Raw genomic sequence first — 243,793 nt, forward strand, 5'->3', positions numbered from 1 at the left:
GTGGCCAAGATGCTCTGCTTTTCATGGAGAGGTTCTCTGTGCAAAAGAAAACACAGAGCATGGGTTTTCCAGTCACTGGGGAGCACTGTCAATCTCCCTGTGCCTCAGTTTCCTTCCCTGTGAAGTGGGACAGTACTGGTAGCAAGCACACACCTGACAGTCAATACCTGTTACAATTGACAACAACCATGTACAAAAATCCCCACAAAATGAAACTTTTCCATTTTTCATTTATATTTCATTATTCATTCTTCTGAAAACTGAATGAAACATGCTGCGTGTAGACCTGACTGCCCAATGTACAGTCAGTTAAGAAAATAATTCAAGTCTCGTTTAAAAGTTTTCTAGCCACTCAGGAGGCTGAGGCACAAGAATCGCGGGAACCCAGGAGGCAGAGGTTGCAGTGAGCCGAGATCGTGCCACTGCACTCCAGCCTGGGTGACAGAGTGAGACTCCGTCTCAAAAAATAAAAACAAAAAAAGCTTTCTCCATCTTACCTTACCTCATTCGTTGCTCAGGTTTTACCTTTGCAGCCTCACACTTTGGCTGAATCAGCATACTGTTTGCTAAAGAGAGGGTGGCTTCTATGGACATTTTATTTTATCTTTAATTTGCCATATTTACCGGCTTCTTGACCAAATTGATCTATTTGCCTTAAGCCATTTAAAAGGCCGTTTTCAAGGATGGTGGCTTGGTTGAACTCAGAGATAGGGAGCTCGAGTCTCTCAGGGAATTAAGGTAAATTTCTAACTGCTCACCAAAGCTGGCTTTGTGAGGTTTTTGTTTTTTAATTGTGACAAATTTTGGAACATTTTAAATTCAGAAGAAAATCATGAGGAAGATTTTTAATGAAATATTTCTTAGCATTCCATTCTTTCATTTCAAAAATATGAAACATTTAATACAAACATCAGAAACTATTGAATTTTATTGCATACTTTCAAACAAAAATCATTTGTCATCAAATCAAATGTAAAATAATGCATCTTATACAATCTATTTCAAAACTTTTTAAATACATTGATTTTTTAACTTCTGGATGACTTTTTAATATGTACAGTATTTCTGTCACACATGAACAGAAGGAAGAATTTATTGTCCTTATAATTTTAAGTACTGAAGTTTTAAAGTAATTTAAAATATATATACACCTATATTACTAAACTATAAACATATATTATTATTTCACACACACAGTTTTTGTTATTTTTTGGTCTAGGTTTCAAAGATGGACACATTTCCTTTCATGAGACGTGTTACGTTGTCTGAGGTCTCTTCATATTTCACATCTGATTAAATTTGGCCTCTTCTAATTTGAGGGAATTCTGGGCTCCTCTGGAGTGGCTCTGAGAAGTGAGCTTTCTTAGACTTCATGGGCCCCCACATCTGACTTCGGGCAGCCAGCAGGATGGGAAGCCAGCACTCTGTGATGGGAGAGTCTAGTCAGAATGAGGAGGTTGTGTTGTCCTTTAATTGTGCCTCTGAGGTTTTAGTGTAGTAAACACTTCGCTAATTTGTAATTCCCTGGAGCAAAATGAATGAAATTGGAAATAAAGTCGATGCTCCCTTTGGGAAATGACTGACAAGGATTTGGGATTTCCTGGCCATTTCAGGCGAGAGACTCATTCTCTCCCAGGCCCTTTCTTGCGTGAAAGGCTTTGAAGGAACTCAAGGGCCATTGAGTGCACAGGGGCCTGGGAAGCAGGAAAGTTCACAGTCACGTCTGCAATTTCAACCTGTCACTGTGCTCTCTCTTACATGTGATCTGTGGCCTTCCAGGGGTGATGACTCAGGGAAATTACTTCTATTATATTCTATTGTTGCATTTTTACAGAAAGAGGTTTCTGGCACTAGGGAATTCCATTTAATGACATTTTTAAAGTCGCTAGGTTCTACAGGTGATTACATGTTTCTATTCATGAATGAGAGATGGAGACATCTCATCTGCCTCCAAAGAGAAATTGAGAATAGTATAAGAGTGTAAAGAGGTTGGACATCCCACACTTACCTGATGTTTTTAAGAAAAAGCTTTCTAATAATCAAATTAAAATGTGACTTGGTTATGGAAATGAGAGCCTGAAATGCCTGATGGAGCCTTCTGGGATGAAGTTGCCTGTTCTGTGCTGTCCCATACGAAAGTCACAAGCTGCTTGAATGAAGCTGCTGTGGCTGAGGAAGTGCATTCTTGATGGTATTTCATCTTCATTAATTCAAACCTAAATGTCCACATACACCAAGCAGGTATACACACTGGGCAGTGCCCAAGAGAACCTTACACTTATTTTATATTGTTCTTTGTGTGGTTTTTACTACACAAAGAACAATAGAAATTGTCCTAATTCTAATTAGAATTACATTCTAACAAACCTGTGGGAATATTTCATTTCTGAAACTGAACAGTTCATATTTTTTAAGCATCTGGCTTATACTATTAAGCCATTGACAAATAGGTTAATAATTTTTTATTAATATACTGGTATCTTTTTTTGTTTAATGCAGTTTGTAGACAGATTAAAACTAAATGTGACGTAAATGTCAGTGTTGCCATTTTCAGAATGGAATACCTGCACGTTGCACAGTGAAATGAGTGCAAACCTCACTCTTTGGGACGAGCGTTGGGGCAGCACTCAATAGAAGTTAGTGGAAAGACTCAGTTATGCTGTTGTGAAAAACCATGCAACTGGATTACTTTCAAGCATGGGCAGAAATTCAAATTTAGTTAATCAGGTGTTATCAAAGAGAGGTCCGTAGGCCACCTCCTTCAGTGACTAAATAAACCCAATATAATTAACACATAAATCTCTAATAATTGGGGCCTTCAAGTTGTCAGAAGCCTGTTTCCACCTGTATCTTCGATATTTATCTCCCAAGCTTGCTGATGCATTAATTAGCACTACCTGCAGAGAAAAGCTTACTCCACGGAGGGGGACCCCAGCACTTCCCTGGTCCCAATTAGTTTTCGTGTCGAATTAGGAAGGTGTCATTATCATGCATTATTTTTTTACAATTTAGGATACAAACAGGTGACCTATTTTAGGCAATTTTTGGTCTCAGAGCCAACTGAGAGCAAGCAGAGTTCAGCAGAACTGCCCACAGCCATGGCCGTGCCTGGAGCCCCTGCCTGTCCCAGCACAGGCGTGCGAGCAGCCAGGTCCCGTTCCTCAGCTCTCACCGTTCATGTCCCTCTCCTTTGGCCAAGTGCTGATGGCGCTCATCAGGCAAGCTCACTGAACAAGGATACAAAATCCACCTGATAGATAAAAGCGCCTGCTTCTGGCACAAATGCGTCCTCTTAGCGAAGGGGAGAAATCATTCAGTGGAGCAAGGAAGCTTTTAAATGATTTGTTGGATGTAAACCTAATACAAGCTCAAAAAACTGAGAAAGGAAGGAATTGGAAAAAAGAAAAAATATATATAGTCTCACCACTCTCACAGATAGGTTTGCATTTTTGTGCAATCACCGTGTGATTGAAACCTGCTTTTCTGCTTAGCATGTAAGTCATAGAATCTTATTTTTAATCACTGCATCATATTTCAGGGAAAATGTGTTTCTGCAGCTTCCATCATAGTCAAGTGATAAAAGTCTCCAGCACCAGGAATCTGGGCATTCTGAAGCCTGTGTTGTCCATGAGGGCTCCTTCCTCACCTGTGCAGCTGGAACCACGGGGGTCTCCCCAGAGCTACAATGACGATAGGCAGAGCTTAGATGCTGAAGGGCTTTGCGGAGGGTGTTTCTCTGCTGCAGGGGTATAATTTGTCCTATAGAACCAGGGACCGACTGGTGCTCTCTGAGCTGTGATCCTCCCACGGGACCCTGGTCATAAGGAGACTCAGCTTGAGTCTCCGGCTGGGAGAACAAGCCGGGTCTCTGTCCTCCCTTGGTCTGATATTTGGGGAGATGGCGGACACACAGTCCCAGCATGCTTAGAAGACACCAGGATGCCAGCAGAGGAGGGGCAGGGAGAAAGTTCTAGAACAGCAGAGCAGCACAGGAGTCAGATCACCTGAGGCCACTGGTCTTGGCAGGACTTTAGTTCTGTCCTGAGTGAGACGTTACTTCTCAAATCTCCCCGGACGCCTTGCAGTTAGAGGCCAGTCCGGAGCTCTGGCAGTGGGATGCAGGGCTAGGATGGGAGGCAGCAGGTGCTGAGGTTTCAATGGCAGCACATGTAGAGTCAGCTGGGGGAACTCGGTGTGGGGCAGAGAGCATCCAGGAGAGTCACCCAGAGGCCCGCTCTGGCAACAGACCATGGGGAAAGGTTGCTGGGGTTAGCAGTGGGTGTGGGCTCAGGAGCCCCAGATGGACAGGTGGGTCAGGGTCAGCAGGAGCTGTGTGGAGATGTGGAAGAGAGGAATGTCACGTGTGTGTGGGGGTGCTCTGGGGGCCTGTCCCAGGCTGGACGCGGAGTACTGGGCACGGATGGCACAAAGGCCACACATGGATGCATCACCAGGCAGCGGGTGTTGACAGACGAGGATGCCAAGACCCACCTCTTCTCATTCTCCCGGACTCTGGGGCTCGGGCCCAAACCCTGAGTCTGTTTCCACACCCAGTGAGAGGGGCCCACAGAATCTGATAATTTTCTGGGAATTAAAATAACTACAAAATTTGGAAATTCCATCACAAAGATTTCTTCTCCAAACGTCCTGCTGACCTGAGAGTGCAGCATTCCCCCGCACATCACTGAAAATACCCCGGGAATCAGGTGGCCGAAGAGACTTTCAGTATCACTCCAGCCCTCAAACCTCACCGCAGATGCGCACGTGGACAGAACTGTACTTCAGAAATCCAAAGTGTACATCTTTGTTAAGATATAACTATTGGGATTATTTAAATAAGATTAAATAATGTGTTTTTCCTGTAACACATGAACAGAGAGATAGGGCCCCACTTTGAAGGGTAGAGAAGTTCACCTGCACGGCTGCCCTAAGACTGCAGAGCCCTGAGGTGGGGGAGGGAGCAGCGAGTTCATTCTTCCTCGCTGGACCCTTGAACAAAGAAGGTGGAGGCTTAGGCATGGCCCCACTAGGTCAAGAAGGAACCAGAATGAAGGTCTTATAGAGGAGATTTCTTTCCTGGCAATAATCTGATTATCAAACGGATCTGCTTCCGCTCACCACTCCCCAGACATCCATCCTGAGTAAAATCTGATTGCCACCTGGCCTGGTGCTTGGGGACAGAGACAGAACGGTAGTGAGGCCGGGAGGGAAACTGAGGCACTCGCCTTCTCCTGAGAGAACTGCTTTGATTCTACCTTGAACAGGAAGGATGGGACACATTCAGAGATGTGCAGAGTATTTCACCGCAAGGCTTGAAGACAGCGTAAGAAATCTGAAAATGTGTAGTTCTGTTTTCTTAAAACAACCATTTAAAATGTATGCATATTTCTTGGTGCAAGGACCGCATCACGCCCTTCCCTCTTGGCCCTTGGCAAGGCAGGTACACTCCCTTGAAATGGCCTTCCTTGGCCTCCCTGTTTTCTGAAGTCCAGCCTGTTCACCCAGGCCCAACACCAGCACAACGTGCGACTCACGGAGGGTCCAGTTTCCCACCTCGGGGTGTGACCTTGAACGTGTCAGCCCAGCCACTGCGACCTCTCCCTGCAGCGATCGCACTGACGCGGGTGGCTCTGTGCTCAGTCAGTATCTTCCGCCTGCGCCGGAACATAGAAGCCTTGGGGTAGGAGGCCAGGCTTCCAGATTTGAGCCTCTCCTTGATGGCGCCCCTCAGCATGTGCTGCCCATTGTTTAAAATCCAGGCCTTTAAGTAAAAGAGCTAATGAATAAATGAGAATATACTTATCTGCACCAAACAGCCCTGTGAGGAATACAAGGATTGTGGAGGGAGGACCACAGATGGGCCAGCAGACGGGCCGCCAGGTGACCTGGAAAGGAGGCTGCCTGTCCGAGCTCTGGCCTCTTCCCTAGTGAGGAGAGGAGCTAACAAGATTGTCAGAAGTTCACGTGAGCCTGAAAATCCCGTTGCCCTCGGTGGAAATGGGGCAGGAGTATGGCTGAGGCCAACATGTCACCTTTCCATGAGGACAGCCGTGGGACTGGCTGCTGAAATTGCCTGCAAGTGGGATCAGGTTGCAGCGTCACATGGAGGTGACAAATGGCACGGCATGGGGCAGAGGGACGTGGCTCCACCTTGCCTCTGCCACCCAGCACACCACATCATCACCTGCAGCAGGGCCTTGGATGGGGGAGCAGGTGATGGAGGAAGGACATCTGGACCAGCCACTGGACCAGAGGTCGGTGGAAGCCACGTCGTTGCCCATCAGGTACGCCTGGCTGCCCCCCCCCCCCCCCCCGCCCATTCCCTGAGCCCACATGGCCCATCCGCAGCCCTCCCCACGGCAGAGGAGAGGAGCCCAGGGTGCAGCGAAGAGATAAGTCTGGCCAGGGCTAAAGGAAATCAGCAGAATTTGACAATCTTAACGAATGTGAAAACACTTAATAAAAAAAGGAAAACACAGCACTTTTCCCCGTTACGTTAGCTTCTCTTCACAAAGCAGGTGACCTTCTGCGCCCACTTCACAGACAGGGAGCCTGAGGCTTCTTGTGGAGAAATGACTTGGATCTTTCCTTTTAAACTCATACTCACCTCCCACATTTAAAACTCATCTTGGGAAAAAAAAAGAGGATTTCCTGTTTTCCACACCTGGGTGGTTTGTGGAGGGAAAGGAGAAGAACATGGGGTGGCTGAAAAACATGGGCATTCACCTCAGGCCAGCGCGCACCCCTGGGTCTGTGTTCCGGCCGCCCTCTCCTCGCCCTCTCGCCGTCCTTCCCCTGACTGTAGATTTCCTGTCACTTCCTTTGTGCCCTGTCCTGTAGAGTCCCGTATCTTTGACCATCCCTCATAGAGTCCGGTCTCTTTGACCATCCCTCATAGAGTCTGGTATCTTTGACCATCCCTCTCCACCCCTCTCCATCTGGGTGGTGTTTCTTAGATGGAAGACACTGAGCCTCAGAACTCATCAGGTGCCGAATTTTCAGGCCAAATAGCTTTGAGTATATTCTACTCTTTAGAACTTGTCTACTCTCAGGAAGTCAAGATCTATTTGTTGAATTTTCTATTCTTAATCCTTTGTTTGTTTTGCGTTAAATATGTCATGTTTTCAGCAGAATCTCACAGGTGAGGGTCAGAGCTCTCTGAGAGCCAGCACTCTGAGTCTGGGATTGGGGCACCCAGAATGGTGCCTGATACCTGCCAGACACGGAAATAATCATCAGTAAATTTAATTGAAGCAGAAATCTCAGTCCTTCTTATTAATGCTAGCATTTCAGGGGGACAGCTGCACCAATTATGATGCCATGTGCCTGACTGAGTTTGGGTTCAGTCAGCTCTTCCTATCAGATAACATGGTAGTGACTTGTGGCCTCTCCACACACAGCCTCGGAGGCACTGGCATCTCTCTAAGTATTTCACCTGTTTTTTCTCATATCATGACAAGAGATTTTGTCATTGAAACATGTCTGCATTTAGCTTTTAATTCCCAGGGATATCAAATGGAGGAAGTTTTTAGGTAAAATAAAAATAATTTAACATTTGTTTTGAGTTTTATTATATTTGAGATCCACTATCTTCCTGAAAAATGTATATATTTAAAAATATAGTCCAAATATTTAAATTGCATTGATAAAGAGTCCTCAAAGGCCTGGGAACACTTGAAAACCTGGGAGTGTCTCAAAACATGCTGTGAGGCCATGACCCTGGAGAGCAGACCCTCTCTCCACCCGTCAGCAGCGCCTGTGATTTCTGTGACCCCTCTGCAAAGGCCAAGGCAGGAGGCAGGAGCTGGGGCAGTGATTACGAGCACAGCCTTCAAAGCCAGACTGCTGGCTTCACTCCCTGGCTTGGCCACCCACAGGCTGTGTGATCTTCAGCAAGTTGCTTAACCTCTCTGGTTTCCCCTTCTACACAGTGAGGATCATGCTGGCCCCTACCTGAGAGGTCATGATTATAAAATTAAATGGGCTCATGTTTGTGAGGTGTTCAGAATAACACCTGGTGCCCAGAATAAGCTGTATAAGCATTTATTACAGAAAAGAATTAAATCCCAGAAAAGACAGATAAGAACCAGCTCGTGAATGGCCTGGAGTTCTGAGACTCTGTGGAGGAGGGAGGGCATGTCAGAAAAAAAAGGACAAAGATAATTAACGAACTAAAATTTATCCCACTTCCAGCAAGGAATGAAATAAAACTTCTTATACTTGAAATTCCAACAACCAAGATCAAAATATTTCAAAGATAAAAGAATTCCATTTTTCTAATATGTCTTTGCCTTATTCTAATAGGGTACAATTTAAAAATACTCAGACTTATAGATCAGGTTGAAAATCATCAAATAAAAATATCAGTCAGCCCCCAAGCCCGTGGCTGATCTAGTCCACACCGCTGCCTTCTCTCTGTCCTCACCACTTTCCAAATTCTAAACCATTTTCCTAGCAGGCATATTTTGGTTGTCTTATTCTCTGTCATTTCTTTATTTTTCAAACTGCCTTAAATTCTGGGCTTCAGTTCTACCTTTTCTTTGGATGACATGTGTGTGAGGGTGAGAACATGATGGAAACGGAGGCACTTTTCATGCCCTGATGGATGATTGGGGTTCAGAACATAGCTCTCCGAGACAATGATGGAGACATCCGGAAATCTCCTCCCTTCTGTTTCCCGTTCATGTAGATTCCAAGCCAGACCAGTCCCCAGGCTTCTTCGGGCAGCCTCTTTTACAAAAGATTAGACTTCCACTCCCCCAGTTACGCTAGCTCCACCTTCATGCAGCTGCACCAGCATCACCTTGATCAGTTCCCCGTCAAGTACAATGCTTGCTGCTCCATTGTCTCTACAAATAATGCAGTTCATACAATGCGCCTCCTCCAGAATCCGTGTGGTTTTTCCGAATTTCATGTCTCAGCGATGACCTCCGCTGTGGCTTTGGCTTGGATGGTCACCTCTTACTATCAGTGATAACTATTTTGGTTTAAATCCTGAGCTCTCTTGTCCATACTAGTGGCATCTTAATACTTGCAAACTCTTCACTTCTTTCACAAGGATTTTTTCAACACATACTTGTGTAAGCCATCCTCATTGTGCCAGGCCCTGAAGAGGCTGAGGACTGAGGTGGCCTGAGAGCCTGGGGAGTAGCTGGGCCAGGCATCTGCCCTGTGAGATGAGGGGAAGGATACAGACCTTTCACCCTCCAGCCACCTGGGCTTCTGCAAGTCAGTTACACTTTCTGAGCCTCAGTTTTCTTATCCAGAAAAAGCAACAATGCCCTCTGCCCTCCGGCTTCACTGGCCTCACATGGGGTCCCACAGGGGCATGCTTTGTCCAGCTCTCCGCAGAAGCCTGTGGCTGCAGGGCATGGATGGGTATCCCAGTTCTCCAGGCCAGGGAACTGAGGAGCTGAAATAGGAGGGGCCCTCCCTGAATTCTCCAGCTGCAGGGGCTTCCAGCCACGTCTGGAGGCAAATCTTCTCACAGAGTCCCCTCCATCAGTGCACGGAGACACGTGATCTTGGCACACCGAGATTTCCGTAGCACTTTAAGGGTTAAATTAGTTGCGTAAGAGTGGAGATTTTAATTTACACTTTGAAGTCACTTGATTTTCAATCCATCAGAATAATGACTTTTCTGTGTTAGCAGACTCTAGAAACCAGGAAGGGCTATGGATTAGACCACCTCTCAGACCCAGCTGCTCCTCCTCAGCTCCTTCTGTCTCACCTGCCTTTCCTGTCCCTTTCCTCTCCCTCTGCGGGGAATTGTGAGGCATTTAAAATTGTTCATGTATCCCGTGCACCAACACATAGCCCCAGCCCAGGGCAGCGCGAGTAAAGCAGAAGACCGGTGACAAACAGACGGTCCGAATGCCCGGTGGCCAGCTCGCGGAGCTGGGTCTCCACGCACTGCAGCCTGCTTCCACTCATAGGACACTCTTTGGCAGTAACTTTCAGAGATGAATATTGTATTTCCATTAAAATTGCAAAACTGCTCTTCACAGAGACAAGATTTCAACCTAATCTTCCATAACTGGAGTAGCAAACAATGTTGATTAACATTTTCAGTGTGCCGTTGGGCCTGACAAATCACGTAAAGAGAAAACACAGATCACATCAAATGTGCCTTTTGGAGTTCTACCTAGAGCAGCATGATTCAGAGTTCACGATGGACTTGCCTGGCCAGGTCTTGTCTGCAGGAGAAGAGGAAAATTCTTCCAAATGAGATCCCTGGCCCAAAAACACCAACTGAAAAGAGACCCCTGGCCACCGAGGCAAGACTGGGTCATGTCCACAAGCTCCTAGTGCCAGCAGACCGACCCTCTACGGCCACCTCCACCCTGTCCTGTCCTGCTGTGTGTTTGAGAAGTTTCCGGGCTGCTGCTCTCTGGGGCAGAGTCATTCATGACCTTTCCATAGCCACGCAGAACAGGGAGGGAGCTGAGGAAGGAGAACACCAGGGAGAGACCCGTCCCCCAGCACCAAGCAGGCTAGAAGTCCTGGACTGAGTCTTCGTGTCAGCGTAATGGGACAGAGAACCTGATGACTCCCCAAACCCATGCAGCTTGGGTGCACTTTGGATTTCTGACAAAGCAACAAGCTTTCTCTGCACCGTGAAATGATTTCAACGAATAGTTTCAATGAATAAATTCTCACTGCTAGAGTCACCAATTCATGAGTCACCGTCAGAACTGACATGCAACAGGTAGAGAAGAAGAATAATGCCCTCTGAGAATAATGCCGACTTCTCAGCTCTGAAAACCCGTCTGACAACCTTAATAGCTCATCAGCCTTACAAATGGTCAATTTTTCAGTGCAACGGATGAAGGCTGTTTGTTTTTAATGTCGTTTGAATTTAAAGCACTTATTAGGTGACTAGCTTGTTTCCTGGTATGGAAATGGGAGATCTGTGTGGTGCAGTGAGCAGACACCAGCCCCAGATACAAGCAGCCTGGGGAGCTCCTGGCTTGCCACTTGCTGGGAAACCTGAACTCAGGACTTGGTTTTCTTTGAACCTCAGCCTTTTTCTCTCTGAAACTGGCATAACAATAATCATCATCTTCCAAGTCTAAGATGAGTTAGCCTGTGAGTGCCTGATACCATGTCTGGCAAACCGTAGGTAATCACTGTTTACCACAGGCCAGAACAGAGAGAAAAGGCAGCGTGAGGTCCTGCCTGCCTCATCCCCATTCCTTCCACCTTAGAACAAAATGCTGCTCCCTGAAGCCAGGGTGTTCTCCTCGTCTTAGAGCCTGTGAAGTATGTAGGGCATGGAATCCCATCTCTGTTGTACCAGCCACATGCAGGCACACACTTAGGCTCCCACACATGCAAGCCCTGGCACCGTGCACAGGAGAATGAGCCTCCAGGGAGTGCAGCTGGCTCCAGGGGAGGGCTCGGAGTGCCAGGTCTCATGAGATCCCCCAACTCAGTGCCCTTCCCAACCGGCTGCGTCATCGTCCCTGAACCAGTTTCTTAGATGAAATGTCCAGGGCAGTCGGACAACACAACCCAAGTCCAGGACTGTGTGCTTTGTCACTGGTGGAGGTACAACGGCACGTGGAAAAGAGGAGCGCAGCTAACACGTGATTCTGGTTTCTATTTTGACTGTGTGTGGACCAGTGAGGCACAGACCGTGCCCTGGTGGCCATGCCAGGAGGCAGTCCCGGCTGAGGCTCCAGCACCCATGGCCTGCGGAAGCTCAGTGACGGCTGGTGTGTGTTCCAAAGGTTCCTGGGCTGCACATCCTTATCCCAGCTGAGGGCTGGTTAAACTGAACCCGGCGTCACTGGGAGGCCTTCCCCTCTCCCAGGAGCCCACTCCCATGGCCACCACACTTGAGGGCATCTCCCCTGCTCCTTGCTCCTAGGTGCCTGGCAGCGCTGCAGCCAAGGGACTGATCCAGGCTCTCAGGTTTCCTGCACACAGTAGAACCAGCCTGCACCGCAGAGAGGAAGGGGGAGGAGGGAGTCTAGCAACCATATCTCCATAGCAACGCTCGCCGGCATCCCCCCTGCCTCTCAGCCCCAGGGCAGGCCCCCAAGTGCCAGAGAGCGGGGGCACAGAGAAGGCAGCCTGAGGAATGGACCTCCTTCCCTTCCTAAGCCTTCAAAGAGCCTTCCTCCCTGGCTGGTGACGCCTGCCCTGCCTTCTGGCCGGGGGGATGGGGCTCTGGAGACCTGCTCCTTGCCAGTGCTGATAAGACAGGAAGATTAAAAACGACTACAAGCCTCTCATCCTCTAAGATCCTTCCCAGTTATCAAGGATTTCTTCCTTCCTTCCTTCCTCTTCTAGAAAATTATTCCTATTCTTTCTTCATAGCTTACATAACAACAGATCATTTTTAAAAGGAGATTCTTTGCCTAAGAAACACATTTTTGATATTATACAAGTGCAGTTTCTATTAAAATACACTCTGAGACAGATACATTTTTAAATGATTTTCTTAAAAATCAGAACCAAGGCCGGGCGCGGTGGCTCATGCCTGTAATCCTAGCACTTTGGGAGGCCAAGGAGGGTGGATCACCTGAGGTCAGGAATTTGAGACGAGCCTGGCCAACCTGGTGAAACCCTGTCTCTACCAAAAATACAAAACTTAGCTAGGCATGGTGGCGCATGCCTGTAATCCCGGCTACTTGGGAGACTGAGGCAGGGGAATCGCTTGAACCTGGGAGGCGGAGGTTGCAGTGAGCTGAGATCACGCCACTGCACTCCAGCCTGGGCGACAGAGCAAGTCTCCGTCAAAAAAAAAAAAGCACAGAGCCAAAGTTGCTTCCCACTGATTACTAAATAAAGAAGGATATTTCTGATATTAAATTTGCCACAGTCAGCAGCTTCCCCTGCCTTCTGGCCACAATGTGTTCTTTTATTTGGAACAGTTTTGGGGATACAAATTAATGGAGAATAGCTAATATAATGAAGGTAATGTGTGAACAATGGCCTTCATCTACATATTCACATTAACGAGCATATCTACATTTAATCACCAAACTTTCATTACATCCAAACTGCCATGAGGGGGAATTGCAGACGGAGCCATATGCAGCCTATGTCCTGTCTTGGAGCGTCCCAAGGTCCCCTGCCCCACCAAAACTGTGGATGTGGCTGCCAGGGCCACTCTTGGCATCTGCCATTCACTGACTTGACTTCTTGCTAATCCTCCCTCTGACAGACGAGCTTCCTCTCCCCAGCCAGAGGCAAGAAATACCCTTGAGACTGAAGATGAGGACTTTGGACTTCGGTGATTAGTAGTGCAGGAAAACCTGCCAGACGTTTGAACCCAACCTCCAGGGAGGAGAGATGGGATAAGCAGGAGGAAACGGGGCTGTGGGGCCTGGGGGTGAGAGCCAAGATAATGGGGCCTCTGGGAGATGCTCCTAACCTGAGTGCCGTGTGCGACCCTCGGTTCACTTCCCAGCAAGGCCCACCTTCATCCACACCTTCGCCCAAGGTCTCTGTGAGAGGTGCCCTCACCCACACCCTTCTCTCCACTCAGGGACTTCCTGGGGCTGAGGCTGCTTCCCTGGTGTTTCTCCGCTCTGTCCTGTGAACAAGACTCTGTCTCTCTCTCCCTCTCTCTTTCTCTCTCCCTCCCTTCCTCCCTCCCTCGCTCCCCCAACCCTCTCTCTCCCTGGCTGCCCCTCTCCTCTATCGGCCTGCTTTACTCTCTCTCCCTCTCTCTCTCTCTTTCTCTCTCTCTCCCCCTCCCTTTCCCCACCCTCTCACTTTCTGCCTGCCTCTCTCTCTCCCCCCTCCCCCTCTCTCTCCCTCCCTCTTTCTCTGCCCCTCTCTCTCTGCCCTCCCTCTGTCTGCCTCTCTCTCTCCCTCGCGCCTCTCTCTGCCTCTCCTTTTCTCTCTCTGCCTCTCCCTCTCTCTGCCTCTCTCTCCGCCTCCCTCTTTCTCTCCTTCTTCCTCTCTTTCTTTCTCTCTCCCTCTTTCTCTTTCTCTCTCCCTCCGTTTCCCCACCCTCTCACTCTCTGCCTGCCTCTCTCTGTCACCCTCTCCCTCTCTCTCTCTCACCCTCTCCCTCTCTCTCTCCCTCCTTCTGTGCCCCTCTCTCTCTCTGCCGTCCCTCTGTGTCAGCCTCTTTCCCACTTCCCTCTCTGCCTCTCCCTCTCTCTTTGCCTCTCTCTCTCTCCCCCCACTCTCTCTCCCCTAGTCTCTGCCTCTATCTCTCTCTCTGCCTCTCTCCCTCCCTCTGCTTCCCTTTCTCTCCACCTCTCTCCCCCCTCCCTCTCCCTCTCTCCCTGCCTCTCTCTCCCTCTCTCCTTGCCTCTGTCTGTCCTCCCAACTCTCTCTCTCTCCCTCTCTCTCTGCCTGCCTCTCTCCTCCCCGCTCTCCCCTCCTTCTCTCTGTCTCTCTCTGCCTCTCTCTCTCCGCACTCTCTCTCTCTGCCTGCGTCTCTCTCCTCCCCCATCTCTCTCTGACCGCCTCTCTCTGTCCGTCTGCCTCTCTCTCATCTTCATAAGGCCATCATCATCTGCACCTATGGGGGCTGTGGGCAGCAGGTGACGGGGCCAGAGGTGTCTGTGGAGCCTTCATCCTTTTCCACTCAATACCCTGTAGTCACAATACCCCGTGGTCCTGACTCTCCCTAGCTCCCACCTCTGTTGTAAGTGGTCTTCCCTGTTTATAAAAAGATCCCCTTGGCCATGGTCCCCACCTCGGCTTGACCCACCTGCTTCCACCTGGCCCATCCTTCTCCCCACGAGGCACCTCCAGGCCATCTCCTGGATGCACACTCCAAGCTGCTCCATCGCAGGCAACTTCCTTTCGCACCTTTCAGTCCGCACCTGCGGCAGCATTGTCACGGACGGCCCTCAGACACTGTAGCCCAGAGGCTAAACCCAGTGCCTGTGAGGTGGGACAGCTTGGGTTCAAAGCCCACTCCTTGCTGTGGACAAATTCCTGAATGCTCGTGCCTATTTCATCTGAAACAGGGATGGTGGCAGTAGCCTCTTGCTCTGGGGACTGATGGAAGCAGCCAGTGAGCAGGCAGCATGTGGAGGAAGATATAAACACAGTGCTGTTGGCTCTTCTCATGGGGTCGTCTCACCCACCACATGCCTTGTGTACTGAGCATGTACTGAGCGCTGGCTCTTCTCACCCACCCCTGCAGAACTCACAGGCCTTCTTGCTAACTCTGAATGTTCTCTAGTCCTTATGTGATCACCTGCACCACCACAGCAAAAGAAGGCTGCCAGCCTCCAGGAGATCCGAGACCTCTGTAGCCTGGCTTAGCTGCTAAGAGAAAAAAGGACAGGGAGCTAAAATTTTCTGCACTTAATTTAGTTCTTTAGTCCTAACAAGGATCCTAATGATGCAGGCGGGGATTCTTTTTCCTATTTCACAGATGCAGAAACTGAGGCTCAGAAAGGTGCAGGGACTTGTTCGGAATGTGCCACACCAAGGGAATGGCAGAGCCTCGGGCCACACCCTGTCTTGCTCACTGAGCCCTTTGGCCACACCCCTGAGTGCCTCAGCCTCAAAGCCCGCAGGAACCCTGCAGGGCCACAGGAGCAGGGCTGCTGGCCAGGTGTGCAAGCCACTGGGCTGGAAGGGGTGTCCCTCAGCCCCGCCTGCCCCCTCTCACCCCCAGTGCAGGTCCCACCTTTGTCTGCACCTTCCCCAAAGCAGGCGCTGAGTCCTCCAGCCCCCAGCCCAGTTCTCCACACAGATGCCCAGGGAGTCCATAGCCCAGGGCAGATGCAATAGCCTGGCGGGTTAGCACGCTGACACCCGCACAGGTGCCCTTCCCCTCTGCCTCCCTGCAAGAGCACCTGGTGGGGATAGTACCCTGGGGCCCATAGCGCAGCAGCCTCTGGCAGAAGCCTGGTGACAGGAAAAGCCAGAGCCTGAATAGAGTGGAAGCACAGCAGTCGGGCACAGCTAAGCCAGGCTGAGCCCCACCTCCCAGCTGAAAGGCAGGAAAGACAGTCGGAACAGGCCCACACCTCTGGCAGCAGCCACCATTCTTCACCAGCTCTGTGAGCCTGGCATGTGGCTGGCTCCTCAGAAGCTGTTGAGCATGAAGGCTGCCCCGAAGTGGCTGCTGAGGGGGCCACGAACCTCCCATGCCTCCTTTTGTTCCGGGAGACGTTGAGGGCAGAGCTGTTGCGGAGGGGAGTTTCACATGTGGAGGGGCACCAGTGCCGCCCATCAGAGCTCAGCTCTGCCCTCCCAGACCCTGAATAAATGAGATGCCTGAACCCAGAGACAGCTCTGTGCAGGGGGCAAAGCGGAAGTTCAGCCTAGGGACAGCGACTGGAGGACAGGGCCAGCTCTCCCCTGGGGAGCGTCCAGCAAACCTTATGTGGGGCCCCGTGTTGAATGGGAGGCGATAGGACAGACAGGGCCAGGGACACGAGGCCAGCACATGCCCGGCTGAAGCTGGGAAGGCAGGAGCTGGCGGGCAGGGAGCGCAAGACTGTGGAGGGCCTGCTGGAGACTGGACACACCCATGGCAGGGAGGCCTGCGGAGACTCCGTGGAGGGTGCAGCCCCGAGGCAGGGGTTTCCAGAAGGCCCCGGACCTGCCCCGTCTTCTGGGAGCTTTCCTTCTGCATAGTGGGGAGGACCTCGCACCACGTGGTCCTCACACTAGGGCTCCCTCTCCTGAGCATCCTGTCCCCTGAGAGCTGTGGAAGCCTCCTGGATTCCCCTGAAGAGACATCTGTGTTTCCCAGAGGGAAGGCATAGCCCCCACCCCTCACCATCCCCCTGGGCCATGTCAGGCTGTGAGGAAAACTTGCAGCTGCAGTCCTGGGGGCTGTGAAGGCCAGTGGCAGGCGCCCATCCAGCCACCTTGTGACGCTGCCCGCACTTCTCATCGAACCCCAGCTGTCCTTGAGCTCCTCACATGAGGGTTAGCTCCACCGCCCAGGGCAGCTGTTCTTTCCTCTGTCAACCATGGTCAGAGGCTCTTCCCAAGAGGGAGTCCCGAGACGCTTATGAATGTTCAGAACAAGATTTCTTTCTGCCTCATAACATTTACCCTCCATCTATTTTAAAGCAGTCATTTGTTTCCCTCGAGTCTTCTCTGAGCTGACTATCCCCCCAAATGTCCCCCTTTTTTTGTCTCTTAAGTGACATGTTTCAAGTCCTTCCACCGTCACCGCCACTGTCGGAATACAATTGGCACATAACGTTTCTATCCTTCCAGGGGTCGGCCCAGAGCGGGACATACCGTTTCCATCCTCCCGGGGGTCAGCCCGAGGCAGGACATAACTGTTTCTGTCCTTCCAGGAGTTGCCCCAGAGTGGACTATACCGTTTCTGTCCTCCCGGGGGTCAGTCTGGAGGGGAACATACGGTTTCCATCCTCCCGGAGTTGGCCAGAGCGGGACATACCATTTCTGTTCTCCTGGGGGTTGGTCCGGAGCAGGACATACCGTTTCTGTCCTCCCAGGGGTCGGCTTGGAGGGGGACATATGGTTTCTATCCTCCTGGAGTCGGGCCAGAGCGGATCGTACCATTTCTATCTTCCCAGGGGTTAGGCAGGAGCAGGACATACAGTTTCTATCCTCCTGGAGTCGGGCCGGAGCGGGACGTACCCTTTCTCTCTTCCTGGGGTTCGCGCTGGAGCGGGACAGTACTCTGCGAGCGTGGCTCTCATGTTGCTGTGGCATCATGTGAAAGGAAGTCCATGGGGATGAATGTCAGAATCTCAACACACCTGAGCTCAGTCTTCTCACCCCTGGGTGGATCATAGTTTTCTTGTTGTTTTGCTCTTGGAAGCCCATCTTCATTTTTTTCATCCAGCCCATTTTCCCTAACTTGCTCTTGAAACAGATTCCCACAGGCCACAGGATCTGTGAAAACGGCACACTCCACACTCAGTTCTGAGTGAGGGATCTTTGGTTAAGGCACCCAACAGAAAGTCAAGAGCCTCAAGGAAGCAGGCCCTGTTTTTCTCTCCCAGAGGTCAGAGCAGGGACTGAGCCCCAAAGCTAGCACCGTCTCCAGGGGGTGCCCAGCATCTCACATTTGGACACGCTACCATTCCCAGCGTCCATCTGGGCCAGCCCTGCATCCCTGGCCTCCTGGATCACTCCACTGTTGTGAGCCTCCTGTTGGACACTGGAGTCTCCAGGATCTTTGGTGTATTCGTAACACACCTGCAGCAGCTCCTCCTCTCCTTTCCTCCTCCTTTCTCCTTCTCCTCCCATCTTCTCCACTCACCTCTCTCCTTCTTGATTTTCCCTCTCCCCTGTCCACTCGGCCGATTCTCGTCTTTCCCCGGGGATCACACCTCACTGATTCCAGAGCCAGAACATGAGACGGCCACATACCTGCAGCATTTGCAGCAGGTGCTCTGACGTCTCTGCCCTCCTTGGCCCTCTTCGTAACCAGAGGGAAGACATGAAAAGCAGAGGACAGTGTAATTTTTAGCAACTGCTATGGATGGCTACTTCCTGACTCAGAACTCCAGATAAATTTCATTTTCTTTCCTAGAATCTTCTTCAATCTTCTCAATTTTATATGACCTGGAAAGTCCATGTGAACTCATCAATAAAAAGCACAAAGAGAGGAACGAATGAGCCTTTGAGCTTTAAAAACAAATGAGCCCACCCCATAGATCACATGATAGATTCTAGATTTGGGGGGTGGGCATTATTGATAACAAGGGAACATGTAAGAAGAGTTTAGTGCAGTAAAAATGCACCAGAAGTTGAGAGATGGTTCCTGTAATCTCAGCTTTGTTGCTCCTTGTTGATCTTAAAGGTACTTAACTCTTTACATCTGTTTCCTTGCCTGCAAAATAAAGATTTTTGGATTATCTTTCTTTTTAAACCTCTTGAAAAATTAAGTCTGTGAAATAATTTGTAAATTTGACATATAAAACAAGATTTGAAATGAGGGAAAAGACAGATTCCGTGGTAGAAAGGAAGAATATGTTACATTTTTTAAAAAATGAAAGACTGAAAGAGGAGTAAATAAACCCCAAAAAAGTTTTAAAATCATACATGAGGATGGGGCACGAGGCAGAATGTGGGAGGAAGAAATAGAAAACATCAAGTGACCCCCAAGTGTGAAAAACCTCAGCGAATTCCAGGATTACACAGGCTGCAGGCAGAGCAGAATCTTCAACACCCCCCAAAACCCCAATTAGAATACAAAATCTTTTCCCTATGAGACAAGTTAAGGGCTACAAAAATAATAATAATAATAAAAGATCCACAAACCAGGCAAACAAGAAAAAGTAGAAAGCTAAAAATAACACAAATATTAAAGATGAGGATAAACATTTCCGCTAAAGAGGAAAAACATGTACATCCCTCCTGTCTAGGTGGCTCTAGACATCCTTCCTTTCTTCTGTCCTGGAAGACCTGCCTTTCCTAAGGCGAGCTGAAGTCTACCAGCTTTTGGAAACTGACCTGCTTTTAAATTCTCTGAACCTCCCTTATGTAACTGAAAAGGAGTCTAAGCCCTCCCGGAGGGAGATAGGCCGCGGCCGTCCCCATGCCCGGAGGGAGGTAGGAGGTGGCCATCCCCATGCCGGGGCTCAGCCGTGGAGGAAGTCGCTGCCCTCAGGACCCCTCCAGGCCACACCGGAGTCTGTGTCTGACCCCACACAGAATGTGTCTTTCAGTGTCTCAGGGCCTCAGGGTCCTCAGATTTAAAAAAATAATGTCTGAGCCATGTTGGGTTTTTGGCCAATGTTGCTGCTTCCCTGTGTGCCCTCTGGGGCCGGGGAGTGAGTGTGTGTGCGCCAGTGTGTGCATGTGGTGAGCAGTGGTGGTGCTGGCCATGAGCGTGGTCGCCGTGGTGGTGGTGGATCATCCGTCTTGGTCTCACAGGAAATCCAGTGGGTTCTTGGTGTTGGAAAATTGGTGTTGTCAAGGCAGTAGCCCTTGCAGAGAACCCCTCCCAGCCCCCACCATTAACCCTCCAGGATGAGTGACTCATTCCACAGGGGGTTCCTTACCCTAAGGGACAAACAGTCCTTGCCTCTGAGAGTGATAAGGACAAAGGACCGTTTGTGAAAGCATCTCCAGACCATCTAATAATGGCTGTGTTGAGAGTAAGGGAGAGATGCTCAGTCTTACACATCTCATCCCGGATCCCACCGCCAGAAAGGAATTCCCAGCAACAACCCGCATAAAATGTATTTTGAAGTGTGTTTTTACTACATATAAATGGTGTTAGCTGCTTTAGAGCTCAATGTAATCAACTCAAGGTGAGTACCTCTCTTGCGATCCCAGGCCCCAGTGTCCCAACCCTGGGTGAGGTCCGTCCCTTTGCATGTGGAATTGGGGGCCCCCCTGCATCCTGAGCGTGTGGTTGAATGCATCAGGCCCTGGATGAAACTCACTCTTCCACGCGAGGGCGAGAGGCTGGGGTGGTGGTTCTGTTGCCTTGCGTCAGCTGCACCAGTCACCTTTTGTATTTCTTTTTTGCATGGGTCCTCCGAGTCCAACCCCAATACTGGCTCCGGCTGCCCCAGCCTCTTGCTTAGCCGCTCCACTGCTGCTGGACGTGCATGTGCTCTGGCAGCAGTTCCCATGGACACATCCCGTTAAGTGAATGGGACGTCAGGATGTGCTAGGTACGTTCTGCCGCACTGGACAGGAGCCTATTGCTGGATGTACTTGGGGCGCCTTTCGGCCCTGCAGCGGTTCGCAGTGTTGGCAACAAGGGCAGCATGATCAACACAGAGGGATGAGTGAAGATTCCTAGGCTGCATGGTCGGGAAACAGACAGACTGCATGCAGCATGGACAGTGACGCTGCCGCAGCGGCCCCTGGGTGCTCCTCAAACAGCCAAGCCGCAGCGCGAGAGTCCCCAGAAAACAAGCCCGGGAGTGGGACCAGACCCGTCACCAGCACTGCCCAGGTCCACTTTCCCAGAGCCCCTCTCATCCAGCACGCTGTCCCCAAAGCTGGGGCAGCATGGGTGCGTCCTCCAGGGCATCGGCGCACCAGGGCCGGGGGCAGGGCGGCTGGATGGGACATGGTGCAGGTGAGAGGCTGACCTAGTGCTAATGTAGGCACTGGAGCCATACGTCACAGTGTAGATCCCCTGGCCAATATTCCTGCTGATCAACGGGTGATACTACCTGCATGTCATCCAGATGAACCAGGGGTGTGTTCTGGTTACTACAATTATTGGGCATGATAGAACTAATAACGCTTCTTTACACGCCCCATTGCTATTTTGCCTGCCATAACTTCACAGTTCTTGGACCCTCTCAGCCACAAGGCCCTACGACCAGAACGTTGGAGTTTCATTTGCATGATGACCCTTGCACGTTCTCAGCAACTTGGGGCCTAGCCTATTCCAAAATCTTATCTGCATCATGAAAAAGAAATTTAAAAAAAAATTATGATAAGGGTACTTTTAAAATTCTTCCTCATGTATTTGTTGTTGTTATTTTCGAGTGTAATTTAAAAAGAAAAGTACTGGGAACCAAAAGAAAGAAAGGAGTTTTGTGTTTACAGTTTACATACATCAGAAAGCAAACCTTCCACCTAAATGCCCCTAATAGAGCCAAGTCTACTTCACACTTTGAAATGTGTAGGTTTTCCTACTACTGGAATATCCTAGACATCACATTGTGAAAAACCCTCACCTGACTTTCAGGAAACCAAGCAGAATGGGAGACCCTCTAAGAATCTCAGGGACAAAGACTCTGGGGAGACTGAGAGTGACTGAAGCTTAGTGAGAAGAGCACCCTACCCCAGGCTGTCAGGGTGTGTGTGCAGCACTCTTCCGGTATCTGGTACTTCTAAGTAGCAAGCATGCCGCCGCACCCTTTCCTAATGAGAAGCTTTGGGAGAGGGTGAGGGCACAGGGCAGGGAGGCTGAGGTGCCTACGGGGGAGGCAGTGGAGACCCCACCCAGGAGAAGGTAGCAAAAGGTGGCTTGGAAAATATCAAAGCCCTGTGCGGCGGGATCCTGCGCTGCTGTATTAGCATGGGAAGAAGTGCAAAATATGCATACCTCGCATGGAATTCCAAAAGAAAACGAAACCGCTGAGTATCTTACAAATTGAAAAGTGACTTACAGGATTTGCCTTTCCTTGAGTTTCAGGTAATCTCTTTAAGAAACTGACCAGGAGTGATGCAGGGCAGTTGTTTCCCAGTGTCCCCGGGGAATTGGGTCCAGGACGCCTGAGGATACCAAATCCAAGGGGGCTCCAGTCCCTGCTGCGAGCTGCACACATCCTCTCATGCATTTTAACCTTCTCTGGATTACATACAATTCTTAATACAAAGTAAATGCCATTGACAGAGTTGGTATAGTATAGTTTTAAAATTTGTATTATTTTTATTATTGCTTTTTATCATTTTTCTCTGAATAGTTTTGATCTTTTTTTGTTGGTTGAATACAAGGATGTGGAGCTGTCGGACACGGAGGATCAGCTCCGAACTGCTTGCTCCTAACTAGCCTGGTCTCTTTCTGTTTGGAAAGAAAGCTGCAGCAGTACAGACTAAAAATGAGTATCGAGCCTTTTTCTCCCATTTGAAATGTCTTCATTTTGCCTTTCTCTACATTTCTTTATTGTTTCCCATTTATATGACAAGAATCAAAATTAAAATATATATTTAGGCTGAGTGTGGTGGCCCACGCTCATAATCCCAGCACTTTGAGAGGCCAAGGCAGGCAGATTATTTGAGGTCAGAAGTTCAAGACCAGCCTGGCCCACATGGCAAAAACCCTGTCTCTACAAAAATACAAAAGATGAGGTGGGTGTGGTGGCGCATGCCTGTAATCCCAGCTGCTGGGAAGGCTGAGACAGGAGAACCACTTGAACCTGGGAGGAGGAGGTTGCAGTGAGCCGAGATTGCACCACTGTACTCCAGCCTGGGCAACAGAGTGAGACTCTGTCTCAAATTAAAGAAAAAATACATATTTAAAAAAATTGTTTACCATGTCTCCGGTGCTTTAGAGCAATATATATTTTTAGGACCAGATCTATTTGGGCAAAAGATAAGTTTTAAAATTGAAATTTTCATGTAAGCGGGGCAAAGCCTTATTCATGTGGCCAGAATCATTCTGATTTACAAATATGTTTTTCTCCTATAGGTAAGGCCTAATTATTTATTTTTGTTGTTTTCTTTTAATTCGGAGGATAAAGAAAAAAAATCTATTTTTTCATATTTTGTGTTTTACTAATTAAGTCTCCATGATAGAGCTATCATGAAACACAGGAATGAAAAAAGACACATGAGTTGGCTCTCTGAGAAATTCTTAGAAGAACTCAGTCTCTCCATTGGACATTTACATTATTACTCCAAATATTCAATGTTGTTCCGTACATTTTAGCTGCTGAGCTCAAAATCAGGGGAGCCTTTGAGGAATGACTCAGTTAGATGAGGGCAGCCTCCCAAATCATTAATCCGGACAGAGCTGAAACATTCTGGGAATCCTTTTAGCCTTCCTTCAGAAGACTTTAAAAAATAATAATAATAAGTAGTTAACTCTATCATGATGAGAGATGCTGTCTCTTCTAGATACTTCTCCCTTTAGACCGATTTGGAGATAGATAGTGGTGGACCGGCTGGGTCTCGGCCCACGGTCATGCTCCTGTAAGACACTGAGTCACGCTGGGAGGACTCCCAGGCCCTGCTGACTGGCTGGGTCTCGCCCCGCGGTCATGCTCCTGTGAAACGCTGAGTCAGGCTGGGAGGACTCCCAGGCCTGTGGCCTCTGAGCTTCCACGTGCACTTGCTCTGCAGGCGATGGTCGGATGTTGTCCTCACTGACTCTGGGCGTTCAACAAAAGCACGTGGCAGCTTGTCCCGACCCCTGGACGATGAATGTCTGTGCTGTGGGCTCTGTTCTGGCCTCTGTCTCCAGGAGTCTCTGCCTTGTTTTCTAATAGCATTGATGTAAAGTGGGTTTAGGCAGTAGAATGTGCTGTGCTATGAGCATTCATTTAACTAGAGGCAGCCCTATCCTGAAGATCATGTCCTGCTTTCAATGCCTTGCTGAATACAACTGCAAGCATTTATTTAATTTCCATTCTATTTCCTTTTGAAAGAGAGAGGATGGGATGACAGACTCTAGAGGGAGCACTTTCAAGACATTGGTATGAGTAACTGGGCTACAGAACAGCTTCAGTCGGTGGACACAGCTGTTTCGTGTACACCACCCTGCTTCAGGTGGTTTTGTAAATGAGAGGAGATCAGCACAGCAATGGGTTTATGTCCTGAGAGGGACACATCAGAGAGCATCCGAAAAGCCAGTTGGTGGGTGTTCCAGCTGCATGACGTGCACCAATGGAAAACTATATGATTTTTGATGATGATGTATTTTAATGCCTAGATATTGAGTTCTTTTACGTTAGGGGACACATCTTATGACCTCCGTGGACGTGTGGTCAATGCTGCTTCTTACGTAGGTTCATGGAGATTGTCTCTTTGGTGGTGGATAGTAAAGACAAGGCCAGGAGCACAAAGGGGCAAGGGGTCAAGTCCAAGGGTTTCTCTGATGCCTCAGATCTGCAAAAGCAACAGGAGCAGCTGTTTCTATCTGAGAAGGGCTCCTGCCCTAAAGTCAGAGTTCCAAATGCTTATGAGTGTCCCTGTCTTTTACTTTTTGTTTTCTTGTTGTTGCTTGGGTGTTTTTGTTTTGTTTTGTTTTGTTTAGAATTTGCCTGAATTTTGCATATCGGCTCTAATGTAAATACTGCTTAAAATATTTGATTATGATTTTTTCCATCACCGTTCTTAAATGTCTGTACAAGACAAATAATAGTAATATGTACAACTAAAAGTTATTTTCTCTTAATATGTACAACCAAAAGTTATTTTCTCTTAAATTCTTTTTCTTTTTCTTTTTTCTTTTCTCTTAAATTCTTAATCTCAGGCAAACCCATGACCAGAGATGAAGCTAGATCAGGAATATTTTTGTCTTGAAAATATCTGTGGGGCGGCTCGTGTGGATTTCGAGATTATTTGTTCATCATTTTCTTTCTCCAGTTGTTTTTACCAATAGTATCTTTGGAAGAGAAAAGAAAATCTATATATATGTGTATATATAACCAAGCGTTTTATTTAATGCACGTTTACACCTTAACCATCTACAGGAACTTAAAATAGCCTTGCTGCTATTGGTGGTGGTAACTGTCAGGAAAGCAGGCGGGGCGCTAGGTGAGTGGTGCTCTTCCCATCCGCACTCCGCTCCCCAGCAGCCTGAGTGCTGCAGCGCTGAGAGCCGGAGCCTCCCTGCGAGGGAGCTGAGAGGCCGTTTCCATGGAAACCCAGTCAATCTCTTCTGCCATTTCCAAACCCAAGCTGTGCAGCACAGGCTGCCGTCTGATTCTATCCACGGGGGATGCCGATTGTCCCACCTGGGCTTCCTTCGTGGAAAAGGCATGCTCCTAGATGGGCAGATGCAAATCGCATGTTTGTAAATCAATTTCACGCCACGCCCATTGTCGAGGATCCTGGAGCTGACTGGGTTTGAGAGGCGAAGATCCCTTTTGTTAGATGAACAGTCACTTCCTCATCCATCGACTTCAGAACATTGTTTTTTTTTTAACGTTGAGATTTCTTAAAGCTAGGAAATTTGTATGTAAATCTATGAATTTTTAAAGAGCCTTAAATTCTTGCACAATAACATAAAAATGGATACCAAGAGCAGTTAGAAGGAGGAACCATTGAAAAGCCGGTCGGGGCTGCCTTCTGTGGTCTAGAAGCACCACCTAAAGATGGAAAAGCTGAATTACTACCCCCGAAAACCGGGGCTGGTTATCTCAGGGAGACAAAGCCAGTGTTTCCAGCATGTCTCTGCTCTGGGCGCTGGTGATGGGAATTGACGTTGAGGGCAGCCTGAACTGGTGTTCACAGGAGCCTGTGCAGGCGGGCGGAGGCGTCTCAGGAGGAGACCACGTCAGGCCCAGGAGGCCTGTGAGCCTTGTCAGGCCAAAGAGTTTCCCCACATTCATTCAGGCGACTAGCAAGTGGCATGCGTGGGATGCACGCCCCACCCACCCACCTCGAAACCCTGGAAATGAGAACAATCCTTTTAAGAGAGAAAGGCCTCTTTCCAGTGATTTTTTTTTCTTCCTCAACACGGTGAAAGCTCTAAAAATAAGCTAAGTCAATCTAGTTTTGTTTGTTCTCATGATGAAAAAGGACATTTTAAAAACCTTTTTACTGAAACCTAGTTTGATTTTAAAATTAAGGGCGTAACACTCATCTAATCCCACTGGTGTAGACTTCAGCACCACACCTGCTATTTGCAATTAATCTCATAACACAGATACATTTGAGCTTGCAGTCTGCACTTGAGTAATGCTTAGTTAGTGGACTTTGGTGGAGCCTCCATATGTATCATTAATCTCTTTACATAATCACATTTAATGATGGTCCAGTAATCTCAAAAAAAGCCCTAATTTAAAGACTAATTAATAAATTAAATAAAATGAAACCCACACAGTGTCCCCCCACCACCTTCAATGCTAGCAGTTGTGAGTTATATTTATACTGAAATCTAATGTTTTCAAAGTAGTTCAGGTTCTCCCACAACCCCATCCCACCCCAGAAATGCAGCAAGAGCCATCAATTGTTTTATTCTACTCTCCCAAAATTGTATAAATCCAGTGTTCTTTAGCTTTTTAAGATATAAATTGGGAAAGTGTTATTAATAAGCTTTTTAGAGAGACATATTCTCCCATAACAAGAAGGACATATAAACCAAGCAATAAAAATATTGAACAGGACATTAAGTTACCACAGTCACTGGTTAAAACACCTATTTTCTTATCAAACAATGGATTATACATTCATAAATGACATTTAAACACATAAAAACTACCACAAAAACTTTTATAGGTGGTAAAAATACGATTTTCACTGAATTATTTGGCTATAATATCTCACTTTAAATTTGAGAAGAGTCAACTTCCTTCTGCCCCAACAAAAAAGAACATCTCAAAAATGTTTAGCCATGTTAAAATGAATAAATTTTGAATAAACATGCACTATGTACTTGAATTAGAAAGTTTAAGAATCTTTTTCTTTTCTTAAGCAAAAAGTAATGCCAAGTATATATTACTGTTTCTTGATACATTTTTAATACAGATACATGCACCAAGATTAGCTTCTCTTGGATAGAATGATTTTTGTTGCTTTCAAATATGCCTTCCTGTGTAAGCTTATGGGTTTGGAGTTTACCCACATAAGGTGTCATTTGAAAAACTAGCTAGTTAAATTCAGTCATTTAATTTATTTTTTAGGTAATAATTACTTAGCAACTGACTGAATAGTCTTATGATCAAACTTTAAGTATATGTAAACAGCTGTTACTTGAACAAAACTCAGGTCTAACAATTGGATTTGGAGTGTTGTTCATGATATGCAAAGACTGTTTGAAATACCTCATCACTGTTCTGCCTCAAACTCCTCTTTTAAAGACCCCAATTACCCTTAGTCTGAAGGGCGAGTAACAGAAGAACCCTCCACTGCTTCTTCACTCAGTGACCCTCATTCTCCCGGGAGCAGGTCCTAAATTAGACTTTTCCTCTAATATGATATGGAAAACATCCATTTCTATACCCTGAGATCTAGAGTTCTGTTCCCTTTCTTAGGACTAAAGGAGAGTACTGAAAACCATTTACACACCCAAGTGTCAAAATATGACATTCATACACTTAAAATTCTGCCAGTTTCATGTATTTCCACTCTAATCCCTGCCGTTCTCTGATCTTGAGAAAGCCCACCTTAAGGAAGCGCCTTGCTGTCCTGGTCTCAGCCCCAATATCCTATCCACAGTGACTTTCTGAGTGGAAAGCAAATTGAAATCTCTAGGAGCAGCAGACATGTATTAACTGTTTTTAAATTGTGATTCTTGATCTTGACAAGAATTCAGGTGCTCACTGAGGCAGGAAGGGCATGGGGTACGCTTTGATGCTCCCTACGGGGGTAATATTGCTCACTAAGTTGCTTTATCCTTGTCACTTTTGGAGAGTTACCAATGTAATAGAAATAAAGGGGAATTTTTTCTTAATTTTTACATTCATAGTGGGTACAAATGCAACTGAAATAGCTCAAAGAGCAAATGTGTTTGCAGTGCTATCTTATTATTCTTGAGACAGCATAGTTAAGAAGTTATACGGAGGGCAATATAATTATAAAGCTCTTTTAAAAAAAGTCTCTGATTAGAGAAATGGCAAGACCTTAGTTAAGAAACAGGATGGGGTCACCTCGGTAGGCTTCAGTAGATGAACATATGTCCCCATGAACTGTTCAGAGCCTCTCCACTGACTGACCTGGTGGATCTGAACTGATTTATGTTCTACTCATATTGCTCAAGAGTAACAACTATTTTAAGGGCTATCAAACCTGCCTGAGTGCAGTGGTCATCAGAGAGATGGTTGGCCTGCATTCCCATGGTCCAGATACAGGTCGCTACTCTCCCTTCTCCCTGGGGCCACCCAGGCTGGCGGCAGCCCTGGTCAGTCCGTGGAAGGGGTGCCTTTGTAGTGCTGGGGTCTGAGTTCAGACTAAGACCATTCCCTGAGACCTCGGGGCACGTCTGTTCATGTGTGAGCCTTGCTTCACGCGTGGGCTGGTGCAATAACAAGCCCCATGGTTGCTGGCTCTCCTGAGCTTTAAGAATGAGGGGAGGAAAGGTGGGCTGTTAGGAGGGAAGACAGATTCTAGAATGAGCAGCCTGGGGACCAAAAGTGCGGCATCTGCTCCAGAGACTGTGGGGAGCTGAGCGGCCACGAAGCTCCCGGTGCTCTGGAAGGTGTGCGTGTGGCCGCGGTGACTTCCAGCTCCACTCAGCCTCTTTCAAGTAGGAGGTGAAGCAATAGAGTTAGTTTGCTTTTTGGATAAAAAATAGTTAATTTTTCAGGGAATTTTTTTCCTTTCAATTTTAACACAATTTGCGTTTTTGATTGTAGGTGCCCCACACCTGGCTGTGACGGTTCTGGACATATCACTGGCAATTATGCTTCTCATCGGAGGTATGTAGAGATGCTACTCTTCTCTCCAACATGTTCCTTCTCGCTGAAATGGTGGGAATATCACTCACTTCAGGCTCCAAGCCTTGCAAAGTTTGACACCATGGGCAAAATTAGGGATCTAGAGACTCTTAGCACCATAAAGCAGTGACGTCCTCATTGGAGCTTCTCTTAGAAAGCAAACCTTCGTTTTCCAGGGCCACTGTCTCCTCTCAGGGCATCCCACGTGCAGTGCAAGTAGCCCCACTGAGAAACATTCCTAGTCATCCAGCAGCACTTCTTTCTAAATTGGAAGAGTAAAAGAAAAAGAACAGTATCTACTATAAGATCCCCGAGAACAGCCATCAAGAGACACACATTCTAATACCACTGAGAGTTGGTCTCTTTTTTTTTTTTTTTTTTTTTTTTTTTTTTTTGAGGCGGAGTCTCGCTCTGTCGCCCGGACTGGAGTGCAGTGGCCGGATCTCAGCTCACTGCAAGCTCCGCCTCCCGGGTTCACGCCATTCTCCTGCCTCAGCCTCCCGAGTAGCTGGGACTACAGGCGCCCGCCACCTCGCCCGGCTAGTTTTTGTATTTTTAGTAGAGACGGGGTTTCACTGTGTTAGCCAGGATGGTCTCGATCTCCTGACCTCGTGATCCACCCGTCTCGGCCTCCCAAAGTGCTGGGATTACAGGCTTGAGCCACCGCGCCCGGCCGAGAGTTGGTCTCTTAAATATTAGGATTGGACCACAAAGCTGTACCGTTATTCTAAGCAGGCTTCAGTAGAGCTGAGTGCTACAGAAGCACTTAATGTTACAGAGTCTAGGCACTGTCTCTCCCAAAGAGAGGGTGGTGTCCAAAATATAATACAGAGATTTGGTCATGTGAGATAACAAAAATTCTCTGCTACTTGACATTCAGTAACTACTGGATGAACATGGAATTGAGGACAGGCACTATTTAGCCGAGAATGGAAAGAAATTGCGGTACTATTCGAGAAAAAATTTACCACTTGTTAAAGATGGTACATCAGACCATTCCAGGAGGGGTGGGCAGGGCAAGAGGTCCAGGGGCCATGCAATGAGCTCCTGCAGTCAGAGAGACTGGACTCAACTCGAACCCCACTGAGGACAAGTAGGGAGCAGGTTGGGGTCAGTGGATGGAAAATTCCCCACAGGAAGCATCAAGGAGAAGGGATTTCTGGCCAATGGACTTGATGGGATCACTGCTGATAGCTGGCCAGGGTGGTAGGATCTCCAAGTGCTCAGACAGATGGTGGGGAATTGTTCTTAAACTGATTTAGAAGGATTCTTGCTCAAACTGGATCCTACAAGGACAGAGAGGGAAGTCAAGGTCGGGTGCATTCTAGTAAAGGACCCAGAGGAGCTCAACTAAAGTTTTGGTCAAGAAGAAAACCTTTGTGGAAATATTGTCCACACAAAGGCAAATCCACTACATGCCACGAATGTTTAAGTCACATGTAGATGTACCAACAGCCAATGCCAAGGTAAGGACAAGAATGTTTCTGAAATAAGACCGATTTAAAGTGAAGTCTCCCCGTATGGGAAACAATGCTGCATCTATCAAATAAATAAACTAAGTTGTACAATACTGCTCCCCTTCACCTCTCTAAATTTTAGGTTATAAAGTAGGCAGTCCAGAAGCAGGTGAGGCCTCCTGCTTTTAACATACTGCTTGCAAGAAAAAAGAAAGAAAGAGAGAAAAGGCAGGAAAGGCAGGAAGGCAGGGGGAGGGGGAAGGGGAGGGGGAGAGAAGGGAAGGGAAGGGAAGAGAAGGCAGGGAGAGAGGGAGAGAAAGGAAGCTAGGAGAGTTAAAGAGAGTGTCAGCCGTGGATAATGGCCCCACCCCCCGCCCCCCAGGGCAAGGTTGTCTGCACAGAGTCGCTAAGTGAAACCCACTGTCTATCCGTGAGTGACCAGACCCCGGTGGTCAGAGGAAGGGACCCTCACCTGACTTGGCTGGCATTTTGGATTAAACAGAACTCACAGGATGATTGTTTTGTCATTAAAATCTCACTGAAAGTAATTTGTTCCTGTGCTCACATCCCAGTCATTTGAGAGCTATGTTTAAACAGCACGTGTCTACGAAAAGCACAAATTGTGAATGCCACCAAGGAAAAATGAAGTATACAACTTGGGGGAGGATTCTTCAGACTCAGTGCCAATGTCTCACGCTCTTGACCCAGATTCCTCAGCCTCTGCAGTGCTGGCATGTGGGGGCAGATGGCTGTTTGCCATGGGGGCCGTCCTCCACACCACGGGACCTGTGCGGCATCCCTGGGCCTCACCCACCAGATGCCAGGAGCATCCACCCATTCATGACAACCAGAGATGCCTGCAGTCATTGCTGAGTGTCCCCTGAGGGGACCACTGCCACAGACCAGGGACAGCAGAGGCTTATTACATTGATGCGGCTTCACCAGGCAGCACAGAAACAGCCACCACGTTTGGTAGAACAAGAGTGAGTCACGCCATCCAGCAAGACTGCCAGAATTAAATCACTGGTTTAGATTAAATAAAAATTTGTAAAACTCCAATTAAATATACAAAGACAAGAACATTCCATGCAGGTCTTTATTTCATCTTAGAAAAGCGATGTCTCGGTCCTATCACATGGCCAGAGCTTCTGGCATGGCATAATGTCAGCACCCCGTACGGTGAACACTTCCTGGTCACTTCATGTCCAAATGTATGTTTTTCTACTCATTTTTTTTGGTGGGGGTTGTCATGTAAATGTAGTCATCATGTTGTTTAAACATTTTATTCATTTTACATATATCTTAGACTGCTAAGTATTAATATAGCACAAACCCATGATTAAAATCTAATCTAAGCTCAAATTTAAGCTACCATCTATGCCTAGAGTAAATAATCACAGGGTAAGTCAACGGAGTTGGAAAGTAAGTGTGATTTGTGTTGGGCAAATCTGAGACCTAGACAGAACCCTTTCGGGGTTTTAGCGTATTGAAGGTGGAACACCTTGTGACGTTACTTGTTCTAGTAACAGCTTCCCTAGCATAGACGTCTAAACGGGGCTGAGCACGTTGCTCAGAAGAAAAGTCCCCACTAAAGAAAGATGGAGGCCCCAGCGAAGTAAGTGCAGTTCTGTGTATATTGGCTGCTGAAGACAGACAGAAGCCAACAAGGAAACTCTCCCAGGTCTGTTGGCTCTTGGTGGCCAGAAATGCAAGTGGAAAGAACTTCTTTTCATGTTAATCTTCTATTGTCTATTTCCCAGGAACAGAAGATAATGTTACGTATAGGCAAACTTCACTTAGATGATGATTACTGGCCTTCTTTTTCCCTCAATTGTGCCATAATTCAAGGTAGTTGTGTGAGTTCAAGGCATCCTTCTCCCGCACTGCGGGCTGTTGTGAGAGGGAAAGTCACCAAACAATGATCCTGAACGTGTTCAGAGCACAGATCTGCCTCGCGCATCTGTGGTGTCTGGAATTCTCCCTCCTGCTCCCAGGACAAAAGCACACACTCCAATTCTGTCTGCAGTTGCAGAGTATTCCCAGCTCCCTTCTGAGAGAAAAGTGAGGCCGAGCCCTGGCCTTCTCCTGGGCCCGTTCTGGGAACTTAGGCAAGGAGCTGTCCTCCACCATCTCCACGGATGTGCTGAGAATTAGCAATTTCATTAACTTTTGAATTTGAGGAAACTGAGGGGCCAGGAGATACAGTAGCAGAGCTGCACTGGAGCCCAGGTCATCTGACTCCAAGTCCCACCTGGCAGCCCCACGGGCCTAGGATGGCCCTGGAGGAAGTGTGTGTGCCTAAACCACCTGGAGAAGGTGGGGTTGTACCTGCCTCTTAGTGGTGGTGTTTTCTGGCTTCCACATAGCATCCGAAATGTCCCTAAGTCCATTTCAACAAATGTTTATTGACTGTGATGTTCTGTCAAACAATCCTCTCTCCGCTGCTTTGCCGACTCTCCTTCCTCAGTGAACAGAGGCTCTGTTGACCATATGCCTACAAAATCTTCCACGTCATTCATAGTCATCCACAGGGCTCCTCTTCATACTCTTGTTTTCAAACTAACAGACTGTTTCTTAAGTGTATCCTCAAAATCCTGTTTTCCAGACACCTTTGCTCTCTTCTCCGACCACCGCCCACAGGCCCTCTCCTTCACCTGTAGTCTCCGGGTCCCGCCAGACAGGCCTGCCCAGGGGTGCTCCTCATTCTCTCTGTCCAGCCGTCCCACATGCCTTTTTCATAGGATCAGGCAAGCAGCAAGAGCTCCAAAGGCCCTGAGGTTGTTCCAACGCAGAAGTCAAGTCCACATTTTCCACAAATGATGATGCTCCAGGAATCTGACTCCCACTAGAACACCCTGTGGCCTCTACGGTTCCAGAATGGCATCTAATCACAAAAGAACATTTACTAGGCACCTGCTATATACCAGAAATTACAGTGAGCATTTTACATATATCATCTCACCATCCTATGAGATTATTGGTATCCTGACTGCAAATGAAGGTGCGTGGGCACGGAGATGCTCGGCTGCCCGTCTTGTCAGCACCTGCACTCACCTGGAGCATTTCCACTCTGGTCTTTTACAATACGCAAAATTGAAGCCTCCAGCATGGCAGTCAAATGGCCGGACAGTGTCTGCCTATGCCACCCCAGTGTGCTGTGGGGACTTTAAACAGGGACCCCAAAGGCCTTACCTGCTGTGAAATGAAGACATCACCAGGTCCTGAGGAAGACAGTGAAGAAACAGGCTTGATGTCATGCAGAAGAGCCAGGAGCAAGTCTACGTTGGAGGGTCTCACGTCCTGCTGCCAAAATCCAGAGAGGCAGCTCCTCACCAGGGAGCCTCGGGAACCTTGTAAGGTGGTGCTGGTGCAACCCTGTCAGGATCTGCTCTCACACAGGTGCAAAGCTGTTTAGTCGGAGGGTCAGGAGGGTCACAGGATCCACTCTCATGCCGGGCACAGAGCTGTTTCACCAGAGGGTCAGTGAAGTCTGTGCTGTGCCCCCGGGCTCCGGGCTAGATAGCCACTCTAGCATCACTTTGGCCTGGAGGCCACAAGGCACACTGCCCTTGACCACATGTCTCCCGGGATCCCAAATCCTCCAGTTTCTCATAATCCTGCACTCACCTGTTGTTGGCCCTTGCTCGCTGGAGCTGTCCGTGTGCTCTGTCCATGTGCTTACCCCCAGCCTTTCCCTCCCCCAGAGAACACAGGGCTCTGAAGTGTTTATAGCATTTCCAGCATTTATAAAGTTCCAGATAAAGATGTGGACATATCATGAGCCCCTGTGAATTGTGGAAAACAGTTTCTGTCTAGGAAATTGTTAATCGTTTAAACGTAATCCCAAATGTCAGTGTGGAATTCCAGAAACCTAGTAAATTAGTAAATATCTATTTGAGTATGTAATCTGTCCCCGAGGCAAAGGAACAGCAATAACTAAGGCGTTCCTAGCCTCGAGGTACAGGTAATTACGAGGAAAGACATAAAAGCTAACCAGCCTGGTGCACTCCAGCACATTCCTGCACATTTAAGGGAAACCAAGATGGGCTCCAAGAGGATGCACACTCAGGGCAGTGGCCTTGAGGCCTCCAGGCCGGGGTGGCACGAGGGTGGAAATCTGACCTGAAAGATACTTTTCAAACAGGTATGTACTTATCAAAGCCTAAAGATAATGAATAAGTCATGTCTTAATTCTGACGAGGCAGGGTGAGTCGGAGCCCAGGACAGAGGAGGCGATGCTGAGCCACGGCTTGATGGATGGGGAGGGTCTCTAGGAGGTTGAGCAGAAAAGGATATTCCAAGCAAGGGAACAGCATTAGAGAACGTCTTATGACACCAACATTAATGCACATTTGACAGTGAATAAATCAGGTTGGCAACAGTTTCAGGTCTAAGCCTATGGGAGCAGCTACAAATGGAGCTTGCTTTAGGAGTCCAGTTGAATTCAGTATGAGGGGGTTAAACTTTATTTGCTGCAAAATGGATATTCACCCAAGTGCAGGTTTAGCTTTTAGCCTAGAGAGCAGGCTGCTGAGAGACGCGAGGTACCAAGAGCACACTTGGGTGGTGACAGAGAAGAGCTGGTGCAGGTGAGGAGAGCAGCAATGGGGCCGTGACCAGCAGGGTCAGGAGTGGGAGGGGCCCCTGGGGAAGAAGGCAGGCACTAAAGAGGGAGGGCCTGGGATGCAGCAAGCACCCAGGGGACATCATCATCTGACATAAAGAAGTCCACCAGGAGGAGTGGGCCTTAGATTCTGTCTAAACACATTAACTTTGGGATTCTTATGATATGTTCATGTAAGCAAAGGAGGAAGGATGAGAGGAGAGAAACAGCTTTCAGGGTCATCAGCAGGTGAGCTGTTCCAACTCATGCACGAAAAGAAAACGACACTTTCAAAAATGGGAGATGGTGGCTGGGCGCAGTGGTAGCTCACGCCTGTAATCCCAGCACTGTGAAAGTCTGAGACAGGCAGATCACTTGAGGCCAGGAGTTCGAGATCAGCCAACGTGACAAAACCTCATCTCTACTAAAAATACAAAATTTATCCAGGTGTAGTAGTGCAAGTCTGTAATCCCAGCTACTCAGGAGGCTGAGGCAGGAGAATCATTTGAACCTGGGAGGCGGAGGCTTCAGTGAGCTGAGATCATGCCCCTGCACTCCAGCCTGGGCAACAGAGCAAGAGACTCTGTCTCAAAAAAAAAAAGGAAGATGGATCCAAATCCTAAGAAATGAACTGTGGATGTGAGCCCTGAGCAGAACATGGAGCCGCAGCTCTGACGCCCAGGAAAGCAGTGACTGCTCCACTCCCTCCAGGGCTCGGGAAGGGCCCGCAAATGAATCCCTATGTTTCTAAAATTTGGAAGGAGAAGATGAGGGGAGTGACGTTTTGTTAGGTTCAAATCTGGGCCCTAAAGAAGGGATCACAAGTGCAGACAAAGGTGAAAGTCAGGATCTAAAATCACAGAGCTCCTTCTCTGTGCCAAACATTGTATGTATCATGTTACCACCTTCAGTTTTCACAGCCGATGACGCAGGTATTTCTGCCCCAAAATACAGACAAGGAAGCTGAAACACAGACACTCGGGCCACGTTTGCACAGCCCATACATAGCATCGCCTCTTCTCTCCCTCCGCGCAACGCCTGGAAGAAGTGGCCGCTCAGATCCTTCTCACAAATAGTCATTCTGTAGAGAATCTCCACTCTGGGGTCCGTAGCAAGTACTGACTTTCCATCCTATGTTGCAAGCTGATCAGGGGAGTTTTAAATATTGAACAAGTTCTAATTCCATTGCTCCTAGAGTTCTAGTGCTTAGTGGGTGGGTAGGGAAACGTTCCCTTGTTTTCATCATGCATGAAAAGTAGCAAGAAGTAAGCAGTATAAAGGTTCCAGCCATGCATTAAGATGCTATAGTGAGAACAGGGGGCCGCTGGGGGCCCTGGACTCCTGTGGGTGTTCAGTGCTGAAGGGGAAGCTAGGTCCTGCTGTCCTAGGGATGGAACAGAGGCCCTGGGCTATGGTGCATAGAAGAGGACCCTGTGGGGCACAGGCACTGAGCTACCTATCAAGTGAGTGGGGGCAGGTAAAGACCACGCCTCTCCATGCACAGGCTTCTCACAGGTGCCCTCGGCCAGTGCCCCAGAAAGAGACCACAGGGCCTCTTCTCACCAACAGACATGGCTTTCAGATACGGGCTCCTGAGCCCCAGAGCTGGCATTCTAGGAGTCTAGAGCAGCCCGTGTGCCAAGACCAAGGCTTCCTGGAGGCCACCGCATTTTCGGAGCCAAATCTTGTTGTTTTTGAGGATTTGTTCTGTTTGGTTTAGTTTTGCCCCCAGCCCAGGCCTCCCTAGTGGTCAAGAGCTGTCCCTGGCTCTCAAGTCTGCAGGGAGTGGCTCAGGGACAGGGCAGCGGGCAGGGCCTAAGGGAGCCCGGCCTCTGTGGTGGGATCAGGGACTGGGCTTCCCCCACAGGAATCCTGTATCTGGGGAGATGGGATCCTGGGTAGGACTCCATAATTCTCCCTGAGTAAGACACTCTAACTGTCCCTGGGTGGAATACCGTAATTCTCCCCTTCGTTCCTCTTTTCTTCATTCATGCATTGATTCACCCGCTCTGTGCAAGACTTTGGGCTAGGAATCGGGGAACTGCGGATAAACACTTGCATGGCTTATAATCCTAGAAATTGCCTCTCAGAGGAGCCTGTAGAGGGGAGCACGGTGTGAGCCTGCAGCGGCCGCACTGTGAAGACAGCCAGGCCCAGGCCTCTTGTAGGATGCAGAGGCCACACAGCTGGGAACGCGCCACAGATAAGGCAGGGACATCGGTCAGTCCAAAGGATGGAGGCAAGGGTTGCAGGGAGAGCCCAGCGAGGACGGCGGGGCCTGTGGGCAGGAGAGGGGCCTACGTGGCTGCAGGGCCAGGCCTCGAGGAGCCAACGAGCCGTGTGGAGGAACTCGGGTCCCCCTGAGGAAGTGAAAAGCCTCGGATGATGCTAAAGGCTGGCCTGGAGGTGATCCCAGCCAGGGGACCTACGCTAGCATTGCTGGCAGCGGAAGCCCCTGGAAGCAGAAGCCCCTGGAAGCGGAAGCTGGACAGATGAGGAGAGGCCTTGGGTGTGACATCAACGGAAACTGAGGGAAGCAAAACCCAGCAAGGACACGCTCAGTCTGCTGGCCTGGGGCTTTGGGTTGGTGACGTGGACGATGAGTCTAATTTTGGGGCATCCAAGCAGCTGTGCAGCATCAGGGGGGTGCAGGGGTGGACCTGAAGTCAACCCACACTGGCCTCAGAGCCCCAGCGACCTGCAGGCAAGTCAGGAGTCAGAGGCTGGGGCGGGGGCAGAGGAGGCCACCGTAGGAACAGGGAAAGGTTGGGGGAAGCACAGACGGGCCCCTCTTTCCAGATTCTCCCTGTAGGAAAGCAGGGAGAAGAAAGGCCCCAGCAGGCAGCGAGCTCAAGTGCCCTCGCCTCTTCTTTCCTCTTCCTGTGAAGAGCGAGACAGAGGAAGGAGCAGAGGGATTCCCTGCTGGCTCCAGGAGGTGGGGCAGCAGGGGCCTGGAGTGAAGGTGCTGTGGGACCTGACAACCTCTTTCCTGCCCAGACCCAAACCCCGAACCCTCCCCGACCCACCTGTGCTGAGGGGCTGCCCCCACCTAAAGAGGGAGGAGGACGGCCAAGGCCTGGGAGGCAGGATGGAGCCTGTCTTTAGGGGAGTGAGCACTTCCTCCTGGGAATCTGCATGTTTCCAAGAATCAGAACTGACCAGGAAAACTATCCCCGAGCTCAGGAAACAGGGAGAACAGTGGCTCCCACCTGGACCCACCCATACGCCAGCACCAGGGCTGCGATTTCCACAGGACCCAATGGCATGGCAGGAGATTACCCAATTTCTGGTTCTTCAATTCTTTTCCAAAACTCCCACTTACTTTATATATTATTGCATGTGGTGTGTATGTGTGTGTATTTTTCTGTTCCAGCTGAAAAAATTCCCTTTACAAGCATGTCCAAAGCTTCTGTACCCGAGGCTGAAAATTAAATAAAATAAGCATGTCCAGCTCCTCCTCTCCCATCTGCAGGCATAACCCAAAGCCTGGAATAAGTCACTAGCCCATCACCGTCTCCCAAGACATGAACCTGAGATGGAAGTGCTTGGGAAGCTGCTGTGAAAGACAGAGTCCCCAAGAATGAGGCTGGGAGGCGGTTTTCTTTAGTCATGTTCACCCCCGACATGCACACGTCCGTGTGCACTCGCTCGCTCTCTGTCAACAAAACCTCCCCCAGCATCTTTCCTGGTGACTCCCGACTGCTTTTGCCCTCTCCCAGTGAACCAGTTTCCCTCCCGTTCGCAGCATCCTAGCCCACCCCAGTCTCCCAGCTTTCTTGAAAGGGGACTGACGGTGCCTAAAGCCTTGGAGAGGACACAGGGAAAGAACTCTCCTCCTGAATCTTGACTGTGTCCCCAGAAGCACAGGTTTCTGGAGAGAATCGAGTCACAGCCTCATCCATTAAGAAAGCTTGCTGGAATCCATGGTGCAGGGTGGTTTCTGAAACGTGTTTCTTATTTAGCCTTTCAGGTTGCCCGAGAGCAAAGAAAAGCGGTATCAGGATAGCACAGAGCAAAGAAGATAAGGAAGATCAAGAGCCCATCAGGTACGAGCACCAGTGGGGCTGAGAACCGTAGCAGTGCTGCCGTGTGGGGATGAGTCATTCAAGCAAAGCACATCTGCTGATTGGCTGAAAAGTTACAGGGGCTGTCCAGCAGTAAGCTGATATCTATCAATCTGAGGTTCCAGGTAACCCAAATCCCCCTCAAAAAAACCTTCCTTCGGCCAGGCGCGGTGGCTCAAGCCTGTAATCCCAGCACTTTGGGAGGCCGAGACGGGCGGATCACGAGGTCAGAGATCGAGACCATCCTGGCTAACACGGTGAAACCCCGTCTCTACTAAAAAATACAAAAAACTAGCCGGGCGAGGTGGCGGGCGCCTGTAGTCCCAGCTACTCAGGAGGCTGAGGCAGGAGAATGGCGTGAACCCGGAAGGCGGAGCTTACAGTGAGCTGAGATCCAACCACTGCACTCCAGCCTGGGCGACAGAGCGAGACTCTGTCTCAAAAAAAAAAACCTTCCCTCTCCGCTTGGTGGGGAAAGCAGCTGAATTATTGGGAACAGCAGATTGGTGAACGCTCCTGAAAGTACTAAATACACCACAAGCGAATGCTTCACTGGTATTCTGGCTTGTAAAGATAGTTTAGTTATACCTGCCTTGCTCTAAAGCAGGGCTTGGGGCTGCAGCGGACACTGGGCTTGTGGCCTGTGACGACCGACGGACTGCCTAAGGGGGTGTTTGTCCCCATCCCACATCAGCCATGCCTGGGCCGCAGAAACCCACACAGTAAACCTCACTCCACATCTTCAGAAAAAAATGTAAATAAAACAGAATCAAAATAAATTAAAGGGTACATTATTCAAATAAATTAAGATTTGCCAAAATAAATAGGTAATGCAAATTCTGGGGAACGCGAACTTTTCTGTTAATGAAAACAATGCAGGCAAACTCACCACTCAGGACACATGAGGAGCGCTTAGGCCAGGCCCTGCCTCCTTCAGGCACCTCTGCTGCCCTGGTGTGTGTCTTGGTCCTGCCATTCACAAGTTCCCGGGAATACACCTGCCCTGTGTCCATGTGCCAGCCTGACTCCAGGAGACTTCCTGAGACATCTCTACAGCTTAGTATCTTCTCTAGCTGGAAGGGCATTTTAAGGCCTCCAGAAGACACAGCCAGACAAACGTCTTCTAGCCCTTGAGAAAAGCACGAAGCAGCCTCTTTAAAACTAATGCCACGACATCTTATTGACTTTGCATTTTTTCCACCCGAAAAGCCATGGTTCTGTCCCAAAATGGTGTCTTTCAAATACACGCTTGTATAGCTGCAAGCGGCTGTGTGGTCTTTTGTGTGCTGAACCCATCAGTCCCCACCAGGCACATACACTTTGTGCCAGAAACTCCTTCCACCCGCAATGGGCCAGGCCTTCTGCGCAGGTGAAATAGTTCAGTCTTCCACTAGGTGGTGTCTTTTCGTGACTTTTCTTTCTCTTTGTTCTTTTCCTCTTGCCCAGCCAGGAGGGCATGGTTGTTCTTTCCTTCCTCATGCCGGGTTATCCTGACTTTGTTACAGAGACCACCAGCCGATGGTGGCCAGGCAATAAAGCGTGTCCCCTCTGCCTGCCTGCAGGTGTCCGGTCCCCGGGTGCGACGGCCAGGGTCACATCACCGGGAAGTACGCGTCCCACCGCAGCGCCTCCGGGTGCCCCTTGGCGGCCAAGAGGCAGAAAGACGGGTACTTGAATGGCTCCCAGTTCTCCTGGAAGTCGGTCAAGACAGAAGGCATGTCCTGCCCCACGCCAGGCTGCGACGGCTCAGGCCACGTTAGCGGCAGCTTCCTCACACACCGCAGGTGAGTGGCTGCGTCAGCGGGACCCTAGCTGGGATGGTGCCGCCGAGAGCCAACTGGCATGGCTGGTTCCGATGGCAGCAGGTGCCAGCTTCTCCCGTCACCGGTGTTTAGAAAGAAAAGGCTGAAAACTATCGTATCAACCTAACGAAATTCAAAGGTTTGGGGACAGCGTTGAAACACCTTAAACTTACATTAGGGAGCACAGCCTCCTTCAGCCCCATCTATAGATGAGCACAGCAGTTTTCCATTTTTAAAATTAGAATCCACAGTCAGATACAGACTTTCATTTTAGACATGCACATGAATATCTTAAGATTTAGTTACTTATTTCACCTGAAATTCACAGGCAGGCCTCGCTGGGGGAAAGAGGATGGCTTTTGGCACGGTGACTCCTGGTGAATGCCTGCGCCCAAGATGCATGAGAAAATTCCCAAAAGAGCCAATCAACCTCATTCATTTTTATTTGCTTCATTTAGAAAGAAATACATGCAGTTAGATTATCTTAGGAGAGGCCCGTTCTGTGCAGTCAGATGGTGCAGTCGGTCCCTCTGTGGGGAGTGAAGACCTGGGGTGGGACCTGTCTCCATGGCTGACGGCTCCCATTGCGCTCGGCGTCCCTCAGCTTCCTCGAGGAGGCGGAGGGGAAGATACAAACATCACACGAACGACGTGAAGGTCATGCCCTTTGGGGAGAATTGCAGTGGTTTCCCTTCTGCTGCCCTATATGCCACTTTCTACGACAATCACACCTGCGCCTCAAATCCATCTCACACACAGAGTGAACAAAGGTGGGTATGCAGATTACAGGAATAATGGCACGTTCAGTAATAGGTGACTCTGATCCTTAAAGAAATGTTAAGGAAGATTTTTTTTAATTATTAAAGAAATTCCTGCTCAAGTAGAAAATTCAAACAATATAAATTGGTTTAAAGAGAAAACTTGGCCGGGCACAGTGGCTCATGCCTGTAATCCCAGCACTTTGAGAGGCTGAGGCAGGCAGATCACCTGAGGTCAGGAGTTTGAGACAGCCTGGCTGACATAGTGAAACCATGTCTCTACTAAAAATACAAAAATTAACTGGGCATAGTGGCTGGCACCTGTAATCCCAGCTACTCGGGAGACTGAGGCAGGAGAATCACTTGAACCCGGGAGGCGGAGGTTGCAGTGAGGCAAGATTGCACCCCTGCACTCCAGCCTGGGCGACAGAGCAAGACTCTGTCTCATACAAAAAAAAAAAAAAAAAAAAAAACTTGAGAGAGAGAAAGTGAATGACCTTTCCCGGACCTAATCTCTCAACTCCCTTCTCAAAGGCAGGCAGTTCCTGTCTTCTCTGGAACTGAAAAGCACCCCTATTTATACACATGGATCTCAGCGTCTCCCAGAACCCTGCGTGAGGACAGGGGCCTCAGCTGCTCACCAGGACCACCTAGGGCCCAGCAGGCGGGGCGTTCCTCGTTAGGTGCACAGAACCCCAGGGTGTCACAGAGCCACCTCACCCTCCCCGGTGAGCCTGCTGCCATGCGTGCCACCCGGTGTCCTGTCCAGGTTTGATTGTTACAAAGAACTCCACGTGAACGTCCTTCCACACACAACTCCGTGTCCTTGTGCAAGCAGATCTTCAGGATATATTCCTGGAAACAAGAGTGCTAGCTTTAAAATTTTGACATATTGTGCCAAATTGCCCTCCAAAAAACTGTCTACTTTCCCAAACCTTTCACCATTAATAAAATGTTTAAAAATTTTGTAAAAACCCTGCCCATTTGACCTATGAGTAAGGGCTTGTATGTTTTGCTAGCCTGACACAAACGAAAACAGTTCCATCCTCTCACGTGAGCATTTCTGCACTCCAGGGATGGCACAGTTCAGAGCTGCCTCTGTGGAGCCTGGTGCTTTAGCTTTCCTCCCGCTGAGACTTTGCCCATTTGATTTAAGCAGCAAATACCAGGTGCCAGATAAGTGCTGTTCCCTCCCACTCCCCAGCCTCTGGTTGCATTGCATGTTAGGGTCAGAGGATGGCCCTCCACCAAGAACTCTGTCCTGCCCCTTGTTCCATGGGGGAGGGCTTAGAGCTCAGGAGCCACTGAAGTGGGAAGCAGGACCCCGCCCCAGGTCACCCCTTCCCAAATGCCAGGCGTGAATTTCTGCAGCTAGAACCTTACTCTGTCTACTCTGTTGCCAGCCTCACCTCAATTTCCACCCTTCCCTGTTTCTTTTCTCCAAAGGGAGCTTCTTCCCCAGGGTCCCGGGCACAGAGTGGAGAGCATGTTGAGATGCATGCACTGGCCTCGACAAGCTGATGGAATATTGAGTGCAGGCTGATGGAATCTTGGGGAGCAGGCTGATGGAATCTTGGGGTACAAGCTGATGGAATATTGAGTGCAGGCTGATGAAATATTGGGGTGCAGGCTGATGGAATGTTGGGGCACAGGCTGATGGAATGTTGGGATGCAGGCTAGTGGAATTTGGGGGCACAGGCTGATGGAATGTTGGGGTGCAGGCTGATGGAATCTTGGGGGCAGGTTGATGGAATCTTGGGGTTCAGGCTGATGGAATCTTGAGGCACAGGCTGATGGAATCTTGGTGGCAGGTTGATGGAATCTTGGGGTGCAGGCTGGTGGAATTTGGGGGCACAAGCTGGTGGAATCTTGGGGTACAGGCTGATGGAATCTTGGGGCCCAGGCCACATTAGTGAGTAAAATCACAGCTTACAGGCTCATGTTACTCAGAGAATTTGCAGTGCTAGAAGCTCCCATCTCTGGAAAGCTGTATGCCTCTCACTTCACTCCCACCTGGTTGCCACCCACCTTTGCCCAGGGCTCAGCAGCCTCCTCTTTCAGGATCCCAGGTCCCTGGAAGGCCCACAGAAGTCCAAGCATGATAGAAATGACTCCAGCTGCCCATGCCCCACCTGCCCTGCAGGGCCACAGCTTGATGGGAGAGGCCACAGGTTCCAGGCCCAGGTATCAGTATTCACACAGGCTCCAGGCCCGGGTATCAGTATTCACGTGCGGGGTGTGGAGGTGGAAATGTCAGCGTGCTAGGCAGCTCTTGCTGGAGCCCTGCCGTGGGCTGGCTGAGCTACACAGAAATGTTGACACTCCTCCATTTTACTAAAAGGCACCATCAGAACTCTCTGAACTGCTGGTTTCGGCCACCTCCGAGGAGGAAAGGGGACCTCCCTGTGTGTCACAGGGCTCTGGGCGTGTTTGCCCATGGACCAGCACCCCTGTTTGTGCAGCAAAGGAAAACCCGGGGCAGCAGCACAAGGGGAAAAGGGGCAGTCCAGGCCTGAGCACGGCGGACCTGGGTTCTGTTCTGTTCTTATAGTTGTGGTAAAATATTAACACACTCATCTTTAGGTGTATGGTTCAGTAGTGTTAGGTATACAGATGGGCCTCGACTTACAATTTTTCGATCTTACAATGGTGCAAGAGCAATATACACTTGGTACAAATGGCACTTTGAGTATCCACGCAACCATTCTTCTTCACCTGCATACAGTATTCAATACATTACATGAGATATTCAACACTTTTGTATAACTAGGCCTTGGTTAAGTTGACTCTGCCCAGCTGTGGACTGATGTAAGAGTTCTGAGTGCGTTTAAGGTGGGCTAGGCTAAGCTATGATGTTGAGTCAGTACAAGTATTAAATGCATTTTTGACTTAAAATATTTTCAAGATACAGTATTTTCAACTTAAGATGGCTGTATGGGGATGCTGACCCCGTGGTATGTCGAGGAGTACCTGTATCCATCTCCATGGTATGTGGAGGAGTACCTGTATCCATCCCCGTGGTATGTCGAGGAGTACCTGTATCCATCCCCGTGGTATGTCGAGGAGTACCTGTGTCCATCCCCATGGTATGTCGAGGAGTACCTGTGTCCATCCCCATGGTATATGGAGGAGTACCTGTATCCATCCCCGTGGTATGTGCAGGATTACCTGTATCCATCCCCGTGGTGTGTGGAGGATTACCTGTATCCATCCCCGTGGTGTGTGGAGGAGTACCTGTGTCCATCCCCGTGGTGTGTGGAGGAGTACCTGTGTCCATCCCCGTGGTGTGTGGAGGAGTACCTGTGTCCATCCCCGTGGTGTGTGGAGGAGTACCTGTGTCCATCCCCGTGGTGTGTGGAGGAGTACCTGTCTCCATCCCCGTGGTGTGTGGAGGAGTACCTGTGTCCATCCCCGTGGTATGTCGAGGAGTACCTGTATTCACGCTGTTGTGAAGCTGATCTCTCCAGCTCTTCCATCTCCATCGAGACCCTGTCTCCATTCAACACTGACTCCCCCTTCCTCAGCTGCCTAGCCCCTGGCACCCACACTGCGCTTTCTGCCTCTGTGAATCTGACACTTCTGGGGACCTTCTATAAGTAGAATCCCATGGAGTTTGCTTTTTTGTGATCCTCTTATTTCACGGAGTCCATGTCCTCAAGCACATGGGCTTGAGGGCTTGTAGCACGTGTCCGAGCTTCCTTCCCTTTTAAGACTGAGGAATATTCCATCATGTGTTGACCATGGTTTTTCTCTGTTGATCAAATCTTCATCAGTTTTATTAGACAGGCAGAGTATTATTTTCTGAAAGTGTAAAAATATTAATACCCGGCAAGAACACAGCTAAGCCCACAGAACACATGCATTAGAAAGCCTCAGACATTTCTGTTTCCTCGGAAGCCCTGGCCTTGTCCAGACTGCCGGGACTGCCTGGCAGTTTTCCCAAACCTTCCAGGGCTTGGGTTAGCAGAAGCGTCCCACAAAGCCCCCGCAGACACGTCAAGATTGGAGTTTGGAGGGCCCTTGTACATCCCACTCGCTGTGCAAATGAAGCAGCGGTTAGAAGCAGCAGCAAAAAAAGATTGAAACAGAAGCTGCCTGTTTTATGTCTCTTTTCTCCCAAACTGTGACAATCTAGCCAGATGATGAAGAACTGCTTTCAAGCAGGTGCCAAAGTACAAACAGTAGAGGAAGCAGGAACCAATGTCCATGGTTTGGGGCCCTGCTCACACGCCCAGCCCACTCCTGGGTCTCAGACCTGACAGGAGCCCCTGGTCACCCACCCCATTTGCTATGGAATCGTTTCCACTTCACTTCACGGTGAGTCCTGGCACGGCCGCTGTTCTTTCTGTGTTGAGGGTTAGGCAGGAAGGCTCCTTTCCCTGAGCCTGTTCCCTGAGCTGAGTCATGTCTGAGAAAAGCAGAACTGATGTAAGAGAAATAGAAAACGTTTTATCTTTAGGGTTGGCCAGGTCTTTCTAGAAAAGCAATGTCTAAGATTAAAAATCAAGGCCCTATCCTGGCTCCTGGGCGCATGCATATGTGCCCCATGACCTTTGGGGCAGATGTCACATTGTGATTGTAAAAGCAGCTATGACGAGACCCTCAGGTCAGGCGTAAAGGCCAATCCCTCCCGTAAATGAGGGGGAGAACTGGAGGCACATGGAGAAGCCCAGGACGGAGGAGTCAGGGACAATTCTACAATGACAGAAGTCGGGTAGAAAATGCTGATTTTATACATGAGGAAGAGGCAGAGCGGACAGCTCAGGACAGGATGGTGTCCTCAGTCCCGGTGAACACAGACTGAGGACAGTACCAGGCCATGACCAGGGACCGTTCGGCCCGTGCAGACCCCCAGCAGGCGTTCTGGACAGGTGCTAAGGCCGAGCCACACAGCAGAAGCGGCAGAGCCTAGGGTGGTGATGGTGAGTAAGACCTAACACTCACTACCTGAGCCCAGAACCTCACAGTGAGGGAACAGATTCACATAAGAGCCTCGGCCGGGCACGGTGGCTCAAGCCTGTAATCCCAGCACTTTGGGAGGCCGAGATGGGCGGATCACGAGGTCAGGAGATCGAGACCATCCTGGCTAACACGGTGAAAGCCCGTCTCTACTAAAAATACAAAAACTAGCCGGGCGAGGTGGCGGGCGCCTGTAGTCCCAGCTACTCGGGAGGCTGAGGCAGGAGAATGGCGTGAAGCCGGGAGGCGGAGCTTGCAGCGGGCTGAGATGCGGCCACTGCACTCCAGCCTGGGCGACAGAGCGAGACTCCGTCTCAAAAAAAAAAAAAAAAGCCTCGGATGCGGGCACTAGGGCGAGGCCAACCACGGCTGCAGTGCCACCGGCGCACGCTGTGAGGGACACTGGCTTTAGACTCAGAGGAATCTGAGGAGGCTTCCTGGGAACTTGAGACCCTTGGGGTCTGTGCCCGAGGAGAGCTCAACCTGCAGCTCACCCTCCCCTAAGCCCCCAACGGACGTGTCATTCATTCGTCTCATTCCGCCGACACAGACAGACACGCCTCCACCAGCATCGATGATCTCCGGCCAGGTCTGGTTTACAAAGTTGAGTACCACGGCCTGCTCTTTAGAGGAGAGAAGAGACCATCTTTTAGAGAATGCTGTGGACTTGGGTGAAGGAGATTACAGATGCTGCAACATAGCGCCAGGCCAGCGATCAGCATCACAGAAGAGAAATGTCTAGTCCAGATGGGGCGAACAGGCCAGGGCCCTTCAGGAGCCAAGATAGGAGCTGAATTTTGAAGAAAGGCGCAGCTCACCACAGGGAGGAAGGTTACATCAAGGGCTTTAAGTGACTCTTGGATTCTGGGCTTCGAATGTGCCACCTTGGTGGCTGTGGAGGAGACCTGGAGCGGATGGGCAGGCAGACACGTCAAGCCATTCCCGTGGACCCAAGTGAGGCATGATGAGGGCTGGACCTCCGACATGAAAGGAAGGACAGATTACAGGACTGTTGAGGAAGTTGAACCAGCAGGGCCTGGTGGGTGAATCCTGGCAGGAGAGGTGGCCCCAACCTCAGCAGCTGCACGGGTGGCAATGCTGGCAATGCTGGCAGGTGGGAAGATGGAAAGAATGAAGCCTTGACCGCCATGGGGATCTTAGTCTGCTCAGCTCTCACAAAAAAAAATACCCTGGGCCAGGTGGCTTGAACAACTGACCTCTATCCCCTGTCCTGGGCCGGAAGTCGGAGATCAGGCTCCAGCTGATCTGGTTTCTGGGGAAGCCTCCCTTCCCGGTCAGCAGACAGGGGCCTTCTCCCTGCGTCCTCACAAGGCGGGGAGAGAGCAGGCTCGCTGGTGTCTCCTCTCATCAGGACTCTGATCCCATCAGATCAGGACCCCACCCTTACAAGACCATTTACGTGAATTATTCCCTTAGAGGCCCCAGCTCCAAACACACCCAGCAGTTAGGACTTCAATACAGGAACCTCGAGGGACACAAATACACCATGAAAGTGGGGAAGGAAGGTGATTTCATTTTAAATATGTGAGCTTGAGATTCTGAGATTCTGTGGGATTTTGAGGTGGGAATATCCACCCAACAGCTGGGAACGGGCCTCAGGAGGTGTGTGAGGGAGAGCCGTGTAGGAATCGGGAATCGGCAGTACTAGGTGGGAATACCCACCCAGTAGCTGGGAACGGGCCTCGGGAGGTGTCTGAGGGACAGCCGCGTAGGAATTGGGAATCGGCAGCACTCAGGTCACACTTGACCCTGCAGGTTCGCCCTGGGACCAGGGGTCCACGGGGAAGAGCAGCAGCAAAGACAGCCCTGGGAGATGCACAGATTTTGTGATAGGTGGAGGCGGAGAGGCCGTGATGAAGACGGAGCTTCGCGGTGGTGTTGGGGCGCCGTGACGTGCAGAACCTTCCAAAGAAAAGAACATGCACAATACGGGGAAAGTGGCGAGAGGCCGGCATGGTGGAGAGTTCAAATGATGCTGGACTCATTTGGGGCGTTGGTCGTGGGAATGCAACTGAGGCGTTTTGTGGAGAGTTTAGGGAAAAGATCAGACACCAAAACCAGAATGAGATAGGACAAGAGTCGGATGGAAAGTTCAGGGGGTCATAGAGGACACGACTAATGGTTCTAGAAACGCAGACCGGACGAGAGGAGAGGAGCAATGTTGGCAGTAGCTGGAAAGGCGCGGGAGTGGGCAGGACCTCACAGGCACAGAGAAATGTGGGTCTGGCGTTTATCTGAAGAGGAAAAAGCCAGGAGGAAGAAATGGGTTAAAGATACAGAAGGCGGCAGGAGGACCAGATGGAGACAGATCTTGGTGGAGGTCAGGAAGCCACAGACAAGCTGGACAAATGTGGACGTAACTGCACTGGGGAGCCGGGGGTCCTCGGAGCAGAGCTCCAGCTGGTCCGTCTGGACTCATGGGAGTCGTTCACACACGAGTCGGACACCTGAGCGGGGCTGCAGAGCGTGGTGGTGTCTGGGACGCCTTCAGGAGAGGGGATTCCAAGGGAATTACAGCCATGCCAAGGACACACAGGGAATTGAGACCACGTGTCGGCCACTGGAGGGGAAGGCACACTTTTGTCCCCAATGCTCAGCTGTCAGGGTGTGGGGAAGACAGCAGCGTGGGAGCCTTACTCCAGCCCTGGTGACATGCGGGTGCATGTGGGAGATACAGAGGAAGCATCTCCAGGTCACCAGCCGCCAAGGGGCTGTGGAATATGGAGGATCCCGTGAGGGAGACCGCGGCCGGCCGGCAGGGAGGACAGAGCGAGGAGGCATACTCCACAGCTCCCCTAGGCCCAGCGAAGAGGCTTCTGAGGGAGGGGTTCCTGCCATGCTCCGCAGTTCCCGCAGGCCTGGCCCTACTCCTGGCTCTGGGAGCATCTCCTCCTAGCCATCCTGAGCTGCCTCATCCCCATGGTGTTTCACACCTGTGAGCCCTTCAGGGTGCCGAGAACACCCTTTCCCCCATCTCCCAGTGAGCCCTTCAGGCTGCCAAGGGCACCCTTTCCTCTATTTCCCCATCTGTCATGTGATGGCTCCTCATCTTCCAAACAATGTCAGTGGAGGCTGTTCAGGGCTTATGGGCCAGACAGAGCTCTAAGCACCTCCGCATACCAGCCTTCTTAATCCTCACAGCAGCCTGAAGAAATGGGCTCTGTAATTATCCGTGTTTAAAAGATCAGGACATTGAGGCAAAGAGAAGAGAACATCCTGCCTGGGGTCCTGTGAGTGACTGAGCCAGGGCTCCGGTCCAGGCTGCCTGACCCCCCATGAGCGACTGCTTTGTACTATCTCCCTGACTCTGATCCCTGTGATGATCTTGGTGAAACTGCCCCAGCCTCCTCTCTGCAGACACTGTCCCTTCCCTTTCTGCCCAATACTGAGTAGCTGCAACATCCGTCACGCTCCACTGCAATGTCTGTGTGTGGGGACCTTTGGTTTCCTTCCTGCACATCCGTGGCACCTCATTCTGCGCTGCACACAACAGCTCCTAAGAAAAGCTTTCGTGCACCGTTGACTCAATACATTTTATGAGAGGAGATTTAAGTCTGTGTTTAAACAGGAAGCAGCCGTGTGTTCACTGGGTGCAGATGTGAGGAGCCGAGGGCCTGCCAGGAGACAGGTGTAGTTCACAGGAGTATGGGAAGGTGGGAAAGTGAGAGATTCTAGTTGAGCAAAAGGAGTCAGGAGGTAAAGGTCGGGGAGAGGGAGCCAGGGAGTGCTCTGCCCAGGCCTGAGCACCCCCAGAGGTGAGGTGCCCAACGCCATCTTCATGGGAGACCCTCACCAAGCGCCGGGCAGTGCGTAGGTGCCGGGAGGATGGGGTGGAAGAGGGAGGGAAGTGGAGGGGAGACCTCTGCAGCTGGTGAGCCTTCTCTGTCGCGTGCGGTGCCCTGAGCATCCTTCTTTGCCACCACTTCAGTTCTCACTCCAGTTAAATTTAGGAAGATTCTCCAAACTTAAAGTTCTAACTCTGAAAAACAAATATTTTTAGAAGTAGCTCATATCTTAAGAGTCTTGACCAACATACATTTTTTAAACCTCTTCTGTCTGGAATATGTGAAGTGTTCTATTTATTTTTTGGTTCCTCTCTAGTCCATTATAATTGAGAACATAACCTTTTATAGAATGTTTGTCTTGCTTGATATATCTCAAGGGAATTGTTGCAAAAATAAGTCACCATATTGAATACTTAGTCTGTGAGCTGTTTTTTAAATCAATCATCTCATTTAATGGAAGATTGACGAGGATAGGCTGACAGCCATGACAAACACACTTCAAACTACTTGAGCAGAGCTGAGGTCTACACACAAGGCAACAGGGAGAAGGGCTCTGGCACCTTCAACACACTTTCCAAGGGCTGTTTTTATTCCATAACCAGAGAGAGGAAAAGAACATGGAGGACCCTAAGAGGGAGGTGTTTAGGGTCTGGATCTAGAGGAACACACCTTACCTCTTTCTCATTCCATCTGTAAAACCCACCCCACAGTGTCACCTGACACTGTGAAGCTGGGAATTCCATTAAGTCAATCCTGCCCCAAGGTGTCATCTAACATTAGGGAAGCTGGGAATTCCATAAGTAAAACAGGCCCCCCAGTGTCACCTGGTACCGGGAAGCTGGGAATATGGTCTCCCAGGAGCCCAGACAGGGACACCTTCATGCTCTCTTGCCTCTCTGTGGTGCTGAGTAGCCATAGTTTTTATAGAAACACAGGTTGACATTCAACCAGTGTGCCCTGAGATCTGTGTGGTCCTATTTTAGAGATGAGGGAACTGACTGGGAGGGCAAGCCGCGCTCCTGGATGCATTGCCGGTCGGGAGAGATGTGGGGCTCCTCCGGGGCTGCTGGGCCTCGTTTGTGGACACACCCGTGTGATCCAGGCCAAGACTCTCAGGGCGCAGGGCGTCCACAGAGAGCACGCAGCTCGTCTACTAGGATTCTGGTTTTCATGTCAAGACAGATCACTCCCTGGTGTCTGGAGGTGTGGGGGAAGTACAGCGAGGGGACCCTCCCCAGCTGTCCTCTCTAGGTGGGTGCCCTGCCCCTGGATCCCCAGGAGGGCCCAGATCCCCTCGTCTGCCAGTTGTGTGGAGGGGAGGGGTGCTTGCTCTCGCTGTCGTGGACGAGGACCGGCCACCCTGTCCAGAGACCAGATATATGGACAGGGCACACTCAGGAGGTTCTAGTTGCTCTGTGCTCAAGTCCCTGATGATGACTCCAAAGTCCACATCATCAGGGAATAAAGACTTGGTGTGTCAGCGATGCTGATCCCTGCCGTAGACAGAGCCCTGGGACTGTCACCTCGGAATGCTCCTCCAGGACTCTCCTGGCACTCCCTGGATGCTCCCCTTTTCCCAACCAGGGAGGTCCCCTCAACTCTCTGAGACCCCCCTAGGCAGAGGGGTGGGAATGAGGACCACATTGCCAGGGGCTCCTCCAGGCCCGGTGGGAGCTTTCTGTTTGACCACAGATGTTTCAATAATGCACCTTGTTTTGTAACACAGGAGGAAAGTTCTCCCGAGCTCTGGGTCTGTCTGTGATCGGCAGGAGGTGGAGGGGAGGGTGGCCCCAGCCCAGGAGTAAATGCAGCACAAGGGAGGGAAACAGAGAGCATTTCTATCCAGGGCTGAACCCTGCTGTGCCCCAGCTCCTGCGAAGCCCCATGCCCCCATTCCGGGCTGGCGGCCCCTTATTATCAACCCTTCAGTCATCTGGCCAGGTCACCACCTCAGGGAAAAGAGAGGAAATGTCGCTGCGCTGTGTCCAGGCCGTGATCTCTAGTCCTGGAGGCCAGGCAGGTTGACCCATCCAGAGCCCTGCAGGATGGAGAGGGGCCTGGGGCGCCAGCAGGGGTGGGGATTGCTAAAGTGAGATCCTCGCCAGGATGCGCCTCCTCCTGCATCTGCTCTGGGAAGAAAGCAGGACTCAGTGAGCACCACCCCACCCCACCGCCTGCTGTCATGAGGAACCTCGCTTCTGAGAATTATATTCCTGACCCCCACCCCATGCTCCCCCTGCCCCCACACCACTCCTGGGGAAAACTGGCCTTACTGAATCACTTTACAAGGAGGCCTTCAGGGACTTGACCTCTCTGACCTTTGGAGTCAGCTCCCTGCTCTGCCTCAGGCCCTTGCATCAAGGGCCCTCCGCTTTCCCCGACGCCTACCCTGCATTAACCCGGTGCCCAGTGCCCGGTGCTGCCTCCCAAAAGCCCCTCAAACCCTTTGCTTCTTTTACTTTAATCTCCATCTTTTAGTGTGTGACGGCAAACAGTTGGGAGGGAAAGAGTCAGATTCAACATCTGTCTGGAACTGTGAATCGCAGAGAGCCCTGTGAATAGCAGGAGTGAGAGGTGACATCTGGTCCTCCCCTGCCTGAAACAAGCCAGTGTTCTGGCCCAGCGCTGACGGGGTGCAGCATGACCCTGCTTTGTTTTTGCAGGAAGATTTCCTCCTGAGGCACTCCCACATTCGCCCATCCCCCAGCCCTCCCCAGGGCCTGAGAAGCATTCAGCAGATGCTGAATGAAAGCACTGAGCTTCAGCAGGGCCCTCCGCACTAGCCCAGGAAGCCAAACTGTGTTCCATGCCTGAGCACCATGCTGGTCTTCTAATTTCTTCTCCAAAGTGGCACAAACAAAGCAGCTTATACCCAGGCCCCGTCATTAGCTCAGTTTTCCCATGGTGGAAGCCCAGGCTGGCCTAAGGGGGTCCTCTGCAGGTGGCATCCCCCCGGAGCTCACGGTCCAACTCACAGCTCTTTCGGGTTCCTGGCAGAACTCAGCTCCTGAGCTTGCAGCCGTCAGGCCCGCCTGTCCTGCTGGACGTTGGGCAGAGTCATCCTCCGTGGATGAGGTCCCCAGGTCCTGGCCACACAGCTGATGGCCTCACCACGTGGCAGCTGGGCTGGGGTCTCATAGGATGTCCCACCATCATGGGAGCAATGACTATACTGTGTTCACAGGGCCTCCCACACTCAAGGACAGAAGCCCATGCACAGTAGGTGCACACGGGGAGACTTTGGGGTCACCTTAGGATTCTACCCACTGGAAGGAGGCTATCTAGCTACTGTGCTAGGATCTTCAGAGAAATAAAGATTTCAAGACAGTCTCTGTCCCGAGAAACTTAGCCTGTTAAAATTTTATAGGGAAAACCAATATACAAACAAAAAATTGACAAGACAAACTAACAGGATCATTCTTATATCCAATAAAGAGATGGAGAATCCGATGTTTTAAAAGCAAGTTCCGGCCGGGCGCGGTGGCTCAAGCCTGTAATCCCAGCACTTTGGGAGGTCGAGATGGGCGGATCACGAGGTCAGGAGATCGAGACCATCCTGGCTAACACGGTGAAACCCCGTCTCTACTAAAAAATACAAAAAACTAGCCGGGCGAGGTGGCGGGCGCCTGTAGTCCCAGCTACTCAGGAGGCTGAGGCAGGAGAATGGCGTGAACCCGGGAGGTGGAGCTTGCAGTGAGCTGAGATCCAGCCACTGCACTCCAGCCTGGGCGACAGAGCAAGACTCCGTCTCAAAAAAAAATAAAAATAAAAATAAATAAATAAATGCAAGTCCCCGTATGTGAATTAATCTCAATTAAACAAACAAACAAAAAACTTTGACGTCCTCATAATTAGTGTGAAGCTAAGACTGTAATTCCGACCTTTTGATTTCTCCAAATAATTTCTAATAAACATAATATTACTTGATTCTTAAGGGAAGAGTAGGTAGGTTTTCAGGAGTATGCCAACTTTTTAATGGAATTATGTTATAACATGTAAATTTCTACCAATGTATCTGTTTCCTGTAACTTAACTAATTGCTGTCTTCTCCTCCACTGTATGGTGAGAGCTTGCTCTCCATAACCTCGGTGGCTGTGGTGCCTCCCCCCCATCTTCACCCCAGGTGTACCTCTGGGGCAAGTGGCAGCTCCTGGGGGGCCCCTGTCCCTGCCTGAGCACCAGCCTCATGGGCGGCTCCTCCACCTTCCCAGCTTCCAGCCCTGAGGCCTCCTATGTCTGTCGCCATCAGGAAGGCAGGGGAGTGGTGTGTCTGAGGTCTCTTTCCCCAGCTCCATGCTGCTCTCAGGGGAGGGAGAGAAAGTCTGGCTCTCAGGCCACTCTCTGAGAACCCACAGGCATCTAAACCCCTTTGCTCCTCTCCTCTCCCTTGTCCGTCTCCTCCCTGGAGATTCCTTAGCCGCTACCTGATGGGGATGCATCCTTCCAAATCTATGGCTGCTGCAAGGAGTTCCTTCTGTGTCTGGGATTTGGCATCCATAAAGCGAAGCCTTTGAAATGCAAATGCCTTTTCTGTGATTTTTGCCTCTAATAACTATTCCTTGAAGTACCAAATGCTAGCCAAAATGGTGGTAAAATGCATAAGAAGAACAAATTATGCATCGGCCGGGACACTGCAGAGTCCACCCCCTTTCTCCTCTGGACGACTCAATATGCATTGACTAGGATACTGTGGAGTCCTCCCCTACTCTCTCCTCTCGACAGCTCGCTGCATGGATCCATCCCCTGAGTGCTGGTCAGTGCTCCCCAGAGGAACTGCAGAGGGGCTGGGCAGTGCTCCCCAAAGGAGCCATGGAGGGCAGTGTTCCGGCGCCACCCTTGCATGACCTGGCCGGGGTGTCACAGGCTGGCCTCCGAAGGCCTAAGGCGCAAACTTCAGGATGAGAGCAGCTCAAATGCAGAGGCCCACGCCCCTCTCCTCCCTGCGCTCAACCTTCTCTGGGATCCGAGCTCTCCATCCAGGCTGGCGTTGATGTCCGACACATTCTGGCCCCTATCCTGCCAGCCTTCTCAGCAGTCTTGGTTGGAAGGAACATTCCAGGAAGGCAGTATTTCCCAGAGGACGGAGCGCCGCCCTGCTCTGCTGGGCCCAAAATTACCTAACCCTGGAGAGACATGGAGAAAATAACAAACTGAATCTACTTTACAGATTGTTGGAAGAACTCGTTGGGGTCATGTATATAAAATGCTCAATGCAGGGTTCTAAGCATAGGAGTATGTCTAGTAAGTCTAGTCTGCTGTATTAGCTGTTATTTAAATTTGTTCTATAGCAAGAATTGCTCTCTGTTTAGAATCCAAACTGAAAACATTCCCCAACCCCCATGGAGAGGGCGTGGCACTTTCCCTGAAAAGCCACTGAGCATCCCACATCACCTCTGTCCGGTGGTCCCGCTGGGGGGAGGCGTGGCCTCATCCTGTGGGTTGTGCCAGGGACAGCGAGGCCCAGGCCAACACTGTGCTACGTGATGGTCACTGGACACCTGAGGCTACTCAGCTCTTGAAGTTTGGCCCCTGTGACAGAGAACTGACTTTTTTAAATTGTTTGATTTCAGTAAATATAAATGTAAATTTGACCACAGGAGATGAGGGCCACCACCACTGGCAGTGCAGGGCTGAACACGCTGCCAACCACAGGTCTTCCTACAGACACCCAGCCTCATCGCTGCTCCTCCCAGGAGCCTGACCCGAGTCCCACCTGCAGGGCTGAACATGAGGCCAGCCATGGGTCTTCCTACAGGCACCCAGCCTCGTCACTCCTCCTGCCAGGAGCCTGACCCACTTGCAGGGCTGAACGTGCAGCCCGCTGAGGGTCTTCCTACAGGCACCCAGCCTCGTCGCTGCTCCTCCCAGAAGCCTGACCTGAGCACCCCCTGCAGCCTTCGCTTCCCTCCTGGGGTCTGCTCAGAGGCTGCCCTCCAGCGCCAACCACACCCACTCCAGCCGCTGCCTGCTCCTTCCTCCAGGACCCTGGAGCCGAAGCCCTGAGCCAGATAGGATGAACCTGAGTGCCCCGAGTGGAGAAAAGGCTACAATTACAACTGCCACAGCTACAGCTCTGACAATGACTGCTGCAACCACAACCACAGCCACAACAGTTGCACAGCTGCAGCTCTGACAACTACAGCTACAACAGCTACAGCTATGACAACGACGGCTGCAACCACAACCACAGCCACAACAGCTGCACAGCTGCAGCTCTGATAACTACAGCTACAATGGCTACAGCTATGACAACGATGGCTGCAACCACAACCACAGCCACAACAGCTACACAGCTGCAGCTCTGACAACTACAGCTATGACAACAATGGCTGCAACCACAACCATAGCAATAACAGCTGCACAGCTGCAGCTCTGACAACTACAGCTACAACAGCTACAGCTATGACAATGACGGCTGCAACCACAACCACAGCAACAAGCTACACAAACAGCCCTCACCATCACAACCACTATGACTGTAACAGCCAGCACCACCAGCTGGGCACCCCTGCTGGGTCTGCCCGGGGAGGCCACAGGGCTGTGCAGCAGGACAAGTGTCTCCACATTGATGATCTTTTCCTCCCACGTGTCGAGGCCATTTGAAGAGCTTAGGGCAAAAGCTCACATTTGCAGAAGAGTTATGGGTCACATGTTAAAAAGAAAATGAGGTGCAATAAGGTCCCTTTCACAGGTGTGGGGGCCAGGTCATCAACATATCCCTTCGGGAAACACAGCCAAACCACAGCAGTGATAATGTTAACAACGGAGCCTCCTGAGAGGCAAGCAAAAGGAGAAACAAAACCAAACATTTCCCTTCTTCTGCTGGGATTAGACTCAGTCCTCAGCAGCAGGCAGCCCAAAAGGGGTCTTCCCAGCAGAGGAGGGTTTCACCATGGACACAGCAGCCGCAGTGAGGCAGCGGCTCCTGACTGCCAGGGGCCCAGATGCCTGGGTCCTGCACCTCAGCCCCTGACACTTGGAGACCACCTCAGGGTGAGTTTGCTGCCACAACAGCCATCCTGTCCCTGGAGGAAGGAAGGGGCCCCTCTCAAAGGACACTCAGGCTGCAGGCCACACTTCTGCCTCTGTCCTCAGACCCATGTGGTCCCAGGGCCAGCCCTCGCCATCATGTGGCAGCCAGGTGCCTGCTGAGCACACAGGAGCATCCCTAGGGAAGAAGGACTGAGAGTGGACACCCCCTGCGCTCTCGGGGAAACAGACCCAACCCACACAAAGATGGCGGACACTTTGTAGAAAGGTGCATGTGTGTTCCTCAATACTGGGTTTATTAGGCATCTCTGTTGGGACTCCTGGCCAAGCTCTACAGAATGAAATCACAGTTATCTCCACTAAATCTTAAAACACTACTACAATGACCCACTATCCTCTTACAAACCCACAAATATAATGCAACTAAGTAACTAAATAAGGAAGGAAGTGCAGAGCATCCCATCCACAAAGCACTGGGAGCTGTCCAGCCCAAGCACACATGGCTCAGGCCTCAGCTCCCTGCAGAGGAGTTGGTAGGGGAGGGAGGGGGTGGAGAGAAAGAGGGAAGAAAGAACCCAGAAAAAGAGGAGTGAGGAGCATGCAGAACCTCCGTAGAAAAGAGGCTGGGACCTTGAGGGTGAGGATTCAGAGTCGGTCAGAAAACAGAGGACCAGTTGAACTCTCTAAGAGGGATTCGACTCCTGGGTGCCCTGCCACAGGCCTCCTCCTCCCCAGAAGAAGGAGAAGCTAGAACAGAAGCTCTGGAGCTGGTGGTAAGAAGAGCTGGAAACAGGATGAGCCGTTGTACTGAAGATGGGAACATCAGGTGACCCGGAGAGGCCCCAAGGCCTTGGTCCTGTGTGACTCCGGGAATCCAGCGGCTCCTCCTGCTCCTCTGCCTTCTCCACTCCCCACCACTCCAGAGAGAGCAGGGGCCTCTTCTCTAGAACCAACAGATCCAAGATAAAGGGCCTCCAGGCACCAGTGTCTGGGAAGTATGAGTGAACAGCCAAGGACTCTGGCCACTGAAGGCAAGCAGCAAACAACATGCCAGAAACCAGGTAAACAAACCAGCCTTACCAGGGAGCAAAAAAAGCTCAGAAGAAGCAGAAACATCTCTGGAAAGAGAGCAGTCTTCTTAAAAACCTATAATTTGTCATCAGACAGAAAAGAACAGAAAGAACATTAAAATATATTGTATTCATAACCCAAGAAACATTCAGAGAATACGAATATCTTTTTTAAAAAATAAAAAGTTTACTTAGAAAGTTAAAATGCAAAATTGAGGTAATGTCCCATAAATTATAAAGAGATGAGAAAAGAAGATAAAAGATTTTGTTTAAAAAAATAGAGAAAGAATTCAGGACAGTTAATAATCAACTAATAGGAGTTTCTGAAGAAGTAGAGAGAATAGAGAAAATGGAAGAAAGAAAATTCCCAAAGAAGGAAAACAAGGAAAATCCCCATAACAGAGCTCTTGAGTTTTCAGATATAAAGGCCTCGTAGGCCTCTTTGAGTAGCCACGCAATCATGAAATGGTTCTGTGTCATCCAGGGCTCTACCCGAGAAGCAGGACCAATAGGATTTATATACGGATGGGTTCATCACAAGGAACTGTCCGACACCATCTGGGGCTGGCTCAGCAAGTCCAAAATCTGTAGGGCAGACAGGCAGCCTAGAAACTCTTGGTCAGGACAGGTTCCCTTCCACAGGGAGGATTTCTTCTTCCTCAGGGAAACCTTAGTTATGTTCTTAAGTCTTTTTACTGCTTCAGTCAGGCCCACTGAGAGTATTGAGAATAATCTCCTTACTTAAAGTCAACGAGGCCAAGTGTGGTGGCTCACACCTGCAATCCCAGTATTGGGGAGGAGAAGGCAAAAGGATCACTTGAGCCCAAGAGTTTAAGACCAATCTGGGTAACATGGCAAGACACCATCTCCACAAAAAATTTTAAAATTAACCAGGCATGGTGATGCATCCCTGTGGTCATAGCTATTCGGGAGGCTGAGGAGTGAGAATTGCTTGAGCCCAAGAGTTGGAGGCTGCAGTGAGTATGATCATCCCTCTGAACTCCAGCCTAGGTAATAGCAAGACTCTGTCTCAAAAAATAAATAAAAATAAAAATAAGCCAACTGATGGTAGATGTTAGTCACTCTACAAAATACCTTTGCAGCAACACTTAGATAAGTATTTGATTAAACAACCAGGTGCTGTATCCTCTCCAAGTTGACATATAAAACTATCATAGCCAACCACACAGAAGTTCATCATCATGAAATTTTGAGAACCTGGAATGGGGATTCAGAGAGTGAGAGAGACAAACAGAGACAAAGTGAGAGACAAAAGAAAAGGAAGCTAATAAAAGATGTACTGAACAGCAATGTGGGAAACAGTAATCAAATAGAACAATGCCTTCAAAACTCTTAGGAAAATGTTTGCACACTCAGTATTCTATACTCAACCAAACTATCAATTTGGAATGCAAAAGCAGCAAGCCCCATCCAATGGGTGACCAAGCCCCAGCCCTTCTTACTCCTCTTGAGTGGGTGCTCTCTTCTGTACCCTTGCCATTGCTGCTTCAGGCTGTACTCCCTCATTCCTCCCCCAGTTCCCTCTGCCAGCTTCCTCCCTGGCCCCCCACTGCCCTCTGCTCTCTGCAAGCATCCTCCATGCTACTGCCAGTGAGCTCTCCACCAAGCAAACTCTACTGTGTGGTTGCCAGGATTACATGCTTCCAATCCTTTGTCATTGCCTAGAAGATAAATCCATTCTCCTCCGTAAGGCACTTGAGATCTTCCCTAATAAGCTCTTACCCATCCCTCCAGCTCCCTCTGTCTCTCTGCCCCTTGGTTGCACCCAGACCTAAATTCAAAGCTGGAGACATGCTGCTCAGGCTTCTTCAGCCCTTCCACTGTTCCTTGTCCTCTTCAAACAAACGTCTATCTTTAAACACCCATGCAGACTCCACTTCCCTCTGTAATGGTGCAGAGCATCATGTCGTCGGATCGTGCGCCTCCCTCTGTGGCACGTGTATTCACAGTGTCCTCTGCCCATACTGCACTGGCAGGGCCTGGGCGTAGCATCTGTCACTCACGGGTGCATAGAGAGAGGCCGCAGGAGGAGGAGTGGAGAGTGAGGCCGGTGCTGGATGACCTGGGTGTAAACTCAGCCCTGCCTTTTCTGACTGTATGGTCTGGGGCAAGTTAGCTATTCTGCTCGGTTCTCTCCTCTGTAAAATGGGATGGTCGTAGGTTGTTTGAGCGGTGGATCAAGTCTGAAGAGCCTACCAGCACATGATAAGTAAAGCATTCACAGCAGCTCACCACTGCTGTTAGCACTGTCATGACCCTCCTGCTAGGACTGTACGGAAGTGACTCTTCAAAACGTCTCTTTTCAGGCCTCCTTCTCCTAACAGTGTTTTGATTGTCACTGCTAAATAGCAGTGGCTCCAGAGTCCATCCCTTGGCAGGAGGTAGGTGGACTCCCTGGGCTGCAAGAATGAGCTGTGTGGGTAGCTGCCATCCCTCAGGCTTTCAGAGGGACCTTTGTTTCCTGAGGCAGGTGGACATGCACCCCAGTGGGAGGGACCTGGGCTGGGAGCTGGGGGCCCTCTGGGTGGTCACACAGCCACCCAGGGCTGCACTTCCTGTACCACCTGCCTGTGTGGCTGTGGCCGAGTCATCCACCCGGCACAGAGGTCACAGTTCTGGAAACACTCCCCTCGCTCCATGGTTTGAGAGCACCCTGTTTGACACAGAATATTTTTAGGGGAAAAACCTCCAAATTCTGGATCTTGGCTTGAGAAGGGACCATCATGCCATTGCTTCCCACTGAGATGGAAGCAGATCTGATACACAGTCAGAGGCAGAAATGTCACCTGGCTCCAAAAACACCCTCCTGCCCTTCCTCACACATGCTGGGGCCAGAGTCCGGGAAGCAAACCAGAGAAAAGCTGCTTCTGTGGAACTGGGGCAAACGCAGGAGAGGCTGTGGCTGCTGCACCACATCCATGTTTGCTTACTGAGGCGATGCGCTCCGTCATCATGAGTCAATCAATGACAAGAATAGGATTAAAATCTACAGTAATAGTGTATGTATGCACCCGGAGTAGATGGTGTCTCATATAAATTATATACAGTTAGAGTATTATAATAGTAGTGGTGGAATAGTGAATAGTAAAATAAATAAAATGTTGTTAGAGTGAAACTCAATGGGAAGGAAACTGTTTGCCCCTGGCTGGGTGGAGCTGATTTTCAGAGGCTACTGAATCGCAGACAGCACCTGGCTGGGCTCTTTGTCCCGAGTTCTCCTCATCCCAGCACCTTCCAGGGGCAACAAAGCTGCACACACTCCCACCTCCTCTCAAATTACTTAGTTTTCTTCCCAATCTGTGTCTTATTAACCATATCCCCCTTCGAAAGTTTCACTTCTTTAGTTATTTCCAACCGTAATGCTCTCCAGAAAAAGGCCCTTCTAGGCTGATGTCCTGATAAAAATGTCGGGGCCTCCCCTGGAACCTTCATCTGGAATTCCTGGTGCTGACGCCTGGTGCCAGACGTCTGGGGCCTGGGGCAAGCGGGTGGAGCAGCCACTTAACTACTTGCTGCCCAGAACTTCCCGCACTGACACTTGGTGACTTTCAAACCTACCCTCAGCAGCACTTGACTTGAATTGGAGAAGCGTTTCTGTAACAGGCTGCTGGGTCTCACGTTCAGAACCAACGTGTGGATGAAATAGTAATCACCCTCTCGCCACCCGAGACCAGCCGTGGGCTGACCTCCGTGGCTGAACCAGGTGTGTGGACTTTCCCCTAAGAGCCCTGGGCCAGCGCCACCCCCAGGCCCCCAGGCCACCGCTAGATGGCACTGTCCCCACACCGGGGCCACCACCCCCAGGGCTGTGCTGGGCCGGCTCACAGGGTTCGCTTCCAAATTGGACCTGAGCTGGCGGTGCAGTCACTGGATTGGAATTGGCGGCACCGACACAGCCGCGTTTGGACAGAATGCATCATTCTTCAGGCCCGTCTTTGTTTCCTAATTTAGTTTCCCAAACTCTTGCTGAAGGCTCCTGCTCCTTAAATAACACCATTATTTGTCATTCCCAGCAGGCAGTTTTATTAACTGAGAGTGAAGAGAAGCAGCGTGAGACTGTGGGCACAGCCGGTGCTGAACCTCAGTGTGGGTCCAGGAATGTGGACCCTGCAGTTTCCGGCAGTGTGGCGCCCCCATCCCCCCGTCCATGGGGGGCTTGTCTCCCTGCACCGGCGGCCTCTGCTTCCCGGAGCGGTGGGTCCCCTGGGTGGTTCTCGCTCATGCACTTAATTAGCCACACACCACTTAGTTCTGTTCCTTTATTTTCAAGGTAGGAGAAGCCGGGATGGGGAGATCCCTAATAGATATGACTATTTAAATACACTTAATAAGGAAGTTTTTAATCAAGTCATGAGAAAATGGGCCTTTTTGACATGAGAGTAGACAAGTATCCCAGTGCTCACCTCCCAGCAGGAGCCACCTTCTGACCACACAGTGATTTCAGGAGCTGAGGCCCCCATGGGGAGCTGAGGACAAGGTGGCCGTGTGAAGCCCCGCTGGAGCACAGCATCTGCGGGGGCCCCGGTGCTGCAGACAACAGGGGTCCACCCTGGGATGGAACCAGCGGGCCGGACCCCAGCGTCCTCTGGTCTACCTCTCACCCTACAATGCAGGCCCCAGCCCCCAGCCAGAGAGTGAGGCCCCATACGCTGGGGCATGGGAATGGGATAGGTCCACCCCCAGGGTGGCCCATAGCTGTCACCCCTCACTCCGCTCTCACTCAGTGGCCTTGAAGGAAGCGCCTGCAGCGAGAGAATGTGGGTGACGGGGTTTCCCTGAAGTCAAGTCAAAGCAGCCAACCGTGCACCATGTCCATCCTCATTTTATGCGCCTTTGTCTTGGCGTAGTCTCAGCAGCTGCTTTTGGCTGTGGCTTTTAAGCTGTGAAAGTATTTGCTGGGAATGTCCTTGGCTCCTTATGCAGCACCTCCTCCCTGTTAGGCTGGTTTCTCTGCTGAATCTAAAACAGGAGGGAGGGGGCATCATGAGTGGCACTGGGGCTTGAGCGCTCCTTCCTCTCTCCTCTGGGGGTGCGCACCAGGGCCCAGAGCTTCTGGGAACCCGGCAGGGAGCTCTGCTCCTGAGCCAGGAATTGGCAGACACCACAGAACTGCTGTCCGTGGGGCCTGTCCGATTTTCCCAAGTGCTTCTGCTTCATTTGCTAATCCATACAGAGTAGCTCAGAACGATCGCTTGTCTTGGGTCCCCAAACACTGCCTGAGCTGGAGAGTACTTGTGTGATGTCTTAGTAATGGATCATACAAAATTTTTAACATGGGACTTTAAGCCGTGAAAATTTCTGTTTTATTTCTTAACAACAACAACAAAAAGGCTGAATGTGGTGGTTCATACCTGTAATCCTAGCACTTTGGGAGGCTGAGGCAGGAGGGTCGCTTGAGATCAGAAGTTCAAGACCAGCCTGGGCAACATAGTGAGACCTAGTTTCTATTAAAATATTTTTAAAAGAAAAAAAAGAGATAACTGTGCCACGGGGTGTCCGCTGGCGATGAAGCGTTCTGATGCACAGGGAGTCACACACAGTTTCTCGGGTGGTGCTGTGTGCCTGGCACCTGTATGCCTGGAGCCACTCTCCGGTCTAAGGGTTTGAATGCAGGAAAAGCCACCTATGGTTAAGAAGAGACAAAAAAAAAAAAAAATTCTAAACTAGAAAAGATAAAATACAGGACAAAGGAGAGATGGGCCAGGCAGCCCTGGGACACTAGCCTGGCCGACTGTCTGATGCCTGGAGGCCAGGAGTTCCGGGCAGGGCGTGGGGAAGGGGTGGCTGTCAGGGTTCCATGGAGGTGCACCCAGGAGGATGCACCCCCACACTCTCCCTCCTCAGAATCAGAGCCGGAAAGCAGCTCGGCCTCTCGGCCCCTCCTGCTTCCTGACCACTGGGAGGCAGGACACTGTCCTTCCTATTTTATTCACACGACAGACATTCCTCCAGGGCCCATGGTGTCCCTGGCACGAACCGCGATTCTGAGTGGAGGGGATGGAAAGGACACAGGGATGGCCCTGCTGGGGTGGAGCTGACAGTGTCATGAGGCAAGAGCCACTGAAGAAGCAAATGCACCCCCTCTTGACGAGTGGGAGCAGGGAGGGACCCCAGCGACAGAGAGGACGGGGAAGGGGCCTGTTGGTGCCGCTGAGCGAAGGCGGCAGAGACATCCGCACCAACACAGCCAGGCTCTGGGAGCTGGGTCACCAAGCCCAGCCGCAGAGGGGCCTCGCCTCAGGCTGTCAACCGTGTCCCCCAGAGAGCCAGGCCTACAGCGGCCGGAGCCCACTGGGCTGTTTCCACAGGACGGAACCGCACCTGTTCTCCCAGGCCTGGTTATCCTGACGTCTGCCTTTCGTGGTTCTCACTTAATATCCTTCCTCTGTATTCAACCTTCAAAATATCCCTATGAGGTAGGGAATTTTGTTTGCTTTTAAATTCCCATTTTACAAATAAAACACCTGGGCTTAGAGAGGTCGCTAGAATGAGTCAGCAGCGGAAGCAGGACTTAGCAGAGAAAGTCTGACTTCTGAGCCCGTCCTTCGCTTCTCCATGGAACTCCTAGGTTGTGGGTAACAAGAATCCCCCAGAGGCAAGCCTGAAGCAGAGCCAGGGAAACGAGGTTCCACTCTCCGCCCCACCACTACGGAGCTGTTCGTTCATGGGTGAATGCTCTCCGCCAGGCCTGCACCACAATTCTGCAAGCATTTAGTCTACTGTGGGAAAAAGAAAGTGAGATCTGCCCTAAAGGACTTACCTGAGCAGATGTTTAAAAATTCTGCAGCAAGACCCATAAAAGAGAAAGAGGCTGGGGAGCTCCGCACCCCCAGTGAGGTGGAGACTGGGGGCAGTTTCTGCAGAAGCCGAATCCTAAAGGAAAAATCGCTGACATGTCAGTCTGTTTCCATTTTCTATTCTCTGCATTTTTACTAAACACGTCCCATCTGCAAAGGCTCCTGGACACCGGGATACACACAGCAATGTGCTCCGCATTGCGGGGAACCACCCTTAGACCAGCAGAAGAGGAAAGTAACCAAGGATGTGAACCGCCCATGTCTACGCCCCGGGAGGCTGCGCCCCAGGGCACGGGATTCGAGGAAGGCAACGCTGTGGTGGGCCCGAGCCCGGGCCAGGAGGGCCTCCTGGTGCAGGCCGGGCTCTGCTTTGTGGACAAAACAGTAAAGAGTTGGGAGGTCAGTTGGATGGGGACAGGGCGGGACAGCAAACTCAAGTGGGAGCGCCAGGGGCGTTCACCGAGCGGCAGGGGAGATCGCTGGCCTGGGGAATTGGTGAGTGGACAGTGGGAGGCAGCACATGCGAGAAGAGCCCGTCACCAAGGCCCCTCTGGGACAGCGGCCCCCAACCTTTTGGCACAAGGGACCGGTTTCGTGGAAGGTAATTTTTCCACAGAAAAAGGGTGGGATGGTTTCCAGATGAAACTGTTCCACCTGGGATCATCAGGATTCGCGTCTCCTAAGGAGCCCGCAGCCTAGACCCCTCGCAGGCGCAGTTCTCAATAGCGTTTGCGTTCTTCTGAGAATCGAATCCCGCCGCTGACGTGACAGGAGGCAGAGCTCCGGTGAGAATGCTGGTTCCCCACCGCTCACCTCCGGCTGTGCGGCCAGGTTCCTAACAGGCCGCGGCCCAGGGTTCGGGGACCCCTACTCTAGGAAATGTTCCAGCATTGGTGGCTGCTCTCAGAGAAGCTGCTGGAAGCTCTCCTGGGGGCGGGGGGCAATCACAGCTGAGCCCCTGGGGCCGTTTCTCAGCTCTGGAATGGAACTGTTGGGACTTAGGCTGAGGCCCAGGGGCCCTGCAGAGGGAGAAGCACAGACCTGGACTGATGTGATGAAGAGAAGGGAGGGGTTTCAGGGCAAACAGCAGAGGCTGCTCGCTGAGGGGATGGCAAGGGGGAGGACGCAGGCCTTTGTGGCCCTCCCTCCCTCCCGACCTGCAGCTCCTGGCCCCTAAATGCCATTCACAAACACAGGGCAAGTCGAAGGGGCCGGGGAGGTTCAGAGGACGGAAGATGGGAGCTGCTCCCTGCATTTCTGAGGGTCACATTGGGCGGGGCGGGGCCACAGGCACCATGGACCGACTAGGCGTCATCCTGGTCCTATAGTCACAGTCTCAGGACCTCTGCAGGAGGCCCTCACCCCAGCCTTCCTCTCATCTCAGCCCAGGGCGGCAGCCGCACTCAAGAGTTGTCTTTTTTTCTTTTTTCTTTTTTTTCTGAGACAGAGCCTTGCTCTGTTGTCCAGGTTGGAGTGCAGTGGTGCAATCTCGGCTCACTGCAACTGCTCCCTCCCGGGTTCAACAGATTCTCCTGCCTAGACTCCCCAGTAGCTGGGATTACAGGCGCCCGCCACCATGCCCAGCTAATTTTTGTATTTTTAGTAGAGACAGGGTTTCACCCTGTTCGTCAGGCTGGTCTCAAACTCCTGACCTCATGATCCCCCCACCTCAGCCTCCCAAAGTGCTGGGATTACAAGCATGAGCCACTGCGCCCGGCCAAGAGTCTTCTTTCAACTTGGAAGTCCTGCAAAATCCTGCCACAGGCCTCTTCGGGGACTCCGCCTGCAACTTCCAGGGCCTGGGTGCACTCACATTCACCCTGGGCCTCCACTCACTGAGCCATCACAAAATGCATTCAGACATTTTATGCTTTCAGAAATCGTCACTAGGCACCTGCTCTGTCTCCAGCACTCTCCCATCCTGGGGATACAGAGCAGTGAACGAAAATTGCATTTTAATCTTTGCCTTCAGGAATACACATTCTTTTCATTAAACTTCACAAACACAGTCAATTCAATATTTTATTCTCATTTCACAAGTGAGCAAACAGGAATGCATGAGTCTTTCCTAGCCAGCTCCACGTCTTATGTGCATTAGAGCATCAGGGGGTGCGGTGTGAGGTCCGATGGGCCTCCTGGTCTCACGAAGGATTTGCCAGATGTGGTCACCTGACTGCAGAGTCTACCTGGATCGGGGGGGGGGTGCAAAGTGCAGGCACACCTGCAGGAAGATGTGTGCGACAGCCGCAGTGTGTCCAGTGGCGGGAAAGGGAAAAGTGGTGTTAAAATCCAAGCATCCTATTTTAGGAGAGCCTTAACAGATCTTCTGAAAACTTATTTTTACAAATGAAAACATCCAGCTCACCGTCAGAAGCAGATTTACGGATAAACTAGGGAAGCAGAAGTATCAGCCCCGCCCCAGCCGGATTTGCAGGGCGTCCTGCTGGGATCTGATGGGGAGGCAGGGGAAGACCCAGGAGGGTGCCCCGGAGTGGGGGCGACTGCCAGGTTGTTGCCCAGGCCCCATCAGGGAGGCCTGAAGAGGAGCCTTTTCCCTCTGGAACGCGAGGGGTTTGTTCACGCCCCACACTAAAGAGAGCTTGAGGAGCACAGGGACTTCCGGTGTAAACAGCAGCAGGCAGGGTGAGAGGCTCCATCAGAAGCAGCAGTGCCAACGTCTAGTAACAAATAAATGAGCAAAAAAACAGCAAAGGGAACCATGAGCCAGGACCCCCTCAGGGACTATCCAGATTCCTGGGATGCAGTCAGGGCGAGCAGGAGAAGCCAGGGCGCCCACCGTGCCCACCCCGTCACGCCACCCGGCTCCCAGAGGCCTCTCTGCTCCTGGGGCTTCCCGTGGGGCTTGCCCTGGATGGGAGAGGACACGGGAGCTGATGATGCCGGAGCTGATGATGCCAGAGCTGATGACGCTGGGATTAAAGTCCCTGCTGCTCCTTCTCCCACTGAACCTGGGAACATCATCAGCAAACACAGCAGTTCACAACCACAGAGTTCTGGGATGAGCAACAAATACTGGTGATTGTCTTAGACGTTCTAGGGCTGCAAAAACAAATACCATACCTCGGGCAGCGTAGAAACCAGAAATTTATTCCTCCAAGTTCTGGAGACTGGAAGTCCAAGACCAGGGTGCCAGCAGATTCAGCGTCAGGCCAGGGCTGCACTGTGGTTGGTAGACGGCGCCTTCTCACTCTGTCCTCACACGGGAGAAGGGGTGAAGGAGCTCTCTGGGTCCCTGTTATAAGGGCACGGATCCCATCACGAGGCCTCCTCACTTCCCACACACCCCTCCCCCTCACACCATCCCGGTGAGGGTCAGGATTTCAGTGCACGCGTTTTCAGGGGACACAGTCAGGCAACAGCAATGATTATTTAGAATTTTATGAATATTCTGTTATAATTATGACATGCAAACCTCACATCAAAAAAAATAACAACTTAGACCTGTGGTGTTGATGAAGAATTCTGAAAATATTTTTATACTAAGATAGGACTTCCCCAAAACAACCGCTAATATCCCCAGTGGAACATGTATTTATACGATCAAGTTCTGCTATGAATTTTCCCATTTTCTTCAAAAAAAATTTTTTTAAATGTATTACAAAAACAATATCTAGAAAGCTTAATTATATTAGTGCAGCTATTAAAGAGATATTTCTAATAATTATGTAATCTGCCTGCGCTAGTCAAGTGTGTTTCTAGATATATCCCTAACACATATCTGCTCTCAGCAGATGGGGGAGCCAGAAGGAAGATGGTTTTCCCCTGGAGTCGGGCGCGCGCTCCTCTGACTACCCCAGCCAAACTCTACCTTATTTTGCTGGCCATCACACCACTTATGGACAGGGTCCGTCTAACACTTAATATACAGGTGGAATACAATATTATAGAGAGAGAGAATAAACATGTATGTCATATACATATATAAAACATTATAGGCCAGGTGCAGTGGCTCATGCCTGTAATCCTAGCACTTTGGGAGGCCGAGGTGGGTAGATCACCTGAGGTCAGGAGTTGAAGACTAGCCTGGCCAATATGGTGAAACCATGTCTCTACTAAAAGTACAAAAATTAGCCAGACGTGGTGGCACACACCTGTAATCCCAGAGGCCATAATCCTGTAATCAGGAGGGAGAGGCAGGAGAATCACTGGAACCCAGGAGGCGGAGGCTGCAGTGAGCCAACATCGTGCCACTGCACTCCAGCCTGGGTGACAGAGCAAGCCTCTGTCTCAAAAAAAAGAAAAACTACATTATCTACAGAAGTTTTTCACCTCACCCGTAGTTAAGTGCCAGATAGCCCCTGGCCGGTAGCACAGTGAGGACTCCAGTTGACCAGCATGTCCAGGAGCCCCTGGGAGGAAGGGAAGGCCCCTCAGAGGCTGAGGAGTTGTGAGGAAGCTGAGGCACGGGACTGCATGGAAGAGGTGCTCCGCACACAGGACATGCCATCTTCAGCAAACACCCAACAGGATAGAAAAGGAGGCAGAGACGCCTTCCTGCCCCGGAAGCCACCGGCCACGTCTGCCACATGCACTCTGAAGAGCTGAGACACGTCCTGATGTCAACAAACCAGTGGCTGAGAAAAGTGAAGAGGCACCGGGAAGTTTGAAAACAGACTGAATAGCTGGTGATATTAGAAAACGGTCTAAAAATTGTGGGTGAGATAAGGAGATTGCGGTTATGTTTTCACCCCTGAGACTGGGGAAGCAGGAGGGCACAGGTGACCAGCCTTGAGAGACAGCTGAGTTTGGGGCGAGTTAATTATTCTGCTCTCTCTACTTCTGTAGATTTGAAATTAACTTTTAAACCCAACCTTTCTATCAGCTTGATGCTTCCCATAATAAAGAAGATTTTTAAGCAACATTTTCACTCTATAAAAGTTTCAAAAAGCTCTGAAAGTTACACAATGAAGGACAAATTTCCTCCGCTCTCAGAGCCCCAGCTCCCAAGATCCCCCCGAGAGGCAGCTCCAGCCGAGCGCCCATGACCAGCGCTCACCACATGCCTGAGTACACGGACACACACATGATGCACACACACAGGCACCCCGTGTGCATGACGGTCATACTGCACACATTGGTGATTTTGCTTTTTCTCATTGTCAGACAGCCTTTTGCTGGCAACCAACCTAGTAATGTAATGCTAGTCTACACCTTGCTTACCACTGCTTCCCTGCAGGGCTGGGACGCTAGACAGTTGACTAATGGCCGTCCTGTGTTGGCAACCAACCTAGTAAAATAATGCTCTTCTACACCTTGCTTACCACTGCTTCCCTGCGGGGCTGGGACACTGGACAGTTGACTAATGGCCATCCTGTGTCTTGTCCACAGCCTATCAGGATGCCCGAGAGCCACGTCAGCGATGAAGAAGGCAAAGCTTTCTGGAGAGCAGATGCTGACCATCAAACAGCGGGCCAGCAACGGTGAGCACCCCTCCAGCCCTCATGGCACATATGGTCAGGAAGGCCCAGCGGGCACAGCCACGCCAGCTCTGTGTCCTTTAACAGTTACAGCTCACTTTTCTTAGAAAGCAGCGGCAGGGATAATTCTGGCTCTCTCATCTATAAAGCTAAGCAACTTGAGAAAAAAAGCAGTCTTTCTCAAAACCGTCTCCCCGCTTCACCAACTTCACTACTCACCGGAATCACAAGCCCAAGTCCTGAGGGTCTCTCCAGCACTGGTCGATTTGCTCCCTGGAACCCCAGTGTGCCCACATTTCTGCCTCTGTCCCTCAGGCCCTCATCTGCGGTTTCTCTACCCAGGAGCAGCTTTGGGGCCCCCCCAGGCCACAGATAACAAGGATGGCACCCCCTCCCCTGTTGCCCTCACTCTCAGCATGTCTAGTGCCTGATTTTCTTGATTCCACTGCAAATCTGTTTTGTTCTGAGGGTGTCTCTTGTCACCAACTGGCACAGGTGTGGAGAGAGTTCTGCAAAGGAAAATTGGGGGCCTCTGGAGGAGCAGGAGAGAAGAGAGCCACTTAAACCCTTAGAAACATGCACAGTCCACTCTCATGACCTGGGGACTCTATTTGCGAGTTCACCTCCCTGCGGAAATTAATTTGTAGACACAGGCAGTGATCTCAGTGTTTTTGTAGTTACTCCTGTGCATTCACAGAGCAGCTGAAGTGTCTGGTGTTCCTAAGTGCAGGGGGCTGTGATGTGCCTCACAGAGAAAACACACACGTTAGCCAAGCTCCCTTCAGACAGGAGTCATGGTTTTGACTGTTGGCTCTGAGTTCAATGTTAAGGAATCCACAGTATCTATTAAATAAGTTGTCTTTAAATTGGAGCACACATAAAACAGGTGTATGAGTCCATTCTCATACTGCTATGAAGAAGTACCCGAGACTGGGTAATTTATAAAGAAAAGAGGATTCATCGACTCACAGCTCCACATGGCTGGGGAGGTCTCAGGAAACCTACAATCATGGTGCAAAGGGAAGCAAACATGTCCTCCTTCACATGGTGGCAGGAGAAAGAAGTTCAGAGAGAAGTGGGAAAAGCCCCTAATAAAACCTCCAGATCTCGTGAGAACTCAGTATCAGGAACAGCATGGAGGTAACCACCCCCATGATTCAATTACCTCCCACCAGGTCCCTCCCAAGATATGTGGAGGTTATGGGAACTATAATTCAAGATGAGATTTGGGTGGGGACACAGTCAAACAATATTAACAGGGTTTTTTTATTTTTCAACCGACAAAAATGGGACCAGAGGCTGGCAGGAGCTTGGCCCCTTGTTTCCAGAAGCAGTGATTCTGCTCTCAGCCTGTGTGCAGGTAACTTTACAGCGCATGGCCCCTGGGAATAATGAGATCAGCTGTAACCTGCAGCCATTGAGCAGACTGGTCCCCTTCACAGCAGAAGCCCAGCCTCCCCTTCTCAGCTCTCACTTGCAAGATGCACCCCTAATTTTGTATTTCTAAAAGGAGCCGGCAAAGCTCTTCAAGCACCACAAAGCACAGGATGCCCTGGGCTGAGGGCTCCCAGACCTGTGATGCACAGATCCGTCCTGTAAAGCTGACCCTGGGCAGAACCTGGGACCCTCCTGCTGTACGTTTACCAAAGGGCACCTCCTCCCCAAATCCACCGAGTGAGCCACACCTTAGCAGCTCCCAAGCATGCAGGCACGAAGCCCCTGGCCACAGCCATGGGGGTCTCCTCTCATCTGACTGTTATTGGTGGTCCTGAGGACAGCATGAGCGATGCCTGCATGTCCCACGTGTGTGCCTGCAGGATTCCCTGTGCCAGCAGCCGGCACAAACTATTCCTCAACATGTGGCCCATTGTTCACCAGAAAGGTCATCAGCTTCCTGATACTGGTCCTCAGAGTCTGGGGCTCCTGGAGGCATCCTGCCTCCCAGGCTGCTCCTGTCAGTTTCTGCCTTCCAGAATACCCTGACCCACCCTCACAACCTCTCCCTGCGGGTGCAGTCCCAAGCAGCCAGTGTAAGGACCCTGCTTTTGAGATACAGGATAGCCAATGTTTGCTTCCCAGTTAGTACGGAGCAGTGTTCCTTGCCAGAAAGAAAACATTCCCTGAGCTCCATCCACATGCCAGGCGCTTTTCAAACTACTGAGAGGGCATTTCACCCCTGAATAACCCTGGATTAAAGCGGAAATCCTTAGACAATTGATCTGAGTCCGTGTGCCTTTGTTCCCATTAATGAAGGAAGTGGCGGTTAGGTTAGGTAGTCCAGTTCAAAACAGAAAAGGAAAGAAAATGTGGAGAGAACAGACCTGCCGAACCTAGAGGAGGAGCCGTTCACACCTGGGCTGGTCCACCTGGGCAGCGGTGGGCAGATCCCTGAGGTGGCCGTCTCTTCGTTGGCGGGCCTGAGTCGGCATTTAGGGCACTAGACATTCCCATTACTGCCACACACAAGGAGTTAATTCACAAAAACAGGTGCTAACTCGGAGGGATGAAGATAAGCAGTTGGTCTGTGACTCTAAACTAGAGGAACCAACAACTGGTCTTCATCCCCCGGAAAGCAGCCAGGGCACGGGCACTCCAGGGTCACGGCCCACCCGCTGGGCCCAGCTCCTGCTGCCAGGCAGCCTTCAGCCAGGTCGCTGCATTCCACCCGAGTTGCTGGACACAGTTCGTGCAGTGCTAAGTTTCAGGACAGAAAGTTCCCCTTCGGCAGATCCTACTGCACACACGTCCATGGGTGAAAAAGAGGAGCTGCAGGTCACTGGGAGAACAGGTGGTGGAAGTGGGTCCCACCCAGGTCTTCCTGAGTCCAAGTGGATGCTGCTGCCTGGGGCTGTTGATTCCTGACACTGTTGGCACCAAACCGAGAGGGTTCTTACTGACCCCCACAGCACAGTTGTGTGCTGCGCCCAGGCATCATTTCCGTGTCTGTGTAGCTAATCCAGGAAAGGGAATCTTGCCTGCTGCTCTTCAGAGGACAGAGGCACAGCATCCAATTTCTGCTGCCATGGTACCATTCTTCGCATCCAAAGCTCTGTGTTCCTGTTGCCTTTGCCACAGATGTGGAAAAGACAGTCCCTCTCTTTCTTTTTTTGGACTGGATCTCACTCTGTCACCCAGGCTGGAGAGCAGCAGCACGATCTTGGCTTACTGCAGTCTCCGCCTCCCAGGGTCAAGCGATCCTCCCACCTCAGGCTCCTGAGTAGCTGGGACTACAGCTGTGCACCACCACGCCCAGCTAATTTTTGTATTTTTGGTAGAGATGGGGCTTCGCCATGTTGCCCAGGCTGCTCTCAAACTCCTGAGTTCAAGCAATCTACCTGCCTCCGCCCCTCGAAGTGCTAGGATTACAGGCGTGAGCCACCGTGCCTGGCCTTAAATATTTTAATAGAGACGAGATCTCACTATGTTGCCCACTATGTTGCTCCTGACCTCCTGAGCTCAAGCAATCTGCCCACCTCAGCCTCCCAAAGTGCTGGTATTACAGGCGTGAGCCACCACGCCCGGCCTTCTTTTCTTTCATATCCTGAGTGTAAAGCCTTTCCTGGGGTCATTTTCTCACAAGATGCTCAGCAGCTTCCCTCCGTGTGAGGCTCAGATACTGTGCGGGACAGAGAAGCCCCCGGGACCCACCTGAGGCACTGACTTGGCCAAGAAGGACCCTGGCACCGGATTTTAGTTCTTTCTCTTGAGCATTTGTGTGACAGGGAAGCAGCTATGCCACATGTCCTGGAGGTTCCCTTCTGGCTCTAAAGTATTTTTCTTTCTTTCTTTTTTAAGTTTAGGGACGAGCCTACTCTCATGTCTCCCCCTGACAAGGATCCCCTTATTTTCTTTATCTGTGGAGTGATCTCATCACGCATTAGCCCTCAGCTCTGCCTGAGCAGCCGGGGTGACCCTGTTAGTGAGTCTCCCTTCAGAACCCTGTTGCAGTTCGCCGTATGCCTCTTAGCGCCTTGGCACCTTGGCTGAAGTTGTACAATCAGTGGCTTTTTGGGGGGTAGTGGGGACAGGGGCAGTGTTTAGGAGAGAAGGAAATAAGATAATGCTTTTTCTTTCCTTTTACTATCACAGCAGAAAGCAAGCTAGGGAAAGGAACTCTAACCTCCATCGAGCCCCGAAAACATGAAGCACTTTGTCAGGAACTTCATCTACTTATTTCGCTTAATATTCCTGAGAGCTCCAAAGTGTGGGAACTCACATTTCTCTTTCAGCTGTAAGGAGAAGGAAATTCCAAGAGGCTTGGAAATTCCACCAAGCCATTAGTGAGAGTGACCAGTGCTGGCTGGGTTCACCACGGGACGCTGGTCTCTCAAGCGCTACCAGGATCCTGAAATAAATCAAAATCTTCCAGGACCATGCTATGCTAATTTGAGTAGGATTTTTTTGCTTGTTTGGTTTGGTGTCCAATGGGTGGATTTTCTGGCTCTGAGATGCTGCTTTTCAGCTGGGGCCCTCCCTGCTCGGGTCAGTTTTTTTTATAATGGCAGTTTCTTCCTGAGGGCTCACAGGCCAACTGGTGGAATGTATTATAAAACCCTGTTTGTGGCTGGGCACAGTGGCTCACGCCTGTAATCCCAGCACTTTGGGAGGCTGAGGCAGACAGATCACCTGAGGTCAGGAGTTTGAGACCAGCCTGGCCAACATGGTGAAACCCCATCTCTACTAAAAATACCAAAAATTAGCCAGGTGTAGTGGCAGGCGCCTGTAATCCCAGCTACTCAGGAGGCTGAGACAGGAGAATCGCTTGAATCCGAGAGGTGGAGGCCGAGGTCACGCCATTGCACTCCAGCCTGGGTAACAAGAGCAAACTCCATCTCAAAACAAACAAACAACAACAACAACAAAATTCTAGTTTCAGCCTAACCATCCACAAAGTGAGGCTCAGCTCAGGGGCCCCAGCAACCCCAGGGACTGCTTCCTGGGCCAGTCACTGCCCTGCTGCAGGGGGAAGGGGAATTCCCACCCAACCCAGAGCTCTCCTCTCCCTGAGGGGACTTCACACATGCCTGGGGGCTCGTAGGCTGTCCCAGGGATGTGGCTGTGGACAGCTCTGCAGAATTAGTTTGCAGGCCCTCCTCTTCCACATTCCCTCCTCCTCCAGAATCCTATGGGCCGGGAATGTCTCTGTGACCTCCCGGTTCTTCCTGGCACTGTTTCCCCGTCTCCCTCCTCCCCCTTACAAAGGAATGGCATGCTGTATGGAGCCACATGGGCAGCCCCAGGACTGAGACGTTCCCAGGCTCCCACAAAGGGCTGTTGGTGACCACTTGGGCCTGAGGGTGGTCCCCCAGGACAGAGCAGAGCTACGGAAGTAATATCCACCATCCATCACTCCCAGAACAAAATTAGAGATGAAAGGTTGTCATGGGACCTGGGTCAAGACTTTTGTTTGGATTTAAAATGACACTGACTTCTGTCAGAACAGTTGACCTGATCTGGCAGATCAATTAGATAACCAAGCGTGATAGGCCAGTTAGTTTGACATTTCTCATAAATTCTTCAAACTAAACATCCCGGTCCAAGGTTTTTGATAGAAATATATTGAAAGGCCTCTGCAAGATGGGATCCCTAGGAACATGCTTGAGAAATTTGCCCGTGACGGCTGTGGAGGGTGGAAGTGTCACCAGGTCGCGTTCTGAGGCCTCCTTCACACGGAGGTGTTCTAGAGGCATTTGGATGCTTGCAGTTTAACAGAAGCTTGTGGGGAATGCTTCTTAAATGACACATTCATTCCTAATTTAGTTGCTTTATGAATTTGGATTTTTTTGCATTGGGTATTTTTATCCTGGGGGTATAAATTTTTTTTTTTTTTTCATTTCACTAAAAGCAGCATCTAAGGCCCAATCCCACTGATCCGTCACTTTCTCTTACTCTCATCTTTCTGACGTCTTGGTAGAGAGGAGCCTCCACCTCTGTTCTGCTGATGTCAGCAGGGGTTTGGGGTGCTTTCAGGCCTCGGACTCTGGTTGATTGCACCCCTTCTTCCCTTCTGTCTGCAAAGCTTGAAAACAGCATCTACCCACTGGGAGCCTCCTAGGAGGCCTGGATACATTTTCCATTAGTTTTGAGTAAAGATCCATTGTGGTGCTGTATGACCAATGAGAATAGCAATCTCAAATCCTGAATTTTCTAGGTTGATTGCATTTGCCAAACTCCTGCTCTCTCCTTCTGTGTACACCCAATTGTGTGAGGTCAAGTGGTCACAAATAGAGAGGAATCTCCATCTCTTCGGCGTTGGCAGTGTAATGTTGCCAGTAAACCAGACACAGCCAGTCAGGGAAGCAGGTGTCCAGAATGTCCTTTGTAAATACGGGCACCTGGGCCCTGTGCCCAGCTATGCCAGGACTGATCCATGTGCCCTGTGGACCTCGGCAGAGCGGCAGTCACCCACCAGGGACACTCAGATGGTCAGGTACACACCTGGCTGAGGTTGTCATTCTGGCAGAGTTTACAAATTGGGAATTCTGTTAGTTAATACATATTTTTTTAATCATTCAGAATGAGATTTTTTTTATTCGCTAAATGTTGAATATTCAGAGAGCCCTTTTGTGGCTGTCTCCCCCCAGCCAGTCCCCATGTCCCTCTCCCACTTCCCACAGCTTCCTGTTGGTGGATAAGGTGAGGTCATCCTTAGCATTTGCTGGACTTCATTTGTGGTTACATGTCTGTTGCCCATTTTCCGACCCAGAACCTAAGCTGAGTGAAGGCAGGGAGGACCTGGCCTTGTTGGTGAATGTGCCTGCAGAGCCTGGCTCCAAGCCTCGGGTGTTTGCAGAATGTCTGATGCAGAGAGCGAGTTGGGAGAGAGAACAAAAGCAGGAGAAAATAGGCCAGGCTCAGCAAATCAGCACCCAGGACCAGGTGGTTTTTGCCTGGTGTCCCAGGGATATATCTAAGACCCAGGTTAACTGTCCCAGGGAGCTCGACCCTCAAAGTGCCTGGGAATCTTCTGTGTGTCTCGATTGTTTTTGTGGGGGGACTTAGGTGGGGAAGGGGCAGTGGTAGGGAATAGAAAGACTCAAGATTGTGATGACTTTTTCCTTTCTAATTCAAGAGTCTATTTTCCAAGCAAATTCAATTACAAATATAAAAGGAACAAAGAAAACTCCCAACATTTTAACTCTAATATTTTTGTATATAATAGTTTTAACATACTAATATTCATTATTACAGGTATAGAAAATGATGAAGAAATCAAACAGTTAGATGAAGAAATCAAGGAGCTAAATGAATCCAATTCCCAGATGGAAGCCGATATGATTAAACTCAGAACTCAGGTAACAGTTTTTGAAGCCCTCAATTTTAGCTCTAATACATGCTATTATACCAGAGACACATGGCATGAAATCGGCTTTTAGGAGAGCTGTCGTTTCCGCTTTCTTTGCTCTTTTACTTCCTTTATTTTTCCACCTTATGATCTTGATCTTCCACAGATACCATTCCATGGCAGTGTTTGCTGTAGCAGGGGCCATGGTTCTCTCGTTTTCAGTCTGCATGTGTGTTTGTGTTTTTTAATAAAGTGCATTTGTGAATAGGCATTTTCAGAGGATCACCTGTTCCTGCAAACAATGAGGGTTTTCCTTCCAAGATACTTCAGGTCCTTGTGTTATTTAATCACTATATTAAATGGATAGCGACAGCCGAGGTTCCCAGAATTCAAAACAAGGAGTGCCTGCCACATAGGACTCCTGGGTGTCTGGGGTTTGGGGAAGCAGCCCCAGTGACTTGCGGCTGCAGAGCCTGGGGTTGGGAAGAGAGAGCAGTGGCAGCTGGCAGAGCAGCTGTGGTCACTTAACCCCCTCCGTGCCCGCAAGCAGCCCACAGGATAAACATCCTCAGCCTCATCTTAAACATACAGCTTCTAAGACGGAGAGGCAGCTTCCTCAGCCAAGCCGAGGCCACAGAGGCCAGGCTGGACCCTGTCTGACCATGAGCCTTGTGCCTGGCATCCCCCACCTTGCTGCGTTAGGGTCCCAGTCGCCTAAGTACACTCTGGGAGTGGAATTTATTTGCTGACCACCCGACCCTCAGGGTGAGCACCATTGCCCACAGGGTGAGCAGAGGTGTCCTGTCTTCTTAGAAATGAGGTCTCCATTCCGGCCCCTCCCCAGCAGGCCATGGTGTGATGAGGTTCTCAGAGGATGCTGACCAGCCTCCAGGAAGGTTGCTCAGTTTGCTGGGAATGAGCCCGAGGACTGGATGGAAATGAGGATGGTGATGCCACCGGCCACCTACGTGATGATGCTGTCCTCCTAACAAACTCTGAGGGGCTCCCTTATTATCCGCCCTCTGTAAATGAAGAGGCTGAGGCTGGGGAGGCTGAGGGCCTTTCCCGTGGTCAGCGAGGTGTGGTCAGTGGCTCAGCTCTGCTCAACAGGTGGTTTTCAGCCACTGGACACAGCTTTCCCAAGGATGGAGACATCCTCTGGGACTGGGGCCCCACCAAGCAACCGAAAGGGATTTCCAGGTCCCCCTGTGGGTACCAAGGATGAGGCCAAGGGCGGGAACTCCCCACAAGGCCGTGTGGCTGCTGCCTGGGCGCTTTGATGCCAACCTACTTCCCCAGAGGGCATCACTGCCTTGATCTCACCAACCTGGTAGCCCCAGGGGCTGTGTTCAGGCCTTCCTAGAATCTCACATTGGCCTGGCTGGGGCTCACCCAACACAGGTTGGAATTTCCCTTAAGACTTACCTGAATGTTGGGCTTGGGGAATAGAGTAACAGCCTGTGGCATTTCTCAGCCCTGGGACCAGCCGAGGCCATGGAGGCGGCATCTTAGAATGTATAGGAGACTCCATGGCTACCGGAGCACCCACGAGCTGCTGGTTCTGGGAGAGATTAGGAGGTGACCTAGTCAGCAAAGATTGTTTAATTGGGACAGATCAATTCACCCTTGAGTATTACTCCGTTCTCACACTGCTAATAAATACTTGAGACTGGGTAGTTTACAAAGGAAATGGGTTCAATGGACTCACAGTTGTATTCTGTTTGTGAGGGCGACAAGCCGAAAATCTTAATTTATTTCCTCCTTTGAATGGCACCTTTTGGGGCACTCTCTGATGAGGCAGAATGTCCTTGTCTGTCCAGGGTGTTGAGTAGGTGGTCTACTGGGGCTACCCAATTCCAACAGGATGCCGTTCAGGAAGGGGGTTCTTCCCACTTTCCAAAACCCCTCCCTCTGCAGTGAAGGCCTGCTGCTCCGTGGCCGTCCATGAGGGACGGACGGCAGCTCTGACGCCAGCTGTGGATGAAGCACTGGGGCTGGGGCTCAGTCTGGGGCTGAGTAAGCTTAGAGGTCTTGCCGCCTGGGTCTGTGCCCTAGGAAACAACACATGTGCCTGCGAAGGCTGCTTAGAGTAGGAATCTCAGGTACTCTCTGCACCTGCACGGGCGTGGCCTCCCCCTCAGGAAGCACTCAGGTTTGTGTCCGTTCTCACTGGTTCCTTTGTGCCTTTCTTTATCTCTGAGATGAGTAGTTGCTCCTAACAGCATGTATTTGGAGCTGATGTCAAAAATGAATGTGAAGAGTTCACATGTATTCTCACTGACTCGGCTGATGAGAGAGGTGACTTCCCAGATGTGCCCAGGGATGGACCTTCCTCTATTTTAGAAGAGACGGGAATGTGCTGAGCCAGAGTCCCCCAGCTCTGCAGCTCTCAGGGTCGGATGATGAGCTCCAGTCCAGAAGTTGTTTTGTGAGCACCAGGCCTGAGCTCAGAGACAGGCAGCTGCTGACGCAGGCAGCTTAGAGCCTGATACTCCTTAAACGGGTTACACCTGGGGCAAAACTTAACCAGAAAACAACGTGCGCCCACAGCCAGGAGCCCTCCTTGCTGTCTGTGCCTCGGCCACTGCCCGGGAAGTATGGAGGAGGAACATGGGGCAGGCCAGCTCTCCAGGGCATAAAGCGGCCCTGCCTGACAGCCTTGGCCTCCCTGCAGCAGCCTTCACGCCCCTTGCATTTTCCTTTAGAAGGTCCTGACTTTCCCATGCCTCTCAGGCCCTCACACCCTCAGGGAGCATGGCCAGGAAGGGGAACAGGCCCAAATCCCGTGTTTTCTTGTCCACTCTGACCCAAGAGAAAGGCAGGTTTCTCCCAGTGCCCCATGACACGTTCAAGACACACTAACACGGGGATGCAGGCCTGTGCGCAGAGCCCATGCCAGAGACGACACAGGGCTGCAGGCTTGTCCCAAGCCCAAGCCATGAGATAGATGAGAAGTGGACGCCCATGGCCCGATGTTCTCTCTGGAGCGGGAACAGAGGGAGGAACGGTAGAGTCAGTGCTCAGGCCTGCAGCCCGGTGATGAGGGTCCTGCACAGGGAGGGGTCTAGACTTTAATCTGGTAAAGAACAAATCCAAGAGAAGTAAAAAGGAAACTCCATCCAAACCTTTAAATTTCAAACCTGTCCCGGACGGGGAAGACCTCCACGCCTGTGCTGAATGGGGGAGACCCTAGCGACTGGGCTGGATGCTGTGGAAACCGCCACACCTGTCCTGTGCCGGATGGTGGGGAGACTGCAGCGCCTCTGCCGGATAAGGGGGAGACCGCCGTGCCTGTGCCCCACGCAGGGAGACCCCCGCACCTGTGCCAGATGGAAGTAGACCGCAGCGCCTGTGACGGATGGGGGAGACCCTCGCGACTAGGCCGGATAAGGGAGAGACCGCCACGCCTGTGCCAGATGCAGGAAAGGCCGCCCCTGCCACTCTCTGCGGAAGGGGTTTTGTGTTACATCTCAAGCCCAGGAGTGTTCTTACTAAAACTTGGAAAGGTTTTTTTCACTGTTCAGTTGTAAGAATTCAAATTAGGACAAACCCAATTTTATTTCATTGAGAAGATGAGTTTTCCAATTTGGAATGTGTTTAAACACTATTTGGGGTCCAATTAGTGCGACCAAATACAATTCGTATGTGGCTGAAAACTCCATTCTTATGCTTGGCAGCTTGAAGAGTGGGTCTCAGGGACTTCGCCTCACACAGACGCAATCAGAAGTCCCGACACCGGCCAGGCGCGGTGGCTCTCGCCTGTAATGCCAGCACTTTGGGAGGCTGAGGTGGGCAGATCACGAGGTCAGGAGACCAAGACCATCCTGGCTAACATGGTGAAACCCAGTCTCTACTAAAAATACAAAAAAAAAAAAAAAAAAATTAGTTGGGCGTGGTGGCGGGCACCTGTAGTCCCAGCTACTCAGGAGGCTGAGGCAGGAGAATGGCGTGAACCCGATCAGGCTTCCTCCCGGGGTGGCCCAGCACCAGCAGAACAGCAGAGGTGCCTGTGGGATCTGCTGTTTCCCCAACTCCATTCAACTGGATTCAGTGTGGCCTCAGCTTCAGGGTCTGGGGCACCCACGCTGGGCACACCCAAGCCTTGGTTCTGGATTCCAAGATTCCCCAGACACATCTCATCCGATTCAACTCAGTTCACATCAGACCCCAGAGCAGAGACAAGAAAAGCTTGCCCTCGGCCCCAGGGGATACCCAGAAGTTGCTTGTTATCAGAATCCGGATAAAAAGAGGACCGCTACGGAGGAAGACAGAGCAGGGGACTCAAGTGCTGGGCGTGGCCTGGGCAAGCGGCGTTTGTGTGAACTACATGAGTGCTGAGGGCCTGAGTTGGAGACCCCACCGTGGGGGCCTGGAGCAAGGAGACCGAGGAGAGATGGTGGGAGTCCTGCAGACACGGGAGGTGGAGAAGGGAAAGGAGCACTCCCGGCACAGGAAACAGCAGGAGCAGAAGGAGGATGGCTCTGAGCTGGCTGGGAGGTTGGGATGCTGTCCCCATGGCCCAAACAGTGCAGGCATTTGTCAGGGAGGTGGGGGTGGGGGTATTTGAGTATAAAAGGGAGCTGGTGTTTTCAGGCCAGGCTATTCACAAGAAACCCCCCAGCTCCTGGTGTGAGGGCCCAGATGGACCAGTGTGAACAGCCCTGTGAAACTTGACTTCTTAAGATTGGCAGGTCAGTTAATCCCACAGCCTGCACCACTTTCAGATAGTGGCTGTTCTCCCTGGGGCTAAGCCTCTCTATGGTCCAGCCTCCCTGGTCAGCACCGGCATGGGCAGGAGCCCGTCCTCCCTGCACGAGGACACTCTTGGGGTTACGCCCTTCCACCGCCCCACTGCCAACGCCTTGCGATTCCCACCCATTTTACACTTCTTCCGGAAATGTTTTCTAAACACATCATGCCATCCAGGTACTTAGTCTAGACCAGGTATTGGCAAACATTTTCTACATAGGACCAGATGGCAAATATTTTAGGCTTCTGGGCCATGCAGCTGTGTTGCAGTGTGACAGCCTCACAACACGTGTGAGTGTGACCCTGTTTCAACACACCGTCACGTGGTTCTACAGTTGGAACTTAATAGCTCTTCCATGTTACAAAATGCTGTTATCCTTTTGTTTTTTTCTTACCGCTAAAAACTGCAAATGCCATTCTTAGCTCAGTCTTAGCTTTCAATGTCAGGCCCTGGGCTAGATTTGACCTTTCTCTGCTCCAGGTGTGGTCAGAGGCTGCACAGTCTAAGAAACACTGAGGTCCAGAAGGACAGAGGGTGTGGACAAGTCTGTAAAAATGCGGGTTTGGACCTAGACTGGCCATCAGGCTGCTACTGACGTGGGAACTTTCTTGGGAAGATCCGGGAACGTACTGCTTCCTAGCAGCCTGAAAAACTTGTGGTGTTTCTTAAACAATCAAAAACAGAACCCACGGTCGTCAGAGGGCTCCCCACTCTACCACAGGCGACTCAGTGGTTCTGGAAATGCAGACTCAGATTCACCAGTGCACATCGCTGACGATGGCAGAGGTGGCCGGCCCAGCTCCCAGCCAGGCCCCCAGACCCACTCGCGACACAGGCCCCTCCCCGTGTAAGCACCTGTGATCAGGGACGCCTTCCAAGTGCCAGGAACCACGTACCATGGCTACTGTGGGTTGGGTTTGGAAGAGAGACACCAGCCTTTGTGGTCCTCCCCAGCCTGCTCAGCCCCATCCTCAGAGGAGGCCTGGCATATGAGGGGCTGGGCGGAGCCCCTGCATCACCTTGCTCAGCAGCGCTGTCTCCCATGACGCCACAGCGTGCTGGCCAGCTCCAAGACGTTCTGAGAGGGCTCTCCTTTACTCTGGGCTGCTAAGACTGGGTCAGAGGCCCCAGGAATAGCAAATGTCTGCTCACTGCAAACATGCCTCACATCTCAGTGTGAGTGTATGTTGCAGGCAAGGAGCATTACTCCCATTTTCCAGAAAAAGAGCCCACAGTTTGCCTGGCTAGGATAGTAAGGAATGGGCAACAGTGACCCTGAGACACAGCTTCTTGCCACCCTGGAGGAAGGCCTCAGGCAAGCAAACGTGTCCACGTGCAAGAAGCCCGAGGCCCTGTGTGTGTGGGCTGGAGATGCAGGAGATTCAGGGGCCAGGGGGGTGTGCTTGAGGGAGGTAAGGCTGTGAGACCTGGCAGATACCTATCAGTTCTGGTTTTGGGTCTCCGGGCATCCCCTCTGACCCTGGATGGGGCTCATCACGCAGCCTGGTTCAGGAGATGATCGTTTTGGCCAGGGCTTTGATGGGATGTTTATTCAAACTGCATATTTTGTTCCACTGCTAAGTGGATTCAACATAATGAGATTTGTTCCATTTTGAGAAAATCAAAGCATTTATAAGCACGGGAGCCCCCCTCTCCACCCCCACCCCAGCCACAGACCCAGGTAGCATGGGAAGGAACAGCCTAACTCCTGAGTCTCACAGAGAGTCCTGAGCACAGGAAGGTGTCTCTGCCTCTGCAGGAGGGGCTAGACTTCCCAGCAGAGAGCATAGGTTGAAGGAGGAATGGATCTAAAATGTGTCCCCATGAATTTTGCTGGGGACAATGAGACAGGGTGCCACCCCTGCCTTGGGCACCCCACAGGCTACTTCTCTGCTAAGCCGGGGGAGCAGCTGCACTTCCCTTTACTCTGAGCCCCAAAGACCAGATCAGAGGCCCCAGGAATAACAAATGTCTTCTCACTGCAAACACACCGCACCTGCCAGTGTGAGCTCATAATGCAAGGAGCATTATGCCCATTTTCCAGAAAAAGAGCCCACAGTTTGCCCAGCTAGGATAGGAAGGAATAGCCAGAAGCACCTCTGAGACACTCAACCAGAGGCGAGCTGGGCTGGGCTCATCCAGGAGGGCCCGCTGAGGGCTAGCGATGGGGAGGCCTCTGCAGGGTTCTCTGAGCACAGACGAGGGGCCGAGGGGCCTGGAGCAGCGGCCATCTAGGAAAGCCCCCGGGTGCAAAGGGCAGGAGCCACCCTCTGCTCAGGGAGACGGCAGAGGTGCCCGTCCTGCTGCTGGCCTTCCCCCTGCGTGGGCCCTTTAAAATCCTCGGGACAATGGCGCCTCGCCCGAGATTAGACTCCATCGTAGAAAACCTACGTCTGCTTACACTGACGTCATCTCTAGTGAGGTCCCAGCCACAGCTGCCACCAGCCGTGAGTGCAGGCACGTGGCTGCCCAGGAAGGGTTACAGAACGCTCTGGAAGACAAGCACCAGGCACGCAGCCCTTCGGGGCCCACCCAGGAGTCGAGGGAGGCCAGGCATCCACTCCTGAGCCTGTAAGGGGGCGGCTGGGAGGGGAACATTAATTTGATAAATAATCCCAAGGAACACAAATGAGAAGGTCACCAGGGACATGCCTGGAAATAAAGCTGTGTGATGTCGGTGGGTTCTCCACAGGGCACCGTCCCTGCAGGAATGGTGGGGGCTGCGATTCCTTCCAAGGAGAAAGCCCGCCCTCCCCACTTCATCCTGGAGGGCATCTCCAAGGGGCTCCAGTTTTCTAACAGAGGGTCTGTGCCTGAGGCTGGTGACTGGGAGAACCCGGGATTTGACCCAGTACAGCCAAGGGAGGGCCAGAACACAGGAGAAGGCAGGACCAAGAGGGAGAGGAGGAGAGACTCATGAGAGGACTTGGGAATGACATGTCGGGGAAGGAGAGGAGAGGAGCAGGTAGGCCAGGCAAGCCAGCCCTGAACTCTGCGGGTCGGCTCGGTCTTCCAGGGAGAAGCCCCAGATCACGCACGGCAGAGGCACCCCTGGTGCCCGAGGCAGACACCCCCGCGGGCAGGGCAGCTCCCTGCCTGCTGCGTGTGAAGTTAGTCCTGTGCGGTTATAGGCAGAGGCCCTGACCTTGACCTTGATGATACTTAAATTATCTCTGGAATATGCAAGGAAGGGTCCATGGTGGGCCTTTTTCCTTAGAGAAATGCAGGAAGACCACCCTGTGGGCACAGTGCCAGCCCGGTGCCATCTGAAGAGATAGTGACATCCCCACACAGAAATGAGCATTAGAGGACTTCGCTGTGGCAGAATTTGATTCAGGCTAGAAAGGAGAAGTATTCGCATCAAGTCAGTAAAACACTAAGCCCCCTACACACTGCAGTCCCGTCAGGCCAGTGGAGAGAACAGGATGGCACAAGGAAACACTCTCACTTCCCCAGTTGTCAAGTGCAAGGAATCCAAAGCATAGACAGCAGGTCCTTAAACGGCGAGTGCTCACCACCGGAGCCTTTTTCTTTCTTTCTTTCTTTCTTTTTTTGTGAGACCGAATCTTGCTCTGTCACCCAGGCCAGAGTACAATGGTGTGATCTCAGCTCACTGCAACCTCCGCCTCTCTGGTTCAAGCTGTTCTCATGTCTTAGTCTCCCGAGTAGCTGGGATTACAGACGCCCGCCACCACGCCTGGCTAATTTTTGTATTTTTAGTAAAGACAGGGTGTCACCATGTTGGTCAGGCTGATCTCGAACTCCTGACCTCAAGTGATCTGCCTGTCTTGGCCTCCCAAAGTGCTGGGATTCCAGGCGTGAGTCACAGCACCCGGCCCAAAGTCTTTCTCCTTCAGCGAGAGGGCCCTTCTTTGTACCCAATAGGCTGTGGCCCCCGACAAGGACCACGGGCTCCTAGGTCCTCCTGGTGTTACATGTCACACGCACTTGTGCGTTTCAGATTACCACGATGGAGAGCAACCTGAAGACCATCGAAGAGGAGAACAAAGTGATTGAGCAGCAGAACGAGTCTCTCCTCCACGAGCTGGCGAACCTGAGCCAGTCTCTGATCCACAGTCTGGCTAACATCCAGCTGCCGCACATGGTAAGTGACTGAGCGCGCAAGGCAGGAATGTGGCGTCCTCACAGCGCACAGCCTAAAGTAGATGCCGTTTTTGTTATTTTCATGGTTCTTCAGCCTTTGGCAAATGTTTGTGGTTACCACCCCGAAACCATACCATTAACTGCTAGAAACATGGGCGGGGCTGACCCCATAAACTTAAGTGTGCTCTGAGCCAGCCTTTGAAATAGTATAAAACCAAGGGCACTATGCTATGATACTATTTTATGCTTTTGTAAATATACTATTAAGAAAATAAAAGTTGTATATGAACTACTATTTAATATCTCGTAGGATCCAATCAATGAACAAAATTTTGATGCTTACGTGACTACTTTGACGGAAATGTATACAAATCAAGATCGTTATCAGAGTCCAGAAAATAAAGCCCTACTGGAAAATATAAAGCAGGCTGTGAGAGGAATTCAGGTCTGAACAGCTGCTGTAGTGATGAAACTCTTGCTTAAAAAGGATGCCTCTTGTTTTTTGCTGCTGTAACTTACCAGAAAGTGTTCTATATTTATTTCTGTTTGAAACAGTGTTATGCTTACAAGACTTCATAATGATTTTATGTCTTGCTTTAAAGATAGTACCTGCAGAATAGTTTTTGAATACACCCACATTTTGTACGTTTCCATGTAAGCTGACATAGTGTTCTGCCATGTAATGTTTATAGCTGCTGATGTATGCACATTTGGGGGTATATCTATTTCTGAAGAGGTAAGCTGATCAAAATAAATAGAGTGTAAATTCTTTTTAATGCTTTAGTGATTAAATGTTTTAGTATTTTGAACTGAAATGGACACACACACACACACACACACACACACACACAGCTTTGAATGACCATGTTGTGGCCAAGCAGCCGCTTTTTAGACGTTATCATTTTGCCTCATGTTGGAGGACTTTATGGAATTTAAGAAATACATTTTGTGTGCATATTGTTTCATAGCAAGAATTGGTTGCAAAAAATGCTTTATTTTTGAACAATGCTTGGAAATATTATGTGACTTTTTTGTTTGTTTGTTTTAGGAGGATGGTGTATGGTGGGGGCAATAAATGAGGTTTTTTGCATTCCAAGGAAATGGCATATGGATTAACTGTAAGAAATGAAATAAGTAATTTATTGTAAGACAACATCAAGCCATGGAAACTTGGCAGAAGATTCAAAGCAGCTTAAACAGCACTTTTAAATTAACTCCTAAGCATTACATGGTGTGACTATGGAAACTCCAGTTAAGACAGGATCTTATCAGAGGTGGACAACGTGAAGATTTCCTTTTCCATTTTCAATAAACTTTGGAACAACCTTCTCGTATCTCCCCTAGAGTTTCGTGCCCCTCTGAACTGTCTGTTGTTGCAATGTAGTTTATCAACAGAATTTGTGTGTTTTCGATTTAAGCTAAAAGATAATTTAAGAACATTTATTTCCCCTTTTCACTTTAAAAAATTATGATTATTCCTATTATTGTTATGAACCTTCTTATTTTACATTTGAGGGATAAAGGCAAATGATTTGTGAGTCTTCTAGTTACTGGACCGAGTTTTCTGCTGGATCTGGTGGGAAGGCAGCTCGGTAAAGTTTCTCTCCTGCTCCCCCTGCCCGACTTTGACTCTGAATAAGCATTTGGTCCTATTCAGAGGACTCTTACCACGACATTTCTGTTCTACACTTGGTTGGAGACCAGTTGACCATAGAGCATTTGCAGAGCCTTGTTGTTTGATTTCTTGTGACTATTCTAAGAATGAATGCAATCAGATTTTAAAAGTAACTAAATATACTTCAGCACTTTTTTGCTTTAAACTAGATCATCTTAGACTTGTTTATACCTTCCAGATTTGATTGTTTTACTCCAAATGACTGCACTATATGTATGCATAAGACCACTTTTGAGCGCTGCGTTCCCCCTTCTGAGTAGTCCTTTGACAATGTGTTGTGTTTTCTGATGTTGACTTGATTTCCATTTAATAGCATCTCTTCCTTCCATGTCTTGATGTTATGCAGGAAGTACAGACGTACTTTAAATTTTTGTTATGAAATAAAAAAAAAAGATGGGTTTTGTAAAAATAAAAAAAAAAATATTTTTAGCAGAACAGGACTTACAGGGTCATTGTCCCCACAATGTGCCAGTCGACTATTTGCACTTACCTTGTCCTATATATCCGTACGGAGGTGTGCAATTCCTCGTGTCAGTAGCCTTGTGACACTGAACCTGGATGGATTATAGAGGAGCCCTCACGGCCGATCAATAATGTTGCGAAGGGAGACTACAGGGATCTCACGACAAATATTCTGATACAATACTCAACCTCGGTATATATATATATGTATAAATATATGTATATCCCAGCGGCACTTTATACTGTTCACTGTACAAAAGCTTACAGTTTTCCACAAGGACTTTAATAACTAGCTGGGAAAAAGATGATGTAATTACTTCGGGGCTCTGCGGAACCTTCTCTGTACAGCGCCCCCTTTCTGTTGTGCTATTGGTTGCAGCTGCCATGCTCAGAATGCGTTTTGAGAGCTGAAGCAAGGTGCTTGCAGTCACCTGAGGCCGTCCGTGTGGCCCAGGGCCCCAGCCGCCTTTAGGGCCCCCATTGTTCATAACAGCATATGCATTTCCCCACCGCGTTGTGTCTGCAGCTTCTTTGCCAATATAGTAATGCTTTTAGTAGAGTACTAGATAGTATCAGTTTTGGATTCTTATTGTTATCACCTATGTACAATGGAAAGGGATTTTAAGCACAAACCTGCTGCTCATCTAACGTTGGTACATAATATCAAATCAAAAGTTATCTGTGACTATTATATAGGGATCACAAAAGCGTCACATATTAGAATGCTGACCTTTCACATGGAATTATTGTGAGTCATCAGAGTTTATTATAACTTATTGTTCATATTCATTTCTAAGTTAATTTAAGTAATCATTTATTAAGACAGAATTTTGTATAAACTATTTATCGTGCTCTCTGTGGAACTGAAGTGTGATTTATTTTTGTACTACACGGCATGGGTTTGTTGACACTTTGGTTTTGCTATAAATGTGTGGAATCACAAGTTGCTGTTGACACTTCATTTTTAAATTGTGAACTTTGTACAAATTTTGTCATGCTGGATGTTAACACATCTTACTCTAAATAAAAAAGGTGTTGCCACACTTGTAGCACGAAGGATCTCTAACCCGGGTCTGCGTCTTCACTTGAGTCTGGGAAATGCTGTCTGGGGCCCCGTGGGATCCACTCGAAGCCTTTCACTCCAGCTTAGTTGCTTTTAACATTTTTACCAGTTTGGTTCTCAACTCCTAGGCATATAGGAGTCAATGACTTTTAGAAAACTATGTGAGTGTCTCGGCATCCCCACTGGGCCGTCCTTTTCCCATTTGCTGTTGCTCCTGCCCCTCGCTGGGCCAGGCCATCTGAGAGCCAGCCTGGATGGAGGACATGGTGCCTCCCGGCACAGGGCTCCCCTGGACAGGGAATTCTCCGCCAGCAGCCCTGCAGCCATCACACTTGGGGGCGTTGCCATTGTGCTTTGGTCCACATCTCAGCGCGCCCACGCCGGGCAGTCACGTCCTTTGTAGAGGCTTTCTTCTTCTGGAATCCAGTCGAGGAGGTGCACTGCTCCCAGCTGGTCCGTCCCTGTCCCTTCTCTGTCCCTGTCACCTCCTTATTACTGAGCAGTTTCTCAGCCTGCCTGTCTCCCAGATCACAGACAGTTTTCAACTGCCCAGGACCGTTGTTCTTCAAAATGTCCCAAACTGGCTGCCACCTCCTGACTGCTTCGGGTTGACTGGGAGGCGTGTCCTTCTCCAGCTTCATGTCGGGGGCAGAAGGGCAGGCGGCCCATCGTTGGTAGGCGCGTCCTTCTCCAGCTTCATGTCGGGAGCAGAAGGGCAGGCGGCCCATCGTTGGTAGGCGCGTCCTTCTCCAGCTTCATGTCGGGAGCAGAAGGGCAGGCAGCCCATCGCTGGGAGGCGTGTCCTTCTCCAGCTTCATGTCGGGGGCAGAAGGGCAGGCGGCCCATCGCTGGCTCCCTGGTGTTGAAAGATGGCACCTTGTTACGTCCATGCTGTTGCCAGGATCCCAGCAGCAAGTCGCCCGTAAAACCTAAATTGCCCTTCAAATATAGTTTGACAATGAATTACCCACTTTCACACCAACTGTATTAGTAAATGTCATGGTTTAAAATTCCAGAACTGCCCTCCTCTCATAGACACAATCACCCAAAACATAAAATTTGAGAAAGGGACTCTGACAACCTTGGTTAAATTTCATAATTTATTCCCAGTGGTGCCTTCAGCTGCTTCACGATTCAAGGTCCCCTGGGCACTTCTCATAAGCTAGTGTGTTCTGATGGCTCCTTGGCGACAGCACTGCCTCCTGGAAGCGCTGGTGATTGCAGTGAGTCCCCCTCCAGTCCTTGGTAGAGTCCTCAGAGCTGACAGAAGAGAGGGGCGACTCTCCCTCCTGCGGCCCTGCATCTCTGTCTCTCTAGACCCGCAGGGTGGAAGAAGCTCTGTCAAAGGCTGTCTTTAGGAGCAAGCCAAGTTAATGATGTGGGACTCAGGTCTGTCTGTTAGGATTATTAAAAGCTATTTTTCCATAGGAGCAGTATGCCTGAGAATTGGTGTAAATATTTCAGAAAGCAACTTATTAATATTTTCAAAAATCTTAGAAAATTTATATTTTGCGTCAATCTCGGTCTATACTAGAAATACCAAAACAATTACAAATGTACCAAAATCAATAAAAACAGCCCTAAAGTCCTATTATGGAGGAATGATTAAGCAATTCATGATCCGTGAACTTTATGGAGTACTAGAGAGCTCTTAAAATAATGGCTATAAAAACCTTTTAATAAGGGGATTATGATAAAGTAGGTGAAGAGTACAGAAAAAAATTACAAATGCATGCAGGGGCACATTATCAACAAAAAGAGTTGGACTCTGTAAAATATTTGAAGAGATTTATTCTGAGCCAAATATGAGTGACCATGGTCCATGACACAGCCCTCAGGAGGTGCTAAGAACATGTGCCCAAGGTGGTCGGGGCACAGATTGATGTTATACATTTTAGGGAGGCATGAGACATCAATCAAATACATTTAAGAAATACATTGGTTTGGTCCAGAAAGGTGGGACAACTCAAAGTGGGGGCTTCCAGGCTATCGGTGAATTTAAACATTTTCTGGTTGACAATTGGTTGAGTTTGTCTAAAGACCTGGGATTGATAGAAAGGGAATGTTCAAGTTAAGATAAAGATTGTGGAAACCAAAGTTCTTTGGAAGTCCTTATTGACTTCTCTTAGAGACAATAGATGACTAATGTTTCCTGTTCAGATTTTATTTTATTTATTTATTTATTTTTTGAGATGGAGTCTCACACTATTGCCCAGGCTAGAGTGCAATGGTGCAATCTTGGCTCACTGCAGCCTCCACCTTCTGGGTTCACGCAGTTCTCATGCCTCAGCCTCCCGAGCAGCTGGGATTACAGGCACACACCACCACATTTGTATTTTTAGTGGAGACGGGATGTCACCATGTTGGCCAGACTGATCTTAAACTCCTGACCTTGTGATCCTCCCACCTCAGCCTCCCAAAGTGCTGGAATTACAGGTGTGAGCCACTGCACCTGGCCTTCCTACTCAGCTCTTAGTTAATCTCTTCAGGATTGAGAGGGCCTAGAAGAAAAAGATCGAGTTATAGTAACAGAGATTCTTTACAGATGCAAAATTTCCGCCTACAAAGAACAGTTTTGCAGGGCCATTTCAAAATATGGCAAAGAAACATGTTGTAGGGTAAAATATTTTGATTTTCTTCCTTGTCTTGTAATGTTGTGCCAGAGTCAGGTTGGAAAATTAAGTCGTGATATATAGGTTGAATAAAACCCATCTGATGAGAATGTATGGTTTGCAGGGCATGACTCCCCAGACCCCTTCAATAGGAATTTGGGCAAGATAAAAAAATCAGAGTTTAGTCTCAGCCTTAGCAAAATAAACTTCTGAATTGGTTGAGACCTGTCTCAGACACTTACTGGTTCACGCAACACAGCTGGGTAATGAGGCCGAGCTCAGGCTCTTAAGGGAGAAGCAGTTTCAGTGTATGAAGACAATCAGGCTTTCAGCCTCTGTATTTCACTTACTTCGACACTCACAAGTTATCAGTCACCGTTCAGACCCTGGGTCAAGCGGGAAACAACACAAAGAAAAACTCCCATCCTAACAAATGTAGTTGGCATAGCCCTCCTTGTATAACAATAAAACAGGCACATGGCAGCTCCCGAGCACCCTGATTTTCCGTATCAAATAGAGTGGCCGAAGGGAAAGCCTCACAGCTGGTCCGAATGAGGCCTTCCCTGTGTGAGGCCAAACGTGGGGTGTGCTGGACTTTCCTCTGGATGGAGTCAGCTTTGGTCTCTGACCCCATCCTTGCATCCTAATTTCCTTTCATCCTCTTCTTGTTTTTCAATTTAATGGGTTTTTTTCTTTCTAGAGCATTGTTCACGCACTTCCAGTTGCTTCGAATCTTCATTGAGCAAGGTAAGATAAGGAAGTAAAGAAGGATCAGTATTGCCCACAAACACAGGGATGCGTGTGGATGGCCAGATAAAGGCGGGAAATTAATCAGAGAAGGAAAGAAGAGGGAGGGGCCGGTGATGGAATCGGGAAATTGAGAATTCCGTCTTAGAGCCCGAAAGAGAGATAATCAAAGGTAAGTCATGGCTATCGATACTTAGGGCCCAACAGCTGTCCCGGCTTCCACCACAGCCTTGTTTCCTGGCCGAATGCGGTGGGAGCCCGGCCTTCCTTAGGATCCATCCCTCCCCTCGGAGGCTGGTAGCCTTGCCCAGCAACAGCAGAGAACCACGCTCTTTCCACAGGCCACCAACAAAACGTGTGAAGCGTCTGATAAAAACCACGAACAATCATTGTGTTTCCCTTTAAACGTGTGAAGCGTCTGATAAAAACCATGAACAATCATTGTGTTTCCCTTTAAACGTGTGAAGCGTCTGATAAAAACCATGAACAATCATTGTGTTTCCCTTTAAACGTGTGAAGCGTCTGATAAAAACCACGAACAATCATTGTGTTTCCCTTTAAACGTGTGAAGCGTCTGATAAAAACCATGAACAATCATTGTGTTTCCCTTTAAACATGTGAAGCGTCTGATAAAAACCATGAACAATCATTGTGTTTCCCTTTAAACGTGTGAAGCGTCTGATAAAAACCATGAACAATCATTGTGTTTCCCTTTAAACGTGTGAAGCGTCTGATAAAAACCACGAACAATCATTGTGTTTCCCTTTAAACGTGTGAAGCGTCTGATAAAAACCATGAACAATCATTGTGTTTCCCTTTGCTGAGGAACAAATTGTTTCCTCTCATGTGTGAGATACAAACAGTAGGCGTTCAACTCATTTGCCTTCTTTGATACGTGGGGAACAAAAACACCCAAGACCATCTGGGGAGAGAGCCAGAGACGCCATCGTTAAACTCTCGTAGGCGTCAGCCCCACGCGAGGTGTCTCACACAGCTGTCCCCACGGAAGGGGCCTCCGGACACCTGAACAGCATCCGCCCCCGAAACCATCCTTGTCAGTCGTGTCTGACGGCAGAGGTGTCCCTGAGAAATGTCTCACTGTGGTGAGACTGGTCGTGGAAAAGCCCAGTCCTCTCCTCATTTTTTCCCAAAGAGAGAATCTCTGACCCTCTATCCAGGAGGGGACCGTGTTGGAGTCGACAGGACTCTGTCCCCCTCCTGCACTAGGAGTAACCTCTTTAAAGGGAGATGTGGCCTAGGAATATTAGAATCCAAGTAAGACGTGACCTATCCAGAAAAGAAGGTTTAGAAAGAATACAGCATTGTCATGTTCAAAGATCTTCAGACCTTAGGCACCAGTTTAAAGTTATTTAGATTGAGTGCAGAGGTTAATCAGGGGATATAGAAGTCTAGATGGAGGTTGCTGACTTTACAAAGCAACTGAAAAATTGAGGTTGTGACACTACCTTAAAATGAGATCATAACTCAGGTACCATGTCTCTCACCAGACACTCCCAGCCTGTCTCTCTGATGGTTTACAAAACCTCATCAAGTTGGGAAAACCACCCCCAAAATTACATGGGAACCTCAAATTGTTTCCTTAGTAGGGTGGAAATAAGCAAAGACTCTGCCCAAATGACAACAGACAGAGGCTACTTACCCCGAGCTCCTTAGAGTTAGGGAGCCGACCGCCATCACTTGCATTTTTGCAGAGACTCCAGCAGGCTGGGTGTGGGAGATTCCCAGGGGAAGGGAAGGCACCCGGTGAGCCCCGATGGAGGCTGCTGGCCTGGGAGCTGGGGCAACAACTGAAATCGGGGCGTCCCGTGTGAGTGTCGGGGGAGCACGTTTGTCTTTCTCGGGTTGTCGTCAATGGACGTCAGGGCAGGAGTCAGGGCAGTGAGTCATTAAGCTCTGACCAGTTGGGGCTGATTGCTATGGGGTGTTGCTGCTCAGCTTTTTGGATCGTCACTAGGGACAGCGATCAGGACTCCTGCAAGTCTGATTTGCAGATAGCAGGTGGGCAGCCTGGGCTGTTCATTGCAGGTAAGGGCTTGGTCTCCTGTGCAGCCTGTGGGTCTGATTTCTGCTTTTACATGTGGTCGGTCCATTGTCCGCTTGTATTTTCGTCTCTCAGTCGTAGGCATCTTTCAACGTTGCAAAAATTAGAATGAAGAAGTAAACCATTTTCTGTGTTAGAATTAGGCATATTTAGCATTTTAGGAATTGAAATATTTAAGAGAATCTGATCAATTAAAGTGATGCTTCTGCCACGGGACTAAAATTTCAATTGTGTATTTTTGTTATTGATGTAACTGTGATCCCTCCACATGTGCACCCAGCCTCATTAAAAGAAACACAGCCCCGCTGCTTATCGGCTTTATTGTCAAAAAAGAAAAAAAATACAAGGATGTAACAGACGGTGAAGCTTCTAGGGGAGTGTGAGCACATCGCACTTGTAAAATCTACGTGGAAGGTTTAATGATGTTCAGTTCACCACTTTGTGGACAGGACCAAAAGTTAATCAAAGGACCCCTAAATCTCGATTGCTCACACCTGTCGTATTTAAACAAATGAACAGCTTTTGTGAGTTGAGTTTTTAAAAGCTTAAGGAAAGGCTGGGTGCTGTGGCTCATGCTGTAATCCCAGCACTGTGGGAGACCGAGGCAGACGGATTACCTGAGGCCAGGAGTTCAAGACCAGCCTGGCAAACATGGTGAAACCCCATCTCTAGTAAAAATACAAAAATTAGCCCGGTATGGTGGTGCATGCCTGTAATCCAGCTACTTGGGAGGCTGAGGCAGGAGAATTGTTTGAACCCAAAAGGCAGAGGTTGCAGTGAGCTGAGATCATAACACTGCACTCCAGCCTGGGTGACAGAGTGAGACTTAGTCTCAAAATAAAATAAAAGCCTTAGAAAAAACTAGGATTTTTCAATGTGTCATTTTAAAGCTGAAGTAACTTCTATTTTGCATTGAAAAAAATCTTTGAGTGGCCGGGCGCCGTGGCTCACGCCTGTAATCCCAGCACTTTGTGAGGCCAAGGCAGGTGGATCACCTGAAGTCAGGAGTTTGAGACCAGCCTGGCCAACATGGTGAAACCCTGTCTCTACTAAAAATACAAAAATTAGCCGGGCGTGGTGGCACACACCTGTAATCCCAGCTACTCAGGAGGCTGAGGCAGGAGAATTGCTTGAGCCAGGGAGGCAGACCTTTCAGTGAGCCGAGATCGTGCCACTGCACTCCTACCTGACAGAGTGAGGCTCTGTCTCAAAAAAAAAAAAAAAAAGAAAAAAAAAACAGAAAAAATATTTGAGCAAGGCCTCAAAGAAACGAAAGCATGTATTATCTTGTTATCACCTCCTCGGTGCTGGAAAGACCTGCCTTGACCAAAGTCCAGTCAGGCTCCTTAGGCTTGACCTTAGCATTCTCCCTGTTGGGCCTGCCTCACCCAGTTGTGGCAAAAATATTACGTTGCTTTGGAGAGAATCCCCCACCCTCCACATCTGACCCCCTCCATAGCTAACTGGGTTCCTCATCTCTCCCCATCCCCAGGCGACACCTGATCCTCCCGCTGCCTTCAGCAAGAGCCCTGTTTGGTGTGAGACCTTTCCTCACTCATGAGGTCACAACCTGGCTGACCCTCCTAGAATGAAAGGCAGGTTAACAAGAGAAAAACGCAATGCATTTCTTTAATCCAAGTTTTCTGTAGCCCCCGAGGCTTCCAAAGGAAGACCCGAAGACCAAGGGAAAACTGAGGTTCTGCCCGGATTCCATGAAGACGGGTGGCCACGCAGAAACGTGACGAAGACGGGCGGCCACGCAGAAACGTGACGAAGACGGGCGGCCACGCAGAAACGTGACGAAGACGGGCGGCCACGCAGAAACGTGACGAAGACGGGCGGCCACGCAGAAACGTGACGAAGACGGGCAGCCACGCAGAAACATGATGGGACAAAGAGAGAGATCGCCCAGCAGGGGCCCCAGCAAGGCCGGGCTGTCCACGTTCCTCTCAGCCTCTCTGTGTAGCATGCTGTGGGGGCTGGGGAATCGACACCCCAAAATGTGGTGCTTTGACATGTTGAACTGAAGAGACAGCCTCTCCAGGTCTCTCTGGTCTCCTCCCTCGCGTCCCATCTGAATCCCCTGCCTCCCGAAGCACAGGGTGAAGCTGCTCTCTGCAGCTCCCTTCTCTGCCCAAAGTCTGGACCCACCAAAGAAGGAAACGGCCACCCCTGGCCTCTTCCCTGAGTTTTTCTCAGCTGGATTCCTGTCACAGGAAGAAAGACCAAAGTCTCAAGCCACCTGGACAGACACGTGTCATAAGCCATTGTCTGCTCTGTGGACCCAACAGACGTTGCCTCAGGTCACTGTATATTCTTCAAGCCCATTGAATTTCCCTAAAGGTCATTTACTACCCGCTAAACTCATCCACACGCCCCACCTCCCTTTCCCCTAAAAGGACGGGTGTATCAGCGTCTGTCCCATCGCACGGTGAGGCAGTCACTTCCTCACCCTGTGCCTGCTCCTATCTGCGTGCCTTTACTCTTATTAATCGTCCTTTCAGCAAAGCGGACTTTCAGCAAACCTTCAGCGGGTAAAAAGGGGGTTTCCCCTTAACCCCTGCAGTTTCTTCCTCCTGTCTACAGGACAGGACCCTTCTGAAATGAGTGTCTTGAAGGCAGATGGGAGAAAGTGACCCCTCCAGGTGTTTTGGCTTACTTCTGGGGAAGGGACCTCTAGTTTCTAAGACCTGCCTCGGGGCATAGGAATTCCAGTTTCTACCACTGCTTCAGGGGAGGCTGAGGAGGGAAAGAGGAGAACGAGAGACCACAGCCTAGCTTCAGAGCCTTTCAGCATCCTGCAACGCAAAGAACACCGCAGCCAAGGCAAGTACCTTGAGGTGTCATGCTCTGAGCCCCGACGTCTGCAAAGGGAGGTGTCATTCTCTCCTTAGTACACCACAGGAAACCAGCTGAGAAAGCTCAGTGCTTTGTCTCCAGTCACAGGGCAGGTGCGAGGCAGTGCAGAGAGCCCGGTCGGAGCCCCCCACACCCTGAGAGCTGCCCCCAGAGTGAGGATCCCAGGGGAGCGTGTGAGCTCCCTCCAATGCACGGCTTCCTTCCGTGAGACATCAGTCCATGTGCGTGAAGGGCACAGGAGGCAGGCCGTCCTGTGGGTGGTTCATGGGAAGAACAGCACCGTGACCACAGCAAGCTTGCAGCTCTCAAAAAGAAAAAAGAGCAAAGGAAAGAAAATTAAAAGTTAGGGCTGAAGGGGGAGCTGGAACTAACATCAGAGGCCTTAAGTGTCTGTCACTGGGTTAGAAGGTGAGGTGGCACCTCCCTGTGTGACATGGAGCCCAAGACGGGCTCTCCCTGTGTGGGAACTCAGGTAGAGCCCGCGGTCCCCATTCACTGCCCCACGGGAGCTCACCAGGAGAGACTGCAGCAGCTCATCAAAGTCTGCTCTCTCCTCCCGGGGCAGGTGGGGCTCCAGTTCCCGCCTCCCCTCTCCTCGGATGGAGCCTACATAGAGCTGGCAGACATCAATCAGGTAACGGCAAACTGGTTTCTAGCCAACGGAACGTTACGTGGGCAGGACTGCACTGGAGGGGAGAAAAAAATAAAATCCTTTTCCTCTGCCCATCACAGGTTCCACAGCTGTGGCCTAGTAAACTAGACTTGAGAGAAACAGGCTAACATGAGAAAAATAGAAGTTTATTCACACATGCCTCTCACAGGTACACACAGCACACCCAGTGTGAGAGTGCTGGAGTGGGTAGAACTTGTGTTTATCCATCATCTCAGACTCAGACAGAGGAAAAGGGTTTTGAGTTTCTGGGTGTGGTTGGCAAATTACAGGAAAGTGAGCAGGGAAAGCAGGTAGGCCAGCCTCTGCTGGTGAGCCTCTGCTGGTGAGCCTCTGCTGGTGAGGTTCTGCTGGTGAACCACTGTTGGTGAGCCTCTGCTGGTGAGCCTCTGCCGGTGAGCCTCTGCTGGTGAGCCTCTGCTGGTGAGGTTCTGCTGGTGAACCACTGTTGGTGAGGCTCTGCTGGTGAACCTCTGCCGGTGAGCCTCTGCCGGTGAGGTTCTGCCGGTGAGCCTCTGCCAGTGAGCCTCTGCCGGTGAGCCTCTGCTGGTGAGCCTCTGCTGGTGAGGTTCTGCTGGTGAACCACTGTTGGTGAGCCTCTGCTGGTGAGCCTCTGCCGGTGAGCCTCTGCTGGTGAGCCTCTGCTGGTGAGGTTCTGCTGGTGAACCACTGTTGGTGAGCCTCTGCTGGTGAGCCTCTGCCGGTGAGCCTCTGCCGGTGAGGTTCTGCCGGTGAGCCTCTGCCGGTGAGCCTCTGCCGGTGAACCTCTGCCGGTGAACCTCTGCCGGTGAGGCTCTGCTGGTGAACCTCTGCTGGTGAGGCTCTGCTGGTGAGGCTCTGCTGGTGAGGCTCTGCTGGTGAACCTCTGCTGGTGAGGCTCTGCTGGTGAACCTCTGTTGGTGAGCCTCTGCTGGTGAGGCTGGCCTGCAGATTGAAGCCTGGCTTGCACCCCAGTAGGAGTTGCTGAGACTTCTGCTCTTCCTGGTGCAGAAGAGGGAGACATCTTTGACAAATGTAAATTTCCTTCACAAAAGGAAAACATGCTCCTGTTTTAGAGCTTTTTCTGAACCTACTGTGAGGAAAGAAAATAACTTTTATCTAAGGAATGTGAACCCTTTCAAATTCTTAGGCCCAGAGAGGCTCAAATGGGACAGCAATTAGGACCCACCACTGCCTTGAGCTGCGTGTCCATCCCTTGAAACTTCTCTCTGTTGCCATAGTAGCCTCCTTACACCCCACCAGACACTGTAACCCCCTGCCTATTGCTTACCAATGTATCTGCAATCGCTAATCAATGCTATTGCTGCAAATCAATGAGAATTGCAAACCGCTTTGCACCAGCCCCCTCTCTGTCCCCCTGCTTTTGGTTTTAAAAAGCTGCCTATACCAAAGGCGGAATGGACCTCCCGGCCAAACCCAGTGAGGGTTGCCTGGGGCTGAGTCTTGAGCTCCCAGCCAGGGTTGCTTGGGGCTGAGTCTTTCAGGCCGCTGTCCTTGCTTTGGCTCAAGTCAACCCTTTAAATCACATTTTGTGCTTCTGCCTCTTCCTTCCTTTTAGGTCGACAGTTAGTTCCCAATGTCCTTTAACTCAAAATGATCTAGCAAAAGTAGAATAGAGAAGTGGCTAAATCTCATGTGCACCCTTGTTTCTTCTGTGGGTAGAAGGATCTTGCCTCCCTGGGTCCCCGTTAGGGCAAGTTTAAAATCTGAGCCAGTATACAATGTCTGTGAAGCTGAAAGAAAGGTCGTTAAAGAACCAGAGACCTCAAAGGTGAATTCCCTCCTGTATATCACAAGAAAGTTCCCTCTGCTGCAACCCTACCCATCTTGGTGTTATCTGTAACTTCTAACTCTTTTGTGCGTGCAGGTCTGACTCTCCTAATTCTAGATGCTCGGAATCTGAGAGCAGCTGCCTAGAGAGAATTATACAGAGAAGCAGTGTTTTCACTTTAGAAAAGTCACTCAATATTTAAAAGAGTAAATTTTGGAAAGCTGAAAGGACAGTTAAATGCATTGTTCAAAGGAAAACCTTAGCCAAACTAAATTTAACAGAGTTTAATCGAGCAAGGGATGATTGGTGAATCAGGCAACCTCCTGAGCTAGGGGAGGCTCAGAGACTCCAGCACAGCCATGAAGTGGAAGATTTAGGGGCACCAAAAGCAAAGTGACAGACAGAAAATGGACTGGTTGCAGCCGGACTGGTTGAAGCTCAGTGTTTGCCTTATTTGAACAAGGTTTGAGCAGCCTCCTCTGATGAACCAAAACTTGGTGACTGGCATAAGAGTAGGTTACAGCGTACAGAGAAAGGAAGCTCTAGGCGGAACTTAATTCAACAGGAACTTGCAGTCATTTTATTCCCCAAAGTGCTGGATTTTAGTCTTTCAGGAGTGACAGAACACATTGATAACTGGAAGCAAAGCAGACAGAAAACAGTCTAGGGAAGAGGTGTTGTCAAGCGAAAGTACCAGAACTTGCCACCCCAAAATAGGCCCATTTGGCATAAAGATGATTTTGAGCTGAAGGACATCGAGAATGAGCAGATGCAGGGAAGACTCTAAAACACAGGGCACAAGCTTTCCTTTTGTGAGGACAAGTTACCTTCGTAAAAGGTGTCTCCCTCTCCTGTACGAGGACTCTTAAAGCAAGGTCATTCAAGAACCAGAGACCTCAAAGGTGAATTCTCCCCTGTTCTTCGCAAGACAGCTTCTGCTCTTATCAATGGAGAAGACCAGGCCTCTGTCTGCATAGCAGCCCTGCCTGACAGCCTTCGTTCACACACAGCACTTTTCCTGATCACCTCCTCAGAACTCGCCTCCTCCATCCAGAAGCCCTCAACCCTTCTCCTTTGCTGGTATTAAAACCCAGGCTCTGAACACCCCCGGAAAGCACTCATCTCTGGGGGCTCCCCTGTGGAAGCAGAGGCTATAATCTTTGGTTTGCTTTCTCCTGGTAGTCTGCCTTTGGCTGGTCTCACTTGTGTGGTCCAAGCTGGAGAACCTGAGATAAATAGAGAAAAAATGTTTTTCTTCCCCTGAACTACAGACAAAATTGTGAGAAGTTTACCAAATTTCTAATTGATAACTTTTGGCAGTTATCTGTCTAACATGAGCTGTTGGTGTGGCTCTTTACCTTTTTAATAAAATCATCTGAAAAAGCAAAAAATGAAATAGTTTTCCTCAGTATGCCAAGAGAGTTATTGAATACAGAAAACTAATTTGAGCTATAGTTACTAAAAAACAAATTCACTACCTTGATAAAGGCTATTAAAATTAAAACCAATTAAAGGTCAGGTGCCATGGCTCATGCCTGTAATCCTAGCACTTTGGGGGGTGAGGCGGGCGGATCACAAGGTCAGGAGTTTCCAACCAGCGTGGCCAATATGGTGAAACTCCACCTCTACTAAAAATACAAAACTTAGCCGGGCGTGGTGGCGGCGCCTGTAGTCCCAGCTACTCAGGAGGCTGAGGCAGGAGAATCTCTTGAACCTGGGAGGCAGAGGTTGCAATGAGCCAAGATCGCACCACTACACTCCAGCCTGGGCGACAGAGTGAGACTCCATCTCAAAAAAATTAATTAATTAATTAATTAAAAATTAATACTGGTGACTGACAGTATGTCACTTTATATCTTTTAAAAATAGACATACTCCCAAAAAGTTTGTAACTCATATTGTAACTGATACTTTCAGTACAAAACATAATGACAGTAATTCCTACAGAAAGAATTCTGACTGATAGATGATAAACATGTATGAATGTAGGAAACTTGTTTAGATCATATTTAAAGAAACATTGGCTGCGTGTGGTGGCTCATGCCCGTAACCCCAACAGTTTGGGAGGCCAAAGTGGGTGGATCATCTGAGGTCAGGAGTTTAAGACCAGCCTGGACAGCATGGTGAAATCCCATCTCTGCCAAAAATATGAAAATTAGCCAGGCGTGGTGCTGCACACCTATAATCCCAACTACTGAGGAGGCTGAGGCAGAAGAATAGCTTGAACACGGGAGGTGGAGGTTGCAGTGAGCCAAGATCATGCCACTGCACTCCAGCCTGGGCGACAAAGTGAGATTCCATCTCAAAAAAAAAATAGATATAGATATAGATACAGATATAGCCGTCCTGAACTCTACCCTCAGATATTCTATTGTCTGCACATTTGTTTTCGGGACACGTTCAGTTCTGGTGCGTGTGAGTCCATCTCTCTGGAGGTCACTGCAAACAAGGCAGCCGGGGCAAAGACCACAGGAGCCAAGAAATCAAAAGTCAAGTGGGGGCAGACACACCTGTCTGGAGCTCGGCACTGGAGCTGAAGCTATTTCTGAATGGGACTGGACCTCAGGCCTAAAGAGGTGTGCTGGGTTCCTGTTGGGAGCTGGGCAGTGGAGATTGGACATTTGGGTAGAGCACTGTCAGAGGTGTGTAACCCAGAGGGACTCCATCCTGAGCAGGGGCTGGTGAAATGAGGCTGAGACCCACAGGGCTGCACTCCCAGGAGGTGAGGCATTCTCAGTCATGGGAGGAGCCAGGAGGTCGGCAGGACTGGATTCACAAGATGCTGGTCACAAAGACCCCACTGACAAGACAGGACTGGGGAAAGCAGCCGGCCAAAACCCACCCAAACCAAGATGGCCACGAAAGTGACCTCTGGTTGTCCTCGCTGCTTATTATAAGCAAATTATAATGCATTAGCGTGCAAAAAAATACATGCCACCAGCACCATGACAGTTTACAGATGCCACGGCAATGTCTGGAAGTTACCCGATAGCGTCTGAAAAGGGGAGGAACCCTCAGAGCCGGGAATTCCCTGCCCCTTTTCTAGAAAACTCATGAATTATTCACCCCTAGTTTAGCATGTGATCAAGAAATAGCCACAAAAATAGCCAGCAGGCAGCCCGCAGGCCTGCTCTGTCTGTGGAGCAGCCACTCTTTTGCTTGTTTACTTCTCCAATAAACTTGCTTCCACTTTATGGGCTCGCCCCACATTCTTACTTGCAAGGGATCCAAGAACCCCCTCTTGGGGTCTGGATCCAAACTCCTTTCTGGTAACAACACCACACACAAAAAGGGATGCCTTCCTACGGTAGCTGTTAGTGAGAGACGTGTCAACTGCCCTGATACACTCTCTCTCAACATCTTACCTCAATTTCATTGTAGCGACTATTGAAAATATAAGGTCTTCCAGTTGTCCAATCTTTTTTCTATAGTGTTCTTCAAACACGTTACATTAAATTAAGGTGGTTCAGAAACATGGTCCTTAGGAACTGGGGGAGACAATGAGCTCAATCGACAAAAGAATCTGAAATACCACCATCACTGTAACTGAAGTCTGAAGGCATGAAAGTTGTCAGAGTCAAAATGGAGTCACTGATGTCAAGAAAACCCTAACAAATAGAGCCAGGCAAGGCCATGAGGAGAGGGTCCCCATGCATGAATGCCTGAAAACAAAACGTATCACAAAAGCCTGCAAAAACCACAGCCGCACACCAAGGCCACTGCAACCGGACACAAGAAACACTTCTGCAAGGATGTCTGCCCATCAACTACCTGGCCAACCTCAGACAGGTGTGTCACCTCAGACAGGTGTGTCACCTCAGACAGGTGTGTCACCCTTGTCATTTATCTTCATAGGGTAAAAAAAAAAAAAAAAAAACAGAAAACTTTAGACAAATTAAATTTAACAGAGTTTCGCTGAATAAAAGAGCGTTTCTCAAATCCGGTAGGGACCAGGACAGGCTCAGAGCAACTTGGACCCTGCCGGGTGTTCAGAGAAGGTTTATGGACAGAAAAAGACAAGTGAGGAGCAGAAAACGGAATCAGGCACAGAAACAGCCACATTGGTTACGGCTCGGCATTTGCCTTACTGGGACATGGTTTGAACGTTTGGTTGCCTGGAATTGCCCAAAGCTCGGTGAGGGGCAGAAGAGTAGGTGTCTGTTTACACACCCAGCTAGGTGGCAGCTCACTGTGCACAGAGAAACCTTTAAGCTGAGTTTACAGTACGTAAGGCAGCAGTTTCACACTAAACTCAAAGTAAGGGCAGCCAAGGATAATTATCCCAACAAGTATGTAATCCTCCTCCTTTTTTCCTTTGAAAACCTTTGTCATCCTTTTCCTCCCTGAGCACGCACAGAGTTTACTATGGCGTGCGCACTCCCATAGCAATGCTTTATTTCCAGATAAATCTCTTTTCTTTTAGAGAACCTCTGTGGTTTTTAGGGTGGCAAGTGATGGGAAGGGCTAGGAAATTTGGTACCTCATCCCTCAGGCAGCATTTGTAAGAGGGCCACCATTTTCTCACATTTACTCAGATCAGTAAATTAATTTTCTGTTGGAAATGTTGATGTTAGCAATTAAAAATGTGCACTTTCTTCTTCTCTGCAGAACAATCATTGTTCTCGAATTTTGAGAGTTGACGGTGATCTCATATACAGAATATCTATACCCGATAATGAACATTTTCCCTTTCATTTGACTGTGGATGACATGAAAAGCTCCTTAAGTACAATCAGGCTCGGATGACACAATTTCATTCCTGATTTGGGGGTTGCATTGCAATGTGGAAAAACACTTGGGATAAATAATAAACCATTTGGATTTTTTTTTTCTTGCTTTAACAGAAGTATGTTCCTGGTCCTAGCAGCATCAAAGACAATGAAGAAGCTGATGGGTTGGCCTCAGAAGGATCTAGAACATCAGGGGACGACATCTTCGCAGGTGTTGCCTGCCCTCCTGGAGGCCGCCCTGCTGGTGGTAACTTCTGGGGACTCTTCCCACTCTCCCAGGCATCTCTCTGCAACGCCTTCGCACCCTGATCTCTTTCCACATGTTTCCAGCATTGTTCTGAGCAGTTTAGCCAGTTACAAAGTGCACCAGGCTTCTTGTTGGATGTTCATTGTTGGAGGGTCCCTGGGCCATTCAGCTTGGAGACCCCACTTGCCCGTTGCTTGTGAATTATGCGTCATTATTTGCTGTAGTGCTCAAAATATGTCCTGGAATTTAATGAACTATTGGTTCAAAAATGTTCTTAAATGCTTTAGGCTTATCTGATGGAAAGTCGGAAAGATTAGCCTGCAGTCACATTTTAAAAATTCTTTCAGTGCAGCCTAAGCAGAGGGTCCCTTTGCTGTTCAGACCTGGAAAGTCGTCCTTAAGTCTGGACTTGAATCTTGATCTCTTATTTTCTGATGAAGGGCAGCGTTCAGTTTCTGAGCCCCACCTGACACTTCCTCCCCTCTCAGCTTTGGTCCCTCAGTTGGAGAGATGGTCTCCAGCCCTTGTCCTTAATGCAGACTCCACTTCCTGGTGCAAATTGTGCCAGGCAAGCCCTTCCTAAGGCCTGCCACTCATCGAATAATTTGCAAATTGCATTCTTTTTAACTTAGGATATGCTTATGTGGATTTCAGAGCAGAGTGTCATGGGCCAACGAGAAAGAAAGTGCACTGGCCTCCTGAGGCTCTGCTGACAAGCAGTGCTGCTCTCCAGGAGAAGCTCTGAGAGTTAAGCCCACAGGCCTCTGTTCATTCATAACTTTGCTTGGCACAGTAAGAAATCTCAGTGTAAGGACCTGCAAGCCGGGAGCTCGGTTGTGTTTGCGAACCCACTGCTCGGTGCCCTCGTTCTGGTGTGCTCTGGGTAGGGACGGGCCCAGCCTTGGGGTCCTGAAACAATCAGGGCTAATGGCCACTCTGAGGGCAAGCCTGAAAAAGCACAGCTTAAGGAGCAGGCAGAGAAATCCCACCGTGAGAAATGCTAACTGCAGCAGAAAATGGCCTGGAAACATGGATCCTTGGGCTGATCTGATGAGAGGCCAATACAAAGTGTCAGGAGCCTGACACCGACGGAGGCTGGGGCCCGCCACGAGCCTGACACCGACGGAGGCTGGGGCCCGCCACGAGCCTGACACCGACGGAGGCTGGGGCCCGCCACGAGCCTGACACCGACGGAGGCTGGGGCCCGCCACGAGCCTGACACCGACGGAGGCTGGGGCCCGCCACGAGCCTGACACCGACGGAGGCTGGGGCCCGCCACGAGCCTGACACCGACGGAGGCTGGGGCCCGCCACGAGCCTGACACCGACGGAGGCTGGGGCCCGCCACGAGCCTGACACCGACGGAGGCTGGGGCCCGCCACGAGCCTGACACCGACGGAGGCTGGGGCCCGCCACGAGCCTGACACCGACGGAGGCTGGGCCCGCCACGAGCCTGACACCGACGGAGGCTGGGGCCCGCCACGAGCCTGACACCGACGGAGGCTGGGGCCCGCCACGAGTCTGACACCGACGGAGGCTGTGGGCTGCCATGAGCTTGACACCAACGGAGACTGGGGGCTGCCACTCACTCAGGCCTCTTTACACGCACTGCCCTTGGCTCCAACGTAAGGCCCTTGGATCCCGGTGACACCAAGCACCCCTCTGTCGGGTGCCTGTCGAGTGCCTGTCGGGTGCCCTCTATGATCCCCACTTGTGGTTCATCCCAGAACATTCCTCAGGGGCAGCAAGAAGGGAGGCTCCAGTGCATTCCACCCAGGACAAGAGTTCCACACAATGCAAGGGAGGGTCCAGTGCATTCCACTCAAGACCAGAGTCCATCAGAACAAGAGAGGGTCTGGTGTGCTCCAGCCAATGCCAGAGTTCTGCCCAGTGCGCTCCACCTGAGACCAGAGTTCCACCGGTGCAGCAGAAAGGATTCTATCCAGGAGCCTCTGGGGTGCAGCCTGGGAACATGCACTCTGACCAGCTCCCAGTGCCAGGACAAATACAAAGCACAGAGAGAGGCTGCATTCTGCTTACTGAAGATAAGATCTTCCCTCTTTCCCTTTCCCTACAGACATTCTTTCTTTCTTTCTTTCTTTCTTTCTTTCTTTCTTTCTTTCTTTCTTTCTTTCTTTCTTTCTTTCTTTCTTTCTTTCTTTCATGTATGTAAATCTGTTTAATGGCTACAGGAGCCACTGGCCAGATTCAGGTATCCAGAAAGTTTTCTCAAGGACCCAAGAGCCATCTCCTTGAAAAGTCACCACCAAGGAAGACCATGTCCCTCTCCCTGTTTTCTGGGAGGAGGAGGCCCAGCTTCTCCGCTAACTCCAAACTGCACACCCTGCAACCCCAGCTGTGGGAAAGCGAGAGGCTTCTTTCTGTCTTTGCTGTCTCCTCATGGTGGCCGCTGCTGCATTCCACACTCTGGCTGAATGAGTTTTCTGTAACTCAGTTGTTGCCATTCCCTTCCGCATTTGTGGAGAGGTTTGTGAGGCGTGGGTCGGGAGGAGGTGTGTTTCCCGTGACACCTCGCCAACTCGAGCTCTAGCACCTTCACTGGAAGCCTCTATGGCGATGCCAAGCCTGGCCTGGCACTGCATCTGTGCTTGGGAGCCCGTTAGATGAACTCACAGGGTGCTCTGGTGCGGTTGGGGCTTCAGTTCATTCAGACCCCACATGGGCCCCTCCTGGTCACACACATCACATGGAGACACAGAGATTAGGGAACCAGCCTTACAGTGCCCAGCTTTGAGTGGTGGGTGCGGGATCTGACCCGATGCCCTCTGTAGTCGCTGTTGTCTCAGCCTCAGTGAGTAGTGTGGCTGCCCCAGCCCTGCCTCTGGGATCTCCAGGGCTGAGCTGGCGGCTGCCGTCTGAGACTTCCACTGGGCTGCCTTCACCTGCACCTTGTCCTCATTGGAACTACTGTGGGCCTCAAACTTGCACTTGACATGCCCAAAGAAATCTTACTTGTTCGAACTCTGTACCAGGTGTCTTCCCACCTCTCCCACCTATTCCTCAAGACAAGACCCCACGGCCTTCCCCTCTGCCTGGCCTCCTGAGGCGCTGGTCTCCTATAACATTCTAGCGAGAAGAGCATACTCACTTCCCCCAGTGGTTTCCAGATGGGGTTGGGGAGTCCGGGCAGAGGGGAAGAAGAGGGGCCCACGCACATGTGTGAATAAGAGAAACGTGCACTCTCATAAACATGGAGTATAAAAAATGGAAAGAAATACAGTGGTATTCTTGATGTGTGCTTTCATGTTTTAAAAGTTTTGCTTGAATTTATTTACCAATTTTTCTACATTGACCAGTCATTCCTGTTCTAGGGGAAAATCTTCATAAGCATTGATTTCAAAGGACAGGAAGCTCTGGCCTCGTCTGTACATAGGTGACAGGCATGATCTCCTTAGGATTGCGGGAGCCCGGAGCTCCCAGTCTGCCTGACCCAACTCCCACCTACATACTCTGCAAGAGGGTGGGAAAGCATGGTCATCTCTCACTTTCTTTACAGAAGAAACTGGGTTTGTGAGCAGCAGAGGTGGAAGGAAAGAGCCTGCCAGTGAGTGAGGAGAGTTCTCTCCTCAGCGATCCCTGCCCTGGCTGTGTTCAGATGCTCAGGGATGTAACCCTCACCCCAAAGACACACGCAAGAGCTCGCCCACTTCTCCTAGTCAGACCCACCCAAGCGACATACATCTCACTGGAAGGGGTTTCTGGAAGCAGAGCTGTTTCCCGCTGTGGCTCTCCAGCGTAGTCACCACTGTACATGAAATACCTCCCTGTGAACGTGGGCAAGGTCCACCTTGGGCACCTGGGACTAAGAAGAGGATCACCACCAGGGGGCAGCATCTCACCGGGCACTCCCCTGAGCTCACCTGAGCAGGCCTTTTAGCAGGGAAGGAGCCAGGCTTGCAGCTTCCAAGTCAACCTTGGGAGGGTCAGGAGTCCCACGTGTTTAGCACTGGGGTTTTCAGAGGGAAAGTAAAACAAATTCCTCTGGGCGTCTCAATAGATCAGCCCAAGCCAACCAGGTTTTATAAGAGCAGTCTTGTGAAATGTCAACCAAGTTTTTAAGTTAGAATTAATGCAGGTATGAACTTTAGCTCAAAATAATGTAATATTTAAAAAATTTTTCCCATTTATTTCTTGATCCTCAAATCTAGAACCTTTAACTCCCTTTAGGACTCCCAGTACTATTGATTTCCCACTCCATTTAGCCAAGGCTTCAAGACGCTTGGAAGAACGGACACCCCTCACGGGAAGCAACAGAAGCGCCAATCTTTGCCTCAAAATCCACGAAGACAGCTTGGATATGTGCCCTCGGATGTCATGCTGACACAACACCCTATTTCGGGAGCCTGTACAAGAGCGAGGCTGGGGATTCCTCAGGTTCAGTGGAAATGGAAATGGGATTCATGGAGGGGTCCTGAGTCTTTTTCTTGTTTCTGGTCTGGAACTCCTGACCTCAAGCCATCCTCCCACCTTGGCCTCCCAAAGTGCTAGAATGACAGGTGCGAGCCACTGTGCCCGCCCACCCTGGGTCTTGAAGAATGAGTAGAGTTGCAGAGGGTGCAGCATGAAATAGGAGCAGATTTCATGGGCTGCTGGCAGATCAGTCGCACAAACTCAAGCCCTCCTGGCAGGGGAAGCAGGCCGAGGCTCTGGAACTAGGAGGAAGAGCCGGATTTGAATCTAAGCACCACCATTTAGCAGCTGCCCGACCTTAGAAAGCTGGTCAGGATTCTCTGAGTTTACGTTTACGTCGTGTACCAAATACGGGTAGTTAGACACGCAAAAGGACCACCGAAGAGACTGCCAAACAAGCTCCCTACACTCCAGCTCACACCAGCTGCTCACACGGGGCAGCCGCGTGCAAGATACCAAAGGGGGCGCTTAGGAGAGGAGCTTAAAGGTGGCCTGGCGTCGGGGGCTGGAGGGCCTCTGGCAGAGGCTGGGGGCTGAGGCTGCAGCGTCATCGGAGCGCTGGCCTTGGAAAGAGTGAGTGCCCGTGGATTGGATGCGCTGCCGGAGTGGGTGCCCGTGGACTGGATGCGCTGCTGGAGTGGGCGCCCGTGGACTGGATGGGCTGCTGGAGTGGGTGCCCGTGGATTGGATGCGCTGCTGGAGTGAGTGCCCGTGGATTGGATGCGCTGCCGGAGTGGGTGCCCGTGGACTGGATGCGCTGCTGGAGTGGGCGCCCGTGGATTGGATGCGCTGCTGGAGTGGGCGCCCGTGGATTGGATGCGCTGCTGGAGTGGGCGCCCGTGGATTGGATGCGCTGCTGGAGTGGGCGCCCGTGGATTGGATGCGCTGCTGGAGTGGGTGCCCGTGGATTGGATGCGCTGCTGGAGTGGGTGCCCGTGGATTGGATGCGCTGCTGGTCTGGGTGCCCGTGGACTGGATGCGCTGCTGGAGTGGGTGCCCGTGGATTGGATGCGCTGCTGGAGTGGGCGCCCGTGGATTGGATGCGCTGCTGGAATTGGTGGCCGTGGACTGGATGGGCTGCTGGAGTGGGTGCCCGTGGATTGGATGGGCTGCTGAAGGCAGGGAGGCCAGTCAGCACACTCTTTTAATACCAAATTGTTTCTCCTCTTACCTGTAAAAAAAAAAAAAAAAAGGCCGGGCGCGGTGGCTCAAGCCTGTAATCCCAGCACTTTGGGAGGCCGAGACGGGCGGATCACGAGGTCAGGAGATCGAGACCATCCTGGCTAACACGGTGAAACCCCGTCTCTACTAAAAAATACAAAAAACTAGCCGGGTGAGGTGGCGGGCGCCTGTAGTCCCAGCTACTCGGGAGGCTGAGGCAGGAGAATGGCGTGTACCCAGGAGGCGGAGCTTGCAGTGAGCTGAGATCCGGCCACTGCACTCCAGCGTGGGCGACAGAGCGAGACTCCGTCTCAAAAAAAAAAAAAAAAAAAAAAAAAAAAACACCTCCCCCACTTCCCCCACTTTCCCCTACCCCCACTCCACACTTACTGACTCCGATTCTCTAGGAGAGGGGCTTGGGAAATGCTTTTAACTAACATCCACAGAAAGTCTTTCTTATGATTTTTTAGTACATTTGAGAAATACTGCAGGCAGGATATAGAGGAAGGAGTTACGAGTTAACTCAAGTCTGGTGGTGTGGAGAGGCAGAGGCAGGGCCAGGGTGAATGAGAAGGAAGCAGGTGGGGCGGCTTGGTGGTGAGTGCTGGAGGACCAGCACCTGGGAGGCCGCACCAGCCCCCATGGAGGGCGCAGGGGTTGGGCTGGGCTCGGGCTCTGGAGATCCCGTGCTGCGGGTGCCTGCAGGTCCTCCTGAGGCTGGACCCCACCACAAGTCCCACTGTGAGTGTCAGCTTCCCAGGGTGGCCCAAGGCCCCCGGTAAAGAAAGACACTCTCATCAGGCAAGACATTCTGAGCGCCGAGAAGTAACCTCCCAGGAGCAGTACAAGCCAGGCCTCCTCAGGATCAGCTCCCTAGAAGATCTGCATGACGGGCTCAGCTGGTTTTTTCCTCCAGGCAGTGAGACAGAGGAACTCTCCTGTAAGTGAAAGGAAAGGGGTCCCTGGGGCACCGGCCACCTGAGCCGCAACTCATCCCCCTGGGGCACAGCTGACCCAGAGAAGTCTACCTGGTCGGGGGCTGGGACCCCTCTGGGCCATCCCCGCCATGTGCTCGGCTGTTCTGAGAGCCAGTCCAGGGGGCAGGGTGGCAGCCAGGGCAGGAGGGTAGGAGGGCAGGATGGAGTGTGGGAGGGCCGGCAGCCCGTGAGGCAGGGTGGACACCCAAGTCTCTCCCTGCCATCCCTCCTCAGCGAGCTGCCTGGGCTCAGGCCACTGCTGGCTAAGCCAGTGAGAACAAGCGGCCAGCCGGCCCCTGCCTGAACCAGACCCTGCCTGATCTGAACGGGGAGTCCATCCCAGAGTGTCCAGAGCTCAGCAGGGGGACCGGGGGAGAGGCCCCGAGCTGCCTGGCTGCCGCACAGCGGGACAGTCTGGGTGGTGGAGGTAGGAGGCTAGAGAAGGCATAAGCTAAGTGGTTAGGTGCACCCCAAATGGCTAAAATATGACAAACAGAAGTGGGACAGAGCCTTAGCCAACGCTGGCAGTCCCCTCCCCTCCAGCAGCCTGTGGTTTCTGCCTGCACCTGCTTCTCTGGGAGCAGCCGACCTGACCTTGAACACCCTGTGGGAAGAACCGACTTCCAGACAGGCTGGAAGCGCATTCCCTGTGGCTGCTGTAACAAAGAGGTGCAAACTACAGGCTTAAACTACAGGGTTCTGAAGCCTGCAGTCCACGGTGGAGCCTGGGCATGCCCTGCTCCCTCTGCAGGCTGGGAGAGTGTGTCCTCCAGGACCTCTTCAGCGGCCTTGTGGCTGGGGATCCCACAGAGCCCTGGCCAGGCCTCTGCCTGGGCCTCTCATGGCCTTGGCCTCTGCATCTCTGCCTTCTGTCTTTTAATAAGGACGCCAGTCACTGGGTTCGTGTCCCCCAGGTTCTCTGGTACGAGCTCATGTTAACTACCTCTGCAGCAGCCCCGTGTCCCAACGAGGTCTCATTCCCAGGTCCCGGAGGATAGGGCTCTGTGAAAGGAAAACATCTCAGGACCCCAAAATCACAGGCTAAAGGGAAAAGTCAAGCTGGAACTGCTAAGAGCAAAGCTGCCTCCCGTTCTAATCATGATCACCCTTCTGCTCACTGAGATACAAGCATATCTGATTGCCTCCTTTCCAGAGGCTCATCACAAAACCAAAACAATGCAACCACTTTTGTTTTATCTACCTATGATCTGGAAGCCCCCTCCCCTGCTTCCAGTTGTCCAGCCTTTCTGGATCGAACCAATCATCTTTTTTTAAAAAAAATACTTTAAGTTCTAGGGTACATGTGCACAACGTGCAGGTTTGTTACATATGTATACATGTGCCATGTTGGTGTGTTGTACCCGTTAACTCATCATATACATTAGGTATATCTCCTAATGTTATCCCTCCCCCCTCCCCCTACCCCACAACAGGCCCCAGTGTGTGATGTTCTCCACTCTGTGTCCAAATGTTCTCATTGTTCAATTCCCACCTGTGAGTGAGAACATGCCGTGTTTGGTTTTCTGTCCTTGTGATAGTTTGCTCAGAATGATGGTTTCCAGCTTCATCCATGTCCCTACAAAGGACATGAACTCATCCTTTTTTATGGCTGCATAGTATTCCATAGTGTATATGTGCCACATTTGCTTAATCCAGTCTATCATTGATGGGCATTTGGGTTGGTTCCAACTCTTTGCTATTGTGAATAGTGCCGCAATAAACATACATGTGCATATGTCTTTATAGCACCATGATTTATAATCACTTGGGTATATACCCAGTAATGGGATGGCAGGGTCAAATGGCATTTCTAGTTCTAGATCCTTGAGGAATCGTCACACTGTTTTCCACAATGGTTGAACTAGTTTACAGTCCCACCAACACTGTAAAAGTGTTCCTATTTCTCCATATCCTCTCCAGCACCTGTTGTTTCCTGACTTTTTAATGATTGCCATTCTAAGTGGTGTGAGATGGTATCACATTGTGGTTTTGATTTGCATTTATCTGATGGCCAGTGATGATGAGCATTTTTTCATGTGTCTGTTGGCTGCATAAATGTCTTCTTTTGAGAAGTGTCTGTTCATATCTTTTGCCCACTTTTTGATGGGGTTGTTTGATTTTTTCTTGTAAATTTGTTTAAGTTCTTTGTAGATTCTGGACGTTAGCCCTTTGTCAGATGGGTAGATTGTAAAAATTTTCTCCTATTGTGGAGGTGACCTGTTCACTCTGATGGTAGATTCTTTTGCTGTGCAGAAGCTCTTTAGTTTAATTAGATGTCATTTGTCTATTTTGACTTTTGTTGCCATTTCTTTTGGTGTTTTAGTCATGAAGTCCTTGCCCATGCCTATGTCCTGAAGGGTATTGCCTAGGTTTTCTTCTAGGGTTTTCATGGTTTTAGGTCTAATATTTCAGTCTTCAATCTATCTTGAGTTAATTTTTGTGTAAAGTGTAAGTAAGGGATCCAGTTTCAGCTTTCTACATGTGGCTAGCCAGTTTTCCCAGTACCATTTATTAAATAGGGAATCTTTTCCCCATTTCTTGTTTTTGTCAGGTTTGTCAAAGATCAAATGGCTGTATATGTGTGGTATTATTTCTGAGGGCTCTATTCTGTTCCATTGGTCTATATATCTGTTTTGGTACCAATACCATGCTGTTTTGGTTAGTGTAGCCTTGTAGTATAGTTTGAAGTCAGGTAGCATGATGCCTCCAGCTTTGTTCTTTTGGCTTAGGATTGTCTTGGCAATGTGGGCTCTTTTTTGGTTCTATATGAACTTTAAAGTAGTTTTATCCAATTCTGCGAAGAAAGTCATTGGTAGCTTGATGGGGATGGCATTGAATCTATAAATTACCTTGGGCAGTATAGCCATTTTCACAATATTGATTCTTCCTATTCATGAGTATGGAATGTTCTTCCATTTGTTTGTGTTCTCTTTTATTTCGTTGAGCAGTGGTTTATAGTTCTCCTTGAAGAGGTCCTTCACATCCCTTGTAAGTAGGTATTTTATTCTCTTTGAAACAATTGTGAATGGGAGTTCACTCATGATTTGGTTCTCTGTTTGTCTGTTATTGGTGTATAGGAATGCTTGTGATTTTTGCACATTGATTTTGGATCCTGAGACTTTGCTGAAGTTCCTTATCAGCTTAAGGAGATTTTGGGCTGAGACAGTGGGATTTTCTAAATATACAATCATATCATCTGCAAACAGGGACAACTTGACTTCCTCTTTTCCTAATTGAATACCCTTTATTTCTTTCTCTTGCCTGATTGCCCTGGCCAGAACTTCCAACACTATGTTGAATAGGAATGGTGAGAGAGGGCATCCTTGTCTTATGCCAGTTTTAAAAGGGAATGCTTCCACTTTTTGCCCATTCAGTATGATATTGGTTGTGGGTTTGTCACAAATAGCTCTTACTATTTTGAGATACGTCCCATCAATACCCAGTATATTGAGAGTTTTTAGCATGAAGGGCTGTTGAATTTTGTCACAGGCCTTTTCTGCATCTAGTGAGATAAACATGTGGTTTTTGTCCTTGGTTCTGTTTATATAATGGATTATGTTTATTGATTTGCATATGTTGAACCAGCCTTGCATCCCAGGGATGCAGCCAATTTGATTGTGGTGGATAAGCTTTTTGGTGTGCTGCTGGATTTGGTTTGCCAGTATTTTATTGAGGATTTTTGCATCAGTGTTCATCAGGGATATTGGTCTAAAATTTTCTTTTGTGTGTGTGTGTGTGTGTGTGTGTGTGTGTGTGTGTGTATGTGTGTGTGTGTGTGTGTGTGTGTGTCTGTGTGTCTGTTAGGCTTTGGTATCAGGATGATGCTGGCCTCATAAAACGAGTTAGGGAGGATTCCCTCTTTTTCTATTGATTGGAATAGTTTTAGAAGGAATAGTACCAGCTCCTCTTTGTACCTCTGGTAGAATTTGGCTGTGAATCCGTCTGCTCCTGGATTTTTTTGGTTGGTAGGCTATTATTGCTTCAATTTCAGAGCTTGTTATTGGTCTATTCAGGGATTCAACTTCTTCCTGGTTTAGTCTTGGGAGGGTGTATGTGTCCAGGAATTTATCCATTTCTTCTAGAGAAGAATGTATATTCTGTTGATTTGGGGTGGAGAGTTCTGTAGATGTCTATTAGGTCTGCTTGGTGCAGAGGTGAGTTCAATTCCTGGATATCCTTGTTAACTTTCTGTCTCATTGATCTGTCTAATGTTGACAGTGGGGTGTTAAAGTCTCCCACTATTATTGTGTGGGAGTCTAAGTCTCTTTGTAGGTCTCTAAGGACTTGCTCTATGAATCTGAGTGCTGCTGTATTGGGTGTATATATATTTAAGATAGTTAGCTCTTCTTGTTGAATTGATCCCTTTACCTTTATGTAATGGCCTTCTTTGCCTCTTTTGATCTTTGTTGGTTTAAAGTCTGTTTTATCAGAGACTAGGATTACAACCCCTGCCTTTTTTTTTTGTTTTCCATTTGCTTGGTAGATCTTCCTCCATCCCTTTATTTTGAGTCTATGTGTGTCTCTGCATGTGAGATGTGTCTCCTGAATACAGCACACTGGTAGGTCTTGACTCTATCCAATTTGCCAGTCTGTGTCTTTTATTTGGAGCATTTAGCCCATTTATGTTTAAGGTTAATATTGTTATGTGTGAATTTGATCCTGTCATGATCATGTTAGCTGGTTATTTTGTTTGTTAGTCGATGCAGTTTCTTCCTAGCATCGATGGTCTTTACAATTTGGCATGTTTTTGCAATGGCTGGTACCGGTTGTTCCTTTCCATGTTTATTACTTCCTTCAGGAGCTCTTGTAAGGCAGGCCTGGTGGTGACAAAATCTCTCAGCATTTGCTTGTCTGTAAAGGATTTTATTTCTCCTTCACTTATGAATCTTAGTTTGGCTGGGTATGAAATTCTGGGTTGAAAATTCTTTTCTTCAAGAATGTTGAATATTGGCCCCCACTCTCTTCTGGTTTGTAGAGTTTCTACTGAGAAATCCGCTGTTAGTCTGATGGGCTTCCCTTTGTGGGTAACCCGACCTTTCTCTCTGGCTGCCCTTAAGATTTTTTCCTTCATTTCAACTTTAGTGAATCTGACAATTACGTGTCTTGAAGTTGCTCTTCTTGAGGAGTGTCTTTGTTGCATTCTCTGTATTTCCTGAGTTTGAATGTTGGCCTGCCTTGCTAGGTTGGGGAAGTTCTCCTGGATAATATCCTGCAGAGTGTTTTCCAACTTGTTCCATTCTCCCCATTACTTTCAGGTACACCCATCAGACATAGATTTGGTCTTTTCACATAGTCCCATATTTCTTGGAGGCTTTGTTCATTTCTTTTTACTCTTTTTTCTCTAAACTTCTCTTCTCACTTAATTTTATTCATTTGATCTTCAATCACCAATACCCTTTCTTTCACTTGATCGAATTGGCTGCTGAAGCTTGTGCATGCATCACGTAGTTCTCATGCCATGGTTTTCAGCTCCATCAGGTCACTTAAGGTCTTCTCTACACTGTTTAGTTAGCCATTTGTCTAATCTTTTCTCAAGGTTTTTAGCTTCTTTGTGATGGGTTTGAACATCCTCCTTTAGCTCGGAGAAGTTTGTTATTACCGATCGTCTGAAGCCTTCTTCTCTCAACTCGTCAAAGTCATTCTCCGTCCAGCTTTGTTCCATTGCTGGAGAGGAGCTGTGGTCCTTTGGAGAAGAAGACGCACTCTTACATTTAGAATTTTCAGCTTTTTTGCTCTGGTTTCTCCCCTTCTTTGTGGTTTCATCTACTTTTGGTCTTTGATGATGGTGACGTATAGATGGGGTTTTGGTGTGGATGTCCTTTCTGTTGGTTAATTTTCCTTCTAACAGTCAGGACCCTCAGCTGCAGGTCTGTTGGAGTTTGCTGGAGGTCCACTCCAGACCCTGTTTGCCTGGGTATCACCAGTGGAGGCTGCAGAACAGTAAATATTGCAGAACAGCAAATGTTGCTGCCTGATCCTTCCTTGGAAGCTTCGTCTCAGAGGGGCACCTGGCTGTATGAGGTGTCAGTCGGCCCCTACTGGGAGGTATCTCCCGGTTAGGCTACCCCAGGGGTCAGAGAGCCACTCGAGGAGGGAGTCTGTCTGTTCTCAGATCGCAAACTCTGTGCTGGGAGAACCACTACTCTCTTCAAAGCTGTCAGACAGGGACATTTAAGTTTGCAGAAGTTTCTGCTGCCTTTTGTTCAGCTATGCCCTGCCCCCAGAGGTGGAGTCTACAGAGGCCAGCAGGCCTCCTTGAGCTGCAGTGGGCTCAACCCAGTTCGAGCTTCCCAGCCACTTTGTTTACCTACTCAAGCCTCAGCAATGGTGGATGCCCCTCCCCCAGCCTCGCTGCCACCTTGCAGTTCAATCTCAGACTGCTGTGCTAGCAGTGAGCAAGGCTCCGTGGGCAAGGGACCCTCCAAGCCAGGCATGGGATATAATCTCCTGGTGTGCTGTTTGCTAAGACCACTGGAAAAGCACAGTATTAGGTTGGGAGTGTCCCGATTTTCTAGGTACCATCTGTCACGGCTTCCTTTTGCTAGGAAAGGGAATTCCCCAACCCCTTGTGCTTCCCGGGTGTGGTGATGCCCCGCCCTGCTCCGTGGGCTGCACCCACTGTCCGACAAGCCCCAGTGAGATGAACCTGGTACCTCAGTTGGAAATTCAGAAATCACCCGTCTTCTGCATTGCTCACGCTGGAAGCTGTAGACTGGAGCTGTTCCTATTTGGCCATCTTGGAACCCAATGTTCATCTTACATGAGTTAATTGATGTCTCATGTCTCCCTAACAGGGAGGAAATTAAGTAGCAATAATAAGACTTCTGTCTCTTCTACCCATGATGTTACTGCTTTGTGCTGTGAAGTGTGGTGTGCATATAAATTTGAGCAGAGTGTGCCTGAAAACTATTTTGGATCAAAGGATGCAATGTCATTAAAAATCCTAATGGGAGCTTGTACTGGTTAATCAAGATGCTTTTGGTAATGTGACTCCTAGGTCAAAAGTTTAGAAATGTGAAGTTGAAGTCATTTTAAATACATAAGGCCTAAATTCCCTTTTCCAAGAAGAGCCTGTATCCCTTGCCGCATTATTGAGATGGACAGTTTAATCCTTAGAAAGGTCAAGACTGGTAGGGCAGAAGGCTTGTACTAACCTTCACTGTTTATATTTCCAACCCATAGACATGTGCAATCGTTTGCAGCCTCTATGTCAGTCCTGGGGCATATTAGTCCCATTTCATAAACGAGGATTCTGAGGTTCTGAGTGGTCAGATTGTTCAACGTCAGGCAGCTGGTAACTGTCAGAGCTGGTTATAAGTCCAGACTCTCTCCCACTCCAGCCAAGCAACAGAGCTCCCCATACGACAGCCCTGCAGACAGCCAGGAAAGCCACGTGCACCTCTGCAAGCTGCAGACGTGGAGGGCTTCCACCTGCCAGGCTTCTGGGGTCTGCACTGTGGGGCCAACCCTGAGGTGGTGTTGGACGAAGAGGAAAGGGTAGTCCAGTTTCTCTACCCACTGCCCTGGAGCCACGTCTGGCAGTCCTGGGGCAAAAACCTCCAGGTCGTGACTCTCAGCTAGAACGGAGCCTCTGAAAATGGGGTAGAAATGCACTCAGCTCCTCTGGGTGGAGAGGCTCACTCTTTTGAAGTTGGACTGAATTTAAAAAGGAGGGTCCTGGAATTTTCTCATAAAACAAACACATTGGTTCTATAGTTGGGGGTGGGGTGGGAAACATGTCTGCAGCTCAAGTTCCAGTGGGTGTTGGTGCAACAGCTGACATTCTCTGGCTTCCAGGTGATGTGAGCCGTATTTATTGTAATCTTGTGCGGAAGCTCCTGACAACTTAGAAAACATCTGCCGGGGGCTGGCTGGGTCTGGTTTCTCCAAGTCAACAGTGACTCTGGCCTGGGTGGAATTGGCCTGTGCACCGTCATTCCCAAAGCAATTAACTTGTTACGAAGCATTACAGGGGCGTTTGGGGCAGGACCTAATTATGATTTTCACCCCCTTTAGCCAAACACATGCTGAGCGTCAGATCACACGCTTTTGGCTGCAGAGAAAGAGTCCTTGCCTACGTGGAGGAAGGGTGATTGTTTATTGCTCAAGTTCGCTTCCACCCGGGGCCCTGCGCAGAGTGACACACCACTGTCTATGCTGTTCCCTGACTGCTCCCCCCAGTGTGAGTTTTTTTGCTGTTGTTTGTTTGTTTTTGTTTTTGTTTGCTTTTTTGAGACAGATTTTCGCTCTTATTACCCAGCTGGAGTGCAGTGGCAGGATCTCAGCTCACTGTAACTCCGCCTCCCAGGTTCAAGTGATTCTCCTGCCTCAGCTTCCCAAGCAGCTGGGATTACAGACACGTGTCACCACGCCCAGCTAATTTTGTATTTTTAGTAGAGATGGGGTTTCACCATGTTGGCCAGACTGGTCTCAAACTCCTGATCTCAGGTGATTTGCCTGCCTCAGCCTCCTAAAGTGCTGGGATTACAGGCATGAGCTACTGTGCTTGGTCAGAGTTTGTATTTTATAAAAATAATTTATTCTTGAGGAGATGGGGGCTTTTGCATATTTTTTTTCTTTTTTCTTTTTTCTTTTTGTTTGTTTTTTTGAGATGGAGTCTTGCTCTGTCACCCAGGCTGGAGTGCAGTGGCAGGATCTCGGCTCACTGCAACTTCTGCCTCCTAGGTTCAAGCGATTCTCCTGCCTCAGCCTCCCCAGTAGCTGGGATTACAGGCGCCCGCCACCATGCCCAGCCAATTTTTATATTTTTAGTAGACACGGAGTTTCACCATGTTGGCCAGGCTGGTTTTGAACTCCTGACCTCAGGTGATCCACCCACCTCGGCCTCCCAAAGCACTGGGATTACAGGCATGAGCCACCACGCCCGGCCCACATTCTTAATAAACCTGCTTTCACTTCACTCTGCCCGTTTGCTCTTGAATTTCTTCCTGCTCCAAGCGAAGAACCCACAAGCCCTCCCGGGTTGAACCCCGGTTTTGGGGGCCTGCGACATTGGGACTAGCAGCATCCATGGTGCCTGGGCACCTGCCAGCCAGGCACATCCTTGCTGAATCAGACATGGCGGGTGGAGCCTCGTCCAGGACTTCACAGGCCCTCAGCTGGCTCTGATGCTTCCCAAGCCCAGGCTGGCAACCTCCTGTTTACAAGTCTCTGTTGTAACTTGTAAGAACTCTGTTCTCCCCAAGAAGCCATATTTCACCTCCACAACCAGTCCCTGCCGAGCACAGCGACAGACTTCCAGTAGCCACACAGTGGATGTAAGACTACGTGACATTTTATGTAGAAAACCAATTAGGCTTTGAGGCACCAGTGCGACAGATTGTGAATGGAGTTTGAATAAGTACTAATTAAATCCACAAAAAACAAACTTAATAAGAATGGAAATATCTGCTCCAAGCATCCAAAGCCTTATTCTTCTCTCTGTGGGAAAGCTCCATCATCACCCATGTACTCTGCAGACACTAATATTTATCAGAGCCCCAGGGCACCCAGGGCCAGCATTGTTCTCCCGTCTCATTGCAACTTTCCTGCCCGACTTCGAAGTCGACCCTCATTTGTCTAACAGCCTATGGTCAGCAGCCTGCAGTCACTCCTGCTCTTTCCGGCTGGAATTTCTCAGGAAGTTTCTTTTAGCTGAGCCACCTATGAAGTTGATCCTCATTTATCTAGCACCCTGCGGTCACTCCTGCTCTTTCCGGCTGGAATTTCTCAGAAAGTTTCTTTTAGCTGAGACATGTTCTGCTTTGGTCTCTGTGCTTAGCACACACACAGCCAAGCATGGCAGAATTCTCCTCTGGCACCCAGAGGGCAGAGGCACACTGATCTCATCACCAGCATTGAGCTCTATTGGTTGGAGGTCCTTTCTATTGGAAAAGGAAGGAGAAAGGGGCCAGGAGGAGAAGAGCATGAGGCACCTCCCTAGGGAGAGCCTGCCCAGTGAGGCGCCTGCCCAGTGTGTTAGGGGAGGCTGCTGCGCCCCTATCACCTGTGGGAGTGATGTGAGCAGGTGAGACTACATTTCGGAAACCACACCTGCTTACCTATCATCTATGCACAGGAGGCCGGCCCTCTTCCGGAATGGCAGCAGGGAAGGAGCAGAACCAGACAGCTCTACCCAATAAGCATGCATTTCCTGTTTTTGCCTGGAGGGCTGTGGAGACAAGAGCTTTAGGTGCCCAGGGTAGAGGATGAAGGAGCCTTGGGAGCACCTGTTCTGAATGGAGGCACTGGAGGACTCTAGAGAGGACAGTCTGTGTGCCAGGACAGGGTGGGTGAGATGTTCCCTGCAGTGGGGAAGACTTAGGGTATTTACAAAGAGAAAATTTCCTGTGATTTTGAGATAATTGCAGCTCCACGCTAACTGTGGTCCCCGTCACCCTCATATCCTCAGTAAAGACAGGACCCCTTGTTCAGTGGGGGGACTGAAGGATGTGGGCACTGTGCGGACAGGAGAGAAGGACCCAGAGGTAACTGGTGCCGGGGGTGCATCCAACTCCTGGGTCCCCCCACTCCTGGAAATGTCTGGGGACGGGGAGAAGTGGAGCCTTTCATTCGGATATAATAAGGAGGGTGACCTGGAGGCTGGGGACCCTGAAATGTGGGGAGCACAAGAGAAAAACCATCGTGCAAAGGAATGCGGGCACATGGGCAGCGTGGACTTTGCTGGAAGGTAGCCGTGCGAGTGGGCATGCCCCATGTGCCTGCGCCTACGTGAGGTGCTCTCTCTAGGTGGTTCTGGAGGCCCACAGGTCCTGTGGTGGGCTCCACTGAATGGACAGGAAGACCAAGACACAAAGAAAAGAAGCGCCTGCCAAGGACCACATGGCAGAGCTGGGCCCAGAGCCTCTGTCAGCCCTTCCTGCCTCTGCCCCAGGGCAGCAAGCCCCACAAGCCCTCCTGGCCACTGCCTCGTGAATCCACACGTTGCACATTTCAGAGCCTGTGTTCCAGGGAATGCACTGGGTGGGGGCCATGGGGTGCATCAGATGCCTGCTCCAGCAGGGCCCACAGTCCAGGGAGGACGCCCCCACCAGCCAGGATGGCAGGAGCCCGTCCAGCCATTCACTGACCCGTCAGTTCACCGTCGGCACGTTACCTCAGGGTTACCAGCACCCACACTGATGAAATCACCAGATGGAACAGTCCAGCTGGGGAGACGGCCCTGTGGGTGAGCAGGTAAGGCACTCAGAGCCATGATGGTGAGGAAGGGACGGAGACATCACACCAGGCACTGAGGAAGACCAGCTTTTCCCGCAGGTGAGCCAGCACGTGGGAGCCTTCAAAGGAGCTGAGGTTAGAGCTGAGTCTTGCACGAGGAGGGCTAAGTGCGGGGCATTTGGGGCAACAGTGAGTCCTGGGCCCCGGCAGGCACTTCCGCAGGAGTAGGGAGGCCGGCTGGGGAGGTGGGAGTTGGGCAGATCTGGAGGACAGGCGATGAACACTGCACAGAGAACCTGTGATGCTGGGTCCTCGGCTGCCCTCACACAGGAGACACTTTATTTTACAGATGGAAACGCAGGGCTTAGAGCAAGCTGGCATCCCCGGGAGGGGCCGTGGCCTGGGCTGGAGATCCTGGTTCCTTTTCACTCCCCTGCTTACCCAGCCCATCTGTGTCTCACGTTCGTCTTCAGCATAAACAAAACAATAATTCATTTTCAAGGTTCATGCTTGTTGTAAAGATTGAGACAATGATTTTTATTAATTTCCTTTATAATTTTTGTAGTTTTAAACTTTTAATTTTGAAATAATTACATACCGGAAGCTACAGACACAGAGATTCCCTGCTGTTCACCGGCTTACTTCATCACAGATGAGCCCCCAAATTGGGGCTCAGCCCAGGAGCTCACATGGATTCTTAGCGTCACGCAGGAAAGAATTCAAGAGTGAGAGGACAGGCTGGGCACAGTGGCTCATGCCTGTAATCCCAGCACTTTGGGAGGCTGAGGCAGGAGGATTGCTTGAGGTTTCGGACCAGCCTGGCCAACATGGTAAAATCCCATCTCTACTAAAAATACAAAGATTAGCTGGGCGTGGTGGTGCACATCTGTAGTCCCAGCTACTCGGGAGGCTGAGGCAGGAGAATCGCTGGAACCTGGGAGGTGGAAGTTGCAGTGAGCCGAGTTCATGCCATTGCACTCCAGCCTGGTGACAGAGTGAGACTCTGTCTCTAAATAAACAAATAAATAAATAAATAAAGGGAGAGGACAGAGTGAAACCAGGTTAATTAAGAAATTAAAGAAATAAATGGGTGGTTACTGCACAGGAATAAAAGGGTGGCTGTTCTTATGGTTATTTCTTGATTATATGCAGAGCAACAGGTGGAGCATGAGTTTTCTGGGAAAACGGCAGGGAATTCCCCCAGAACTGAGGGTTACTCCCCACTTCAGACCCCATAGAGTAACTTCCAGACATTGCCATGGCATCTGTAAACTGTCTTGGTGCTGCCAGGCATGTCTTTTAGCATGCAAATGCATTATAATTAGTGTATAATGAACAGAGGTTTCTTTTGCCACCATCTTGGTTTTGGCTGGCTTCTCGCCCACATCCTGTTTTATGAGCATGTCTCTTGTGAAACCTGCCCTGTGACTTCCTAGCTCACCTTCAGTGACAACATTTCACCCAGACTACAGGGCATGTGCAAGGAAAATGTGCCACAGCTCAGAGCCTGGGGCCAGGCACGCATGAGCTCTGGTGAAACCCCTGCCTGAGAATCCTGGTGATGGATGCTCTGCCTGCTGTCTCTGTGTCCCTGCCCAGGGCCGCAGAGCCAGTGCACAAATGCGTCCATTCACTTAATGTGGTCATCCAAGCAGCTTGTATCCACGTGGCTTTAAAAAGAGTTTTTAAATATATATTTTTTATCTTTGTAAAGACAAGGTCTCATTACATTGCCCAGGCTGGTCTCAAGCTCCAGGACTCAAGTGATCCTCCCATCTTGGCCTCCCAAAATGCTGAGATTACAGGTGTGAGCCATCACGCTTGGCCTAAGTGGCTTGCGTTTAAGCCTGTGTTTCCACCTAACTGTGAGTTTCTCGGGGTCTCTGCCCTTCCTTGTCCATTTTCATTGCCTGCTCACTTCCCTGGAAGCTGGCTGGGTGCTGTGCTCACACTGGATTTTCTAGGTCCAGTCTCTGCCCCTCCTTGCCTCGCCTGTACTGGGGAACCAACCTCTAATAGGGAATTACCCAGTCCCCATTACCACCTGGCTTCCTCCTGCGTGACCAGGGGATGGCATCAGCCTCAATGGCTCCACATGCCCTCCCAGACGTCCACCTGCAGCCATGGCCCCTGGAAGCCCCTCCTGCAGTTATAAATCTAGCTAGGTGAGGCTCACACATTCTTCCCCTGCCTTCCATGGCCTCCGAGGGTGGAGGTAGAGATGCTTGGTTGCTTCCCTAACTGCCTCACCTCTCAGTCGCCCAACTAAACTCCCTCCACGGTAGCCCTGTACCCTCTCGGTGGGCTCCCTCCTGCGGAGGCCTTGGCTACCCCCAGCGAGGCTCATGGAAGGCGGGAAGCAGACCCTCTCCCCGAGGGAGGACAGAGGGTCGCCCACCTCCGCACACAGCGTGCCATGGACCTGGGCTGGGGAGGCCTCCATCTACACCCAGGGCCCCTGTTGGGGATGGGGGTTATTATTAGCGGGCCCCTCTCGCAGACACGAGCCTTCCACCCTCTGACTTCATCACCCAGGCGTGCAGAAAGCCCTTGTTGGTACCTATCTATCTGAGAAAAACGTGGAATCTAAGTGTGCAGCTTAATTTACATAAAGATCCCATGGGGGAGGAGCAGTGAAGATGTGACTCTAACAAGGTGAGGGCCCTCAGGACCCCTCTTCCCCTCCACTCCTGGCCATGTCCCGGGTGTCTGACCTGGTGCTCTGGCGGACAGAGGGACCTTTGGACAGAGAAGTGGTGACTCTCCATGCTTAGCATGTAAATTCTAAAATCTCATCTTTCTGTGGCTGAAATGAACACAGCAAACTGTTCTGAGCCTGCAGCTGCCTCTCCCTGCGGGTATCCCGGGAGCCCAGTGCCCCACCCGGCTGCCCTTCGCTATGGTTGAGTTGACACTGACTGGAACTCACTGGGAACAGGGCTCTGACCCACTCACCTGAGACTTGTGACATCCAGTGAGGGTGACAAGCCTTTTCCATACAACCTCGGGCTCCAGCATGAGCACCCAGAAGATCTCAGTGCAGCTCCTGCCGTGAGCTGGTCTTCAGACAGCTGCCGCCATGGTCTTCCTGGGTCTGCGCTCCTGGCATCCTGCCTGGCATGCTGTAGCGCACAGGGCAGTGTGTGCAGAGAAGGGGGCCTGGGATCAAGCATCTCTTCACTCACTGTGTCTAAGGACTGTGTGTGACAACGAAACAGTGTTCCTTGGCACAACTCACACCTGGAAGGAGTGTTTGCTGTGGGACAAATCTCAAGACTGGGGGCGGATAACAGGATCGGAAAGTGGCCATCAGAGGGAGCGAGAGTATTTCACCTGGTCCCAGGGAACATGAAGCTTAAGCCGCTGTGCTCCTGCTCAGACAGTTCACCCGCAGAGGCCAGGACAGGGAGGTGCGAGGCTCCTGTGGGCCTCTAGAGGGCAGACGCAGGAAGCTGTGAACAAAACACGGCTGCACATCAGCTCCACAGGGGAAGAGCTCACGACCAAACCCTCATTCAGGCCCAGGTCATTGCACGGACCACCCCATGCCCAGACTTCCCTGCCAACCCCACGCACATGTAAACGAATGCTGTGCCACTTGGGGTCTTCAGGGACATATAGGATGGGGTCCCTAGGATGGATCCGTGGATGGGGATGGGGAGGAGGGAGGGAAGGATGGAAGGGTTTGCGGGAAGAAGGAGGAAAGAAGGGGAGGGAGGGAGGGAGGGAGGTGGGGGAAGGAGAACAATGAACAAAGAAGGGAAGGAAGGAGGAAGGGAAGGAAGGAGGGAAGGAGGAAAGGAACGAAGGAGGGAGGGATGAACGGATGCAAGGACGAGTACATGTATGAATAGGTGAGTTGGCGGGTGGATGGAGACATTGATGGATGGATAGATTTTTAAAATCGGCTCAGGTGATTGTGGGACCAGCAGGTCTGAAATTGGGAGCTGAAGCTGCAGCCTTGAGGCAGAGTTTCTCCTTTTCTGGGAAACGTCAGGTTTTGCTCTCAATGCCTTCACCTGCTTACACAGGCAGGGCTCACTCACATCACCAAAGGTCACCTTCACCTCAAGTCAACTGATGATAGAGATTAACCACATCCACAATACCTCCAGAGCACTGTCTAGATGAGTGTGGCCACGTGGACATATAAAAGCAATCATCACAGGTGACTTGGGAGATGCCTGTTGAACTGGAAAGAAAATCCATCAATTCGTGATGCCCTGAAATGCTCCCATGGGTGGCAGCGGTGAGGAGTGTGGACGTCAGGTATAGGCCGTCGTGTCTGAGTGAGGGTACACTACACACTGGGGAGCCTCTGGGCCACTGGGTGACACGCTGAGAGGTGCCACTTGAAGGTGGCACCAGCGCACTTGGGAGGCATTGAGTATCTGCAGTCACAGGGCCCCTCCTTACAATGCAATGCCCATACCCAGCACTGCCCCGGAGCTCTGTGCAGATGCTGAAATGACCTCACCATCATTATTACGATGTTTCTGATGATTTCTAAACGTGAGCAAACTTAAAGCAGAGAATGCAGAGGTCTTTTCCAGATGTTTCTAGTCTTTGTCACCCACCCCAGTGAGTGTCAGGGCAAACTCAGAACTGCAAGGCTGCCCAAGAGTCCGCCTGATCATCTGGGGCTGGGCAGTGGTGCACACAGCGCAGCCCGCGGTACACATGTTGTTTTTACCCAACGATGCCTGTTCTAGTCCATCCCCAAGGGCTCCTGGCCATGACAGGGAGCTAGGCATAGAAAGCTTGTCCTGGGGCTGTGTGGGGTGGGCTGTAGCACTAGAAGGATATTCATACTGGGAAGATGGTGGAAACCAGGGCCTGGCGGGTGCACAGAGGGAGCCATCCAACTGAGCAGATTCTAGAAGGTTCAGTAGCAGTTTGCCAGCAAATAAAATTGAAATAAATTGGTGTCTGGTGGTTGGGGAGAGAACAGACGCAAAGCCATTGGAGATGGTGGCCCCAGGCCCACTCCATTAGGCTGGGGGTGAGAGGTGCTTGCATAGAGCAGTGGCGGGGCCTGAGCTGCAGCACATTCTCTGAGAGCTGCTTTCTCTGTGATGAGCCAGGCAGACCCAAAGGCACGTGCCCAGGAGGGGTCTCACTGGTTCTAGGGGCCGGAGCTCCGCCAACAGCCATGGGGAAGGAAAAGTGCTCAGCACAAGGAATTAACAGGATCCTGTGACTGCTGTCTTTTTTTTTTTTTTTCAGGATGGAGTCTTGCTCTGCCGCCCAGGCTGGAGGTGCAGTGGTGAGATCTCGGCTCACTGCAAGCTCTGCCTGCTGAGTTTACGCCATTCTCCTGCCTCAGCCTCCCAAGTAGCTGGGACTACAGGCGCCCGCCACCATGCTCGGCTAATTTTTTGTATTTTTTTTTAGTAGAGACGGGGTTTCACCTTGTTAACCAGGATGCTCTCGATCTCTTGACCTCATGATCCACCCGCCTTGGCCTCCCAAAGTGCTGGGATTACAGGTGTGAGCCACCACGCCTGGCCGACTGCTGTCTTTAAGGATGGGGTGGAGGATTGAGGTGAGAATGACTTCCAGGTTGGCAAAGGATCACATTAGAGATTCTGGAGAAAAAGCACATTTTTTTATGGAGAGCGATATTCTGGTTTCTGACATCATAACATTGGAATTCTTGTGGGACATCGAGGTGGGGATGTCTGGAAGGAACCTGGGAGTACGGAGCCCCAGAGTGTGCTGCGGGTAGATGTGTGACTCCTTAGTACCTAGGACACCTGGGTGGCTTGGAAAGGGTCCCTAGATGACCAGAAAGGTGATTACACCTTGTGAGCGGGGTGCTTGCTTACAACGACAGACACAGCAGTGGGTGCCACTTGCCTAAACACAAGTATCTATGTAATGCTTCTGCGTATGAGAAGGAATTGGGTCTTTTCCTCAGGTTCCTGGGATAGAGCTTCCAAAACCCTTGGAATTTCCCCAGGGACAGGAGTGTCTGTTATTCATGGTGAGCTCCCAGCCATGTCTGAGCTGATGCTGATGGAGGAACGCAGGATGGAGGCTGATCACCAGGACTGACCATGTGATTGTAGGGTGAAGTGTTTGGGCCTTGCGCTGTCGCCTGACCTCTCTGGAGAGTTCAATCCCATGGACAGTGAGTCATCAGTCCTCCCTGAGCCATAAAACCCTGATGAAAACTCTGGACACCAAAGCTCAGTGCAGCTTCCCGGTTGGTGATCATGTCCCTGTGCCGGGTGGTGATGGGCCCTGATCCCACAGGCCAGGCACAGAGGCTGTGCATTTGGGACCCTCCCTGACCTCACCTGATGTATTTCATTTGGAGGGTTCAGATTGGTATCATAATACAGCTGTATTTGTAACCACAGCACTTTCATCTGTTGTGTGGGTGGTTCCAGCAGGAGATGTAGCTGGACAGGGTCTCAGAAACCTCTGAATCTGTAACCAGTCAGAAGTGTGGATGACCTGGGGACCCCTGAACACACAAGTGGTATTAAAGTGAGGGTGGCCTTACTGAGGTCCATCCACGTCCGTAACCTGCGGGGTCTGCTCTAGCTCCAGGTATTTAGCAGCAGGACTGTACTGAAGTCAGCCTAGGACTCTGTCTCCTCCTCTGCTGAACATATGTTTGCAGCTCCTACCCAGCATTCTGCCCTTATGGAAATACAGAAGAAGCATTCTGGCAAGCATCCCTGTTCTACATAAACTCAAGAGTGACATGTGGTAGGCAGCCTCTAAGATGGTCCCCAGCGGTTATGTCTCATATTCCTTACACTCCTAGGCCATGCCCTTCTGTGGCATGTGCCGGACACAAGAGCATCTATGGATGGAATCCAGCAGGAGAGATGGCGTCCACAGTGTGACCTGGAACCACAGCAGGGTGTGGAGAGGATCCAGGAGGAGTGATGGCATCTGCATCTGGACCCACTGGAGTGTGTGCCCAGGACTCTGCAGGGGTGATGGCATCTGGAGTCTGAACTGAACCCACTGGAGTGTGTGGACAGGATCCTGCAGGGGTGATGGCATGTGGAGTTTTGGCTGGACCTACTCAAGTATGTGGATAGAATCTTGCAGGAGAGACAACACTTAGAATGTAAACTGGACCCAGTGGAGTGTATGGAGAGAATCCTGCAGGGGAGATGGCATCTGTAGTGGGAACCGGACTCACTGGAATCTTTGGATAGGACCCAAATTCAACCACTGCAGTGTGTAGACAGGATCCTTCAGGAGAGATGGCATCTGCAGTGTGAACCGAACCCACTTGAGTGTATGGATAGCATCTCACAGGAGTGATGACATCTGCAGTGTGATCTGGACTGCCTTGAGTGTGTGGATAGGATCCTGCAAGAGTGATGGCATGTGGAGTGTAAACTGCATCCACACGACTGTTTGGACAGCATCCTTCAGGAGTGATGACGTCTGCTCTGTGAAGTGAGGCACTGGAGTGTGTGGGTAGGGTCCTGCAGGAGAGATGGCAACTGGAGTGTGAATTGGACCCACTGTTGTGCCTGGAGAGGATCCTGCAGAAGAAAAAGCATCTGCAGCGTAAACTGGGCCACTGGGGCATGTGGCTAGAATCATGCTGGAGTTAACGGCTTCTGGACTGTGAGTTGGCCCCACTAAAGTGTGTGTATAGGATCCTGCAAAAGTGATAGCCTCTGGAATGTGAATAGGACCCACTGAGGTGTGTGGATAGGATACCGCAGGGGTGATGGTGTCTGCAGTGTGAGCTGCAGCCATGGGGCGTGTGGATAGGACTCTGCAAAGAGACAGCCTCTGTGGTGTGAATGGCACCGGTGGAATGTATAGGGAGGATCCTGCAAAAGTGATGTCCTCTGGAGTGTGAACTGGACCCACTGGAGGGTGTGGACATCATCCTGCAGGAGAGATGGCATCTGGAGTGTGAATGGCACCACTGGAGGGTGTAGATAGGAGCCCGCAGGAGAGAGCACATGTAGAGTGTGAACTGGACCAACTGAAGTGTGCGGACAGGATTCTGCAGAAGATGTGGCATCCGGAGTGTTAAATGCACCACGAGTGTGTGTGGATAGAATCCTGCATGAGTTATGGCATCTACAGTGTGAACTGGAGTGTGTGAATAGGATCTTGCAGGAGAGATGGCATCTACAATGTGAACTGAACCCTGGAGTGTGTACATAGGACCCTACAAGAGAGATGACATCTGGAGACTGAAGTGTGGGGATAGAATCCTGTAGGAGAGATGGCATCTGCCGTGTGAGTTGGACCCACTTCCGTGTGTGGATAGGATCCTGCAGGAGAGATGGCATCTGCAGTGTGAGTTGGACCCACTTCTGTGTGTGGATAGGATCCTGCAGGAGAGATGGCATCTGGAGTGGGAACTGGACCCACTTCTGTGTGTGGATAGGATCCTGCAGGAGAGATGGCATCTGCAGTGTGAGTTGGACCCACTTCTGTGTGTGGATAGGATCCTGCAGGAGAGGTGTTGTCTGCAGTGTGAGGTGGGCCTACTGGAGTGTGTGAATAGGATCCTGTAGGAGAAATGGCATCTGCAGTGTAAGCTGCATCCACTGTACAGTGTGGTTAACATCCTGCAGGCAAGATGGCATCTGGAATGTCAGCAGGACCCACCAGCGTCTGAGGATGCACCCTGCAGGTGTGATGTGGGGCCAGTTCCAAGGCTAGGTTAGATTCTAGCCTGGCTTCTGTGTTGTGCTCTCATTCTCTTCCTCTTTCTTCTAATACCTGCTCTGGGAGGCATCAGGCCATGGAGACCCACATGGCAAGGAACTGGAACCCCCTGCCAGCAGCCTCAGGAGTCCAGTCCTTAGATGGTGCCCTGTGGCCAGCAATGCCCCTGTGACCTCCGGGCTATGTCTCCTGGTAGTTGTTTTCGTTTTTTAACATAGCAACAGGAAACTAGCCGATTACCCACCAATCCCATTCCAGGCTGCCTTCAGACGCAGCTCAGGCTAGATCAGCACGGGGACACAGCTGAGACTCGGGGTTTGCGATGGGAACACGCCCAGGTGTGCCTCTGAATCTGGCACTGTCACCCTGCGGCCTGGGTTCAACAACTTGGCCTCACCTTCCTTATCTGTGAAATTCAGAGACTGGGTCCTTGTGAGATGACTGGAGAGAATGTATGAACTATGTGAGAACACCACCTTTAACTGTGCATATTTCACGCAGTGTCTTCCCTCCTTTCTAAAGTCTTCTACTGTCTCTACACACACCCGACGTGGGCGGGTTCCCTTGGTCTCCTCCTAGGCCTGTCCCAGGAGGACAGGCACTGAAGGCCGTGAGCATTCCCGGGGGCTGCGCTGCGCCAAGGACTCCACAGGGCGTTTCATGCTCCCAACCGTGCTGAGCCAGGCGGCCGGCAGAGAGCAGGTGGCTGACAGGCCCCGGGGAGCCGGACCGCCTGGGTCTAACCTTCCCGCAGAGACTCCCTTGCTGTGAGCCTTGGGCCTCAGTTTCCTCAAAAGGAATGAGGGGCTTTTTTGAACGTTAAATAATTTCCTACGTGGTTGCGGGTAGGGAGAGGGAGAGAGAGGAGCGCGCGTGCGCGCCTGGAATCGTGCCTGGATCAGAGCAGGCGCTCTGAAAGTGTTACAAACAGCAAGGCGCCAAGAAAAAATCCCGTAGTGCGCGCAGGCAGAAACCACGGGTAAGAAAAGTGGAGAAGCTTCGCGTAGGCCCCAGGGTCCCGAGTCCCGAGCGCAGAATCAGGGGTGCCAAGGCTCTCCTCCGCGCCCCCGAGCGCTCGCCTTGGCCATGCGGGCCGCCCCACCTGGATACGGGCGCCCGGGCCGGACACTGGGGCCCCGGGTTCTCGCCCCGCCCCGCCCTCGGGGATTCGGAGGGGCCGGGAGGAGCCTCGCGCATGTGCACAGCTGGCGCCCCCCGCCCCCCGCGCACAGCTGGGACGTGGGCCGCGGCCGGGCGGGCGCAGTCGGGAGCCGGCCGTGGTGGCTCCGTGCGTCCGAGCGTCCGTCCGCGCCGTCGGCCATGGCCAAGCGCTCCAGGGGCCCCGCGCGCCGCTGCCTGCTGGCGCTTGTGCTGTGCTGCGCCTGGGGGGCGCTGGCCGTGGTGGCCCCGAAGCCGGGCGCAGGGTGTCCGAGCCGCTGCCTGTGCTTCCGCACCACCGTGCGCTGCATGCATCTGCTGCTGGAGGCCGTGCCCGCCGTGGCGCCGCAGACCTCCATCCTGTGAGTGCGGCCGGGGGCGCGGGGTCCGGGGGTTCGTGGAGATCCGGGAGCGCAGGGGTGAGCGGAGGCGGGGGGCGCGGAGGGTGGAGGGGGCATCGGGCGCGCGGGGGGCCTAGGGGCTCGGGACGCAGAAGCGAACCTCCAAAGGGGAACGTGGGGGGACCGGGGCGCGGGGACCCGCTGGGCCTTTGTCCGCCCTGCCGGAGACGCCGAGGGGCGGACCAGAGCGCTGTGCGCGCGGCCTCCGGAGCCGCCTTTGTTCGGAACTCGGAATCCCCGCAGGACGGGGAAGTTGTTGGAGCCGCCGGGGGAAGCCCCGCTCTCCTCCCGCCGCCCCCCAGCGCCGCGGGCCGCCTGCTTCCCTCTAGTTCGCGGCTCCTCCTCCGCTCACCTTTGCCCCGCTCAGGATCCCTCGGTCCCCCTCCGCTTCCCGAGCGCGGCGCAGCCCCCGCCGTCCTCCCACCCCCCTCCGCCCTCTTCCTCGTCCTGTTCTCTCCCCTCCTCCGCTCTCTTCCTCCTCCCCCGCCTTCCTCCTTCTCTTCCTCCTCCTCCCCCCCTTCCTTCTCCTCCCCCGGCCTCCGCCCTCTCCCCTCCCCGCCCCGTGGAGCGCGGTGCCCACCCCATCCCCCCGCGCCGGGGAAGCCTCCCCAGAGGAGCCTCAGTTCCCGCGGCCGCGGCGCCCCCGCTTCCAGTGCCCCCGCATCCGCCCGCAGCGTCCTCCCCTGGGGCGTCCCGGGGACCCTGCGCTTCTCAGGGGCTGTTCCTGCGCCCAGAGCGAGCCGGGCGGCCGGGGTTCCCGAGAGGGGCCGCGCGGGTCTAGACGGAGCCGGGGCTCAGAGCGGGTTTCTGCCCCCGGCACTTCTCTTCTTTCGTTTCTAATGCACGCGACCGTGTTCGCGGTTGTGCCAAACGTTTCACCGGATGCGTGGCGGTGGGGTTGACACCCTGTGTCCCGCCCGCGGGCCTCCCCGTGCCACGGTCTCTACAGCAGGAATCCCCGTTCCTCCGCGCCGCGTCTCCAGGGACCGAGGTGCCGCCAGAGTTCGCTGCAGGCCTCCTGAGTTCTGAAGCGGCTGGGATTCAGCGTTTTGGGAATCTTCTGTGAAGGCGGGCTGCGTTTCAGGCGCCGACTCTAATTTAGTCCTATAGCGACTCTTCTGCATGCCAAAAATAGTTTTCACTTTTCTTAGCTGAGCCAGAGGACTTCTTGGCACCACCAGAGAGCCTGCAAAAGTTGTAAAATAGTTGAGTGAACAATTCAGGAAGTGGGCGGCCAGTGCGCTTACCTCCGAAACTGAGTGCTGGGGCAGACCCCCGCTCCCGGGGTCGCCGCGTTTGCTGGCCGTTTCCCGCAGGCCCTGGGGCGGGGCGGGGGCGCGAGTTCCTCTCCCCCTGGGAAGTTGTTCCTCCGGAGAGAGACCAAGGCTTTCTTTCCAGAGCCCGTGAATGGTCAGCCCAGGCCGGACGTCTCGGGGACATCTCACTCAAAAGCGGTGGACTTTTAGAATGGAACCGGGTGAGGTTTCCCCTGGGTCTGGATAATGTAATTTTTGCTGAGCCAGTGGAAGAATGGGACCCCGAAGTCATGTTTCACAGCTGGTCAGTTTCATAAAGCTTGCGGTATGCTTTGTCCCGGAATATTAATTGCTTGTTGAAAATAACATTTTAAAATAAGTGTTGTAGAACACACATGGGGCCGTCTGCTGTGCTTTGCCTGGTGTGCTCGTCCACAAACACCTCACCGAATTTGAAAAAGGAGCTAAGAGTAGACGGTGACATCATCCTCAGCTCTCACAACTCTTCCTCAAAGGATACGTTTGCGTCCATTTGTGTCTTACACGTTCAGGGGTTTTTGCAGTCTTCAGTGATACTTTGAAAGGTCGCTGTTGAGTCACATTGCTTCTGTGAGGCAGGTAGCCTGGTAGCTGCTAAATTGATCAAATCCCTTATAGAACTAAACACTTTCCTGGAGAAATGAACATACCCATTTTATGGCGGTGGAAACAGAAGTTCTGGGAGAGAAGGCCAGCTCCTGATGCTATTCCTGTGGCCAAGAGGAGGAGGGTAGCCCTGGTGGCCAGAATGGAGTCCTGGCTGGATGCATTCCAGCCGGGTGATTTTTAGCAGGACCTGTGTTCCCTGGGAGAACGTGAGGGTGTAGCCGTGCGGACTTAGGCACAGTGGATGCATGTCATGAGCGAGCCCTAGGGAGTGCAGCCTGGGGAGGGACACCCATTCTGCGGGGACATCATGTTGAGGGGTCTCTGGGGGCATGGTCTGTAGGCTGTTGCTGGAGATGATACAGTTATACATGATACATGCTACACGTGAAGCACCATTTCATGTCCACTTTCAGCATTCTCCCAGGACTGTGCTCTCATGTATATGTGATTATTTTCTATTAAAATTTTTTGGTAGAAATTGGGAACATACTATATATGAAAATTTTAAAAAACCTGCCCCAAAGTTAGTTGGGCTATCCAACCATCATAGTGTCCCTTTGCTTTTAAGAGACTCACCTCCACCCCATCTCCACAAAAGATTAAATCAGAGCCATTGGAAACATCTTACTGCTCCTTCCCCTCAAATGCTCCACACGTGTGTTTAAGTGGGTCTGATACTGGCTTGTTTGACTTGTGGCTTGGGGGCTTTGGAAATAAGCCCACCTATGACTCAGTTTGGATTGAACTTTGAGTGCCCTCAGCTGCAAGTGTGAAGGGAGCTCTGGAATGGCAGGAGCCCACGCCCCGCTGGGTTGGGGGCTTTGGCCTTGCTGCTGGGTCTCCTGGAGAGCGCCTCCCCTCCGGAGGCCTTACTTAGTTCAGCTGTGTAGAAATGCTTGGTTTTTTGAATACAGTTTCATTCTGTATCCAACACAATAGAAGTTTATCACAATGGTAGTTCAAAGCTAGTATTAAAGTTTGCCATTGGACGCCCCTTCCTTTCCTCCTCTCAACCCCAGCCTCTTTGGGGAGGTCACATTTGAAACATTCTTCATTGCAGTCGTGCCGCTAGGGTGCTGGCTGGATACACTGGAGCTAGGCCCTCCACGCCCTCCTCCTGTCCTGCCTTCCTCTCTTCCCTGGAGCCGCCACGGTTGAGGCTGTGGTCATGGACTCATCAAAACCAACATCCTCACCACAGTCCAGGCCACTGCAAGCCATGAATTGTCCCAAACTGTAGTTCTGTGACAGAAACGCTGACACTGGAGGGGTCTGGGCATGTGGAGCTTGGGGTGGGCTCAGGGAGGTTGCATCGCAGAGAAACTCCGGGCAGGTGCCATGGCAGGCGGGGCCTCTTCTCCTGCAGGATCTCCAGACAGCTGCAGCTCATTCTCAGTTTTTCTCACCATCTACTGGGTGTTCAGGCCCTTGCTGTGTGCTGTGTGTTGGGCCACCCACAGAAAACAAGACTGGAACCCGCCTTCATGGAATCCCAGTCCAGTGGGGGCTCCCGGAGAGTGAGGGGGCTTCCTGCGAGTGGTAGGATGACCCCAGGTGTGTGCAGGCCTGGTGGGACGGGGGATGGGGGACACAGAGCGCTTGGGACCTGCACTCTTGGTGGTCTGGACCGAGTGGATGCCCACCTCCTGGCCTGTGTTCACATGAGCAGAAGGTTCCAGTGTTGCTGCTCCATGGGTCTCCACCCTCTTGCAGGCCCCCCCAGACTCTCTGGGGCTCAGAGTTCATAGGTAGGAGTGAGTCTTTGGGCCTTTTAACTGACTTCCTGTGTCCAGGAGACTGTGTCCCCTGAGTCGTCATATCAGCCCTGAGGTTGATCCTTGGAGCTGCCCTGACCTCCCTTGGAGAACTGGCCGCCTTTCGGAGCGGACCTCTCCACCGCACACGTAGATAGAGGTCACAGGGTGTTGCCTGGCACTCAGGGAGCCAGCTGGCTGGTGCTGGAGAGGGACCCGCCTGCCAGGGACTCCCTGGCTCTCCACCCTCAGCACTTTCCATACCCTCCTCCTCCTCTGCATCCTCCTGCTCCCGGAAGTTCCCTCACATCTGACTGCAGCTTCTGGGAGCACCCGCAGCCCCAGGACGCCAGGCCTCTCCTCCTTTGGGCAGGAGACTGCAGTGGTCCTGGGGTGTGAGCTGAAGCCTGGGGCTTCTCCGCCCTAAGCGGATGAGTCTGGGTTGCATCTGCTGGGATGGTCCTGCAGGCGCTAGTGTCAGTGTTTGCCTTCCATAGAACAAATGATGACTTCCTGTTTATTGGCACAACAGAGTCAAAGACTGTATTATTGTCATGCAAATACGTTTGAAAAGTACCATACGGATACTTAAAACGTATTTAGATGTTGATAATTTATCTTTGCAAGGTGGTAGGCGGACCACACATTTTCTCAGCATGGGAGCCTGGGAGACGGGTTGATCTTCAGAGCTCTCTGTGTTCTGTGGCCAGAAGAGGAAAATCATCAGCTCAGAGAGGGCCCATGCCCAAGAGAGTGCGTGTTGGGACCTTTCCTGGGATGTCCAGTTTGCCATTCAGGGGAGTACGTGAGACCCCCAGGCTTTCACCAGGACTTTAACCTTTGAAAACCAGTATGTGAGTATGTGAGTGCCGCATGTCTGCAAAGTGCTCTCTCTTGTTAGGAAGTCAGAGTAATTGAGCTCTTCTATTGTTAGAACTTGCCTCCCTCCTGTGTGTTTTTTTATCTGTCAAGGAAATAGTTGTAAAAAGAAAGCATATCCTTCTATATGACTCTGAATCCAGGGGCAGCTCCAGCTTCAAGCGCGGCTTGATCCAGGGTCCACAGGCTGCGATATTCTATGGTTTTCTCCCCTGGATGGGTGACTCGGCTTGCTTCTCTGTTGTTCTGACTCAGTTTCCCTAGTTGCTGATGTTTGGCAGCTGTATAGTTCCCTTCCGACAGAGCTCAGTCCGGTGGAAAGAGGATGCATGACTCATTCTTAGTGCACAAGCAGAAATTTGGGGAATTGTCTTAATGGACCAGATGGTCTGTGTGGCACGCCAGTTTTCAAGACGTCCATGAGTGGGCAGGAGGCCTTGCCACTGGGTCTGGAGTGCGTGACTACCTTCTGGGGCCATGGATGGCATCTGATCTTCCCTGAACACACTGGCCAGAAGCTGATGAGGGCCCCTTGCCTGGGGTAAAGCCTCGGCCTTTTTAAGCAAAGTGAGTGTTGCATTGTCCAGGCAGGAGCTTCCATGGCACAGATCCAGGGTTCAAAATTAAATATGTAAACACAAACAAAGACAAAATTCCAGTCTGCAGGGCAGATCTCCTCAAGAATCTCAAAGCTAGGTAAGAGCTGGAAGATCAGGCTGGGTGTGGTGGCTCATGGCTGTAATCCCAGCACTTTGGGAGGCCAAGGCAGGCAGATTGCCTGAGCTCAGGAGTTGGAGACCAGCCTGGACTACATGGCGAAACCACTTCTCTACTAGAAATAGAAACATTAGCTGGGCCTGGTGGTGCACACCTGTGGTCCCAGCTACCCGGGAGGATGAGGCATGAGAATTGCTTAAGCCTGGGAGGCGGAGGTTGTAGTGAGCTGGGATCACGCCACTGCACTGCAGCCTGGGTGACAGAGCGAGACCTAGTCTCAAAAAAAAAAAAAAAAAAAATTTGATGATCAACTTGCCTTATGCCGATTCCCATTGGCATATGATGAGATAAATACCTTTTTGATTGGAGAATCCAAGTGTTTTTCCTTTGCACATGACAGTAAGAAGAAGCTAAAATAGATGCAAATGCATGAAGTCCTGCCGGGCCCACAGCAGTGCTCGGGGAGGGGAACTCAGGCCTGGGAATTGGGGGATCTCTCAGGAATACGGAGATCTTCCCAGCTCCTACTCAGGGTCTGGAGCTGAGAAGCTACTGCCGGCCTCTGGTGTTTTAGTGACCAACATGTGAGAGCTCTCATGCTTCCCAGCGCCCAGGTTTACTAATTATTTTAAGTGATAGTTCCATATGTTTTTGGGGTTCAGAAGAAAATGTGAATTATTTACAAGTACCTTTTTTGAGGGAATTCAATTTAAGAGAAGACAAACTTTACCATGTTTGATGCTTAAACAGCCGATCAGGACATTTTGTATGTTAGTGGTATCTCTCTCTCTCTCTTTTTTTTTTTTTTTTTGAAGACGGAGTCTCACTCTTTTGCCCAGGCTGGAGTGCAATGGCGCAATCTTGGCTCACTGCAAGTTCCACCTCCTGGGTTCACGCCATTCTCCTGCCTCAGCCTCCCGAGTAGCTGAGACTACAGGCGCCTGCCACCTCGCCCGGCTAGTTTTTTGTATTTTTAGTAGAGACAGGGTTTCACTGTATTAGCCAGGATGGTCTCCATCGTGATCCACCTGCCTCCGCCTCCCAAAGTGCTGGGATTACAGGTGTGAGCCACTGCACCCGGCCTGTTAAGTGGTATCTCTCTATGTGGGCCAGTAGCTCCCCAGGATCAAGCCTGGATGGTTGAATTGTTAAACTGCGTGCTGCCGGAACACCTGCATGTAGCTTAGCACACGTATGTTAGTGGGTGGCTGCATGCTTTTTTTGATGCTAAAGTAATACAACTGATTGATAGATATTTTTCTAAATTGGTAACACTAGTAATTTTTGTTTTCTTTGTTTTAAAGTTTATTTTGAAAAACAGGCATTAAGGCGGGTCTGGAGGCTCACACCTGTAATCCCAGCACTTTGGGAGGCTGAGGTGGGCGGATCACCTGAGGTCAGAGTTTGAGACCAGCCTGCCCAACATGACAAAACCTCATCTCTACTAAAAATACAAAAATTAGCCAGGTGTGGTGGCTCACGCCTATAGTTCCAGCTATGGGGAGGCTGAAGTAGGAGAATCGCTTGAACCTGGAAGGCAGAGGTTGCAGTGAGTTGAGATCGTGCCACTGCACTCCAGCTTGGGGGACAGAACAAGACTCCGTCTCAAAAAAAAAAGAAAGAAAATAGGCATTATATTTTTCCCCATCTAATTTCTCGTCAGACCCAAAAGGCAAAATACTAAAGCCTAAAATACATCTGAGTGGAAGATTACTCATGCAAGGTAAACTGAAGCTGGCAAAAACAAACAAAACCATGAGTAGACTGCCCGCTGTTCCGTGGGTTAGATCTCCCTGGCGTAGGCACGAGATCAGTCATCACTGCTGTTTCGTTCATTGGTTTCTTTATCCTGGAGGATGTTGCTTTCCCTCCTGTTTCAAGCGAAGAGGACGGGAGACGCAGACCCCCAAGGAGCCTAACCCGGAGGCTTGAGGTGGTGAATGGCAGCGTCCTCCGGCCGTCCGAGGGCACTGTGTGTTCAGGCGTCTTGTTTATTCCAGATCTGGCTGCCTCCTGCGTCATCTGCCCATGGAAAGCAGGGTTCATGCCCTGCTCCTGTCCAGATGCCCAGCACATCTGAGCAGCCCGGAGCACCAGGACAGGGTGTTTACGGGAAAGCAGGCTGCGGTCAGCCCCGCACCCTCCATCCTACCGGGCTGTTGCATGTTGAGCCCTGCCGAGCTTTGGAGGTTTAGGAGGAGCCTGCAGGAGCGTCTGCCTTTTTTCTACGGTTAAATCAGAAGGAGGAGCTTGACCAGTGACTGTTACCCTATTTGACCTTTGTCCACATGAGAATTTTTACTTAAGAAAACAAAAGCCTTATCAGACATAATGGACATTTTGAAAGGGCACATACTTAAAGTATGCTTGCTAAGTTTTGACATCCACCTCCAGGGTTCAAGTAATCCTCCTGCCTTAGCCTCCTACTTTTAGCTAGTCCTAAGTAGCCAGACTATAGGCATGGGCCCCCATGCCTGAATTTTTAAAAAAATTTATTTTTAATTTTTTATTTTGTAGAGATGGGGTCTTGCTATTTGCCCAGGCTGATCCACAACTCCTGGCTTCAAGCAGTCCTCCCACCTTGGCCTCTTAAAGCCCTGGGATTACATGTGTGAGCCATTGTGGCTGCCTTGTAATCAGTGATCTTTGATGTTACTATTGTAATTGTTTTGGGGTGTTATAAACCACACCCACGTAAAACTGCAAACCTAACCTAAATGTTGTGTGTGTTCTGACTGTTCCACTGGCTGGCCATTCCTCCATCTCTTTTCCGTTTCCAGGCCTTATTCCCCGAGACCCAGCAGTATTGAAATCAGGCCAGTTGATAACCCTGCAGTGGCATTTCCGTGTACTAGTGATAGGAGAGTTGCATGTCCTTTACTTTAAATCAAAAGCTGGAAATGATTAAGCTTAGTGAGGAAGGCATGTCAAAAGCTGAGATAAGTCAAAAGCTAGGTCTCTTGCATCAGTTAGTTTATGGAGGAAATTTTAGTGGTTTGGGAAGAACAGCAAACCAGCCACAACATTCTACTCAGCCAAAGTTCGATCCAGAGCAAGGCCCTAACTCTCTTCGTTTCTGTAAAGGCAGAGAGATAAGGAAGCTGCAGAGGGAAAGTTTGGAGCTAGCAGAGATTGGTTCATGAAGTTTAAGGAAAGAAGTCAACTGCATAACATAAAAGTGCAAGGTGAAGCAGCAGATGCTGATGGAGAAGCTGCAGCAAGTTCTCCAGAAGTTCCAGCTAATATCAGTGATCAGGTGGCTACATGAACAACAGATTTTTAATGTGGACAGAGCAGCCTTCTATTGGAAGAAGATGCCATCTAGGACTTTCATAGCTAGAGAGGAGAAGTCACTGCCTGGCTTCAAAGCTTCAAAGGACAGGGTGACACTCTTGGTAGGAGCTAATGCAGCTAGTGACCTTAAACTGAAGCCAGCGCTCATTTCCTGTTCCCCAACCCTAGGGTCTTAAGGACTGTGCTAAATCTACTGTGTTTCTGCCCTACCAATGGAGAGACAAGGCCCGGATGACAGCATATTTGTTTGCTGGATGGATCTCTGAATATTTTAAGCTCACTGTTGAGACCTACTGCTCAGAAAAAAAGATTCTTTTCAAAATACTGCTGCTCATTTGCAATGTGTCTGGTCACCCAAGAGCTCTGATGGAGAATGCAAAGGGATTAATGTTGTTTTCATGGCTGCTAACACAGAACATCTATTTTGCAGCCCATGAATTAAGGACTAATTTTGACTTTCAAGTCTTATTATTTCATAAATTTATTCCATAAAACTATAACTGCTATAGATAGCGATTTCTCTGATTAAACTGGGCAAAGTCAATTGAAAACCTTCTGGAAAGGTGTCATCATTCTAGATGCCATTAAGAATATTTTTGATTCATGGGGGATCAAACAACATGTACAGGAGTTTGGAAGAAGTGGATTCCAACCCTCATGGATGACTTTGAGGGGTTCAAAGACGTCCCGTGGAGAAAGTCACTGCAGATGTGGTGGAGATAGCAAGAGAGCTAGAATTAGAAACGGAGTCTGAAGATGTGAGAGAATTGCTGCAACTTCGTGATGAAACCAGAACAGATGGGGAGTTGTGTCTATGGATGAGCATAAAAAGTGGCTTCTTGAGATGAATTCTACTTCTGGTGAAAATGCTGTGAACATTGTTGAAATGACAGCACAAGATCTAGAATATTCCCTAAACCTAGTGGATAAAGCAGCCGCAGGGTTTGAGAGGATTGACTCCAATTTTTGTAGGATAGGCAAATACGAGCCTTTGTTTATTTATTTAGAGGTGGAGTCTCACTCTGTTGCCAGGCTGGAGTGCAGTGGCACAATCTTGCCTCACTGCAACCTCCGCCTCCCGGGTTAAAGCGATTTTCCTGCCTCGGCCTCCCGAGTAGCTGAGATTACAGCTGCGTGCCACCATGCCCAGCTAATTTTTGTATTTTTAGTGGAGATGGGGTTTCACCATGTTAGCCAGAATGGTCTTGATCTCTTGACCTCATGATCCACCGGCCTCGGCCTCCCAAAGTGCTGGGATTACAGGGGTGAGCCACCGTGCCTGGCCGATTGACTTCAATTTTGAAAGAAGTTCTACTGTGGGTAAAAAGCTATGAAACAGCATCACCTACTACAGAGAAACCTTTTGGGAAAGGAAGAGCTAATCGATGCGGCAAATGTCGTTGTTTCTTATTTTCAGAAATTGCCGCAGCTACCCCAACCTTCAGCAACCACCACCCCGATCCTTCGGCAGCCAGCAACATCAAAGCAAGGTTCTCTACCAGCAAAAAGAAGAAAACTCTGTGAAGGCTCAGGTGTTTTATAAAATTTTTTTAGCAATAAAATATTTTTTAAATAAAGTATGGCCGGGTGTGGTGGCTCACGCCTGTAATCCCAGTACTTTGGGAGACCGAGGCAGGTGGATCACAAGGTCAGTAGATCCAGACCATCCTGGCTAACACGGTGAAACCCCATCTCCACTAAAAATACAAAAAATTTTCCGGGCGTGGTGTTGGGCATCTGTAGTCCCAGCTACTCCGGAGAGTAGCTGAGGCAGGAGAATGGCATGAACCTTGGAGGCGGAGCTTGCAGTAAGTCGAGACTGCACCACTGCACTCTAGCCTGGGCAACAGAGTGCGACTCTGTCTCAAAAAAATAAATTAAAAAAAAATAATCAAGTATGTACATTTTTTTAGATGCAATGCTATTGCATAATTAATCAGCTATATTGTAGTGAAAATATAACTTTTATGTACTGGGAGACCAAAATATTCATGTGAATAACCTTTTTGCAATTTTTAGCTTATTTCAGTGATCTGGGCCCAAACCTGAAATGTCTGAGTGGTGTATTTCTCTCTGGCCCCAACTTTTGTGATATTGTTGCCCTACGTTTTATTTGTACGTATGTTATAAACTCAATACTGTACTTTGATGATTTCGTTTAAGCTGTCAGTTATCTTTTTAGAGATTTAAATAAACAGAAACATGTTTTTAATTCTTTCAAATGCTGCTTATTCCTATGTGTAGGTTCATAATTCAGTCATTTTACTTCAAGAACTCTAAAAAAAAGTCTTGTAGTGCAGCTCTATTGGTAATCGATTCTTTTAGCTTTTGGATGTTTAAAAAGTGCTTTACTTTGCCTTCATTTTTGAGTGATATTTTGCTAAGTAATATTCTGAGTTAGTGGTTTTCTCTTGACACAGTTTTTTTTTTTTCTTTTTTTGACACAGAGTCTTGCTCTGTCGCCCAGGCTGGAGTGCAGCAGCACCATCTCAGCTCACTGCAGCCTCCGCCTCCCGGGTTCAAGTGATTCTCCTGCCTCAGCCTCCTGAGTAGCTGGGATTACAGGCACTCACAACCACACCTGGCTAATTTTTGTATTTTTAGTAGAAACAGGATTTTACCATGTTGGCCACGCTAGTCTTGAACTCCTGGCTACAGGTGATCCACCTGCCTCGGCCTCCCAAAGTGCTGGGATTATAGGCGTGAACCACTGCACCTGGCCGACACTGCTTTAGAAACGTCCTTTTACATAGTTTCCCGTGAGAAATCTGCTGACACCCGTGTCGTGTCAGTAGAACATCTGTGTGTTTCTGGCTGCTTTTAAGATTTTCTCCTTATCCCTGGTGTTGAGCAATTGGATTATGATATACCTTGGTGTGGTTTTCTCTGTGTTTCTTATGCTTGGGTTTTTTAATTTTGATTTTAATTTTATTTAAAAAATTTTGGACCCGTGGGTTTACAGATTTCTTCAAATTTGGAAAATTTGGGGGTGTTTCATCTTCAGATGTGTTTTCTGTCCCCACCTTTGTCTCCTCTTCTTTGAAGATTCCAGTTATACATGTATGAGGCCGCGGCTCACTCATCTATTGCTTAATTTTTTGTAACTGTGTCTTTTTCTCCATGTCTTTCATTTTGGGTAGTTTCTATTTTTTGTCTTGAAAGTAACAAGTCTTTCTCAATGTCGAATTTGCTAATTCTATGTATTTTTCAAATCAGACATTGTGATTTTCACCTCTAGAAAATGTGGGTATTAAAAACAAATCTTCCATGACTACTTGATGTCATGACTCTTAGCCTTAGAGTCTGGCTAAGTTTTTTTTTTTTTTTTTTTTTTTTTTTTTAAGTAGAGACAGGGTTTCACTGTGTTAGCCAGGATAGTCTGGATCTCCTGACCACGTGATCCGCCCACCTTGGCCTCCAAAGTGCTGGGATTACAGGTGTGAGCTGCCGCGCCTGGCCGTATAGTTTTAATAACCTGCTAACTCTGCTAACTCTCACATCTGTGGCAGCTCTGGGTTGGTTTTAATTGAATAATTTAATCTTCTCAATAGGGATTGTAATATCCTTCCTTTCATGCCGTATCATTTTTTTTTTTTAGCAGATTCCAGACAATGGAATTTCGCTTTGGTGAGCACTGGACATTTTTGTGCTCTTGTACTTATCCTTGAGCTTTGTACTTGGTGCAGTTATATGGAAACAGTTTGGTTCTTTAAGGTCTTGCTTTTAAGATTTGTTGGTCAGGATTGGAGCAGTGCTTTACCTAAGGCTCATCATTTTCAACAGCTGAGGCAAGACCCTTCCCTGTCCCATACCGACTGCCTGTGAATCGTGAGGTTTCCAGTCTGGCTGATGAGATGGCACTGCTCACTTCTGGTCCGGTGTGTGTGGGGCCCTGTGATCCCTAATCCATTTGGGGGGCTCTTTTCTGGCCGTGGGCAGTTTGTGTGGGTCAGGGCTCAGCTCAGTGCTGGACGCTCTGCAGGCCCCTGGGCCTTTTCTCGCCCTATCCTGGGAGGGCTCGGGCGTCCCACCTCTGTCCTGCCAGTTCTGCCCCCTGGCCTCCCTGGGCTCTCAGCATTGTGTTCTCTCTTAGGCAATGAGCTGGTGCCGTTTTCTGCTGGCTGCATCTGTTTTCCATCTCGCGCGGATCAGTGCTCTGTTGGCTGATGCCCAGTCACTTGAAAACAGTTGCTTCATGTATTTTGTCAGTCTTTTGGTGTTTGGTTTTTTCAGTCAGAAGAGAAAGTCTTGCCCCTGTAATCCCATCTTGTTCTAAAGCAGATGTCTCCATTCACGTTTTAAAAACAAATGTTCTCTGAATTTTTAACCTTCTCTGAATTCTTCTGTAAAGCAGGTGTGGTAAAATAAATAACATCATAAAATAATGACCACATTCACATTTCCAAGCTCAGATTTAAGGAAAGATGAAAATGACTCAATCCTGGTGTTCTCCGTCTGTCTTTGGAATGCCATCGCCTCAGTCAGGGCCGTTGAACTTTAGTTGGTGTCCTGAACAGTGGCAGAACCTCATTGCATTGAAACAAGCTGAGCTCCCGCCCCCCTCACACGAATCCCCGGGCAGATGTTCTTGGCGGAGCAGCTCTTCATTGGAGGTTCAGCTCTGAGCGGTCGGGGGTTGGCTGTGGATAGCTGTGTGTTTTGTGCCTGAGCTCTGTGGGGTGTGGCAGGCCAATTTCGTCTGTGGCTGCCCACTTCTGGCAGAGGCAGAGGTGAGTGGTTGTCACAAGCCAAGCTGTTTAGTCTGGCTTGGTGAGAACACGTTTGCTCTAACTTTGACCCAAGGATCCCAGCTCTGCCCCGCCTGCAGTTCCACCATCGTCCGTTCCTGGCCTCGAAGCTGTCACAGAAGGGGAGAGAGGAGGTTATGTGAAGGCTCACTGCTCCCACCTGCTTGGAGCTGACCCGCGTTCCTGCTCCCAGTGCACCAGAGAGACGGCACATGTCTCAACCCAGGTGCAAGGGTGCTGGGATGCGGAGGTCAGCTGCGTGTCCAGGAAGCAGAAGTGGACCATGAACTTATCAGTTTTTGCCATAGCTGTCCCAGAGTTTAATAGCATGCAATTATTGCTCACTCTCTTAAAACTTCCTCCCGCTAGTTCGTGTGTGTGTGCGCGCGCACGTGCGCGCTCTCTCCTCAACAGTGTCCTGTTGACATGGATGGAGCAGCTCTGCCTGCTTGTCACTTTTCGGAGAGGTCTGTGATGTTGATATTCCCTTTGCTTGCTTCTGTGTTCTGGGACTTACAGTGATTTTACCACCTCCCAACCCAGCTTCTAATGTGGGCTGTAGCAACTACTACCACAGATAGTTTTAAAACTCTCTCCCTCCTCTTCTAACAGGAAGAATTTTGTTATCATTTGGGGATTAAAGGCAGTTTATTTATGCATGATGGCCCAGCGTGATTATTGTGCTAAGGGTAGAATGGCTTCAGCGACTGGAACCATAGGTCACAGCCGGATTGCTTGTAATCCAGTTGCTTAACTGAAGACTTTTCTCTAAGGGATGGGACAGATTTGGGTTTGACCTCATGGGTACCCTGGGTAATTAGAGAAGTAATGGGTCACCAGTGAAGGCTTAGAAGGAAGCCAGCAGGAATCCCGAATTCTCAGCCTGGATCATTGGCTTCTGGGGACTAGGAGTTGGATGTTTGAGTGGTTTAACTCAGATGTAAACATGCCTCCTCCCCTGCCTGTGACTGGGCCATCCGTCATACCCTGAGCCTGCCCCCGGTGCTGCCCTCTAGCCAAGGGGCCCAGCTCTTCCTGTTTACTTAGTGCAATTCTAAAGTTGTGTATCAGTTTGTAAGAGCTTTGGAAATTTGCCCCACTGCCTTCTCTCCAGGACCCCTCAACTGCCCATCCATGTTCACCTCTTGTCGGTGTGGAGTTTGGTTAGGTACACAGAGGGGTATAATCTGCCAGGCCTGTTTGCCACAAGGGCTCAGCAGCTTCTTCTCCGACAAGCTGTCGCTAAGAATTATGATGCCTGCTCTTTCACCCACTAATTGCATCACCCGGCTTTCTTTTTTTTTTTTTTTTTTTTTTTTTTTTTTGAGGCGGAGTCTCGCTCTGTCGCCCGGACTGGAGTGCAGTGGCCAGATCTCAGCTCACTGCAAGCTCCGCCTCCCGGGTTTACGCCATTCTCCTGCCTCAGCCTCCCGAGTAGCTGGGACTACAGGCGCCCGCCACCTCGCCCGGCTAGTTTTTTGTATTTTTAGTAGAGACGGGGTTTCACCGTGTTAGCCAGGATGGTCTCGATCTCCTGACCTCGTGATCCGCCCGTCTCGGCCTCCCAAAGTGCTGGGATTACAGGCTTGAGCCACCGCGCCCGGCCCTACCCGGCTTTCTTTTACAACACATCTTAAAAATATTTTTATGCAAGTTGCACATGTTCGTGTTAGAAAAATTTAAAAATAAAGATGAACAAAATGAAACAAATTACTCACATTGCTGTTGTTCGAGAGAAACATTAACTAGTTGGGCTTTGTCCTCAGATGCACACATACAGGGAAGCATTCACACCTGTGTAGTGTGTAGCAGTATTTGTCTGTCTACCTGTTAATATTTATCTGTCAGGTATCTGTTTTCAAAAATTGGGTCATGATACATGTTCTGCTCTATAATGCACTTGGTGTAGTTTTAAAATCTGGGAATATATTATGATTGTGTGTCTGTTCAGTAATTAGAGGCCTCCATCATCCTTGTTAATGGCCACACGGTATTTGTTTGAAATTTGCCGAATTTGCCTAACAGAATTCTTATTATGGGTCATTTCTTTGTTTCCACTTTTCTGCTCCTGCAAACAATATTTCCAAAGTGTGATTGCATCCATTTTTGGTTCGGTCTAGATTGTTTTAGGGCACATTTCTATAGAAATCTTTTTTAAAAAATTTCCGTAGGTTTTTGGGGAGCAGGTGGTGTTTGGTTACATGAATGAGTTCTTTAGTAGTAAATTCTGAGGTTTGGGTGCACCTATCACCCAAGCAGTGCACACTGTACCCAATGTGTAGACTTTTACCCTCACCCTCACCTTGCTGTGCACACCTCTGGGAGGTTTTGATCTGCACCAGGGACCGTGGCTGGCCCACGGTGTGCTTACCCTGTTGGGTTTTCTTCCTGGCCCCCGTTCATATTTTCCTGCGGATGGATGTTCTCTGTAGCTAAGCGGTGGTGACTGACCTACTACAGGACGAATACAGATTGCCCCTACCGAGGGGAGCCTGTAACAGGGGAGGAGGGAGGGCTGAGGGGAGGGTCGGCGGCCGAAGACGCCGCCTCTCTCACCCTGGGATGGTGGAGATACAACCTGTGTAAGTGCTGGTGTTTCCTTGCTGAGTAACTCCATTTTGATTATTGCAATGTGTTTTTTCTCCAAATGGTTTGATTTTCAGTGTGCCCTGAGAGCCAAACCATCTAGCGTTTGTGCCTGTCATGTGTGTTTATTTGCCAGCTCTGTCTTTATCCCAGGTTCTGACGGTTCTGACAGTTTGCGCTGTGTGGCTTGTCTCTAGCTTGTTTGGCCTCTGCCCCACCGTCAGCTGGTCTTACCAGACCCATAGTCGTGGTGGGACCCGCACACCGGGCCCTACACTGGGAGGAGCTCACAGAGCAGCCAGCCTAGCACCCTGCCTGCTGTTACCTGGGGCCGAGCGTGGTTAGCCAGGACCTGTTACCGGGGGTGGAGCCTGGTTAGCCTTGGTGGTCCCGTTCTTCAGAGCCCTGGAACCCTGAGTAAGAGTGCTTGGCCTGTCTCGCTTCTGGAGGACTCACAGGGCTACATCTCTGGCCACAAAAGTTTTATCAAATCGTCCTGTTTCGGATGCATTTCGGTTGAAGGACACTTTGTTTCTGTGCATTGTTGATTCACTGACGTTGTTAGCGAGCTGTGGCCGCGAACACCGTGCCCCACTCCTGAGTGGAGCTTCTCCACCACACCTGTTCCTTGTGAGGACCGCACAGACAGAACGGCAGCACTGTGCTTGCGGGCCGTTTTAAATGGCAAAATCACCAACAAAAGCCCAGAGAGTGTGAAACACGTGGCCCTAAATAGACCTTGAAAAAGACCCTGTTTACGGTAGGAGAGTGGAAATAAGAGGGCCGGTGTCAGCTTCACCAGCTCAGTTGTGGGCCTGGGTATCAGGTGACTCCGTGTTTCCCCCATTCTGCGCCTGTCCACAGATAATGGCGGAGGTGCCGCAAGTACTGATTTTCGAGATGAAGTCATAAATTTGGAATCTGCAAATAATGACGGACTGTATTCTCCGGCTGGTAGCTTCTAGAGAGAGGCTCTGTGCCGAGGGCCCAGGGACCCTGCCAGCAGGCGCCCTTGCTGTGTGACCGCCTCAAGCGAGACCTGCCTCGGAATCCGTGCTGCAGGGTTTACATTAGTCGTTAAGAACAGGACAGTTGGCTGGGTGCAGTGGCTCATGCTTATAATCCCAGCACTTTGAGAGGCTGAGGCAGGCAGATCTCTTGAGCTCAGGAGTTAGAGACCAGCCTGGGCAAAATGGCAAGACCCATCTCTACAAAAAATACAAAAATTAGCTGGATATGGTGGTGTACACCTGTAGTCCTGGCTACTCACTCGGAGGCTGAGGCGGGAGGATTGCTTGAGCCTCGGAGGTTAAGGCTGCAGTGAGCTGTGATTGCACCACTGCACGCACTCAAGGCTGGGCAATAGAGCCAGACCCTGTGTCAAAGAAAAGAAAAAAGAAAGAAAGGAACGGGACAGTCTTGAGCAGAATAGCACAAGACAATGAACAGTTTAGCAGTCCCTAACTAATCTTCTTTAGGGGAGAAAATATCTTGCCTTTCAGGCTAGATCAACTCTAAAGTTGTTATATTTAATGATACTATTAGGAAGTCAGAAAGAACACGCCATGTGGAGGCCCCGCTGGTGGATGCTGGAGATGGAGATGATCTCAGCTGGCTCTCAGTGATTGACTCACAATGGGTCCGGTGGGCAGGGGTTGGATTCCACCAACCTGTGGTGTGACACGGTGGAGACTGTTCTTGAGAGGGGTGGGAAGGCTGCCTAATTGAGGGCTGAGGAAAAATGCACCTGTGTGGTGGAACAGGTACAGGTACAGCAGCAGGTACAGGGCATGTGCCAGCCTTGAGCTGGGGTCCTGCTCTGTGCTTTCCAGATGTGCTCCCTCGAGGACGTGACCGCACCCCTTGAGGCCTCGGCTTCCCCATATGTAGGGGTCCTGAGGAGTAAGGAAGGGTGTGCGTGCAAACCTCCTAGTAACAGCCAAGCACAGTAGATGCTTTTGCAGTGGAAGCTGCTTATTATTCCGGCTTGCATGGAATCCTGCACATTTAAGTGCGATAAATTGAAATACGAGGCCGTGCCAAGGAAGTCCAAAGTAGGGTCAGTAAGAGGCAGCAGGAGGGACTTGGGATGGCTGTGAGGGGCGGTGGGGCTTCTCCGGGTGGAGAGTGGGCTGTGTGGGACTTGGGAGGGCTGTGACGGGGCAGTGGCAGTTCTCCGGGTGGAGAGTGCGCCGTGTGGGACTTGGGATGGCTGTGACGGGGCAGTGGCAGTTCTCCAGGTGGAGAGTGCGCCGTGTGGGACTAGGGATGACTGTGAGGGGCGGTGGGGCTTCTCCGGGTGGAGAGTGGGCTGTGTGTGCTCGCAGGGCTCAGTCAGCCGTTACTTCATGGGCTGGCTTTAATTGAAACGGATACCTCGATGCAAACAGGAAATTACAAGGAAGCAGAGTGTTCACTTCATTTTAGAATGGCAATTTTGTCTAACAGACCAGACCTGTATGTTTAAGAAACATCTGATTTTCCCTTTTGAGATGGCACTTTCTGCATTCCGGGGGTCCAGGATGTGATCCATGAGTGTGCCCTTCCCTTCCCAAAGTCCTGTCTTTATTTTTTAAAAAGCAATTCTCAATTTCTAAAAGGTCATACTCACATAGATTTATGTTAAGTCTTTGCTAAGAATTACAGACAGTAAAAACAGAAATTCAGATTTATTTTAAATAAAATATAAGGCTGATGTTGGTAGAGATGGAAAAATTTTGACTTAGCACTGATTGAAACTCTTTGATTAATATTTTTTTCTGCAGAGACAAAAATAAGACTATAACAGCTCTCAGGCAGGAAGATTTCTTCACTGAGAATTGTTGTGGGAAAGAAAACATGGCTTTCTAGACAAAATGCGATAGTATCTGTGTGTTTCCACAGTGGAAAACAAAGGCTGCAGTTTATCTGAAGTCCTTGTCATTAAATTTATGCTCCTTTTCCTAGTCATAGCCAAGTTTCCTTTTGGGAATAAGATGAGACTTGTTGCATCCTGGTATGAAGCAACTATTTCTAAAAATCTATAACCAGCAGAGCAACACTTTTAACTTTTAAAATATCAGTTAAAGCAAATACAATTACTCATGATTGTAGTTTACTCAAACACATGGGATGTTTGTATTGGCATGGCAACAGGTGGCTGATACGAGTCTTGAACACTTGTTTTCTTGTGCATGTTTTTTTCATTGTATAATTTTCTTGGATCAGTGCCCTTGTCACCCCATCCATTCACATATTTACCCATCCATCCATAACCTCTCATCTATCCATTCATCCATCTATCCATCCATCTGTCCATTAATCCATTCATTCATCCATCTGCTCATTTATTAATCCATCCGTCTGTCCATCCATAATCACCTATCCATTTATCCATCCATCCATTCATTAGTCCATCCATCTGTCCATTCATCTGTAATGACCCAACCATCTATTCTTCTATCCATCCATTAATTTACTCATTCATCAGTCTATGCATTTATTAGTTCATCTATCTGTCCATTCATCCATAACCACTTGTCCATCTATTTATCCAGTCATCCATCCACCCATTAATCCATTCATTCATCTATTCATTCATTAGTTTATCCATCTTTTCATTCATCCATAACCACACATCCATCTATTTATTCATCCTTCTATCCCTCCATCTATCCATCATTAATGCATTCATTCATCCACCTTTCCATTCATTAGTCCATCTATCTGTTCATTCATTCATAACCACTCATCCATCTATTCTTTCTTCCGTTCATTAATTCATTCATCCATCTGTCCATTCATTTATAACTATTCATTTTCCAGTCAGCCATCAGTGTATCCATTCATTAGTCCAACTGTCCATTCATCCATAGCCACTCATCCATCTATTCATCCATCCATCCGCCCATCCATTCATCCATTCATTCATCTATCCATTCATTAGTCCATCCATTTGTCCATTCATCCATAATCACCCACCTGTCTATCCATCCATCATGCGTGCATCCATCCATCCACACATCCATCTTTCCATCTAGCTCCCCATCCATGCACCCATCCATCCATCCCTCACTACTGGAATCACTGTGAAGTGTCCCACACTGGTGACAGCAGCAGGCTGTCAGGTGCTAGTGGTCCAGAAGGGGTCAGGCTGTGAGGCACACCCTGCCGTGTAACCCTGTGCTCCTTGAGCCACAGCCTGTCCCTGCTTCCTCGTACCCCCTCCCATATTTCAAGAATGGTGTTGGAAGCCCAGCTAAAGGGTCATAGAGAAGGAGGTAGCTGTGGAAGGAACCCCACCTGTAGATGCACACCTCTTTTCTCCTAAGTTCAGAATGCACTGATTTTAAAATACAACTTTCTCATATTTTTTGAGGGGAGGTAAGAGAAGCCTCCTTTGCTGGGAGGTTCCTCAGAGTTCTGTGTCTAGCAGTCTTTTTCAACTGGTTGTTGAGAAAATAAAGCTCCAAAGAAAATGATGTGGGTGAATATGTTCCAGTTCTTCTGAGGATCACAGCCAGCTAGAATCTGGATGCTGGGATAACCCATGCATTGCACACAGTGGATGCTGCGTTGAGATTCTCCTGTTCTCAATTTCTCATTGGAGAGGGACTGCCAAGCCACCAGGACTCTGAGGACTCAGTGCCGAGAGAGCAGACTGCATCAACATCACAGTCCCGGGGTGAGGGAATGGCCATGCTGGTTGGTGACCGGAATAACCTGAGGTCAAGTGAAGACGTCCACGTGGAGAACTTTCAAGAGGGACTGCTTGGCTTAATTTTATTCTTTTTACATGTTCTATTTTGTGTCTGCTCGCTCAGAAACTTCCTGATAGTTCATTTTCAGCCCGTCCGTTGTCAACCGCTCTTGGGTTCATTATTTCTTGTGTACCTCTTTGTCCTGTGGTATTTTTTCATTGATAAAACTGTCTTACTGGGCGCTTTAAAAAGCGTTTCCTCATTCACTCATCAGCCTGGCTTGCCTTTCTCGTCTTCCTAACAAGTCACGTGTATGTGGGGGAAGTCCCCTAGGTCAGATCCCCTTTGAGTCTCTTAGTAACTATTTGGTATAAATATTTCTTCATTCCATTTTGTGATTCATTTCCTCAGTGGAGGTCATGAAAACAGCCTGATTTGAAGCTTTTATTTTATTTATTTATTTATTTTTTGAGACAGAGTCTCTCTGTCGCCCAGGCTGGAGAGCAGTGGCGCGATCTCGGCTCACTGCAAGCTCCGCCTCCCAGGTTCCCGCCATTCTCCTGCCTCAGCCTCCCGAGTAGCTGGGACTACAGGCGCCGCCACCTCACCCGGCTAGTTTTTTGTATTTTTAGTGGAGACGGGGTTTCACCATGTTAGCCAGGATGGTCTCGATCTCCTCACCTCGTGATCTGCCGGCCTCAGCCTCCCAAAGTGCTGGGATTACAGGCGTGAGCCACCGCGCCCGGCCGATTTGAGGCTTTTAGAAAAGCAACAAGCAAAACTCAATCTGTTTCAGTAGAGTCTGGAGTCAGTTACTTCCTGGGCTTGGTTTGTGAAGAGGGGCTTCCTGCCTGCCGGTTGGCTGAATCCTGGATGAATGCCCAGTGGGATAACATGATTCATCCATTTATTTTGCTCAACTCAAAGAGCACACTGGGTCTTTCCGAACAGGAACCACCTCAATTAACCCGTACAGTTGTTTAAACTATTCCCGTTCAGTTGTTTGAATTCTGACACTTCTCCCAAGGTGGCTTCGTCTCCGCTGCCTGCCACATTCGCACCTTCTACGTGAAGGAGCCCCGTCCTCAGCCACGCTGCCTGCCTGCCTGTGTTGCTGAATTTTATGTCGACTTGGCTGGGCCACTGCACCCAGATATGTGATCAGACATTATTCTGGATGTTTCTGTGAAGGGGTTTTTAGAGGACAGTAACATTTAAATCGGAGACTTTGAGTAAAGCCAACTGTCCTCTGTGTTGTGGGTGGACCTCGTCCAATTAGTTGAACGCCTTGACAGAATAAAGGCCGACGTCCCCTGAGCGGGAGGGAATTCCATCAGCAGAGGCGGCTTTTGGACTGGAGCTGTGACTACCATGCTTCCCCCAGGGCTGTAGCATCAGTAAGTGGCCAGCATGTGGACTGCTGTCCTGGGTCAGGTGCCCACCCAGGTCCAACCAGCTGCGGTCCAGGAGGACCAGGTCATGTGACACACATTGCGAACACTGGGTTGGTCAGCATTCTTCAGAGAAATGGAAACCACCCCTTCCTGGTCAGCTGCCATCCTGGGAATTGCGCAGTCTCTCTCCTAAAACTCTGGGCTTGAATTCCTTTGGGTGGGGACACCAGACAAAAAGAGTGACTCACAGGAGGGGCTCAGGACTCCCCTGTGGAATGGGCAGAGTGAGTGAGTGTGGCAGGCGGGGAGTGTGGCAGGTTAGTACAGTAGATTCATATGTTGGATTAGTGTGGTAGATAGTGTGATAGTAGACAGTGTGGCAGGTTTGGGTGGTAGGTTAGTGAAGTAGGTTAAAAGAGTAGGTTTGGGTGGTAAGTTAGTGGCATAGGTTAATAAAGTAGCTTTGGGTGGTAGGTCAGTGGAGTAAGTTAGTAAAGTAGCTTTGGGTGGTAGGTTAGTGGAGTAGGTTAAAAGAGTAGGTTTGGGTGGTAAGTTAGAGTAGGTTAGTAGAGTAAGTTTAGGTGGTAGGTTAGTCACATAGGTTAATAGAGTAGGTTTGGGTAGTGGGTTAGTACAGTAGGTTAATGGAGTAGCTTTGGGTGGTAGATTAGTTGAGTAGCTTTGAGTTTTAGGTTAGTGGAGTAGGTTCGTAGAATTGGGTGGTAGGTTAGTGGAATAGGTGAGTAGGGTAGGTTTGCGTAGTAGGTTAGTAGAGTAGCTTTGGGTGGTAGGTTAGTAGAGTAGGTGAGTAGAGTAGGTTTGAATGGCAGGTTAGTGGAATAGGTGAATAGAGTAGGTTTGGGTAGTTGGTTAGTAGAGTCACTTTGGGTGGTAGGTTAGTGGAGTCGGTGAGTAGAGCAGCTTTGGGTGGTAGGTTAATAGAGTAGGTTTGTGTATTAGTCTGTTTTTACACTGCTGATAAAGATACCCGAGACTGGGTAATTTATACAGAAAAAAAGGGTTTAATGGACTTACAGTTCCACGTGGCTGGGGAGGCCTCACAGTAATGGCGGAAGGCAGGGAGGAGCAAGCCATGTCTTACATGGATGGCAGCAGGCAAAAAGAGAGAACTTTTGCAGGGAAACTCCACCTTACACCACCATCAGCTCCCATGTGACTTATTCACTGTCCCGAGAACAGCAGGGGAAAGACCTGCCCCCATGATTCATGACCTTCCACCAGGCCCCTCCCACAACATGTGGGAGTTCAAGATGAGATGTGGGTGGGGACACAGCCAAGCAATATCATTTTGGATGGTAGGTTAGTGGAGTAGGTTGGTAGAGTAGCTTTGGGTGGTTGGTTAGTGGGTAGGGCAGGTTTGGGTAGTTGGTTAGTAGAGTAGCTTCGGGTGGTCGGTTAGCAGAGTAGGTTAGTTGAGCTGGTTTGGGTAGCTGGTTAGTAGAGTAGCTTTGGGTGGTCGGTTAGCAGAGTAGGTAAGTAGAGCTGGTTTGGGTAGCTGGTTAGTAGAGTAGCTTTGGGTGGTCAGTTAGCAGAGTAGGTAAGTGGAGCTGGTTTGGGTAGCTGGTTAGTAGAGTAGCTTTGGGTGGTCGGTTAGCGGAGTAGGTTAGTGGAGCAGGTTTGGGTAGTTGGTTAGAATAGCTTTGGGTGGTCGGTTAGTGGGTAGGGCAGGTTTGGGTAGTTGGTTAGTAGAGTAGCTTTGGGTGGTTGGTTAGCAGAGTAGTAGAGCTGGTTTGGGTAGTTGGTTAGTAGAGTAGCTCTGGGTGGTCAGTGGAGTAGGTTAGTAGAGCTGGTTTGGGTAGTTGGTTAGAATAGCTTCGGGTGGTCGGTTAGCAGAGTAGGTTAGTAGAGCTGGTTTGGGTAGTTGGTTAGTAGAATAGCTTTGGGTGGTTGGTTAGCAGAGTAGGTTAGTAGAGCAGGTTTGGGTAGCTGGTTAGTAGAGTAGCTCTGGGTGGTCGGTTAGCAGAGTAGGTTAGTAGAGCCGGTTTGGGTAGTTGGTTAGTAGAGTAGCTCTGGGTGGTCGGTTAGTGGAGTAGGTTAGTAGAGGACGTCCGTGCTGCAGGTCAGTAGAGTAGTCCGTGGGGTTCCAGGCTCAGGATCAGCTATGTTGTGATTCTGTCTGCATTTATCAGAAGACCTGTAAATAAGTTTCCCACACCAACAATTTGGTGACCTGATTCTTTCATCTGTTAGGTAAATTAGGTGAGTCTATTGTTGCAAGTTTTTCTTTTGTCAATGGGAGTGTACAAAGATTCAGGGGTGTGTGAAGTCCTTTCCGTTAGTGTGTGGACCCATTGTTTCCTGGTTGTGTGGTTACCAGTCAGGAAAAGCTGCTGAGCCCAGTGGAATCAGATAGCCCCGGGCGAGAGGCATTTGGCCTGATCCGCAGAACCGAGAACAAAGAGGCCTTGAATAGTGGACAGACAGCTGCGGAATCCCTGCGCCTGTCAGACTTTCCACCAGCCAGTTTAGGCATTAATCTATTGTTAGGGAAAGGCCAAGAATTCACCAGCCGAGCAGGCTTTTCTTATCGAGAGTGGCCTCAGCCAAGAGGATGGCGAGGGAGCTTTCTCATGGCCGGCGTTTCTAGATGTCAGATTTGGGGAGGCCTTAGCATTTTAAGATCGATGGCTGTGTTACATCGATTGTCTTCCCATCAGTATACAAACCTTAACCAAGTTAAAATTGGGGAGGGTTGAGCGCAGCAGAGACCATGCTTACCAAGGGGCTGTTGAGAATGGGCCGGGGGCAGGGTTTTGGGGACATGGGGCTGGGTGGGGGCGAGGCTAGCAACTGCTTCTTTTTCTGCCCCTGTTGGGCTGTGTGACTTTAGGCACAGGGACCCACTTAGCTGAACCTGTCCATGTGGTGCGAAATGAAGGAGTGGAACTGGGCGTCCTTTCATCATTTTTCAGCCCCTCATGTTTGTCCTTGGGGTCAAACAGGGGTGTCTGGAGTGGTTACCCTTGTACTGATGGAGACGGGGTTGGGAGGGCACGAGAGGTACCACCAGGGCATAAAGCCCCAGACGGGACCTCACTGTGGGCCCCACCCCATGATTGGAGGTGCCCATCTCTTTCTGAGGAGGATGCTGCACACTGGGTCCCCTTGCCAACCCCTCGCCCCAGGTAGAGGGTGTCCCTGTACCCAGTCCACCCGCCACCTCCCACGCTGGTCCTCCTTAACCACCAGCTTCCCACCGTACACCTCTTACTTCATCCGGGACTTGCCGCAGTCCTGGGAGGCAGGCGATGTTGCCACCTGTTTTGTTTTGGTTTTCTGAGATGGAGTCTCGCTCTGTTGCCCGAGCTGGAGTGCAGTGGTGCTATTTCGGCTCACCGCAACCTTCAGCTCCCGGGTTCAAGTGATTCTTCTGCCTCAGCCTCCCGAGTAGCTGGGATTACAGGTGTGCACCAGCATGCCCAGCTAATTTTTGTATTTTCAGTAGAGCTGAGGGTTTCACCATGTTGGTCAGGCTGGTCTCGAACTCCTGACCTCAGGTGATCCACCCTCCTTGGCCTCCCAAAGTGCTGGGATTACAGGCCTGAGCCACCGCGCCCGGCCCGCCACCCTGGTTTTATAGATACGTACACTGAGGCTCAGAGAGGCCCACGCATCTGTCCAGGAAGCCACAGCCAGTCAGGTGGCACAGGTGGACTCTGCCCCAGGCCTGCCTGGTGCCTTGTCTTTGGCCAACACTCCACCAGCTGCCGTCAAATTAGAAAAGACCAACACTTGCTCAGAGCAGCTGGATGAGGGCTGCATCGTTTGCCTGGAAAAAACTATGTCTGTGTCACATGCACACGTTTTGGTTTCCCCAGGCAAGTACCTTAACCCTGAGTATGGAAGATATTCATCCTGCAGAGGTTGGGCTGGGCAGGGAGGTGAGGCCTTTCCATGAGAAAGAAGCTGCCTGTGGCCGCCAGACCTGAGTTACCTGTTACCCGCCACTCTGGTCTCTGTGCTCAGAGCCTGGGAAGTGGTCCACTCTGCATTTCCCTGGCTGTTTCCATCTGCAGCTTGTTTGGCTGCTGCAGGCCAGGGCTGGAGACCAGGCTCCACCAGAGAGCCGGCTGACCTGTGGCTGAGTTGCTCTGGTGCTTCTGGGATGCTGGGGATGACCCCCGCCCTGCACCAGGGTGTGTTCCTTGAGTTAGAAGATACAGCCCCTTATTTAACACCTGTGTCCTGTTTTCATAACAGGAAGGCGTTTACAGTTTCTCAGCAGAAGCTGAGTTGAGTTCCCACTTCTCCTCATCTGGGATTTCATTTGCATGGTTCTGCTGGGAATTGGCTCCCGCTCCGGCACTGTTTTTGTGGCTGTTTCTAATTAGACAGATGAAGCCTGCAGTGTTTCCCGGACACACTTAGTGGGAAATGTGGAGTTCCTGCAGTTGTTTCACGTGCCTGGTTCTTTAGCAGATGACCGTCGGCTCTTTCCCCTCTCGTGACCACATTGTCCTCGCCCTTAACCCCGGAGCGGGGTCTTTCTGGGGCAGAAAGAAATGGCCTTGGAAGAAGTTTTCAGGAACGCAAAACTGGCCAAGTTTTTCTGTCTGGAAGGCAGGAAAAATAGTGATTTTATTTTTTAACACTCATGGAAGAAGTTTTGGATTATTTTTCCCAAAGAGTAAACTGTGCATGAACCGATGTGTATTGATTATTTGTAAGCCGGGGGTGGGGGGGAAGGAACAAACAGATGTGTATTGATTATTTGTAATCTGGAGGCGGGGGGGTGGGCATGAACAGACATGTGTATTGATTATTTGTAAGCCGGGGATGGGGGGAGCTTTTTATTAATGGGTGGTATGTTCATATGTGACCTAAAACCTGAGGCTCCCAAAAGATAAATGCTAGAAACAGGTTAATCTGGGACAGGGTGAGCAAGAAAGGGCACCAGGCCAGGCTCCCAGAGCCTGGAGAGGGACTCCCTACCTCCTGCGCCCTTGGCCAAGGGCCTCGTCTGACCCACGCTTAGTTTTGTCCAGCCCAAGAGCTGTGCACTTTGCATTTCTAAATGGTTGAAAAAATCAAAAGGAGTACTATTTCATCATGTGGACATTTTATGGAATTGGAATTTCAGTGCCATAAATAAAAGCTTACCGGAGCTTGGCCACAGCCACTGGGTTGCATCTTCTGTGGCCGCATTCCTGCTGCAGAGACAGAATTCAGGAGCTGCAAGGCCATTATCTGCACCTCAAGCAAAGATGTCCCCTCCTGGCCTTTTAGGGAACGCGCGCACTGGGCCTGCTGTGGGGGGCATTTCCCTGAGCGTGGACCTGTGGTCATTGCTGGGTGAGGATTGGTGTTGATGAGGGAGGGGTTGAGGGGTTGGAAGTTCTAGAAAGTGTGACTGGCAGGGTCCCTCCTCCCACAGTAGCTCCGTCTTCTTGGCGGAGGCAAGACCTGCTCTCCTCTCAAAGGCGTGGGAGCAGAGTGGGCCAGGGTGCAGGTGGGTCTGGGGTCAGGGGAACCTTCCCAAGAGGGGCTCCTGGGGTTTTGGAGGGCTTGACCTGGGCCGGGGTTGGCCCCTCAGCTACGTACCCAGGTGCTGTGGGTGTGACGTGTAAATCCATGAGAGTCAAGTGCAGATGTAAGAGCAGTAAAGGAGGCAGTTGAAAAAAACAGCAGTGTCCTGGATGCGGATGGGTGTTGTGGCGGGGAGGCCACCAAAGGTGACGGATGCGCTTTCTTGGACCTTTTTATCCGAAAGCCATTTCCAAAGCTGCCAATCCCAGTATTATCGTAGGTTGCCCAGGCTGGGCCATGTTTCAGGGTGACACGAACTTTGGCTGTCTCTTGCCACCTGCGTGCCTGTCCCACACAGGAGAGCCTGGGAGCCTGTGCCTTCCTGGCTGTGTGAGCTCCCTCCCGCCTGCTGAGGCAGGAGAACTCTAAAGTTCTCTTCTCGTGTCTCTTTTTAAGCAATACCAAAAAAATGGGGTCAGTGAACACCCCAGGACACTTACGGGGGTATGCAGTTCTCTGGAGCAGGCGGCATTGGGGTTGCCTGGCTGCCCACCTCTCACCTCTCGGGGACTCGGGGCCTCAGGTGCACCCCTCAGTCTGTGCCCCCATGCTCCGGAGGCACTGCAGCGGCTGCAAGTACCAGGAGCACACACCAAGGCCCCAGCACACGCGCATTCATGGGGGCTGAGGCTCCCGCCCACCTGGGGTCCATTTGGAGGCACGGCCGCTGTGCAGCCACCCTGGGCTGTGAGGGAGACAGCCTCTGAGCTGGAGCGGCCAGTGGGGAGAGGCGGCCTCCAGGGGTCTCCTGTCAGAGGCAGGTTCCCCTCCTACTCCTCCCCAGCCTGCAGTCACCTGCAGGAGTCTGGAATGGGTTTTTGCTATGGACTGGGGGCGGGAAGACCTCTTAGCCGCAGACTTCCCAGGTTCCTCCTGTGGGATCCACCTGCTTCTTTTCACAGAGATGGAAGCCCGGAGGCCAGGCTGAGTTATCACAGCACAAAACTGTAGCAGGGAGAGGCTCAGCCTTCTTTCTTCTGCGGTAATTGATCGTTGGTGCAGAAAATTAGAGTTGCTTTAGATCTCGCTCTGCAAGGCACTGGGGAGCGTGTCTGAATCCTGAGGGCCCTGTTTATGAAGCAAGAGAGATGGGAGGGTGGCAGGGGCTTCGTGCAGCGGCTTGAGGACTCGGGCTCCAAGGTCACCAGGTCTAGGAACCGGGGGACACTTATGTGTGAAGGGAGAGAGACAGGAGGTGGCAGGGGCTTTGTGCAGTGGCTTGGGGACTCGGACCCCAAGGTCACCAGGTCTAGGAACCGGGGGGGCACCTATGTGTGGAGGGAGAGAGACAGGAGGTGGCAGGGGCTTTGTGCAGTGGCTTGGGGACTTGGGCCCCAAGGTCTAGTAACCGGGGGCTGCCTGTGTGACTCATTCATTTACTTGTAATTAAAGGAGTGTTCTATTTTAGAAAAAGTATACAACATACTCCTAAATGGCCGGACACTGTGACTCACGCCTGTAATCCCAGCACTTTGGGAGGCCAAGGTGGGTAGATCACCTGAGATCAGGAGTTTGAGACCAGCCTGGCCAACATGGTGAACCCCCATTTCCACCAAAAATACAAAAAATCAGCCAGGCCTGGTGGCGGATGCCTGTAGTCCCAGCTACTCAGGAGGCTGAGGCAGGAGAATCGCTTGAACCTGGGAGGCAGAGGTTGCAGTGAGCCGAGATTGCACCACTGCACTCCAGCCTGGGCAACAAGAGCGAAACTCCGTCTCAAAAAAAAAAAAAAAATCTAAAACTAAGAATTACGGTTTCCCCGCCCCCGAGTCTCATCCGATCATTCTCATTTTAGTTCTGCTGCTGGCTGCTTTCCATGACAAGGCCGCCATGTGTGACGTCCTCTACTTCAGGCTGTCCCTGGGGATTTGCTGCTGGGAAGAAGAGGAATTTAGCAAATTTAGATTTCCACTCTTCTCCCCTTCCTGCCTGTTTGGAATTTGGTTAGTTATGTGATCTGACATGAACCAGGCTCTTGACATTTCAACTTGATCGTCTACACAGTTGTCTTCCACAGTCTCTCTATAGGCTGACTGTAGAAAGTTGAACCCAATAAAACGAGGTTTCGTGTTATGATTATTTTATGACATGATGCATTACAAAAAAAGTGAAACATCACCTTAAGAAGGAAATAATATTGTCATTAAATCCCAGAGAAGCCTAATATTTAAATGTAATTACTGCATTTTTACATTTGCTAATTTTAAAAAACTCAGAAATCTAAAATCATAGTAAAAATTATAATGTACATTCTTCCTTTCAATTTGTCAATACTTTGATTTATTTCCCTGTCTTCTCTGGAAATAGTTTTTTGTCCTGTGCTTTTAGTATTATCTCAGTTCTTTCTTTTCTGAGTCTATATTCATTGGAGAGAAAAAAAGGCTTTTTTTGACCTTATTTGCTCTTGATCGATATACAATCCTCAATATTTTCATTGACAAGAATTTTAGAGTAGTTTACTGGATGATTACTAGAGAATTGAATTAACTTGACATCTTGTCTTGGGAAGCTGAGATGGGAGGCGCTGTTGAGTGCAGCAGAGCTTTGGATGAGGAGGAGGAGCTCCTGGGTCAGTCTCCTGTCTCTTGAGGGAGCAGTTACAAGTCCAGGCCCCTATCTATTGGGAGCTGAGATCTCCCCAGACCTTCTGAGTGAGGATTTGGTTCGTGGCTGCCAAATGCAGTGGGAGCTGGATGTGCAGGGGGTCATCACTGCCAGAGAGCCTCCTCGCCTTCCCCTAGGGGTTCCTGCAGGTGGCCCTCCTTTCATTCAGGCTAGTGATGCAGCAGGTGCTGGTGAAGCAGGTGCTGGTAGAGAGTGGGTGCTGGTGGAGGGGGTGCTGGTGGAGTGGGTGCTGGTGAAGGGGATACTGGTGGAGTGGATGCTGGTGAAGGGGGTGCTGGTGGAGAGTGGGTGCTGGTGGAGTGGGTACTGGTGGAGAGTGGGTGCTGGTGGAGTGGATACTGGTGGAGTGGGTGCTGGTGGAGGGGATGCTGGTGGAGTGGGTGCTGGTGGAGAGTGGGTGCTGGAGAAGCAGGTGCTGGTAGAGAGTGGGTGCTGGTGGAGAGTGAGTGCTGGTGGAGTGGGTGCTCATAGAGTGGATGCTGGTGGGAAGTGGATGCTGGTGGAACGGCTGCTCATCTAACGTGTGTCACCTCCAAAGGCTTCACCTCCTATTACCACCACCGTGTGCTGCTGTCTCCAGCTGTCCCCCAGAAACGCTGCACCCCCAGCAGCCTGGGTCTGAGTCTTCAGATCCGTGTGCTGTGGTCAGACTTGAGCAAACTCCTGCCCTTCAGGCTTGCACAGCACCTGAATTATAGAAGTGGTCCCCACCTCGCAAGTGGGCAGCAGACGGCAGCTGTTCTTTGGCGTGTTTCTCCTTTGACACAGTAATGCCATTTCTAGGAACCTGTTTCATAAGTATATTAACACGCATCACAGACGGGAGGTACCGAAACTTGTCATTGCAGGGCTATTTGTAACAGTGCAAGACTGGAGGATCCCAGATGTCCTCCTCTCCGCAGCTGCCTGTGCTCCTCTGGTGGGCTGGGCAGCGCGGTGGGAAGGGCTTGGAGACAGTGTGTGCTGTTTGCATCGGGCAGCCCCACAGATACCACGGATGGGGCAGCATGAATCACAGAGATCTATTTTCTCACAGTTGTGGAGGCTGGAAGTCTGAGCTCAAAGATGCCAGCAGGGTTGGGTTCTGGCGACGGCCTCCTGCAGGTCTGCAGATGGTGCTCTCTCTCTGTGTCCTCACGTGGCGGAAAAAGAGGAACACGCTCTTCCTCCAAGGACACGAATCTCATGATGGGGCTTGTACTGAGGACCTCATCTAAAGTGCGTGGCCTCCAAAGGCTCCCCTCCTGATAACAGTGTTACATGGGGTGACAGCGGAAGGACCGATGGGAGCCGCCTCGCCCGCCTCCCAGGGCCGGGCAGGTGCGGAGTGGGAGTGCCGTCGGGAGTGCGTCTTGTTCAATGGCCCTGACTTTAGAACCTTCAGAGTGTTTGAGATAAAGAAAGAGAAGCTTTGAGCTGGCTCTGGCTGTCCCCCAGCCCCGCTGCACCCCAGCCCCGCTGCAGCTTCCGTTAGAGGCCCTTTCCTCACCCTGTCTTCCATGGGGCCATGCACAGTGGCCGTTCAGCAAACACCACACACCCTGCCCTCGTCAGATCAAGCACCCGCACTCTGGGGCCCTCTCTGACCTGCAGCTATAGCTACTCCCAGGCCTCCTCCTGAGGCTTCCACTGCAGCGGGTGCTGTGGTCACCTGCTGGCGCCTGGCCTCCTCCTGACCGAACAGCGGCGCTCATGGGTCTCCGCACCTGTGATCAGCGTTGCCCATGAACTGCAGATGTGCCATGAACACCAACGAGTGGGCAGCCAGCACAGGGGCTGGGATGTTCTTTGCGGCTCCACGGGTGGGATCAGAGCCAGGGCACAGCGACCGGAGCCTGGCTCCCGTGGGGATGACCGGCCACCAGCTCCGTCCCGCGGTGAACTGGCAGCCTCAGATCATGCCTGTCACCGTGCTGTCTGTGAAATTGGGTGACACCATGGTCAAGGGCGCTGCAGGACTGTGTTTTGGAGCCAGCATTCTGCATCATCAGTGACTCCTTAAAAAAAACCGTACTTGATAAAATCTGTACATGTAGAAAGGGTCGAAATGAACCCAGCCAGGCACACCGGACTCTATGTGCTCTTGGTGATTTGTGTGTCACAGAGTTAAGTGAGGTGATCCAAATTGATATCATAAAAGATGCCCTTGTTTCTATGAACTGGGCGTGCCCAGTGCCCGTGCAACTCGGATGCCTGGGAGAGGAGGTTCCATCCCACCGTGGCCTGGCGGTGAGGGCAGCTCAGGGAGCTCTCACTGTTTCTTCCTTGTGGGGTGAGTCGGTGGTTCTGGGTGCATGACTGCATCAGGGACCCCTCTCCCCTTCGTCTGCTGTCGTGGGTCAGGGTGGAACCTCTCCGACCTCTGTACCTGAAGGAGGATTGAGAATCACTTGGACTTCTTACGATTTTTGTCATTCTGGTCAGAAAGAGGCTTCCTGCGAAGGGCGGAGGCTGACTGGGGTCTTGGTGTTTGGGTGGGATTGAGCAAAGCCCTTCAGTCCATCCACAGGGGGCCTCGGGGCAAACTCCAGGCCCAAACCAAAGGAGCTGCCTGAACATCAAAGAGCGAACCTGTTAAATCCAGGAGCTTTGTCCGCTACAGCGTCCTGCTGGGTTGTCAGAAGCTTGTTTCCCCTCTTAACTAATTGTGGAACAATGGCAGGGACAGAGGGTGCATGATGAGACCTGGGCCTGTGCCAGGGCACATGCAGACAGCCAACCCAGCCCCGCGATCCCAGCTCGAGCAAGGCCAGCTCCAAAGCAAACACCAGCTCCCGGGTTTACTTGGCGGGGAGGTGGGAGGATAACTTGAGAAGCCCATTCATCCTGCAGCTTCCAGGCCTGGGCGTTCCCGCCTTGTTCCTGGGACAAAGCTCATTGTTCCAGCTGGAGAAGCGCTCCGCTGAGGATTGCCTGCGTTTGGTTTCCCATCTCTCGCTTTGTGTCACTTTCCAGTGTCTTAAGAGTACCTCTCTAGCCCTTAGGATGCTGACGTAAGTGTGGTGAAAGGTAGATCCTAAATGGGTTCCTCTTAAATGCTGGTGATTCTTCTTCCCTTTAGACAGTCACGGTAATTGTTGCTAGGGGAAGGATATCTGCGGATTGTAGCTTTAGGCACCTTGGTACGAATCTCTCCTCTGCACTAAGTTTTAACAAAGAACCCTGAGTGTGTGGATTCCCTGCCTCGTGCAGGGAAATGTCTTCCCCTTTTTTGTCCTCGTATACGCAGTTCTTGCATCTTTCACAGCTCATAGCCCCTCTGCAGGGGTTCATTTTGTTACATTTTGGAAGACTTCTGGCAACCTCGTGCTTCCAAAAATTTGGGCGAAAAGTGTTGGTTGATTATTTACACAAAAGTCAGACATATCACAATTAAATCATAATTTCTTTCTGATTACTTCTGTTTGACAGTTTGATGTTCAGAAGGCGTGGATGAGGCATCTGAGATTGATGAGCTGATTGGTGAACACTGCAGCGCGGTCTCAGCTGTATTATTAGTGGGGGAGGTGATGGCTCAGAGCTGACTGGCTTCTGGCAATGCCAGCGGGATGTAAATTCTGTGGTTTGCAGTTGTGATTTAAACAGCTGTTACTGCACTGCTCCCTGGAGGACTTGATATGACATGGAGGCAGGACTGTGACCCAGTGAATAGCAGGCAGCCAGTGGGACAGGGAAGCCCCACCTTCCTAAATAGATCTTTAGATGCTGGACAGACCAGCTCCCAATTTTGTAGAATAACCCAGGAGCTCCTAACTCACTGAAGGTCAGAGACGCTGGGACGGTCTCTGGGTTTGAGAACCCAGGAATCGGAGGATGGGGTAGAACTTGAATCTGGCATCCAGTCGGGTCCAAATGCTCGCTCTGACTGAGGTCTGGAGACCCTGAAGAAGCTGGACCAGAGAAGACAGTAGCCTCAGAGGGGTGTCCAAGCTATGTGGACACCTAAACGGCCCTGCCTGGGAGCCTGAAGTGCCTGGGGGAGGCCGTAATGGACGGAGAACTGCTCCTTGCAGCTGCACACTCCACTTGGGAAACTCCCCAAAAGGGCTCCACGCGTCCCAGGTTATGGGCAGCCACACCCTGCATCCCAGGCCATGGGGAGCCGCACCCTGCACCCTGCGTCCCAGATCATGGGCAGCCACACCCTGCACCCTGTGTCCCAGGCCGTGGGGAGCTGCACACTGCACCCTGTGTCCCAGGCCTTGGGGAGCCACACCCTGCACCCTGTGTCTCAGGTCATGGGCAGCCGCGCTCTGCACCCTGCGTCCCAGGCCATGGGGAGCCTCACCCTGCGTCCCAGGCCATGGGGAGCCACACCCTGCACCCTTTGTCCCAGGCTGTGGGGAGCCGCACCCTGCACCCTGCGTCCCAGATCATGGGCAGCCACACCCTGCACCCTGTGTCCCAGGCCGTGGGGAGCTGCACACTGCACCCTGTGTCCCAGGCCTTGGGGAGCCACACCCTGCACCCTGTGTCTCAGGTCATGGGCAGCCGCGCTCTGCACCCTGCGTCCCAGGCCATGGGGAGCCTCACCCTGCGTCCCAGGCCATGGGGAGCCACACCCTGCACCCTTTGTCCCAGGCCGTGGGGAGCCGCACCCTGCACCCTGTGTCCCAGGCCGTGGGGAGCCTCATCCTGCACGCTGTGTCCCAGGTCGTGGGGAGCCTCACCCTGCGTCCCAGGCCGTGGGGAGCTGCACCCTGCACCCTGCGTCCCAGGTCGTGGGCAGCCGCACCCTGCACCCTGCGTGCCAGGCCGTGGGCAGCCGCACCCTGCACCCTGCGTCCCAGGTCGTGGGCAGCCGCACCCTGCACCCTGCGTCCCAGGTCGTGGGCAGCCGCACCCTGCATCTGGGCTCATGGGGAGTGGCACATGGCTGCCTCCTACACTCGCCCCTCCCAACCCCAGCCTTCATGGAGGGAGTGTCTTTAGGGGGTCATGTGGGTTTGGGAGTAAACTGAGCCGTTCTGCCTTGTCTTGTGGTCTTTCTTCTATAACTTCAGTTAATTTTTAGTTGGTTACCAACTAGCTCCTGTGTGCATTCTCTCATTACATCCTCAGAATACACCAATGGATAACGCATCATCTGCTTTTATTAATATAATGTGATAATGGTTGATTCCCAAGACTGTATGAAAAGAAAGTAAGTCTTGGGATCCCCCAAATCGTTAAGTTAAAGGGAAGAGTCAAGGTGGGAACTGCTAAAGGCAAACCTGCCTCCCATTGTATTCAAAGCCACCCTTTGCTCACTGGGACACGCATATCTGATTGCCTCCTTTGGAAAAGATGGTCAGAAACTCAAGACAATGCAACCATTGGTCTCTTATCTGCCTGTGACCTGGGAGCTCCCTCCCCTCTTGGAGTTGCCCCCCCTTCACCTGGAGTTGTTCCGCCTTTCTAGACCGAACCAATGTTCATCTTACATATATTGATTGAGGTCTCATGCCTCCCTAAAATGTATAAAACCAACCGCTTTAGGAGGCCGAGGCGCGTGGATCACCTGAGATCAGGAGTTCGAGACCAGCCTGGCCAACTTGGTGAAACCTCGTCTCTAAAAATACAAAAAATTAGCTGGGCGTGGTGGCGGGCCCCTGTAATCCCAGCTACTCGGGAGGCTGTGTAGCAGGACGAGCCGTAGACTAAGCTCCTCAGACACCGAGTTAAAGAAGGAAGTGGTTTATTTGGCTGGGAGCATCGGACAGGACTCCTGTCTCAAGAGCCGAGCTCCCTGAGTGAGCAATTCCTGTCGCTTTTAGGGGCTTACAACTCTAAGGGGGTCCCTGTGAGAGGATTGTGATCGACTGAGCAAGCAGGGGGTACGTGACGGGCTGCATGCACTGGTGGTCAGAGTGAAACAGAATAGACCGGGAAGTTTCACAATGTCTTTCCTATGCAGTATCTGGAATGTATAGATAACATAACCGGTCAGGGGTCGATCTTTAACTACCAGGCTTATGTCAGGCAGGCCCAGGCCTGGTTTCGGGTCTGGTTCCTAGGCGCCGGGCTACCTGCCTTTAGTTTCGCTTCTCTTTCCTTTTCTGAATAGAAAACAATATGAGAGGGTCTCTCTCTTCCCTCAGCTGAGGCAGGAGAATTGCTTGAACCTGGGAGACGGAAGTTGCAGTGAACCAAGATCATGGCAGTGGACTCCAGCCTGGGTGACAGAGCAAGACTGTGTCTCAAAAAAACAAAAAACAAGGTGTGCCCTGAAGACCTTGGACATTTGTCGTCAGGACCTCCTGAGGCTGTGTCATGGCATGTTCTTGACCTCGGCAAAATAAGTTTTCTAAATTGGCCGAGACCTGTCTCAGATATTTGGGGTTCACACATATCACTGGGGTGGCATCTGTGACCCGCAGGAGAGTCAGCCTCTGTCTCCCCTTCTGTCTTGGAGCAGCTCCTGGCCCTGTCCATGCAGCCCTGGTAGGGCCTGCTCCAGGCCGAGGCTGTTCCCTGTGTCCTGGAGGAAGCCTCGGTGACAGGGGACCCTGTGCCGGGGGCGGGGGGTTCACCTGTGGAGGAAGGGCAGGGGGAGAGGATGGGCAGGCCCCCACTTCCCATTGCCTGGAAGCCGAGATAGATCTTCACTCCACCCAAGCCTCCTCTGCTCCTTCTGCCTACAGGTATTTGCGATACTCCAGGATCCCCCAAGAAATGACCCTCACAGCCAAAGGAGAGGCCAGGTTTCTCTAGCTGAGGGGCAGGCAAGTCCTGACTGACGTAATTGGATCTCATTGATGGTATTCGTGGGTGTCTTACGTCTTACTCTATTCAGGCCTCTCTGAGGAGCCATGGGTGGGGCAGCCTATAAACACAGCAGCAGGTACCAGTTCACCCCTGCAGCTCTGGGGCTGGAAGTCCAAGATCAAGCACCAGCCAACTGGGTGTCTGCTGAGGGCCACCCGGGTTCGGAGAAGGGACCTTCTCCTCATGTCCTCACATCGTGGACAGGACAAGGCTGCTCTCAGGGATCTTTTATAAGGGTGGTCATCCCACCCTGGGGGCACCACTGTCAAAGCCTCGTCACCTCCCAGAGGCCCCACCTCCCAACACCGTCGCTTGGGGATTAGGTCTCAGCACAAATCTGAGGGTTCGCGAATGTTCAGTCTGCAGCCGTGGGGGCTCAGGGAGCCATGAGCACTAGCGCTGGACCCAGGCAGCTGGACGCCCCCACCCCATCCCCAACCCCCACCCCATCCCGCATCCTCCACCCCATCCCGCATCCTCCACCCCATCCCGCACCCCCATTCCATCCCCCACCCCCACCCCATCCCGCATCCCCGACCCCATCCCACATCCTCCACCCCATCCCGCATCCTCCACCCCATCCCGCATCCCCACCCCATCCCCCACCCCCGGCCCATCCCGCACCCCCACCCCATCCCACACCCCCGACCCATCCCGCATCCTCCACCCCATCCCGCATCCCCACCCCATCCCGCATCCCCGACCCCATCCCGCATCCTCCACCCCATCCCGCATCCTCCACCCCATCCCGCATCCCCACCCCATCCCCCACCCCCGGCCCATCCCGCACCCCCACCCCATCCCACACCCCCGACCCATCCCGCATCCTCCACCCCATCCCGCATCCTCCACCCCATCCCGCATCCCCACCCCATCCCGCATTCTCCACCCCATCCCGCAACCCCCACCCCATCCCGCATCCTCCACCCCATCCCGCACCCGCACCCCATCCCGCATCCCCGACCCCATCCCGCATCCTCCACCCCATCCCGCACCCCCACCCCATCCCGCATCCCCGACCCCATCCCGCATCCTCCACCCCATCCCGCAACCCCCACCCCATCCCGCAACCCCCACCCCATCCCGCACCCCCACCCCATCCCGCATCCTCCACCCCATCCCCCACCCCCGGCCCCATCCCGCATCCTCCACCCCATCCCGCACCCCCGACCCATCCCGCATCCTCCACCCCATCCCGCATCCCCACCCCATCCCACATCCTCCACCCCATCCCCCACCCCCGGCCCCATCCCGCACCCCCACCCCATCCCGCACCCCTGACCCATCCCGCATCCTCCACCCCATCCCCCACCCCCAGCCCCATCCCGCATCCTCCACCCCATCCCGCACCCCCGACCCATCCCGCATCCTCCACCCCATCCCGCATCCCCACCCCATCCCACATCCTCCACCCCATCCCCCACCCCCGGCCCCATCCCGCACCCCCACACCATCCCGCACCCCTGACCCATCCCGCATCCTCCACCCCATCCCGCATCCCCACCCCATCCCGCATCCTCCACCCCATCCCGCATCCTCCACCCCATCCCGCAACCCCCACCCCATCCCGCACCCTCCACCCCATCCCGCACCCTCACCCCATCCCGCATCCCCACCCCATCCCGCACCCCCCACCCCATCCCGCATCCCCACCCCATCCCGCATCCTCCACCCCATCCCGCATCCCCCACCCCCACCCCATCCCGCATCCTCCACCCCATCCCGCACCCCCACCCCATCCCGCATCCCCGACCCCATCCCGCATCCTCCACCCCATCCCGCAACCCCCACCCCATCCCGCACCCCCACCCCATCCCGCACCCCCACCCCATCCCGCACCCCCACCCCATCCCGCACCCCCGGCCCCATCCCGCATCCTCCACCCCGTCCCGCACCCCCACCCCCATCCCGCACCCCCGGCCCCATCCCGCACCCCCGGCCCCATCCCGCATCCCCCGGCCCCATCCCGCACCCCCCGGCCCCATCCCGCACCCCCCACCCCATCCCGCACCCCCCACCCCATCCCGCATCCCCGACCCCATCCCGCATCCCCCACCCCCACCCCATCCCGCACCCCCTACCTTGAGCCTCTCTGTGGGGCTCCCCTTCACCCACACGGTAAGGGGCATCCTGAGGCTTCCCTCACACCACACGGCCCACCTCAGTGGTCCTATCCGCTCTTCCTCCAAAATACACCCTTGCCCTCCACTCTGAGCACCCATTTCTCCTACGGCTGCTGGAGTGCAGGCTGGAAGCTCGTCCGTGCCCTTCATGTCACTGTGGCCACCTGCTCAGGTGGCTCAGGTCGCGTCTGTTAAGTACAGAAGCGAGTACATTACGAAGTCCTAATCCTTCACAGACTCCGGTAGGCCACGTGAGACTTCCTGACATCCAGCCCAAGTGCGTGGATGTACTCAGCCCTGTGGTAAAGCAGTGCCGTCTGTAACTCTCAGAGCACAAGCCCTGGGTGTTCCTTCAGTGACGAGAGGCAGTCCTTAGTACGAGGCACTGAAGCGATTTTAGGCCAGGCAGACGTTAATGGAAAACCACGTGGCCTGGCTTTGGGATGCGGCTTTTCAAACTCCCCCAGCCTCCCACTTGCAGCAAGACTGGGATGGGGAGGTAGGACTCAGCCTCCCGCCTTTCCCAGCGGGGCCGGGGTGGGGGCTTCTGTCCTGTATTCATCCTGGGAGAGGGCGTGGGGCATCGGTTATAATTCCGACCTTTAAAATCAGTAAAGCACTTTGCATATTTGCTCCTCTGAAGCAGCACAGTCAAAGAGCCTTTGGGTTGTATTGATTTTTTGTTGTTGTTGAGACAGTCTTGCTGTGTCGCCCAGGCTGGAGTGCAGTGGCTCGATCTCAGTTCACTGCAACCTCTGCCTCCCGGGTTCAAGCGATTCTCCCACCTCAGCCTCCTGAGTAACTGGGATTAAAGGTGTGCGCCACCATGCCCAGCTAATTTTTTGTATTTTTAGTAGAGACAGGGTTTACCATGTTGGCCAGGCTGGTCTTGAGCTCTTGACCTCAGGTGATCCGCCGGCCTCAACTTCCCAAAGTGCTAGGATTACAGGCGTGAGCCATCACCGCACTTGGCCAAATTCTTAATATTTTGTATTTACAAATGAATTCAAACACCTGTGAGACTTGCATATGGGAAAAATCGAGATTATTTTATTTTAAAAATCAGTCTTATGGGAGGTATTATAATAGAATAAACTTTATAAAACGATCTTTAATGACTGTTTTTTAGAACTCACAACTTTGTCATGATTAAATTAAGCATTTCCGAGGGTTCTGTGCATTTTAGTTTACTGTGAAAGGGAATCTAACGGCGAAAATCCCTGGAGGGAGTTAGATTAAAACTTGGATCTCCGAGCTTCCTTTTAGTTCGAACCTTCAGCCGTTCTGTGGTTCTGCAGTGGCTCGTGATTTTGATACTGAGTGTAAACCTGTGCTTTCATGTTTCACTCCAGACACTACAATTCTCAACATTGTTTTCTTCCTGGTAGGATTTTTAGTACATTAAGATTTGAGAATAGTGGAAACATTAACAACAAAACAAAAGGAAACACAAAAACTACCCTAAAACTCTTTGACTTGAAGTTCACGTGCTTTTTAAATGTAAAATGTAAATGAATCTGTGTTCTGTTTTTGAGACTCTAAATTGAGAAATTCATAGTTCATGCTTAATAGTTATTGCAGGCTTCTCTTTAAACTTGAGAGGGCTTGTGTTGGCGTCCGCGTTCCCTAAGTAGGTCAGAGGCAGCGGCTCTGCTCTAACACTTGGGAGAACTCTTGAATGTAAGTGGCAGAGTCTGGTGGACTCTATCTGGGAGGATTAACCTCTTGAAATGCCTTCAGTGAGAGCCGTTTTAATGCTGAGAAAAGAGCCCTGGGCTGACTCTGATTGCATTTCTAGTTCTGCCACTTACAGACTGACTGACTTTAGGCAAATTACCTGATCTTTCTTAGTTTCTAAATTCCGATTTGTCTAGAAAAGGGATTTCTTCTAACCTGGATCTCATTCTCTCCTCCCGTCCCTCAGTCAGCCACCTTCATGTGCTCTGCCTTAGTGTGCCATTTCCCCAGGATGTGCCTTTGTCACTCTGAAGTAGGGGGTGACCTTGCCCTACCGTGGTCATTTCTGAGAGCTCTCGAGGGTTCCCTGTACACACCGATCTTCTCCAAGCGCAGGTGCTGCTTCCTAGCTCAGAGGTTGCCCCGGATGCGTGCTTCGTGTGCTCAGTGAACAAGCTGACAAGACCCACTGGAATTGCAGAGGTGTTCATGATGGATATTTACAGAGTTTTGCTCTTTATGAAGGACTTTTCACACACAAGCTCTTCATCCTTCTGTGACCGTGTTCACTGCTGCTTACTGTCATTGGCGCTTTGTGGTTTAGGGCCACAGGCTTTAGAAGGGATGTACCCCTCACGCTTACCCAGGCGGGGTGTGGCATTTTTAAACACAATCTCCTGGGGCTTTGGCCTTGGCTTCAGCAAGAGTTCATGGATGCCCTGTCTGATGTTAGCCCTCGGTGTTCATCTGTGTTCCGCTTGCTTTAGTAATCACGCCACTTACAGTTTCCTGGAACTTTCTAGAATCTGTCTCCATGCTCATCATGCCAACTTACTTCATGGAGGGAGTGCCAGAGCCCCTTGCTTATTGGGAGAAGTGGTCCTGCAGCTGCGGAGGGCAGGTGACCCAGTGGTCTGCCTGTTGGCATGTGGCACACAGCTAGGGCCATGCGACCACATCTGCCTAGGGTCGCTCTCCAGCGCCCGCAGCCCCTCCGGGAGACATCACTGCAGTAGGAACGGGTGGGAGCACAAAGTCCAGGGAAGAGCCAAGGAAGACTTTTTTAAGTGCTCTTTAAATCTTTAAAGTTTGGGCAAGTTTTTTCCCCCCAGTTAGGATTATTTGTGGAACTATTTATTATGATTGTTAAAATAATAATTCTGTTTGTCAAATTGTTTAGTCATATGTAGGTGCATAATGCAGGGATCAGGTGCCTCCCCACCGTCTTATTCTGCCCAGACATGTGCAAAGTTTATTTTGAAAGTTGTAAAATGGGGAGCACTTATATGTGGCACTTAAATTTAAGCACTTTTTAATTGGAGAGTTTAGCTTTACATTTATTGTAAGCTTTATGTCAATGATGACCAGTAAGTTAAGGATCAGACGTGGAAGAAATGCAGAGGAAACGAGCAAATGCCTGCTACTAGTGTTTATGCATTTGCATGCGTGTGCAAATGCTTTTCCTATATCTACTCACACACACACACTTAAAAGTATACATAGTGTGTATTTGCATTATATCTTCAGCATTCCCGAAGAACAATGACTTCCAAACTTTACCTTACTTAGAATCACCTGGAAATCTTATTAGAATCCACATTACTGGGACCCACTCCCAGAGTTTCTGATTCTGGTGATTTGGGGTGGGGCCCAGAATTTGCTTTTCTAACAGGCTCCCAAGCACTTGTGCCATGGAACAGTGCTCAGCGGAATCCTGGCTGCTCTGTGGAGGGCAGATCCCTCCTGACCTCTCTAGAATCTTGCAAGTGAGAAATATTCAGGCAAAAATCAGCCCTTGCATTTGTCTTCATGACCTTGAAGTTGGGGTTCATATTTGAAACGAACGTTGGCTTCCTGTGTCTGTGGTGTCTTCATGCCCTGAGCTTGTCTCTTGGGGATGGAGCCGCAACAACCTGGACCCTGTGCCCTTTCTGTTGCTGTGGAACAGGAGGGTTTCTGAGGCAGCTCCAAGTCCCCTCCAGTAACGTGTGCAGATGTAGCTGTGTTGTAAGTCATCCAACCCAAACACACGCTCCTGTTTGGTGACAAATCTTTCTAGCTCCTTTCATGTGCTGTGGTATCAGACAGAAAATGTAAACACACACATATGCAGATGAATATGTGCGTGTATAAATATTGGTGTGTGAGTGTTTTTTCATCCTGTTCCTCAGATTAGATCATTTCTAATGTTGAGTAGCTCCCAAGTCCTCTCCCCTCTGCAGTATTCAATATGTTAAGTCCATCCAATGAGCTTTTCATTTCAGCTATTACATTTTTCAGTTCTAGAATTTCAGTTTGGTTTTTTTTTTTTATTGTTTCACTTTGTCGCCTAAGATAACCCCCTTTGCAGTAAAGGGGACCCTCTGTTTTACCCTCTTCATAGTAGAAGTCTTTTTTAGTGGTCTGCCTAAGAACGTGGTGGGAGGTCTAACTGCTTGTGAGCAGGTTGTGAAATGGTCCCCTTAACCTCAACCAGTGCCATCCCACAGAAATATGATGAGAACTACTCATGTAATTTAACATTTTCTGGCCACTTCCTGAAAAAATTAAAAACAGTTAATTTAAAAAATGTTTTATTTAACTCTGCATGCCAGACTTGTACATGTTTCAGCATGCACTCAATATAAACCTTTATTGAAGATGTATTTATGTTCTACTTGTTCGTAGGAAGTCCTTGAGGTCCAGTGTGAGTTTTGCACGTTTACTCAACACTGGCCACTGCTCAGGTGCTCAGACCCAGGGCACAGGGGCTTGTGTGTGGGACAGCACCTCTCTGTCCATCACTCTAGAGGTTTTTGGTGGCACCGACTTGAGATCTGGGGAAAGGCCTGCGTGTCGTCAGGAGGGTGGTTTTGCAGCTCTTCCTGCAGTCTTCCCAGGCTCCAGGAGCCAAGTCCACATCTTGCTTTCCAGCTTCCATGCTGTTGCCGCTGCCTTCTCTGTGCCTTGAGTGTGGGTTCCCATGGGGAATAAGGAGCCAGAACAAGTGGGGCTCACTCCATCCTCTGCCCTGGAGGAGCAGCTTGGTTTCTGGATTAGATGTGGTTGGGGTTGATTTCTGCTCTAAGCTGTGATGCGTGGCTCAGCCTTCCAGGACAGCCTTTCTTACCTGTTCAAATGCTGGGTAGCCCCTCAGCTTGCTGTGTCTCAGGTACAGGAGCTTCTTTGCAATCATTTGTTTATCCCAAAATTATAGCTGGTCAGAATTCTCTCCTTATCTGTACTTGATCTGTGTTTTCTGTATGGAATGAGTGAGCATCCTGGATGGCTGCTTTCCCCTCCCGTGTCTTCCTCCAGCAACACCTCCCAGTTTCGGTGCCTCTGACTTTCAGCAGCTCCTATGTGGACAGTACATGGAGCCACTAGTGGTATTTTGAGTAGGAATGTAAATTTAAATCTCATCTGTTTAAAAAGGAGCATGGCAGTGCAAGGGGAAGGTGTGTGTGAGGAGACTGTTGGTGGACAGTGGGTATCACTGAGGAAAGCGAACCCACGTGCGAGGGCACAGTGTGGAATGATGCCCAGGAGAGCCAGATGGGCAGAGGGGAGCCGCCTTCCCCTTCTCCTCCGGGAGAACTTGACCCACAGCACGGGGGCCCACATTTAATTCGCTGACCTCTAGGCTGGACGCTGTTACTGTCAGTGACACAGATACTTTTTTTGAAGTATCTTATTGAACCATAAACTAGAACTTAGTTGGTAGAACTAGTTTATGTTCTACAAACTACTGACAGTGATTGGTGTAGGGTAATCAGATTCCTTAGAAGGTTATAAACATTTTCTGTTATGATACCCTAATGCCCTGACCTTACCTGTGATATACCCTAAGGACCAAACATAGTCACGTCTGAGGCCCTGGGTGTGAGCCCAGTGGATTTCGGGGAGACACAGTTCAACCCATACCAATCCCTGCTGGACGATATGAAAAGGGATTGGACCTATGCGTAAGGAATTTTAATATTCCTGAGTATTTGATAAAGAAATTGGTCTTTCTGTTTATTTTTCAGTGGTTTCTATACTTGTTCAATTTATAGTTTTAATTCAAGCTGGGATGGGCTGTCTACAAGGGTAGAGCGGACGCCTCTGCATGTCTGCACTTCCTGTCGCTGCCTTCAGGCCTCTGACCTGACTGTCTGTGCTGCCTCTGCCTGTGGCCCGTGGCCTCCGTAGTCGGGGCCTCCCAGCTTGCTCTGCCTGATGCTGCTGCCCCCAGCCCGTGGCCTGTTGACCCTGGAGAGCAAGCAGCCTGGGGCCTCTCACCCCAGGCCCTTGTCTGTGCACATGAATGGAGCACGGGCCACAGGGCCCACCTTTCTTGGCACGTCTGTCCGCCCACACCACCCTCCCACCATGACTGCCTTAGCACTGGCCACAGTCCTGGCTAAAACAGAAAACCTAAGAGACAGCAGGATAAAGATACAAACTCCCTTCTATAGGAGGGAAGGAATATTTTTTCCCCTGTATCAAAAGGTGGTAACCGTGGAGTATGGACAGCATTGCAGAGCAACTTTTCCACTGTGATGGTTAGATGCTAAAGCTGTGTTTTGTCCTGCGAATTCAGCGTTCATTGAATGTTGATGGCAGTGTTGGTCCCAGCTTGCTCTGCCTGATGCTGCTGCCTGTAGCCCGTGGCCTCTGTGGTCGGGGCCTCCCAGCTTGCTCTGCCTGATGCTGCTGCCCGCGGCCCATGGCTTCCATGGTCGGGGTTTCCCAGCTTGCTCTGCCTGATGCTGCTGCCTGTGGCCTCCGTGGTCGGGGTCTCCCAGCTTGCTCTGCCTGATGCTGCTGCCCCCGGCCCATGGCCTCTGTGGTCGGGGCCTCCCAGCTTGCTCTGCCTGAGCATCAGATCATCAGGAATCGAAGTGTTTCTCCTTCCAGCACCAGATTCAGTCTGTGTCGATTCTGGTGTGCTCTCTGGTCTCTCATGGGCTATTCGGATCCTCTCTCCACCCCTGAAATATAAATAAATATAAATAAATAACAGTGGAAGTTTAATTTAATGAAAATACCTGTTTGGAACCATTAGGGTAAAAACCATATGTGAGAAAGCCTATTTTCCCAGTTAGCTGAATTCACATTCGTGGTTTTGAGACATTCAGTTTAAATGTCATGAAGGTAACACTTGAGGTCATTGACTAAGGAACAGCCGAATTCCAGCTCATGAAATCACTGGAGTAAACTCTAAGGTGTTTACTCAGTTCCACAGGTGGTGCGACTGTCTTCTTGAATGTCATCACACCTAACTTGTGTTTATTATCCTAAGACTTATCAACATGACATTTTCCAGTGGTTTGCCAAAGATAGGGTGTTTAGGTAGTTTATGTAATTTTTCTCCCCATAATTACTGTTTTTAAAAATTCTGTAATGTGAGACTGTTGTTCCACCATTCAGATAAATATTTGTACACTTATTAGCCTCAGTGAAAAAGAAGACTTATTTAACGAGTGAACTAGATGGTTGAATATTTTAAATGCATTGTCACTGTTTTGAAAGTGAGTAAGAACAGCAAAGGTGTAGCAATGTTTGTAGATTTTTTTTTTCACATAATAATACCTTTCTTGTTTCTTCACAGAGATCTTCGCTTTAACAGAATCAGAGAGATCCAACCTGGGGCATTCAGGCGGCTGAGGAACTTGAACACATTGTGAGTGGAAATATTCTATTGGAAACTAATAGAAAAATAGAAGTCATTACATTATTTACCTGTGGGTAGAACTCATCGTCCACAATCAGTGGGCATGGGTGGGGAAAAGTGAAACAGGAAAGTGAGGCTGAAAAATGCTCCTGACTGCCAGGACTGCGAATGCCAGGACTGTGGCCACTGTGTTTCTCGTCTCATGGCTGTGTGCCTGTCCATTGCATGTTGATTGGGACCCATGCTGACCAACTGCAAAACTTGTCCCTGGCCTTCATATGGGTCACTTGCTCCAGAATCACTCTGCCCTTGCTGGGTCAGGCTGACCTCTGTGTGCTCCTGCACCTCCTCTGTGGCAAGGTTGAGCAGGACAGTGCTGCTTCTGAGCGTGGAGTGGACTGAAGTGAGGGTTCAAGGCAGTCCCATGATGCCCGGAGGGAGCAGGCAGGGCCAGGTCCAGTGTTGCTGTGCAGACCTCTGGCTCTGCAGGGCATGCCCAGTGCAGTGGAAGCTGGTTCCCTTCTGCACCAGGACTGAGCACAGTGGCGTAAGGGCAGGGTCATGGGGAACATGGGACTGCCTGGGCCGCCTATCCACTGTTGACCCTGGAGAACAAGGGGCCTGGGGCCTGTCACCCCACGCCCTTGTCTGTGCACATGAATGGAGCACGGGCCACAGGGCCCACCTTTCCTGGCAGGTCTGGCCGCCCACACCACCCTCCCACCATGACTGCCTTAGCACTGGCCACAGTCCTGGCTAAAACAGAAAACCTAAGAGACAGCAGGATAAAGATACAAACTCCCTTCTATAGGAGGGAAGGAATTTTTTCTCCCCTGTATCAGAAGGTGGTAACTGTGGAGTATGGACAGCATTGCAGAGCAACTTTTCTACCATGATGGTTAAACACTAAAGCTGTGTTTTGTCCTGTGAATTCAGTGTTCATTGAATGTTGATGGCAAGTCTGTAACTGAATTGTTACATGGCCTTTTCCAAGGCTGTCAGAATGTTTTAACACAACTTTGAAGTTTGTTTTCTGTTGTTTTTCAAAATTCTTATTGACTCTGTTTCATAGGCTTCTCAATAATAATCAGATCAAGAGGATCCCTAGTGGAGCATTTGAAGACTTGGAAAATTTAAAATATCTGTAAGTTAATGATCAGTTCTTTAACCTAAAAGCTTACGGTTATATTTAGATTACTTAAAAATAGAGCTAAATTTTGTGCTGTTTATGAATTATTGTAAATATATTCATTTAAAAGAGGTTTTATTTTCAGAAGGTGAGTAAAAATTTAGCTGGGATTATAAAAGCAGGTTGTCATTGATATAAAGTGCTACATTATGTGATTTTTAATGTTTCATCACTAAGCCTTAGTAAAGTGGATTGCATAAAATTAAAATGCACAGCCTTTGAAAATCGCTCTAGAAATAATGAGGATGCTTCCAGAGGGGAAAGTGATGCCAAGTGAGTTGCTGATATGAACAGCTGACAGGTGTGTTGCAGAATATCAGCTGTCAAAATAGTTTCCAGTTGTCTTTCCTGCTGCAGGTGACATGTAAAATCGAAATAACTCACCCCGGTGGAATGTCACTCATTCCTGCAGATTTTCTTGTCTTCCACTAAGTGATTTCACCTCTTATTTTTGTGCAAATTTTATTTCACTTTTTAAAACTGAGTTTAATCTATTTATTTTCATTTAACACGTCTTTTGCTCGTTGAGATCAGTTTTGCAGTTTAGAAAATGAGCTTCCTGGTTTGGTCTCAGTCACACACGTACTTGCTCTAAAATTGGAAAGGTTGAAGAAAAACACTCAGAGGAGAAGGGTGTGTCATGTGCTTTTAGAAGATTATTCTTTTAAGACTTAGTCACTTTCCAAAGAGAGCGATTTTTAATAAAAATTATTTCAGCCATTTTTATTGGAAGTTTTTATCATACGTGAACCTAAAAATGTTTAAGTTATTTTGATTTGTTTTTTATTTTACTTTAAGTTCTGGGCTACATGTGCAGAACGTGCAGGTTTGTTACCTAGGTATACACGTGCCATGGTGCTGGGCTGCACCCATCAACCCGTCATCTAGGTTTTAAGCCCCACGTGCATTAGGTGTTTGTCCTAATGCTCTAGGTTTTTTGATTCTTAAAACACAGTTGTCTTGTTATTGTTGATGTATACTCTGAAATCTGTTTTGATTCTAGCTGTGTCTGTGACTGTTAATTACAGAGCTGCCTTTAACTCTTTATTAAAATACATTTCCTCTGTGAAGATACTTGTCAGTGTTACATACACACTTTCACCTCCATCATTGTGGCATAAGATGTTAATTTTTAATGTCATATAAACATGACTTAGCCTTGTCCCACGTTTCTAAAATGAGAGACAGACCTTTTATTGGTTTATTTCCGCCCCCCCCCCCCTTTTTTTTTTGTATTTTGAGTGTTGTGCAAGTTCCAGAAGAGGGCTTTTGTTTCCTGGAAAGTAGATCCGGTCAGCTGATAGCCAGCATTCCTTGTGTGTGTATATGTGTGTTTAATAGGTTTAACAGGTTTTTTAATATTTTATTTTTTGTCACTGGTTTTGAATTATTAAGAGCAACTTACTATGCACTCAGCAAACGTGTTCAAAGTGGAGTTGTTGGGATGCTCTGTTTTCACTGATCTCTTTTCAATGACCCTCGTCCGACCTCATCTGCTGCACAGCAGCTCTCTGAGCGCCTGCACTCCACACTCTTCCCTCGCTCCCTCGGTAGCAAACTGCAGTGTCCCTGGCGGCAGAGGACACAGATCACTGGGGTGGAGGGAGCACAGACTGGTGGGTCATGACTCAGAAACGGACTAAAGACCAGGGCAGAGGAGGGAAGCTGTGCAGAGAGGCCCGGGGTCCCCTTTCCACAGCACTGCAGCCTCCGCCTCCTCAGCGCCCATTGGTGGAGAACATTTGATAAGTGCTGATTTAGGAAACTGTGTAAGACTTAAATGCTGTGATTTAAACTGTGTACAACCTAAATGCTGAAGAACTCTCCTGAAGTTTATTGATTATTTCAGCCTTCTATATGGAGTCAGTACCAAAGTATACTTGTAGGGGCTGAGTAGTTCTTATTTCTTGGAACTCCAGTTACTTCTAGTAAGTCATAAGCCTTCCCTTTAGTTCACATTTCCTAGTGAAATTATTTCTTGAGACAGTTAGGACTCATTCAAGGGTCAACTCTATGATGAAGTAGAAAATCACAATTTATTATTATGATCAATACTCACCGCTTTTTTTTTGTTTTTTTTTTTTTTAGTTTTTTTTTTTTTTTTTTTTTGGAGATGGAGTTTCCCTCTTGTTACCCAGGCTAGAGTGCAGTGGTGTGATCTCAGCTCACTGCAGCGTCCACCTCCCAGGTTCAAAGGATTCTCCTGCTTCACCCTCCTGAAGAGCTGGGATTACAGGCGTTCGCCACCACGCCTGGCTAATTTTTTGTATTTTTGGTAGAGACGGGGTTTCACCATTTTGGTCAGGCTGGTCTCGAACTCCTGACCTCAGGTGATCCGCCCACCTTGGCCTCCCAAAGTGCTGAGGTTACAGGCGTGAGCCGCCGCACCCGGCCAATACCCACCTGTTCTTAGGAAAACAAGTTACATCCCAATGTCTTTATAAACAGCCAATACCCACCTGTTCTTAGGAAAACAAGTTACATCCCAATGTCTTTATAAACAGCCAATACCCACCTGTTCTTAGGAAAACAAGTTACATCCCAATGTCTTTATAAACAGCCAATACCCACCTATTCTTAGGAAAACAAGTTACATCCCAATGTCTTTATAAACAGCCACAATGTCGGTTTGATTCAGTTGTCCTGTGTATTCTTTACAAAGATTCCCTTTCATTTTTTAAAATGCCTCTAAAACATGTTCTCATTGATACTTTGTTTTTGTTTCTCTTTTTAAAGAAATAGGCACAGAAAATTACATTTAGACTTGCCTTCTCCAGAAGTATAGTAACAACTCCCATGTGAACAGCAGTTAATGTGTGCGGGGCCATTTTGTAAGAGCTAGATATATATATAGACACACACACATATATTTACACGTTAATCTCAACGATTTCTGTCCATTTTAGAAAAGAGGAAACTGAGGCCCAGGCATTAAGTGGAAATTCAAGGATTCCCACACATGCAGCCCAGAGAAGTAACAACCTTGCCAGGCCTCTGCTGTGGGCACTGGGCTCTCGGTCACTGGGGAGTTCTGGGTGGTTTGTGTTAAGGCTTGTAACTCTTTTTTTTTTTTTTTGAGACAGAGTCTTGCTCTGTGGCCCAGGCTGGAGTGCAGTGGCGTGATCTTGGCTCACTGCAAGCTCCACCTCCCGGGTTCACGCCATTCTCCTGCCTCAGCCTCCTGAGTAGCTGGGACTACAGGCGCCGCCACTGCGCCCAGCTAATTTTTTAATATTTTTATTAGAGGCGGGGTTTCATCATGTTAGCCTGGATGGTCTCGATCTCCTGACCTTATGATCTGCCCGCCTCGGCCTCCCAAAATGCTGGGATTACAGGCGTGAGCCACCGCGCCCGGCCAAGGCTTATAACTCTTTATGAAGTCAGCTCTGCAAATGTGCATGGAGGGAGGATGTGAGGTCCACTTAGATGGGTTGTAAAGTAAGGCTAGCAGTGCTGGTTCTGTTAAACCGGATCCTGCACCAGACACATTAATTAACTTACAATCAAACACTTGGCCCTTCTGGATATGAATTATATAATATTATAAGCATTGAGACAAAAAATGTCGTTTATTTAGTGGGACAAGTAGGTGAAACCCAGTCATAAATAATCAATTTTGAAGAGACGTGTCTGCCTGAATTTGACAAGTAGGAAAAGCATAGATTTTGACTTGCCCGCCTGCCTATGTCAGAGATGGAGCCCAGGGATTCTAAGACACGCTAGTGGCAGGTCTCCCCGAGTCTGGGCACAGACACAGATTCACAGCCTTCTTGGGCTCTTCCAAGCTGCTGGCCTAGAGCTGTGTCGTGAATAAACTGGCTGAGGGCGAGTCATGTCCGAGATGGGTGGGCACAATGCACATGGTTTTGTGGCTCTTTTTGGAATTGTGATCCTTTGGTGTGGAAATTTTCATCCTCCGTCTGTTAGGTCAGGCTTGGCAGGTGTTTTCAGTGCAGGACCAGGCCTCTGTGAGCTGCACAGTCTCTGCCGGGGCCACTCGGCTCTGCCACACGGCACCAGCGCAGCCCCAGACAGTCCAGAGTGCGCGAGTATGGGCGGGTTCCAGCAGAGCTTCCTTTATGGACACTGACATTCCAAGGTCACATGTTAAGAAATACGATTCTTCTGTTGAGATTTTCCACCATTTTACACAAAGACAAGCGCCAGGCCAACTGTGTGACTCTTCCAATATGCCTCTGTTGCTTCTGTTTTCTAAGAATGCGATTCTAGGGGTGAGTTATTCAGGACACATTCGGTCTTCATATGGTCCACTCCCCAGATTATTCCTAGGTATTTTAGAGATGTATCAATATCAGTTACAGAATCTTACCACCAGTGCATTGTACATGCCTGTGGAAAATGGTTTTTATCTTCTTCAGGCTTTGAAGCAAATGTATTGTCAGCAATTCATTAGCCATAGTCTAAGGTCTGTGAATTGCCTGAAAAACCCGTCGCAGCGGTTTGATCGCCTTCAGTCGGCACCGGTTGCTTTTGGCCCACTTGAGATCTGAGGGAAGGGAAGCCCTTGGGAGAGGCACTCTGTACTCACTGTGCAGACGGTTTGTTTGCATTCGAATACAGTCATTAATTGTAAAACTGTCTCCAGTGTCAATTTAATTCTTCTTTTCCGTCTGAAGTTTGACCTCCTGTCTGTGTGCTAATGCTCCCCAATGTTTCTTGTTTCAGCTATCTATACAAGAATGAGATCCAGTCAATTGACAGGCAAGCATTTAAGGGACTTGCCTCTCTAGAGCAACTGTAAGTGCCCCCTCTCTTCATGCTTTAGTTCTCGGATGCCGCCTGGCTCTTTTCCTCTTGTAGGGACCAGTCGACTGAGCTAGCTGTTTGCATGATGCATGACTATGCTACCTGAGGTGTGGGGAGTACGTGCATGATGACAGAAAAACAGGCATGGGCGAGTCATTCGCCCTCCACCCCGCCTTCCGCCTAGCCAGCCCTCCACCCACCCCTCAGGATGCATCACTGGTTTCCCCTATGGTGGCACCAGACCCTGGGCCATGCTGTCCTGATGCCAAGGACAGTAAGATCAGTGGGATCCCTGTCACAACTTAGAGGAGAGACAGGCAGGCGTACAAGTCCGATCAAGGCGTCCTTCATAGGGGAATATCCAGGGTGCCCGGGGAGGAGAGGGCTCTTTGCCTCGTTCACTGTTCCTCATTATGACTCTGAACACATGGGCTGAATTTCTTCAATTGTGATGCCATTATTTTGGAGAAAACCTTTTTTCCCTTGTAGTTCTAGTTAGTGTGTGCAGCATAGAATGAAACACTCCTAGTTTCCTTGGCCACACGTGAAGTCGTACTTTGCTGTGAAGTCAGCGTGTTGATTTTTCATTACAATGTCCTGGCAGAAAGGAGGATTTGTCCTGGTTTGTTTGCTCAGCCAGTCACCTTTCACTCGGCAAGCTGAGCCCATTCCTGGGGAGTTGCAAGTTGTCACGGTTTTAGGAATGTGGATGAAAGCAGCTGTTTGCTGTGATGCAGCGTGACGTCCTCCTGCCACAGCTGCTGATCTCTGGTCACAGGTCACTGGCTGACTGGACACAATGATGTTGTCAGAGAGTGTGAGGCCAAGCGGTGCGGGGGAGAGACCACTCGGACTGTGCATCCTGAGGACCCACAGTGCTCATGTTTCCGAAAGTGTGTGTTGATTCAAGTGAGCATGGACAGGGCGTGGGTAGATTTGGAAAGAGATCGTCTGTCTCTATGGAGAAGGACAGTGCACCTCATTGCAGAAACACATGGAGGTCTGCAGGGAACACCCAGATGTAGGGAGAGCTTGCAAAGGAGCAAGCTCTCATATCCAGCAAGCATTTCACTCAGTGGGGCCGAGAACATCTTCATAGCAGACAGTTCTACGATCCTGAATGGATTGGAAAATCCTCATCTAGCTTTGTGCTGAGTGAGTCCAGTGTTACTTTTAAGGAAGGAAAGGGCAAGTCAGGGGAGAAACCTGAGGCTGAACGAGGAAGGGCGTCTGTGAATCACTAAGTAGGTGTTCACTGAAATTTTGGATGATGGGGAGGCTTTATGAGCTGGCCAGGCTGCCTTCAGCACCCAGGGTTGGGTGAGCTCTGGGGTCTCTGGTGCTGTGACTTGGGTTCCATTCATTAAACGCTGTACAGTGAGCCTGAGGGCAGCCCGGCCCCCGCCCTCAGGCAGGGAACTGTTGGGGAGGGGATAAGCGAGTCCACCAGACCTCAGTGAGAGACTTGGGCAAAGGCTGTGTGTCCAGGGAGGGCGGCTTGTGCCGGACCCTGGCTACCTGCACCCCTTCCCCCGATCGGCTGTGTAGCCCTGAGCTATTGCAAACATGCATTCCTGGTGACACTGGGAGACCGGAATGCAGGAATGCCCTAGAGCCCGCAGATGCTGTCCTGGGGGAACTGAGTATCCCTGATCCAGAAAAGCTCCTTAGGAAGCTGTGGACGGACACAGGACAGAAAACACACCTGGCCAGTCAGGAAACATGCATTTGAATTCAGTGATGATCTCAGTGTATTTGGGGAGTCATTTCCTGTCTTTGGTCCTGTTTCCGCAACTGTTCAGGGAGGGGTGAAGGGCACCCCAGGCTGCCGGGGCCCCGGCCTCTCTAAATCCTGTGTACCCTGGCCCGTCATTTCCTGTAGCACCCATGCAGCAGGTGCCAAGTCCCACACGCTCAGCTGTCCCCCTGGCCAGCCTGTATTGCAGAGTCCAGATGGAGGGATTTTTACACCCACCACTCTCCGTGGGGCTGGAAATCCCCCCTTCCCTTCCCTCGGTCAGCACCTCCTCATCCTTCTGGGCTTTGCTTGGGAGACTCTACCCCTGCCTGCCTGCACCGAAACCTCGCTGAGCCGCTCACAGCCACTGTGTGTTGGTGGTGCCTGGGTCTCACATGGCGTGTGCTGCGAAAGACCAAGGACCCCAAAAACCCACAGGTGCTCTGTCAGCACACTGCCCGGCAGAGAGGAGGCTCCCAGGGTCAGCACGCTGCCCGGCAGAGACGAGGCTCCCGGGGTCAGCACGCTGCCCGGCAGAGAGGAGGCTCCCGGGGTCAGCACGCTGCCCGGCAGAGAGGAGGCTCCCGGGGTCAGCACGCTGCCCGGCAGAGAGGAGGCTCCCGGGGTCAGCACGCTGCCCGGCAGAGAGGAGGCTCCCGGGGTCAGCACGCTGCCCGGCAGAGAGGAGGCTCCCGGGGTCAGCACGCTGCCCGGCAGAGACGAGGCTCCCGGGGTCAGCACGCTGCCCGGCAGAGACGAGGCTCCCGGGGTCAGCACGCTGCCCGGCAGAGAGGAGGCTCCCGGGGTCAGCACGCTGCCCGGCAGAGAGGAGGCTCCCGGGGTCAGCACGCTGCCCGGCAGAGAGGAGGCTCCCGGGGTCAGCACGCTGCCCGGCAGAGACGAGGCTCCCGGGGTCAGCACGCTGCCCGGCAGAGACGAGGCTCCCGGGGTCAGCACGCTGCCCGGCAGAGACGAGGCTCCCGGGGTCAGCACGCTGCCCGGCAGAGACGAGGCAACCGGGATCACGGAGGGCTTGGCCTTCCTCGGGACCCCCGCGTCAGGTGCTTGCCCGTCATGCTCGCCCACGGCGGGCGGTTTTCCTTGTCCTCCTGCTCCAGTTTTTCCTTCCCTCATGTTTCCCATTCGTGCACAGAGTGCCGAGCACAGACCTGTCCCAGGACGAGGGGCAGGGACAGTCTGCGTTTGGGGGCCCTCCGGCTGCAGGCGTCCGCAGAGACTCAGTGTGGCCTGTGTGGGTGCTGCCCAGGGAGCTGGCCGCAGGATGGGGGGGCCCTGGCAGCCGCACTCTGGTGCCCTGGCGGTGACGGTGTTCTCAGAATGTCCACAGACCTGACTCTCAGGCGTGCGTTCTGAAGACTTCCTTTCGTGGAGTTCTGAAGAGCTGTGAACGCTGGCCTGCTGCTGCTTTACTCATTTTGGCCTCCTGAAGAAGTACTCGTTTAAAATGCGTGCTGGTTGCAGGGAACGCCTGAGTGGGCAGGAGGGATCTCCCAGCAGAGCGCCCCAGGGAGAAGACTGACTTTGTGTTTGACTTACGAGGAAAAAACCCACTTTTCAAAACGAGAAATTTCGTATTCAGGAAAAATTAGAAAGAATGAGTTATATCTAAAAGTATAAATTGTAGAAGTATGGAGACACGTGAAATGGGAAGAAATAGAAACACTGGGTGTTCTGTACCATCACACACCCGAGGAAAGACGGTCTCTTGTTTAACGCTTCAGGATTGATGGAGAAAGTCGTGTGACGTTCTTTTTATGTTTTCTTTGTGGTCTTTAAGGGTGTCTTTATGTCTGGCAGTTTACTCTCTGCCCAAGTGTGTGATGATGTCCCTGCCAAATTCATACGAGTTAAAAGATTTGAGTGAAGGTATTCACCTGTTTATGTATGTGCTATCATTAAAGTTATGCTTTAGATTTTTGCTTTTTTCCATATATTTTGGAAGCAAAAATGGCCTAGTCAGGCCCTTCTCACATGGTGTTGAGGATCTCAGTGAGCACCTCTAGGCCTCCCTCGCCTTTACCCAGTCACTAGAGTGGACGTCTGTGCCTAGTGTTCAGTTGTATTTATTGAATCATTTGATAATTTTATGTATTTTTCATACAACGTAGGAAGTCTAGTGAGTGAGCTATCTATTGATGTCTGAATTTGAAATGACTAGAAAAAAATTGGGGGCAAAAATCTGGATCTAAGAAAATAAAATAAATTGTAAGTTACACTTTTTTTTTTTTTCTTTTAACTGCTCTAGATACCTGCACTTTAATCAGATAGAAACTTTGGACCCAGAGTCGTTCCAGCATCTCCCGAAGCTTGAGAGGCTGTGAGTTGTGTGTTGTTCCTTGCCTTTCCATTCACAGAGCCCAGGCCTCAGTCACTGGCATGGTTAGATTAAGGTCAATATCCACCAAACACCTGAAAACTGTTTTGATATAAAGTCCATATTTCTAGTCTAACAATTTGGAAATAGGACATAATTTTCTCTTTAATTGAAAGTGTTGATAAAATAGGAAAAAAATCCATTTCTTTGCTGGAGTAAACAACATTGTTTTCAGATTCATTTGTATTAAATAAATGTAATCACTGAGATTTTTAAAAACTGATGTATATTTGACTGCTTATATTCTTTTCTACACATTTTAAGACGTATTTTTCAAAATTGGTTTGTTATAAAATCTCTTTCAACAGATTTTTGCATAACAACCGGATTACACATTTAGTACCAGGGACGTTTAATCACTTGGAATCTATGAAGAGATTGTGAGTATAATGATACCTTTTGTGTTTCCTTTGCTGCAAATCCTTACTTCTCTCTGTTATCCATTCACCTGGTTCTTTTTCAAGTGTAGTGAAATGTTGGTAACAGTCTGATTCTGAAAGAATGAGAATATATGGAGGGTGGATTGAATCTGTTAGAGAGCAAAATGAAAAACATGTGACTCAGACAATGTGGCAAATAGTTACTCCTTTGATAGGCAATTAAGACTTAAAAAAAATTTTTTTTTCAACATAGGGTCTTGCTCTGTTGCCCAGGCTGGAATGCAGTGGCATGATCACAGCTCACTGCAGCCTCAGCCTCCTGGGCTGAAGCAATTCTCCCAAATAGCTGAGTAGCTGGGACTACAGGCACATGCCACCATGCCCAGCTAAGTTTTGTAATTTTGTGGGTTTTTTGTTTTTCTTTCTTTCCTCTTTCTTTCTTTCTTTTCTTTCTTTCTTTTTTTTTGTGTGTGTGTGACAGGGTTTTGCCATGTTGCCCAGGTTGGGCTTGATTTCCTAAGCTCAAGTTATCTGTCCACCTCAGCCTCCCAAAGTGCTGGGATTACAGGCATGAGCCACCATACCCAGCCAACGTTTTTTAAAAAATCATCTTTAAATTCATCAAATTAATTTTTAAGTGCAGTGCACACTTTACTGGTAGAAGTAAAACCAGTGTAGAAAGAACTCCTGTGCTGCATTCTGGTTCTTTCTACAGCGTACTAAGGAGGCTGATCTCCACCCTTTTTTTTTTTTTTTTTTTTTTTTTTTTTTTTTTTTTTTTTTTTTTTTGAGATAGAGTTTTGTTCTTGTTGCCCAGGCTGGAGTGCAATGGCTCGATTTCGGCTCACTGCAACCTCTGCCTCCCGGGTTCAAACGATTCTTGTGCCTCAGCCTCCCTAGTAGCTGGGATTACAGGTGCGTGTGACCACGCCTGGCTAATTTTTGTATTTTTAGTAGAGACAGGGTTTCACCATGTTGCCCAGGCTGGTCTTGAACTCCTGACCTCAGGTGATCTGCCCGCCTCGGGTTCCCAAAGTGCTGGGATGGCAGGCGTGAGCCACCGCACCCGTAATTCCACCCATTTTTTAAGGCCTCCTAATATACTCTTTCCTTATACTGAGCTATTTCTTGTAATTAAGGCATTTTATTACTGGCAGAGAAAGTTGTGACATTCTTTTTGTGTTTTCCTTCATGGTCTTGAGCCGTTATTTTCAGTTAAATATTACTGAGTGTATGCGATGAACTAGACCGAGAAAGAAAATGCCAGGAGACAAACCTGACTCCGGAGTGGTCTTATGGTGTTTGTTTTATCTACTCAGTGAAATAAAGTGGAGTAAAACGTAGCCCTTCAGAACTATTTGTGATTTTTTTTTTCTTTAGGATAAAGATATCACAAGCCAAACTAAAAACTACATCCTGGGTAGGAAGATGGGATTAATACTTCCATATTTGATAGATAACAGACAGTAGAAAGAAATTACCAGATAAATGCTCTAGAAAGTAGCCAAGTTTAGGGCAGACTGGTAACAGCCTGGATTATGCTGACAGCTGCCTTCCCTCTGTTCTCAGCCTCTCTCTGGGTGTCTGGCAAGGTCCCCCTCTCCTGTTTGCTCACTTTACTAGAGGTGCTTGAACACTACAACCCCAGACTGAGATGCTGTGTTAGATGTACAGAGCTGCATCTAGAGGGCATGCTGTGTCCTGGCTGCTGTCTGCTGGGAGCAGTCTCTAACCTCATGTCCCTGAGGGGCCCCAGGCCGAGGAGGGCACGCCAGCTGCCCCACCTCTCCAGACCTCCTGAATAGCCCTCTCTGCTTCTGAGCAGATGAAGGTTGGGGATCCTGTGCTTCCTTGGGTGCCTGGAGCAGCCCGCTCCGCCAGGACCGACTGGCCGGATGTCACATACCGGACCGTGACCATCCAGGTCTTGCATGTGCCCATGGTCCTGTACTGACCTTCAGCTGTGGGCACAGGCTGGGTGTCCTGGGCACGTGGCTGACACTGTCCTCCTCACAGCCTCCTCACCTGAGAGCTATGCACCTGCTCACGTGGGAAAGGGTGATTCTGGTCATGAGGACAGTTCTGTGTTCCTGTCCCCTCTGGGCTCATGTCCAGGAGAACCTCGGATGGGAGGTGTAGCCTCCCCTTCCCCTCCTGGAGCCAACGTCGGCCCCTAGTGATGCCCTCACCCTGCCGCCCTGGTGAGCACCTCTCGGGGTCCCATCCCCATCTGGGGAGTGACCTGGGGCCACCTCATCCAGGGTTAATAGTGAGCATGTCTGTTGCAGGACTTTTCCTTAGTTCAGTGAAAGATGGGGTCCTTGTTACGTGGCCACAAAAATCTAGGCTCACAGACTATTTGAAGAGTGAGAAAAATGGGATTTATTGGGTAAAAAGGAAAAAGAGTGGGGGAAACGAGACCCTTAGCAAAGCAAGAGAGGGTGTTTCCCGCCGGTGGCTTCCTGCCTCGCAGACTGAATTCCACCCGTGAAGAGGAGGGCCAGGCTTCTCCCCCTGCAATTGGCACGAACCTCTGTGAGCTCCACCCCAGTGCGCACCCCTCCCAATGCGCAGGCCGCCAGGAGGGGCCTGGGGACCCCGTCCCACCTGGCTGTCCTGGATTGAGAGGTGACCACATGCTAGCAGCCCTCACTCTCGGTGCCTTCTTGGCCTCGGCGTCCACTCTAGCGGTGGCGGGCTCAAGGGCTCCTCAGGCACCACCAGAGTGGACGCCGAGGCCGAGAAGGTGCCGAGAGCGAGGGCTGCTAGCACGTGGTCACCTCTCAGTCTCACATCCAGCTGCCAGCCTCTTCCAGCCCTTGTCCTGTAGCCTGTGTTTGCTGCCTGGAACTCCTCTGCCCACCGACAGCTTCCTCCCCGTGTGCAGAGACAACACTTTTCTCAGGGTGCAGGCAAGTCCTGCCCGTGCTTCCCTTGTTGGGACAGGATGTGCCACTCAATGGAAACTTTCCAGGTCAGCTTGGACCTCAGGAAACTTAGGTGTGAACCCCAGCCAGAAGATGCAGCCCTCCCCTCCCACACTCCCTGGGAAGGCTCAGGCCGGAGTGAGATGATGTAGAACTGTCCTGCTGTGATGATGGGCGTTGGGTGACAGTGGTGGTTCTGTGGCTGTGGTTCTCATGGTACTGATTTCTGTGAGTGGCTCCCACCCGGTCTACTTCACAAACTTCCCTGAGCGGTGCTGCCGGTGCACTCCTTCGCCTTGAACTCGACACCCGATGTCTGGGTGTGCACCAGCCCTTTGCTACTCACGCCTCTCCGGTTAGTGCCTCCAGGGGTACTGTGCACCCCCGGGCTCTTCCTGGTGATGTATGTGTCTCTACATCACTCCCTGAGTCGGGCACTGGGGCTCGAATTCCACCACGGGACGTGTCCCATCCCCGTGTCGCAAGCCTGGCAGGCCTGGCGCGTGTTACCCGACGCAGGACCTGGAAGCCCTGTCTGATGGACGGATGGACAAGCCCACCCACCCCGTGTCTCACCGGCCACATCTTCCTTCCCACAGGCGACTGGACTCAAACACACTTCACTGCGACTGTGAAATCCTGTGGTTGGCAGATTTGCTGAAAACCTACGCGGAGTCGGGGAACGCACAGGCAGCAGCCACCTGTGAATATCCCAGACGCATCCAGGGACGCTCAGTGGCAGCAGTCACCCCGGAAGAGCTGAACTGTGGTGAGTGGCCCGACACGCACACTCCGTCCACACACACACACACCATCCACACACACACACCATCCACACACACACCATCCACACACAATTTACACACACACCATCCACACACAAACACCATCCACACACACACACACCATCCACACACACATTTACACACACCATCCACACACATACCATTTACACACACACCATCCACACACACTCCATCCACACACACATACCATCCACACAATTTCCACACACACCATCCACACACACACCATTTATAGACACACATACAGACACAATCCATCCACACACACGCACACCATCTACACACACACCATCCACACACACATTTACACACACCATCCACACACCATTTACACACATACCATCCACACACACACCATCCACACACACATTTACACACACCATCCACACACACACCATTTACACACATACCATCCACACATACCATCCACACACACACCATTTACACACCATCCACACACACATTTACACACACACCATCCACACACACATTTACACACACACCATCCACACACACACCATTTATAGACACACACACATAGACACAATCCATCCACACACGCACACTCCATCCACACACACACCATTTATAGACACACACACATACACAGACATAATCCATCCACACATGCACACTCCACACACACACCATTTATAGACACACGCGCATACAGACACAATCCATCCACACACGCACACTCCATACACACACACACCATCCACACACACACCATTTACACACACACCATCCACACACACACTACACACACACCATCCACACACACACCATTTATAGACACACACACATACAGACACAATCCATCCACACACGCACACACCATCTACACACACACCATTTACACACACACCATCCACACACACCATTTACACACACACCATCCACACACACACCGTTTACACACACATACATACACAGACACAATCCACACACGTACACACCATCTACACACACACCATTTATAGACACAGACACAAACCACACACACGCACATACACACATGCACACACAATCCACACGCCACACACACACATGCACACGCCATCCACACACACCATTTATAGACATACAGACACAAACTACACACACACACACCATCCACACACCACACACACATTTACACACACACCATACACCATTTATAGACACACACACATAAACAGACACAAACCATCCACACGCACATGTACACACCATCTACACACACACCATTTATAGACACACAGACACAAACCACACACACACATACACACACACCATCCACACACTCACCACACACACATGCACACACCATTTATAGACACGCAGACACAAACCACACACGCACATACACACACACCACACACACATGCACACACCATTTATAGACACACAGACACAAACCACACACGCACATACACACACACCATCCACACACTCACCACACACACATGCACACACCATTTATAGACACACAGACACAAACCACACACACGCACATACACACGAACACACTATCCACACACACCATTTATAGACATATACACACGGCTGTTTATTTTGGTAAGGTGAAAGGATCTCCCTGTGTGATGGTTTTATAATATGACAAAAATACATAGTTTTTTTTTTTTAAGTTTCTTCTAGCTCAGTTCTTGATGGAGCTATGGCAGGGGCAGTTAGAACTGAGCGCTGCCTGGTGGCTGGGGGTACTACACCACTCAGGTTTCTAGCCTGGGGAGCAAAAGAGGCCCAGACCCCTGTGCAGCTGCCTGACGGCACTGCTTCCCCACCCCGGACGCAGACTCCGCCCTCAGCTCTGCAGGGCACTGCCTGTCAGCAGCTCCAGAAACGGCCCTTGATGGAAGGAGCTGCCCCACGCATCTCTGAAGGGAAGGCCCTCGGTGCTCGGGGGGCCCAGGGACCTGTGCTGCCCAACTTGGCAGCTCTGCTAAGCCGTGCGAGTCCCCATGAATCAGCCGAGGCCCTGTCGTTGCCGCTAATGCTCCTGAGGTTGTGCCCTTGGAGATGTCGTCATACTTTTACTCCTTACTCCAATTTGGCTGTCAGTGATTGTTCTTGTTTTTTATAGTAGCTTTATGGAGGTGTTGTTGCCGTGCCAGACAATTCACCCTGTTCAGGGGTACAATTAGGTGGGTTTTAGGATGTCTGCAGGGTTGTGCAGCCTAAATAATGAAGAAAGCAGTGAAAGCTTATTTTGATTTTGTGGTGATGGGGAGCCATGGGAGGGTTTACAGAACGTTGGGATGATGTTTGTATTCTAGGAGGAGCTTTCTGGCAGCCCTAGGGAGAGGGAATTGGGGAGTGTGTGAGGGAGGCGGGGAGGCCGGACTAAGGCCGGAGGGATGAGAACCTCCATAAAGCCAAGGGCTCCAGTGCCGCAGAGGAGAGAAAAGAGGAGGCACGGTTCCCAGAGTGATGTGGGAGCACGGGGAGGGCTGGGCAGAGCTACCCCAGCCTCGCGACCTGGGCTGTGCAATGCTGGGGAGACGGAAGGAGGCCATCCAGGAGGAGCCCTTGCTGACAGCCCCCAGTTGGGTCCAAGGGCCTTTGTTTTGGTTGCCAGGCAGAATGGCAGCGCTGAGCAGAGTCAGCTCCAGTGCACACACACACTCATACCTGCGCTTGTGTCTGCCCCACTGCAGGCACTTACTTGTGCACACCTGCGTGTGGTTGTGTTTTTCTTCTTGTGATGCTCACAGCATGTACATGGAGACAGATTTGCACGCTGAGGTGATGAGGCAGAGATGGGAGCCTAGGCCCGCCCTCAGTGTGGTGCCCTCACGGCTGCTGAAGGGAGCCTTAGAGAAGGCCGCTCCCTGTGCAGGCCTGGGGCTCCGGAGCGGCCGCCAGGGGCAGGAGCCTGGGAGCCGTCAGCCCTCAGGTGTCCCCTGAAAGCCGTCAGCCCTCGGGTGGCCCCTGGAAGCCGTCAGCCCTCGGGTGGCTGGTGGAAGCTGTGTGGAGTCATGGGCATGCCGGAGGCGGGAGAGGCCGTTCTTCCCCTTGTCCAGGGTGGAGGGTGAAGGGCGGGACAGCTGTGGAGGAGGGAGGCTGGGAGTTGCTCCAGCTGTGGTGTCTGCCACCTGCCTGTGCTTTTAGAGACATTCTTTCAGCGATGCTTTATCTACAGAGTACGATTTTTTGTCTTTTATTCACTGAACATAGTGACCTGTGGCGAATCCACTCTCCCTGGTGTTTGGCTTTCCCGAAGGGCCTTGAGGGGATGCCGAAGGCTGTCATTTGGGGCTCATCTGCCCGGCTCTGAGCCAGCCTGTCCCTCAGGTGGTCAGAACGTGGCGCCCCTTGGCGCAGACATCATGTGGATCCGCACCATAGACGGGGCTGTAGAGAAGCCGGTCTGGCAATTTTGTGGGGGATGTTTATGGCTGAATTACACCTTTGGGCATCTGTATCTCTTGGATACAGAGGACTCAACGTGGGTTGTCGTTTATTTTCATGTCATGGTTTACACTAAAAAGGTTTCCGTTTTCTTGTTGGGCACAGAAAGGCCCCGGATCACATCCGAGCCCCAGGATGCAGACGTGACCTCGGGGAACACCGTGTACTTCACTTGCCGAGCCGAAGGCAACCCCAAGCCTGAGATCATCTGGCTGCGAAACAAGTGAGTTGGGGCCAAACAGAAATGTCCCCCACGCATCTCTCAGAGTTACACCTGGACACCCAAACTGCACCTCACTCCCCACCAAGGCCCACATCCACTCTTCCCCCACCACGTAGGGAAAAGTACACGGGATGAAATATTTCTGCTCTTTTCTGGTCTTACATGGCAGGGGGTGTGACGACGTTTCTGCCAGGCTCGGGCCCCTTCCCCACTCTCTCCTGGGCAGCACAGGGGTGTCCTGGCCGGGCAATGCGTCACTGCGGCCCTACCCAGTGGGAGGGAGGGAGAGCGTGCTGGTTGTTCTCTCCCTGCCCACTGACCTCTGGCAGCAGCCTGTTTGCTCTGGTCACTGTTGTTGGCAGCCTTGACCTGGGGCATTGTGACCAACCTGAGTGGGTGTGGGAGGGGCCCTGACTTCTGCTGGGACGGCGTCTTCAGGAGATGAGCACCATGCAGCTGCTGACACAAGTTTGCTCAGCTCCCGTGTGGATCTAACTTGTCTCCCAAACAAAGAAAATCTCCCCTTGTGTCCACAAACATGGTGTGGGCCTATTGAGGCTAAGACGGTCCCGGCTCCTGGCTGTCAGAGCGACAGAAGGAAGTCCTACCGCTGACCATCACATGTGTTCCGGCAGCAAGCCGCACCTGTGATCCCAGGTGTGGGGAGCACCCCTGCCCCGCTCAGGTTTGCGCGCTGGGGCCGTGTTGGTGAAGGAGTAATGGAGTCTATGGGGAGAGGTGGGAGGTGGGAGGAGGTGAAAGGAGTGCAAGGGGCGTGTGTGGGGCAGGACCCATGGTGCAGGTGCAGAGAGGCCTAGGTAGAAATGAGGTCGGATTGCTTTAAGGCACCTGGGGTCCAATCACTGAGGGTCCTGAGTTGGAGTGGAGCACTTTCAAAGTGACCTTTTGAAAGGAATCCTTAAAAGAAGATCCTGAAGTAAAGCCACCATGTCCTGGCTTCTCCCATCTGCCTGCGTGAGGACAGCTTCTGAAGGAGCTCCTCCTGCCGGCCCAGCCCCAGCGCTCCTGCGCTGCTCCTCTCTGGCCATGTTTAGTCATGAGGGAGCAAGAGGGATGCGTCTGAGATGTGAGCCCTGTGATACTCGGGCAGATAGATGAGGCACACACTGAGTCATTGTTCCAGACTCCAGAGGCAAACTGGGCTGGGCTTGGCTCTCGGGCAAGGCGGTGTTTATAGAAGAGATGGACAGGAGCAAGGAACTGGCTGTCCCCAGTTGTCACGAACAGAATGGGAAGATGTGTCCATGCTGAAGAGGACATGGGAGGTTGTTCCAGCTCTAGATTTTGTTATCCTCATGACTGAAAGGTCATGTTGACCTTGGCTGCAGTGCCGGACAAGGAGCCTATAAGGTGCCGTCACTCTGTTCACAGTTCTTGTCTTGGATGACTCCCAAGTAGATGAGATTTAAAATCCAGAGAACACTGGAGGAATTCTGCAGTATATTATGTTGTGTGCATGTAAAAGTCAGGGAAGCATAAATTTGGCCCCAGTCCATCACACCTACATTTAATATAGGAAAAAATTGATGCCCAAAGTTGAAATCTCACAGCTAAATATGGCAGAGCTAGAGCCGAAGTCCTGAGGCCTGGTGACCTGTGCTGGGTTCTGCCCTCCACCAGCTGGAGTCTCACCTGCTGGCCTCACCTGCCTGCCAGCTGGCCTTACCTAACATCCAGAATCACCTCCAGGCCAGCCTCACCTGCTGGCTCGCTATGTTTCTGGGCAGGGGATTGGGCCACATCAAAGAGAGTCTTATTTATCGGGCCTAAGCTGACATTGCTTCCGTCTAGCAAGCCCTGTGAGTAAGGACAGATTGCAGGTTGGGGGATTGGTGCCAGGCAGAGGAGAGCATGAGGAAGATTTGGGAGAAGGTGGGTGTTGGTCTTTCGAGAGCATCCCTAATGGTTTGGCAGCGCGCTGGCAGGTTTCTGAGGGCGGTCGTGGGAAAGTGCTTTTGCACAGTGTGGGGGCTGCTCCTCCTGCATGAACGACCCAGCATGGTCCAGGCTCCACACATTCCTTAGGAAACTCGCATGGAAGATGATGAATCTCGTGCACTAAGGTAGTGAGTTTCTGTTTCACAGAGGCCTTGTCTGTCTTGATGATCTGGAAGCAGGAGTTCTCGTAGGCCCATCTGCATTCTCAGAGGGCTCCGTGCCTGGCTGTTCTTACTCAGTCCTCACACTTGCCATAGACTGTGATCTCAGTGGCATCCAATGTCACCTCTCTCCTCTTCACCTGCTTCTGTATAAAGGGAACTAAAGCGAAGTTACAGGTGGGGTGAGGGTGAGAAGCGGCAGGACTGAGCATTAGGGTAAAGGTGTTGCAGCTTTCCTTGGCTGCCCGAAGTGTGTGGGATGCAGCATGGCCCCAGGGGAGGTCATTGCTGCCCGAGGACTGACCGAGCCATGTGAAGGTGAGGTCACCCGTGTCCTGGCCTGTTCATGGTACAGCTCCACAGGTTCCTCCCAGATCCCAGACAGAAGCCAGCTAGCAGCTTGCAGGCACTGTTTGTTAAAATACAGATAGAGAGGCCTGGCACACTCCTGCAGTCCCAGCACTTTCAGAGCTGGAGGCAGGAGGAGCGCTTGAGCCCAGGAGGCTGAGGCTGCAGTGAGCCATGGTTATACCACTGCACTCCAGCCTGGGCCACAGAGTGAGACTCTGTCTCTAAAATAAAAAAATAAAATACACGTAGGTATATCTTCGGCTTTTAGTAATGTAAAAATGTTTCTACCCTTTTTAGTTAATTCACCAGAAACAAAAGAAAATGTTTCCTTGGAATTTTTTCCATTTTGTTCATTGCTTTTTCTCCTTTGGAATTAGGAACACTTTAAAACATGTAGATAGATTGAACACGTGAATACTAAGGATAAGTATCTGAGTGAATGAGATGTGTGAATACACGGTCCCCTTTTCAGAATTGCCTGTTAGGTCAGGGACTGTCAGGAAGGAGGAGCCCCTGGAAGGTGAGCTGTCGCTCGCACGAGCTCTGATACACCTGCTGCAAGACTGGAAACCCCTGTGCTGGGGATGGGTGAGGTATGTCTTTCTGCTTTCAACAGCTTGACCAGACCAAATTTCTGTCTTTGTAGTAACGAGCTGAGCATGAAGACAGATTCCCGCCTCAACTTGCTGGACGATGGGACCCTGATGATCCAGAACACACAGGAGACGGACCAGGGTATCTACCAGTGCATGGCAAAGAACGTGGCCGGAGAGGTGAAGACGCAAGAGGTGACCCTCAGGTACTTCGGGTCTCCAGGTATGTGGCGGGCATTTCACACCTGGGTTCCGCCCAGAATTGTCGTGCCTCAGTATCTGCCTTCTTTCTTTGCACCCCAACTCAGTAAAACAAGAATGAACACTGAAGTCTGAAGTTGAAGCTGCAACACAGGGCTGGCTCACAGAGCTTTCGAAGCGCAGGGTCGTAGATGATCCGTGAGCGGTGCTGTGGTCCCCAGTTAGCCCCTCATCTGGGGACACACTCATAGTCCACACAGCTGGGGCAGTCCATGCTGTGAGGCCAGCCCATGGAGAGAGGGCCTTGGGAACCTGGAGAGACTGTGCCGCCCCCGACCCACTGACCCCGCCACCCAGGCGCCCTCTGAAGGGACAGCTACTCAGGCACAGCTGTTGCCATGTGGTAACAAGGTCTCTATTTTGCGAAGGGCTTGGATTATGTAAAAGGAACCACAATTCTAGATTTTTATCCAATATTTTCATGTTTAAGATAATGGCACCTAAATTTAAAACGTTTAAAAACTGGTCTCGGCCACATCAAGTCCAGCTGTGGCCTCTCATCCATCTGGGTCCCACCAGGTTGCAAACTCCGCTCTGATCCACCTGTGTTATCTGTGGCCATTGCTCAGAAGAGGAGCTGGGCCCTTGCAGAACAGCGGAGTGAGGCGTTGGGTGTACCTCACGGCTCTGGGAAACAATGCGGATCCCTTCACGCCCCTGGACGGGTCTGCCTGTCCTCCTGTGTGGAAGCCAGTAGAGTCGGAGCCCTTACCCAGGGAGGCTGCAGGTGTAACTTCCTCTCTGAAACCTTCTGGCTTCCTTTAGCTTCAGCCACAAATCACACCAGGGTCGCTGTTGCCCTGGTATTTTGTATTTCAGGCCATTATGGTTATAAAACGTTTTGTTTGGCAATGTAAGTGGTTTTGGTGTTTCTTGTTTAAGTGCCTGCTCCTTAATTGGCCTAATCTCTGCATCACCTGGTACATCCCAGCATAGACACAATCAACAGGTACCGATGGCTGAGAATTCCTGGCTCTCACATTTCTGTTCAAAGGAAAGCCCAATGATAGAGTACTGCAGAATCAAAGGCCTTAATCAAAAACCTTCCACATGTTCAGCACAAGGCATTCGGCATCTTTCCAAAGTCAGTGCTGTGGGCCTGTGCAGAGAAGTGAAGACACAACCGCTGCTCCCAGAAGGAGCCTGGGCTCTGTTTTTAAGGCATTAAAAAATCCACAAAATAGGAACAAAAAGTTATGTAGTACTGTTAAGTATGTGTTACAGACAAAGGAGAATAACCATGGATTATGAGTAATGAACTACTTAGGAGAGTTACTGTGCGAGTACGTTGACCGATTCCTGGACAGGAATATTTAGCCAGCTCTTTATGGCTTGAGAGTTCCAAATTTCGCTCCTTTTGATCTGAATTCTTGGGTCTTTCTCAGGAATACAGCCCTATTTAGTATACTAGTCTGAACATGTGGGTGTAGCTCCCTCAGGTACAAATGAAGGGCCTCTCGCCATCCGGTGCACAGGGAGTGACTGCAGCATGGGGGAACCAGCCCGGAGAAGCCCGGAAGCCTGGGCCGGGCTGACACACGACAGCCTGCGGTCCACACCTGCCTACTGCCTGTTTTCCCTAAGGTGTATGAATGAAGAATACTTTTCTACAATTTTAAATGATCAAAACTTTTAAAAGAACAGTATCTTATGACGACATGACAGCTAGAAGAAATTCAAGCGTCACTGTCTGTGATTAACTTTTCTTGGAGCATGACCACACTCATTCTTTTGCACAATGTCTATGGCTGCTTGTATGCTACCATGGCAGAGTTGAGGAGTAGCAACGAAACTGTGTGGCCTTTAGAACTTAAAACAGGAGCAGTCTGGCCCTTTACAGAAAAAAAATGGCCAACTGCTGTTGCAGACTATGGTAATTATGTATAGTAATAGGAATAGAGTGACGTGTAGGTCTCCGTGGGCCATAAAGGGGCATATCGCACCCATTATCCTGAAGCTCTGTGATTAGGGGCATATGAAAAGTTTGCAGTTTTTATCTTTCTGATGCATTACATTTTTGATCAATAACACTTCTATCAGTGCTTTTTGCTTCAAGGTAAATTTGTTGTAAGATACGTAAAAGCAGCCTCTACTTGATCTGTATCGTCAGGTGTATCTTTTCCCACCATTTTTCTCCGAGCCTTTCCACGTACACATGTTTGAGATGTTTAATGTAAATAACACAGAGCTAGAAATTTTTTTAAAATCCTAAGTTTTCCTTAAAGTTAATCCATTTAAATATGTTTATTGTAGTTAACAATATGAGATTTATAAATTCTACCTCTTATTTTGAACTGTTTGTCCAAACTTTTCTGTTTTTTGCTTTAGTTGGAAATAATTATTTTTCATATTTGCTTGCCACTACCAGTTTGGACACTATATGCCCATTTCTGTTCTTTTAGTGGTTAGCCTAGAAAATTTTACATGCATTCTTAAATTGCCAAAGCCTAAAGTTAGTATAACCTTCCCCTCTAACATGTGTTCATCCCGCTGAGTTGACGTGCTTAGTTCTGTTTTTTTTTTTTCTTTTTGAGATGGAGTCTCGCTCTGTTGCCCAGGCTGGAGTGCAGTGGCCGGACCTCAGCTCACTGCAAACTCTGCCTCCCGGGTTCACCCCATTCTCCTGCCTCAGCCTCCCGAGTAACTGGGACTACAGGCGCCCGCCACCTCGACCGGCTAGTTTTTTTTGTATTTTTTAGTAGAGACGGGGTTTCACCGTGTTAGCCAGGATGGTCTCGATCTTCTGACCTCGTGATCTGCCCGCCTCGGCCTCCCAAAGTGCTGGGATGACAGGCGTGAGCCACCGCGCCCGGCCTTGTTTTTTTTTTAACCGATAAACGTTATGATTTTGTTCTTCCAGTGTTTGTCTGGATGCATCCACGTGGTTCCCACTGCCTTTGTCCTTCCTTTGTTTATCTCAGCTCTTCTGTCGGGGATCACCTTCCTTCTGCCTGATGTGGGGGGAGCTGGGCAGCAAGCTCATGTGAGGACCAGATTTTGGTGAACAACACTTACATGAGATTTGTTTGTCTCCTGTACTGAGCGTCGTTCCCTGGGTAGGGCAGGCAGGTTTTGAAGTTAGTTCTTTCTCATGCTGAGGGCACAGCACTGCGGGGATGCAGCTGTTCGGTTTTCTGTCGAACTTCTCTTCGTGGGCCTCTGTGGATCTGTGTCTTGTCTTCTGTGTCGCATGAGGCTCTTTAAGGCTCAATTTAAGTTATAAGGGTCTGCGAATGCCCTCGAGGCCGACTTTGACTTTGGCGCTCCTCCTTCTGTGAGTAGCTTCATGGTTTCCAATTTGTTATTCTGATAGAAATGCTAATATTAAATGTCATGTCTGTATTTTTTGTAATTTATACTTAAATATTTGACTAACACGGCTTACATATTAACATATATAAAAAGGCAGGAAGTCGTCCTCTTGGCTCTTTTCATCATGCATTCAATCCCTCTTCCCTTCCCCTCTTCCCGAAATGCTTAGTAGTTTCTTCCCTGTGTGTATACAAAAAAAAAGTAAGCATATTTGAGGCAAGTGATTTTTCTTAGATGATAGCTTAGAAATCTTTCTAGTCTTTCACTTTTGATAACATCAGTTTTCTTTCTTTCTTTCTATAACTGCATAGAATTCCATGATCTAAATGTACCCTGAATTTATTTAAGAAGTTCCCTTTTGGAGTGAATTTAGATTTTTTTCCAAATCTTTAGCTATCACAGTTCTGTGTGCTTTATTCAAAAGCCTTTGGGCCAGATACCTTTTGATATTCAGGAACTTGGGGAAATTTTTGGAAGGGTAGCATCGTGTAAAATCCACATACCAATTCAGACGGTCAGCAGCGTCTGGGATAGTACCCTGTAATCAGTGTATTAATATCCTATAGCAAACTCTATGGATATTCACAGAAAGTAGAATAAAGGCCATAAGTAGCCTCATGCTAGGTAGATCAAGTTTTCCAAACAAATAAGTTATGACAAAATAATGATTTTTGGACTTTTCTGAATTTTAGCATGGATAAGGATGGTTGACCTGAACAAAGAACAGGGCAAAAGGAAAACAAACACAAATTTATTATTTATTTATTTATTTAGACAGAGTCTCGCTCTTGCCCAGCCTGGAGTGCAGTGGTGAGTTCTCAGCTCACTGCAACCTCTGACTCCCTGGTTCAAGTGATTCTCCTGCCTGAGCCTGCCGCGTAGCTGGGACTACAGGTGTGCGCCACCATACTGGCTAGTTTTTGTATTTTTAGTAGAGGCAGGGTTTTGCCATGTTGGCCAGGCTGGTCTCGAACTCCTGACCTCAGGTGATCTGCCCACCTCAGCCTCTCAAAGTGCTGGGATTACAGGCGTGAGCCACCACGTCTGGCCCAAACAAAAATTTATTTGGACATAGGACATTTTATGTGCTTGTAAAAATAGCTATGGATTAAGTTTCTAGCAGAATATATGTATTTTTTAAATTTTACTTGAAGTTCTGGGATATATGTGCTGAATGTGCAGGTATGTTACATGGGTATACATGTGCCATGGTGGTTTGCTGCACCCATCAACCTGTCGTCTAGGTTTTTAAGCCCCGCATGCATTAGATATTTGTCCTAATGCTGTCTGTCCCCTTTCCCCCAAACCCCCGACAGGCCCCGGTGTGTGATGTTCCCCTCCCTGTGACCATGTGTTCTCACTGTTCAGCTCTCACTTTTGAATGAGAACATGCAGTGTTTGGTTTTCTGTCCCTGTGTTAGTTTGCTGAGGATGATGGTTTCCAGCTTTATCCATGTCCCTGCAAAGGACATGAATTCATTCTTTTTGATGGCCACATAGTATTCTGTGGTCTGTATGTGCTACATTTTCTTTATCCAGTCTATCACTGATGGGCATTTGGGTTGGTTCCAAGTCTTTGCTATTGTAAATAGTGCTACAGTAAACATACGTGTGCATGTGTCTTTGGAGTAGAATGATTTATAATCCTTTGGGTGTATACCCAATAACGGGATCACTGGGTCAAATTATTTTTCTGGTTCTAGATCCTTGAGGAATCGCCACACTGTCTTCCACAATGGTTGAACTAATTTACAATCCCAGCAACAGCGTAAAAACATTCCTATTTCTCTGCATCCTTGCTAGCATGTGTTTCCAGACTTTTTAATGATTGCCGTTCTAACTGGCATGAGATGGTATCTCATTGTGGTTTTGATTTGCATTTCTCTGATGACGAGTGATGATGAGCTTTTTTTTATATGTTTCTTGGCCACATAAGTTTCTTTTGAGAAGTGTCTGTTCATATCCTTAACCCACTTTTAGATGGGGTTGTTTTTTTCTTGTAAATTTGTTTAAGTTCCTTGTAGATTGTGGATATTAGACCTTTGTCAGATGGATAGATTGCAAACATTTTCTCCCATTCTATAGGTTGCCTGTGCACTCTGACGATAGTTTCTTTTCTTCGGCAGAAGCTCTTTAGTGTAATTGGATTCCATTTGTCACTTTTGGCTTCTGTTGCCATTGCTTTTGGTGTTATAGTCACAAAGTCTTTGCCCGTGCCTGTGTCCTGAATGGTGTTGCCTAGGTTTTCTTCTAGGGTTTTTATGGTTTTAGGTTTTATGTTTAAGACTTTAACCCATCTTTGAGTTAATTTTTGTATAAGGTGTAAGGAAGGGGTCCAGTTTCTGTTTTCTGCATACGGCTAGCCAGTTTTCCCAGCACCATGTATTAAATAGGGAATCCTTTCCCCATTGCTTGTTTTTGTCAGGTTTGTCAAAGATCAGATGGTTGTAGATGTGTGGTGTTACTTCTGAGGCCTCTGTTCTGTTCTGTTGGTCTGTGTATCTGTTTTGGTACCACTGTCATGTTGTTTTGGTTACTGTAGCCTTGTAGTATAGTTGGAAGTCAGGTAGTCTGATGCCTCCAGCTTTGTTCTTTTTGTTTAGGATTGTTTTGGCTATATGGGCTCCTTTTTGGTCCATATGAAATTTAAAGCAGTTTTTTCTAGTTCTGTGAAGAAAGTCAATGGTAGCTTGATAGGAATAGCATTGAATCTATAAATTACTTTGGGCAGTATGGCCATTTTCACAATATTGATTCTTCCTATCCAAGAGCATGGAATGTTTTTCTATTTGTTTGTATCCTCTCTTATTTCCTTGAGCAGTGGTTTCTAGTTCTCCTTAAAGAGGTCCTTATGTCCCTTGTACGTTGTATTCCTAGGTATTTTATTTTCTTTGTAGCAATTGTGAATGGGAGTTCACTCATGGTTTAGCTCTCTGCTTGTCTATTGTTGGTGTAGAGGAATGCTTGGGATTTTTGCACATTGATTTTGTGCCCTGAGACTTTGCTGAAGTTGTTTGTAAGCTTGAGTTTTGGGGCTGAGATGTTGGGGTTTTCTAAATATACAATCATGTCGTCTGCAAACAGAGACAGTTTGAGTTCCTCTCTTCCTAGTTGAACACCCTCTTGGGAGGGTGTAAGTGTCCAGGAATTTACCCATTTCTTCTAGATTTTCTAGTTTATTTGTGTAGAGCCGTTTATAGTAATCTCTGATAGTAGTTTGTATTTCTTTGCGGTCAGGGGTGATATCCCCTTTATCATTTTTTATCCTGTTTGATTCTTCTCTCTTTTCTTGTTTATTAGTCTGGCTAGCAGTCTATGTAATCTGCTTGTCAAACAGATTAACAAAATATGTATTTTGTTAATGTTTTCAAATTAATCCAGCTCCTGGATGCATTTATTTTTTTTTTGAAGGGTTTTTCGTGTCTCTGTCTCCTTCAATTATGCTCTAATCTTAGTTATTTCTTGTCTTTTGCTGGCTTTTGTTTAGCCGGGTAATTTCTGGGCAGTAGAGTGTGCACATGTTCAGTGCTGGTGTGCATGGCCACGTCTCTGCAGGTGGGCTGGGCCAGGGCGCCCTCCCACTACCAGCGTGGGAGAGTTCTGTTTGCACACAAACTCACGCATGAAACACGTTCCTGATTGTAGGGCTTTTTTCTGGATTTAAATTTGAAAAATATTATTTCTTGCTTACTTTTAATTTGCACTTTTTATGAGTAAAATTGATATTTTTGTATACTCTAAATATACTTCACTAACAATAATTTGTGCCAGTAGGAACTACTAGCGAGGTCTAACAAGACTGACATAATGTATTTTATTTAGAAATAAGGATCCTCCATGGAGTTCAGCACGTTTTAAGAAAAAGCCCTTCCTCGTTAGCTCTTCCTAACCAGCCCTGGTTGCTCACTTTGCTCAGGTGGCCTGAATTGGTTTGACCCGAGGCTGTGAACCATTTTTATTGTCTGCACATTTCTTTAAAAAGAAAATATGCAGTTACATTATGTTTGTTTTACCCTATTTTGGTGGTAAATAGAATTAATAGCCTGACATAGGAAAAATCAAGCAAAAACCATGTCAAACCGGGAGAAATTAATTGAGAATTTCTGTTTAATTGTGACAGCTCGACCCACTTTTGTAATCCAGCCACAGAATACAGAGGTGCTGGTTGGGGAGAGCGTCACGCTGGAGTGCAGCGCCACAGGCCACCCCCCGCCGCGAATCTCCTGGACGAGAGGTGACCGCACACCCTTGCCTGTCGACCCGCGAGTGAACATCACACCTTCTGGTGGGCTTTACATACAGAACGTCGTCCAGGAGGACAGCGGAGAGTATGCATGCTCTGCGACCAACAGCATTGACAGCGTCCATGCCACTGCATTCATCATCGTCCAGGGTGGGTATCCATCCTCTGTGCCAGAGCCAGGGCTCAGCCCGTTCCTCCCCGCTTCACCAGTTCACACGGCCGTACCCACCAACGCTCCATAGAGTCTCTGCCCTGTCCACTTCACTCGGTTTATTTTTATCCATTACACCCCCATTGGACTACCTACAGACGATCGCAATTTGTAGATTTTTGGATCAGAAGGCTCAGTAGGACGGGCTCTGTGTCCTGGCTGTGGTGTCTCTGTACCTCCAGCATCTGGCCAGCAGCAGTGTCTGTCGGATAAGTGAGTGTGTGTGTGTGTGTGTGTGCGTGCATGCGTGCACATGTGCAGTAAGGTGGTTGATACACCTTACAGACAGCTTTGAATCCTTCCTTAAGATCAGTTTTGGATGTAGTCTCCTGGGAGTATTCATCGTTTTACGCCTTCTGCCGTGTATTTCTACATTGCTTAATAGACTGTAAAATGAGTTGTTCTTGTGAAGTGGGACTGTGTTGGAAAACATTCAAACAATACAGAAGTGCAAAAGATAAATTATTAGAGATGATATTAGAGATAGAGAAATCACTTCCTTCTGCCAGCCTCTCTTCAACCCTTTGCTGTCTCACTGGCAATCTGTCGAGAATCTTTCTGGTTTTATTTGCACGTACAGCAATGCAGCTGTGTTACATGGATTTACTTTTTTTGTGGCTGTTACTTGTATAAAAATGGAATCATACCAGACAATACTGTTCTGTAAATTACGTTTTTCATCCATTGATAATAACCACTGTCATCTCACACAGCTATATCAGATGGCATTTTTTAAGCATTTGCAAATACTAGTTTAGGGTGAGGATTGAGAGGAATCATTGTAAGTCGGCCTGGTGTCCACAAGCTTCAGTGTGGCCTCATCTGTGCCCTCTGTGCATTGCAGCTGACAGTGTGGTTGAACAGTCTTTGTGTGCTTTCCAGGGTGATGCTGAGAACTCACCCATCCTTCATCTTCTTTCTGTTTCGCTCCCATCTTCTGCTGTGCCCTCTGCCTCTTTCTGACTCTTCGTTGTAGACATCGCTCCTAATCGTCAGGTGTCTGCCAAGACTGTGGTCATTTTCCTGGTGGCGTTTTTACCCCATGCTGCTTTTTACATGTCCTGTTTCGAATGCTTTCTCTCCGGAAGCTCTTCCTCAGTTCACTGTGACGCCTCAGGACAGAGTCGTCATCGAGGGCCAGACTGTGGATTTCCAGTGTGAAGCCAAGGGCAATCCGCCGCCTGTCATTGCCTGGACCAAGGGAGGTAAGAGCCAGGCCCCAGGCCTTTGCCTGCTCCCTCCGCAGCCACAGACACAGGAAGCACACTTTTCCACCGTGCCCAGGCAACCCCCAATGTGTTCTGGACAGGGCTGAGCTGGGACGGGATTCCACAGGACCAAGGCACTGGGAAGCGCAGGGGTGTCTGCACACCCCCCGCAGCTTCCTGTCCATGCATGGCTGTCCCTCATGGACATCATGGCAGGAAACTCTAAGAAGCTCTGTCATTACAGAAGAGACTTGGGGTTCCTGCCTTTGACTCCCTCACACCTGCCTTGTTTCAGATAGTCTCTAGGTCGTGCTTTTAAGTAGCATCTTGAAGGAATCTATTTGCATGGAGGATAGAATTTTCTGGAAACAGTCATGGACTATATTGAAACAGACAAACAGCTTTTGCTCTGACTTTGCTTCCCAGAGCCCTCACTGTCACCTCCCCGTTCAGCGTCGTGACCTTTCATCACATTCTTTGCCTACAGTCCTAGCTCTCTTCCTTCAATGGGAAAGTCACTGGGCATGTTACTGCGTAAGGCACAGCCTGGATGGGGGTTGGGATGAGGGCAGGAGCTGAAACTGCTGGAGAAGGAGCTACGCAGACCTCCTGGTTCCTGTCCTCGGATGCAGGCAGTGGCCCTGAGACCTCCTGTCCACTCCAGCTGGCACCAGATGGCCAGCCCATCCCTTCATCCCTCTGAGGGGCCCCACCCAGGAGTCTTTGGGGAGGAGGCCTGTGCCTGCATCACACACCCTGGACTTCCCTTTTCTCAGGCAGTTATGGGCAGAACAGAAGAGACTTATCCCCAAAAGGAACGTGCTGGGGCCTCACTTGACTCTTCATCATCTCCAGCACTCAGTCCTCTCCCTGGTTCTCCCAGCTGGTCATCCACCCCCTCAGACCCCCTGAGTACCCACATCCTCCTGGCTCCCTGTCCTGGTTCTCCCAGCCGGCCATCCGCCCCCCCTAGAGCCCCCCGAGTCCCCACATCTTCCTGGCTCCCTGTGTAATGCTTTTCCCTCTGTTCTCTGCCCCTGTCAACCCCTCTCTGAGTTACGGGTGTGGGGACATTCAGGTATCACCATGGTGTCTGCTGGGGAGTCAAAGATTTGCTTATGCAGGGCCAAGCCGAATTATTCGGCGCCCCGACCCGGGTGGAGACAAGCTTCTGTGATGCTGTCAGTTTGAGAACAGGAGTTCTCCATACGTCCGAGTGTCCAGTGTAATGGACCCATGCCCTTGCAGGGAGCCAGCTCTCCGTGGACCGGCGGCACCTGGTCCTGTCATCGGGAACACTTAGAATCTCCGGGGTTGCCCTCCACGACCAGGGCCAGTACGAATGCCAGGCTGTCAACATCATCGGCTCCCAGAAGGTCGTGGCCCACCTGACTGTGCAGCCCAGAGGTAGGTGCCAGGAGGTTGTGGACTGAATTGATTTTCTCAGATCGGTTATCAGGAAACACAGATTCTGCAGCTGACCTTAGTATTATTCTTCGTTATAAAGCGCTGGCTCTTCTCTCTGCGTTTTATGCACCGTCATTGTGCTTGTGCCCCCAAGGTGTCTGCATAGTAGCTCATTCAGTCTCTGTCCCTTTAGCTGATGAAAACATTTGCTTATTTTTCAGTGATGATTGTTTTGAACTTGGATAAGATTGACTTGTTAAAGTCAAGTCTATTTGGTTTTTTTCCCTTGGTTAATTAAGATTATTTTAGAAAAGGGTTGTTTCGAACTGCCCTTTCCGGGGTGGTTGTTTAAGGAACACAGTCTAATCAAGTCCGCTCCCAAGGCACAGACCCCAGATGATGTGTCACGAGGGCCAAATCCGGTTGCTCTCCCGTCTACCGCTCATCCTTGGACCCCGGCCTTCCTCTTGTCCTTTTTGGATGCTGCTTTTGCCTGTTCTCTGCAATGAGAAGGATCCCCGCAACCTCATATCCCTCCTGACAGAGTCAGCATAGCACTGATTGTGGCCTCTGCAAGAGCGAAGGCCCCTGACCCAGCCCCCGTGTTGCAGGCGTCCTGGGCTAACTCCAGTGTTAGCATGAGTGGCTCCCAGAGCGGAGCAGTCCAGGTGGCCACAGTCCCTGAGCTTGTCATGGAGACTGTGGGGAGTGGGGCAGAGATGACGTGCGGGGAGGATAGGGCTGGATTTCCTTGTGTCCCTTTTGGGGATGTTCTGAGACGCTGCGGACCTCTGGAAGGGGCTTCCCTCGGCCCGTCATCAGCAGGCTGTTGACGACTGACCCGTCGGATTGGCTCTGTGTTTCTTGGGTTTGCCCTTTGCGTCCCTGACCTAGCGGGACTCTGGGTGCCTGTGTAGAGAATGCGGGGGTGAGATTTCTGAGCGGCCCCCCGATCCCCGCAGTCAGCCACGCTCCTGCTCTTTCAGAGGAGGAAGCTCCCCTCTGTTTCCTTCTCCGAGAGTTGGGCTGTCCCCAGAGCTCGTTGTCCTCCGTGGGCCCTGCGGCACAGCATATGCCTGAGACTGCCCCGCCATCGGTGAGGGGCGGGGGCTGGAGGACATGGCAGCCCGCCCGTCCTGGACCCTGCGGCTGATTGTTTCTGAGCAGGGAAGACACTGGTTACACTTTGCTCTCCTTGCCCTGGGAGACAGGGAGGCGGGCGGATCTTCCCTGGGACCTTTCAGGCTTCCCTGCCCTGTGCAGAGGCTGCTGGGAGGCAGGGAAGGGCCCGTTCTGAAACTGACTGCGAGCTGCCAGCATCCCTGGGTGGGCCTGATGGAGGGCAGGGGATCTTGTTCTGAAGTTTTCTGATGTCATTGACTCGTTTTCCTGGATTCTCTACATCTGCCTTCCAGTCACCCCAGTGTTTGCCAGCATTCCCAGCGACACAACGGTGGAGGTGGGCGCCAATGTGCAGCTCCCGTGTAGTTCCCAGGGCGAGCCCGAGCCAGCCATCACCTGGAACAAGGTAGGTGGGCCGGTGCCCGAGCCAGCCACCACCCAGATACAAGGTAGATGGGCTGGCGCCCACACCACCCACCACCTGGAACAAGGTAGGCAGGGCAGTGCCCACGCCCCAGCCTCCCCTCTGCTGTGGGGTGTGATGGGCTGGACAGCTGCTGCCTGCCCACTTCCTCTAGACTTTCTGTAGCAGAAAGAAAAACATTCAGATCGTAAGCCTTGAGGTTTCTCAGGGCATCCTTACTAATAAGAACAAAACAAACTTGGAGCATTGCATTTTTTAATCTTTTCCGTAACAAAAGCAAAGAATAACTGTCTTACAGAACTGTGGTCTCATCATCAATAAGGAAGGGTTTACATTGTTATTTCATTTCTTTGCTGTTTTTATTAAGCTCAATAGGAAAATGTGGGCAGCACTCACACACCACGACCCGTGTTTCTGTGAAATCCCTCCCGGGAGCACAGGGCCGGCCGCACTGGTCCGCACAGAAGGAGAGTGCTCAGCGGAGGTGGTCCCATCCTCCACCGCATCCCTGCACTGCCCTGTGAATCTCTGCGTCCTTTCATTCCTCGCCGCACACACTCCAGGCGTCCGCTCTTGCTCCGGCCTCAGCTGGGAGGTCACCTGTCCCTCTGTGTCTGCCTCTGATCCTTCTTTGCCCTTGGACCAATGCCCTCTCTTTCTGAGACACTCCTAGGTCTCTTTGTAGGGCCCCCCACCATGGCGGGTGTCTAAGGGAGTCATCATTGGTGCCACTTCTCCTCGTTCTGGAAAATCATCCTTGCCTCAAGCTATCAAGCTCTGTTCTCCTGAAGAATGAGATGTGGAAAGAGTTTATCTCGCCAGCTTGGCATTGGAAGAACTGACCATGTCTCCTTCCCTTCCCAGGCCTGGATGGATCCGAGCACAGCCTGGGAGCTTCTCCATTTGCAAATCCTAACAAATGTCTCCCCTCCCCCAACCCTAGGTCAGACAGCTTCTGCTTCTTAGTCTTACTTCTATTACTGTTTTCATTCTGTTTTGCTCCAGGATGGGGTTCAGGTGACAGAAAGCGGAAAATTTCACATCAGCCCTGAAGGATTCTTGACCATCAATGACGTTGGCCCTGCAGACGCAGGCCGCTATGAGTGTGTAGCCCGGAACACCATTGGGTCAGCCTCGGTGAGCATGGTGCTCAGTGTGAACGGTAAGATGCTACATGCCCACATCTACCCACGTGGTATCCACAAAGAAAGCCCACAGGCCCCTAGTGCAGTCCCAGGCCAATTGGCTTAGGCTGTTTAGAATTATTCAGAAGACACAGCACCTGTGATTCTCAGGTGGGGACACTCTCCTGGTGCATGGCCAGGCTGTTTGCCAGCCCTTCCCCTCCACTCAGGCACCTGCAGGCCCTGCTGCCCATCCACTGGGCAGAGCTTTGCTCTCAGGTCTTCCGCATCTGTCCAGAAATGTCCAGGTGTAATTTACAGTTATAATTTGGCAAATGTGGTTGCTTGATGAGATTCCAATTCCTTAGCTGCGGTGTCTCTCTCCCTGGGCTGTGGCCAGGAATGCTCTGGAAGCATCTTTCAGTGGGAACCTCTAGGTGCTTATAGGCAGCCTTACCTAGATCCAGTCAGTGGTCCTAGAGCCATCCTGACTCCACATCTGCATTTGCCAGTTTGCATCCTGGTCCCCCCACCGCTTCCATCCCACTCACCCCGAGGCCCTTGGCAACCTTGTCCGGGTTCTTATAACAGAGGCCCGGGTCGCTCTGGCCCCTCTTTCTCAACCCACAGACCCAGTGATGCCCGTCATGTGTCCCTGACCCTTCTCCGTGTCTCCTGTGGCCACCAGGGTGACACACCCTTTAGCTTTGCATGGAGTCTTTATGATGTGACCCAAACCTGCATCTCATCAGTGGTGTGTTCCCACTCCAACTCTGTCCCCCTAGAGTTAACAGCACTCTGAGAACGCGCACAAACCCCCCTTCATGTGGTAAAGGACCCTCTGGCCATCACCCCCCTCCCCACGGGCGCTGGCCCTCCCCCTGGGCCTCCACTGTGACTCTAGTTTTGCCTTTTCCACTCTCCTTGTGACTGATCTGCCTTCTCCATGGGACTTGTTAACAGACAAGAAGAGTGACCCCCACTCAGTGCCGTGAACATGGCAGACATAAATGTGAACCGTAATGGAATTCCTCAAAGACTTTTCAGAATTATTTAGGAAAAGTCTTAAGTGACCTTATTTTCCCGTTATATGTAGAGTGTGAAATGTAAAGTTGATGTAAAATTAAGTTGATGAAACTTAAAAACTGGTGGATTATTTTAAATTAATATTTGTTTTTTGCTTGAAAAATGCCACCTTAACATGAATTAACTACATCTGAAATTTAATCTTCCACCCGTAATTCCATCCCCCAAAAATACCGTCATTAATATTGTGGTTGGATTCCTTTTCTTTTTATAAAAAGGTAGATAAAGAAATGCTTTTGGATTATTTTTCTGTGATCATTGCTTATAGAAAAACAAATTCCACTTAAATCATTAATAAGAATGAAATGTTAGAGTCACAAAATTATGTAAAATTGTATGACTCATCTACCTATTGGCATAAAAATATTGCATTCCAAAAATTAGTAAATTTGGGCTCTGAGATACACACAAAAGTAAAGTTTCTGCCTAGCTGAAATTCTTTTCAGTCATTTGATTTGTCCATGTGTACCTTCCTCAAATATGCAAAACAGCCGACGAGCTCACCTAATCCACGTGCCTGTGATGTTTGTTAGCGGTGAAGTAAGTCAGGCTGGAGGTGTCCATCCATAGCTGGGTGTGAACACATGTTGTAAGAACGTGGTTCGGAAGGGCCCTGGGTTGACCCAGTTACACGGATAGTCGCTGCCGCTTGGTCATTCATTCAGCAAATGCCTTCGTGGGCTGGAATCTGTCCTCGGTGCAGAGCCAGGTGCGCCAGGCGCTCGGCTCCATGGAGTTAGATCCTGATGGAGAGATGAGTAAGAAGCAGTGACATGAGCAGTCACACTCAGATAGTGAGGAGTCCACGAGGAACCGCAGGGCAAGGCGTGGGTCAGAGTGGGAAGCAGAGGGGGTCAGCACTCGCCTGAGTATTGATTTCTGAGCAGAAGGAGCCACGGGGAGATGAGGGGGTAGCAGGGGGCAGCCTGGTCGGGGAGAGTAGAGGGGTGGGGTTCTGGGGTCAGAATGAGCCCAGTGCCGAGGGGGTGGGGAGCACAGGGCTGGGGCAGTCCTCGGGGTGCTGGTGCTGACCGGGCTGCAGAGTTCGACTGTCCTCGCGGACATACCAGGGCGCCATGAGGAAGTTCCCAGCAGGGAGCACCGTGAGCCGGTCTGCTTTCCTAAGACTCGGCTTGGGTTGTGGATGAAGTGTCCGGGATAGGTATCCGGGAGGACAGCAGAGGGTGCCGGCCAAGTGGGAGAAGGAGTGCCTGTACCCGGGCCCACAGCTGGGGTCTGCAGGGCCAGTCCCTGGGCACGTGGCCAATAGTAGATCTGAGGGGCCTGGCAATAGTTGGCTCGCACTGTGGGGTAACTGCTGGGCTCTGCCAGTGTCACTGATTGAGACCCAGAAACAGTTGGGGAGAGGCCAGCCTGGGGGAAGAGGCGATGGAGGAGTCCTGTTTGAGCATGGAAAAGGGAAAAGCCTGGAGTGGGTGGTTAGAGCCACGAAGTGAACTGTAGGGAGAGGTCAGGACGATGGTGTCAAGTTGGGAATGTTAAGACAACAGCGTGAAATGGAACCACACAGGGAGGTGCTGTGGAGGACCAGAACACCTGGTCACTGGGCTGGAGCTGCAGCATCAGAGGCCTGGCGGGCAAGGCAGAATGACCATAAAGACATGGACAGTGGACGCATGCAGAGACGGTAACAGAGAGCAAGGGTAGGACTGACCTGACTCAGAGAGAGAAAGAGAGAGAGAGTGCGAGAACCCACAGCTGAAGTGGAGTGCTCAGGAGGAAGGAAGAGACCAGGAGAAAGCAAATCACAGTGAGGGGCAGGTCCCAGTCAGGAGGGGGCAGGTTTCAGTCAGGAGGGGGCAGGTTCCAGACAAGAGGTGGCAGGTTCCTGTCAGGAAGGGACTAAGTCCCAGTCAGGAGTGGGCAGGTTTCAGTCAGGAGGGGGCACGTCCTTGTCAGGAGGGGGCAGGTCCCTGTCTGGTGGGGGCAGGTTCCAGACAGGAAGGGGCAGGTTCTTGTCAGGAGGGGGAAGGTTTCACACAGGAGGGGCTGGTGCCTGTCAGGGGTGGGCAGGTCGCTGTCAAGAGAGGGTAGTTCTTTGTCAGGAGGGGGCCGGTCCCTGTTAGGAGGGAGCTGCTTTCATTCAGCAGGGGCCAGGTTTTAGGCAGGAGGGGGCAGGTCTCTGTCAGGAGAGGGCAGGTCCCAGTCAGGAGGGGACAGGTCTCAGTCAGGAGTTAGCAGGTCTCAGTCAGGAGTTAGCAGGTTTCAGTCAGGAGTTAGCAGGTTTCTGTCAGGTTGGGGCTGGTTTCTGTCAGGTTGGGGCTGGTTCCTGTCAGGAGGGGGCTGTTCCCAGTCTGGAGGTGACAGGTGCCAGTCAGGAGAGAGTAAGTTTCAGTCAGGAGGGGGCAGATCTCAGTGGGGTGGGGGGCAGGTCCCTGCCCAGTCAGGAGGGGTTAGGTTGCAGTTTAAAGAGTGCATGTCCCTGTCAGGAGGGGGCATGTCCCTATCAGCAGGGGGTAGGTTTCAGTCAGGAGAGGGCAGTTCTCAGTCAGAGGGGGTAGATCCCAGTCAGGAGGGGACAGGTCTGAGGCAGGAGGGGATAGCTTCCAGTCAGGAGGGGGTAAGTCCCTGTCTGAAGGGGGCAGGTTTCAGTCAGGAGGGGGCAGGTTCCTGTCAGGGGGCTAGGTCCCAGTCGGGATGGGGCAGATTTCAGTCAGGAGTGTGCAAGCCCTGTCATGAGGGGACCCGTTTTATTCAGGAGGGGACAGGTTTCAGGCAGGAGGGGACAGGTCCCTGTCAGGAAGTGGCAGGTTTCAGTCAGGAGGGGGCAGGTCTCTGTCAAGAGGGGGCAGGTCCCCATGGAGGGCTGTGTCCCAGCAGCCAAGTGAAAGAAGCCTTTTTGTAAGGGTGTGTTGAGCTGTGTCAGCATCTGTCAAAAGACTGCGTATGTTGAAGAAAAATGAAATTAACTTTGGATTTATTGGGGTTCATGTCATTGCGTGAGATGGTTAGAGCTGTTTTTATCACTAAAAATAAAAGTTGGTTGGAATTAGTTTATATTATTTGGTAAAATATCAACTAGGGACTTAGTATTAAGCAGAAAAGAATGACAAGAGGGAACCAGAACGAGGGCAGTAACATTAGGGGTAGATAAGGTGTGCGATTGTGTGTGTACATGTTTCTGTGTTTGGTTTGATGTGTTTGTGCATGTTGTGTGTTTATGTGGTGTTTGGGGGGTGTATGTCTGTGTTGTGTGGTGTGTGTATGTGTGTGTTTACATAGTGTGATGAGTATGTGTGGTGTGCTATGGTGTGGCATGTGTAGTATGTATCTGTGTGTATAGTGTTGTGTGTATCTGTATGTTTGGTGGGCTGTGTGTGTTATTTATAATGTGCTGGGTGTGTTGTATTTGTGTGGCGTGTATGTGTGTCTAATGTGATGTGTGTGTGGTGTGTATCTGAGTGTAGTGTGATGGATGTGTGATTTTTGTGTGTATCTGTATGTATAATCTTCTGTGTGTGTGGTGCATATTTCTGTGTGTGGTGTGCGTGTCATGTCCTATATGTGGTGTGTGTCTGTGTTTAATGTGCTATGTAGGTGGGATATGTCAGGAGGGGGTAGGTCCCTGTCCAAAGGGGGCATGTTTCAGTCAGGAGAGGGCAGGTTTCAGTCAGGAGAAGGCAGGTTCCTGTCAGGAGGGGCAGATCCCTGTCAGGAGGGGACAGGTTTCAGTCGGGGGGGGGGGGGGCAGGTTTCAGTCAGGAGGGGCAGGTGTGGGTGTGTGGTGTCTTTGTGTCTGTGTATCATGTGCAGTGTGTGGTGGGTACCTCTGGTGTATGTGTACAATGTGATTTGTGTGTGTAGTGTATGTGTGTTTGTGTGTACAATGTGATGTGTGTGTATAAAGTGATGTGTGTGTATAATGTGATTTGTGTGTGTATAATGTGCTGTATGTGTGGTGCATGCGTGATATGTATCTGTGTGGTGTGTGTGTGATGGGTTATGTGTGGCGTGGTGTGTGTCTGTATATAATGTCCTGTGTAGGTGGTATATGTGTTTCTGTGTATATAATGTGCTGTGTATGTGTGGCATGTGTTTGTGTGTATAATGTTGTATGTGTGTGGTATGTGTGTGGTATGGATCTGTGTGTGGCATGCATGTAATGTGCTACATATAGTGTGTGTGTGTCTCTGTATAATGTTTTATGTAGGTGCTGTGTGTGCTTCTGTGTGTATAATGTGATTGTGTGTGTGTGATGTGTGTGTGAGGAGGGAGTTGCAAGTCCACGGGCGAGAAGATGGAATCATAGAGGCAGCAGCTGATCTTTAAAGAGGGGAGCGGGTTAGGATCCCGGTGTCCAGGGAGGCTGTGGCCCTTGATGAGAGGAATGGATGAGATCTGCTGGACCCTGAGGTGTCCCCACAGATATCCTGTCCGCTCAGCTGGCCACACAGGGAGGCCTCAGTCCACACCTCCCATGTGCTGCCGCATGTAGTATAAGATCTTCCATGCTTCACGTTATAACTACTTCCTGTCTTCTTAGGTATAACATGATTTCAAAAGCTAAAGTCTGTAATTTTCATGCTGTCTGAAACAGCTTCTAGTAGAATTTGTGAGAAAATAATTTGAGTTTGGATTTGAAAAATAGAAATAACATTTGGAGAAAAGTATGCCTTGTGGCTAAATGATGTAGTGTCTAGACATCATTTTATGAGTAATTGTGTAGTATTTTTCCTGGTAATACGCGACTTTGTATTTTCCTAGTTCCTGACGTCAGTCGAAATGGAGATCCGTTTGTAGCTACCTCCATTGTGGAAGCGATTGCGACTGTTGACAGAGCTATAAACTCAACCCGAACACATTTGTTTGACAGGTATCACGGGGCTGTAAACACACTGACCCTCAAATCACAGAGCTTTAGGGTGAAGGTGGGAGTGACTAAAGAATGCATGCAGTTCTAGTGTATGAATTTTGATTTGATTATCTGATGACCAAAATGTTTAATTTAAAAATCATGAACAACATGGGCACCAGTTTTCTGGGGGTTGAAATAACAGAAGGACGTGTGCTTTTCAAATAGAATTTGGCTGTCATCCATAACCAAAACATTCTTTGAAAATTTCAACTCATTCCTTTGGCTTATGACTACATGATTTGGCAAAAACAAATAGTTTAAAAGTCATTAGTGTATTTGTTCATGTTGCTGATCCCAAAGCAGTGTTTCTGCCTCTTATTTGAAATGCAATATCTGCGATTTTCTCTATTGACTTAATTAATTATCTGTTTTTAGTGTCTTCCGGTTTTTGTCTGTTTTGTTTTTGTTTTGTTGCCTCCACTCCGGATGAGGAAGGTATAGTACATTATGTTGTAGAAAGTAGCTGTAGAAATATTAATAGCAATGATTATATTTTTGGATACTGTGAATTTTATCTTCAGTAATCCGTTTCATTCTTCCTTTTTTTCTCCCTAAACTCTGGTTAGCCGTCCTCGTTCTCCAAATGATTTGCTGGCCTTGTTCCGGTATCCGAGGGATCCTTACACGGTTGAACAGGCCCGGGCAGGAGAAATCTTTGAACGGACATTGCAGCTCATTCAGGAGCACGTGCAGCACGGCTTGATGGTCGACCTCAACGGGACAAGTCAGTACCAAAGCCTTTTTCTTCCTCCTCCATGGCCTGAGTAATGGGGTTGAACACGCCACAGTTAAGTCACATTCCTAGGGAAGAGTTCCAGCACTTTCTTTCCCACTGTGCTTATGAACTGTGAAATTATTTCCTTAAACTGTGAGTCGTCTTGAGCCCTACAGCCCTGTCGCTGTTACTTTGGTTTAATAGGAATCTCTGGGGGACGTGAAGTCCCTTGGAGTGCTGGTCAGGCTACAGTATGTCCACCTGGCCAGGGTGGGTTATGCAAGCCCAGTCCCTCTGCAACAAATGAGCCGTAAAGGAGGACTTAGCAGCGTGCTTGCTCCCTGAGTGACGTTGTGTCCTGGGAATGCGGCGCCATGCGTGTTAGGAGGGCTGTTTCGGAAGAGTCCCTGGTCTGTGAAACCAGCTGATGAGATCACCTCGGGCTGGTGTGGAGATGCTGTTGGTGAAGGTATGTCCCCCGCTCACTCTGCTCTGGCACTTTGCCATTGCCCAGTAAATAACAGATGCCTTTACATGTCATTATTGTCCTTGCTGGTAGTTGTACTATTGATGAACCCGTAGAGGACCCTGACTTTCTTATGTAAAATCATCATTTTCAGCAGCAGCTGGTTACTCACAGTTCTGTGCGCACGCGCACACACACACACACACAGAGCACGGAGGAGAATGCAACAGTAGCTGTCCCTGTGGGATGAAAGAATTGCCTTATAATTTTTCAGTTTTCCAAATTGTCTTCAATGAGCATCTTTTATGATTAGAGCAAAAAATGTTCTTCAAGGGTTGAATGAAAGAGGCGTGGAGTTGAGACCTGTAGGGTAATTTATCCCCGTCTTTGGAGTAAAGTGTTGCTCTGAGCCAGCCCCAACCTGTTAGGTTTTGGAGCCCTGTTGGTGCTGAAGCCCAGGCACCAGCCCATGCAAAACTGCACATTCCACAGCTCCTGCTTCCCAGTCCTCTCCTGGCCTCTTGTGGTTGGGGGCGGGGCGAGGCAGGGCAGGAAATATTGGGTTGGAGGCCTCTGAATGTTTCTGCTTCTCTTGATGGATGAAACTCCAGCCTCGCCTACCAGGCACATTCTTGGGGAGATGCATCAGAGCCCATTTTGTTATTTCAACAAGTGTTTATTTGGCACTTTGTGCTTGTCAGGTGCAGGGGGAGACTAGGATGAGAGGCACCAGGCATGTGGGGTCCCAGCCCCTTCCCAAGTCCCTGGTGCCAGTCTCCTGGTAGAAAGGCCATGTTCTCTTCTCCAGAGAATGAAGAGGGAAGTTACTAAGTGTAATTTCTTGCTACTCCCTATCTTTCTTCATTTAGTTACAGGATCAGATCTTTAAATATTACTGTGGCAGCTCAGCAAGTGGGTTCTGCTGCCACCACAGAAATAAAGCCATCTGGAAACGTCTCCTCGAAGCTAGGCTGTTGGAAGTTGTTCCTTGTGAGGAACTACATGTCCATTGTGTGTCATTACATGCCAATTATAGAAAGATTTAGACTCAAGGGGCCGGGCGCGGTGGCTCACGCCTGTAATCCCAGCACTTGGGGAGGCCGAGGCGGGCTCATGAGGTCAGGAGATCGAGACCATGCTGGCTAACACGGTGAAACCCCATCTCTACTAAAAATACTAAAAATGCAAAAAAAAAAAAAATTGGCCGGGCATGGTGGCAGACGTCTGTAGTCCCAGCTACTTGGGAGGTTGAGGCAGGAGAATGGCGTGAACCCGGGAGGCAGAGCTTGCAGTGAGGCGAGATCGCGCCACTGCACTCCAGTCTGGGCGACAGAGCGAGACTCTTGTCTCAAAAAAAAAAAAAGATTTGGACTCAGAAAGGCAGAAAGGAAAAAGTAAAATCACCCCAACAAAGTGAATCATTTTATACCTTTGCTGTTTACCTGAGAAGCAGTTAGATGCACATGCAGGCACTCATTTCTTCACTTACTCGTTCCACCTGCCTGTCAGGGCACACCCTCTATGCCAGTCACTGTCCCAGGCTGGGGCCTACAGCCACAAACAGAAGAAATAAAAACCTCAGCCCTCAAAGATCAAACCGTCCAGAGAAATGCAGATGGGAAACCAGAGAGAGGTCCCTGCGTATAAGAAGCCCCAGCAAGTGACCCAGAGAGAAACAGCAGGTGGGAGGTGGGTGGCGCCCTGGGTGGGGTACTGTTCCCCATGGGCAAAGGTGACGTGTGAGCAGGGACCCCACAAGGGTGAGGGGGCCTCCCTGGAGCATCTGAGGGGACCACACATGCAGAGGCTTGGAGGTGTGACACATCTGGGCATAGTGGAATAGCAGGTGGTCAGTGTGGCTGGAAGGGGGGTGGGGAAGGGCTGATAAAGACAGGGAGATTTGTGCTCCACCAGAAAGGGCCTGGGAGCGAACATAAGGATGTGTCATTGGCTCTGTATGAAATGGGAACGTTAGGGTTTCCTGCAGAGAAGTAACATGGTTTCATGCATTTTAAATCATCAGGCTGGGTGACCACCCTGCGTGGGTTGACAGACATGGGCAAACCAGCCCTGGGAAACTGGGGTCAGGGTCGGTGCCACCTGCTCTGGTTGGCAGGTCTGGTCTGCCTCAGAACCCATGGCCAATGCCATGGAAAAAGTGAACGTTCTGGAGGAAAGCCCGGAGACCAGCCCCGCAGCCCAGCCAGGCATTTGGGAGGAAGCGCTTTTCCTCCTGGCGCTCTGCTTTCTTGGCTCTCTGGATGTTCAAGATTGATAATTCTGTGGGACTTCCTAAGAGTCGCTATGAAAATAGGGCCAGATGGTTCAGCTCACTGTTTTCAGCCTCTGGGAAAAGTCAGACAGAACAGAACCAGGGGCTGAGGGGAGCCTGGGGTTCATGTTCCCTGCACAGACCTTTCCCACCCAACACACCGGGGTGTGTGTTTCTGACTTACTCTCCCCAGCCTGGAAAATGCCTCACTTCCAATTCTTTGCATTCTTATGTGGATGTTATGCACACCGCTCCCCCACAGAAAAGGGGCCGTCTCTTGTTTGCTTTAAAGGTGTCCATAGTGATACCTGTGATCTTGACAAGCAGAAGCGGGCTGGAGAAACTTTAGAAAAAAGAGGCGGCCGGGCACGGTGGCTCAAGCCTGTAATCCCAGCACTTTGGGAGGCCGAGACGGGCAGATCACGAGGTCAGGAGATCAAGACCATACTGGCTAACACAGTGAAACCTCGTCTCTACTAAAAAAATACAAAAAATTAGCCGGGCGAGGTGGCGGGCGCCTGTAGTCCCAGCTACTCGGGAGGCTGAGGCAGGAGAATGGCATAAACCCGGGAGGCGGAGCTTGCAGTGAGCTGAGATCCGGCCACTGCACTTCCAGCCTGGGCAACAGAGCAAGACTCCATCTCAAAAAAAAAAAAAAAAAAGAAAAAAGAGGCATTGATGGCTTGGAACTCTGTGAGTGTCTGCACACGTGAAAGTGTGAGTGTGATCTGTAAGCACGTTTGCATGTGAGTGTGTGCATGTGTTGAGTGGTAAACATTTAAGTGTGCATGTGTGTGTGCATGTGTAGCTTTTCAGCAGGCATGACATGTGCCTGGAAAGGAGGAGTGTTGAGGAAGGTGAAGGCCTAGGATGTATGAATATGTGGGGGAAGCACTTTGGCGAACACAGAGATCTGATATGTCTGACCCCAGGACGTGGAGTCGCTGTTGCTTGGAGCAGGTGTCTTGAAGGCGAAGACTAGGAGCTGAACTTAGGAAGATCTCTTTCATCTGTGGAGTGATGGCCCAGGCTATCATGTTTGGAATTTCTTCTGTAGCTAGTGGGCAAAGATGGAAGGTCTCTGAGCGAGGTGACCTAGCCAGAGTCTGTGCGAGGCTCGCAGGAGGGCGCGCTTGCTGTGGGGAGGGTGTGTGTGTGGATGGCTTCCACCAGGCAGGAGGGTCTTCTGGAATTGAAGGCCAGTGCCATGGAAATCAGTCCCAGGATTCTGCCAGAGGAATGGAGAGGAGGGCACGGGGGCTAGGAACATTTTGGAGGCAGTGTGAAAGGAAGTGGCGATCTTCTGGATATTGGGGTAAGAGAGCTTGAAGCCTGTGAACCGAGATGTACAGCGACAGGTGTGTCAGGAAATGCCCTGCTCGGTGGCGTGTGGAGACCGATGGTGTGCACTCGTGTGGAGGTGTGGTGACTGTCTCTTCCGCGGGACGTTTAAAGTGAAGTTGGAGCAGCGTCAGCCTGGACTGGTGAACGTGGGTCGGGCTTCATCAGTTAGGGGTCTCCCAGAGAAGAGCTACTGGTTGAAACCATGAGACTGCTGAGTGTGGAGGGGAGACAGGGCCCAGAAACTGGGGCTGTGGAGAGAACACCTGTGTTTGGGGCTGGAGGAGGGGAGGAGCAGTTTTACCAAATGGGAGGTGAGCAGGTTTCCAGCAGGAAGGGTTGGTTGCATGGTGCACAACAGGTTTCATGAGCTGGGGGTAGATAGCCCCATGTCAGCGGCAGAGGTGCCAAGGGGTGCCAGGCTGTATGTCACGTCCTCCAGGGGAATTGAGTGCCATCTTGCTTTTCTCCATGCCCAGGTTACCACTACAATGACCTGGTGTCTCCGCAGTACCTGAACCTCATCGCAAACCTGTCGGGCTGCACCGCCCACCGGCGCGTGAACAACTGCTCCGACATGTGCTTCCACCAGAAGTACCGGACGCACGACGGCACCTGCAACAACCTGCAGCACCCCATGTGGGGTGCCTCGCTGACCGCCTTCGAGCGCCTGCTGAAATCCGTGTACGAGAATGGCTTCAACACCCCCCGGGGCATCAACCCCCACCGGCTGTACAACGGGCACGCACTTCCCATGCCGCGCCTGGTATCCACCACCCTGATCGGGACGGAGACCGTCACACCCGACGAGCAGTTCACCCACATGCTGATGCAGTGGGGCCAGTTCCTGGACCACGACCTGGACTCCACGGTGGTGGCGCTGAGCCAGGCACGCTTCTCCGACGGACAGCACTGCAGCTCCGTGTGCAGCAACGACCCCCCCTGCTTCTCTGTCATGATCCCCCCCCATGACTCCCGGGCCAGGAGCGGGGCCCGCTGCATGTTCTTCGTGCGCTCCAGCCCCGTGTGCGGCAGCGGCATGACTTCGCTGCTCATGAACTCCGTGTACCCGCGGGAGCAGATCAACCAGCTCACCTCCTACATCGACGCCTCCAACGTGTACGGGAGCACGGAGCACGAGGCCCGCAGCATACGCGACCTGGCCAGCCACCGCGGCCTGCTGCGCCAGGGCATCGTGCAGCGGTCCGGGAAGCCGCTTCTGCCCTTCGCCGCCGGGCCGCCCACCGAGTGCATGCGGGACGAGAACGAGAGCCCCATCCCCTGCTTCCTGGCCGGGGACCACCGCGCCAACGAGCAGCTGGGCCTGACCAGCATGCACACGCTGTGGTTCCGCGAGCACAACCGCGTCGCCGCGGAGCTGCTCAAGCTGAACCCGCACTGGGACGGCGACACCATCTACCACGAGACCAGGAAGATCGTGGGCGCGGAGATCCAGCACATCACCTACCAGCACTGGCTCCCGAAGATCCTGGGGGAGGTGGGCATGAGGACGCTGGGGGAGTACCAGGGCTACGACCCCGGCATCAACGCTGGCATCTTCAACGCCTTCGCCACCGCCGCCTTCAGGTTTGGCCACACGCTCGTCAACCCACTGCTTTACCGGCTGGACGAGAACTTCCAGCCGCTTGCACAAGGTCACCTCCCTCTCCACAAAGCTTTCTTCTCCCCCTTCCGGATTGTGAATGAGGGCGGCATCGACCCGCTTCTCAGGGGGCTGTTCGGGGTGGCGGGGAAAATGCGTGTGCCCTCGCAGCTGCTGAACACGGAGCTCACGGAGCGGCTGTTCTCCATGGCACACACGGTGGCTCTGGACCTGGCGGCCATCAACATCCAGCGCGGCCGGGACCACGGGATCCCGCCCTACCACGACTACAGGGTCTACTGCAACTTGTCGGCGGCACACACGTTCGAGGACCTGAAAAATGAGATAAAAAACCCTGAGATCCGGGAGAAACTGAAAAGGTGAGCTGAAGAGGCCGTGTGGGTTGGCTCATGTACCTAGGCACCTGGAAGACCCAAACCGTGGGTGTGTGTGTTATCTGGCTGTGTGTGAGTTTTGTTTGTGTCGTGCAGAGGTGAGATGAAGCCAGTCCATGAAGGTCAAGATGGGAACCTGCAGCCTTCGGTGGCTGTGTGGCTGTGGGGAGGGGGCAGAGCCAGGGGTGGATGGACAGTGGAGGGCCCTTCCACCAGCCTGTTTTCCAAGAGACGAGCTTTGCTGAGCTATGGCACGTTTTCAGCTTGGAGATGAGCTATACTTTTCTGGCAGAAGGGTTGACTGCAGAGAACAATACACTGTTCGCACCAGAAAACACCAAAACTGACACTGGCTGTTGGGGGGGTGCTTCAGGTGCCTGCTCTTGTATCAGGGGCAGAGAGAGAGGCAGAGCTTGGTGTCTGCAGAACCGGGCCCTTGGGGCCACCAGCCCCTAAGGCTTGGCCTGTAGCATCTCCCGTACTCACTATTGCCCAGACCTAGGCCTGTGGGGCCACCTGCCCGTGACTGCCACAGATAGTGCCGCTTCTGAGCCACAGCCTTGATCACCTGTGGACGCAGTTCTCCTTGTCCTGCCGCAAAGGCAAAATGGGAGGCCGTCACCTCTGAGACAAGGAAAACTGGCCAGCTAGATTAGGTAACCTCAGGCCACGTGGGGCGGCAAAAATGGCAAAGTTTTACAGGCAAAGCAGCGACCACGGCACTACCCAGGCCTAGGACTGGGGTAGGATCCGGGCTGCCTGGTCCATAGCCAGTCCCCTTCCCAGGACTCGGTGCCCCAGTGGGGTTCTGATTAACTGAGATTTCCGCAAAGTGGAGACATTCAGCGGCTCTCCTCTTTGCTAGATATTCACATCTTTTACTCACTACCTTTTTTGCATGTTATTTCTACCAGATTTGCTTTTTGTGTTTTAAGGAAATAAAAATAATTGCAAACAGGTGTGGTGGCTCACGCCTATAATCCCAGCAGTTTGGGAGGCTGAGGCAGGTGGATCACGAGGTCAGGAGTTCAAGACCAACCTGGCCAAGATGATGAAACCCCATCTCTACTAAACTACAAAAATTAGCTGGGCGTGGTGGCAGACGCCTGTAATCCCAGCTACTCGGGAGGCTGAGGCAGGAGAATTGCTTGAACCCGAGTGGCAGAGGTTGCAGTGAGCCGAGATCGCGCCGCTGCACTCCAGCCTGAGTGACAGAATTGAGACCCCATCTCAAAAACAGAATAATAATAAATAAAAATAAAATAATTGCTCATCAGTGTTTTCCTGTTACAATTCTTCTCAGTCCTTCGATTATGAATCAGATCCACAGGTCACTGTGTATTAGGACATGTTATTCCCATTCAAAAACATTGTTTTAAAAAGAAGGAAAACCTTTCTTCTTAAGACTGTTTTACCGTATTTTCTGGACTCTCCAGTTGACTCCTAAGTTACTTAACGTTGAAGTTAGGACATACCCCATTAGGATCTGACCTGTGATTTTTTACTTGTAATTTATTGTAGGTTATGAATAAATGAGCATGATGTCCTATTAAGTTTAATATGTTCCAATGTTCGTTTAAATAACGCTCTTAAATTACTGGCATTTGGAAATGTGTGCGCACTCCATTAATCCAGTGTAATTTTTTGTCGTGGTTTTGCTGAATTAAGACTGATGTGAACTGTCTGTGTTTTTTATGTGCTTAAATATCCTCCTTTGTTCTTGTCCAAACTGATACAGATTACTCTCCCAGCTGATTCTCTCTTTTGCCAAACTTATTTCAAAACATTTCAAAAGAACTAGATGTGGAGCCCAGTGCTGGGTGGACCGTGGCTGCGTTGCGTGCTAGGCCTCTGGTAAAGAAGTTCAGGACGTTACCCACACACTGAGCCCTTGGTCTGTTTCTGCTTTCCTGTCTCAGCCCATTGCTGACTAAGGGGAAATGAAACATAAACGTGAGAAAAGTTGCATGACCATCGGAGACCACGGGGCTGGGAGGACTTCACAGGGCAGAGGGGCTGCCTTCAGCAGACGTTAGAGAAAAGTTGCATGACCGTCGGAGACCACGGGGCTGGGAGGACTTCACAGGGCAGAGGGGCTGCCTTCAGCAGACGTTAGAGAAAAGTTGCATGACCGTCGGAGACCACGGGGCTGGGAGGACTTCACAAGGCAGAGGGGCTGCCTTCAGCAGACGTTAGAGATAGTGTCGTTCTCATCTACTTTGTGTTTCACGGCGGCACGGCGAGTGGATGGCATGGCGTTGGCCCAGGCTCGCCTTTGCTGCCCATCCGCAGCCATGGGACATTCTGGAACTGCGAGGTCTCTTCCCTGGAGGAAGCTCCTTGGATTCGGGTGGAGGCTTTAGACTCTGGTGAGCCTAAGGAATGGGACTATTCCAGCCCCTGTGACGGTGGGTCCCTCCCAGAGGTGGGGGACAGAAGAGAGCAGGCACCCAGAGCAGGAGCCGCCCGGAGCAAGAGGGAGTCTTCTGGGAAAAGGTGTGGACGGCCCTGGTGGCCCCAGTGTGCTGTCCTCAGCCACAGACCAGATGCCGCCAGGGTCCTCCCGACCAAGTTTCACTCCCAGGGGACATCTTAGAGCTAGAAGTTCAGCCTGAATGTCATTGAACTTACAAGAAAAAGGGGCAATTTGTCTGTCTTTGAAAGACTAAATGCTCGTTTACATAAAATCATGTTTATTCTGCGGTAAGGCCAGGGGCCACTAAGGACACAGCCCTGTGTGCATCCTGTTCAGTCAGCAACAAAATCTCTCTTGATCCTAGGGGTCAGTGGGTGGTCACTGATTTGAGTTTAGTAGAAAAGGGCAATGAGGATTATAGAATATACATGTTAAAAATCGAGTTGCGCTTTGAATAGCTTTTGAAACAGTCATCATCTGCTGCGTAGTCCAGTTCTAAGATGAGATTAGATGATTTGTGGTAGAAGTTGTGACATGTTGCTTATAAGCCTGTGTTTCTAAGGAATTGGAAGAAGTCGATGAAAATGTTTGTTTTTGAACATATAAACCTAAGTTTCTTTTGCCCTATCTTTGCATAGCAGATATTTTCTTCTATGGCAAATATATTTTCAATATATAGTAGAGTCAAATGTTATTCTTTAAAAATGTATCTATATACTTTTAAAAATAAACATGAACAATGAATTATATACATTTAGCTATATATGATTTATGGTTCATATGTTTATTTTAAAAAGGTTGGAAGGGTTTACATTATGGTTTTAAGTGTGGTTATCCCGGAATAGTAGGAAAAGGTGTGGCTTAAATTTTCTTCCTTGTGTTTTCTTGACTTTTCTAAATTTGTTATAATAAATGTTTGTGTGTGTGTGTGTGTGTGTGTGTGTGTGTCACATATATAACAGAAAGTAGGGAAAATCCTTTAAAGAATAGTGGAGAGATGCTGCAAAGTAAAGATTTTCTTTGTTAAGTAAAATTCTAAATAATGTAAAATAGTGATGGAAAGAACTGTTTTCATATTTGCTGTATTTTTTACCATGTCCAGCTTTGTTAGGTAAATTTCAGTTTTCTCTTTATTTTTTAGGTTGTATGGCTCGACACTCAACATCGACCTGTTTCCAGCACTCATGGTGGAGGACCTGGTGCCTGGCAGCCGGCTGGGCCCCACCCTGATGTGTCTTCTCAGCACACAGTTCAAGCGCCTGCGAGATGGGGACAGGTGAGCATGTGCACCAGAAAGGGGAGCACACTCCTAAGCCGCCTTCTCAGGGACTCCAGAGGACAAGGGCCGTCCTGGTTGAGAATGAGGGAGGCACGAGGCCCTGGTGTCTTCTGTGCACCGCCTTGGACTTGCATGTCCTTGCAGCCTCAAAACTCAACCACACCAGGTTCAAAGATGCTTTTCCCACCCCTTCACTTGTAGGAATATTTCTGTTCCTGTAAACCTATTGGACAATCCATACAGCTAAACCACTGTGGGACTTCAGAGAAGTTTGGGCTTCGGGCAAGACCTTTGTTTTGCCTCTTGTCCACTGTTACTACTTTAATGTAGTGGAAAGGCAGACCCTACCTATTACTATTTCAGCAAACCTAAAATAAGTGCCATACCAGTTTTTTTTTTAAAGTAGCCCATTGTCTTTGTTGCTAGTCAGAAGAGCTAACACTGTCGTTTTTACACCAGATTGTCTGCCTTTGCTTTTGTTATGGAGTAGGGAATGTGAGCAGTGTGTGAGTCCATTTTTAAGTGACACCTAATCAAACCTAGTGGTTTCTATATTGCTGTGAACTAAGTAGGGGGAGATTTTAATTCAGCTCCTGGTGACCTGTGAGTCTCCTGCCCTTCTCTGATCCTGCTTTCATTTTGGGGGATCCAGGTTGTGGTATGAGAACCCTGGGGTGTTCTCCCCCGCCCAGCTGACTCAAATCAAGCAGACGTCTCTGGCCAGGATCCTATGCGACAACGCGGACAACATCACCCGGGTGCAGAGCGATGTGTTCAGGGTGGCGGAGTTCCCTCATGGCTACGGCAGCTGTGACGAAATCCCCAGGGTGGACCTCCGGGTGTGGCAGGACTGCTGTGAAGGTGCGTGCCAGAGGCACCACGTCTGTTCCTTTCTCATCCCTGGTTTTGGTGACTGCTTGGCGGGTGCTTAATTACCTGCAGATGTCACCCTAATCTTGAAAACTGAAAACAAAATATTCAGCTTTAGATTTAAATTGTGCTGGATCCATGCTGAGATGGACTGTGGAGCCAAAAATATAAACAAAGGTGGTGATTCTGAGGAAGTGGCAGTGCTATGGGAGAACATTCATGATTAACTAAAGCACTATGTAAGAGAAACAGAAACCCAGACTTCAGCAAGGTGTGCCCCTAATTTTTCCTTAAAACCTAATGTATGTCTAGCTTACAGTACTTGTATAGCCAGATAAAAGACAAAAATCAAAATATGAAAGAAGCATATCAAATATATCAGGTTTTCTTTAAAAAATTATACTGAATGTTTTAAATATCTGTAACGTAAATGACTGAAGATAGGTGTTTTAAAGTGTCTCGTGAGGAGCCCTGCAGGTAGGAGGTGGCCTCATGATCGGCGTCGGGGGCCCTGTAGCTGAGGGACGCCCTGACATCAATCCCACAGTCCCGGCACTCGTGCCCTGCTCTGACATCAATCCCACAGCCCTGGCACTCGTGCCTTGGCACGCCAGGTCCCCTTCCCTGCAGAGGCATCAGTGGCCTGCTGAGTGTGGCGATGGTTCTCCTGGCTGAGTTCCTGCTTCGCATTCCTAACTCCCAGCCTTGGTTAACCTCCATTTCCATTACTAATTTGAACATAATTTTGGCTTTATTCAAACTATGATCAGAGCCCCATAAAATACCAAACTGGGGATGTTTAGAACCCAAGTTGTGGAGTGCTCACTCTTGTGGTGAGCGAAGCGGGGCCCACCACCATGGGGGGATCTGGGGGCCTGCGGTGAGCGTGACGGGGAGGTGGGGCCAGACCCTGGCCTCACCCGGCGCTCTGTGGAGCTTGTGGTGTCTGTGGACACTTGGTAGTTTAAGAAGAGACACAAAGTTCAGATACTGTAGACGTATTCTCCACCACCTCATTTTTCCTGAAGTAATAGTTCTGGCCAAGATCTTATTTAATTTAGTAAGTGTTGAAATTTGCATTGATAATAGAGCTGTGTTTTAGCAGCTTCTAAGAGAGCGCGTGCCTGTGTGTGTGTGCGACTGTGGGGTGTGTGTACCTGTGGGGTGGGTGTGTGGTGGGTGTGTGTGTGGTGGGTGTGTGATCTAATTCTGCATCTGCCTCCTTATCTGCCCCCGCCCCACTACCCACACACACATACAGGGGAGTATATATGATAGGAGAATTCACATAAAAAATAAAAGTGTGCTTGCTGGGTACCCAGTTTTCCAAATCATTTACATGTTTGTTATTACATCTGTCGGAAACTTGTATCTGTTTTTTTGTTTTATGGCTTTGTTTTTGTTTTGTATCCTCACTGGTTTATCCAATTCAAAATACTTTTCTGCAAGCATGGTAGCAAATGTGTTCTGTTTGTAGAAAATTGTGCTGTTGAAAATGATTAGGAAAAGCAATGGTACAAAAGCCATTTTCTGGTAACTTTACCAGGCCCCTGTTAGCTGCTTATTAAGCACAGCCAGGTTTTCTGTTCTTTTGCTAAGAAAATCCAAAGTCCTTTGAAAGACTTCATCTTTAAAGCCGGTCTTTGTTCCCCTCACGTTACAAGCCCCTCCTCCGCTCAGGGGCACTGTGGGAGAGGCTTAACTGCCTGAAGCAATTGCTGACATTGTTTCTTCCGGATACTTTTCTCTCTTAAAATAACAGGCATGGCCTTAAGCTGACACAGTTTAGAGAATGCTTGATAAGCTTTACCTGTTTTTATTTTACCCCAAAAGCCATATTTAAATACAGCAGAAAAATATGAAAACAGAACTCAGATTTGACAGAACCAAATGTCAATTCTATTTACTTTTCAATTAAACTTTTTAGAAAGACACAGTGGGGACTGGGCGGTGGCCCAGGCCTGTAATCCCAGCACTTCAGGAGGCCGAGGCGGGCGGATCACCTGAGGTTAGGAGTTCAAGACTGGCCTCACCAACATGGTGAAACCCCGTCTCTTCTAAAAATAACAAAAAGTAGCCAGGCGTGGTGGTGGGCACCTGTCATCCCAGCTACATGGGATGCTGAGGCAGGAGAATCGCTTGAACCCAGGAGGCAGAGGTTGCAATGAGCTGAGATCGCGCCACTGCATTCCAGCCTGGGCAACAAGAGTGAAACTGTCTCAGAAAAGTAAATAAATAAAAATAAAAAGACACATTTAAAATGAACATCCTTGAGGTGCAACTCTTTGTCATCCACTTCACTGATGCCTACACCAAGTGCTGTGTGGCGTCTGCACTAGGTCCGGGAAGCCAGCCCGCTCCTGGCTTGGCCAGCCTGGGCAGCACAGAGCAGGTGCAGGCCAGGCCGCTGAGCAGATGTGGCCCAGCCATGCCCTGGGGCGTGAGGAGGAGATGGCCATCCTGGAGGGATGGGGGTCCCATCAAAGAGTTCTGGGGTTGGGGCTGATGGGTGCTTTGGCAGGGACCCCACAGTGCCTGGGACCGTGTCCTGGCCCTGCTGCTTCCCTGTCGCCCTGGAATTCTACCGGGGACCCACCCCAGACCTGCACAGCCCTGGGTGGGCCTGCCAGTAAGTCTCATTCTTGTCCCCAGGGTGTTGCTGGGAGGGGCTACGGTAGTCTGGGAGGCAGCTGCTGTTTTAGGATGTATTTGTGTGCCCAGGAGCCGTTTCAAGAAACTCTTCTCTGCTCCTGAGACAATTTGTGGGTGGAATAAGCGAGGGGTCCAGCCAGCTGGGTTTACTCAGAAGCTGCATAGTTAATGTGGAAATAAACAGCAGGTCATTCAGCGGGACTGTTTATGGGCTCTGCTCTGGGGGCAGAAGGGACTTTAGGCCTCTATCTTGAAGACACTCCCGGCCTCTTTCCAGCCAGTCAGGCAAATACTAGACCAGAAGGAGCCGGCTGCCCTTCACGGGAGACAGGAAAGCTAGCATGGGTCTGAGGTTTATGCTGCACGTGCCTCTTCTCTTCTCATAGAATTTCTACCCAGTGGCTTCCTGAGACATTAGCATTTTGCAAAGGTCCATATTTGCCCTTCACTTTCGTTCTCTGCCACAGCTTTCTTGGGTGAGGATGATGTACAAGACAGACTAAACACCCCATCACTTCGTTAGATGGTGTGTCCACAGGGCTCAGGAGGGAGACAGCACTGAGGGCCCCTCACTCACTCGGGGCTCAGGTGAGGTGTAGCACTGAGGGCTTCTCAGTCCACCACAGGTTGAGAAGGAAGCCACACTTAGGCAGGGAGGCATTTGGGCTACATCAGGAGAAGCAGGGCCAGGCCCGCCTCTTGTCTGACAGTGGGGCTGGCAGTGTGATGCAGGTAGTGTAGCATAACTTTAAGGCACTCCAGAGTGCAGATTGTCACCTGGCCATAGGGGAGGGACCTCCAGACACAAGCAGACTCTGATCTCTGAGGCAGAGTGGCTGAGCCTCGGTCTGGGGGTGGAGGGAACTCAGCGAGGGTGTGGATATGGCGTGGTGGGTGGTGTGGGCCTCCTCAGTATGCCCAGCTGTCCTCAGGGCGGCCGGTGCCGTGAGGTCACGAGGGCAGGGGCACAGTGGAAAGAGGCTTGACCCCTCAGGGCAGGAGAGGGTAAGAGCTGCAGACCAGCTGCCAGGTTGCCTGATTTAAAGGTGCCACAGTTTGCTCCACGGGCAGCCAGTGAAGACTGTTCATCGTTGGCAGGATGTGCTTTATTTCCCTGAGGTCAGAGCCCTCAGAGCTGATACTCTGCTTTGTGCTTCCGTTTTAGACTGTAGGACCAGGGGGCAGTTCAATGCCTTTCCCTATCATTTCCGAGGCAGACGGTCTCTTGAGTTCAGCTACCAGGAGGACAAGCCGACCAAGAAAACAAGACCACGGACAATACCCAGGTATGGTGGTCTCTGAGGTCAGTTGATGTACAGCGGGGCCCTCACACCGCGGGCATCGGGCAGTAGGACCGGCATCCTGTTGTGGGCCTGTGGTGAGGATGGTTCCTGGCAGGGATGTCCCGGGGCACTGGGGGCCAGGCTGCAGCCTGTGTCCTGCTGTGCTGCCCGCTCAGAGCCTCAGGGGCGGTGCACACCCAGGAAACCTTGAAATGAGACCCTGTGTGACCTGCCGAGATGACATTTCCCTCCTCCTCCTTTCCCCTCACCACAGTGTTGGGAGACACGGGGAACATCTCAGCAACAGCACCTCAGCCTTCAGCACACGCTCAGACACACCCGGGACGAATGACTTTAGAGAGTTTGTTCTGGAAATGCAGAAGACCATCACAGACCTCAGGACACAGGTGAGGTGCCTGGGGGCCTGTGTCCCCCCGTCCAAGACTCCACAGCAGCACAGCCCTGCCCCAATCTTCTGGGGATGCCGCTTTACTCCCAGGCGACTGTTCAGCTGCCCACACGGGACCCTGACCCTGGAGCCCTGGGGTGTCATTTCTGCATGCTGGGTCGGGCTGGGCCATGTGCCGCTGGTGTCCCTGCGTTTCCCAGCAGATGGGGGTCACCAGGCAGGGGCAGTCTGTGTCACAGCCGTGGGACTGCCAGCCAGGTGACCTTGCTGGAGGGAACACAGGGTTAGGATGCTGTAGGAGAGTTCAAACATGAAGTCCTGTTCTTAAGCCTCTTACTCAAGAATAACTCGGAATCATCTCTCCCAGGGCGTGGTAAGGAGGCATTTCCAGTTCAGTCTTCCACACTCGATCCAGCCTCTCCGGGTGTGAGGAAAGTCCTGGTGTCTGTGGTACGACCACAGGGATTTTCAGATGGGGCTCTTCTCGGGCTCTGCAGAAATCCTGCAGAAATGAGTTCTGTCCTCTCCTTCCTATCCCAGGAACGAACTTCTGCTTTCTCTAGTGCCTGTGGTGGGGTTATCTCTGGGATGTTACATAAGGGGGTGGAGATTGAGAGCTATAGCTAAATAAAAGGAGGTGCGCTCACTCCGCTGGTGTAGGTGGGATCCCCAGGGCGTGCGGGTCCTGGCTGGGATTCCCAGGGTGTGCGGGTCCTGGCTGTCTGCAGCACATTTAACCTGTAAGCACAGCTCCTTTCCTACTCACAGGAGTCTGAGCCCTTAGGTTTGGGAGGAACTTCCGTCATCTCCTAGTGTAGCCCCAAGGTAACCCCCAGCCACAGGGAGAGGTACCCTGACTGCTTCTATGCCTGCCGCCTCATCCCCTGCAGCTGCAGGTCGTCCTGCCTCTGCAGCCTGGAGACCAGGTGTGAGTCTCCCAGCAGCTCTCAGAGTGGACAGCGTGTGGCAGGTCCTCCTGCCTCTGCAGCCTAGAGACCAGGTGTGAGTCTCCCAGCAGCTGTCAGAGTGGACAGTGTGTGGCAGGTCCTCCTGCCTCTGCAGCCTGGAGAACAGGTGTATATCCCCCAGCAGCTGCTTGAGTGAACAGCATGTGGCAGGTCTTCCTCCCTCCGCAGCCTAGGGACCAGGTGCACATCCCCCGGCAGCTGCTTGAGTGGACAGCGTGTGGCAGGTCTTTCTCCCTCCGCAGCCTAGGGACCAGGTGCATATCCCCCGGCAGCTGCTTGAGTGGACAGCGTGTGGCAGGTCTTCCTCCCTCCGCAGCCTAGAGAACAGGTGCACGAGCCCCGGCAGCTGCCAGAGTGGACAGCGTGTGGCAGGTCTTCCTCCCTCCGCAGCCTAGAGAACAGGTGCACGAGCCCTGGCAGCTGCCAGAGTGGACAGCGTGTGGCAGGTCTTCCTCCTCCCGCAGCCTAGAGAACAGGTGTACATCCCCCGGCAGCTGCCAGAGTGGACAGCGTGTGGCAGGTCTTCCTCCCTCCGCAGCCTAGAGAACAGGTGCATGAGCCCTGGCAGCTGCCATAGTGGACAGCGTGTGGCAGGTCTTCCTCCCTCCGCAGCCTAGAGAACAGGTGCATGAGCCCTGGCAGCTGCCAGAGTGGACAGCGTGTGGCAGGTCTTCCTCCCTCTGCAGCCTAGAGAACAGGTACACATCCCCCGACAGCTGCCCAAGTGGACAGCATGTGGCAGGTCTTCCTCCCTCTGCAGCCTAGAGAACAGGTGCATGAACCCTGGCAGCTGCCAGAGTGGACAGCGTGTGGCAGGTCTTCCTCCCTCTGCAGCCTAGAGAACAGGTGCACATCCCCCGACAGCTGCCCAAGTGGACAGCATGCAGTGTTCACTCAGCTCCACCTGGCAGTAGGAGAGAAGCAGAGACAAACCCAGACTGACCCTTGGGGTCTGTGCTGAGGCCTGGGTGCCCCAGGTGTCCACTGGGGAGGTGGGTCTGTGAACCCCAAGGTCATTCAGGGCAGGCCTTGTGCACAGGTGACCCTGGACAGCAGAGCAGAGGCAGAGGGGGACCAGCCACCCCACCTGTGTCTGCAAATACCAGTGTCCTGTCACCTCCCATGTTGTTGATTCTGTCCACAGGGCTGTCACTTCCTTCCATCCTCAGAATGAACGGGCAGCTCCCAGGGTAGCAGCGCTAGGTCTGAGAAGTGCGGATGTCCCTTGTGATTTTGTGGCCGGCAGCAGCATAGGGTGTGTGCCGTCTGTGGTCATTTCCCTGCACCCTGTGTGTGCAGAGGCGTTCATGTATCTTGGTGACTGCTGAGGCGCACACAGGCTGCTGTGGTCACTGCTTCTCTCTGGCTGTGAATTAAAGCAGGTCAGCCACAGACGCAGAGGTGACATGCAGGTCACTTGGAACCTCCGCAGACCATCCTGGCTGCCACCCCAAAGTGCTTTCTGGCCCCTGTGCCACTGCTCCTGAGGCTTCCCTCTTTTTTTTTTTTTATCCTCATCGTTTCATCTAGAAAGTTCTAAGCTTTGGTAACTTAAGTGCCAGTTGCTAATGAATGAGGCAGGCAGGAAAGATAGCTTTCATTTAGAAGCCGTATCTGAGGCATTTCCCAAAGTGAGTAACTAGTTAGGTTCCAGATGTCCAGCTGTCATGAAATGCAGAGGGTATGGTGAGGGGACGTCCACCTTTTTCAGCATGATGTGTGCACAGGTGAGACACTGCTCCGGCACAGGTTGGGGACGACACACTTCTGGCTGACAGGAGATCAAAGAAGACGTTTTAATTGAAATGAGTGAGTGGGTGGTTCACAGCCAGCATCGTTGATCGGTCAAAGCAGACAGCCTTACCTGTGGCTGAACATGCTTTATGAGAAGGCTTATTAGAAGAATTGGGATAGATACGATAAATAATTTGTGTTCATTTCAGACATCACTGACAGTTTAGTTTCAGTTGCAGGGGACAGAAAACCCCAAATCCGGATGGTTTTAATGAGGTACGCGTTTTTCTGTCACTCCCTGCTGCGGCTCGGTGCTGTGCTGCGGGTGGCCTCTTCCCAAGGTCACCTCGTGGCCCAGGCATTTCCGGCCACTGTCACCTTGTCTGCCCCCCGGCCCTGCAAGATGCAAGAGAGGGTCTGAGGAAGGAGACCCTCCCAGGAGGCTCCTGCCACCCGGTGCCTGGCACGGCGGTTGGAAAGGGCACCTTGTTATGGCGCCCCGTGCTTCCAGACAAAAGCCAGTGGTGGTGGTACTCGGAAAACAGGCAGACTTGACTCCGGGGATTCTGAGTGGTCGCCGTTCATTCTGGCGGAAGTGTAGGTGCAGGATGCTCTTGTCCTCTGGTCAATCTTGCTCCCACGGTCCTCTGAGAACGTCACCTTTGTGACCAAGGCTTTTATTTGACAGCACAGTGGTGGGAACGTCTTCCATTGGGGCTTTTGGCCAGCCGTCACCAGTCTAATAAGGACGTTGGAGATTCTGTAAAAGTTCTTGAGAAATATTCTCCTCAAATGTTGTTTAAGGCATTATTTTCAGTGAAATAACATATTTTAATACAAGAACTAAGCTGTTACTCTGAAGGGCCAGTGAATGAATGTTCTGTGCTTTGCTGCAGATCAAGAAACTTGAATCACGGCTCAGTACCACAGAGTGCGTGGATGCCGGGGGTGAGTCTCACGCCAACAACACCAAGTGGAAGAAGGATGCATGCACCATTTGTGAATGCAAAGTGAGTATCGGGGTCTGTCTTCACGCCCTAAGGTATACCCAAGTCCGAGAGTCCCATGTGACCACTCAGGTGGGTGGCCCAGATGTCAGGGCCAGGCCCCTTCCCGCCCACCTGTGCCAGCCTCCATCCCTCCTTCACTCCTATGGAAGCACCAGGCAAGCCCAGCTCTCTGTGCACAGAGGATGTGCTAGGAGGCTCAGAACCTCGGCATGGTCCATCCCACAGAGGGCGGGCAGCCCCTACTCTGTGTGGGGCCACGTGGGGCTGCTTGTGTATACTGGCCTCACCTCCCACCAGCTGTGGCAGGAATGTTCGTGCCATGGAAACCCGTGAGTGGGGTAGATCAGCTCCTCCCTGCAGAGCTGGTGGGTGAACACTGACCTGCCCGCCGCTGACCCTGTCCCATCTCCCATCAGGGCTGGGGGTGTTACAGAGGTCACGGGGGGACGATCCCTCCCCTGCAGAAGGAGACCGGTGGCCGGTGGAGCGTGCCCTGGTGCCGGCAGTGGACAGACGTCTGGCTGGAACCAGGCTCCGTGGAAAGCTCAGGGCATAGTGTGAGGAGGCAGGATGGTGAGGACAGCAGGCCAGCCTGGACGCCTCACTTGCCGTGGCCACTGGGAGAGGGCACATCTGTGTCCCTGAGCGGGTCAGGTTTGGGAAGGGCAGACTGGGGAAGAGCAAAGCCCTGTGCCTTCCTCTTTGTCTAGTCCCATCCTGCTTCCTGACAACGTGCACCCGCAGACGCAGTCCAAGGGGATCCAAGTGTGAGGTGGGAGGATGTGCCCAGCTGGTGGTCTTGGCCCCTCAGGGTGAGAGGATAGTGGGCATGGACAGAAGGGTGGGACGGGAGCCTCAGGGAGACTTGTTATGGGGGCTCCCATTAACTCATACCTGTCTGCAACTATGAAATCCTCAGAGAACCACAAAACCCATGCCCACAGGGCAAGCACAGTGGGCAAGGCAGGGGCCTCAGGGCAAGGCCTGACTCGTGGCCATGGCTGACACCTGTCCCGGAGCTGACAGACTGTGCTCACCTGAAGGCCATCCCAGAGCTGACAGGCTGTGCTCCGTCTCTTCTCCAGGACGGGCAGGTCACCTGCTTCGTGGAAGCTTGCCCCCCTGCCACCTGTGCTGTCCCCATGAACATCCCAGGGGCCTGCTGTCCAGTCTGCTTACAGAAGAGGGCGGAGGAGAAGCCCTAGGCTCCTGGGAAACTCCTCGGAGTTTGTCTGCTGTGCCATCGTGAGATCAGGTGGCCGATGGCAGGGAGCTGCAGGCTGCAGACCAGGAAACACCCAGAACTCGCGACATTTCATGACAACGTCCAGCTGGTGCTGTTACAGAAGGCAGTGCAGGAGGCTTCCAACTGGAGCATCTGTGGAGAAGGAGGCGGAGCAGGTGCCCGAAGGGAAGCAGGCAGGAGTCCTAGCTTCACGTTAGACTTCTCAGGTTTTTATTTAATTCTTTTACAATGAAAAATTGGTGCTATTATTAAATTGCACAGTTGAATCATTTAGGCGCCTAAATTGATTTTGCCTCCCAACACCATTTCTTTTTAAATAAAGCAGGATACCTCTACATGTCAGCCTTACCTTGTTCAGATGCCAGGAGCCGGCAGACCTGTCACCCGCAGGTGGGGTGAGTCTCGGAGCTGCCAGAGGGGCTCACCGAAATCGGGGTTCCCTCACAAGCTATGTTTAAAAAGAGAATTGGTGTTTGGCAAATGGAACAGAACCTTTTATAAGAGAGTTCACAGGGACAGTCTGGGGTTGCAGTGCAAGCCCCCGGCCTCTTCCCTGGGACCCTCTGAACTCCTTCCTCTGGGCTCTCTGTAACATTTCACCGCGTGTCAGCATCTAATCCCAAGACAAACGTTCCCGCTGCTCGAAGCAGCTGTGTAGCCTGTGACTCCCCGTGTGTCAGCCCCTTCCACACTTGATTAGAACATTCATAAGCCACATTTAGAAACAGGTTTGCTTTCAGCTGTCACTTGCATACATACTGCCTAGTTGTGAACCAAATGTGAAAATCCTCCTTCATCCCATTGTGTATCTGATACCTGCTGAGGGCCAGTCATGTGCGTTGACAGCACCGCCCCCAGCCGGCCCTGGTCGCGTCCACGTCCTGAACAGGAGTCGCCTCCACGTCCTGAACAGGAGTCGCCTCCGGATGGCTCTTCCCAAGGGAGGAGGAGCTCAAGTGTCGGGAACTGTCTAACTTCAGGTTGTGTGAGTGCGTTAAAAAAGAAAAAAAGAAGAATCCCTATACCTCATTTGTATTTTTAAAATGCATGATGTTTTATGAAATTTTGTCCATTTTTTAAGTATTAGATATGACAGAAAAACCATTTCCACTATGCAAAAGTTCTTTTAGAAGTCGGTGAAAATCAACTCTCATACCTCATGGTCTCTCTTTCATTGACCAAAACCTTCCATTTTTCTCTAAATAGAAAGCGATCTGTGTTCTGTGCAACATTTCCCCGAACACACAGCTTCAGTGCAGCACGCTGACCTGAGTACCCACCGTGTGCCGGGCATAGTGCTGGACACATGAGGCACCAAGGTCCGGGCCACCTGCCCTCAGCAAGGCCCAGCTGAGGTGGTGGAGGCAGAAGCCCCTGAGGTCACGGCCGTTTCAGTTCAGGGTGGCAGGTGTCCAGCACTGGGGTATGACGTCCAGGCTTCCATGGGGTGGGGGAGGCCGGCTGCCTTCTGACAGGATGGGCGCGTACAGTGCCTAGTGTGATTCGTGCACGGCCCGTGTTCCAGGAGCATGTCCTCCCAAGGGGACACCCAGACCCTTGCAGCACGAGCCAGAGGCAGCATTTCAGCTGTGAGGAGGGTCGTGGGATTCATGGATTTTATCTGTAAAAATGGTTGTCTTGACTTCTTATCCTCATAGTGGTAAATGATTGATAAAATTGGTTGGCGTTTCATGACATATGGGCTTCTTTTGATACAGCAAGTCAGATGTAGTGACCGAGTTGTGGAAGAGATGTCTGTGAAACAGGAAATGTGCAAGTTCGTCTAAAAACGGACGGTTATGTAAGTTGCTGAGGCGCTCAGATGACAGCAGCTTCTGGGTTCTCGAGTGTTCCGTGCCTCTTACGTGCCTTGGAGGCCTCTGCGGTCTCAGTGCTGAGGTGGCACACCTGTAGCACACCTGTGTAATGTGCGGTCTGGGCCAGTGACAAGCAATTGTGTTGTCTAAGCCAAAGGGGGAAGCTGACTGTTATTTACCAAAAAAAAAACTTCTGTAATTCAAACCAAAATGTCTGCGGAATCACCAGTTTGATACTCTCTGTAATCAGAACAGTGGGCAGTGCCTGGGTGAACGTGTCTAGCAGCCCCTGTGCGGGATCGCTGTAACAGGAGTGGAATGTACATATTTATTTACTTTTCTAACTGCTCCAACAGCCAAATGCCTTTTTTATGACCATTGTATTCAGTTCATTACCAAAGAAATGTTTGCACTTTGTAATGATGCCTTTCAGTTCTAATAAATGGGTCACATTTTCAAATGGAGAATGGCTTTTTTTTTTTTTTTTTTTTTTTTTTACCTGAAACCAGTACATGAGGCTAAAACTTTTTCAGGTGAGATCCAAAGCCTGAGAAGGGAAGGAGGTAGGTCCAGGAAAAAGCCCCAGACCTGTCCTAGTCACTAATGATTTTGTGACTAAATGTGAAAACATTACGAAAAATAAGGTATTAGACAAAGTTGACTTCCTTTTCCGAAGTAGCTGGGATGCTTTAACCTGACTGAATTTTGACAGGTGGGAGTGAGCTCTTGGGAAAAACCTCTGGCGACTAAATGCCTTTGCCTCCTACAATTTTTGTGCTGTGGAGAAGGACATTTCTTGGTCAGAGAGGTATGTACAAGTAACTCACACACCGAGGTGTCTGTGACGGGCAGCTGCTTTTCCAGAAGCAAGAACGCAGGTCAGGAGGGCACAGTGCACAGAAGACAGACACTCCCTTTTCAGAGCTGAACCATGTGGGGCTCTGGGGCCAGAAGTCGGGGATGACATGTGATAACTGCTGCGCCCCTCAGGCTGTGGTTGGGTGGGAGAGAGGATGCTGCTCTAAAGGAAACTGGAATGGATTCGAGGGCGTCTTTATAGGGTCTGGAAAAAATACTACTCGTCTGTATAAGGAGAACAATGAAATATTAAGGAAAA

General features: G+C 50.4%; 2 protein-coding genes across 11 annotated transcripts in view; both read left to right on the forward strand.

Annotated features, from left to right (window-relative positions):
* The window catches only part of MYT1L (myelin transcription factor 1 like), a 542,339-nt gene extending 452,292 nt beyond the window's left edge, over positions 1-90,047 (forward strand). For 6 of the 9 annotated variants that reach the window (XM_030921195.1, XM_030921198.1, XM_030921196.1 and 3 more), the window contains 7 exons: positions 28,860-28,922; positions 38,963-39,046; positions 40,627-40,848; positions 70,617-70,708; positions 77,897-78,000; positions 86,702-86,845; positions 87,155-90,047. In XM_030921195.1, coding sequence (XP_030777055.1) covers positions 28,860-28,922; positions 38,963-39,046; positions 40,627-40,848; positions 70,617-70,708; positions 77,897-78,000; positions 86,702-86,845; positions 87,155-87,295 — 850 coding nt within the window. In that variant the 3' untranslated portion in view covers positions 87,296-90,047. Of the gene's footprint in view, positions 1-28,859; positions 28,923-38,962; positions 39,047-40,626; positions 40,849-70,616; positions 70,709-77,896; positions 78,007-86,701; positions 86,858-87,154 lie in introns of those variants that run through there. The other 3 variants (XM_030921201.1, XM_030921202.1, XM_030921203.1) reach the window with 3 other exon arrangements.
* Positions 90,048-133,371: 43,324 nt separating this feature from the next.
* Positions 133,372-243,140, forward strand: PXDN (peroxidasin). 2 transcript variants are annotated; one of them, XM_030921193.1, is made up of 23 exons: positions 133,372-133,675; positions 179,961-180,032; positions 181,096-181,167; positions 185,899-185,970; positions 189,984-190,055; positions 190,421-190,492; positions 194,019-194,188; positions 197,745-197,862; positions 200,980-201,149; positions 208,620-208,892; positions 210,042-210,158; positions 211,410-211,568; positions 212,984-213,096; positions 214,120-214,276; positions 220,050-220,158; positions 220,767-220,924; positions 225,474-226,977; positions 230,550-230,684; positions 231,340-231,548; positions 235,375-235,495; positions 235,767-235,899; positions 239,500-239,613; positions 240,699-243,140. In XM_030921193.1, the coding sequence occupies exons 1-23, from the start codon at positions 133,476-133,478 to the stop codon at positions 240,816-240,818; spliced, it is 4,440 nt and encodes a 1,479-aa protein (XP_030777053.1). In that variant the 5' UTR covers positions 133,372-133,475; the 3' UTR covers positions 240,819-243,140. The 2 variants fall into 2 exon arrangements, with proteins under 2 accessions (XP_030777053.1, XP_030777054.1); XM_030921194.1 differs by lacking the exon at positions 185,899-185,970 and having other exon boundaries at positions 133,373-133,675.
* Positions 243,141-243,793: the final 653 nt, after the last annotated feature.

Source organism: Rhinopithecus roxellana, chromosome 17 (assembly GCF_007565055.1).
Source record: "Rhinopithecus roxellana isolate Shanxi Qingling chromosome 17, ASM756505v1, whole genome shotgun sequence".
In the NCBI taxonomy this organism is placed as follows: Eukaryota; Metazoa; Chordata; class Mammalia; order Primates; family Cercopithecidae; genus Rhinopithecus; species Rhinopithecus roxellana.

What these genes read in the sequence shown, in the direction of transcription:
- PXDN (XM_030921193.1), top strand. Translation starts at nt 133,476, where the DNA reads ATGGCCAAGCGCTCCAGGGGCCCCGCGCGCCGCTGCCTGCTGGCGCTT. An exon ending in ATCATCTGGCTGCGAAACAA is followed by an intron (nt 197,863 to 200,979) that starts GTGAGTTGGGGC and finishes CTGTCTTTGTAG; the next exon opens with TAACGAGCTGAGCATGAAGA. An exon ending in AGACCACGGACAATACCCAG is followed by an intron (nt 235,496 to 235,766) that starts GTATGGTGGTCT and finishes CCCTCACCACAG; the next exon opens with TGTTGGGAGACACGGGGAAC.